A 227,348-nucleotide genomic window follows, 5' to 3' on the forward strand; every position below is an offset into this window, starting at 1 on the left:
TGAAGCCAGAAGACAAAGTCAGATCCCCCATAACTGAAATTAACTAGTGGCTGTTAGCTACCTAATGTGTCTAGGAATGGAATTTGATCCTCTGGAAGAGCAGCAAGTGCTCTTTGCTACCAAACCATTTCTCCAGCCTACCTCGTTATCTACCTAAGGACACTTACTATGTATGCCCCGAAGGCCTCACCTGCACATCCACATTACCCTCCTCAGCTTTCAAAGGACTCAGTTTCAGTCTTAGGGGCCAAGGCTTCTCTGTGTGAGATAGTGGTTCAAAGCAGCTAGCATTGACTGGTGTGGATTGAGATGTGTAGGCATCTCCTTCTCATGAGGTCCTAAGGGGCAGCCGTTTGGTACCTAAGCTCATCAAAGCTGAGTGAACTGTCTGCATACAGAACAAGCTCTATCTGGATATCAGCATCTGCAGAACCAGCTTGCTTCAGACCAGAGGACAAATGGTGAGTTCAAGTGAGTCTGCCTTGGTATCTACCACTGACCCTGTGGCCTCTGTCACACAGAGTCTCAAACACTCTGAAGTGTCTAGCTGTTGCACTGTTGTCTATGGAAGTCCCCTGGGCTACTCACAGCCAGCTCTATCATGGAAGAGGCCAAACCCCTCAGCCAATATTACACCTTTCATGGAGGGTTAGGGCAGGCTTCAGAGAATATTAAAGGAGCTGTTAAGGTCAGAAGCTGGTTGGCCGCTAGCCCTCTGTAGATCTATTAAAGAGACACAGATCAGAGAAAACCAGAGAGGATATTGGTTCAGTGTGCCACATTAGGAGGACAAAGAGGCCCAGTGACGTCTCTGCCAAGTCCACCTTCAGGTTCCGGATTCAAAGGTTTAAGTGTAAATAAAAGGCGAGAGGCAAGCATGGTCGAGCATGGTCATAGTGTGGTACTCCACATCATCCTCCCATCCAGTCCCTCTGCACGGTGGTCTGAAAAGTGCAGATCTAAGTCTCTTTCCAGGGGACTCCACACACACAAAGGGCAGATTCTAGCCTTGCTCTTCTCCTAGGGAGACTCCAGTTTCTTGTAGTTTATTGTCCTGATAATCTGATAGCCAGGGGACAAGTGTCTCTTGTGTCTCCTCCCAGGAGAATGTTAGTGTTCCTTTCTTCTGAGAGTCTTCTGTGGGTGACCAAGGCTGCTCTAATTTCAGAGAGATATGGTCAAGTACAACCCAGGGGAAAGACATCAGTGAGCCTGGTGCTAAGCAGAACCCTGTCTTGGACTCCCACTTCTCCTAGCTTCCAGTGTGTGTCTTCCCCTTCGTGCCAGCCCTGCCCTGCCCTTCAGAAGAGCTGCCGGCAGACACTGGGCCAGCAGAGCACAGAGGCCTTAGAGCACAGTGAACATTCTGAGATGGGAGGGTTGGAACTCAGGAAGGTCTGCCTCTGCCTGCCTCTGCCTGCCTCTGCCTGCCTCTGCCTGCCTCTTCTGCCTGCTTCTGCCTGCCTCTGCCTGCCTCTGCCTGCCTCTGCCTGCCTCTGCCTGCCTCTCTGCCTGTCTCTGCCTGCCTCTGCCTGCCTCTCTGCCTGCCTCTGCCTGCCTCTGCCTGCCTCTCTGCCTGTCTCTGCCTGCCTCTGCCTGCCTCTCTGCCTGCCTCTGCCTGCCTCTGCCTGCCTCTCTGCCTGCCTCTGCCTGCCTGCCTCTGCCTGCCTGCCTCTGCCTGCCTCTGCCTGCCTCTCTGCCTGCCTCTGCCTGCCTGCCTCTGCCTGCCTGCCTCTGCCTGCCTGCCTCTGCCTGCCTGCCTCTGCCTGCCTCTGCCTGCCTCTGCCTCTTCTGCCTGCCTCTCTGCCTGCCTCTGCCTGCCTCTGCCTGCCTCTGCCTGTCTCTCTGCCTGTCTCTGCCTGCCTCTGCCTGCCTCTCTGCCTGCCTCTGCCTGCCTCTGCCTGCCTCTCTGCCTGCCTCTGCCTGCCTGCCTCTGCCTGCCTGCCTCTGCCTGCCTGCCTCTGCCTGCCTGCCTCTGCCTGCCTCTCTGCCTGCCTCTGCCTGCCTGCCTCTGCCTGCCTCTGCCTGCCTCTCTGCCTGCCTCTGCCTCTGCCTGCCTCTGCCTGCCTCTGCCTGCCTCTTCTGCCTGCCTCTGCCTGCCTCTGCCTGCCTCTGCCTGCCTCTGCCTGCCTCTGCCTCTTCTGCCTGCCTCTGCCTGCCTCTGCCTGCCTCTGCCTCTTCTGCCTGCCTCTCTGCCTGCCTCTGCCTGCCTCTGCCTGCCTCTGCCTCTTCTGCCTGCCTCTCTGCCTGCCTCTGCCTGCCTCTGCCTGCCTCTGCCTGCCTCTGCCTGCCTCTTCTGCCTGCCTGTGATTGTATAGTCTTACCACTTGTCCCCTTGACACTCCCACATGACATTCCTCTATCTCTATCCTTGGCTTTCATTATCTTAAAGAATCAAAGACTCACCCCCAGATTCTTCACCTCTTAAAGCTGGAGAGTAAGTCTAGGGATTTACTGTGTGGGTCACTCCACCCTCTGTCACGATGCTGATGGATGTTCTCACCCTAAGTCTGTGCCTTGGGCGCCTCCCAGCCCCATCTGTATGTGGGGGAGTGTCTGTGTTTGTGAGAGAGGGAGGTTTGTTCTCTCTCACCACCCTTTTTTCACTCTCTTCAACAACTCTCCTCCTCCCTCAGACACAGGAGTCAAAATCTTCATCTTTCTTTCCAGATTCTCTCCTCAGACCCAAAGACTGAGGTCCCATCCCTTCTCCATTACAATATAGATCATTGAAGTTTTTTTTTATGGCTCTTTTCAGTTTATTGTATGAAGGAGTTACACTAGTCCAAGTTAAAAGCAGACCCCAAATGATTACATTGTACAAGCTGTGAGGATTTTAAACTTGTGACAAGGGACAGAAGGGAAATTCTACTCATTGGAAGGAAATCCTCACTTAAGCTTCAGAGAGCCACAAGCTCTTAAAACCCATGAACCTTCAGCTGACTGTCCTTAGCCAGTCCAGTCTCTATCAGGAAATGGCTTATGTTCTTGTGCTGGTCACCCTGTAGCTGAATTACTTCTCCATATTCTGGATGCTCAATTACAGTACCATTGCAGGCAAATTTCTTCTTAAACGACTTCACTAGTTTTCTTTTTTCTTCTCCATCTTTATTTAATTGGGTATTTCTTATTTACTTTTCAAATGTTACTCCCTTTCCCAGTTTCCAGGCCCACATCCCCCTAACTCCTTCCCTCCCCTTCTATGTGGATGTTCCCCTCCGAATCCCCCCATTACCGCCCTCTCCCCAACAATCACGTTCACTGGGGGTTCAGTCTTGGCAGGGCCAAGGGCCTCCCCTTCCACTGGTGCTCTTACTAGGCTATTCATTGCTACCTATACAGTTGGAGCCCAGGATCAGTCCATGTATAGTCTTTGGGTAGTGGCTTAGTCCCTGGAAGCTCTGGTTGGTTGACATTATTGTTCATATGAGGTCTCAAGCCCCTTCAAGCTCTTTCAGTCCTTTTTCTGAATCCTTCAACGGGTGTCTCGTTCTCAGTTCAGTAGTTTGCTGCTGGCATTCGCTTACGTATTTGCTGTATTCTGGCTGTGTCTCTCAGGAGAGATCTACAACTGGTTCCTGTCAGCCTGCACTTCTTTGCTTCATCCATCTTATCTAGTTTGGTGGCTGTATATGTATGGGCCACGTGTGGGGCAGGCTCTGAATGGGTGTTCCTTTTGCCTCTGTTCTAAACTTAGCCTCCCTATTCCCTGCCAAGGGTATTCTTCTTCCCCTTTTAAAGAAGGAATGAAGCATTCGCATTTTGGTCATCCTTCTTGAGTTTCATGTGTTCTGTGCATTTAGGGTAATTCAAGCATTTGGGCTAATATCCACTTATCAATGAGTGCATACCATGTGTGTTTTTCTGTGATTGGGTTACCTCACTCAGGATGATATTTTCCAGTTCCATCCATTTGCCTATGAATTTCATAAAGGCATTGTTTTTGATAGCTGAGTAATATTCCATTGTGTAGATGTACCACATTTTCTGTATCCATTCCTTTGTTGAAGGGCATCTGGGTTCTTTCCAGCTTCTGGCTATTATAAATAAGGTTGCTATGAACATAGTGGAGCATGTGTCTTTGTTATATGTTGGGGCATCTTTTGGGTATATGCCCAAGAGACGTATAGCTGGGTCCTCAGGTAGATCAATGTCCAATTTTCTGAGGAACCTCCAGACTGATTTCCAGAATGGTTGTACTAGTCTGCAATCCCACCAACAATGGAGGAGTGTTCCTCTTTCCCCACATCCTCGCCAGCATCTGCTGTCACCTGAGTTTTTGATCTTAGTCATTCTGACTGGTGTGAGGCGAAATCTCAGGGTTGTTTTGATTTGCATTTCCCTTATGACTAAAGATGTTGAACATTTCTTTAGGTGTTTCTCAGCCATTCAGCATTCCTTAGCTGTGAATTCTTTGTTTAGCTCTGAACTCCATTTTTTAATAGGGTTATTTGTCTCCCTGCAGTCTAACTTCTTGAGTTCTTTGTATATTTTGGATATAAGCCCTCTATCAGTTGTAGGATTAGTAAAGATCTTTTCCCAATCTGTTGGTTGCCGTTTTGTCCTAACAACAGTGTCCTTTGCCTTACAGAAGCTTTGCAGTTTTATGAGATATCATTTGTCGATTCTTGATCTTGGGACATAAGCCATTGGCGTTTTGTTTAGGAAATTTTCTCCAGTCCCCATGTGTTCAAGATTCTTCCCCACTTTTTCTTCTATTGTTGAGGATAGTTTTAGCTATCCTGGGTTTTTTTGTTATTCCAGATGAATTTGCAAATTGTTCTAATGCTCTGAAGAATTGGGTTGGAATTTTGATGGAGATTGCATTGAATCTGTAGATGGCTTTTGGTAAAATCGCCATTTTTACTATATTAATCCTGCCAATCCATGACCGTGGGAGATCTTTCCATCTTCTGAGATCTTCTTCTATTTCTTTCTTCAGGGGCTTGAAGTTCTTATCATAAAGATCTTTCATTTGCTTGGTTAAAGTCACACCAAGGTATTTTATATTATTTGGGACTATTATGAAGGGTCTCATTTCCCTAATTTCTTTCTTGGCTTGTTTCTCTTTTGTGTAGAGGAAGGCTACTGATTTATTTGTGTTAATTTTATACCCAGGCATTTTGCTGAAGCTGTTTATCAGGTTTAGTAGTTCTCTGGTGGAACTTTTGGGATCACTTACGTATACAATCATATCGCCTGCAAATAGTGATATTTTGACTTCTTCCTTTCCAATCTGTATCCCTTTGATCTTCTTTTGTTTTCTGATTGCTCTGGCTAGGACTTCGAGAACTATCTTGAATAAGTAGGGAGAGAGTGAGCGGCCTTGTCTAGTCCCTGATTGTAGAGGGATTGCTTCAAGTTTCTCTCCATTCAGTTTAATATTAGCTACTGGTTTGCTGTATATGGCTTTTACTATGTTTAGGTATGGGCCTTGAATTCCTGTTCTTTCCAGGGCTTTTATCATGAAGGGGTGATGAATTTTGTCAAATGCTTTCTCAGCATCTAATGAAATGATCATGTAGTTTTTATCTTTCAATTTGTTTATATAGTGGATTACGTTGATGGTTTTCCCTATATTAAACCATCCCTGAATCCCTGGAATGAAGTCTACTTGATCATGATGGATGATTGTTTTGATGTGCTCGTGGATTCGGTTTGCAAGAATTTTATTGAGTATCTTTGCATTGATATTCATAAGGGAAATTGGTCTGAAGTTCTCTTTCTTTGTTGGGTCTTTGTGTGGTTTAGGTATAAGAGTAATTGTGGCTTCGTAGAAGGTATTCGGTAGTGCTCCATCTGTTTCAATTTTGTGGAATAGTTTGGATAGTATTGGTATGAGGTCTTCTATGAAGGTCTGATAGAATTCTGCACTGAACCCATCTGGACCTGGGCTCTTTTTGGTTGGGAGACTTTTAATGACTGCTTCTATTTCCTTAGGAGTTATGGGGTTGTTTAAATGGTTTATCTGTTCCTGATTTAACTTAGGTACCTGGTATCTGTTTAGGAAATTTTCCATTTCCTGTAGGTTTTCAAGTTTTGTTGAATATAGTCTTTCGTTGTAGGATATGATGATTTTTTGAATTTCCTCTGACTCTGTTGTTATGTCTCCCTTTTCATTTCTGATTTTGTTAATTTGGAAACAAACTCTGTGTCCTCTGGTTAGTCTGGCTAAGGGTTTATCTATCTTGTTGATTTTCTCAAAGAACCAACTTTTGGTTCTGTTGATTCTTTCTATGGTCCTTTTTGTTTCAACTTGGTTGATTTCAGCTCTGAGTTTGATTATTTCCTGCCTTCTACTCCTCCGGGGTGTGTTTGCTTCTTTATGTTCTAGAGTTTTTAGGTGTGCTGTCAAGCTGCAGGTATATGCTCTCTCCTGTTTCCTTCTGCAGGCACTCAGAGCTATGAGTTTTCCTCTTAGCAAAGCTTTCATTGTGTCCCATAAGTTTGGGTATGTTGTACCTTCATTTTCATTACATACTAAGAAGTCTTTAATTTCTTTCTTTATTTCTTCCTTGACCAGGTTATCATTGAGTAGAGCATTGTTCAACTTCCATGTATATTTGGGCATTCTTTCCTTACTTTTATTGAAGATCAGCTTTAGCCCGTGATGATCTGACAGGACACATGGGATTATTTCTATGTTGAGGCCTGTTTTATGGCCGATTATATGGTCAATTTTGGAGAAAGTACCATGAGGTTGTGAGAAGAAGGCATATCCTTTTGTTTTAGGATAGAATGTTCTGTAAATATATGTTAAATCCATTTGGTTCATGACTTCTCTTAGTCTGTCTACGTCTTTGTTTAAATTTCTGTTTCCATGATCTGTCCATTGATGAGAGTGGGGTGTTGAAATCTCCTACTATTATTGTGTGAGGTGCAATGTGTGCTTTGAGCTTTAGTAAGGTTTCTTTTATGTATGTAGTTGCCCTTGTATTTGGAGCATAGATATTTAGGATTGAGAGTTCATCTTGGTGGACTTTTCCTTTGATGAATATGAAGTGTCCTTCCTTATCTTTTTTGATGACTTTTGATTGAAAATCAATTGTATTCAATATTAGAAAGACTACTCCAGCTTGCTTCTTCAGACCATTTGCTTGGAAAGTTGTTTTCTAGCCTTTCACTCTGAGGTAGTGTTTGTCTTTCTCTCTGAGGTGTGTTTCCTGTAGGCAGCAAAATGTTGGGTCATCATTGTGTATCCAGTTTGTTAATCTGTGTCTTTTTATTGGGGGAATTGAGTCCATTGATGTTGAGAGATATTAAGGAATAGTGATTGTTGCTTCCTGTTATATTCGTGTTTGGATGTAAGATTATGTTTGTGTGCTTGTCTTCTCTTTGTTTTGTTTCAAAACAATTAGTTTCTTGCTTTTTCTAGAGTGTAGCTTGCTTCCTGATGTTGGGCTTTACCAATTATTATCCTTTGTAGGGCTGGATTTGTAGAAAGATATTGTGTAAATTTGGTTTTTTCATGGAATATCTTGGTTTCTCCATCTATGTTAATTGAGAGTTTTGCTGGATACAGTAACCTGGGCTGGCATTTGTGTTCTCTTAGGGTCTGTAGGACATCTTTCCAGGGTCTTCTGGCTTTCATAGTTCTGGTCAGAAGTCTGGTGTAATTCTGATAGGTCTGCCTTTATATGCTGACCTTTATCTTTTACTGCTTTTAATATTCTTTCTTTGCTTTGTGCATTTGGTTTTGACTATTATGTGACAGGAAGAGTTTCTTTTCTGGTCCAGTCTATTTGGAGTTCTGTAGGCTTCTTGTATGTTTATGGGCATCTCTTTCTTTAGGTTAGGGATGTTTTCTTCTATGATTTTGTTGAAGATATTTACTAGTCCTTTGAGCTGGGAGTCTTCACTCTCTTCTTTACCTATTATCCTTAGGTTTGATCTTCTCATTGAGTCCTGGATTTCCTGGATGTTTTGGACCACTGTCTTTTTCCATTTTACATTATCTTTGACAGTTGTGTCGATGATTTCTATGGAATCTTCTGTTCCTGAAATTCTCTCTTCTATCTCTTGCATTCTGTTGGTGATGCTTGTATATATGGCTCCTTGTCTCTTCCTTTGGCTTTCTATATCTAGGGTTGTCTCCCTTTGTGCTTTCTTTATTGCTTCTATTTCCATTTTTAATTGCTGTCACCTGTTTGATTGTGTTTTCCTGTAATTCTTTCAGGGATTTTTTGCATTTCCTCTCTATAAGCTTCTGCTTGTTTATTTGTATTTTCCTGCATTTCTCTGATAGAGTTCTTTATGTCTTTCTTGAATTCCTCCATCATCATGATCAAATGTGATTTTAAATCTAGATCTTGCTTTTCTGGTGTGTTTTTATATTCACTGTTTACTTTGGTGGGTGTATTGGGCTCCGATGATGCCATATAGTCTTGGTTTCTGTTGCTTGGGTTCCTGCGCTTGCCTCTTGCCATCAGGTTGTCTCTGGTGTTACCTTGTTCTGCTATTTCTGACAGTAGTTAGACCGTCCTATAGGCCTGTGTGTCAGGAGTGCTGTAGACCTGTTTTCCTGTTCTCTTTCAGCCAGTTATGGGAACAGAGTGTTCTGCTTTCAGGCATGTAGTTGTTCTGTGGGTGTTTGTCCTGAGTCTACCAGGCAGGTCACTTGGAGCAGAGAAGTTGGTCTTGGGCCTGGAGTCGCTCCTCAGAGCTGGGTTTCAGCTCTCCATGAGGGCAGCAACCAGAAGGCCCTGCCCCACCTTCATTCGGTACCCTGTGCACAGGGAGCCCAAATGGCACTAGGCAATTTCCTCTAGAGTCAGAAATGTGGGCAGAAAGTAATCTCCTCTGGCTTCCCAGGAGTGTCTGCCCCTCTGAAGGTCTAGCTCTCCCTCCCATGGGATTTGGGTGCAGGGAGCTGTTTGACCGGGTCCCTTCAGATCTGGGCAGTGTCTGGACCGCTGTGTTGAGTGCCTCTATCTTCCCAGAGGCCCTATCCACTAGTTTCTTTTTATTGTAATCATCAGCGATCCCTTGGACAGTTGTAAGGGTCTTCCTGCCGTTTCTCTGTTGAATTCTTGTATGGATATAATCCTCAGTGCCAGCAGGAAGCAGGTCATCACCCTTACTTCCATCAGCAAAGGGGTCGAAAGAGTGGAGGTTCTGGACATACATTTCTTTTCCTCAGTGGAAATGGTCTGCAGCAGGCGGCTGCTGGAGAAGGCGGGTGGGGAGACGGAGCATCAGGAAGTGAGGGGATTCGAGGGGGAGGTAGCTGAGTCCTCAGCGGAGACTCAGTGACTGGGGCAAAGTTTGTTTTTGTTTTTGTTTTGTTTTGTTTTGTTTTTTACTTAATCTATGCTTCCATTTTCTTAACCTGTGAGATTGAATAGTTTTAAATGTTAAACAAGAAAGGGGCAATTTTATAATTCCTTAATGAAAGTTAGTTATTAGTTAAGACCATATCTATCTTAGATCAGCCTTGTTCACCCACAGGAGACTCTCAGAAGAGAGTAGCAATAAACAAGAGCATATAATGATTTATTCAAAATGTGAATGGTATATACTTTGTAGACAATATCTAAAATATTATTTTTAAGTCAGACATATTCACAAAAAGATAGTCAAGGATTATAGTATCATCCACCCATAAAGCCCATAAAAAGAGATTCAGAATTGCAGAGCCAGACTCTAGAGATTCAGCATTTATAGATCAAAATGCAGCAGACCACATTTCAGGCAAACCCCAGACATAGAGTTAGAAGGTGGAAAGTTGTTGAGGATACGAGGAACCAGGACAGAAGATACGTTTATCTCTGGATCTGCCAGAAGATCAGGTACCTGAGGTAGAAGGATACTCACCATATGTAGACATGAACTACATTTGAGGGGAGATGATGAATAGAGAGAGGAAGTGAGTGAGTGAGTGAGTGAGTGAGAGAGAGAGAGAGAGAGAGGGAGGGAGGGAGAGAGAGAGAGAATATTTCAAATTTTATAATTCAGAAGTCCCCAAAAGGGCTTACGCAATCAAGGGTCATGATACTTTCTTTTCCTTATGATTGTCTCCTCAAGAACAAATCCACACACACACTTTCCCTGACAAATATATATTCTCACAGTGCATCATCACTGGGACCAAGACTTGGATGTTGTTGGAGGAACCCAGATACAATGAAAGAGAGACATGAGGAAAACAGTGTGCGATTGTTGTGTAGGGAAGAAGGAAGTTTACAGGCTGAGTTACTTCAGAAAGAAATTATGTGTGATATCTTGTGTTTATATGTCTTCAGAGAAAAGTTTAAAAGGGATCCTCTGTCTGAACTATCTATCAAGCATGTTTGACCAGGCAGGGCATGGTGGCATATACTATGAACACTTGGGAGGTAGAGATAGGAAAATCTCTGTGAAATCAAGGCCAGCCTGGTCTATGCATCAAGTTCCAGGGCCAAAGGTATATAGTGAGACTCTATCTCGAAAAGTTGGAGGAGGAGAAAAAGGAAGAGGAGGTAGAGGTCTAGTTCTCCACAAAAAGTAATCCATGCTTAGTTGTTGTTGTAAAAATATAAAAATAATAATGTAATGTGGTCTTTTTACCCGCTAGGTCCTCACCACAGTGTCCCAAGATATCTGCTAGATATCTTGGCAGAAACAAAGCCCAGCCGCACACTTTCCTACACTCAAACCCTCACATAAAAGAACACACAACACAATAATCTTAGATCCAATTGGTAAGATGTAATTGCCCACTTAAACATACAAAGCCCAGTACCACCCATCCCTTAGGAACATTGATAACAACCTGTAAATACACAGAGCAGAATCTTAACATCACCTGCCATGGCTTCTCCCCTCTCTCTGTCTCCTCTTCTCCCCATCTCCCCCAGTCTCCTCTTCCTTCAAACTTCTCTCCCACCCATCCTTCCTTCTCCTCCAGTGACAGGCCTCCTTCTATCCTGTACCTGCCTCACCTGTGGCATCATCCTACACTTAGTACTGTACATTTGGCCAAAATTCAGAAGTTGAGATTATAAGCCCTGAGTGAACCTACAATTATCATTTTGCTAAATGAACATAGCATCAAACTGCCTTGAAATTGGTGAAGCTCTCAGACTTCATCACAGAAGCTTCTTTGTGCCCCAAATGGTGGTTAATGCAGAACACACAACTGGTCAATATGCAAAAAATAAGGGTCAGCGGAGTGCTCAGTCACAAATGGGATATCACACACACACACACACACACACACACACACACACACACACACACACACACACACGGTGGGGGGGAGGGAGACGGAGGGGGAGAGAGAGATGGGGGGAGGGGGGAAGGGAGGGAAGGAGAGGTGTCACAGACCATCATGGAAGATAGGGTGAAAAGATTGAAAGAACCAGAACAAGAAAAACCAAAGCAAAGCAGTGGTTTCTGGACATAACAGGACCATTGCCCGCACGAACTCTCAGCAGCTGTGGTTGCCTGAGCAAGATCTACAAGATGAAGCCAGTCAGCACTGTAGGATGAAATCAGAGGTTCACAACCTCACCCCAGAAGCTGATAACTCCGGTACACACTTACTTCTTCAAAGAGAAGAATTAGTTCTCGTTGAAGTTGTAACCATGGTAAGTTAAGCACTATCAAGTGTGTGGCCCCATGCCCACAAGCATATGAGCAGCACAAATGGACACAAATGGACAAATGGAAAAGGAAGAAGAGGAAGAGGAAGGGAAGAAGACGACAATACAAATTTTGAAGTGAGTGTGCAGATCAGAGAGTCAGGGTAGGAGTGAGGGTGAATGTGATCAAAATATATTGTATGCATGTATGAAACTCACAAAGAGTTTATTAAAGTGTTTTTCTTAATAAAAGAGGAATGTTGGGCCAGCAAGTAGGCTTATAAATCATGTCCTCTCCAAAGTGCCCAAGCTTACTTCCCAGAGCACTAGACATTTTTTGTCACCAGGTTTGTGGGGACACACATACACAGTGGGTATGAAGAGGAGCCTTGACTGCCACTCAAGATAGTAAGGAACAATTGCCATCAGGGAAGCAGCCTAGAAAGATTGGCTGGTAGCCTTCTTATCTTATAAGATCTAGGACTCCTGGTTGTACATATAGTTCAGTAAGTAGAGAGCTTGCTGGGCAACTATGAGGACCTACCCATGTTTGAGCCCCAAAATTACACATAAGAAAAAAGAAAGAAAAGGCAAAGCCAGGTGTAGTGGTGCATGATTGCAACCCTGGCCCCGACTATTACATCATGTTGGGGACATTGGGCAGGTAGGAAACATGATTCCCTGGAGCTCATAGCCATCCAGCCTTGCCCCTTCGAGGGATTTAGTCTCTGCTGTCTGGATATCTAACATAACTTGACTGCCCTCCAGCCTCCCAGCATCTCTGGAAACCCTGTGTGCACTCTCCTGATTCTTCCCATCTCTTTCTGCTGCCCCTGCCTCCACGTCACATGTGGCTTATAAGCAAGCATCCACTGTCACGTTGCTGGCTAGTTTATTGTCAACTTGACACTGGCTAGACTCAACTGAGGAGAGAGCCTCAATCAAGAATATACCTCCATCAGACTGGCCTTTTGGAAAATCTGTTGGGCAGTTTCTTGATTACTGATTAATGTGAGAGGATCCAGCTCACTGTGAGTGGTGAACACCTTGGGCAGGTGGTCCTGGGGTATATAAAACAGCAGGCTGAGCAAGCCATGGGGAAGAGGAAAGTAGGCAGCAAACACCCTGACCCCCATGACACTCCAAGACCAGAGACTAACTCTAACACCTCTGAATACTAAAGTATTTTTATATTATCTGTGTGAATATATGTTCACTTATATTTGCATGTCTATTCAGGCATGGAGGCCAGGGGAGGCCAGGATGTACATCACTCTCAGTGTCCACCTTACTCTCTTGAGACAAGGTCTCTCTGACTCAGGAACTCAGCTAGTGGTCAGCAAGCCCCAGCAACCATCCTGTCCCCACAACTCACATCAACAGGGGCTTCGTGTGTGTGTGTGTGTGTGTATGTGTGTGTGTGTGTGTGTGTGTGTGTGTGTGTGTGTGTGTGTGTGTGTTTGGGTGACAGGGCTCATTTAGAAAGGGGTGTGTGGTCGAGTTCTTAGGATTGGAACTCAGATCTTCCTGCTTGCGTCCCCAGCACTTTCCTCACAGCCCGAGTCCAGGCTCTAATGAAGCTGAAACGGTCTCAGCACTCAGAACCTCTGACTCCACCCTCACACGTGCAGATGTGCACTCCCTTGTCGCAGGGCTGCTCCTCATGGCTCACAGATGCTCCTGTCCAGCACCCTCCCATCAGGAGAAGGACCCTCCATGACTGAGCCTGTAGCATGTGAGAGTGCAGCTCCTGTGGAGGATGTGGGGTTCACTGAGTTCCCTAAGCACCCTCCGTTTCCATGCATTCTCCACAGATGGCCATATTCTCTCAGGCCAAGAGAGAATACCAAATGACAGAAACCCCGTGAGTTCTCAGTACATCACAAAGACCTGGAGCTCATATTTGGTTGGATTGAAATTTGCATTGATGTATCACAGGAGAATCAGAGCGAAAGCCTGGCCACTGACCGGGTGAACTCTCCCCAGCTGTGCCCTAGTCCTCCATTCTCCCCAGTACCCATCCCCTGCCCTCAACCCACTCAGTATTTGAACTGTTCAGAGGAACGCAAACTAGCACATCCTGATGCTCAAATGGACCCCACACTTGTCACCTGAGTCCCTCTCAGTTAGGACTGCAGAGGAGTCCCCGCCCCCAACTCCACTCTGACACATAAGTTCCTGTGAGCCAAGCGCCCTGACTAGTCCTTGTTCTAGACATGGCTGAGATCCTTGGTTATCAGCACAGTTCAACATCTCTCAGAGACCTGGAAGGCCAGTGGAAGGAGACGATGCCTCTAAAGGCAGGCCTTTCCTGATACTACCCAGTAGCCATCACTGAAAGCCTGGCCTCCTCAGCTCCCTTTCAACCAGCTTCCCTTGCCTCACAGGATGCTCGTCTGACCCAGGTTCCAGGGAGCATCTCACAGGCTGTCCCTAGAAATGGACACAAGTGAGCTCACAGTGTGACCCTGGCCTGGGAACTGGGTGAAGGTCATGGCATGGCAGATCATGGCAGTAGATCTCAGAGCCTGGTTTCTGGGTGAGGTGGGATAAACCCCCAAACCCCTTTTCACGTGGATCACTGTTCTATCTTTGGAGCACCCATGCAGAGTCATGGAAAGAAGAAGAGACCATGGAAGGGCAGAACCTGTTTCTCCATCTCTTTGGAAACCTGGAGGTCCCATGCTCTTCCCTGACAACCTGGACCAATTGTCCCTGCCTCTAAGGGACATGTCGCTCCCAGACACACACAACTGGAACTCAGCCTCTTGGCTTCCAGATCTTCCTCCAAGGATATGGGACTCCTGGACAGCATGTGACATTCCCATCTCAGTATTGATGAGATGGTGTCTCTCCAGTCTGCCCCTCAGGAGTCTCAAGGGCCCAATCTACACGCTCCTGACCCAAGCCTGACCTCAGCCTCTTCCTTTTCCAGAACCCAGCCTTCCTGCCCTTCCACTCCCACCCCGAGTCCTCCACTCAGCCAAGCCCCACAGACTCTAACCCTGCCTTTCTTCTCTACTGACAGCAGGCTGCTGAAGACAGTGTGAGGACCTGGACCTGCAGCGTTGGCTGCCAAGGAGATGAGGAATGTAGCTGACAGTATTTCCTGACACACTGCTGAGGTGCCCTGCAGCTGGGAGAGGCCAGAGCAACACTGTGAGGAGACACGAGTCTGCTGTGTCTCTTCCAGCCAGGCCCTCTCTCCTGTCCCTTCCCAGGCTGCCCTTCATGGATGCTTGCCCAGCAGGCAGCCTGGGGAGATGGTGTCTCTGGAGATCAGCTTTGCTTGCTGTCCTAGCAGTGAATGTACTGTCCCTCTTGCAACCAACTTCTTTACTGCTTAGGACAGTAAATAAAAAGTCTGTGGTTGTGGACCTGTTTCAGCCTAGGCTAATAAAAATAACATGGCCACAGAAACAAAGACTGATTGTTCTTCCACAGGACCGCTATGTGTACTTAGGAATATTGTTTTTATTTTAGGGTTTGGGTGGGAGAGTTCATTCAGCATGGGTTGTTACAGAGAAGAAGAAATACTTAGCCTTTGACACCTAGCTGCTGTTGCAGGTTTCAGACTGACCCCCTGTCATTGAGCATCTAGACTATTTCAACTCTCATGGCAATGATCCCATTTGACCTGGGTGTATGCATGTGTGCAGTATAAGCTCCAAGAATGCCAGGCTAGCCCAAATCCAGGCTAACTGAGGAGATGACCAGTTGGGCTCCTCTGTGTCCTTGGCCTCTGTGCCTAAATTGTTCTGGAAACTACACTGTTCTTTGCTCTAAAGGGTGAGACAGGAAGCATGCATTCGTGCACTCGTGAGTTCATTCATGTACTCATCCAGTCATGCATTCATCATCAGTCAGCTGGAGTTTGAGATAGGTGTACTGCGTCACAGGAGGCCAGTGGGAATGGGAAGAGTTGACCTGGTGTTGGAGATGAGCTGCAGACACTTCCCCAGGGAACTGGTTGTAGATGAGAGGGTGGAATGGAAATGAGGATGAGGATGAAGGTTGGCAGTGAGAGCTTGGAGAGAAGACCCAGATCCCCAGAACGTTCTCCCTCCCCAGCTGACCTGCTCTGTTCCTGGGAGGAGGACCGAAAGTTGGTCCTAGGTGGGTCCCTATTCTTCACCTTCCTGGCAACTTTGTTGGTGTTTGGCGTGATGATGGTCGGATGGCCTATGTGTATTGTCCATTCACTGGCTTCATCTGGATTGACTGCAGGAGGCATAAGTGTGCCAACGTGGGCCAATTCACTGGTCAGTGTATACATAGACTGTGGGTCCTGATAATGGGTGCCAGAGGTGACTATGGGGTGGGCCATGTGCGCTTTCCCAGGAGTCTCTTTTGGGGGGTAGGTAAGAGCTCACAGTAGGGGCACTGTTGGTGGTGGTATGTAACTCTGTGAGTGGTAGTAGGATTACTTTAGACATTCTACATAGTCATTTTGCTAATGTGAGTGGAGGTGACGCTTTTTCTTCCTTTGGGGGGTGGGGTTGCTGTTTGCTGAGGTTTGAACCCAGAGCCTTACACTCCACAGTGGCTCTACCCCTGAGCCATGTCCTCAGAACAACCTCATCGGAGGATTCTAGGCAGGCGCTCTACCTCTGAAGTAAGCCCCAGACCCTCACTGGAGGATTCTAGACAGGTGCTGACCTATATTCCCATCCTCTGCCTAGTTTGGGACAGGGTCTCATGTAGCCCAGGCTGGCCTCCAGGCCAATGAGTAGCTGTGGCTAACCTTGAATTTCTGATCCTCCTTCCAAGGGCGGGGATCCCCTGAGTGTGCTACCACCTCAGTTCAGCACAGTGCTGAGGCTGGAGCGCAGGACTTCACACATGCTAGGCAAGCATTCCACCAATGAAGCCACAACCCCAGGCCCCCTGGACTGCTTATACTTTGTATTCTGAGACAGATAAGGTCTAGGTGTCTCTAAACTGCTCAGGCAGGCCTTGAGATGGGTCTCCTTCCCAGCTGTTGGAATGCTTAGGTTGGACTCCATAGGTGAGAGGAGAGATGGGGAAGGGATGTGAATGCGGGGAGGGGGGGAGACTGTAGTCATCCCTCTGACTCTCCTCCCCAGTTTACACTCACATGAGCAAGGGCATCATATTTCTGGCCCTGGCATTATGCCTCATCCTCCTGCCCACCATGTTCCTCTCCTTCTGACCTGCCTGCCGACGCCTGAACAAGATAGACTTCATCTTCAGTTTCCTCAGCATTGGCATTGGTAAGTGTTGGCAAGGACAGGGGTGACTGGAGATTCTCCACCCAAGCCCAGAGCTGCCTCCTACCCAGAGGTGTGGCTAGATTTCCAATTCTGCTGTTCTGAGGGAGAGGGGTGTCTCTGTGTCGTTCTAGGGGTTTCTCTGTGGCTCACACTGGCTGTGGTCTCACTCTAGTCCATGCTGGCTTTGAATATACCATTCTCTTGCCTCAGCATCATAAGTAGCTGAGATTAAAAGTCTATGCTCAGTAGTTGTGACTGATGGCTTTGTCTCCCATTTTCCTTTCCCCTCTGAGTACTGAGTGTGTATCCATTTGTCCTGTGTGTGTGTGTGTGTGTGTGTGTGTGTGTGTGTGTTTGTGTGTGTGTGGTGTGTGGGTGTATGTCCACTTGAAGAATGTCAGGGTGGTTGTATCTATTTCTCTCCTTTCGGGTTGTGGGGTGGTGTTCCCTGTCTAGCCTTCTGTCCTTCTCGGGCCCCACCCCAGTGCAGAGCTGCTAATTCTCCTCAGACTGAAGCTCTTTGCCTCCAACTGCAATAGGCTGCACCTGAAGACACGGGTATCCTACCAGCTGGCCTCCTACCTGTGCTGGTGCACCAGTGTCTTGATGCTGTGGGCCGGTGAGGGCGGGGCCTCGCAGGGAAGGGCGGGTCCTGGGCAGGACAGGGTTGGAGCCCAGAAAAAGGGGGTCAAGCCTCCAGGACCGAGTTGGGGCTTGGGGTGGGGCTCTGAGTTGAGTGACCACGGGGTCCCTTCCCACAGGGACTTTGTCCTTCCTCAACCAAGTGCGGATGTGGAGCTACAGAACGCCTTTCATGGAGCGGAGGCTCAGCTACTTCCGTTGGGCCTCAGGACACCACTCATTGCACTTGCAGCAGCTGTCCATTTCGGCCAGAAGCGTGGAGCCCGCCCAGAAGCTGTCTACTGCAAGCAGCTTTGTGAACTACCCCGGGCCTCCCCAACAGAGGGACGACGCAACTTCTCAAGACACTGATGAGTCCCCGCAGCCAAATGCCTCTACCTCGGTCCCTGGGGCTCAGTTTCCATCAGACCTCCCTTGAGGTCCCATACTTCCCCTGAGAGCAGGTAGCACCCTGGGGACACAGGTGGCAAGCCCCACTCCCTGTTCTAGGGCCCACTCCTTACTGCCTGAGTCTTGGCAGGGACCCTCCTCTGAAAGTCCTCCAATACTCTCAGGTGGGGCTATGTCCCTTTGAAAAGACACTGGTTTGTGGTCCCAAGCAGTGGGAGCAATGTGGCCCTTTTCCCAAGCCGGCCGATGCTCTGCCCCACAGGGCATGCCGCTAAGTCACCCTTCATCTTTGGTCCAGCCCTACCAGAGACATACACCCCATGGGTTCCATGGGGATACTCTGTAGCCTAGCCTTGGGGGCAGTCCATACCCTTCTGTGGACAGACCCCTTTCCAGGAAGAAAAGGTTTAATTAATATAACATCCTCGTCTCCCTCCTGGCTTCCGAGACTCAATAAAACCAGGCCGGCACTCTAAATTCTCAGCGTTCAAGTGCTTGTCATCTCTTCTGCTTCTGGTGTAGGGTCGGGCCTAGCTGGAGACGACCTTTCTGGTGTGTCTAGCTTTACTAAACTTTGTGATCTGAACATATTCTTTGCCAGAGGAGACCACTGGGAAATCCCTGACTTGGTTTGAGCCTTTTGTCTGGTTTTCTCTCAAGGCCATCCCTTTAGTCAACCGTACATGGACCCTTATCCCTTGCCGACCTGCTTTGGGAGTCCAGACCTTAGCTGGGTGGACTCCCAGCTCCAGACTCCAGAAGGCGAGAGAGAATCAGAACTTGAACATGTGTGCTGCATGGTGGGTTTTATTGAGACCAGGGCACAGTATGACACTCAGGAGTTTTCCTTCATAACTTCTTTTATCCAGGAGGTGAACTTAATAAGTTTGGTGTAGATAGCTGGCCTATTGGTTTCGCCACATGGGACAGAGCTCCAGGACGTGATGCCTTGAAGCACACCATCACAGAGGAGGGGGCCTCCTGAGTCACCCTGAAAGAAGGAGAGGGACAGGAATAAGAAGGAGTTGGCAGTTGGGTTCTACTTGAAAACCTGGAACTGACTTCAGGGGGAAGACACAGGGAGACTCTAAGAGGCAGCTCTGGCCAGTAGGGAAGGGAACCCAGCTCTTGGGAGGCCATCTCTTCAGGGGAGTAAAGGGTGGACAGGCCAGTCCCTGAATCCAAGTCAAAAGGAGGAATAGTACCAGCTGCAGGGTCCTCCCCTCCCAACTCACATCACTTCCATAAGGAAGGAAGTGAAGCATCTGCTTAGACAGGGTGTGGAAGTGGGAATCGAGAATCTCAATTCCCTCTCTCATCCCTTCACCTCTCTGCAGGGAGGGGCTGTCTCACATTGCAAGTGTCTTTGCCTCCTTCCAACTCTCCTGCACACAGCATGACATCTGTCACCATCTGTGTGTGGGCTTTGATGCACTTCTCATTAGAGAGAATATTGATGTTCACACACTGGAGATCATCAGGGAATTCCCCTGTGGACCAGGAGACAAGAGGGTGGTGAGCAGACCCCAGCCAGGTCCTTTCTGCCTCCCCCTCACACCCAGCTGTGTTTCCTAGATTAGACTTACACTCAAGGGGTTTGGTACTGCTCCAACCTGAGGCAAGGCAGGTGCTCCCCACCTTGGGCTCCTCAGTGGGCAGATCGATGACCTTCACCCCATCTGTGATGTCCGCAGGCTCACTGAGGTGCAGCAGCATCAGGTCATTGCTGTGGTCATCCCCAGGAAATAGGGTGTGGTTCTTCATGAAGAATGGGTTGTAGTCAGGGTGAGGGAAGCTTTGGTTGACAAACCGGTACTGTGCAAAGGGTTCATCTTTAAATAGGTTGTTTCGGCCCAGCAAAACATGGTAATTGCTGAGGGCAGTGAAGGAGATGGATTGAATGAGAAGAGGCAACCAGGGAGATTGGGCAGAGTACAGGGAAAGGGGGTGGGGAGGGAGGGAGGAAAGAAGAGAGTCAGACAGAAACTCACACACACACACACACACACACACACACACACATGCACACAGAAAGTCTCATACACACACAGAGACAGTCACACACACACATACAAACACATTTAGAGACAGAGAGACAGATACAAAAGACAAGGGAAGAGGGGACAGGGAGGAGGAGGAGGACTTGAGAGCTGTTCAGGTGCAGATGGAACTGGGCTGAACTTCTCCAGTGGGGAAGGCCTGGCCCACAGCCCAAGTCTGAGCTCCCCTTCCCTAACTCCCCTACCCCACTGCCAGCATCCTGCTCTCCCTCTGTACTCAGTTACCTCACCCAGATCCAGCTCTGACCAGCCCTTCCCTGTGTCCTGTGAATGGACAGAAGATCCTAAAGGCCAAACTTCTCTGATGAGAGTGAGGACTTCTCTCACACCCTACATTCAGGGACACCCTACATTCAGGGACATGACTTTGTATCCTAGTGTCCTTTAGGCCTGTTCTCCAGTATTGTCAGTAGTAATAAAAGAGAACACATGAGACCCAGACCCAGACTGAGATGGACCAAGACCGGGGGAGGAGACACAGAGTGACAGATGGCCACAGAGACATTCAGATGTGAATGAAGGCAGGAGACATATGAACAACAAGGCAGAAAAGAAAGAACCAGAACATGAACACAAGCCTGGAGAGAGGAGCAAAGAGACCCAGGAGGTCATGGATAGGCCAGGGGTCCAGCCCCGCTGGACCTCTTTAGACTTTGAGCCCGTCCCACTCTCCTGCCATTCAGTACCACAGCCTGTCCTGGAGTCATTCCTGTCCCCTCCCTTACTCACTGGCTATAGCAGTGGGCAGCCGTGATCACCCAGCTGGGGTCTATCAGGACACCCCCGCAGAGGTATCTGTTGATGACAGCCACTTGCCAGGGTTGGGAATTCTTCTCACATTTATATCCTCCAACAACCCGAGACTGGCCAGGAGGTGCAGCATCTGTAAGGAGCAAACGGGGGTGGGGGTATGGTTGGAACAGATACGTGTATGGTTGTAGTGTTGGGGGACACAGTTAGACAGGGCTGGGACATGGCCAGAGGATGTGGGGAAGGGACTCAAGTATGGCTGATCCTCTGTAGGGAGATCAATGCTGTGGGGACAGAGATAACTCCTGAAGCAGAAATCACATTACAGGATGGCAGGCAATGGGGGGAGGGGGTTCCAGTCTATTCTTAGTCCAATGAGAGTGAAATCAGAGGCCAAGAGGCTTTGGCATTTAAAGACTCCAAGGCTTGAAAAGACATCAGGGCCTTGGTTGGATTTTGGGAATTCTGGAAAGGGTGAGGCCCCTGAAAACTAGATTTGAGGGAATAAATGAATCCAGAAACGGGAGCTTGGGGATGACTTGGGGTTTTCTGGATTGGGCATGAAGTGACCAGCTGGGATGGGAGAGAATGAGGGGTTTCCAGATCAAAGGGGCAGGGTCGAGGCTTGGGTGTGGGCTCCTGTTAGGGTCTGTGGTGGAGATGATACCTAAGAGAGTGGGGCTCCCTAAGAACATAGTTTGAGTCTGGACAAGCAGTGGGAGAAGGAGACTCTGGGGGATGTGAGGGAACAGTCCTGCTTCCTACGGAGTGGGCAGGGGCAAATGGTCAGGGTGTTGGTGAGGTTCAGGGTTCTCTTGGACGCAGCCTCAAGACAGCACAGGGGTGGAAAAGGAGTCAAAGCAAGTCAGACCACTGTGAGGCAAAGAGGCGGACCCAGTTGGTGTGGGGTGCTAGTGTTAGGTGTTGGGGTCTTGGGATGTCCTGCAGAGAATGGGAACTAGAGCTGTGCAGTGGGGTTCCAGAGAGACAGGACAGGAGCTGGTGGGGCTAGAAAGAACAAGAGGCCTGTGGATGAGAGTGGGCAGCACGGGAGGGAAGAGGGGGCCAAAGCACTGTGTTTGGATACAGGGAAGCTTGACAATCATTTATCTGTAATCCCAGCACAGAGAAGGCTGAGGCAGGAGGATTGTCATGGGCCAGTGACACTAGCTCAGCGCTTATTCCCAAGAGCTGTGCAGAGATGGTTTGGTTGCTACAGTATTAGGGCCTGAGCTGAACTCCCCAGAACCCAGGTAAGAGGTCAGGTGTGGCAGTGTGCACCTGTAACACCAGAATTGGAAGCAGTAGGAGTCCCCTGATGTCTTCCAGACAGCCATTTAGCCTAAAGGGAAACTCCCCATTCAGTGAGACCCTATCCAAGTGATCATTGAAGATACTTGATGTCCAAGACTGGCTTCTGCAACCTGACTACTCCTGCCAAAACCAGACTTAACCAAAAAGCCATCTAGAAGGGACATAGGCTGATCCTCCACACCAGAAAGGGTTGGGGAACTCATCTGATGTCACAAGCCAATTTGGGAAGTGAAACTGTTGATAGAAACTGAACAACTTGAGAAGATGGGGGACCAGTTGTCAGGATGTGGAGAGCACAGCTGAAGGCTGACAGCTGCTGGACAGCCAAGGGCTCTAGTTTGGGATTTGGGCAAGCTCCTGACTTAGGGGTTGGAATCTTAGGCTCTAGGGAAAACAACAAAATAGAGGGAAACCGAGGTCCTAAGATTCATCAGGGGTTGGAAAGATTCTTTGGAAAGACTGGAGAAGCTCAGACATGATCAGGTGGCTAAGGAAGAGGAGAAAGTTCTGGAAAATGGGGGGGCAGGGGCCTGGCATGGGAGAGAGGACTATGAGGGACTTGGCAGTGTGCAGGGGCAGAGAGGGAGGAGCAGGTGGAGCTTTAGAATGTTGGTGGGGCCAGGGGAGAGGGGAAAGGGATGTCCAAGGCCAAAAGCAGCATGAGAGTCAGGGCTCTGACCATGCCTGCTTACCCCCGTCTCACCAATTCGTCCCACGGACAGGAAGAGGAACAGGATCTGGAGCCACATGGTATCAGGTGTCCAGGAGAAGCAGGTGGTGATCTTGGACCTGTATAGTGTCCTTGGGGAGCCTTTAAAAACTCCTCATTCTCCCCCCAGCCCCACCCCTGCCCTGTTGGCACCCAGATGCTGCCCAATGCCCTGCCCTTGCTGACGGAGGTGGATTCCATGCTCTTACCCTCATATCTGGGGGAGGGGAGGGCCCTGTTGAATCTGCTCTCCAGTAGGCCCTAGGTCACCCTGGATACATTCCCAGGGCTGAGATTGGGTGGGGAAGGGCCTGCTGCTCCTGGACCTGTTCATGTTCTGGGGACCAAAGCCAGATGGCAAGATCAGGGGTGATAGTGAAGGGGTATGATAGGTGTGTGGAGGAGCATGTGACCCCCAAAACACAGCTGTAAGGAAGGTCCTGCACCTCAAGGCCAAGATGATCCTCAGAAATCAGCACTTCAAAAAAGTTCTTTGGACCAGTGACAGTCAAGAAGTCTGCAAGCTCCCCACAGACGTGCGTCTTTTATTTATTTATTTACTTATTTACTTATTTATTTATTTATTTGTTTATTTATTTGTTTATTTATTTATTTATGAATGCCAAAAATCTTGCCTTCTTTGACTCTGGATTCTGGATCACTGATTTTATTGTTCCTATTAGAAGTTTGGGAGCTGGGTATAATGATGAACACCTTTAATCCTAGCACTTTGAAGACTGAGGCAGGAGGATCTCTGTGATTTTAGGCCCTAATAATCTGTGATGTAGACCAACCTGGTCTACATAGTGAATTCCAGGACAGCCAGCATTATATATAGAGCTGTCTCAAAACAAAGCAATAAAATAAGATAAATAGAAGTTATGGTGCACATTACCACGGCCTGACCGTTCTTTAGCTAGAATATGAGAATTTGGGTTATTCCTGGGGAGTGTCACATGCCCTGAACAGTGTTGTAGTCAATGACTTTCTCTTGTTTCCTAGGTAAGGGTACTCAAGGTCCCATCCTTCAAAAGCCAAAAGATCTGCACTAACTGCCTACCTTGTGGAAGATTTTGCCCACAGGGCCTGCATGGTGGTCACACCTGTTACCTCAGCACTTGGGAAGTGGAGGCAGGAGGATCAGAAGTTCAAGGTCAGCTCAGCTACAGAACAAGTTCTAGGTCAGGCTACATGAGACCTTGTCTTCCAAAAGAAGTGTGTGTGGGGATGAGTAGGATTGGGATGCAGGCCAAGTGGTGGACTCATTGCCTAGAATGCACGAGGCCCTGGGTTTGAACCACAGTGGTGTGTAAAACCAGGTGAGGTGGTGCATGCTTGTAGAACCAGCATGTGTGATGTGGAGGCAGGAGGATCAGAAGTTCAAGGTCATCCTTGACTGACAGGAGGGAATAAATATATAAGTAAATATTTTGAGGTTGGCCAGATGGCTCAGTGGGTAAGGTGTCTGCTACCAAGCCTGACGTCCTTTAAATTCAATCCTGAGTGGTAGAAGGAAGCCAACTCTTGAAATATGTCCTGTGACAGCCACTCTCACCCACACAATAAAGGCCTGCAATAAAAACAATGTTATCTAAAATCTGTTGATTTCAATGATCAATATCAAAGGTTTCAACATTCAGTGATCCTAAGAATCACAGGTTGGGGTCTCTGAAGAGAATCAGAAACTGGACTCCTGTATCCTTGATGGTAAAGCCACAGGCTTCAACCCTGAGACCTGGATGCAATCAGCAAGGCAGCTCACCATGTCCAAGCCTGTATTGTGTGTCACCAACGCAGACAAGGCAAAGAGAACATTTCCCTTATTGGCTTGGCCACCGGGAATCCTAGAACTAATGATGAATCTTGGAAATCTAGATTTAGGTCCTCTTACTGGGGTACACAGCTCATGAGTGTGGACAAAGTGCCAGACACAGTTCTGATTGGCTAAGAAGCACAGCTCATTTAATCCTCACAGACACCCTAGGAGACATGTGTTGTGGTCACTTAGGTCACAGATGGGAAAACCAAGGATGAGCGAGGTCACACCCCTGATCCGTGATTCCACATTTAATTCAAAAGAGCAAAGCCATACCTGAAGCCGTGTACCATCTCCCAAGGAAGGGGTCTTTGGGTAACATGCAACAGGAGACTTTGTATCCTAGTCCTCCACACATTTCCCATTATGCCCTATAGGGTTTTGGCTTAGTGCTGCTTATATTCATTGCAAAATTCTGTACCCCAAGACCTGGTTGATTCAAGACCAGTAGATCCTCATGTACCAACTTTTGTTGTACAAACCTTGTTCCCAAGTTATCCTTGGTTGGTTAATAAAGATGCCTACCACCTATAGGCAGAAGCGAGATAGGCAGGCTTAGCAGATTTTAGGCTTGGGGTCTCAGACAGGGACCACAAGAAGAAAAGGATATGGGAGAAGGAAGAAGTAGTCATTGGGTAGGTGGTTCATGAGCGCATGTTCATGACGGCCAGCCCCTTGCAGTAGGAGCGGCCCAGGTGGAACATGGAGAGTCACATCTCAGGGTTATTGAGAGGGAAGTAGACAAAAGAGCATAGAGGGCTGATGTCTGCCCAGTGTAGTGCTTTAAGGCTTACTGAAATTATAAAGGTTTTGAGTCTTTTATTTGGGAACTAAATGGCCTAAGGTGATGTAGAAACCCCCAAATATTATTTACCACAATACCCCTAATGAAAGAACGTCACACCCTTACAGAGAAAATTGGATCAGCACTATTTTCTTTTTCTTTTTTAACAGAAGGTTTCTCTGTGTAGCCCTGGCTATCCTGGAACACACTTTGTAGTCCAGGCTGGCCTCAAAATCAGAGATCCACCTGCCACTGATTCTTGAGTGCTGGGATCAAAGATCCACCCTACCACCCTACCAACTCTGTTTTCTTCATGCTAAGCAGATGACATCAGGAGGGGAGTGACCCTGGATAACAGTGTATGCTGATATGCAGAGGGGCTCAGCTTTCTCAGGTAGGAATGAGGCAGATTCTTAGTCAGTGTCCCAGGTGGTCCTTGAGGGACATAGATGGTGGGCCAATGAGTCAGTTTCTTCTCATATTTTTCCAGATCCACTCCATGTAGCTGCAGACTTTTGTGTGGACTCCAGGCTTGGTGGTAGTATGACAGGGGACATCACCCCAGGATACAATGCCCTTCGGGGCACCCCCACAGATCAAGGGTCCTCCAGAGTCACCCTGTGTACATGGGGAGGGGTTTTCCTCAATATTTCATTCCATGTAGTGAGAGGATGCACACCTGCTCCTCCTGTCTCAACCTCCTGAGTGCTGGGGCGACAGGTGTGCGCCGCCCTGCCTGTTGTCTGTGGTGCTGGAGATGGAGGCCAGGTAACTCTACCAACCAACCCACTCTTGCCCTTACTCTAACTAACCACGACTTTTCATCAATGAAATCTTGAGCCAACTCAGCCCAGGAACTCAAACATTAGCCCAAACCAATCCAAGCCTCCTCTGATTCAACACATCCCAAGAGAACTCAGTCCCCCATGTTCAGTACCCAGCCCCACTTGGTTCAAATCAGATGCCCTCCAAAATCTAAATATTGTCCTCATTGAAAGCCAAACTAAAGCTGTGCTCTTTAAAAACAACCCAACACTGATCATTGCTTATTTTTCACCTATGACATCCAATGCCAACCACAATATCTCCCCATCCTGAGTCAAAATAAACTCCCTGCCTCCATGCCTTCCCAGACCACAAAATCTATTCCATGCCCACATCTCTATCCCACTTTCAACCTCACCATGATTCTACCTGATCCTGGAACTTCATCCATGGCTAAACACAGCATTGTCCCTGTCCCAAAGCAAAGAAAAATCAAGGAACCATACTTGTCTTATTCTGTCTGAATTCAGCTTCCAACTTGGCACAGCCTAGGATCCTCTGAGGCATCTCAATTGAGAGTTTGCCCAAGCATGTCTGTGGGAAGTTGACTTGATTGCTGGTCAAATGTCAGAGGATCCAGCCCACTGTGGGCACCATCCCTAGGCAAATTTGCCTTGGCTGTGTAAGAAATTGAGAGATGTCTCACTGATTAAGAGCACTGGGTGTTCTTGTCTAGGAACCAGGTTTGGTTCCCAGCACCCACCAGGTGGTTCAGACCATCTGTAATTTCAACAACAAGGCCATTTTCTGACCTTCATGTGTACTACACACACTTGTGATGCACAGACAGACAAACATGCAGGGGAAGCACTCATTAACATTAGAGAGAGAGGGAGAGAGAGAGGAAGGAGAGACAGAGAGACAGAGACAGAGACAGGGAGAGTCAGAGAGAGAGACAGGGAGAGACAGAGAGACAGAGCGAGACAGAGACAGAGAGACAGATGTGGGGCTAGCTGAACAGGAGTCAGTGCGAAAGCCAGCGATGGTTTCTGCTGTGGTTCACCCTTGATTTCCTGCCCTGACTTCCCTCAATGTCAAAGTATAAGGTGCAACCTAAATATATTCCTTCCTCTCCAAGATGCTTTTGGCCAGTGTATTTTATCACAGCAACAGCGAATCAAGCTAGGATACATCCCATTCTTTCCTTTTACCTAGTAGTCTGTGCCACCGACCTCAACAAAGTCACACACAATGGTGGGCAGCAGGCAACTTGGGTAGTCCTTGTTGCAAGATGCCTCAGAGATAATAATGATGGTGGCACAATGCAATGTATCAGGGATTCTCACTGAGGAGAACAGATGGCTTGGAGTACATTCAGTCCCTTTGTTCCTTGTGAGAGTGCTGATGTGGCAGTTGAGGCGCTTAACAGAGGAAAGGTGAGTTTGCCTTGTGGAGGAGGACACTGGCTGAACAGCTGGGCATTGAGCTGCACCCAGCCGGTCCCAGCTGGAGGAGGGTGGAGGCTCTGGCTGGGTGCAGCACACAGCTGAGGCAGAGCCCAGGGAGAGCCCAAGGGGAGGCTTGGGCAACATGGGGGAGGGCTGAGAGCCCTGGGCAGAGGTCATGTGTGGAACAGGAGGATTGTTAATGGACACCCCTCCAGATTTCTGCAGGGCAGAAAGCATCAGGTTACATTGAAAATTTCCACAAGATGTGTGACAGAGGTTGGTCTGTGTTTGTCCTGTCACCCAGGGTGACCTTGGTTTAGTTGCCATCCCTGATTCCAACCTGCTCCTTAGTAAAGAAATGCAATAGTGGTCGTTCTTCCACAGTGTGGGTCCCCATTATTTAGGCCTGAGAGCAGGTACCATTTGTGTCATCTCAAAAGTTCGAAACCTATCTTGGAGGACAGGTTTTCTCACTAATCATGGAGCTTAGAGACTGGCTAGACTGGATAGCCAGGAAGCCCCAGGGATCCCCCTGACTCCACCTCTCAGTTCTGGAGTTTATAGGCATGCAGCTGGGCTTTCCCTGTGGGTATTGGGGATCTAAACTCACACAGCCATGCTTACAAAGCAAATGCTTACACAGTAAGTGCTGTATCCACTGGGCTTGCCCCAAGCCCTCTGCCTCACATGGTCGATGTGTGGGAATAACTGTGCCTGGAGTGTCTGAATTGTCCCATCATGCTCACACACCTCAAAGAGAACCACACTGGATTCTTAGGGAGGTTACTTGCCTCCTTCCTAGGGTTGGGAAACTAGACTTGCAGTGTTGGGGAACTGCAAGCTGCAGGATTCAAACCTATGTCCTGAGCTCTTGGTGTCTCAACCATCCAGATTGCTTGTCCCATATGTCATCTACACGATGTGACTGGGACATCACCATGACTGTCATAGTTATAAAGCTCTCAAGATCCAGAGAGGTAGAAGAGTTTCCCCAAGGTTACACAGCAAGAAAGACCATCCTGAGAACTCAGGTTTAAAGGCTCAGGAGGCCCAGAACTTCTGGTGACTCAGGATTGAGGATTCAGGGGCATTTAGCTGGTGGCTCAGATGGAAAAGGAAATAGGGGTCTGTGGGTGAAGTATAAGCTGGCAGGTTCCAGGGTGCAGATACTCTGGGGAAAGGGGCACCCTCTTTGATCAGACCAGTACCTGACTTTGATGCCCCTCACCTGCAGACACCAGCAAGATGAAAGCAAGGAGAAGCCACATTGTAGAGGAAGGTCCAGGTCTTAGAGATCTGAGGGGCATGACAAAGACTGGGGTAAGACTGGATCCATCTGTCCCCATCACCCTTCTGAAGACAGAAGTGCATCCTCTCTGTAGGACACACTTTTTCTTTTTCTTTTGTCAGTGTTTTTCTACATGTCCCAGGCTGGCCTTAAACTCATGATTGTCCAGCCTCAGCCTCCTGACTACTGAGAGGACAGTTACACAGCATGATGCTTGACTAAGATCTACTTTACTGATCTGCCTTCCATCTCCGCGGCCTCAACCTGTGTTCCCTCCTGGTCACTATCTCTGGAGGGTCCTCTGTGCCTTCCAGAATTGGCAGACCCCAGTGTTATTCAATAGCCTCTGGGTCTCTCTCTCATCCCCATTGCCCTTGATCAGGACTCCATCCAGCTCCCCCATGGGTCCTCTTTAATTTAGTACTCCTGTAGTCTACCCCATACACATATCCCTAGAGAGCTTACCTCTCTCCTTCCCTTCTTTCTTTCCTCTCTTCTGCTCTAAACGGAATAGCTGCACTGAGCCACAGACACTCCTTGTCCCTTACTGGTGGATTCTAGAAATGCCCTCTACCACCCATGCCCAACCTTCTTTTTACTATTCATTTTGGGGCAGTGTCCCACTAATTACCCAGGTTAGCCTTGAACTCTCCACCTTCATGCCTTAGGCTCTCAGGTGTTGAATGACTTTCACTATCCCATCTGCCTTTCTAGAGCAGAGATGAGCACTCCTTTCTCCTATCAAGCCTCCCATGGACTTCGGATAGCCTCTAAATAAAGTCCCATGTCCTCAGTAGTACTTAGAAAGGATGAACTTCCTCTTCCTCTTCCACCCTGCCCAGCTGGGTCTCTGTGACCTTGCCCTAGGCAGAGCCAGTGCTGGACTTCAGCCTGCAGTTTCACTCCCAGACTGCATAGCTTGTCCAAACTCTTGACCTTCTCTGTCCTCCTCTCCATCCCCAGACTCTCTGTTGTGTCTCCTCATCAGACTGAGAACTCCTTCTAAGCAGATCCCACCAAACTGACCCTAGATTCCCATATACCACCCAGTGTTCAAGTCTGGCCCATGGAGAGACCTCAGAACGTTTGGGGGAGTGAATTTGAGTCCTTCTCATCTTGCTATTTCCTCTTTCAACTCATCCTGAAAGACTATGCAAGCCTTGGAAGACCAAGACATGGTAATCCAGAGGCGATGTCATCAAGATTCTATGGCATTTGTCCTTCCCCTGCATGGTAGCAGTGACTGCAGATACTGAGATCTGGCTGCTCCCCACTCCTTTTCTTCAAGAAGGATGGAGTCAGGTCACACCCTCCTGTCCCCAGCTCTGCCCAGCGTGGGACACATTATGGAGGTGGTTCTGAACTGAATTGTCCTGCTGACGGTGTTCTTGGCTCCATGGCAACTGTTTTCAGGGACGTCCTCCCAGTTCACCCTGTCCCTTCCTACCCCATCAGCCTAGGTTCTTTCTAGAAACTTCAAGACATTCTCTTGGTTCAAATTCAGTTTGAAGTAACAGGAAAAGGACACAGAAGACCCCAAACCCATGACCCCTGATCATCCAGGGTAATATTTGCCTCCTGGACACCAAAGCATTTGTAGGGTCCCCTCTCTGCTCCACCCACTTTCCCAAGTTCTCTCTCAAAGATCTCACCCTTCCAGGTCCTCCAGTGACATCCAGGGCAGCTAAGATGCCAAAGGGGGACAGACACCGGACTAACTGCATTTATAAGCTCCTAGCCCAGCCTGGGTCTCGGGGTGGGGCTGGGTAGAGTGGAGAGAGAGGCAGTGGATGGTCAGGTTTACAGGCTGGACGCCATGGTGACTGGTGGGATGTGGGACTAGGTCCTTCTAATGAGCATTTATTAGTCTGAAGCCTTTTCTGAGTCTGCAAGGAGAAATTCCACCCAGGGGCAGATCCCTCAGAGGGAGGGGACAGGAGAGAAAGAGCAGAAACCAGAGGACAGTGTAGCACAGAGCCAGAGCTTCTGGGTAGCTGTGGACGCTGACTGTTAACGTCGTGCTTCTCAGACCCGGGAGAGACTTTTGGAGCTTTGGTTCTTTCTGTTGTTATGAGACGGGGTCTTGCTGATATGAATCTGGACTTGAGATCCGTCTGCCTCAGCCTCCCAAAGGCTGGAAAGACAGGTATCTGCACCATGCCACCCTGCATCTGGATTTATGTTAGCATATGGACTGGAATATGAACTGGAAGAGGCTTGGATCTGGTTGTCAGGACTTGAAGTATAGAGTGTGAGTTTAATTCTTTTTTTTGTTTTGTTTTTTTTGTTTGTTTTGTTTTGTTTTTGTTTTTTGTTTTTGTTTTTGTTTTTTGTTTGTTTTCAAGACTAGGTTTGTCTGTGTATCCCTGGATTCCCTGTAACTCACTCTGTAGACCAGGCTGGCCTTGGACTCAGAAATCTGCCTGCTTCTGCCTGAAAAGTGCTGGGATTAAAGGTGTGCACCACCACCATCTGGTTGACTAATTAAACTTTTATTCCTTAAAATATATTAAATTTTCACACACATGCCCATGTGCATATGGAGGCCAGATATTAAGTCTGGGTGTCTCCCAAATGAGACTTAGGGAGTTTTATTCATTTTATTTTTATATTTTATGTGTGTCTTGCATATGTGAACTTGTGAACCAGTGCAGGTGCCCCTCAGGCTAGAGGCTTTGGATCTCCAGGAACTAGAGTTACAGCAGGTTGTGCTGGTTGCTACCTGGCATGGGTGCTGGGAACCAGACTTGGGTTCCCTGGAAGAGCAGCTTGTATTCTGAACTGCTGAGCTTTCTCTCCAGCTCGCCACCTTGTCTTTTGAGCAGAGTCTTTATCTTGGTGTGGCTTGGAGCTTCCTGATAGACCCAGGCTATCTGGGCAGTCAGCCCCAGAGACCCACCTCTCCATCTTCCCAGTGCTGGATGACACTGAGCTCAGGTTCTCAGGCTTGCATGACAGGCACTTTGTTCACTGAGCCTTGTCCCTATGATGGTTTACTTTTGAAGTCTGAGGTCCAGTGCCTACAGTCAGCTGCATCCTGGGCTCAGAACTGAGAATAACTTTTGCTGTCCCAGGCTTGTATTCTGCATCTTTTCCTTCTTCTGATTTAATCTGTTTTTCCTCCTCTCCTTCCTCCTCCCTCTCCTCCTCTTCCTTCCCCTTCTGCCCCTCCACTCCCTCTTATACTTGATTGACTAGCACCACATAAACCACATAGGATAGGACAAGCCTGCAATCCCAGCTCTTGAAGGTGTGAGGCAGGAGGGTCAGGAGTTCAGGACATGTTTGCCTACTTAAATGAGCTTGAAGCTAGCCTGGGATATGAGACTTGTTTAAGATAACAACAGCAAAACAAAACAACCCCCCGACCCCTGTCAAGACCAGAGTTTGCATGCACCAGGCCCAGTATCAGAAGGCTTTTCACTGTAATCCCAGCACTAAGGAGGTAGGCATGGGAAGGGATGGAAGGTTAAGGCCAGCCTGGGCTGTGCAGACTGAGGAATGGAGAAATGCTATCTCAACAGACCCAAGTCAGCTTGGCTTCTGTCTGTGGATCACTGCAGTGTAGGCTGTGGAGCACACACTGAACAATTAGGTTTCAGGGTCTTGTTCTTTGGATTATGAGGTGGTCCTGGATCTGGAGCTTGGCCTCTAGGTTCTATATTTGGGCCAGGAGACATCATACAGATGATCCAAGGCTTCTGGTATTTGTGGCTGGCTCCTGGGGTCTCAGAACCCCCAGAGGGCCTTGAAAAATTGCCTAGAACCTCAATAATGAGAAGGTCCCTTGAGAAGGAGGGACTGAGCTGAGGTCACACAGCCAATCATGACATCAGTTACAAGCTCCGTCCCTCCCTAGGTCTGGGAAGCTGTTGTCTTTATGAGACAAACCTGTAGGGCTGGCTCAGTCCCCCTGAACATAGAGGACACAAATCTTCAGAACATGGGCTTTCAGACTTTAGGATATTTTGTCTACCTGTGTCCTCAGAAACTCCGGAGCCCAAAGTGTTAGAGTTGTCTGGAATCACCTGACTCCAGGGACTCTGGAACTCTGGGGCTTCAGATCCCTCAGAACCCCCAATTCAGGTCTCCATCGTAGACCTACAGACACCCTGGACCCCCAAGGTTAAGCTGTTCTAGAAGTCTCCCATGTCCACATGTCTCTTTACCTTGTCCACACTCAGCATTGCCCAGCTTCATGCTGAGATGAGCTTCATCTGGGTCATTTTTCTGTGGGACTCAGACTGCTGCTCACTGCTGTCTGCCCTCAGATCCCTTTGTCCTCTTGGGAGATGGTGCCTGGGCTTCCTTAATAGAGAGAAAATGAAGTTCCAATAGGGGAAAAGCTATGCAGAAGTCCAAGCGGAGGGAGTCCACAGTTCACATTCCCAGCTTCCAGCCACTTCTTTGGAACACCCTGGTGGCCAGGGGAATGGATTATAACTGGGGTTATACTGTAGGCTCCTGATGGGCCTGGGGGAGGAGCTTTAACTAAGCTTTCCAGTAGGACACATTACTGTGAGTTGCCCAAGCACATGCTGCCTCTAAGACACACAAAGGGACAACCTAGGAGCTCTCACACACTGCCAAGTATTGTCCAGGGTGTGGGCTTTGGGAATGTGTCCGCCCCGCCCCCTAGAGGTGACCTCATCTGCACGTCTTCTTGCTTGCCCCAAGCTGGTTGCAGCTCCTCTTGGGCATCTTGGCTGAGGGAGAAGTCTTTAAGCCTAAGGCTGGGAGTGTTGTTTTTCCTCCTCCCCTGGCTCCTACTCTGTGAGCCTCCCATGCCTCCTCCCCAGAGCCTCCTCTGTCTCCCCTTCCCCCTTTTCTCCTTTCCACCCTACCTCCCAGTTTTCTTTATATTTCTTATCCTGCCTCCTTCTTCCTCCTCTCTACCCTTCTTCCCTCATCTTCCTTTCCCTCCTCCGCTTCTCTCTTCCCCTCCCCTTCTCTCTCAGCCTGATTCTGCTTACTGTCCGGTATGGTCCCATGCACCCAGCCATGCCCTACTCCTCAGCTGTGGTCTCTCTTTATCCCTATGACTCACTCTATGGTCTCTCATGTCCAGTATGGAAGGCTGGGTATCCCTCTACCATGTGAACCTAGGGTGAGATTCTTTCTTGAACAAGGGTGGGAAGAAAAAGCAATGGAGTAGCCGCCATGTCCCCAGTGAGTATGGGTCTCTCCCCATACCTGCAATTTCTTCTGCATGCCCCCCTCACTTGTCAGCAGATCACAGAATGTCACCAGAGCGGCTGTTTTCCTCAACCCTCCTTCTTCTATTCCTTCCCTGCTCCTTTCTTTCCTCTCTCCTCCCCTTCCCCTACTTTCCTCTCTCCTCTTCTTCCTCAGTCTTTCTTCCTTTGTTTCCTGGATGCTAAAAGATTCCATAGAGTCAATGGCACTCAACCTTGAGAAAATGCTAACTTAAGTCTCTCCTAGGACAATTCTGAATGCCTGAGACTTTCCTGTCTGAGTGGGATCTCAGTCCAGTGGAGCCTTGGACATCAGTAGCAGTTTGTGCTGAGAGCATGATTATAAGGGTGAATGTGGATTTGGGTATCTGGGCTATGCCCTGCAGACACTGGAGATGGACAGGATGTGAGTCATGTGACCCCTTTGAGTGCAGAGTACAGGAGATAGAGCCCAGTGAGCACCCTGCACACCAGGCTTGCTGAACTGCTGTCCATGGAATCCCTCTGGACATGTTCTCACACACCGCTGTCCATAGGAGCCTCTGACAGGGTGTGGGAGTGGTAAGGTTTGTCTCTCCACCCCACAGGTTTCCTCTGAGTTTGCCTCTGGATCCCTTTCTGCTCCCTGTCATAGTCTTCACCCATGACACTCCCTAGCTCCACATCTGTGACTGAGAGTCCCTCTGTTAATTGCGGCTTGTTGTCACCAACACCCACAAAGTGAATGAGCTTCCTGACTCTGTGGTCACCCTCCTTTTCCCCAGCCTTAAGACATGGAGTGACCTCCTTCCTCTGCTCAGAAATTCCTTAGGCATCCTGTCATCTCCAGGAAAAATGAAGGTGACATTTTAGCACCACCCCACCATGTACCCAGGTGCGTGGGGCGTGGATCTTGCTCAGGGCTCCATGGACTTGTCACTGTGTGCCTCTGTCCTGTCTTCCCGGGTGACACCCTTCCTTCATCTCTGCAACACACACATGCCAAGGCCACCACCACCTCCTTCTGCTTGAGCAGTTTGCAGACCTGCCATGCTCTTAATATGGGAGAGGCATAGGGAACCCCTCGGAGACCTCCGGAACCAAGTGTCTCTGCTCGTTCTTCCTGCTAAGCATCCGAGTTGGAAGAGTCAGGAGGTTTTGTATTCTGCAAGCTGAGTCGTGGGCCCCCAGATGCCTAGAACCCATACAAAGGGATGGCGTGGACCATGAAATTGATGGTTGTCAGTTTACTAGGGAAGGCACAGGACCTCATGGGGTGATCTGCAGGTTGGCCTTGATCCAGTTCATGTGTTTTGACACTTTGGTGAATATGCTAGGCTTCTTAGGATAGGCACAGGGGTTACTACCCCGTGATGTAATCCCTTGGAGCATCCTATCACAGATGAGTGTGGTTCCAGAGTCACCCTGAGAGAAGAAGGCACGGAGGTAGAGCGAGAGAACATCCCACTTTCTGTCTGGGTACCCCACCTCTCATCCTTAACCACCAACAGATTACAGATAGCAACTTTGCAGTTTGCCTCCCAGGAAAATGCAGGATAGCATCCCAAAGGGAACACAGCCTGAAGCCCTGGGCAGAGGGGAAGGCAAACAGATGCAGCTCCTGTACTGAAGGCAGTGCCTCTGTGTCAGTGTGGGGAACAGAAGGCAGGGTCCCCAGGTCAGCAGTAGGGGAACAGAGGTGACATTTCCTCCGGGGTCATCTCCTGACCCCATTCCCACGAACATTTTCTAGGGCAGACACCTCATAGCCAAGGGTGAGCAGGGGCTTGGAGAGGCCAGCTCTGCCATTAGAAGGGCTGTTTGGTCATAATGCAGCAGGAGAGACTGTGGAAACACCTGCGAGGAAGGGGGTGGGGTGAGACCAGATGAGGATAAAGATCTGGTTGGAGTCCTCACCCAGCTCAAGCCCTAGACTAGCCCTCCCCCTTCAGCCTTCCTGCAGCCTCATCTCATGAACACCAGAGGGCACCAGAGAGCAGAGTCAGCTTGTCCCTGCTCAGTCCAGCACCATCCAGAGCCAGCTTCCAGCACACCAGAGAGTAAGTGTATCCCCTGTCACCCTAGTGATGCCCTGCAGAAAGCAAACTCCTGTGCCCTCTGAGCCCAGATCACAGTCTGTCTGCAGACACTAATTTAGTCACAAGCTCCTAGGTTTCCCCCAAGCCCTGTAGCCCTTGCCTTGGCTACCTGGTACCTGCCTCTCCCTCTGCTCCCCACCTAGTTCCAAGTACCCTGCACCCCTGTGTCAGGTGCTGCCTCTTCTAACCTTGAACACAACATCCCCTCCTACCACAGTGACCCTCCCAGCGTCTCAGGCCTCTTGTCTGCCCCGTGTCTCCATCACCTTACATTCTACCTCATCACTCCTGAGTTGTACCTGGTGTTTATGGCTGCCCCCTTTTCTGGATCTGTGTTCTCCACATCCAAACCCCCCTCCTGGCATGAGCATGGGGATCAGGAGGCCCCTCAGGACAGGAGAGTCTTGAGGAGAACGGCTTGAGTTGTGCAGGAGACTCAGGAGACACAGCTTTCCTAAGTGCTGTCCTGGGGCAGGCTCTTTGATGATGCAGTTGCCTTCCGTGCTCCTGAGGCTAATCTAACAACTCATGAACTCGCCAAGATGGATGAACTGGTGTGTTGTCTTCTCTGTCTGTGGAGTAGAAATGCTGGCCCAGGAAAAGCTATGCATCATTCCCCACACCCCCATGATGTTGCTCTGGGAGGGAGGGGCTGTGCTATGCTAACTGTTGGCTGCCCAGGGTCTAGGATGGTCATAGGCACCATGGAGATCCATAAGAAAAGGCATTCACAGACTGAGAAGCCTGGATGAGGAAGAGTGAGAGACATAGGGTGGCTTGGGAAGGAGAGGGGACAGGACTGGAGCAGAGGAGGCTGTGACACACTGCAGGGCAGGGTGCTGATGGGCTATGGAGCCTAAGCATCTGAGGAGCTGCTGGCCTTGCCTCAGCCCAGAATCAGTTTCCTTCACTCTGGTGGTATCCATGTCTTCTCTCAGCAACCTGGGGTTGGGGCTGCTCACCATGCAGGTATCTCTGCCGCCTTCCTGGTGTCCAGCACACAGCATGGATTCTGTCACCCTCTGTGAATAAGAGTCCGTACAGACATCACTGGACATGAGGGTGAGGTCCACACACTGCAGCATCTTTGCACTTAGAGCTGTGGCCTGAGAGAACACAACCATGACAGGAATACAGGAGCTCAGTTGCCCGGCCTGTTCCTCCAGAACCGCACTTCCTGCTCCAGGTTACTGGGTCTGACCCAGGCATACACTTATCTGGCCTGGTGCTGCCCCAGCCGGATGCCAGGCAGCAGCTCCCCAGCTTAGCCTCCTCAGTGGGCTCCTCAGTCACCCTCACAGCCTCTGTGGTGTTGGTTGGCTCCCTCAGCTGAAGCAGCATCAGGTCCTGGCTGTTGTCAGCATCCGGGCTGAGAAACGTGGGCATTCGGAGGCTCCTGTTACAGAGTGGGTGTGGGAGAGAATGTCGACAGGGACATACTGGCCAGTGTCTCCATCAGCATCCAGGCTGTGCTGACCCAGCCTCACCTTGTTTTGCGAGGGAGAAGCAGAGACGAAGGAGAAGGATCAAGCAGGGGATCTGGGCAGAAGGGAGAATGAGAGGAGGAATGGATGGGGAAAGAGAGGGTGGACAGCAGAGAGAGCAGGAAAGTACTGGCAGGAGAGGGAGGGAGAGGCAGACACAGAATGGGAAAGGCAGGGGCACCAGGGTGTGAGACAGCTCAGCGGGTAAAGAGCTTAATGCACTAGTGTGAGCACCTGACATTGACCTTAGGAACTGAGATGCCAATCAGGTTGAGTGGCATGTGCCTACAATTCCCGGGCTGAGGACACAGGGACATGATGATCTCTAGTGCTGCCTGGGACCCAGCTATGCTGAATATTTGAGCTCCTGTCTCAAAAAATAGGGGCAAAAGTTGGCTAGAGAGATGGTGCCTCAGTGGTTAAGAGCACTGACTGCTTTTTCAGAGGACCTGGGTCCATTCCCAGCACAAACCTGCTGACTCACAAGTGTCTGTAAGTCTAGTTCCTAGTGCACAGACACACATAGAATCAAATCACTCATATACAGGATTTTTTATTAAGATGATTAAAGAAAAAGGATGCAGGCAGTGAAGCGGCTCAGTAGGTAGGGGCTCTTGCAGCCAAGCACAGTGACCTGAGTTCAATCCCAAGACCTACATGGTGGAGGGAAGGAACTGACTCCTGCAGGCTGTCTCCTGATCTCCAAGCTGGTGCAGTGTCATACATGCTTGCACACACACACACACACACACACTCACACATACAAAACAGAGATGTGAGAAATAAACTTAGAAAACAGAAGCTGGAGAGAAAGAGAGGAAGACAGCTAACATCTGCTCCTGGCCTCCATACACACACACATGCACAAACAGTACACACACAGGCAGCATTCACACATGATTTAATCAAGAGACCTACAAAGGTAATGGAGGGAAGGGGCAGCAAGGAGCAGCATGGGAAAGCACCTGGGGACACCTGGGAGCAGTAAGTATAAGGGACAGAAGAAGGGACTGGGGACGGAAAAGAAGCAGAGACAAGTAGAGGAAAAAGGGCAATGTAGCAGGAAGTAAAGAGAGAAGGGGAAATGGAACAGGGAAAGGGCAGGCCTGAGAGCCACTCAGGTACACTGGGCTAGCCTGAGTTTGCCTGGCACCTGCGGTATGGTCACAGCACAAGCTTTGAGCCCACTTCCTCCCAGTAACCTGCCCTCTTTCTGTGCTCATCCAGCTGCCCTGTCCCAGACCAGCCCATTCTCTCCCTTTGTGTCCCCCAGCGAGGACATGATCCTACAGTGCCAGGTTGGTCTGGAAAGCAGAAGACATCCCTCACATTGGAATATGCCCCCCATTCCTGCCACTAGGGTGCAGTGAATCCTGTTCTTCAGTGTGGTCAGTAGTGATGGGGATGGAGAGTGAGACCCAGACCCAGAGAGAGTTGGGCATAGGTGTAGAAGGGGGGACCAATAGTGACAGATGGTCATAGAGGAGGACAGAGATAGGACAGATGCAGAGGCATAGGGTCAGGGAAAGAGAAGAGAAAAAATGGGAAACGTGAGGGGAGACTCAGGTGCTCATGGCCCACTCACCATTCTGCTCTTCTGACCCAGCACCAACCTTCATCCCTCAGACCTCTACCTCCCATGAGGTCCTCCAAGGAAGAGGGTGGCATAGTCTTCCTGAAGGAGAGGAGCTTCCTTCACCCCAATTTTCCTACTAATGTGTTTGGGAGGTGGATCCCAGGGACCCTTGCTTGTCAGTCAAATGCTCCGGCCACAGCCACACCTGAACCCATCCTCCCTGGGATGCAGTGGGCAGCTGTGAGTTCCCACTGCGGTTGGACCAGGACGCCACCCCACCACCCCTGACAACCTTGTCATAGTGATACACCACGACCTGCCAGGGTTGGGAATGTCTCTCACACTCCCAGCCTCCAACTGTACTGGACTGGATGAGGGGAAAGGCACCTGCAGAAAGGAGTTCTGGGTAGGGCCCAGTGTTGGCATGGAAAAGGGATTGGGAAGAAAAACTTTCCTGTGGATATGAAGGGACATGGAGCAGAGGACCAGGAGGGTGGTCAGGTTAAGGGGTGCTAGAGTGGACTGGATTTCAGGACCCACACCTGCCTTGCTCAATGGTAGTTTGCTTTATCTAGGGAGACATAGACTCTGAGTACAAAGCTGACCCTAGACAGCAGACTGGGAGACAGCAGATGAGGCAATGTCTGGAGTTGCATAGGCTCCTGGGGGTTTGGGAGTAAGCAAGGCCTGGGGTGGGTGATGGTGGAAACTGTGTTCTCAGAAAGAGAATGTCCAAAATAGAGATGGGCTCCCATGGAAGAGGTCTGTTTCTTGAAAAAGCATCCTGTGTAGGGTTAAGGGATCAGAGTGGGAAAGGGTGGGGACAGATTAGACTCCAAAGATGACCCAGGAAGCAGTTCTAGAAGAGCCCCTGCAACCCTCTCAGAAAGATAAGGAGGAGAGCAGAATAAGAGGAAAATTTAAAAAAAAAAAAAAACCTAATTCCAGACTGTAGAGGGCAGAGCTATTTGTGATCTTTGAGGAGATCTCTTAGTTAAATGATAGAACAGAGTGTGTCATGGGAATCTATGCTCCCAGCAAAAGAAGTGTGGGACAGAAGTCAAGGTGGAGGGCCTAGGGTGATAGTTGAGTCTGTGTGAGAATGACAGGAGTGTTGTGGTTAGGCTAAGGGGTGCTGGAAGGCAGAGGGATGTCTTCCAGTGAAGAATTCTGAATCTCACCATGACAGACAGAGATGGCCCAGGATCTGCACCTGAGGTAAATTGGCTGGAGGCAGGGTGTGGACTAGAAGAGATTTTCTAGGACATCAAGGTAGACAAAAGGAAGAAGAAGGGCTATGCAGCATGGTAGGGCTGAGATAGGCTGGCCGGGTGGCACCACAAGAAATCAAAACACCCATCTCTGGTCTAGGAACTCCATGGGGTGGGGAATGACACTGTGCTGCTGTGAGAGGGAAGACTTATGGGAAAGAAGGGAGGAGTCTGGTCCCCTTTTCTTCCTGTGGAACCCTCAACTTCTTACCATATTCCCCCAGAGACAGCATGAGGCACAGAACCAGAAACCACATGGCAGCAGGGTTTGAGCTTGGAGCTGAGGTCTTTTGGTCTCTCTACAAGGCCTGAGAAAGCCTTCACCCCTCCACACTTCCACCCGGCCCTGCAGGCACATGGGAGATATCTGAGCCATGCCTCTTAGTCTGAGAGATATACACTTACACCAAGGAGAGTGGCTGAGCACAAGAACCCATATTTCTTAGTTCTGGATGGATTCCTGGGGTCTGAGATGTAACTGGGAATGGGCCCATGGGCAGGGCAGCTTGATCAAAGAAGCTGAAGGTTGTGGAATGGGTGAAAACAGGGGTATGACTGGCACTCAATCAAAGTTTACTTACCTAGACCCCAATAAAAACCTCACTTCCAAGTCTCAGTGGTCAGTACAATCTATGCCAATGGCCCATTTGCCGCTCTGAGATCAAGACTATCTTTTTAACACCTCTGAATACTTACGTGTTTTTATAGTGGTATGTGTGTGTGTGTGTGTGTGTGTGTGTGTGTGTGTGTGTGTGTGTGTGTGTGTGTGTGTGTGTCTGCTGGTACAGGCATCTGAGTCGGGCATGGAGGGCAGGGGAGGACAGGATGACCCTCACTGTCAGTGTCCCCCTTACTCCCTTGAGACAGGTCTCTCTGAAGCAGGAGCTGAGCTGGAGGTCAGCAAGCCCAGCATTCATGCTGAGGCTGGAGTGCAGGACTTCACACATGCTAGGCAAGCATTCTACCAGTGAAGCCACAGCCCCAGGACCCCTGGACTGCTTATACTTTGTATTTTGAGACAGATAAGGTCCAGGTGTCTCTAAACTGCTCAGGCTGGCCTTGAGATGGCTCTCCATCCCAGCCTCTGGGGTAATTAGTTTGGACTCCTGATAGTGTGAAAGAAGGACAGACACACACACACATACAGAGAGGTGGGGGGGGGTAACTGTAGCCATCTCTCTGACTCTTCTCCACACTTTACATTCACATGAGCAAGGGCTTCATATTTCTGGCCCTGGCACTATGCCTCATCCTCCTGCCCACCATGTTCCTCTCCTTCTGACCAGTCTGCTGACGCCTGAACAAGATAGACTTCATCTTCAGTTTCCTCAGCATTGGCATCAATAAAAGTTTGCAAGGACAGGGGTGACTGGAGATTCCGGGACACCCCCTGCCCCCAGCCCAGAGCTGCTCCTCCCCAGAAGTGTGGCTAGATTTCCAATTCTGCTGCTCTGAGGGAGAGGGGTGTCTCTGTCTTTCTAGGGCTTTCTCTGTGGCTCACACTGGCTGTGGTCTCACTCTAGTCCATGCTGGCTTTGAATATACCATTCTCTTGCCTCAGCATCATAAGTAGCTGGGATTAAAAGTCTATGCTCAGTAGTTGTGACTGATGGCTTTGTCTCTCAATTCCCTTTCCCTCTGAGTATGTATCCATTTGTCCTGTGTGTGTGTGTGCATGTGTGTTTGTGTGTTTGTGTGTTTGTGTGTGTGTGTGTGTGTGTGTGTGTGTGTGTGTGTGTGTGTGTCCGCGCTTCCTTAAAGCATGTCAGGGTGGTTGTCTCTATTTCTCTCCTTTTGGTGTGTGGTGTGGTGTTTCCTGTCTAGCCTTCTGTGCTTCTCTGGCCCCACCCCAGTGCAGGGCTCCTGATTCTCCTCAGACTGAAGCTCCTTGTCTTCAACTGCAATAGGCTGCGCCCAAGGCCACAGGTATCGTACCAGCTGGCCTTCTCCCTGTGCTGGTGGTCCAGAGCCTAGATTCTGTGGGCCTGTGAGGGCGGGGCCTCCGGGGGAAGGGCGTGGCCTAGGGAGGGCAGGGGCGGAGCCCAGGAAAGGGGGTCAAGCCTCCAGGACAGAGTTGGGGCTTGGGGTGGGACTCTGAGTCGAGTGCCCACGGGGTCCCTTACCACAGGGACTTTGTCCTTCCTCAACCAAGTGCGGATGTGGAGCTACAGTACGCCTTTCATGGAGCGGAGGCTCAGCTACTTCCTTTGGGCCTCGAGACACCACTCATTGCACTTGCAGCAGCTGTCCATTTAGGCCAGAAGCTTGGACCCTGCCCAGAAGCTGTCTATTGCAAGCAGCTTTGTGAACTACCAAGAGCCTCCCCAACAGATAGACACTGCAACTTCTCAGGACACTGATGAATCCCTGCAGCCAGATGCCTCTACCTTGGCCCCTGTGGCTCAGTTTCCATCAGACCTCCCTTGAGGTCCCATTCTTCCCCTGAGAGCAGGTACCACCCTGGGGACACAGGTGGCAAGCCCCACTCCCTGCTCTAGGACCCACTCCTTACTGCCTGAGTCTTGGCAGAGACCCTCCTCTGAAAGTCCTCCAATACTCTCAGCTGTGGCTATGTCCCTCTGGGCACACACTGGTTTGTGGTTCCAAGGAGTGGGAACAATGTGGCCCTTTTGCCAAGCTGGGCGATACTCTGCCCCATAGGGCATCCCCCAAGTTACTCCTCAATCCCATTACAGCCATACTAGAGATATTCCCTCCATGGGTTCCACGGGAATACTCTGTAGCCTAGCCTTGGGGGCAGTCCCTACCCTTCTGTTTACAGACCCCTCCCCAGGAAGAAAAGGCTTAATATAAGACTCCTGCCCCTTTCTTGGCTTCTGCGACTCAATATAACCAGGCTGGCAGTTTAAGTACTCAGTGTCCGACTGCTCATCACCTCTTCTGCCCCAGTATAGCGTCGGGCCTAAATGGAGTTAAACATTCAGGTGTGTCTAACATTACTACACTGTGAGAATTGAACACGCTACTTGCCAAAGGAAACCCCTTTGCCATCCCTGACTTGGTCTGAGCCTTTTGTCTGCCTTGGTCTCAAGGGGATCCCTTTAGCCAACCATATATGGACCCCTATCCCTTCCCGACCTTTTAGAGTCCTGACCCTAGCTGGGCAGACTCCCAGCTCCATACTTCAGAAGGTGAGAAAGGGTCAGAACTTGAACACGTGTGCTGCATGGTGAGTTTTATTGAGATCAGGGGACAGTGTGACACTCAGGGGTTTTCCTTCATAACTTCTTTTATCCAGGAGGTGAACTTAATAAGTTTAGTGTAGACACCTGGGTTATAGGGTTCAGCACATGGGACATTGCCCCACGATGTGATGCCTTGAAGCACACCATCACAGATGAGGGGGCCTCCTGAGTCACCCTGAAAGAAGGAGAGGGATAGGAGTAAGGAAGGAGTTGGAATTTGGGGTGTACTTGACAGCCTGGAACTGATTTCCGAAGGAGGAAGACAGGGGGACTCTAAGAGGCAGCTCTGGCCAGTAAGGTAGGGAACCCAACTCTTGGGAGCCCATCTCTTACAGGGAGTGAGGGGTGGACAGGCCAGTCCCTGAAGCCAAGTCAATGAGGAGGAATAGTACCAGCTGCAGGGTCCTCCCTCACAGCTCTCATCACTTCCATAAGGAAGGATGGGAAACCTCTGCTTAGACAAGGTCTGGAATTGGGAATTGAGATCCTCAGTTCCTACTCTCATCCCTTTACCTCATTGCAGGGAGATGCTTTCTCACCTTGCAAGTGTCTTTGCGTCCATCCATCTCTCCTGCACACAGCATGAGATCTGTCACCTTCTGTTCGTAGGCTTCGATGCACTTCTCATTAGACAGTAGGTGGATGTTCACACACTGGAGATCATCAGGTAATTCCCCTGTGGATCAGGAGGCAAGAGGTTCTTGAGCCGACCCCATCCAGGTCCTCTCTGCCTCCCCCTCACACCCAGCTCTGTTTCCTAGATTAGACTTACAATTCAGGGGTTTGGTGCTGCCCCAGCCCGAGGCAAGGCAGGTGCTCCCCACCTTGGGCTCCTCCGTGGGCAGATCAATGACCTTCACCCCATCTGTGATGTCAGCAGGCTCGCTGAGGTGGAGCAGCATCAGGTCATTGCTGTAGTCGTCTCCACGTTGTCGGGTGTGGTTCCTCATGAGAAATGGCTTGTAGTCAGGGTGAGGGAAGCTTTGGTTGACAAACCGGTACTGAGCAAAGGGTTCATCTTCAAATAGGTTGTTTCGACCCAACAAAACATGGTAATAGCTGAAGGCAGGGAAGGAGACGGAGTGAATGAGAAGAGGCAACCAGGGAGATTGGGCAGAATACAGGGAAAGGGGGAAGAGGGAGGGAGGAAGGAAGAGTTGGACAGAAACTCTCTCTCTCTCTCTCTCTCTCTCTCTCACACACACACACACACACACACATATTTAGAGACAAAGAGACAGAGACAGAGACAGAAGACAAGGGAAGCATGGGGAGGAGGAGGGCCTGAGAACTGTTCAACTACAGCTGGAACTGGGCTGAACTTCCCCAGTAAGTAAGGCCTAGCCAACAGCCCAAGTCTGAGCTCCCCTTCCCTAACTCTCCTCCCCTACTGCCAACAACCTGCTCTCCAACATCCAGTTCTGACCAGCCCTTCCCTGTGTCCTGTGAGTGGACAGAAGGTCCTAAAGGCCGAGCTTCTCTGAGGAGAGGGAGGAATTCTCTCACACCATACATTCAGGCTCAACCTACATTCAGTGACATGACTTTGTATCCTCAGGGACCTTTAGGCCTGTTCTCCAGTATTGTCAGTAGTAATAAAAGAGGACACAAGAGACCCAGACCCAGACTAAGATGGGTTTAGACCTGTGGAGGAGACACAGAGTGACAGATGGCCACAGAGACACTCAGATGTGAATACAGGCAGGAGACATATGAACAATAACACAGAAAAGATAAAACCAGGCCTCGAACACAAGCCTGGAGAGAGGAGCAAAGAGACCCAGGAGGTCATGGATAGGCCAGGGGTCCAGCCCTGTTGGATCTCTTTTGACTTTGAGCCAATCCCAACCCCTTGCCATTAAGTACCTCTGCCTGTCCTCGAGTCATTCTTGTGCCCTCTCTTACTCACTTGCTATAGCAGTGGGCAGCCGTGATCACCCAGCTCGGGTCTATCAGGACACCCCCGCATAGGTATTCATTGATGATAGCCACTTGCCAGGGTTGGGAATTCTTCTCACATTTATATCCTCCAACAATCCGAGATTGGCCAGGAGGTGCAGCATCTGTAAGGAGCAAACGGGGGTGGGGGTATGGTTGGAACAGATACGTGTATGGTTGTAGTGTTGGGGGACACAGTTAGACAGGGTTGGGACATAGCTACAGTATGTGGGGAAGGGACTCCAGTATGGCTGATCCTCTGCAAGGAGATCAATGCTGTGGGGACAGAGATAATTCATGAAGCAGAAATTAGGTATGGGTTAAGGGATGGAGGGCAAAGAAAGAGGGAGAAAGAGAGAGAATTCCAGTCCATTCTCAGTCCAATGAGAGTGAAATCAGAGGCCAAGAGGCTTTGGCATTTAAAGACTCCAAGGCTTGAGAAGACATCAGGGCTTTGGTTGGATTTTGGGAATTCTGGAAAGGGTGAGGACCCTGATAACTAGATTTGAGCAAATAAATGAATCCAGACACGGGAGCTTGGGGATGACTTGGGGTTTCCTGGATTGGGTATGAAGCGGCCAGCTGTCATGGGAGAGAATGAGGGGTTTCCAAATTAAAGGGGCAGGTTTGAGCCTTGGGTGTGGGCTCCTGTTATGGTCTGTGGTGGAGATGATACCTAAGAGAGTGGGGCTCCCTAAGAACATAGTTTGAGCCTGGACAAGCAATTGGAGAAGGAGACTCTGGGGGATGTGAGGGAATGGTCCTGTTTCCCAAGCAGTGGGCAGGGTCAAATGATCAGTGTGTTGGTGAGGTTCAGGGTTCTCTTGGAGGCAGCCTCAAGACAGCAGAGGGATGTAAATAGAGTTAAACAAGTCATACCACTATGAGGCAGAGAGGAGGACCCAGTTGGTGTGGGGTGCTAGGGTTAGGTGTTGGGGTCTTGGGATGTCCTGCACAGAATGGGAACTGGAGCTGTGCAGTGGGGTTCTAGCAAGACAGGACAGGAGCTGGTGGGGCTAGAAAGAACAAGTGGCCTGTGGATGAGAGTGGGCAGCAGGGGAGGGAAGAGTCAGAGAAAGCACAGAGTTAGGAAACAGGGAAGCTTGGCAAGCACATATCTGTTATCCCAGCACACAGAATGCTGAGGCAGGAGGATTGCCACAGACCAAAGACAAGCCTGAATTTCACCATGAGACACTAGCTCAGTGCTTATTCCCGAGAGCTGGGCAGATGGCTTGGTTGCTACAGTATTGGTTGTGCAAGCATTAGGATCCAAGCTGAACTCCCCAAACCCAGGTAACAGGTCAGGTGTGGCAGTGTGCCCCTGTAACACCAAAGGTGGAAGCAGTAGGAGTCCCTGAGACCTTCCAGACAGTCAATTTAGTCTAAATGGAAAATCCACATTCAGTGAGACCCTATCCAAGTGATCGATGAAGATCCTTGATGTCCACAACTGGCACCTGACACCTCCTCCCAAAACTAGACTTAACCAAAAAGCAATGGAGAAGGGACATGGGTCAACCCCCCACAGGAGAAAGGGTAGGGGGACATATCTGATGTCACAAGGCAATTTGGGAAGTGAAACTGTCAATAGAAACTGAGCACCTTGAGAAGATGGGAGACCAGTTTTAAGGATGTGGAGAGCACAGCTGAAGTCTGACAGCTTCTAGACAGCCAAGGGCTCTAGTGTGGGATTTGGGCAAGCTCCCGAATCAGGGCTTAGATTCTTAGGCTCAAGCCAAAACAACAATTAGAGAGACAAGTGAGGTCCTAAGGTTAATTCGGGGTTTGGAAAGATTCCTTGGAGTGACAGGAGAAGCCCAGTGATGTTGAGGTGGCTAAGGAAGGAGAAAGTTCTGGAAAATGGGAGGGAACAGGTACCTGGCATGGGAGAGAGGACTGTGAGGGACTTGACAGTGTGTTGGGGGAGAGAGGGAGGAGCAGGTGTTGCTTTAGAATGTAGCTGGGGCCAGGGGAGAGGGAAGAGGAATGTCCTGGGCCAAAGGCAGCATGAGAGTCAGGTTTCTGGCCCCTCCAACGTCCCCCCTGTCTCACCAATCCCTCCCAGAGACAGGGCGAGGAACAGGATCAGGAACCACATGATATCAGGTGTCCAGAAGTAGAAGAGAAGTAGGTGGTGATCTTGGAGCTGAGGAGTGTCCTTGGGGAGCCTTTAAAAACTCCTCGTTCTCCCCCCAGCCCCGCCCCTGCCCTGTTGGCACCCAGATGCTGGCCAAGGCCCTGCCCTTGCTGACGGAGGTAGAATCCCTGCTCTCACCCTCATGGCTGTGGGAGGGGAGGGCCCTGTTGCACCTGCTGTCCAGTAGACCCTAGGTCACCCTGGATACCTTACCAGGGTGGAGATTGGGTGGGGCAGGCCCTGCTGCTCCTGGACCTATTTATGTTCTGGGGACCAAAGCTAGATGCCAAGTTCAGGGGTGACAGTGAAGGGGTGTTATATGCAGGTACAAGAACCTGGAAGTTCCTGGTCTTGGGGTCTCAGACAGGGACCATGAGAAGAAAAGGACATGGGAAGGAAGAAGTTGTCATTGGGTAGGTGGTTCATGAGCACATATCCATGAGGGCCATTCCCTAGCAGTAGGAGCGGCCCAGGTGGAACAAGGAGAGTCACATCTTGGGGTCATTGACAGGGAAGAAGACAAAAGAGCATAGAGGGCTGAAACCTGCCCAGCGTAGTGCTTTAAGGCTTTTTGTAAATATGAAGGTTTTGAGTCTTTTATTTGGGATGTAAATGATCTATGGTGATGTAGAAACCCCCAAATATTATTTACCACAACAATACCCTTAGAAAGAAATTCACACCCTTATGCAGATAGTTGGATCAACAGAAATATGGAACAACACTATTTTCTTTTTCTTTTTTCTTTTTTTAAGAGATGGTTTCTCTGTGTAGCCCTGGCTATCCTGGAACACACTTTGTAGTCGAGGCTGGCCTCAAAGTCAGAGATGTACCTGCCTCTGATTCTTGAGTCCTGGGATCAAAGACCCACACCACCACCCTACCAATACTGTTTTCTTTATGTCAAACAGGGACATCAGGAAGGAGGAGACCCTGGCTAACAGTGTATATTGATATGCAGAGGGACTGAGCTTTCTCAGGTAGGAATGAGGCTGCTGGCCAGCTACTGGGGATTCTTAGTCAGAGTCCCAGGTGGTCCTTGAAGGATGTAAGTGGTGGGCCATTGATTCAGTTCCTTCTCATATTTTTCCAGATCCACTCTATGTAGCTGCAGACTTTTGTGTGGACTCCAGGCTAGGTGGTAGTATCACAGGGGACATCACCCCAGGATACAATGCCCTGCAGGGCACCCCCACAGACCAAGGGTCCTCCAGAGTCACCCTGTGGACAGAGGGAGGGGTTTTTCTCAATATTTCATTCTATGTGGTGAGAGGATGCACACCTGCTCCTCCTGTCTCAACCCCCTGAGTGCCGGGGCGACAGGTGTGCGCCGCCCTGCCTGTTGTCTGTGGTGCTGGAGATGGAAGCCAGGTAACTCTATCAACCAACCGAGTTACACCCAACCCACTGTCGCCCTTACTCTAACCAACCACGACTTTTCATCAATGAAATCCCCAGCCAACCCAGCCCAGGAAGCTCAAACCTTAACTCAAATCAGTCCAACTCTCCGCTGATTCAACACAACCCAAGGGAACTCAGTCCTCCATGTTCAGTACCCAGCCCCACTCACTTCAAGTCAGATGCCCTCCGAAATCCATGTATCGTCCTGATCAAAAGCTAATCTAAACCTGTACTCTGTAAACGCAGCCCAACTCCCATCTTTCTTATTCTTTACCCCTCCCACAAAACGACGCCATCCAATGCCAATCACAATATCCTCCCTATCCTGAGTCAAACCAAACTCCCTCCATCTATGCCTTCCCAGATCATATTATACATTCCATGCCCACATCTCCAAGCCCACTTTCAACCTCGCCATGATTCTAACTGATCCTGGAACTTCATCCATAGCTAAGCACCACATTGTCTCTGCCCCAAAGCAAAGAAAATTCAAGGAGCCCTACTTGATCTATTCTGTCTGATTTCATCTTCCAATGTGACACAGCCTAGGATCATCTAAGGCATCTCAATTGAGAGGTTGCCCAGAGCGTGTCTGTGGGAAGTTGTCTTGTTTGCTGGTCCAATAGGATCCAGCCCACTGTGAGTTGCACCATCCCTAGGCAAATGGGCCTTGGCTATCTAAGAAATAGAGAGATGTCTCAGCAATTACAAGCACTGGCTACTCTTGCATAGGATCCAGGTTTGATTCCCAGCACCAACAAGGCAGTTCAGAACCATCTGTAATTTCAATTCCTAGGCCATATTCTGACTTTCATGTGCACTACACACATGTGATGCACATACATACATACATGCAGGGGAAACACCCACACCCACATAAAAAGTCAGATGTGGCAGCACATGCCTGTAACACTAGTGGTGTAGCCTGGGGGAGGGAGACAATCAGATCCCAGAGCTAGCTGACCAGCTAGTGTAAAGGTCTGTGAGAGAGCCTGGGTAAAACAAAAGAAAGGAATAGAAAAAAGAAAAGAAAAAAAATAGAAGGCTAAAGAGATGGCTCTTGGGTTAAGAACTCAGATTACTTTCCTAAAGGCACGATTAGAATTCCCAGCACCAAAATGACGGTTCACAACTTGTAACTCCAGTTCCAAGGGATTTGACATCTTCTTTTGGCCTTCAGGAATACATACAAACACACATGTGCACTAGTGCATGCACATTTTTGAATGCATGCGTTCATGTGCACACATGCAATTATAAAGAAAATAAAATTTTAAAACAAATAGATATAAATGTGGCTTCCACCCACACTGCACCCGTGAGTATACATGCATATCACACACACACACAGACACACACACAGACACACACAGACAGACGCACACACACAAACACACACAGACACACAGACACACACACACACACACTTGTCTTGCAGTTCTATACTCTGATTTCGACAACTCCAACTGTACTTGCAGGGAGACAGTGACTCCTGTGTTTGCTTGTGCGCATGTGCCTGGGTGTATATATGCACATGTGAAGTCATAGGACAGTCTCCAGGGTCATTCTTCAGGCACATGTACCTTGAGTACTGAGATAGATTACTCTCACTGAACCTGTGCTCACTGACTATGCTAGGCTGACTGGCCAGTGACCCTCGTGAACCGACTGTGTCTACTCCCGCCACCCAGAGCTTCATTGCTTATGGCTTCTGACACATTCCGAGGGTCAAACCCAGATCCACAAATCTGTACAGTAAGCAGCTCATTGACTGGACTCTCACTGACTGACCTGTCTCCCAGGCCAGACTTTGGACTCTTGGAGCTTGTTTTTCTCAATCCTAGAACATGGGTACGGTCATGAAACTCAGAAAGGGCCTACCGGTGTCTGTGTGTGGTGAATTCTGCCTGAAGCATTCTAAGCCCTTGAAACACTATGAATTGATTTATTCATTCAGTGTTTTGAGGCAAGGTCTCACTCTGTTGCACAGCCTGGCTTAAAACTTGTAACGTAACTGGGGCAGTCTGAATGCCTGACAGTCTTCTCTATTAGGTCTCTCAGGTTCTGGGATTACACTTGTTACTTTAAACAAAGGACACCCGTTTATTTATGTGTCCATGAGGATGTTCAGGTTGGTGATGGTAGCTATGCCTGAAGTATGACAGACATCGGTACAGATCTAGTTACAACATCAAACCACAATTTAAAATCTGAGGACACGACTCAGTGGGTAAAGTCCTTGCCTTCCAATCACAAGGACCCAGGTTCAATCCCAAGCACTCCAGGAAAAAGCCAGGCATGGCGGCGCGTGCTTATAACTCCATAAGCTACACTGCCTGGAGGCAATCAGATCCCTGGAGCTCCCCCGGGCTAACCAGTGAGCATTGTGCCTCTGATAAGTTCTGTGTCAAAAAACTAAGGTTGGGCTGGAGAAATGGCTCACAGGTTAAGAGCACAGGCTGCTCTCACAGAGAATTCAGTTTCAATTTCCAGAAACCAAATGGTAGCTCATGACTATCTGGAATTCCAGTTCCAGGGGATCTGATGGCCTTTTCTGACCTCTGAGGGCACCAGGCACAGACATGGTGCACATACATGAATGCCGACAAAATATTCCCACACATAAAATAAAAAAACAAAGCAGGCAGTGGCTGACATGCATGTGTACATACTGGATGTATAGACATGTGCACACAATGAAAAATATGTGTTTTACCCACAAGCCACTTTCTAGAACTCAGGGACACAGACATTCACCTATAGGATGAATATTTAGATAGCAGCAGTTCCCCACCAGCCCAGACCACATTCAGATATCACCAGATACAGAGTTGAGATTTTAAGGTCAAAGACACCAAGCAGAAGAGCACTAATGTTTAAGGACATACACTGAAGTTAACAAGGGGTGGGAGGACCTTGTTCCTTCCTCTGGACAACAACAACAACAACAACAACAACAACAACAACAACAACACACACACACACACACACACATTGAGAGACAGACAGACAGACACACAGAGAAACAGAGAGACATAGAGAGACAGAGACAGAGACAGAAAGATTACTATAATAAGAACACTACAGCAATGTTCTTGCCCCACTCCTCCAAAGTCAAGATCATGACAGACGCCTACTCCTGAGCTGAACTGTTACAACCAAGCCATCTGTCTACACTCTGCCCTCTACCTTCCAAGGTCAGGAATAAAGCCAAGAACCTGAGAGGCTGTGGGAGTGCTGATGTGGCAGTTGAGGGGCTTAACAGAGGAAGGGTGAAGTCGCCCTGTGGAGGAGGACACTGGCTGAACAGCTGGGCATTGAGCTGCACCCAGCCGGTCCCAGCTGGAGGAGGGTGGAGGCTCTGGCTAGGTGCAGCACACAGCTGAGGCAGAGCCCATGGTGAGCCCAAGGGGAGGCTTGGTCACCATGGGGGAAGGCTGAGAGCCCTGGGCAGAGGTCATGTGTGGAACAGGAGGATTGTTAATGGACACCCCTCCAGGTTTCTGCAGGGCATAAATCATCAGGTTACACTGAAAATTTCCACAAGATGTGTGATAGAGGTTGGTCTGTGGTTGGCCTGTCACTCAGCATGACCTTGCTTTAATGGCCATCCTTGAGTTCAACCTTTCCCTTAGTAAATGAAGGCAGTAGTGACTGTCCTTCCACAGTGTGGGTCCCAAACTCCATTATTCAAGCCTGACAGCAGGTACCTAATCTGTGTCATCTTAAAAGTTCTGAACTTATTTTGGGGGACAGGTTTTCTCATTAAACATTGAGGTTAGAGACTGGTTGGACTGGATGTCCAGCAAGCCCCAGGTATTCCCCTGTCTCCACATCCCAGCTCTGTTTTACAGGCATTCATCTGGGCTTCCCATGTGGGTATTGGGGATCTAAACTCAGACACCCATGCTCTATCCACTGGACTTTCCCACACCCTCTGCCTCACATGGTCGATGTGTGGGAATAGCTGTGCCTGGAGTGTCCAAATTGTCCCATCATGCTCACACACCTCATACAGAACCACACTGAATTCTTAGGGAGGATAATTGCCTCCTTCCTAGGGTTGGGAAACTAGACTTGCAGTGTTGGGGAACTGGTAGCCACAGGATTCAGACCTAAGTCCTGAGCTCTTGGTGTCTCAACCACCCTCATTGTTTATCACATGTGTCACCTACATGATGTGATAGGGACTTCACCCTGACTGTCATAGCTATATAGCTCTCGAGGGCCAGAGAGGTAAAAGAGTGTCCCCAAGGTTACACAGTAAGAAAGATCATATTTGGAACTCAGGTTCAAGTGCTCAGGTGGCCCAGAACTTCTGGTGACTCAGGATTGAGAATTCAGGGACATTTAGCTTGTGTCTCAGATGGAAATAGGAATAGGGGTCTGTGGGTGAAGTATAAGCTGGCAGGTCCCAGGGTGCAGATATTCTGGGGGAAGGGGCACCCTCTTTGATCAGACCAGTACCTGACTTTGATGCCCCTCACCTGCAGACACCAGCAAGATGAAAGCAAGGAGAAGCCACATTGTAGAGTAAGGTCCAGGTCTTAGTGATCTGAGGGGCAGGACAAAGATTGGGATAAGGCTGGATCCATCTGTCCCCATCACCCTTCTGAAGACAGAAGTGCATCCCCTGTGTAGGACACACTTTTCTTTTGTCTTTTGTCACAGTGCTTTTCTACATGACCCAGGCTGGCCTCAAACTCATGACCCTCCAGCCTTAGTCTCCTGACTATTGAGAGGACAGTTGTACAGCATGATGCTTGACTAAGAGATCTACTTTTACTGATCTGCCTTCCGTCTCCCGCAGCCTCCACCTCTGTTCCCTCCTGGTCCCTATCTCTGGAGGGACCTCTGTGCCTTCCAGAATTGGCAGACCCCAGTGTTATTCAATAGCCTCTGGGTCTCTCTCTCATCCCCATTGCCCTTGATCAGGACTCCATCCAGCTTCCCATGGGTCCTCTTTAATCTAGTACTCCTGTAGTCTACCCCATACACATATTCCTAGAGAGCTTACCTCTCTCCTTCCCTTCTTTCTTTCCTCTCTTCTGATCTAAGCTGGATAACTGCACTGAGCCACACATACTCCTTACTGGTGGATTCTAGAAATGCTCCCTACAACCAAGCTGCATCTCCAACTCTCTTTTGTTCCAGGTCTCACTAAGTAACCCAGGTTAGCCTTGAACTCTCCACCTTCATGCCTTAGTCTCTCAGGTGTTGAATGACAGGCTTTCACTACCCCATCTGCCTTCTACCGGGTCTTTCTACAGCAGAGATGTGCACTCCTTTTTCCTGTCAAGTCTCCCATGGACTTCTGATAACCCCTAAATAAAGTTCCATGTCCTCAGTAGTACTTAGAAAGGATGAACTTCCTCTTCCTCTTCCAACCTGCCCAGCTGGGTCTCTGTGACCTTGCCCTAGGCAGAGCCAGTGCTGGACTTCAGCCTGCAGTTTCACACACAGACTGCACGGCTTACCCAAAATCTCGAACTTCTCTCTCCCCACTCACTCCCAGACCCTCTGTGGTGTCTCCTCATCAGACTGAGAACTCCTAAACAGATCCCTCCAGACTGACCCGACATTCCCATGTACCACCCAGTGTTCAAGTCTGGCCCATGGAGAGACCTCAGGAAGTTTGGGGGAGTGAATTCAAGTCCGCCTCATCTTGCTATTTACTCTTTCAACTCATCCTGAAAGACTATGCAAGCCTTGGAAGACCAAGACATGGTAATCCAGAGGCGATGTCATCAAGATTCTATGGCGTCTGTCCTGCCCCTGCATGGTAGCAGTGACTGCAGATACTGAGACCTGGATTCCCTACTTCTTAACCTTGAGGAGAATGTGGTCAGGATAGAATTTCCTGTCCCCAGCTCTGCCCAGTGTGGGACACATTAGGGAGGTGGTTCTGAACTGACTGGACTTGTGATAACTGCTGACCAGGTTCTTGGGCCATGGCAAGTGTTTTCAGGGACATCCTCCCAGTTCACCCTGTCCCTTCCTCCCTCCTCAGCCTAGGCTCTTTCTAGAAGATTCAAGACATTTTCTTGATTCAAATTCAACTTAAAGAAAGAGGAAAAGAACACAGAAGACCCAAATCCCTTGACTACCGATCATCCAGGGTAGTATTTGCCTCCTGGACACCTAGGCATTTGTCAGGTCCCCTGTGTGTTCCCATCCACTTTCCCAAGTTCTCTCTCAACGATTTTATCCCCTCTGATCCTCCAGTGACATCCGGGGCAGGAGGGATGCCAGAAGGGGAGCAGACAATGGACAGCCTTCATGTCCAAGCTCCTAGACCAGCCTGGGTCTCGGGGTGGGGCTGGGTAGAGTGGAGAGAGAGGAAGTGGATAGTCAGGTTTACAGGCTGGACACCATGGTGACTGGTGGGATGTGAGACTAGGTGCTTCTAATGAACATTTATTAGTCTGAAGACATTGTCTGTGTCTACAAGGAGAAATTCCACCCAGGGGAAAATCCCTCAGAGGGAGGGGACAGGAGAGAAAGAGCAGAAACCAGAGGACAGTGTAGCACAGAGCTGGAACTTTTTGGTAGCTGTGGACGCTGACTGTTAAAGTCGTGCTTCTCAGACCCGGGAGAGACTTTTGGAGCTTTGGTTCTTTCTGTTGTCATGAGACGGGGTCTTGCTGATGTGAATCTGGACTTGAGATCCGTCTGCCTCAGCCTCCCAAAGGCTGGGATGACACATATATGCCACCATGCCACCGTGCATGTAGATTTATGTTAGCAAATGTACTGGAAAAGGCTTGGATCTGGTTGTCATGACCTGAAGTCCAGAGTGTTAGTTTAATTCTTTTGTTTTGTTTTCAAGACTGGGTTTGTCTGTGTAGCCCTGGCTACCCTGGAACTCACTCTGTAGACCAGGCTGGTCTCGGACTCAGAGATCTGACTGCTTTTGCCTCCAAAGTGCTGGGAGTAAAGGTGTGCACCACCAACATATGATTGATTAATTAAACTTTTATTCATTAAAATATATTAAGTTTGCACACACATGTCCATGTGCATGTGGGGGCCAGATATCAACTCTGGTTATCTCCCAAAAGCCACTTTGGGAGTTTTATTTATTTATTTTAATTTCTTATGTGTGTCTTACATATGTGGACTTGTGAACCAGTGCAGGTGTCCCTGTGGCTAGAGACATGGGATCCCCAGGAACTAGAGTTACAGAACGTTGTTCTGGTTGCTACCTGGCATGGGTGCTGGGAACCAGACTTGGGTTGCCTAAAAGATCAGCATGTATTCATAAGTACTGAGCTATCTGTACAGCTTCTCTTTTGAGCAGTCTCTCTCTCTCTCTCTCTCTCTCTCTCTCTCTCTCTCTCTCTCTCTCTCTCTCTCTCTCTCTCTCTCTCTGTTGGTCTTGGAGCTTCCTGATAGACCCAGGCTATCTGGGCAGTCAGCTCCAGAGACCTACCTGTCCCATCTTCCCAGTTCTGGATGACACTGACCTCAGGTCCTCAGGTCTGCATGACAGGCACTTTGTTCACTGAGCCTTGTCCCTACGATAGTTTACTTTTGAAGTTTGAGGTCCAGTGCCTTCAGTCAGCTGCATCCTGGGCTCAGAACTGTGAATAAATTTTGTGGTCCCAGGCTTGTTCTGCATCTTTTCCTTCTTCTGGTTTAATCTCTATATTTTTCCTCCTCTCCTTCCTCCTCCCTCTCTTCACCCTCTTCCAGATGTGCATCTCCAGCACCACATAAAGCAAATAGGATAGGGCAAGCCTGCAATCCCAGCTCTTGAGGGGGTGAGGCAGGAGGATCAGGAGTTCAGGACATGTTTGCCAACTTATATGAACTTGAAGATAGCCCGGGATACCTGAGACTTGTTTATGATAACAACAGCAAAACAAAACAAAACAAAATAAAACATCCCCCTTCCAAAAAACCCAAAAACTAAACAAAACAAAAAAACCACAAAAGAACAGAATTTGCATGAGCCAGGCCCAGTATCACAAGCCTTTTTCCTATAACCCCAGCACTTAGGAAGTAGGCATGGGAAGGAATGGAAGGTTTAGGCCAGCCTGGGCTGTCCAGGCTGAGGAATGGAGAAATGCTATCTCAATAGACGCACAAATAAGCTGGACTCAAGTTAGCTTGGCTTCTGACTGTGGATCACTGCACTGTAGGCTGTGGAGCACACACTGAACATCTAGCTTGCAGGGTCTTGTCTTTTGGATTCTGAGGTGGTCCTGGGATCTGGAGCTTGGCCTCTAGACTCTGTATTTGGGCCAGGAGACATCATACAGACGATCCAAAGCTTCTGGTATTTGTGACTGGCTATTGGTGTCTCAGAACCCTCAAAGGGCCTTGAACAATTCCCTAGAACCTCCATAATGAGAAGGTCCCTTGAGCAGGAGGCACTAAGCTGAGGTCACACAGCCAATCATGACATCAGTTACAAGCTCCATCCCTCCCTAGGTCTGGGAAGTTGTTGGCTTTATGGGACAAACCTGTAGGGCTGGCTCAGTCCCCCTGGACATACAGGACACAAATCTTCAGAACATGGGCTTTCAGACTTTAGGATATTTTGTCTCCCTGTGTCATCAGAAACCTGGGGGCCAAAGGTGTGACAGTTGTCTGAAATCACTGGGCTCCAGTCACTCTGGAACTGTGGTGCTTCAGATCCCCCAGAAGCCCCATTTCACGTCTCTATCCTAGACCTACAGACATGCTGGACCCCCAAGGCTATCCACTCTGGAAGTCTCCCATGTCCACATGTCTCTGCAACGTTCACACTCAGCGGTGCCCAGCTTCACGCTGAGATGAGCTTCATCTGTGTCACTTTTCTGTGGGACTCAGGCTGCCGCTCACTGCTGTCTGCCCTCAGATCCCTGTGTCCTCTTGGGAGATGGTGCCTGGGCTTCCTTAATAGAGAATAAAGTTCGGATAGGGCAAAATCTATGTAGAAGGCCAAGGGGAGGGGTGTCCACAGTTCACATTCCCAGGGTCCAGATACCTCTGTGGAACACCCTGGTGTCCAATAGGACACATTACTGTGAGCTGCACAGACACATACTGTCTCTAAGACATGTAAAGGGACAACCTAGGAGCTCTCACACCTTGCCAACTACAGTCCAGGATGTGGTTTTTGGGAGTGTGCTTGACCTGCCCCCTAGCGGTGACATCATCTGCATGTCCTCCTGTCTGCCCCAAGCTGGTTGCAGCAATCCTCTTGGGGACCTAGGCCAAACCAGGAGTCCTTGAGCCTGAGACTGGGTGTGCTGTTTTTTCCTCCTCCCCTGGCTCCCATTCTGTGATCCTTCCATGCCTCCTCCCAGAGCCTCCTCTGTCTCCCCTTTCCCGCTTTCTCCTCTCCACCCCACCTCCCAGTTTTCTTTATATTTTTTTATCTTGCCTCCATCTTCCTCCCCTCCACCCTTCTTCCCTCATCTTCCTCTCCCTCCTCTTCTCCTCTCTTCCCCTCCCCTTCTCTCTCTTCCTTTTGTCCCCTCTTTCCTTCTCTTCCCGTTCTACTTTCCCTTTCACCTCTTGAGGAGTCTTTCTTTGATCAGCTCCCATGGATCAGTTATGAAAAACTCAGGACTTCTATCTAATGCAGACCTTCGGTCTTCTGCAGCCACCGGCTTCCTAGTACTCCCTTCCCTGACTCATTTCTCCCGCTGAAACTCTCTTTGGCTTGCCCTGCATCCATCTGCTCTCCTCATAGTTAGTTAGATCTCGAACCTTGAGTGAGTATTAATGTATCCAAGCTGATGCTGGCTGTCAGGATTTCCTCAGATACCTCTCAGTTCCTACCTGTTATAGGGTCCTCAAAGCTGGGCTACCCTCCCCTTCTTCCCTATATAACCTCAGCCATTCTGATTACCATTTTTTCCCACTTGGCCTGTTGGCTCCTGGCTCTCTCCTCTCTCCTTCTCCCTTTCCTAACATGACCCGGTTCAGTCTGCCAGCTCTGTCCTCTCTGAATCTTATGGTCCCTCATATCTACAATAAACCTTCTCCTCCATCACACCTAGGATCAATCATGTCCTCCTTTTACTTCTTTTTTTCATTTACTAACTTCTTCCCTCTTGTGGTTCACCCACCCCAGTCATTTCCTGTTAGCCTCTCCCTTGGCCAGGTCCCCACATTTCTGCTCTCTCCATCTGGCTTCACATTCTAATCTTTCACTGCTCTGTCACTGCACCCTCCTCCCTGCCTTCTCACCCTGCAGTCTGTCCACTCTGTTCATCCTCACTTGGTCTCCACACCCTCCCGGGCTCTCAGCCCTTCTGTGATGTTTCTATCAACCCTGAACAAGGGCCCTGACTTATAGTCTGGAGGTGCAGGCTTTGGAGGAGTCTCTGCTGGAGACAATACCTGTGAGTCCTGGTGCTCAGGGAAAGCAGATGTCTCATTTGAGGGAACCTGACCTCCCAACCCCCGCTCTTCAACTGTTCATTCAAAGATGCATTCAGAGACTCTAACTGGATTCACAGAGCCCAGTTCAGACTCCTTCCATTAACTTAGTTAGTTTGTAGTATCAGTGGTGTGTATGTATTGCAGGATGTTTGATTACATTGTGAACCCCAAATTTTATTAGTTACTGAAAAGCCCTGTTTCTAGTTGTGGTGTACCTCAGCCCTCTGGCTGGAATTTAGACACATCCTTAATGCAAACTTTTAATCCCAAACAATGAAGGTCAAGTTAGTTCGTAGAAGGATACACACAAATTTGAAAGGATCTCTAATTGAGTGGCAGACAAAGTGAACAGTCAGAGAAAGTTTTGACAGGATAGGATGTGTCTAACTCTCACAAAAAGAGAGACTTAGGAAAGCTAGATAAGAGAACACACACACACACACACACACACACACACACAGAGAGAGAGAGAGAGAGAGAGAGAGAGACAGAGACAGAGAGAGAGAGACAGAGAGAGACAGAGACAGAAAGAAAGAGAAACAGAGACAGAAACAGAGACAAACACACACACAGAGAAAGAGAGAGATGGAGAGAGGGAGAGAGAGAGAGAGAGAGAGAGAGAGAGAGAGAGAGAGAGAGAGAACAGATTGGTTAGCATGGAGATGAATATTGAACCAGAACAGGTGAGTTTAACTACCAATGGGAGTTCAGAGTGAACAAGAAAGGTCAGCATTTTCAGCAGGAAGTCTCAGAGGCAGAAAACTTTCTAGACCTCGGTAACATTGTATGGAGGTTAGAAGCTTGCAGGACTAGGGCTAGGTTAGGAAACTGAGACAATAAACTTCAGTGACAACCATTACAACAAGAGAAGAAAAGATTTATTTAAACGTGTGTGTGCGTCTGTGTACGGGCGGGAGTCTGTGCGTATGTTCATGTGTGTGCACTCATCTTTCCCTCCCACCCTCCTTTCTACCCCTCTGTGTGTGTGTGTGTGTGTGTGTGTGTGTGTGTGTGTGTCTGTGTGTGTGTCCGTGCTGTTGTGGGAGCCAGTACACAGAGGGTAGTTTTTTTTTTCTGAAAAGCTAAGTAAAATTTCATTTGCATAACAAGGGAGAGTGTTAGGCTCCTCAGGAACAAACAGGCAGCTCACAAGGAGACTGGTCCAGTCTCCAAGCTATAGACAGAGGCTAAGATTTTGGTTCCAGGGTTGCTCCTTGGGTGTGAAGCAGTCTTGCTTGGCTGTCAGAGACTTAGGTTGGGCTGATGGGAAGGTACGGATCTCGCTGGGGTACAGTGAGGTAATGCCTGTGAAGTATGTGTTCAAATCATAAAATCAGGCTAGTGGTTAAAAACCAGCTTTGATATGGCATTCAGGCATTTGATCTAGAGCAAAGTACTGAGTTCAAATCCTGCCCAGATACAAAATGCTTCCTGCCTTTGGGCATATCACTCAGTCTTTCTGTGCCGTGTTTTCCTCATTTAAGAGGCAGGAACAATAAGTCCCCTCTCCAGCAACACTGGTGGCTGGGTTCCTGCTGGCTGGGAGTCAGTGCTGAGTTACAGTATCTGGGCACAGAGCTTATGGGAGTGGATAGAGTCAGTGGAAGAAGACATTTTGTTTTGGATTCTTACTTTCTTTTTGTTTTTCTGCACAAGGATTTTCTGTGTAGCCCTGGCTGTCCTGGAACTCAGTCTGTAGACCAGGCTGACCCAAACTTAGAAATCTACCTCCCTCTCCCTGCCTCCCAAGTGCTGGGATTAAAGATGCTCACCACCATCCCTGGTTGTTTCTTTTTATTCTGACAGACATGACATCCTGTTCTGTATCCCTAAAGCCCCTCGACCACAACCCTGTTTACAGTTGAGGGACTGGAGGGATGGGAGAGGTGAGTGAGTATGGGAGGCCCCAGTGTGAAGCAGCACCACAGAGCCAAGAACAGGGGTTCTGTTGTGCTGTGCAAAGTGGAAAGTTGGTTTTGTACTTAGAGGGATTTACCACTAGGTGGCACCAGGAAGTCCTTCTCTCTATCTGAGGGAAGAGGGAGCTGCCTTGACCTTGTGTCTGAGGAACAAGTGCTGGAAATTGTCCTGTGTCTGAGGGGATAGGCTGAACTCTGGGCCTGTGGTTCTCGGTGAGCTGGGGTTTTGGTCCATGGGTCTAAGGGATGAGGACTTGGGTGTGGACCCCTGGGATTGAGGAAGGGGATTCTGGGCCTGGAGCTTTGAGTCTGAGGGATTGAGGGCTGGGGCCTAGACTATAGGGTTGCTGAAAGAAGGATAATCTTGCCCAAAAATGAGAAGAGAATTTGAAAGTGTAGGCTGGGTACAAGTGCCTGTCTGCCCCAGGATCTAGAACAATGAGCGCTTGTCTTCCCCAATGCTTCCCCAGCAGTGAGAACTTCCTGCTTTCAGTGCCTTATGCCAGGATGCGGAGCCTAACTTTCTACTGCAGGAACTGCAGTCCCCAGAGAGCATTCAGGAGGGGACATGTTTGAGGTGAGTGTGGGATTCAATCTGCCAAGGTCCGTGAGCTCACCTTCTAACCTGGGCATGAGACGCAGTGGCTACAGTCCTCAGAAATGTGTCACCATCCTTGAGAGCAGGGTCGTCCTCAACATTTCCCTTCTCCATTGTCTGTTCTACAGACATTGATGGCTTCTGTCCCCTCCTCTTCGTGCTGGCTAGTTTAACTTGACACAAGCTAGAGCCATTTGAGAGGTTTGGTGGTAGTCTTTCATCACAGCCATAGTAACCCTAACCAGGACAGCATGGCTGTGAGCATGTCGTGGATCGATGAGCACAGCCAGAGTACCACTGTGGATGACAGCTGTGCCTCGCAGTGTATCTTCAATAACCACAACACGCATGTTCATATGCATATATTAATATGCAACACTGAGACATCTTTGGATTCAAAATTAGATCTAATTCAGTCTCCAGTATAAATTTGGATGTCTCATATCCCATAAGCAAATGTTTGCACATAGAGTCTGGATGTGCAAGGAGGGAGTCCCAAAAAGTTTGCCAGCGAAGGAAGGGAAAATGCTGACATATACTGAGGCCACAACTCTGTGTCTCAGAGTTGGTTGGAATGTGATCTAATGTGTCCTTAGATGTTGGATCTCTGGGGCTGAGTCTGCAATTCCAAATCTCCACAAAAGGGCTTTGTGGGCCCAAAGAGCTTTGTGGGTGAGAGACAGACTTCCTCATCCCAGGCACGTGGGTCTGCGGCACATCAAGTCCATGCCAATCTGACCCTCTGGCATTCAACAGGTCATTTCTCAGTCTTTGAAGAATTACTTTGTCCACACTGTTCTACTTAATCTGTGAGACGACCATTGTTTTTAAGGGTACAGGGAAGTTCTGTGTTTGTGTGTGAATGATAATGCCCGAAATACAGGACCTGCTCTGTGAAAGTGATTATTTTCATCAAGGGAACATGGTATATTTAAGATTCATAGGATTAGTGACTGTGTGTGTGTGTGTGTGTGTGTGTGTGTGTGTGTGTGTGTGTGTGTGTGTGTATACTGAGACATATTCACAGAGCTAAACAAAGAGAGTACAGGGTCATCCAGTCATCCACCCCAAAACCCTCCACTGTAGAGATTCAGAATTGCAGACCCAGACCGTAGAGACCCAATATTCATACACCAACCTGCTAGATCAGATTCCAGGAACCCTCAGTGTCCTTAGAAGGTGAGAGCTGGAGAAGATGTAAGACACGAGTCAGGTGGAGATGAGACTCTCACTCACAGGACTGAACCTTAGAGACTGTGGCAGACAGTGATGGAGGCAAGGGGCCTGGCAGAGAGGATCGGAGAGAAGGTTAAACTGTGTTCAGTGGGTCCTGGTAGGTCCAGCACAGAGCCCTACCCCAGACACCATGCTGTTCATCTTCATTGGACAGGGCCTTCCTGTCTCCCTGTGTCTCTGGACACCCTGTATGGCTTCACAGCTCCTCTTACCCCCTTTACCCCAGATGCCCCATGTTTCTGCTGCTCTGTCTTGATGGTTCACAGTCCTGGGTCACTGCACACTGTCCTCATTGCTGTGAAGACCACACCACTGTCTGTGCTGTTCTCCTGGGATGAACATTCTGGAAGATTCCTGTTTGCTTCAGGTATGACCCTTGTCACAGGATTTTCATGAAAATGTGTCTCTGTGGAGTGGAGACTGTAATGGATGCTAATAGCCTGTGCTTCATCAGTGTAACAGGTTAAGTATTTTCCAGGGAGGGGGCCATCTCACACATGGAGCGCCCTGGGGAGACTTATGATCTGAAATCAGACAGTTGACATCCTACCTAGTCCATTGCAAATAACTAATTATGTTGTATTTCTCCTTTTCTTTTTTTCCCCCTATTTTCTGCCTCTCCCTCCTCCTTTCCCTCCTCCTCTCCCTCCTCCTCTCCCTCCTGCTCTCCCTCCTGCTCTAACTCCTGCTCTCATTCCTCCTTTCTCTCTGCTTTCTTCTCCTCCTTCCCTCTTTCTTCCCCCTCTCCTTTTTGTCTGTGTTTGGGGTGGGGGGAGACAAACATTCTTTCTGATCCAGCTAGACTGATTGTCAAACAAGTACCAGGAATCTGTCTCCCATCTCCAGGAGACAGACACTGTCCTAGCTGGCTTTTAGGTGCATGCTGGGGACTCCTACTCTGTTCCTCACACTTGCACACTGATCACTTTACTGACTGAGTCATTGACCTCGCCTAGATCCTCTCATCTTGACAATTTTCTGTTTTAAAGTATATGCAAATCTTCATCCCTAGTTCTATTCTAACTTGTTTTATGCTTTCATGTTCTATATTGTCAATATCTTGCCTTAACTCCTTCAGAAATTTATTAGGACATTTCTTCTTTCAAAGATTTTTAAAAATGATTTATTTATGTATTATTATTTTAGGTGCATTGGTGTTTTTCCTGTATGAGTGTCAAATCCCTTGGAACTGGAATTACCGGCAGTTGTGAGCTGCCATTTAGGTGCTTGGAATTGAACCTAGGTCCTCTGGAAGAGCAGCCAACGGTCTTAACAGCTAAATCTTCTCTCCAGCCCCTTATTAGGACATTTCTACCTCAAACTGGCATCCAAATTAAATATTTTTAGTCACCAAATGACCCTTCACATGCTTATGGAACACTCACCAAGACCTTTTACTGGATTACCCCTGGCTCCCCATGCCCTGTGATCTCCATCAAAAAGAATTCATCTGAGGTGCAGAGACCTTTGTTTAGAAGATGGCAGTTTATTGCAGAGTGAGGCACTCAAGGGTAAGCATGGACTATGTCCTGGTCTACACTTTAGGCAGGCTTCACCCTATTCCCAAAGCCTCTAGGGCAGGCAGCTTTTCCTGGGGACTTGGTTTTGTCAGTGTGACTCACAGGCCCAGTTGGATGGGGGAGTGGAGCATCCATGTTGTTTCTCAGCTTCCTTGTAGGGTATGATCTCACCGGACTTCAGCTCCTGGAGTAGCTCAGTCACCACCTCCTCTCCCAGGGCCATAGCCGTGACTCAGACCCTGTCCTCCTGACCAGTAATTAAAGTCCTGAAGCCCATGCACTGGGTTTCATAGGATGATGACTGTGAGGGAGGGATCCAGTAGCACACTGTGTCCTCACCAGCAGCTTCTGTCTCAAAGTCTGTCAACAGGAGGCCTCAGAGGCCTCAGGGCCCCACCCTGAGATAGGCACTCAACCTAGCTTCTTTCTCCATCAGTGGTACCACCAGCAGTATCTCACAAAGTTCTCATATCCTGCCAGCCTTCCGGATGGTGATGCCACAATTCCATTCTCCCTAGGAGAACTGCAGTTCACTAAGCTGTGTCACTCCTCAGCCTGATTCTACTAACAGTTCTGTGTTGTCTCATGTGCCCAGTCATGACCTATTCCTCAGCTATGGTCTTTCTATATCCCTATGACACACTCTATGGTCTCTCATGTCCAGTATGGAAGGCTGGATATCCATCTACCCTGCGGACCTAGGGTGAGATTCTTTCTTGCACAAGGATGGGAGGAAAAAGCAATGGAGTGACCACCATGTCCCCAGTGAGTGTGGGTCTTTCCCCATACATGCACTTCCTTCCACATGCCCACTCACTGGTCAACAGATCACAAGATGTCACCAGGCCTGCTGTTTTCCTCAGCCCTCCCCCTTCTCTTCCTTCCCCACTGCTTTCTTTCCTCTCTCCCCCTTCCCCTCCTTTCCTCTCTCCTCCTCTTCCTCAGTCTTTCTTCCTTCATCTCCTGGGCTGTAGAAGATTCCCTAGAGGCAAAGGCACTCAACCTTGAGAAAACCCTAACTTGAGTCCCTCCTGGGACAATTTTGGATGCCTGAGACTTTCCTGTATGAGTGGAGTCTCAGTTCACTGGAGCCCTGGATATCAGTAGCAGTTTGTGCTGAGAGCGAGACTCTAAGTGTGAATGCGGATTTGGCCATCAGCTTGCTGAGCTGCTGTTGATGGAAGCCCTCTGGACGTGTCCTGACACACCACTGTCCATAGGAACCTCTGACAGGGAGTGGGAGTGGTAAGGTTACCCTCTCCACCCCACAGCTCACCTGCAAGTTTGCCTCTGGGTCCCTCTCTGCTTCCTGTCATGGTCTTCACCCATGACACACCCTAGCTCCACATCTGTGACTGAGAGTCCCTCTGTTAATTGCGGCTTGTTGTCTCCAACACCCACAAAGTGAATGAGCTTCCCCATTCTGTAGTTGCTCTCCTTTTCCCCAGCCTTGTGTCATGGAGTGACCTCCTTCCTCTGTTCAGAATTTCCTTAGGCATCCTCTCATGTCCAGAAAAAAAATGAGGGTGACATTTTAGCATCACCCCACCATGTACCCAGGTGCATGTGGATTGGCTTTTGCTCAGGGCTCCATGGACTTGTCACTGTGTGCCTCTGTCCTGCCTCCCAGGGGACCCTGTTCCTTCATCTCTGCATCACATGCATGCCAAGGCCACCACCACCTCCTTCTGCTTGAGCTGTTTGCAGACCTGCCATGCTCTTAAGATGGGAGAGGCATAGGGAACCCCTCTGAGACCTCCGGAACCAAATGTCTCTGCTCGTTCTTCCTGCTAAGCACCAGAATTGGAAGAGTCAGGAGGTTTTGTATTCTGTCAGCTGAATCGTGGGCTCCCATATGCCTAGGGCCCATAAAAACGGATGGTGCAGACCATGAAATAGATGGTTGTCAGTTTACTAGGGAAGGCACAAGACATCATGGGATGATCTGCAGGTTGGCCTTGATCCAGCTTATGCATTTTGACACTTTGGTGAATATGCTAGGCTTCTTAGGAAAGGCACAGGGGTTACCACCCCATGATGTAATCCCTTGGAGCATCCTATCACAGAGGAGTGTGGTTCCAGAGTCACCCTGAGAGAAGAAGGCACGGAGGTAGAGCGAGAGAACATCCCACTTTCTGTCTGGGTGCCCCACCTCTCATCCTTAGCCACCAACAGATTACAGATCACAACTTTGCAGTTTGCCTCCCAGGAAAATGCAGGATAGCATCCCAAAGGGAACACAGCCTGAAGCCCTGGGCAGAGGGGAAGGCAAACAGATACATCTCCTGTACTGAAGGCAGTGTCTCCGTGTCAGTGTGGGGAACAGAAGGCAGGGTCCCCAGGTCGGCAGTAGGGGAACAAAGGTGACACTGCCTGTGGGGTCATCTCCTGGCCCCATTCCCATAAACATATTCTAGGATAGACACCTCATAGCCAAGGGTGAGCAGGGGCTAAGAGAGACCAGCTCTGACACTAGAAGGGTAGTTTGGAGGTAATGCAGCAGGAGAGACTGTGGAAACACCTGCGAGGAAGGGGGTGGGGTGAGACCAGATGAGGATAAAGATCTGGTTGGAGTCTTCACCCAGCTCAAGCCTGAGACAAGCCCTCCTGCTTCAGCCTTCCTGAAGCCTGATCTCACAAACACGAGAGGGCGACTGAGAGCAGAGTCACCTGTCCCTGCTCAGTCCAGCACCATCCAGAGCCAGCTTCCAGCACACCAGAAAGTAAAGTATCTGACAGGGCCCTGCTGAGGCCCTGAAGAAAGCAACCTCTCCTTGTGTGCTCTGAGCCCTGTTCACACTCTGTCTGCAGACATTTATTTAGTCACAAGCTCCTTGGTTCCCCCAAAGCCCTCTAGCCCTTGCCCTGGAGACCTGGTCCCTGCCTCCCACCCCCCCCCAGTTCCAAGTGCCCTGCACCCCTGTGTCAGGTGCTGCCTCTTCTAACCTTGCACACAACATTCCCTCCTACCACAGTGACCCTCCCAGCGTCTCAGGCCTCTTGTCTGCCCCGTGGCTCCATCACCTTATGACATTCTACCCCATCACGCCTGAGTTGTACCTGGTGCTTATGGCTGCCCTTTTTTCTGGATCTGTGTTCTCCACATCCAAATCCCCCTCCTGGCGTGAGCATGGGGCTTCAGGAGGCCCCTCAGGACAGGAGAGTCTTGAGGGGAACGGCTTGAGTTGTGCAGGAGACTCAGGAGGTGCAGCTTTCCTAAGTGCTATCCTGGGGCAGGCTCTTTGATGATGCAGTTGCCTTCCGTGCTCCTGAGGCTAATCTAACAACTCATGAGCTCGCCACGATGGATGACCTGGTGTGTTGTCTTCTCTGTCTGTGGTGAGTAGAAATGCTGGCCCAGGAAAAGCCATGCAGCATCCACCCCTCCACACACACACAATGCTGCTCTGGGAGGGAGGGGCTGCACTAGGCTCACTGTTGGCTGCCCAGGGTCTAGGATGGTCATAGGTACCATGGAGATCCATAAGAAAAGGCGTTCACAGGCTGAAAAGACTGGATGTGGAAAAGTGAGAGACATAGGTTGGTTTGGGAAGGAGAGGGGACAGGACTGGAGCAGAGGAGGCTGTGACACACTGCAGGGCAGGGCACTGAAGGACTATGGTGCCTGAGCATCTGAGGAAATGCTGCTGGGCCTCAGACCAGAATCAGTTTCCTTCACTCTGGTTGTCTCCATGTCTTCTCTCAGTGACCTGGGTTTGGGGCTGCTCACTATGCAGGTATCTATGCTGCCTTCCTGGTGTCCAGCACACAGCATGAGTTCTGTCACCCTCTATGAATAGGCATCCTTACAGACATCACTGGACATGAGGGTGAGGTCTACACACTGCAGCATCTTTGCACTTAGAGCTGTGGCCCGAGAGAACACAACCATGACAGGAATACAGGAGCTCAGTTGCCCGGCCTGTTCCTCCAGAACCGCACTTCCTGCTCCAGGTTACAGGGTCTGACCCAGACATACACTTATCTGGCCTGGTGCTGCCCCAGCCGGATGCCAGGCAGCAGCTCCCCAGCTTAGCCTCCTCAGTGGGCTCCTCAGTCACCCTCACAGCCTCTGTGGTGTTGGCTGGCTCCCTCAGCTGACGCAGCATCAGGTTGTGGCTGTTGTCAGCATCCGGGCTGAGAAACGTGGGCATTCGGAGGCTCCTGTTACAGAGTGGGTGTGGGACAGAATGTCTACAGGGACATACTGGCCAGTGTCTCCATCAGCGTCCAGGCTGTGCTGACCCAGCCTCACCTTGTTATGTGAGGGAGAAGCAGAGATGAGGGAGAAGGAGCACGCAGGGCATCTGGGCAGAAGGGAGAACGAGAGGAGAAATGGATGAAAGGAAAGAAATGGATGAGAGGAAAGAGAGGGTGGACAGCAGAGAGAGCAGGAAAGAACTGGCAGGAGAGGGAGGGAGACGCAGACACAGACACAGAATGGGAAAGGCAGGGACACCAGGGTGTGAGAAGGCTCAGCAGGTAACAAGTTTACTGCACTAGTGTGAGCACCTGACTTTGGACATTCGGAACTGAATGTTGTGCGTTCCTGGTATTCCCAGATGAGGACACAGGGACATGATGATCTCTAGTGCTGCCTGGGACCCAGCTATGCTGAATATTTGAGCTCCTGTCTCAAAAAATAGGGGCAGAAGATGGCTAGACAGGTGGTGGCTCAGTGGTTAAGAGCACTGACTGCTTTTTCAGAGGACCTGGGTCCATTCCCAGCACAAACCTGCTGGCTCACAAATGTCTGTAACTCTAGTTCCTAGTGCCCAGATACACATAGAAGCAAATCACTCATATACAGGATTTTTTATTAAGATGATTAAAGAAAAAGGATGCAGGCAGTGAAGCGGCTCAGTAGGTAGGGGCTCTTGCAGCCAAGCACAGTGACCTGAGTTCAATCCCAAGACCTACATGGTGGAGGGAGGGAACTGACTCCTGTAAGCTGTCTCTTGACCTCCAAGCTGGTGCAGTGTCATACATGCTTGCACATACACATACTCACACACGTACACATACACAACAAATAAAAGGGATAAATCAACTTAGAAAACACAAGCTGGAGAGCAAGAGAGGAAGACAGATGATGTCTGCTCCTGGCCTCCATACACACACACGCACATGCTCACACACACTCATCAACAGTATGCATACATGCACCACACACACATGATTAAATCAAAAGAACTAGAAAGGTAGCAGGGGGAAGTGGCAGCGAGGAGCAGTATGGGAAAGCACCTGGGGACAGGTGGGAGCAGAAAGTACAAGGGAGAGAAGGGACTCATGATGGACAAGAGGCAGAGACAAACAGAGGAAAAGGACAATGAGGCAGGAAGTAAAGAGAGAAGGGGAAATGGAACAGGGAAGGGGCAGGCCTGAGAGCCACTCAGGTGCACTGGGCTAGCCTGAGCTTGCCTGGCAACTGCCATATGGTCACAGCCCAAGCTTTGTGCCCACTTCCTCCCAGTACCCTGCCCTGTCTCTGTGCTCATCCAGCTGTATTGACACAGCTCTGTCCAGCCTCTCCCTGTATGTCCCCCAGCCTGGACATGATCCTACAGTGCCAGGTTGCTCTGGAGAAGCTGAGGACTTCCCTCACATTGGCATATGGGTCCCCCCATTCCAGCCTTGTAGGGTGCAGTGAATCCTGTTCTTCAATGTGGTCAGTAGTGATGGGGATGGAGAGTGAGACCCAGACCCAGATAGAGTTGGGCGTAGATCTAGAAGGGGGGACCAATAGTGACAGATGGTCACAGAGGCACCCAGAGGAGGACAGAGATAGGACAGATGCAGAAGCATGGAGTCAGGGAAAGAGGAGAGACAAAAATGGGAGACATGAGGAGAGACTCAGGTGCTCATGGCCCATCCACCCCTCTGTCCCTCTGACCCAGCACCAACCTTCATCCCTCAGACCTCTACCTCCCATGAGGTCCTTCAAGGAAGACGGTGGCATAGTCTTCCTTGAAGGAGAAGAGCTTCCCTCATCCCAATCTTCCTCCTACTAATGTGTTTGGGAGGTGGATCCCAGGGACCCTTGCTTGTCAGTCAAATGCTCCGGCCACAGCCACACCTGAACCCATCCTCCCTGGGATGCAGTGGGCAGCTGTGAGTTCCCACTGCGGTTGGACCAGGATGCCACCCCACCACCCCTGACAGCCTTGTCATAGTGATACACCACGACCTGCCAGGGTTGGGAATGTCTCTCACACTCCCAGCCTCCAACGGTACTGGACTGGACGAGGGGAAAGTCACCTGCAGAAAGAAATTCTGGGTAGGGCCCAGCATTGGCATGGAAAAGGGATTGAGAAGAAAAACTTTCCTGTGGATATGAAGGGACATGGTGCAGAGGACCAGGAGGGTGGTCAGGTTAAGGGGTGCTAGAGTGGACTGGATTTCATGACTCACACCTGCCTTGCTCGATGGTAGTTTGCTTTATCTAGGGAGACATAGACTCTGAATACAAAGTTAACCCTAGACAACAGACTGGGAGACATCAGATGAGGCAATGTCTGGAGTTGCATAGGCTCCTGGGGGATTGGGCATAAGCAAGGCATGGGGTGGATGATGGTGGAAACTCTGTTCTCAGGGAAAGAGTGTCCAAAATAGAGATGGGCTCCTATGGAAGAGGTCTGTTTATTGAAAAACCATCCTGTGTAGGGTTAAGGGATCAGAGTGGGAAAGGATGGGGACAGACTAGACTCCAAAGATGACCCAGGAAGCAGTTCTAGAAGAGCCCCTGCAACCCTCTCAGAAAGATAAGGAGGAGAGCAGAATAAGAGGAAAATTTAAAAAAAAAAAAAAACCTAATTCCAGACTGTAGAGGGCAGAGCTATTTGTGATCTTTGAGGAGATCTCTTAGTTAAATGATAGAACAGGGTGTGTCCTAGGATCTGTGTTCCCAGAAAAGAAGTGTGGGACAGAAGTCAAGGTGGAGGGCCTAGGGTGATAGTTGAGTCTGTGTGAGAATGACAGGAGTGTTGTGGTTAGGCTAAGGGGTGCTGGAAGGCAGAGGGATGTCTTCTAGTGAAGAATTCTGAATCTCACCATGACAGACCGAGATGGCCCAGGATCTGCACCTGAGGTAAATTGGCTGGAGGCAGGGTGTGGACTAGAAGAGATTTTCTAGGACATCAAGGTAGACAAAAGGAAGAAGAAGGGCTATGCAGCATGGTAGGGCTGAGATAGGCTGGCCGGGTGGCACCACAAGAAATCAAAACACCCATCTCTGGTCTAGGAACTCCATGGGGTGGGGAATGACACTGTGCTGCTGTGAGAGGGAAGACTTATGGGAAAGAAGGGAGGAGTCTGGTCCCCTTTTCTTCCTGTGGAACCCTCAACTTCTTACCATATTCCCCCAGAGACAGCATGAGGCACAGAACCAGAAACCACATGGCAGCAGGGTTTGAGCTTGGAGCTGAGGTCTTTTGGTCTCTCTACAAGGCCTGAGAAAGCCTTCACCCCTCCACACTTCCACCCGGCCCTGCAGGCACATGGGAGATATCTGAGCCTCGCCTCTAAGTCTGGGAGATATACACTTACACCAAGGAGAGAGACTGAGCACGAGAACCCATATTTCTTAGTTCAGTATGGATTCCTGGGGTCTGAGATGTAACTGGGAATGGGCCCATGGGCAGGGCAGCTTGATCAAAGAAGCTGAAGGTTGTGGAATGGGTGAAAACAGGGGTATGACTGGCACTCAATCAAAGTTTACTTACCTAGACCCCAATAAAAACCTCACTTCCAAGTCTCAGTGGTCAGTACAATCTATGCCAATGGCCCATTTGCCGCTCTGAGATCAAGACTATCTTTCTAACACCTCTGAATACTTACGTGTTTTTATAGTGGTGTGTGTGTGTGTGTGTGTGTGTGTGTGTGTGTGTGTGTGTGTGTGTGTGTGTGTGTGTGTATCTGCTGGTACAGGCATCTGAGTCGGGCATGGAGGGCAGGGGAGGACAAGATGACCCCCACTGTCAGTGTCCCCCTTACTCCCTTGAGACAAGGTCTCTCTGAAGCAGGAGCTGAGCTGGAGGTCAGCAAGCCCAGCATTCATGCTGAGGCTGGAGTGCAGGACTTCACACATGCTAGGCAAGCATTCTACCAGTGAAGCCACAACCCCAGGACCCCTGGACTGCTTATACTTTGTATTTTGAGACAGATAAGGTCTAGGTGTCTCTAAACTGCTCAGGCTGGCCTTGAGATGGCTCTCCATCCCAGCCTTTGGGGTAATTAGTTTGGACTCCTGATAGTGTGAGAAGAAGGACAGACACACACAAACACACACATACAGAGACGGAAAGGGAGAGGGAAAGAGGGAGAGGGAGAGAGAGAAAGAGAGAGAGAGAGAGAGAGAGAGAGAGAGAGAGAGAGAGAGAGAGAGAGAGATGGACAGAGGTGGGGGAGGTAACTGTAGCCATCTCTCTGACTCTCCTCCCCACTTTACACTCACATGAGCAAGGGCTTCCATATTTCTGGCCCTGGCATTATGCCTCATCCTCCTGCCCACCATGTTCCTCTCCTTCCGACCAGTCTGCCGACGCCTGAACAAGATAGACTTCATCTTCAGTTTCCTCAGCATTGGCATTGGTAAGTGTTGGCAAGGACAGGGGTGACTGAAGATTTCCCCACCCAAGCCCAGAGCTGCTCCTACCCAGAGGTGTGGCTAGATTTCCAATTCTGCTGCTCTGAGGGAGAGGGGTGTCTCTGTGACTATCTAGCTCAGACTGGCTGTGCTCTCACTCTAGTCCATGCTGGCTTTGAATATGCCATTCTCTTGCCTCAGCATCATAAGTATCTGGGATTAAAAGCCTATGCCCACTAGTTGTGACCGATGGTTTTGTCTCTTAATTCCCTTTCCCTCTGAGTACTGAGTATGTATCCATTTGTCCTCTGTGTGTGTGTGTGTGTGTGTGTGTGTGTGTGTGTGTGTGTGTGTGTGTGTGTTTTCACCTGTGGCATGTAAGGCTGGTTGACTCTATTTCTCTCCTTTTGGTGTGTGGTGTGGTGTTTCCTGTCTAGCCTTCTGTGCTTCTCTTGCCCCACCCCAGTGCAGGGCTTCTGATTCTGCTCACACTGAAGTTCTTTGTCTTCAACTGCAATAGGCTGTGCCTAAGGCCACAGGTATCCTACCAGTTGGCTTCCCTGTGCTGGTGCACCAGAGCCTAGATTCTGTGGGCCGGTGAGGGCGGGGCCTCAGAGGGAAGGGCAGGTCCTGTGCAGGGCAGGGGTGGAGCGCAGGAAAGGGGGTCAAGCCTCCAGGAGTGAGTTGGGGCTTGAAGTGGGGCTCTGAGTTGAGTGCCAAAGGGGTCCCTTCCCACAGGGACTTTGTCCTTCCTCAACCAAGTGTGGATGTGGAGCTACAATACGCCTTTCATGGAGCGGAGGCTCAGCTACTTCCGTTGGGCCTCGAGACACCACTCCTTACACTTGCAGCAGCTGTCTATTTCGGCCAGAAACTTGGAGCCCGCCCAGAAGCTGTCTACTGCAAGCAACTTTGTGAACTACCTCGAGCCTCCCCAACAGAGGGACGACGCAACTTCTCAGGACACTGATGAGTCCCCGCAGCCTGATGCCTCTACCTCGGTCCCTGTGGCTCAGTTTCCATCAGACCTCCCCTGAGGTCCCATACTTCCCCTGAGAGCAGGTAGCACCCTGGGGACACAGGTGGCAAGCCCCAGTCCCCGCTGTAGGGCCCACTCCTTACTGCCTGAGTCTTGGCAGGGACCCTCCTCTGAAAGTCCTCCAATACTCTCAGCTGTGGCTATATCCCTCTGAAAAGACACTGGTTTGTGGTCCCAAGGAGTGGGAACAATGTGGCCCTTTTCCCAAGCTGGGCAATACTCTGCCCCACAGGGCATGCCCCTAAGCCACTCCTCATCCTTGTTCCAGCCCTACAAGAGACATACCCTCCATGGGTTCCAGGGGAATACTCTGCAGCCTAGCCTTGGGGGTAGTCCCTACCCTTCTGTTTACAGACCCCTTCCCAGGAAGAAAAGGATTAATATAAGACTCCTGCCCCTTTCTTGGCTTCTGCAACTCAATATAACCAGGCTGGCAGTTTAAGTATTCAATGTCCGACTGCTTGTCATCTCTTCTGCCTCCAGTGTAGCATCGGGCCTAGATGGAGACGACCTTTAAGGTGTGTCGAACATTACTACACTGTGAGACCTGAACACGCTCCTTGCCAAAGGAAACCCCTTTGCCATCCCTGACTTGGTCTGAGCCTTTTGTCTGCCTTAGTCTCAAGGGGATCCCTTTAGCCAACCATATATGGACCCCTATCCCTTGTTGACCTCCTTTTAGAGGCCAGACCTTAGCTGGGTGGACTCCCAGCTCCAGGCTCCAGAAGGTGAGAGAGTGTCAGAACTTGAACACGTGTGCTGCATGGTGCGTTTTATTGAGATCAGGGGACAGTGTGACACTCAGGGGTTTTCCTTCATAACTTCTTTTATCCAGGAGGTGAACTTAATAATTTTGGTGTAGATGCCTGGGTTATGGGGCTCACTGCATGGGACAGAGCCCCATGATGTGAGGCCCTGGAGCACACCATCACAGATGAGGGGGCCTCCTGAGTCACCCTGAAAGAAGGAGAGGGACAGGAGTAAGGAAGGAGTTGGAAGTTGGGTTCTACTTCACAACCTGGAACTGATTTCAGGAGGAAGACAGGGAGACTCCAAGAGGCAGCTCTGGCCAGTAGGGGAGGGAACCCAGCTCCTGGGAGGCCAGCTCTTACAGCGAGTGAGGGGTGGACAGGCCGGTCCCGGAAGCCAAGTCAATGAGGAGGAATAGTACCAACTGCAGGATCCTCCCCTCCCAGCTCACATCACTTCCATAAGGAAGGATGGGAAGCATCTGCTTAGACAGGGTGAGGAAGTGGGAATTGAGAACCTCAGTTCCTTCTCTCATCCCTACACCTCTCTGCAGGGAGATGCTTTCTCACATTGCAAGCGTCTTTGCCTCCTTCCAACTTTCCTGCACACAGCATGAGATCTGTCACCTTCCATCTGTAGGCTTCGATGCACTTCTCATTAGACAGAAGATCGATGTTCACACACTGGAGATCATCTGGTAATTCTGCTGTGGATCAGGATGCAAGCAGGTCGTGAGCAGACCCCAGCCAGGTCCTCTCTGCCTCCCCCTCACACCCAGCTCTGTTTCCTGGCTTAGACTTACATATAAGGGGTTTTGTGCTGCCCCAGCCTGAGACAAGGCAGGTGCTCCCCACCTTGGGCTCCTCCGTGGGCAGATCGATGACCTTAACACCATCTGTGATGTCAGCCGGCTCGCTGAGGTGTAGCAGCATCAGGTCATTGCTGTAGTCATACCCGGTTTGTCGGGTGTGGTTCCTCATGAGGAATGGGTTGTAGTCAGGGTGAGGGAAGCTTTGGCTGACAAACCGGTACTGAGCAAAGGGTTCATCTTCAAATAGGTTGTGTCGTCCCAACAAAACATGGTAATAGCTGAGGGCAGGGAAGGAGACGGAGTGAATGAGAAGAGGCAACCAGGGAGATTGGGCAGAATACAGGGAAAGGGGGAAGAGGGAGGGAGGAAGGAAGAGTCGGACAGAAACTCACACACACACATACACAGAGAGAGAGGGAGACAGAGCCACACACACACAAACTCACAGACACACATTTAGAGACAGAGAGTCAGAGACAAAGACAGAAGACAAGGGAAGAGGGAGCACAGAGGAGGGGAGGGCCTGAGAGCTGTTCAGGTGCAGCAGGAACTTGGCTGAACTTCCCCAGTAGGTAAGGCCTGGCTCACAGCCCAAGTCTGAGCTCCCCTCCCCTAGTTCCCCTCCCCACACCAGCATCCTGCTCTCCCTCTGTACTCAGTTACCTCACCCAGATCCAGCTCTGACCAGCCCTTCCCTGTGTCCTGTGAGTGGACAGAAGGTCCTAATGGCCGAGCTTCTCTGAGGAGAGTGAGGAATTCTCTCACACCATACATTCAGGCTCAACCTACATTCAGTGACATGACTTTGTATCCTCAGGGACCTTTAGGCCTGTTCTCCAGTATTGTCAGTAGTAATAAAAGAGGACACAAGAGACCCAGACCCAGACTGAGATGGGTTTAGACCCATGGAGAAGACACAGAGTGACAGACAGCCACAAAGACACTCAAATGTGAATACAGGCAGGAGACATATGAACAACAAGGCAGAAAAGAAAGAACCAGAATATGAACACAAGCCTGGAGAGAGGAGCAAAGAGACCCAGGAGGTCATGGACAGACCATGGGTCCAGCCCCGCTGGACCTCTTTAGACTTTGAGCCAGTCCCATCCTCCTGCCATTCAGTACCACAGCCTGTCCTGGAGTCATTCCTGTCCCCTCCCTTACTCACTGGCTATAGCAGTGGGCAGCCGTGATCACCCAGCTGGGGTCTATCAGGACACCCCCGCAGAGGTATCTGTTGATGACAGCCACTTGCCAGGGTTGGGAATTCTTCTCACAGTTATATCCTCCCACAATTCGAGATTGGACGGGAGGTGCAGCATCTGTAATGGGTTCACACAGGGGTGTGGGTATGGTTGGGTCAGATACCGGTATGGTTGTAGTGTTCGGGGACACAGTTAGGCAGGGCTGGGACATAGCTCCAGTATGTGGGGAAGAGACTCATGTATGGCTGGTTCTAAGTAGGGAGAACAATGCTGTGGGGACAGAGATAATTCATGAAGCAGAAATTAGGTATGGGTTAAGGGATGGAGGGCAAAGAAAGAGGGAGAGATAGAAAGAGAGAGAGTCAGAGAGAGAGAGAGAGAGAGAGAGAGAGAGAGAGAGAGAGAGAGAATTCCAGTCCATTCTTAGTCCAGTGAGAGTGAAATCAGAGGCCAAGAGGCTTTGGCATTTAAAGACTCCAAGGCTTGAGAAGACATCAGGGCCTTGGTTGTGTTTTTGGAATTCTGGAAATGGTGAGGCCCCCCAAAACTAGATTTGAGAGAGTAAATGAATCCAGACACGGGAGCTCTGGGATGACTTGGGGTTTCCAGGATTGGGCATGAAGTGGCCAGCTGGTATGGGAGAGAATAAGGGGTTTCCAGATCAAAGGAGCAGGGATGAGGCTTGGGTGTGGACTCCTGTTAGAGTCTGTGGTTAAGATGATACCTAAGAGGGTGGGGCTCCCTATGAACATAGTTTGAGCCTGGACAAGCAGTGGGAGAAGGAGACTCTGGGGTATGTGAGGGAACGGTTCTGCTTCCCACGGAGTGGGCAGGGGCAAATGGTCAGGGTGTTGGTGAGGTTCAGGGTTCTCTTGCAGGCAGCCTCAAGACAGCACAGGGGTGAAAAGGAGTTAAACAAGTCAGACCACTGTGAGGCAGAGAGGAGGACACAGGCAGTGTGGGGTGCTAGGGTTCGGTGTTGGGGTCTTGGGATGTCCTGCACAGAATGGGAACTAGAGCTGTGCAGTGGGGTTCCAGCAAGACAGGACAGGAGCTGGTGGGGTTAGAAAGAACAAGGGGCCTGTGGATGAGAGAGATCAGCAGGGGAGGGAAGAGTCGGCCAAAGCAATGCATTAGGAGACACAGAAGCTTGGCAAGCACTTATCTGTAATCCCAGCACACTGAAGGCTGAGGCAGGAGGATTACCGTGGACCAGAGAAAAGCCTGAATTTCACCATGAGACACTAGCTCAGCGCCTATTCCCAAGAGCTGTGCAGATGGCTTCGTTTCTACAGTATTGGCTGTGCAAGCATTAGGACCTGAGCTGAACTCCCCAGAACCCAGGTAAAAGGTCAGGTATGGCAGTGTGCACCTGTAACACCAGAGGTGGAAGCAGTAGGAGTCCCCTGATGTCTTCCAGACAGCCAATTAATCCTAAAGGGAAAATCCACATTCAGTGATCAATGAAGATCCTTAGTGTCCACAACTGGCCTCTGACACCTGACACTTCCTCCCCAAACAAGACTTTTCCAAAAAGCAATGGAGAAGGGGCATGAGTCAACCCCCCACAGCAGAAAGAGTAAGGGGACATATCTGATGTCACAAGCCAATTTGGGAAGTGAAACTATCAATAGAAACTGAGCAACTTGAGAAGATGGGAGACCAGTTGTCAGGATGTGGAGAACACAGCTGAAGTCTGACAGCTTCTGGATAGCCAAGGGCTCTAGTATGGGATTTGGGCAAGCTCCTGACACAGGGGTTGGATTCTTAGTTTCTAGGGAAAACAACAATTAGAGAGACAAGTGAAGTCCTAAGGTTAATTCGGGGTTTGGAAAGATTCCTTGGAGTGACAGGAGAAGCCCAGAGATGTTGAGGTGGCTAAGGAAGGAGAAATTTCTGGAAAATGGGAGGGAACAGGTACCTGGCATGGGAGAGAGGACTGTGAGGGACTTGAAAGTGTGCAGGGGGAAAGAGGGAGGAGCAGGTGTTGCTTTAGAATGTAGCTGGGGCCAGGGGAGAGGGAAGAGGAATGTTCCGGGCCAAAGGCTGCATGAGGGTCAGGTCTCTGACCACTCCAACTTCCCCCTGTCTCACCAATCCCTCCCAGAGACAGGGCGAGGAACAGGATCAGGAACCACATGGTATCAGGTGTCCAGGAGAAGCAGGTGGTGATCTTGGAGCTGAGGAGTGTCCTTGGGGAGCCTTTAAATACTCCTCGTTCTCCCTCCAGCCCTGCCCCTGCCCTGTTGGCACCCAGATGCTGGCCAAGGCCCTGCCCTTGCTGATGGAGGTGGATTCCCTGCTCCCACCCTCATGGCTGTGGGAGGGGAGGGCCCTGTTGTACCTGCTGCCCAGTAGACCCTAGTTCACCCTGGATACCTCCCCCAGGGTATGGGAGGGCCTGCTGCTCCTGGAACTGTTCATGTTCTGGGTACTAAAGCCAGGTGCCAAGGTCAGGGTTGAGAGTGAAGGGGTGTGATAGTCGGGTACAGGAGCAAGTGACCCCCAACCCAAAGCTCTAAGGAAGGTCCTGTACCTCAAGACCAAGATTATCTTCAGAAATCAGCCCTTAGAACAAATTCTTTGCACCAGTGACATCCACGAAGGCTGCAAGCTCCCCTCACATATGTCATTTTCTTTTTTGTTGAGAAGGGCAAAAATCTTGCCGTCGTGGACTTGGCTTCTGGATCGCTGATTTTATTGTTCCTGTTAGAAGTTTGGGGGCAGGGTATAATGCTACACTCCTATAATCCCAGCACTTTGAAGCCTGAGGCAGGAGGATCTCTGTGATTTTAGGCCCTAATAATCTGTGATGTAGACCAACCTTGTGACATAGTGAGTTTCCGGACAACTAGGGTTATATATACAACTGGCCCAAAACAAAGCAATAAAATGAAATAAGATAAATAGAAGTTATGGTGCACATTACCATGCCTGACTACTCATTGGTTCTAGAATATGAGGGTTCAGGTTATACCTGGGGAGTATACACAAGCCCTGAAATGTGTTGGAGTCACAATGACTTCTTGTTTCGTAGGTAAGGGTACCCAAGGTCCCATCCTTCAAAGGCCCAAAGATCTGGACTAACTGCCTACCTTGTGGAAGATTTTCCCCACTGCCCCTGCATGATGGTCACACCTTTTACCTCAGCACTTGGGAAGTGGAGGCAGGAGGATCAGAAGTTCAAGGTCAGCTCAGCTACAGAACAAGTTCTAGGTCAGGCTGCATGAGACCTTGTCTTCCAAAAGAAATGTGTGTGGGTATGGGTGGGATTGGGATGCAGGCCAAGTGGTGGACTCATTGTCTAGAGTAAACGAGGCCCTGGTTTTGAGCCACAGTGCTGTGTAAAACCAGGTGAGGTGTTTCATGCTTGTAGAACCAGCATGTATGATGTGGAGGGAATAAGTAAGTAAGTAAATAAATAAATAATAAATAAAGAAGTAAGTATTTTTGAGGCTAGCAAGATGGTTCAACTAATGATGGATCTTGGAAATCTAGATTTAGGTCCTCTTACTGGGGTGCACAGCTCATGAGTGTGGGCAAAGTGCCAGACACAGTTCTGATCCACTAAGATGCACAGCTCATTTAATCCTCACAGTCACCCTAGGAGACATGTGTTATGGTCACTTAGTTCACAGATGGGAAAACCAAGGATGAGTGAATTCACAGCCCTGATCCCTGATTCCACATCTAATTCAAATGAGCAAAGCCATACCTGAAGCTGTGTACTCTCTCCAAGGGAAGGGGGCCCTGGGTTACATGCAACAGTAGACTTTGTATCCTATCCCCCCCCCCACTCAATTCGAATCACGCCCAGTACGGAGTTGGTCTAGTGCTGCTTATATTCAATGCTAAATTATGAACCCCAAATTCTGGTTGCTCCAAGATCAGTAGTTCCTCATGTACCAGCTTTTGTTGTACAAACCTTGCCCCCAAGTTATCCTTGATTGGTTAATAAAGACGCCTTCACCCTATGGGCAGAAGAGAGATAGGCAGGGCTGGAAGTTCCTGGGCTTGGGGTCTCAGGCAGGGACCATGAGAAGAAAAGGACATGGGAAGGAAGAAGTCGTAATTGGGTAGGTGGTTCATGAGTGCATACCCATGAGGGCCATTCCCTTGTGGTAGGAGCGGCCCAGGTGGAACAAGGAGAGTCACATCTTGGGGTCATTGGCAGGGAAGTAGACAAAAGAGCATAGAGGGCTGATACCTGCCCAGCGTAGTGCTTTAAGGCTGATTGTAATTAAAGGTTTTGAGTCTTCTATTTGGGATGTAAATGATCTATGGTGATGTAGAAACCCCCAAATATTATTTACCACAACAATACTCTAAAGAAAGAAAGTTACACCCTTACAGAGAAAGTTGGATCAACACTATGGAACAACAATATTTTCTTTTTCTTTTTTTAAGAGATGGTTTCTCTGTGTAGCCCTGGCTATCCTGGAATATCAGACATCTACCTGCCTCTGATTCTTGAGTGCTGGGATCAAAGACCCACCCCACCAACCTACCAACACTGTTTTCTTTATGCCAAACAGGTGAGACCAGGAGGGAAGAGACCCTAACTAACAGTGTATGTTGATATGCAGAGGGGCTGAGCTTTCTCAGGTCAGAATGAGGCTGGTGGCCGGCTACTGGGGATTCTTAGTCGGAGTCTGAGGTGGTCCTTGAGGGATGTAGATGTTGGGCCAATGAGTCAGTTCCTTCTCATATTTTTCCAGATCCACTCCATGTAGCTGCAGACTTTTGTGTGGACTCCAGGCTTGGTGGTAGTATGACAGGGGACATCACCCCAGGATACAATGCCCTGCAGGCACCCCCGCAGATCAAGGGTCCTCCAGAGTCACCCTGTGGACAGAGGGAGGGGTTTTCCTCAATATTTCATTCCATGTAGTGAGAGGATGCACACCTGCTCCTCCTGTCTCAACCTCCTGTGTGCTGGGGCGACAGGTGTGCACCGCCCTGCCTGTTGTCTGTGGTGCTAGAAATGGAAGCCAGGTAACTCTACCAACCAACCCACTGTCCCCCTTACTCTAACCAACCATTACTTTTCACCAATGAAATCCCCAGCCAACCCCAGCCCAAGAACTCAAACATTACCCCAAACTAATCCAAGCCTCCTCTGATTCAACACAATCAAAGAGAACTCAGTCTTCCATGTTCAGCACCCAGCCTCCCTCAGTTCAAGTTAGATGCCCTCTGAATTCCATGTATCATCCTGATCTAAAGCTCGTCTAAACCTGTACTCTAAACGCAGCCTAACTCTCATCTTTGCTTATTCTTTACCCCCCCCCACAAAACCACGCCATCCAATACCAACCACAATATCCTCCCTATCCTGAATCAAACCAAACTCCCTCCATCCATGCCTCCCCAGACCATATTATCTATTCCATGCCCACATCTCTATCCCACTTTCAACCTCACCATGATTCTAACTGGTCCTGAAACTTCATCCATAGCTAAGCACAGCATTTTCTCTGCCCCAAAGCAAAGAAAATTCAAGGAGCCCTACTTGTCCTATTCTCTCTGAATTCATCTTCCAATGTGACACAGCCTAGGATTATCTAAGGCGTCACAATTGAGAGGTTGCCCTGTGCATGTCTGTGGGAAGTTGTATTGATTGCTGGTCCAATAGGATCCAGCCCACTGTGGGCACCATCCCTAGGCAAATGGGCCTTGTCTGAGTAAGAAATTGAGAGATGTCTCAGCGATTACGAGCTCTGGTTATTCTTGCATAGGATCCAGGTTTGATTCCCAGCACCCATAAGGTGGTTCATAACCATCTTTAATTTCAATTTCAAGGCCATCTTCTGACTTTCATGTGCACTACACACATGTGATGCACATACATACATACATGTACGGGAAACACCCACACCCACATAAACAGTCAGGTGTGGCAGCACAAGCCTGTAACCCTAGTGCTGTAGCCTGGGGGAGGGAGACAGTCAGATCCCAGAGCTGGCTGACCAGCTAGTGTAAAGGTCTGTGAGAGACCCTGCCTCAAACAAAAGAAAGGAATAGAAAAAAACTAAAGAAAATATGGAGGGCTAAAGAAATGGCTCTTGGGTTAAGAACTCAGATTACTTTCCTGAAGGAGTGGTTAGAGGTCCCAGCACCAAAATGACTGTTCACAACTTGTATCTCTAATTCCAGGGGATTGGATACCTTCTTTTGGCCTTCAGGAACACATAGAAACACATATGTGCACTAGTGCACGCATATTTTTAATGCCTGAGTTCATGTGCACACATGCGATTATGAAGGAAATAAAATAAAAAAAATAGAAATAAATGTGAAGTGACAGAAGCTCTGGCTTCCACCCACACTGCACTGTGAGTATACATGCACATCACACACACACACACACACACACACACACACACACACACACACCACACACACACACACACGTCTTACAGTTCTATATTCTGATTTCGACAACTCCAACTGTACTTGCAGCGAGACCGTGACTCCTGTGTTTGCTTGTGCGCATGTGCCTGGGTGTATATATGCACATGTGAGGTCATAGGACAGTCTCCAGGATCATTCTTCAGGCACATGTACCTCGAGTACTGAGATAGATTACTCTCACTGAACCTCACTCACTGACTGTGCTAGGCTGGCTGGACAGTGACCCTTGGGGATCCACTGGGTCTACCACCCCACACCCAGGACTGCATTGCTTATGGCTTCTGACACATTCCGAGGGTCAAACCCAGATCCGCAAATCTGTACAGTAAGCAGCTCACTGACTGGACTCTCACTGACTGAGCTGTCTCCCCAGCCAGACTTTGGACTCTTGGTGCTCGTTTTTCTCAATAGTAAAATGTGGGTACAGTCATTAAAATCAGAAGGGGCCTACGGGTGTCTGTGTGTGGTAAATTGTGCCTGAAGCATTCTAAGTCCTTGAAACACTATGAATTGATTTCTTCATTCAGTGTTTTGAGGCAAGGTCTCACTCTGTTGCACAGCCTGGCTTAAAACTTGTAATGTAACTGGGGCAGTCTAAACGCATGACAGTCTTCTCTAATCAGTCTCTCAGGTTTTGGGATTATACTTGTTTCTTTAAACAAAGGACACTCGTTTATTTATGGAGGTGTCCATGAGGATATTCAGGTTGGTGATGGTAGCTATGCCTGAAGTATGACAGACATCGGTGCAGATCTAGTTACAACATCAAACCACAATTTAAAGTCTGGAGACACGACTCAGTGGGTAAAATCCTTGCCTTGCAATCACAAGGACATAGGTTCAATCCCAAGCACTCCAGTAAAAAGTCAGGGCTGGTGGTGCATGCTTATAACTCCATAAGCTACACTGTCTGGAGGCAATGAGATCCCTGGAGCTCCCATGGGCTAACCAGTGAGCATTGTGCCTCTGACAAGTTCTGTGTCAAAAAAAACTAAGGTGGGGCTGGAGAAATGGCTCACAGGTTAAGAGCACAGGCTGCTCTCACAGAGGATCCAGTGCCAATTTCCAGAAACCACATGGTAGCCCATGACTATCTGTAATTCCTGTTCCAGAGGATCTGTTGGCCTTTTCTGACCACTCAGGGTACCAGGCACACACACAGTCCACATATATGAATGCAGATAAAATATTCCTACACATAAAATAAGAAAATGAAACAAGGCAGTCAGTGCCTGACATGCATGTGCATATACTGGATGTATAGACATGTGCACTGATGGTGTTTTTTTACCTATGAGGGCACCAGGCACACACACTGTGCACATTTATGTTCCTACACATAAAATAATAAAATAAAAGGAGGCAGGCAGTGCCTGACATGCATGTGTACATACTGGATGTATAGACATATGCACACAACAAAAAAAATATTTTACCCACAAGCCATTTTCTAGAACTCAGGGACACAGACACTCACCTATAGGATGAATACTCAGATATAAACAGTTCTCCACCAGCCCAGACCACATTCAGATACCACCAGATACAAGCTGAAATTTTAAGGTCAAGACACCCAGCAGAAGAGCCCTAATGTTTACAGACGCACATTGAAGTTCGCAAGCAGGGGGGGGACCTTGTTCCTGCCTCTGGACAGCAACACACACACACACACACACACACACACACACACAGAGAGAGAGAGAGAGAGAGAGAGAGAGAGACAGAGAGACAGAGAGACAGAGAGAGACAGAGACAGAGAGAGACAGAGAAACAGAGAGAGAGATAGACAGAGAAACAGAGAGAGGAGAGAGAGATGGAGAGAGAGAGAGAGAGACAGAGACAGAGACAGAGAAACAGATAGACAAACAGAGACAAATACAGACACACATAGAGACTAATATAATCAAGACACTACAGCAATGTTCTTGCCCCACTCCTCAAAGGTCAAGATCATGACAGACACCTACTCCTGAGCTGGACTGATATAACCAAGCCATCTGTCTACACTCTGCCTTCTGCCTTCCAAGGTCAGGAATAAAGCCAAGGATCTGAGAGGCTATGGGAATGCTGATGTGGCAGTTGAGGGGCTTAACAGAGGAAGGGTGAAGTCGCCCTGTGGAGGAGGGCACTGGCTGAACAGCTGGGCATTGAGCTGCACCCAGCCGGTCCCAGCTGGAGGAGGGTGGAGGCTCTGGCTGGGTGCAGCACACAGCTGAGGCAGAGCCCAGGGAGAGCCCAAGGGGAGGCTTGGTCACCATGGGGAAAGGCTGAGAGCCCTGGGTAGAGGTCATGTTGGGAACAAGAGGATCATTAATGCATACCCCTCCAGATTTCTGCAGGGTAGAAATCATCAGGTTACACTGAAAATTCCCATAAGATTGTGTGATAGAGGTTGGTCTGTCACCCACGGTGACCTTGATTTAATGGCCATCGCTGATTCCAACCTGCTCCTTAGTAAATGAAGGCAATAGTGGTTGACTTCTACAGTGTGAGTCCCGATCTCCATTATTCAAGCCTGACAGCATGTACCTAATCTGTTTCATCTTAAAAAGTTCTGAACTTATTTTGGGGGACAGGTTTTCTCATTAAACATCGAGCATAGAGACTGGCTGGACTGGATGGCCAGCAAGGCCCAGGGATGCCCCTGTCTCCACATCCCAGCTCTGTTTTACAGGCATGCATCTGGGCTTTGCATGTGGGTATTGGGGATCTAAACTCAGACACCCATGCTCTATCCACTGGGCTTTCCCCAATCCCTCTGCCTCACATGGTCGATGTGTGGGAATAACTGTTCGTAGAGTGTCCCAATTGTCCCATCATGCTCACACACCTCATACAGAACCACACTGAATTCTTAGGGAGGATACTTGCCTCCTTCCTAGGGTTGGGAAACTAGATTGCAGTGTTGGGGAACTGGTAGCCACAGGATTCAGACCTAAGTCCTGAGCTCTTGGTATCTCCACCATCCTGATTGTTTGTCCCATGTGTCACCTATGTGTTGTGATTGGTACTTTCCCCTGACTGTCACAGCTATAAAGCTCTCGAGGCCCAGAGAGGTAAAAGAGTTTCCCCAAGGTTACATAGCAAGAAAGATGATCCTGGGAACCCAGATTCAAGGGCTCAGGTGGCACAGAAATTTGGTGACTCAGGATTGGGGATTCAGGAACATTTAGCTGGTGGCTCAGATGGAAATGAGAATAGGGGTCTGTGGGTGAGCTGTATGAGCTGGCAGGTCTCAGGGTGCAGATACTCTGGGAAAGGGGTAAAAACTTTGATCAGAGCAGTACCTGACTTTGGTGCCTGTCACCTGCAGACACCAGCAAGATGAAAGCATGGGAGAGGAAGGTCCAGGTCTTAGAGATCTGAGGGGCAGGACAAAAACTGGGGTAAGGCTGGATCCATCTGTCCCATCACCCTTCTGTAGACAGAAGTGCATCCTCTCTGTAGGACACACTTTTCTTTTGTCTTTTGTCACACAGTGCTTTTGTACAAGACTCAGGCTGGCCTCAAACTCATGATCCTCCAGCCTCAGCATCCTGACTCTTGACAGGACAGTTGTACAGTGTGATGCTTGACTAAGAAATCTACTTTTACTGTTCCTGCCTTCCTTCTCCTGCAGGCTACCCCTCTGTTCCCTCCTGCTCCCTATCTCTGGAGGGACCTCTGTGCCTTCCAGAATTGGCAGACCCCAGTATTATTCAATAGCTTCTGGGTCTCTTGTTCATTACCTTTGCCCTGGATCAGGACTCTATTCAGCTTCCCATGGGTCCACTTCAATCTAGTAGTCCTGGAATCTGCCCCACACACAAATCCCTAGAGAGCTTACCTCTCTCCTTCCCTTCTTTCTTTCCTCTCTTCTGATCTAAACTGGATAACTGCACTGAGCCACACATATTCCTTGCCCTTTACTGGTGGATTCTAGAAATGCTCCCTACAACCAAGCTGCATCCCCAACTCTCTTTTTACTATTCATTTTTCTCCAGGTCTCACTAAGTTACCCAGGTTAGCCTTGAACTCTCCACCTTCATTTCTTAGATCTCAGGTGTTGAATGACACTGTTTCATTACACCATCTGCCGGCTTCAGGGTCTTTCTGTAGCCGAGATGAGCACTCCTTTCTCCTGTCAAGCCACCCATGGACTTTTGATAGCCCCTAAATAAAGTCCCATGTCCTCAGCAGGAGTTAGAAAGGCTGAACTTCCTCCTCTTCTTCCAGCGAGCCCAACTAGGTCTCTGTGACCTTGCCCTAGGCATAGCCAGTGCTGGACTTCAGCCTGCAGTTTCACACACAGACTGCACAGCTTGTCCCAACTCTTGAACTTCTCTCTCCCCACTCACTCCCCAGACTCTCTGTGGTGTCTCCTCATCAGACTGAGAACTCCTTCTAAGCAGATCCCTCCAGACTGACCCTAGATTCCCATGTACCACACAGTGTTAGAGCCTGGTCCATGGAGAGACCTCAGGAACTTTGGGGGAGTGAATTCAAGTCCTTCTCATCTTGGTATTTACTCTTTCAACTCATCCTGAAAGACTATGCAAGCCTTGGAAGACCAAGACACAGTAATCCAGAGGCGATGTCATCAAGATTCCATGGCATCTGTCCTGCCCCTGAATGGAAGCAGTGCCTACAGATACTGAGACCTGGCTGCTCCCCACTCCTTAATCTTGAGGAGAATGGAGTCAGGTCAGACCTTCCTGTTCCCAGCTCTGTCCAGAGTGGGACACATTAGGGAGGTGGTTCTGAACTGACTTGTCCTGGATAACTGCTGACCAGGTTCTTGGCCCCATGGCAAGTGTTTTCAGGTACGTATTCCCAGTTCACCCTGTCCCTTCCTTCCCTCTCGGCCTAGGACCTTTCTAGAAGATTCAAGACATTTTCTTGGTTCAAATTCAACTTAAAGCAAGAGGAAAAGGACACAGAAGACCCACTTCCATTGACAACTGATCATCCAGGGTAGTATTTGACTCCAGGACACCAAGGAATTTGTCAGGTCCCCTGTGTGCTCCCACACACTTTCCCACTTTCTTTCGCAAAGATATCATGCCTTTCTGATCCTCCAGTGACATCCGGGGCAGGAGGGATGCCAGAAGGGGAGCAGACACAGGACTGCCTTCATTTTGAAGCTCCTAGACAAGCCTGGGACTCGGGGTGGGACTGTGTAGAGTGGAGAGAGAGGAAGTGGATAGTCAGGTTTACAGGCTGGACACCATGGTGACTGGTGGGATGTGACCATTTATTAGTCTGAAGCCATTGCCCCTGTCTGTAATGAGAAATTCCACCCAGGGGCAGATGCCTCAGAGGGAGGGGACAGGAGAGAAAGAGCAGAAACCAGAGGACAGTGTAGCACAGAGCTGGAACTTTTTGGTAGCTGTGGACGCTGACTGTTAACGTCATGCTTCTCAGACCCGGGAGAGACTTCTGGAGCTTTGGTTCTTTCTGTTGTTATGAGATGGGGTCTTGCTCATCTGAGTCTGGACTTGAGATCCGTCTGCCTCAGCCTCCCAAAGGCTGGGATGACACATATATGCCACCATGCCACCCTGCATGTGGATATCTGTTAGCAAATGGTCTGGAAAAGGCTTGGATCTGGTTGTCAGGACCTGAAGTCCAGAGTGTGAGTTTAATTCTTTTGTTTTGTTTTCAAGACAGGGTTTGTCTGTGTAGCCCTGGCTGCCCTGGAACTCACTCTGTAGACCTGGCTGGCCTCAGACTCAGAGATTTGACTACTTCTGCCACCAAAGTGCTAGGAGTAAAGGTGGGCACGACCAACATATGATTGACTACTTAAACTTTTATTCATTAAAATATATTAAATTTGCACACACATGCCCATGTGCATGTGAAGGCCAGATATCAACTCTGGTTATCTCCCAAAAGCCACTTAGGGAGTTGTATTTATTTCATTTTCATTTTTTAAGTGTGTGCTTCCGCCTGTGAACTTGTGTACCAGTGCAGGCGTCCCTGTGGCTAGAGACATGGGATCCCCAGGAACTAGAGTTACAGAGGTCGTTCTGGTTGTTACCTGGCATGGGTGCTGGGAACCAGACTTGGGGTCCCTAAAAGATCAGCTTGTATTCATAACTACTGAGCTATCTCTACAGCTTCTCTTTTGAGCAGTCTCTCTCTCTCTCTCTCTCTCTCTCTCTCTCTCTCTCTCTCTCTCTCTCTCTCTCTCTCTCTCTCTGTTGGTCTTGGAGCTTCCTGATAGACCCAGGCTATCTGGGGAGTCACCTCCAGAGACCCACCTGTCCCATCTTCCCAGTGCTGGATGACACTGAGCTCAGGTCCTCAGGCTTGCATGACAGGCACTTTGTTAACTGAGCCTTGTCCCTATGATAGTTTACTTTTGTAGTCTGAGGTCCAGTGCCTTCCGTCAGCTGCAGCCTGGGCTCAGAACTGAGAATAACTTCTGTGGTCCCAGGCTTGTATTCTGCACCTTTTCCTTCTGCTGGTGTCATCTCCATGTTTTTCCTCCTCTCCATCCTCCTCCCTCTCTTCACCCTCCTCTCCCTCTTCTCCCTCTTGCACTTGATTCCATCTCTAGCACCACATAAAGCATATAGGATAGGGCAAGCCTGCAATCCCAGCTCTTGAGGGGGTGAGGCAGGAGGATCAGGAGTTCAGGACATGTTTTCCTACTTATATGAGCTTTAGGCTAGCCTGGGATACCTGAGGCTTGTTTAAGATAACAACGGCAAAACAAAACAAAATATAATAAAACATCCCCCTTCCAAAAAAACAAAACAAAAGAAAAATCCCCCAAAGAACAGAGTTTGGATGAGCCAGGCCCAGTATCACAAGCCTTTTTCCTATAACCCCAGCACTTAGGAAGTAGGTATGGGAAGGGCTGGAAGGTTTAGGCCAGCCTGGGCTGTGCAGACTGAGGAATGGTGAAATGCTATCTCAACAGACAGACAAACAATCTGGACTCAAGTTAGCTTGGCTTCTGACTGTGGATCACTGCAATGTAGGCTGTGGAGCACACACTGAACATCTAGCTTGCAGGGTCTTGATTTTTGGATTCTGAGGTGGTCCTGGGATCTGGAGCTTGGCCTCTAGACTCTGTATTTGGGCCAGAAGACACCATACAGATGATCCAAGGCTTCTGGTATTTGTGACTGGCTATTGGTGTCTCAGAACCCTCAAAGGGCCTTGAACAATTGCCTAGAACCTCCATAATGAGAAGGTCCCTTGAGCAGGAGGTACTAAGCTGAGGTCACACAGCCGAGCATGACATCAGTTACAAGCTCCGTCCCTCCCTAGGTCTGGGAAGCTGTTGTCTTTATGAGACAAACCTGTAGGGCTGGCTCAGTCCCCCTGGACATAGAGGACACAAATCTTCAGAACATGGGCTTTCAGACTTTAGGATATTTTGTCTACCTGTGTCCTCAGAAACCTGGGAGCCAAAGGTGTGACAGTTGTCTGAAATCACTGGGCTCCAGTCACTCTGGAAACATGGTGCTTCAGATCCCCAGAGGCCCCATTTCAGGTCTCTATCCTAGACCTACAGACACCAAGGAGCCACAAGGCTATCCACTCTGGAAGTCTCCCATGTCCACTTGTCCCTTTGCCATATTCACTCTCAGCACTGCCCAGCTTCATGCTGAGATGAGCTTCATCTGTGTCATTTTCCTGTGGGACTCAGGCTGCCGCTCACTGCCGTCTGCCCTCAGATCCCTGTGTCCTCTTGGGAGATGGCGCCTGGGCTTCCTTAATAGAGAGAAAATAAATTTCTGATAGGGCAAAATCTATGTAGAAGTCCAAGGGGAGGGGAGTCTAGAGTTCACATTCACAGCTTCCAGGCACCTCTTTGGAACAGCCTGGTGGCCAGAGAAATGGAATATGACTGGGGTCATACTGATGGGTGTGGGGGAGGAGCTTGAACTAAGCTTTCCAGTAAGACATGTTACGGTGAGGGTCCCAGGCACATACTGCCTCTAAGACACACAAAGGGACAACCTAGGAACTCTCACACCTTGCCAACTACAGTCCAAGATGTGGGTTTTGGGAGTGTGCTTGACCTGCCCTGTAGCAGGACCTTATCTGCATGTCCTCCTGCCTGCCCCAAGCTGGTTGCAGCAGACCTCTTGGGGATCTTGGTCAAACCAGGAGTCCTAGAGCCTGAGCCTGGATGTGTTGTTTCCTCCTCCCCTGGCTCCCACTGTGTGCACCTCCTGTGCCTCCTCCCCAGAGCCTCCTCTGCCTCCCCTTCCCCTTTTCTCCTTTCCACCCCACCTCCCAGTTTTCTTTCTATTTCTTTATCCTGCCTCCATCTACCTCCCCTCTTCACTTCTTCCCTCATCTTCCTCTCCCTCCTCCTCTTCTCCTCTCTTCCCCTCCCCTTCTTGCTCTTCCCTTTGTCCCCTCTTTTCTCCTCTTCCCGTTCTTACTTTCCCTTTCACCTCTTGAGGAGTCTTTCTTTGATCAGCTCCCATGGATCAGTTATGAAAAACTCAGGACTTCTATCTAATGCAGACCTTTGGTCTTCTGCAGCCACCGGCTTCCTAGTACTCCCTTCCCTGACTCATTTCTCCCACTGAAACTCTCTTTAGCTTTCCCTACATCCACTTTCGGTCCTCACAGTTCATTAGGACTCAAACCTGAGTGCATATTAATGTATCCAAGCTGATGCTGGCTGCCAGGTTTCCCCCTGATACCTTTCAGTTCCTACCTGTTATAGGGTCCTCAAAGCTGGGCTACCCTGACCTTCTTCCCTATATAACCTGTCATTCTGGTTACCATTTTTTCGCCTACTTGGCCTATTGGCTCCTGGCTCTCACCTCTCTCCTTCTCCCTCTACTAACATGACCTGGCTCAGTCTGCCAGCTCTTTCCTCTCTGAATCTTACGGTCCCTCATATCTTCAATAAACCTTCTCCTCCACCACACAAAGGATCAATCATGTCTTCCTTTTATTTCTTTTTTTCATTCACTAACCTCTTCCCTCTTGTGGTTCACCCACCCTAGCCATTTCCTGTTAGCCTCTCCCTTGGCCAGGTCCCCACATCTCTGCTCTCTCCATCTGGCTTCACATTCTAATCTTTTACAGCTCTGTCACCCCACCCTTCTCTCTGCCTTCTCACCCTGCAGTCTGTCCACTCCGTTCATCCCCACTTGGTCACCACACCCTCCTGGGCTCACAGCCCTTCTGTGATGATTCTATCAACCCTGAACAAGGGCCTGACTTGTAGTCTGGAGGTGCAGGCTTTGGGGAGTCTTTGCCTGTGAGACAATGCCTGTGAGTCCTGGTGCTCAGGGAAAGCAGATGTCTTAGTTGAGGGAACCTGACCTCCCAACCCCCGCTCATTGCCCGTTCAGTCAAGGGTGCATTCAGAGACTCTAACTGGATTCACAGAGCCCAGCTCAGAGTCCATCCTGTTAACTTAGTTAGTTTGTAGTATCAGTGGTGTGTATATATTGCAGGATATTTGATTACATTGTGAACCACAAAATTTTATTAGTTACTGAAAAGCCCTGTTTCTAGTTGTGGTGTACCTCGGCCCTCTGGCTGGAATTTAGACACATCCTCAATGTAAACTTTTAACCCCAAACAATGAAGGTCAAGTTAGTTTGTAGAAGGAAACACACAAATTTGAAAGGATCTCTAATTGACTGGAAGACAAAGTGACCAGTCAGAGAAAGATTTGGCAGGATAGGATGTGTCTAACTCTCACAAAAAGAGAGACTGTCGGAAAGCTAGTTAAGAGAACACACACACACACACACACACACACACACACACACACAGAGAGAGAGAGAGAGAGAGAGAGAGAGAGACAGAGAGAGAGAGAGACAGAGACAGAGAGACAGAGACAGAGACAGAGAGCACTGATTGGCTAGCATGGAGGAGAATTTTGAGGCAGAACAGCTGAGTTTAACTACCAATGGAAGTTCAGAGCGAACAAGAAAGGTCAGCATTTTCAGCAGGAAGTCTCAAGCTGAAAACATTCTAGACTTAGGAAACATTGCATGATATTTAGAAGCTTGCAGGACTAGGGGTAGGTTAGGAGACTGACGAAATAAGCTTCAGTGACAACAATTATAACAAGGGAAGAAAAAAATTATTTAAATGTGTGTGCGGGTCTGTGTACGGGTGAGAGTCTGTGTGTATGTTCATGTGTGTGCACTCATCTTTCCCTCCCACCCTCCTTCCTACCCCTCTGTGTGTGTGTGTGTGTGTGTGTGTGTGTGTGTGTGTGTGTGTGTGTGTCCGAGCTTTTGTGGGAGTGAGTGCACAGAGGGTAGTTTTTTTTTCTGAAAAGCTAAGTAACATTTCGTCTGCATAGCAAGTGACAGTGTTAGACTCCTCACGCACAAACAGGCAGCTCACAAGGAGACTGGTGCAGTCTCCAAGCTATAGACAGAGGCTAAGATTTTGGTTCCAGGGTTGCTCCTTGGGTGTGAAGCAGTCTTGCTTGGCTGTCAGAGTCTTAGTCTGGGCTGATGGGAAGGTAAGGGTCTCGCTGGGGGTACAGTGAGGCAATGCCTTTTAAGTATGTTTGCCAAACATAAAATCAGGTTAAAATTCAGCTAGAATATGTGATTCAGGCATTTGATCTGGATGAAGGTACTGAGCTCAAATCCTGCCCAGACACAAAATGCTTCCTGCCTTTGGGCATATCACTCAGTCTTTCTGTGCCGTGTTTTCCTCATTTAAGAGGCAGGAACAATAAGTCCCCTCTCCAGCAACACTGGTGGCTGGGGTTCCTGCTGGCTGGGAGTCAGTGCTGAGTTACACTTTCTGGGCACAGAGCTCATGGGAGTGGATAGAGTCAGTGGAAGAAGACATTTTGTTTTTGATTCTTACTTTCTTTTTTTTTCTGCACAAGGATGTTCTGTGTAGCCCTGGCTGTCCTGGAACTCAGTCTGTAGACCAGGCTGACCCAAACTTAGAAATCTGCCTCCCAAGTGCTGGGATTAAAGATGCTCACCACCATCCCTGGCTGTTTATTTTTAATCTGACAGACATGACGTCCTTTTCTGTACCCTAAATTCCCTAGACTGGGACTGCATTTACAGTTGAGGAACTGGAGGCATGGGAGAGGTGAATGAGTGTGGGAGGCCCCAGTGTGAAGCAGCAACACAGAGCCAAGAACAAGTGGAAAAGTTGGTTTTGTACTTAGAGGAATTAGCCACTAGGTGGTACCAGGAAGACTTTCCCTCCATCTGAGGGAAGAGGGAGCTGCCTTGACCCTTGTTTTACAGGAGCAAGTGCTGGAAATGGTCCTGAGTCTGAGGGAATAAATAGGCTGAAGTCTGGGCCCGTGGTTTTCAGTAGGAGAGCTGGGCTCTAGTTGCCTGGGTCTAAGGGTTGAGCACTTGTCTGTGGACCCCTGGGATTGAGAGAGAGGATCCTAGGCCTGGAGCTTTCCGTCTGAGTGTTTGAGGGCTGGGGTCTGAACTAAAGCAGAACCTCTGGAGTCTGCACTCCAGGGCTGCTGAAGAAAGGATTGCCCTACGCAAAAATGAGAAGAACATTTGAAGGTGTAGGCTGGGTACAGTCGCCTGTCTCCCCCAGGATCTAGAACAATGAGCTCTTGTCTTCTCCAATGCTTCCCCAGCAGTGAGGACTTCCTGCTCTGAGTGCCTTATGTCAGGATGAGAAGCCTGCTTTCTATGGCAGGAACTTCAGTCCCCAGAGAGCATTCAGGAGGGGACATGTTTGAGGTGAGTGTGGGATTCAATCTGCCAAGGTCCACGAGGTCACCTTCTAGGCTGGGCATGAGACCCAGTGGCTACAGCCCTCAGAAGTGTGTCACCATGCATGAGAGCAGAGTCGTCCTCAGCATTTCCACTCTCCATGGTCTGTCCTACAGGCATTGATGGATTCTGTCCCCTTCTCTCCATGCTGTCTAGTTTTAACTTGATACAAGCTAGAGTCATCTGAGAGGTTTGGTGGTGGTCTTTCATCACAGCCATACTAATGCTAAACAGGACAGCATGGCTGTGACCTTATCAGTCATAGACCCATGGGCACAGCTAACGTAGCACTGTGGATGACAGCTGTGTTCACAGTGTAGCTTCAATAACCACAGCACACATGTTCATATGCATACATTAATATGCAACACTGAGACATCTTTGGATGCAAAATTTGATCTAATTCAGTCTCCAGTATAAGTTTGGATGTCTCATGTTCCATAAGCACACATTTGCACATAGAGTCTGGTTGTGCAAGAAGGGAGTCTCTAATAGTTTGCATGTGAAGTGTAGGTGGGATTCTGACATATACTGAGGCCCCAACTCTGTGTCTCAGAGCTGGTTGGAATCTGATCTAATGTGTCCTTAGATGTTGGATCTCTGGGGCTAAGTCTGCAATTCCAAATCTCCACGAGAGGGCTTTGTGAGCTCAAAGAGCTTTGTGGGTGAGAGACAGACTTCCTCATCCCAGGCATGTGGGTCTGCCGCACATCAAGTCCATGCCAATCTAACCCTCTGGCACTCAACAGGTCATTTCTCAGTCTTTGAAGAATTTCTTTGTCCACACTGTTCTACTTAATCTGTGAGACATCCATTGTTTTTAAGGGTACAGGGAAGTTCTGTGTTTGCGTGTGAATGATAATGCCCGAAATACAGGACCTGCTCTGTGAAAGTGATTATTTTCATCAAGGCAACATGGTATATTTAAGATTCATAGGGTTAGTCACCGTGTGTTTGTGTGTTGGTGTTTGTGTGTGTGTGTGTGTGTGTGTGTGTGTGTGTGTGTGTATTCAGACATATTCACAGAGCTAGGTAAAGAGAATCCTGGGTCATCCAGTCATCTACAAAAAAACAAAAAACAAACAAACAAACAAACAAACAAAAACAAACAAAAAACTCCACTGTAGAGATTCAGAATTGCAGACCCAGACCGTAGAGACCCAATATTCATACACCAACCTGCTAGATCAGATTCCAGGAACCCTCAGTGTCCTTAGAAGGTGAGAGCTGGAGAAGATGTAAGACAAGAGTCAGGTGGAGATGAGACTCTCACTCACAGGACTGAACCTTAGAGACTGTGGCAGACAGTGATGGAGACAAGGGGCCAGGCAGAGAGGAACAGAGAAGGTTAAACTGTGATCAGTGGGTTCTGGTAGGTCCAGCGCAGAGCCCGACCCCAGACACCATGATGTTCATCTTCATTGGACAGGGCCTTCCTGTCTCCCTGTGTCTCTGGTCACCCTGTATGGCCTCACAGCTCCTCTTACCCCTTTACCCCAGACTCCCATGTTTCTGCTGCTCTGTCTTGATGGTTCACAGTCCTGGGTCACTGTACACTGTCCTCATTGCTGTGAAGACCACACCACTGTCTGTGCTGTTCTCCTGGGATGAACATTCTGGAAGATTCCTGTTTGCTGCAGGTATGACCCTTGTCACAGGATTTTCATGAAAATATGTGTCTGTGGAGTGGAGACTGTAATGGATGCTGACAGCCTGTGCCTGGTCAGTGTAGTCAAGTATTTTCCAGGGAGGGGGCCAGCTCACACATGGAGCGCCCTGGGGAGACTTATGATCTGAAATCAGACAGTTGACATCCTACTTAGTCCATTGCAAATAACTAATTGTGTTGTATTTCTCCTCTTCTCTTCTTCCTGCTTTCCTGTCTCTTCCTCCTCCTTTCCCTCCTCCTTTCCCTCCTCCTCTCCCTCCTCCTCACCCTCCTCCTTTCCCTCCTCCTCTCCGTCCTCCTCACCCTCCTTCTTTCCCTCCTGCTCTAACTCCTCCTCTCCCTTTTCCTTTCTCTCTGCTTTCTTCTCCTCCTTCCCTCTTTCTTCCCCCTCTTCTTTTTCTGTGTGTTTGGGGTGGGGGGAGACAAACATTCATTCTGATCCAGCTAGACTGATTGTCAAACAGCACCAGGAATCTGTCTCCCATCTCCAGGAGATAGACACTGTCCTAGCTGGCTTTTATGTGCATGCTGGGGACTCCTACTCCGTTCCTCGAACTTGCACACTGATCACTTTAGTGACCGAGTCATTGACCTCGCCTAGATCCTCTCATCTTGACAATTTTCTTTTTTCAGTATATTCAAAGCTTCATCCCTAGTTCTATTCTGCCTTGCATTATGCTTTCATCATCTATCTTGTCAATATCTTGCCCTATCTTCTTCAGAATATTTATTAGGACATTCCTTTTTTAAAAGATTTATTTATTTATTATTATTTTAGGTGCATTGATGTTTTTCCTGTATGAGTGTGAAATCCCCTGAAACTGGAATTACAGGCAGTTGTGAGCCGCCATTTAGGTGCTGGCAAATGAACCTAGGTCCTCTGGAAGAGGAGTCAGCAGTCTTAACGGCCAAGTCTTCTCTCCAGCCCCTTATTAGGACATTTCTAACTCAACCTGGAATCCAAATTAAATATTTTTAGTCACCAAATGACACGTCACATACTTATGGTTCAGTCACCAAGACCTTTTGCTGGATTGCCCCTGGCTCCCTATGCCCTGTGATCTCCATCAAAAAAATTCATCTGAGGTGCAGAGACCTTTGTTTAGAAGATGGCAGTTTATTGCATAGGAGGCACTCCAGGGGGAGCATGGACTATGTCCTGGTCTACACTTTAGGCAGGCTTCACCCTACTCGCAAAGCCTCTAGAAGAGGCAGCTTTTCCATTGGGACTTGGTTTTGTTGGTGTGACTAACAGGCCCAGCTGGATGGGAGAGTGGAGCATCCATGTTGTTTCTCAGCCTCCTTGTAGGGTATGATCTCACCAGACTTCAGCTCCTGGAGTAGCTCAGGCACCACCTCCTCTCCCAGGGCCATAGCCGTGACTCAGACCCTGTCCTCCTGACCAGTAATACAGTCCTGAAGCCCATGCACTGGGTTCCATAGGCTGCTGCCTGTGAGGGAGGGACCCAGTCGCACCCAGTGTCCTCACCAGCAGCTTCTGTCTCAAAGTCTGTCACCAGGAGGCCTCAGAGCCCTCAGAGCCCCACCCTGAGGAAGGCCCTCAACCTAGCTTCTTTCTCCATCAGTGGCACCACCAGCAGTATCTCACAAAGTCCTCATACCCTGCCAGCCTTCCGGATATTGATGCCACAATTCCATTCTCCCTAGGAGAACTGCAGTTCACTAAGTTGTGTCACTCCTCAGCCTGATCCTACTTACAGTGGTGTGGTCTCATGTGCCCAGCCATGCCCTATTCCTCAGCTATGGTCTCTCTATATCCCTATGACACACTCTATGGTCTCTCATGTCCAGTATGGAAGGCTGGATATCCATACCCTGCGGACCTAGGGTGAGATTCTTTCTTGCACAAGGATGGGAAGAAAAAGCAATGGAGTGACCACCATGCACCAGTGAGTGTGTGTCTGTCCCCATACATGCACTTTCTTCCGCATGCCCACTCACTGGTCAACAGATCACAGGATGTCACCAGGGCTGCTGTTTTCCTCAGCTTTCCCCCTTCTCTTCCTTCCCCACTGCTTTCTTTCCTCTCCCCCCCTTCCCCTCCTTTCCTCTCTCCTCCTCTTCCTAAGTCTTTCTTCCTTCATCTCCTGGGCTGTAGAAGATTCCCTAGAGGCAAAGGCACTCAACCTTGAGAAAACCCTAACTTGAGTCCCTCCTGGGACAATTTTGGATGCCTGAGACTTTCCTGCATGAGTGGGATATCAATCCAGTGGAGCCCTGGACATCAGTAGCAGTTTGTTCTGACAGCAAGACTCTAAGTGTGAATGCGGATTTGGCCATCAGCTTGTTGAGCTGCTGTTGATGGAAGCCCTCTGGACGTGTCCTGACACACCGCTGTCCATAGGAGCCTCTGACAGGGGGTGGGAGTGGTAAGGTTTCTCTCTCCACCCCACAGGTCACCTGTGAGTTTGACTCTGGGTCCCTCTCTGCTCCCTGTCATCCATCATCTTCACCCATGGCACACCCTAGCTCCACATCTGTGACCGAGAGTCCCTCTGTTAATTGTGGCTTGTTGTCACCATCACCCACAAAGTGAATAAGGTTCCCGACTCTAGTCCCTCTCTTGTTTTCCCCAGCCTTGATACATGGATTGACCTCCTTCCTCTGTTCAGAATTTCCTTAACCATATTGTGATCTCCAGAAAAAAATGAGGGTGACATTTTAGTACCACCCGAGCATGTACCCAGTTGCATGGGGCTGAGATCTTGCCCAGGGATGCATGGACTTGTCACTTTTTGCTTCTGTTCTGTCTCCTGGGTGACCCTCTCCCTCCATCTCTGCAACACACACATTCCAAGGCCACCACCACCTCCTTCTGCTTGAGCAATTTTCAGACCTGCCATGCTGTTATGTTGGGAGAGGCATATGGAACCCCTCTGAGACCTCCAGGACCAAGTGTCTCTGCTCTTTCTTCCTGCTAAGAACCAGAGTTGGAAGAGGCAGGAGGTTTTGTATTCTGCCAGCTGAGTTGTGGGCCCCCAGATGCGTAGAGTCTATAGAAAGGGATGCTGTGGACCATGAAATCGATGAATGTCAGTTTACTAGGGAAGGCTCAGGACATCATGGCGTGATGTGTATGTTGGCCTTGATCCAGTTCATGCATTTTGACACTTTGGTGAATATGCTAGGCTTCTTAGGATAGGCACAGGGGTTACCACCCCATGATGTAATCCCTTGGAGCTCCTATCACAGATGAGTGTGGTTCCAGAGTCACCATGAGAGAAGAAGGCACGGAGGTAGAGCGAGAGAACATCCCACTTTCTGTCTGGGTGCCCCACCTCTCATCCTTAACCACCAACAGATTACTGATCGAAACTTTGCAGTTTGCCTGCCAGGAAAATGTAGGATAGCATCCCAAAGGGAATATAGCCTGAAACCCTGGGCAGAGGGAAAGGCAAACAGATACATCTCCTGTACTGAAGGCAGTGTCTCCGCGTCAGTAAGGGGAAACAGAAGGCAGGGTCCCCAGGTCAGCAGTAGGGGAACAGAGGTGACACTGCCTGTGGGGTCATCTCCTGGCCCCATTCACACGAACATTTTCTATGATAGATATCTCATAACAAAGGGTGAGCAGGGGCTGGGAAAGGCCAGCTCTGACATTAGAAGGGTAGTTTGGAGGCAATGCAGCAGGAGAGACTGTGGAAATACCTTTCAGGAAGGGGGTGGGGTGAGACCAGATGAGGATAAAGATCTGGTTGGAGTCTTCACCCAGCTCAAGCCTGATACAAGCCCTCCCCCTTCAGCCTTCCTGCAAACTGATCTCATGACCACCAGAGGGCGCCTGAGAGCAGAGTCAGCTTGTCCCAGCTCAGTCCAGCACCACCCACAGACCCCTTACAGCACACCAGAGAGTAAAGTATCTCATGTGGCCCACCTGAGGCCCTGTCTAAAGCGACCTCTCATGTGCTCTGAGCCCCATTCACACTCTGTCTGTTGACACTTATTTAGTCACAAGCTCCTTGGTTCCCCCCAAGCCCTCTGGCCCCTCCCCTGAGGACCTGGTACCTGCCTCCCGCTCTCCCCCCCCCAGTTCTAAGTACCCTCACCCCTGTGTCAGGTACTGCCTCTTCTAACCTTGCACACAGCATTCCCTCCTACCACAGTGACCCTCCCAGTCTCAGGCCTCTTGTCCGCCTCATGGCTCCATCACCTTACATTCTACCCCATCATGCCTGAGTTGTGCTTGGTGCTTATGGCTGCCACTTTTTCTGGATCTGTGTTCTCCACATCCAAATCCCCCTCCTGGTGTGAGCATGGGGATCAGGAGGCCCCTCAGGACATGAGAGTCTTGAGTGGAACGGCTTGAGTTGTGCAGGAGACTCAGGAGGTGCAGCTTTCCTAAGTGCTATCCTGGGGCAGGCTCTTTGATGATGCAGTAGCCTTCCGTGCTCCTGAGGCTAATCTAACAACTCATGAGCTCGCCAAGATGGATGAACTGGTGTGTTGTCTTCTCTGTCTGTGGTGAGTAGAAATGTTGCCTTAAGGAAAAGCCATGCAGCATTCCCCACACCCCCATGATGTTGCTCTGGGAGGGAGGGGCTGTGCTATGCTCACTGTTGGCTGCCCAGGGTCTAGGATGGTCATAGGCACCATGGAGATCCATAAGAAAAGGCGTTCACAGGCTGAGAGGCCTGGATGTGGAAGAGTGAGAGACATAGGGTGGCTTGGGAAGGAGAGGGACAGGACTGGAGCAGAGGATGCTGTGACACACTGCAGGGCAGGGCGCTGAACGGCTATGGTGTCTAAGCATCTGAGGAGATGCTGGCCTGGCCTCAGACCAGAATCAGTTTCCTTCACTCTGGTGGTCTCCATGTCTTCTCTCAGCGACCTGGGGTTGGGGCTGCTCACCATGCAGGTATCTCTGCTGCCTTCCTGGTGTCCAGCACACAGCATGAATTCTGTCACCCTCTGTGAATAGGTGTCTGTACAGACATCACTGGACATGAGGGTGAGGTCCACACACTGCAGCATCTTTGCACTTAGAGCTGTGTTCAGAGAGAACACAACCATGACAGGAATACAGAAGCTCAGTTGCCCGGCCTGTTCTTCCAGAACCATATTTCCTGCTCCAGGTTACAGGGTCTGACCCAGGCACACACTTATCTGGCCTGGTGCTGCCCCAGCCGGATGCCAGGCAGCAGCTCCCCAGCTTAGCCTCCTCAGTGGGCTCCTCAGTCACCCTCACAGCCTCTGTGGTGTTGGCCGGCTCCCTCAGCTGACACAGCATCAGGTCGTGGCTGTTGTCAGCATCCGGGCTGAGAAAAGGCATTCGGAGGCTCCTGTTGTAGAGTGAGTGTGGGATAGAATGTCGGACAGGGACATACTGGCCAGTGTCTTCATCAGCATCCAGGCTGTGCTGACCCAGCCTCACCTTGTTATGTGAGGGAGGAAGCAGAGACAAAGGAGAAGGAGCAGGTAGAGGATCTGGACAAAAGGGAGAATGAGAGGAGAGATGGATGGGGAAAGAGAGAATGGACAGCAGAGAGAGCAGGAAAGGACTGGCAGGAGAGGGAGGGAGACGGAGACAGAATGGGAAAGGCAGGGGCACCAGGGTGTGAGAGGGCTCAGCAGGTAACAAGCTTACTGCACTAGTGTGAGCACCTGACATTGACCTTAGGAACTGAGATGCCAATCAGGTTGAGTTGTGCGTTCCTGGAACTCTCAGATGAGGACACAGGGACATGATGATTTCTAGTGCTGCCTGGGACCCAGCTATGCTGAATATTTGAGCTCCTGTCTCAAAAAATAGGGGCAAAATTTGGCTAGAGAGATGTTAGCTGAGTGGATAAGAGCACTGACTACTTTTTCAGAGGACCTGGGTTCATTCCCAGCACATACCTGCTGGCTCACAAGTGTCTGTAACTCTAGTTCATAGTGCACAGACACACACAGAAGCAAATCACTCATATACAGGATTTTTTATTAAGGTGATTAAAGAAAAAAGATGCAGGCAGTGAAGTGGCTCAGTTGGTAGGGGCCCTTGCAGGCAAGCATGGTGATCCACGTTCAATCCCAAGACCTGCATGGTGGAGGGAGGGAACTGTCTCCTGCACGCTGTCTCATGATCTCCTAGCTCATGTAGCGTCATACATTCTTGCACACACACACACACTCACACATGCAAAACAAATACGTGATAAATCAACTTAGAAAACAGAAGCGGGAGAGCAAGAGAGGGAGACAGCTATCATCTGCTCCTGGCCTCCATACACACACGCATGCTCACACACAAGCACCAACAGTATCACACATGCATCACACACACATGATTAAATCAAGAGAACTAGAAAGGTAGCAGGGGGAAGGGCAGTGTGAAGCACCATGGGAAAGCAGGTGGAGACACATGGGAGCAGTAAGTACATGAGAGAGAAGAAGGGACTGGGGACGGAAAAGAGGCAGAGACAAACAGAGGAAGTGGGCAGTGAGGCAGGAAGTAAAGAGAGAAGGGGAAATGGAACAGGGAAAGGGCAGGCCTGAGAGCCACTTGGGTACACTGGGCTAGCCGGAGCTTGCCTGGTACCTGTGATATGGTCACAGGCCAAGCTTTGAACCCACTTCCTCCCAGTACCCTGCCCTGTCTCTGTGCTCATCCAGCTGTATTGACACAGCTCTGTCCAACCTCTCCCTTGGTGTCCCCCAGCCTGGACATGATCCTAGAGTGCCAGGTTGGTCTGGAGAAGCTGAGGACTTCCCTCACATTGGCATATGGGTCCCCCCATTCCAGCCTTGTAGGGCGCAGTGAATCCTGTTCTTCAGTGTGGTCAGTAGTGATGGGGATGGAGAGTGAGACCCAGACCCAGATAGAGTTGGGCATAGATCTAGAAGGGAGGACCAATAGTGATAGATGGTCATAGAGGCACCCAGAGGAGGACAGAGATAGGACAGATGCAGAGGCATGGAGTCAGGGAAAGAGGAGAGACAAAAATGGGAGACATGAGGAGAGACTCAGGTGCTTATGGCCCATCCACCCCTCTGCCCTTCTGACCCAGCACCAACCTTCATCCCTCAGACCTCTACCTCCCATGAGGTCTTCTAAGGAAGAGGGTGGCATAGTCTTCCTTGAAGGAGAGGAGCTTTCTTCACCCCAATTTTCTTCCTACTAATGTGTTTGGGAGATGGATCCCAGGGATCCTTGCTTGTCGGGTAAGTGCTCCAGCCACAGCCACACCTGAGCCCATCCTACCTGGGATGCAGTGGGCAGCTGTGAGTTCCCACTGCGTTTGGACCAGGACGCCACCCCACCACCCCTGACAACCTTGTCATAGTGATACACAACCACTTGCCAGGGTTGGGAATGTCTCTCCCACTCCCAGCCTCCAATGATCCTGGACTGCACGAGGGGAAAGGCACCTGCAGAAAGGAATTCTGGGTAGGGCCCAGCGTTGGCATGGAAAAGGGATTGGGAAGACAAACTTTCCTGTGGATATGAAGGGACATGGAGCAGAGGACCAGGAGGGTGGTCAGGTTAAGGGGTGCTAGAGTGGACTGGATTTCAGGACCCACACCTGCCTTGCTCGATGGTAGTTTGCTTTATCTAGGGAGACATAGACTCTGAGTACAAAGCTGACCCTAGACAGCAGACTGGGAAACAGCAGATGAGGCAATGTCTGGAGTTGCATAGGCTCCTGGGGGTTTGGGAGTAAGCAGGGCATGGGGTGGATGATGGTGGAAACTGTGTTCTCAGGGAGAGAATGTCCAAAGTAGAGATGGGCTCTCATGGAAGAGGTCTGTTTCTTGAAAAAGCTCCCGTGTAGGGTTAGGAGATCAGAGTGGGAAAGGGTGGGGACAGACTAGACTCCAAAGATGACCCAGGAAGCAGTTCTAGATGAGCCCCTGCAACCCTCTCAGAAAGATAAGGAGGAGAGCAGAATAAGAAGAAAATTTAAAAAAAAAAAAACCTAATTCCAGACTGTAGAGGGCAGAGCTATTTGTGATCTTTGAGGAGATCTCTTAGTTAAATAATAGAACAGGGTGTCTCATGGGAATCTATGTTCCCAGCAAAATAAGTGTGGGACAGAAGTCAAAGTGGAGGGCCTAGGGTGATAGTTGAGTCTGTGTGAGAATGACAGGAGTGTTGTGGTTAGGCTAAGGGGTGCTGGAAGGCAGAGGGATGTCTTCTAGTGAAGAATTCTGAATCTCACCATGACAGACAGAGGTGACCCAGGATCTGCACCTGAGGTAAATTGGCTGGAGGCAGGGTGTGGAGTAGAAGAGATTTTCTAGGACGTCAAGGTAGACAAAAGGAAGAAGAAGGTTTATGCAGCATGGTAGGGCTGAGATAGGGTGGTAGAGTGTCACCACGACAAATAAAACACCCATCTCTGGTCTAGGAACTCCATGGTCTGGAGAATGACACTGTGCTGCTGTGAGAGGGAAGACTTATGGGAAAGAAGGGAGGAGTCTGGTCCCCTTTTCTTCCTGTGGAATCCTCAACTTCTTACCATATTCCCCCAGAGACAGCATGAGGCACAGAACCAGAAACCACATGGCAGCAGGGTTTGAGCTTGGAGCTGAGGTCTTTTGGTCTCTCTGCAAGACCTTAGAAAGCCTTCACCCCTCCACACTTCCACCCGGCCCTGCAGGCACATGGGAGATATCTGAGCCTCTCCTCTAAGTCTGGGCGACGTACACTTACACCAAGGAGAGTGGCTGAGCACGAGAACCCAAATCTCCTAGTTCTGCGGACACTGGATGAAATCCTGGGGTCTGAGATGTAACTGGGAATGGTCCCATGGGCAGGGCAGCTTGATCAAAGGAGCTGAAAGTTCTGGAATGGGTAACAAGAACAGGGGTATGACTGGCCCTCAAAGTCTCCTTACCTAGACCCCAATAAAAACCTCACTTCCAAGTCTCAGTGGTCAGTGCAATCTATGCCAATGGCCCCTTTGCCGCTCTGAGGTCAAGACTATCTCTCTAACACCTCTGAATATTTATGTGTTTATAGCGTGTGTGTGTGTGTGTGTGTGTGTGTGTGTGTGTGTGTGTGTGTGTGTGTGTCTGCTGGTACAGGCATCTGTGTCGGGCATGGAGGGCAGGGGAGGACAAGATGACCCCCACTGTCAGTGTCCACCTTACTCCCTTGAGACAAGGTCTCTCTAGCAGGAGCTGAGCTGGAGGTCAGCAAGCCCAGCATTCATGCTGAGGCTGGAGTGCTGGACTTCACACATGCTAGGCAAGCATTCTACCAGTGAAGCCACAGCCCCAGGACCCCTGGACTGCTTATACTTTGTATTTTGAGACAGATAAGGTCTAGGTGTCTCTAAACTGCTCAGGCAGGCCTTGAGATGGCTCTCCATCCCAGCCTCTGGGGTAATTAGGTTGGACTCAGAGAGAGAGAGAGAGAGAGAGAGAGAATAACTGTAGTCATCTCTCTGACTCTCCTCCCCACTCACACTCACATGAGCAAAGACTTCATATTTCTGGCCCTGGCACTATGCCTCATCCTCCTGCCCACCATGTTCTTCTCCTTCTGACCAGTCTGCCGACGCCTGAACAGATAGACTTCATCTTCAGTTTCCTCAGCAAGAAGAGTTGGCAAGGACAGGGGTGACTGGATATTCCGGAACCCCACCCCCACCCCCAAGCCCAGAGCTGCTCCTACTCAGAGGTGTGGCTAGATTTCCAATTCTGCTGCTCTGAGGGAGAGGGGTGTCTCTGTGTCTTTCTAGGGCTTCCTCTGTGTCTCAGACTGGCTGTGGTCTTCAACTGCAACAGGCTGCACCTGAGGCCACAGGTATCCTACCAGCTGGCCTTCTCCCTGTGCTTGTGCGCCACACTCTTTTTTTTTTTTTTTATTAACTTGAGTATTTCTTCTTTACATTTCGAGTGTTATTCCCTTTCCCGGTTTATGGGCCAACATCCCCCTAACCCCTCCCCCTCCCCTTCTTTATGTGTGTTCCCCTCCTCATCCTCCCCCCATTGCTGCCCTCCCCCCAACAATCACGTTCACTAGGGGTTCAGTCTTTGCAGGACCCAGGGCTTCCCCTTACACTGGTGCTCTTACTAGGATATTCAATGCTACCTATGAGGTCAGAGTCCAGGGTCAGTCCATGTATAGTCTTTACTATAGTAGTGCTCCACACTCTTGATGCTATGGGCTGGTGAGGGCGAGGCCTCAGAGGGAAGGGCGGGTCCTGGGCAGAGCAGGGGCGGAACCCAGGAAAGGGGGGTCAAGACTCCAGGAGTGAGTTGGGGCTTGGGTTGGGGCTCTGAGTCAAGTGCCCAAGGGGTCCCTTCTCACAGGGACTTTGTCTTTCCTCAACCAAGTGCAGATGTGGAGCTACAGTACGCCTTTCATGGAGAGGAGGCTCAGCTATTTCCATTGGGCCTCCTTACACTTGCAGCAGCTGTCCATTTCAGCCAGAAGCTTGGAGCCTGCCCAGGAGCTGTCCACTGCAAGCAGCTTTGTGAAATATCAGAGGCCTCTCCAACAGAGGGACACCGCAACTTATCAGGACACTGGTGAGTCCCCACAGCCAGATGCTTCTACCATGGTGCCTGGGGCTCCATTTTCATCAGACCTCCCTTAGGTCCCATACTTCCTGTGAGAGCAGGTAGCACACTGGGGACACAGGTGGCAAGCCCACTCCCCGTTCTAGGGCCCACTCCTTACTGCCTGAGTCTTGAAGTGACCCTCCTCTGAAAGTCCTTCAATACTCTCATCTTCGGCTATATCCCTCTGAAAAGACACTGGTTTGTGGTCCCAAGGAGTGGGAACAATGTGGCCCTTTTCCCAAGCTGGGCAATACTCTGCCCCACAGGGCATGCCCCTAAGCCACTCCTCATCCTTGTTCCAGCCCTACCAGAGACATACCCTTCATGAGTTCCAGGGGAATACTCTGTAGCCTTAGCCTTGGGGGCAGTCCCTACCCTTCAGTGGACACACACCTCCCCAGGAAGAAAAGACTTAATATAACCCTTTCTTGGCTTCTGCGACTCAATAAAACTCAGCTGGCAGTTTAAGTATTCAATGTCCGACTGCTTGTCACCTCTTCTGCCCCAGTGTAGCATCAGGCCTAGATGGAGACGACCTTTCAGGTGTGTCTAACATTGCTACACTGTGAGACCTGAACATATTCCTTGCCAGAGGACACCCCTGTGCCATCTCTGACTTGGTCTGAGCCTTTTGTCTGCATTTGTCTCAAGGCCATCCTTTTAGCCTACCTTACATGGACCCCTATCCCTTGCCGACCTCCTTTTAGAGTCCAGACCTTAGCTGGGTGGACTCCCAGCTCCAGACTCCAGAAGGTGAGAGAGTGTCAGAACTTGGACACATGTGCTGCATGGTGGGTTTTATTGAGATCAGGGTACACTCAGTGTGACACTCAGGAGTTTTCCTTCATAACTTCTTTTATCCAGGAGGTGAACTTAATAAGTTTGGTATAGATGGCTGGCATATTGGGTTCAGCACATGGGTCAGAGCCCCACGATGTGATGCCTTGGAGCACACCATCACAGATGAGGGGCCCTCCTGAGTCACCCTGAAAGAAGGAGAGGGACAGGAGTAAGGAAGGAGTTGGAAGTTGGGTTCTACTTGACAACCTGGAACTGATTTCCGAAGGAGGAAGTCAGGGACTCTAAGAGGCAGCTCTGGCCAGTAAGGTAGGGAACCCAACTCTTGGGAGCCCAACTCATAGGGAGTGAGCGGTGGACAGGCCAGTTCCTGAAGCCAAGTCAATGAGGAGGAATAGTACCAGCTGCAGGATCCTCCCCTCCCAGCTCACATCACTTCCATAAGGAAGGATGGGAAGTCTCTGCTTAGACAGTGTCTGGAATTGGGAATTGAGATCCTCAGTTCCTACTCTTATCCCTACACCTCATTGCAGGGAGATGCTTTCTCACCTTGCAAGTGTCTTTGCCTCCTTCCAAATCTCCTGCACACAGCATGAGATCTGTCACCTTCTCATTGTAGGCTTCGATACACTTCTCATTAGACAGAAGGTGGATGTTCACACACTGGAGATCATCAGGTAATTCCCCTGTGGACCAGGAGGCAAGAGGGTCATGAGCAGACCCCAGCCACATCCTGTCTGCCTCTCCCTCACACCCAGCTGTGTTTCCTGCCTTAGACTTACAATCCAGGGGTTTGGTGCTGCCCCAGCCTGAGGCAAGGCAGGTGCTCCCCACCTTGGGCTCCTCCGTGGGCAGATCGATGACCTTCACACCATCTGTGATGTCAGCAGGCTTGCTGAGGTGGAGCAGCATCAGGTCATTGCTGTAGTCATCTCCAGGTTGTCTGGTGTGGTTTCTCATGAAGAATGGGTTGTAGTCAGGGTGAGGGAAGCTTTGGCTGACAAACCGGTACTGAGCAAAGGGTTCATCTTCAGATAGATTGTTTCGGCCCAACAAAACATGGTAATAGCTGAGGGCAGGGAAGGAGATGGAGCAAATGAGAAGAGGCAACCAGGGAGATTGGGCAGAGTACAGGGAACAAGAGGGAAGACGGAGGGCAGAAGGAATAGAGAGTCAGAGAGAAACACAAACACACACACACACACACACACACACACACACACACATTTAGAGACAGAGAGTCAGAGTCAGAGACAAAAGACAAGGGAAGAGGGGTCAGGGAGGAGGAGGGTGCAGCTGGAAGGGGGTGAACTTACCAAGTAGGTAAGGCCAGTCCCATGACCCAAGTCTTAGCTCCCCTCCCCTAACTCTCCTCCCCCACACCAGCATCCTGCTCTCTTTCTCTGTACTCAGTTACCTCACCCAGTGTCAGCTCTGAAAAGCACGTCCCTGTGCCCTGTGAGTGGACAGAAGGTCCTAAAGGCCAAGCTGTTCTGAGGAGAATGAGGAAATCTCTCACACCATACATTCAGGGACACCCTACATTCAGGGACATGACTTTTTATCCCCAAGGGCCTTTAAGCCTGTTCTCCAGTATTGTCAGTAGTAATAAAAGAGGACACATGAGACCCAGACCCAGACTGAGATGGGCGGAGATGAGGATAGGAGACACAGAATGACAGATGGCCACAGAGACACTCAAATATGAATACAAGCAGACATATGAACAATAAGATAGAAAAGATAGAACCAGGACTCGAACTGAAGCCTGGAGAGAGGAGACTAGAGACTCAGGAGGTCATAGACGGACCATGCGTCCTGCCCCGCTGGACCTCTTTTGCCTTGAGCCAGTCCCACCCTCCTGCCCTTCAGTAACAGAGCCTGTCCTGGAGTCATTCCTGTCCCCTCCCTTACTTGCTATAGCAGTGGGCAGCTGTGATCACCCAGCTGGGGTCTATCAAGACACCCCCGCATAAGGATCTACTGATGACAGCCACTTGCCAGGGTTGGGAATTCTTCTCACACTTATATCCTCCAACAACCCGAGACTGGCCAGGAGGTGCAGCATCTGTAGGGAGCACATAGGGGTGAGGGTATGGTTGGAACAGATTCGGGTATGGTTGTAGTGTTCAGGGACACAGTTAGGCAGGGCTGGGACATAGCTACAGTATGCGGGGAAGGGACTCATGTGTGGGAGATCAATGCTGTGGGGACAGAGAAAACTCCTGAAGCAGAAATTAGGTATGGGTTAAAGGATGGCAGGCAAAGAAAGAGAGAGAGAGTCAAGGTACTTTCTCCAAAACTGACCACTTAATTGGTCATAAAACAGGCCTTAATAGATACAGAAAGATAGATATAATCCCACCCGTTCTATCAGACCACCACGTGCTAAAGCTGGTCTTCAATAACAATAAGGGAAGAATGCCCACATATACATGGAAGTTGAACAATGCTCTGCTCAATGATAACCTGGTCAAGGAAGAAATAAAGAAAGAAATTAAAGAATTCTTAGAATTTAATGAAAATGAAGGTACAACATACCCAAACTTATGGGACACAATGAAAGCTGTGCTAAGAGGAAAACTCATAGCTCTGAGTGCCTGCAGAAAGAAACAGGAGAGAGCATATATCAGCAGCTTGACAGCACACCTAAAAACTCTAGAACAAAAAGAAATAAATAAACCCAGGAGGAGTAGAAGGCAGGAAATAATCAAACTCAGAGCTGAAATCAACCAAGTAGAAACAAAAAGGACTATACAAAGAATCAACGGAACCAAAAGTTGGTTCTTTGAGAAAATCAACAAGATAGATAAACCCTTAGCCAGACTAACGAGAGGACACAGAGAGTGTGTCCAAATTAACAAAATCAGAAATGAAAAGGGAGACATAACTACAGAATCAGAGGAAATTAAAAATATCATCAGATCCTGCTACAAAAGCCTATATTCAACAAAACTTGAAAATCTGTAGGAAATGGACAATTTCCTAGAGAGATACCAGGTACCAAAGTTAAATCAGTAACAGATAAACCATTTAAAAAACCCCATAACTCCTAAAGAAATAGAAGCAGTCATTAAAGGTCTCCCAACCAAAAAGAGCCCAGGTCCAGATGGGTTCAGTGCAGAATTCTATCAGACCTTCATAGAAGACCTTGTACCAATATTATCCAAACTATTCCACAAAATTGAAACAGATGGAGTGCTACCAAATTCCTTCTATGAAGCCATAATTACTCTTATACCTAAACCACACAAAGACCTGACAAAGAAAGAGAACCTCAGACCAATTTCCCTTATGATTATCGATACAAAATTACTCAATAAAATTCTTGCAAACCGAATCTAAGAGCACATCAAACAATCATCCACCATGATCAAGAAGGCTTCATCCCAGGCATGCAAGGATGGATTAATATACAGAAAACCATCAGCATAATCAACTATATAAACAAACTGAAAGATAAAAACCACATGATCATTTCATTAGATGCTGAGAAAGCATTTGACAAAATTCAACACCCCATCATGATACAAGTCCTGGAAAGAACAGGAATTCAAGGCCCATACCTAAACATAGTGAAAACCATATACAGCAAACCAGTAGCTAATATTAAACTAAATGGAGAGAAACTTGAAGCAATCCCACTAAAATCAGGGACTAGACAAGGCTGCCCACTCTCTCCCTACTAATTCAATATAGTTCTTGAAGTTCTAACCAGAGCAATCAGACAACAAGAGGAGAACAAAGGGATACAGATTGGAAAAGAAGAAGTCAAAATATCACTATTTGCAGATGATATGATAGTATATTTAAGTGATCCCAAAAGTTCCACCAGAGAACTACTAAAGCTGATAAACAACTTCAACAAAGTGGCTGGGTATAAAATTAAATCAAATCAATCAGTAGTCTTCCTTTACACAAAAGAGAAATAAGCCGAGAAAGAAATTAAGGAAAGGACACCCTTCATAATAGTCCCAAATAATATAAAATACCTTGGTGTGACTTTAACCAAGCAAGTGAAAGATCTGTATGATAGGAACTTCAAGCCTCTGAAGAAAGAAATTGAAGAAGATCTCAGAAGATGGAAAGATCTCCCATGCTCATGGATTGGCAGGATTAATATAGTAAAAATGGCCATTTTACCAAAAGTAATCTACAGATTCAATGCAATCTCCATCAAAATACCAATCCAATTCTTCAAAGAGTTAGACAGAACAATTTGCAAATTCATCTGGAATAACAAAAACCCAGGATATCTAAAACTATCCTCAACAATAAAAGGACTTCCGGGGGAATCACTATTCCTGAACTCAGACAGTATTACAGAGCAATAGTGATAAAAACTGCATGGTATTGGTATAGAGACAGACAGATAGACCAGTGGAATAGAATTGAGGACCCAGAAATGAATCCACACACCTATGGTCACTTGATTTTTGACAAAGGAGCCAAAACCATCCGATGGAAAAAAGATAGCATTTTCAGCAAATGGTGCTGGTTCAACTGGAGGTCAGCATGTAGAAGAATACAGATCAATCCATGCTTATCACCCTGTACAAAGCTTAAGTCCAAGTGGATCAAGGACCTCCACATCAAACCAGATACATTCAAACTAATAGAAGAAAAAGTGGGGAAGAATCTTGAACACATGGGCACTGGAGAAAATTTCCTGAACAAAACACCAATGGCTTATGCTCTAAGATCAAGAATCGACAAATGGGATCTCATAAAACTGCAAAGCTTCTGTAAGGCAAAGGACACTGTTGTTAGGACAAAATGGCAACCAACAGATTGGGAAAAGATCTTTACCAATCCTACAACAGATAGAGGCATTATATCCAAAATATACAAAGAACTCAAGAAGTTAGACCGCAGGGAGACAAATAACCCTATTAAAAATGGGGTTCAGAGCTAAACAAAGAATTCACAGCTGAGGAATGCCGAATGGCTGAGAAGCACCTAAAGAAATGTTCAACATCTTTAGTCATAAGGGAAATGCAAATCAAAACAACCCTGAGATTCCACCTCACACCAGTGAGAATGGCTAAGATCAAAAACTCAGGTGACAGCAGATGCTGGCGAGGATGTGGAGAAAGAGGAACACTCCTCCATATTTGGTGGGATTGCAGACTGGTACAACCATTCTGGAAATCAGTCTGGAGGTTCCTCAGAAAATTGGACATTGAGCTACCTGCGGACCCAGCTCTACCCCTTTTGGGCATATACCCAAAAGATGCCCCAATATATAACAAAGACACGTGCTCCACTATGTTCATAGCAGCCTTATTTATAAAAGCCAGAAGCTGGAAAGAATCCACATGCCCTTCAACAGAGGAATGGATACAGAAAATGTGGTACATCTAAACAATGGAATATTACTCAGCTATCAAAAACAATGCCTTTATGAAATTCATAGGCAAATGAATAGAACTGGAAAATATCATCCTGAGTGAGGTAACCCAATCACCGAAAAACACACATGGTATGCACTCATTGATAAGTGAATATTAGCCCAAATGCTCAAATAACCCTAGATGCCTAGAACAAATGAAACTCAAGAAGGATGACCAAAGTGCGAATGTTTCACTCCTTCTTTAAAAGGGGAACAAAAACACACTTGGGAGGGAATAGGGAGGCAAAGTTTAGAACAGAGGCTGAAGGAACATCCATTCAGAGCCTGCCCCACATGTGGCCCATACACATACAGCCACCAAACTAGATAAGATGGATGAAGCAAAGAAGTGCAGGCCAACAGGAACCGGATGTAGATCTCTCCTGAGAGACACAGCCAGAATACAGCAAATACATAGGCAAATGCCATTATTAAACCACTGAACTGAGAACAGGACCCCTGTTGAAGGAATTAGAGAAAGGACTGAAAGAGCTTGAAGGGACTTGAGACCCCATATGAACAACAATGCCAAGCAACCAGAGCTTCCAGGGACTAAGCCACTACCAAAAGACTATACATGGACTGACCCTGGGCTCCAACTGCATAGGTAGCAATGAATAGCTTAGTAAGAGCACCAGTGGAAGGGGAAGCCCTTGGTCCTGCCAAGCCTGAAGCCCTAGTATACGTGATTGTTGTGGGAGGGCAGTAATGGGGAGAGGATGGGGAGGGGAACACCCATAGAGAAGGGGAGGGGGATGTTGGCCCCGAAACCAGGAAAGGGAATAACAATCAAAATGTAAATAAGAAATACCCAAGTCAGGCTGGAGAGATAGCTCAGTGGTTAAGAGCACTGACTGCTCTTCCAAAGGTCCTGAGTTCAAATCTCAGCAACCACATGGTGGCTCACAACCATCTGTAATGGGATCTGATGCCCTCTTCTTGTATGTCTGAAGATAGCTACAGTGTAATTATATATACTAAATAAATAAAATATTTAAAAAAAGAAATAACCAAGTTAATAAAGATGGGAGAGAGAGAGGATTCCAGTCCATTCTCAGTCCAATGAGAGTGAAATCAGAGGCCAAGAGGCTTTGGCATTTAAAGACTCCAAGGCTTGAGAAGACATCAGGGCTTTGGTTGGATTTTGGGAATTCTGGAAATGGTGAGGCCCCTGATAACAAGATTTGAGCGAATAAATGAATCCAGGAACAGGAGTTTGGGGATGATTTCGGGTTCGGTAGATTGGACCTGAAGCAGCCAGCTGGGATGGGAGAGAATGAGTGGTTTCCAGATCAAAGGGGCAGGGTCGAGGCTTGGGTGTGGACTCCTGTTAGGGTCTGTGGTGGAGATGATACCTAAAGGTTGGGACTCCCTAAAATCATAGTTTGAGACTGAAGAAGTAGTTGGAGAAGGAGACTCTGGGGGATGTGAGGGAACAGTCCTTCTTTGCACAGAGTGGGTGGGGGCAAATGGTCAGGGTGTTGGTGAGGTTCAGGGTTCTCTTGGAGGCAGCCTCAAGACAGCACCGGGGTGAAAAGGATTTCAACAAGTCAGAGCACTGTGCGACAGACAGGAGGACCCAGTTGGTGTGGGGTGTTAGGGTTAGGTGTTGGGGTTTAGGGATGTCCTGCACATAATGGGAACTAGAGCTGTGCAGTGGGGTTCCAGTGAGATAGGACAGGAGCAGCTGGAGGCTAGAAACAACAAGTAGCCTGCCGCTGGGAGTGGGAAGAGTGGGCCAAAGCACTGCCTTAGGAAACAGGGAAGCTTGGCAATCATTTATCTGTAATCCCAGCACACAGAAGGCTGAGGCAGGAAAGTTGTAATAGACCAGAGAATAGCCTGAATTATACCATGAGACACTAGCTCAGCGCTTATTCCCAAGAGCAGGGCAGATGGCTTGGTTGCTACAGTATTGGCTCTGCAAGCATTAGGACCTGAGCTGAACTCCCCAGAACCCAGGTAAGAGGTCAGGTGTGGCAGTGTGCCCCTGTAACACCAGAGGTGGAAGCAATAGGAGTCCCCTGAGGCCTTCCAGACAGTCAATTTAGTCTAAATGGAAAATCCCAGTTCAGTGAGACCTTATTCAATTGATTATTGAAGATCCTTGATGTCTATGTCTGGTCTCTTGAGAGCTGGCTCCTCATCCCAAAAGCAGACTTAACCAAAAAGCCATTGAGAAGGGACATGTGCTGATCCCCAACACCAGGAAGGGTCGGGGGACTCATCAGATGTCAGAAGCCAATATGCGAAGTAAAACTGTCAATAGAAACTGAGCACCTTGAGAAGATGGCGGACTAGTTTTCAGGATGTGGAGAGCACAGCTGAAGGCTGACAGCTGCAGGACAGCCGAGGGCTCTAGTGTGGGATTTGGGCAAGCTCCTGACTCAGGGGTTGGAATCTTAGGCTCTAGGTAAAACAGCAAAATAGAGAGACAAGCAAGGTCCTAAGGTTCATCGGCGTTTGGAAAAATTCCTTGGAGAGACTGGAGAAGCCCAGAGATGATGAGGTGACTAAGGAAGGAGAAAGTTCTGGAAAATGGGAGGGAACAGGTGCCTGGCATGGGAGAGAGGACTGTGAGGGACTTGGCAGGGTGCAGGAGAAGAGAGGGAGGAGCAGGTGATGCTTTAGAATATTGGTGGGGCCAGTGGGGAGGGGAGAGGGATGTCCAGGGCCAAAAGCAGCATGAGAGGCAGGGCTCTGACGATGCCTGCTTCCCCCCGTCTCACCAATTCGTCCCATGGACAGGACAAGGAACAGGATCTGGAGCCACATGGTATCAGGTGTCCAGGAGAAGCAGGTGGTGGCACTGAGGAGTGTCCTTGGTGAGCCTTTAAAAACTCCTCATTCTCCCCCCACCCCCGCCCCACCCCTGCCCTTTTGGCACGAAGATGCTGGCCAAGGCCATAACCTTGCTGACTCAGGTGGATTCCCTGCTCTCACCCTCATGGCTGTGGGAGGGGAGGGCCCTATTGCACCTGCTGTCCAGTAGATCCTAGGTTTCCCTGGATACCTTCCCAGGGATGAGTTGGGTGGGGCAGCGCCTGTTGCTCCTGGACCTGTTCATGTTCTGTGGACCAAGGTCAGAGGGCAAGGTCAGGAGTGATATTGAAGGGGTATGATAGGTGCATGGAGGAACAAGTGACCCCCAAAACACAGCTGTAAGTAAGATGCTGTACCTCAAGACCAAGATGATCCTCAGGAATTAGCCTTTAGAACAAATTCTTTGCACCATTGACAGCCAAGAAGTCTGCAAGCTCCCCACAGATAAAAGTTTTGTTTTTGTTTTTTTTGTTTTTGTTTTTTTGAGAATGCCAAAAATCTTGCCTTCCTTGGACTATGGATCACTGATTTTATTTTTCCTATTAGACGTTTGGGAGCTGGGTAATGGTGTACACCTTTAATCCAGGAAGTTTGAAGCCAGAGGCAGGCAGATCTCTGTGATTTTAGGCTCTAATAATCTGTGATGTAGACCAACCTGGTCTACATAGTGAATTCCAAGACAGCCTGGGTTATATATAAAGCTGTCTCAAAACAAACCAATAAAACAAAGTAAGATAAATAGAAGTTACGGTGCACATTACCATGTCCTGATCACTCTTTGGTTCTAGTATATGAGAATTCAGGTTATTCCTGGGGAGTGCCACACGCCTGGAACAGTGTTGGACTGGAAATGACTTTCTCTTATTTCCTATGTAAGGGGACTCAAGGTCCCATCCTTCAAAAGCCCAAAGATCTGGACTAATTGACTTCCCTGGGCAAGATTTTGCCCACAGGGCCTGCATGGTGGTCACACCTGTTACCTCAGCACTTGGGAAGTGGAGGCAGGAGGACCAGAAGTTCAAGGTCAGCTCAGCTACAGAACAAGTTCTAGGTCAGGCTACATGAGACCTTGTCTTCTTAAGGAAGTATGTGTGGGGATGGGTGGGATTGGGATGCAGGCCAAGTGGTGGATTCATTGCCTAGAATGCAGGAAGCCTTGGGTTTGAGCCACAGTGCTGTGTATAATCAGGTGAGGTGGTGCATGCTTGTAGAACTAACATGTGTGATGTGGAGGCAGGAGGATCAGAATTCAAGATCATCCTTGACTGACAGAAGGGAATAAATATGTAAGTAAATATTTTGAGGTTGGCCAGATGGCTCAGTGGGTAATGTGTCTGCAACCAAGCCTGACGTCCTTTAAATTCAATCCTGAGTGGTAGAAGGAAGCCAACTCTTGAAACATGTCCTGTGACAGACACTCTCACCCACACAATAAAGACCTGCAATAAAAAATATTATCTGAAATCTGTTGATTTCAATGATCAATATCAAAGGTTTCAGCATTCAGTGACCCTAAGAATCACAGGTTGGGGTCTCAGAAGAGAATCAGAAACTCGATTCCTGTATCTTTGATGATAAAGCCACAGTTTCCAACCCTGAGACCTGGATGATGCAATCAGCAAGGCAGCTCACCATGTCCAAGCCTGTATTGTGTGTCACCAACGCAGACAAGGCAAAGAGAACATTTCCCTTACTGGCTTGGCCACCGGGAGTCCTAGAACTAATGATGAATCTTGGAAATCTAGATTTAGGTCCTCTTACTGGGGTGCACTGCTCATGACTGTGGACAAAGTGCCAGACACAGTTCTGATCGGCTAAGAAGCACAGCTCATTTAATCCTCACAGACACCCTAGGAGACATGTGCTCTGGTCACTTAGTTCACAGATGGGAAAACCAAGGATGAGCGAGGCCACACCCCTGATCCCTGATTCCACATCTAATTCAAAAGAGCAAAGCCATATCTGAAGCTGTGTACCATCTCCCAAGGAAGGGGTCTTTGGGTAACATGCAACAGGAGACTTTGTAGCCTAGTCCTCCACACATTTCCCATTATGCCCTGTAGGGTTTTGGCTTAGTGCTGCTTATATTCATTGCAAAATTCTGTACCCCAAAACCTGGTTGATTCAAGACCAGTAGATCCTCATGTACCAGCTTTGTTGTACAAACCTTGTCCCCAAGTTATCCTTGATTGGTTAATAAAGATGCCTACAGCCTATAGGCAGAATAGACATAGGCAGGTCTGGAAAATTCTGGGCTTGAAGTCTCAGGCAGAGACCACAAGAAGAAAAGGGTATGGGAGAAGGAAGAAGTAGTCACTGGGTAGGTGGTTCATGATCGCATGTCCACGAGGGCTAGTCCCTTGCACTAGAAGCGGTCAAGGTGGAACATGGAGCGTCACACTTTGGGGTCATTGACAGGGAAGTAGACAAAAGAGCATAGAGGGCTGATGTCTGCCCAGCGTAGTGCTTTCAGGCGTATTGTAAATATCAATGTTTTGAGACTTTTATTTGGGAACTAAATGGTCTAAGGTGATGTAGAAACCCCCAAATATTATTTACCACACTACCCTAAAGAAAGAAAGTCACTCTCTTACAGAGAAAATTGGATGAGCACTATGGATCAACCCTATTTTTTTCTTTTTTAACTAAGGGTTTCTCTGTGTAGCCCTGGCTATCCTGGAACCCAATTTGTACTCCAGGTTGGCCTCAAAGTCAGAGATCTACTTGCCTCTGATTCTTGAGTGCTGGGATCCACCCTACCACCCTACCAACACTGTTTTCTTCATGCTAAGCAGGTGATACCAGCAGGAGAGAAGCCCTGGATAACAGTGTATGTTGATATGCAGAGGGACTCAGCTTTCTCAGTAGGAATGAGGGAGATTCTTAGTCAGTGTCCCAGGTGGTCCTTGAGGGACGTAGATAGTGGGCCAATGAGTCAGTTCCTTCTCATATTTTTCCATATCCACTCCATGTAGCTTGCAAACTTTTGTGTAGACTCCAGGCTTGATGGTAGTATCACAGGAGACATCACCCCAGGATACAATGCCCTGCAGGCTCCGTTGCAGATCAAGTGTCCTCCAGAGTCACCCTGTGGACAGAGGGAGGGGTTTTCCTCAATATTTCATTCCATGTAGTGAGAGGATGCACACCTGCTCCTCCTGTCTCAACCTCCAGAGCGCTGGGGCGACAGGTGTGCACCGCCCTGCCTGTTGTCTGTAGTGTTGGAGATGGAGGCCAGGTAACTCTACCAACGAACCCAGTTACACCCAACCCACTGTCCCCCTTACTCTAACCAACCACTACTTTTCATCAATGAAATCCCCAGCCAACCCCAGTCCAGGAAACTCAAACCTTAACTCAAATCAGTCCAAGTCTCCGCTGATTCAACACAACCCAAGAGAACTCAGTCCCACATGTTCAGTACCCAGCCCCACTTAGTTCAAATCAGATGCCCTCCAAAATCTAAATATCGTCCTCATCCAAAGCCAAACTAAAGCTGTGCTCTTTAAACACAACCCAACTCTGATCATTGCTTATTTTTTACCCCTTCCACAAACCTATGACATCCAATGCCAACCACAATATCTCCCCATCCTGAGTCAAAATAAACTCCCTGCCTCCATGCCTTTCCTACCCACCCTTCAGAAACCAAGAACTTGGGTTACTTCCCCACCAAAGCCACAGTCTATGCATCCCAAACCTAGAAGTTTCCAGTTGTCGTCGCACACCCCGGCCCCCATACCCTTCCTTTATACTGGGTTTGGCAGTGGGCAGCAGTCAACACCCAGTGCGGGGATTGAGGAAGGCACCACAATTGAAGGGGCCATGAGAGGGCCACTTGCCATGGCTGCGAATGAGGCACACACTCCTCGCCTTCTAGGACCTTGTCACCATCCTGCGCTGTGGAGATATACAGGTAGACGATCTCTCCCCATACCCGTGCTTTTCAGGATTCCTGCCTCCTCCTCACCCTATCCCCACAGGCTTTGCCCAGGTCATTGGTTCATTAAGAAATCGCTGGGTGTGTCAGAGCTCCTCCTAGTCAAAAAAAATGAAAAAATGAAAAAATGAAAAAGAAATCCCTGCTTAGATTGGCAGATGGCTCCTCAGTTAGGTGCTTGCTGCCTGAAGACCAAGTTTGGATGCCTAGCAACCTGTGTGGACACATGCGTGTATGAGGTCAGAGGACAATCTCAGTGTCATTCTCAAGTACTGGGATAGATTACTCTCACTGAACCTGTGCTCACTGACTGTGCTAGGCTGGTGGGACAGTGACCCTCAGGATCCCACTGGGTCTACTCCCGCTCCCAGTGCTGCATTATGGCTTCTGACAGGTTCTGAGGGTCAAATCCAGATCCACAAACCTGTACAGTAAGCAGCTCACTGACTGGACTCTCACTGACGGACCTGTCTCCCAGGCCAGACTTTGGACTCTTGGAGCTTGTTTTTCTCAATCCTAGACCATGGGTACGGTCATGAAACTCAGAAAGGGCCTACCGGTGTCTGTGTGTGGTGAATTCTGCCTGAAGCATTCTAAGCCCTTGAAACACTATGAATTGATTTATTCATTCAGTGTTTTGAGGCAAGGTCTCACTCTGTTGCACAGCCTGGCTTAAAACTTGTAACGTAACTGGGGCAGTCTGAATGCCTGACAGTCTTCTCTATTAGGTCTCTCAGGTTCTGGGATTACACTTGTTACTTTAAACAAAGGACACCCGTTTATTTATGTGTCCATGAGGATGTTCAGGTTGGTGATGGTAGCTATGCCTGAAGTATGACAGACATCGGTACAGATCTAGTTACAACATCAAACCACAATTTAAAATCTGAGGACACGACTCAGTGGGTAAAGTCCTTGCCTTCCAAGCACAAGGACCCAGGTATAATCCCAAGCACTCCAGTAAAAAGCCAGGCATTGTGGTGCGTGCTTATAACTCCATAAGCTACACTGCCTGAGGGCAATGAGATCCCTGGAGCTCCCCTGTGCTAACCAGTGAGCATTGTGCCTCTGACAAGTTCTGTGTCAAAAAACTAATGTGGTGCTGGAGCAATGGCTCACAGGTTAAGAGCACAGGCTGCTCTCACAGAGGATCCAGTGTCAATTTCCAGAAACCAAATGGTAGCTCATGACTATCTGTAATTCCAGTTCCAGGGGATCTGATGGCTGTTTCTGACCTCTGTGGGCACCAGGCACAGACATGGTGCACATACATGAATGCTGACAAAATATTCCTACACATAAAATAATAAAATAAAACAAAGCAGGCAGTGCCTGTCATGCATGTACACATACTGGATGTGTATACACGTGCACACAAAGAAAAAATGTGTTTTACTCACAAGCAATTTTATGGAACTCAGGGACCCAGATATTCACCTATAGGAGAAATACTCATATATGGACAGTTCTCCACCAACCCAGATCACATACAGATACCACCAGATACAGAGCTGAGATTTCAAGTTCCAAGACAACTAGCAGCATAGCACCGATGGGGGAATAGGACCGCTAATGTTTAAGGAAACTCTGTGAAGTTCACAAGGGGTGGGGCGACCTTGCTCCTGCCTCTGGACAGCAACACACACACACACACACACACACACACACACACACACACACAGAGAGAGAGAGAGAGAGAGAGAGAGAGAGAGAGAGAGAGAGAAAGAGAGTTCTGATTGGCTAAGATGCACAGCTCATTTAATCCTCACAGACACCCTAGGAGACAAGTGCTGTGGACACTTAGTTCACAGATGGGAAAACCAAGGATGAGTGAGAGACAGGGAGACAGAGAGAGAGACAGAGAGAAAGAGAGACAGAGAGACAGAGAGAGACAGAGAGAAAGAGAGACAGAGAGACAGAGAGAGACAGAGAGAAAGAGAGACAGAGAGAGACAGAGACAGACTAACAAAGAGACAAAGAGACAGAGAGAGACAGAGATAGAGACAGACACCCATAGAGACTAATACAATCAAGACACTACAGGAATGTTCTTGCCCCACTCCTCCAAGGTCAAGATCATGACAGACACCTACTCCTGTGCTGGACTGATACAACCAAGCCATCTCTCTATACTCTGCCCTCTACCTTCCAAGGTCAGGAATACAGGCAAGGACTTGAGAATCTGTGGGAGTGCTGATGTGGCAGTTGAGGGGCTTAAAAGAGGAAGGGTGTGGTCGCCCTGTGGAGGAGGACACTGGCTGAACAGCTGGGCATTGAGCTGCACCCAGCTGGTCCCAGCTGGAGGAGGGTGGAGGCTCTGGCTGGGTGCAGCAGACAGCTGAGGCAGAGCCCAGGGAGAACCCAAGGGGAGGCTTGGCCACCATGGGGGAAGGCTGAGAGCCCTGGGCAGAGGTCATGTTGGGAACAGGAGGATCGTTAATGGACACCCCTCCAGATTTCTGAAGGGCAGAAAGCATCAGGTTACATTGAAATTTTCCACAAGATGTGATAGAGTTTGGTCTGTGGTTGGACTTTCACCCAGAGTGATCTTCCTTTAATGGCCATCCTTGAGTCCAACATGCTCCTTAGTAAATGAAGGCAATAGTGACTATCATTCCACAGTGTGGGTCCCAAACTCAATTATTCAGGCCTGAAGGCAGGTACAATGTGTGTCATCTCAAAAGTTCTGACCTTATTTTGGCTGACAGGATTTCTCACTAAATATGGAGCTTAGAGTTTGGCTGGACTGGATGGCCAGCAAGCACCAGGGATCCCCCTGTCTCCACCTCCCAGCTCTGGAGTTTATAGGCATACAGCTGGGCTTTCCATGTGGGTATTGGGGATGTAAACTCAGACAGCCATGTTTACACAGCAAATGCTTACACAGCAAGTGCTGTGTCCACGGGGCTTGCCCCAAGCCCTCTGCCTCACATGGTCGATGTGTGGGAATAGCTGTGCCTGCAGTGTCCAAGTTGTCCCACCATGTTCACACACCTCATAGAGAACTACACTGGATACTTAGGGAGGATACTTGGCTCCTTCCTAGGGTTGAGAAACTAGACTTGCAGTGTTGGGAAACTGGTAGCCCTGGGATTCAAACCTATGTCCTGAGCTATTGGTGTCTCAACAATCCTGACTGCTTGTCCCATGTGTCACCTACATGATGTGATTGGTACATCAAAATAACTGTCATAGCTATAAAGCTCTTAAGGCCCAGAGAGGTAAAAGAGTTTCCTCAAGGTTACACAGCAATAAAGATCATCCTGAGAAATAAGGTTCAAGGGCTCAGATGGCCCATATCTTCTGTTGACTCAGGATTGAGGATTCAGGGATATTTAACTGGTGGCTCAGAAGGAAATGAAAATAGGGGTCTGAAGGAAAGGTATGAGCTGAAAAGTCCAAGGGTGCAGATACTCTGTGGAAATAGGCACCCTTTCCAGCAGACCAGTACTTGACTTTGATGCCCCTCACCTGCAGCCACCAGCAAGATGAAAGCAAGGTGAAGTGACAGTGTAGAATAAGCTCCAGCATTTAGCGATCTGAGGGTCATGACAAAAACTGGGGAAAGGCTGGAGCCATCTGTCCCCATAACCCTTCTTAGACACAAGTGTATCCCCTGTGTAGACACACTTTTCTTTTGTCTTTTGTCACAATGTTTTTCTACATGTCCCAGGCTGGCCTCAAACTCATGATCCTCCAGCTTCAGCCTCCGGACTATTGAGACGACACGTGTACAGCATGATGCTTGACAGGGATTTACTTTTACTGATCTGCCTTCTGTCTCCCGCAGGCTCCACCTGTTTTCCCTCCTGGTCACTATCTCTGGAGGGGCCTCTGTGCCTTCCAGAACTGGCAGACCACAGTGTTATTCAATAGCCTCTGTATCTCTCTCTCATTCCTAAGGCCCTGGATCAGGACTCTAATCAGCTTCCCATGAGTCCCGTTTAGTCTAGTACTCTGTAGTCTGCCTCATACATAAGTCCCTAGAGAGCTAACCTCTCTCATTCCCTTCTTTCTATCCTCTCTTCTGCTCTAAACTAGATAAGTGAAATGAACCTCACACCTTCCTTGCCCCTTACTGGTGGATTCTACAAATGCCTTCTATCACCAAGCTATATGACCAACTCTCTTTTTACTATTCATTTTGGGGCAGTGTCCCACTAAGTTACCCAGGTTAGCCTTGAACTCCCCACCTTCATGCCTTAGGCTCTCAGGTGTTGAATGACTTTCACTATCCCATCTGCCTTTCTACAGCAGAGATGAGCAATCCTTTTTCCCATCAAGCTTCCCATGGACATCTGATAGCCCCTAAATAAAGTCCCATGTCCTCAGCAGGAGTTAGAAAGGCTGAACTTCCTCCTCCTCTTCCAACCTGCTCAGCTGGGTCTCTGTGACCTTGCCCTAGGCATAGCCAGTGCTGGACTTCAGCCTGCAGTTTCACACACAGACTGCACAGCTTGTCCCAACTCTTGAACTTCTCTGTCACCTCTTCCCTCCCTAGACTCTCTGTGGTGTCTTCTCATGAGACTGAGAACTCCTTCTAAACAGATGCCACCAGAGTGACCCTCAATTCGCAGGTACCACCCAGTGTTAGAGTCTGGCACATGGAGAGAAGTCAGGAAGTTTGGGGGGGGTGTTGAATTCAAGTCCTTCTCATCTTGCTATTTACTCTTTCAACTCATCCTGAAAGACTATGCAAGCCTTGGAAGACCAAGACATGGTAATCCAGAGGCGATGTCATCAAGATTCTATGGCGTCTGTCCTGCCCCTGCATGGTAGCAGTGACTGCAGATACTGAGACCTGGATGCTCCCCACTCCTTGTTCTTGAGGAGGATGGAGTCAGGTCAGACCCTCCTATCCTCAGTTCTGACCAGCGTGAGACAAATAAGAGAGGTTGTTCTGAACTGACTTGACCTGTGGTAACTGCTGACCATGTTCTTGGCTCCAAGCGAACTGTTTTCAGGGACGAGCTCCCAGTTCACCCTGTCCCTTACTCCCCCCCACACCTAGGCTTTTCTAGAAGCTTCAAGACATTTTCTTGGTTCAAATCCAACTTAAAGCAACAGGAAAAGAACACAGAGGACGCAAATCCCTTGACAACTGGTCGTCCATGGTAGTATTTGTCTCCTGGACACCAAAGCATTTATAGGGTCCCCTCTCCTCTCCCACCCTCTTCCCCAAGTTTCTCACAAAGCTCTCACCCTCACTGGTTCCTGCAGTGATATCCAGGGCAGCTGGGATTCCAGAAGGGGAGCAGTCACCCGAAAGCCTGCATTTATAAGCTCCTAGCCCAGCCTTGGTCTCGGGGTGTGGTTGCATAGAGTGGAGAGAGAGGCAGTGGAGGGTCAGGTTTACAGGCTGGACACGATGGTGACTGGTGGGATGTGAGACTAGGAGCTTCTAATGAGCATTTATTAGTCTGAAGACATTGTATGTGTCTACAAGGAGAAATTCCACCCAGGGGAAAATCCCTCAGAGGGAGGGGACAGGAGAGAAAGAGCAGAAACCAGAGGACAGTGTAGCACAGAGCTGGAACGTTTTGGTAGCTGTGAACACTGACTGTTAAAGTCATGCTTCTCAGACCTGGGAGAGACTTTTGGAGCTTTGGTTCTTTCTGTTGTTATGAGACGGGTCTTGCTGATCTGAGTCTGGACTTGAAATCCTTCTGCCTCAGCCTCCCAAAGGCTAGAATAACACGTATTTTCCACCATGCCACCTTGCATGTGGATTTATGTTAGCATATGGACTAGGAATATGTTGGATCTGGTTGTCATGACCTGAAGTCTCGAGTGTCAGTTTAATTCTTTCATTTTGTTTTCAAGACAGAGTTTGTCTGTGTAGCCTGGCTGCCCTGAAACTCACTCTGTAGACCAGGCTGGCCTTGGACTCAGTAATCTGCCTGCTTCTCCCTCACATGTGCTGGGATTAAATGTGCACACCACCACCATCTGGTTGACCTTTTTCACTTTTATTCATTAAAACATATTAAATGTTCACACACATGTCCAGGTGGGTGTTGAGGCCAGATATCAAGTGTGGGTGTCTCCCAAGAGTGACTTATGGAGTTTTACTCATTTCATGTTTATATTTTATGTGAGGCTTACATATGTGAACTTGTGAACCAGTAGAACCAGTGCAGGTGCCCCTCAGTCTAGAGGCTTTGGATCCTAAGAACTAGAGTTACAGTAGGTTGTGCTGGTTGCTACCTGGCATGGGTGCTGGGAACCAGACTTAGGCTCCCTGGAAGAGCAGCTTGGATTCTGAACTGCTGAGCTTTCTCTCCAGCTCGCCACCTTGTCTTTTGAGCAGAGTCTCTCTCTAGCGGGGCTTGGAGCTTCCTGATAGACCCAGGCTATCTGGGGAGTCACCTCCAGAGACCCACCTGTCCCATCTTCCCAGTGCTGGATGACACTGAGCTCAGGTCCTCAGGCTTGCATGACAGGCACTTTGTTCACTGAGCCTTGTCCCTATGACAGTCTACTTTTGAAGTCTGAGGTCCAGTGCCTACAGACAGCTGCAGCCTGGGCTCACAACTGAGAATAACTTCTGTGGTTCCAGGCTTTTATTCTGCATGTTTTCCTTCTGCTGGTGTCATCTCCATGTTTTTCCTCCTCTTTGTCTTCTCCCCCTCTTTCCCATCCTCCCCCTCCTCCCACTCTTACACTTGATTCCATCTCCAGCACCACGTAAAGCAAATAGGATAGGGCAAGCCTGCAATCCTACCTCTTGAGGGGGTGAGGCGGGAGGATCAGGAGTTCAGGACATGTTTGCCTACTTAAGTGAGCTTGAAGCTAGCCTGGGATACCTGAGACTTGTTTATGATAACAACAGCAAAACAAAACAAAATAAAACAACCCCTCCCCCGCCGCCGCCCAAAGAACAGAGTTTGCATGAGCCAGGCCGGGTATCACAAGCCTTTTCCCTGTAACCCCAGCACTTAGGAAGTAGGGATGGAAAGGGATGGAAGGTTTGAGAACAGCCTGGGCTGTCCAGGCTGAAGCATGGTGAAAAACTATCTCAGGTCAGCTTGGCTTCTGACTGTGGATCACTGCAGTGTAGGCTGTGGAGCACGCACTGAACATCTAGGTTTCAAGCTCTTGTTCTTTGGATTATGAGGTAGTTCTGGGATCTGGAGCTTGGCCTCTAGATTCTGTGTTTGGGCCAGGAGACATCATACAGATGATCCAAGGCTTCTGGTATTTGTGGCTGGCTCCTGGTGTCTCAGAACGCCCAGAGGGCCTTGAACAATTGCCTAGAACCTCAATAATGAGAAGGTCCCTTGTGCAGGTGGTACTGAGCTGAGGTCACACAGCCAATCAGGACATCAGTTACAAGCTCTGTCCCTCCCTAGGTCTGGGAAGCTGTTGACTTTATGGGACAAACCTAAAGGGCTGGCTTAGTCACCCTGGACATACAGTACACAAATCTTAAAATCCAGGCTTTCCAACTTTAGGATATTTTTCTACCTGTGTCCTCAGAAACCTGGGAACCCAGTGTTAGAGTTGTCTAGAATCACTCTGGATCTTCAGATCAAACAAAACCCCCATTTCAGGTCTGCATCCTAGACCTACAGATACTCTGGGCCCCCATGGCTAAGTTGTTCTAGAAGTCTCCCATGTCCACATGTCTCTTTGTCTCATGCTGAGATGAGCTTCATCTGGGTCATTTTTCTGTGGGACTCAGGCTGCTATTCCCTGCTGCCTGTCCTCAGATCCCTGTGTCCTCTTGGGAGATGGTGCCTGGGCTTCCTTAATAGAGAGGAAATGAAGCTCCAATAGGGGCAAAAGCTATGCAGAAGGCCAAGGGGAGGGAGTCCACAGTTCACATTCCCAGGTCCCAGATACCTCTTTGGAACACCCTGGTGTCCAGTAAGACACATTTCTATGAGCTCCACAGGCACATACCGCCTCTAAGACTCACAAAGGGACAACCTAGGAGCTCTCACATCTTGCCAACTACAGTCCAGGGTGTGGGTTTTGGGAGTGTGCTTGCCCTGCCCCCTAGCGGTGACCTCATCTGCATGTCCTCCTGCCTGCCCCAAGCTGGTTGCAGCAGACCTCTTGGGAACCTTGGTCAACACAGAAGACCTTGAGCCTTAGGCTGGGAGTGTTGTTTTTCCTCCTCCCCTGGCTTCACTCTGTGAGCCTCCTGTGCCTCCTCCCCAGAGCGTCCTCTGCCTCCCCTTCCCCCTTTTCTACTTTTCACCCCACCTCCCAGTTTTCTTTATATTTCTTTGTCCCACCTCCATCTTCCTGGTCTCTACCCCTTTTCCCCATCCTCCTCTGCCTTCTCCTCTTCTCCTCTCTTCCCCGCCCCTTCTCTCTCTTCCATTTGTCCCCTCTTTCCTTCTCTTCCTGTTCTTACTTTCCCTTTCACCTCTTGAGGAGACTTTCTTTGATCAGCTCCCACGGATCAGTTATGAAAAACTCAGGACTTCTATCTAACGCAGACCTTTGGTCTTCTGCAGCCACCGGCGACCTGGGGTTGGGGCTGCTCACCATGCAGGTATCTCTGCTGCCTTCCTGGTGTCCAGCACACAGCATGGATTCTGTCACCCTCTGTGAATAGGTGTAAGTACAGACATCACTGGACATGAGGGTGAGGTCCACACACTGCAGCATCTTTGCACTTAGAGCTGTGGGCCGAGAGATCCCAACCATGACAGGAACACAGAAGCTCAGTTGCCCGGCCTGTTCCTCCAGAACCGAACTTCCTGCTCCAGGATACAGGGTCTGACCCAGGCATACACTTATCTGGCCTGGTGCTGCCCCAGCCGGATGCCAGGCAGCGGCTCCCCTGCTTAGGCTCCTCAGTGGGCTGGCTCGTCACCCTCACAGCCTCTGTGGTGTTGGCTGGCTCCCTCAGCTGAAGCAGCATCAGGTCCTGGCTGTTGTCAGCATCCGGGCTGAGAAACGTGGGCATTCGGAGGCTCCTGTTGTAGAGTGGGTGTGGGATGGAATGTCGGACAGTGACGTACTGGCCAGTGTCTCCATCAGTGTCCAGGCTGTGCTGACCCAGCCTCACCTTGTTATGTGAGGGAGAAGCAGAGATGAGGGAGAAGGAGCACGCAGGGGATCTGGACAAAAGGGAGAATGAGAGGAGAAATGGATGGGAAAGAGAATGTGGGCAGCAGAGAGAGCAGGAAAGTACTGGCAGGAGAGGGAGGGAGACACAGACACAGAATGGGAAAGGCAGGGGCACCAGGGTGTGAGATGGCTCAGCAGGTAACAAGCTTACTGCACTAGTGTGAGCACCTGACTTTGACCTTAGGAACTGTGATGTCAATCAGGTTGAGTGGCATGTGCCTGCAATTCCGAGCTGAGCACGCAGGGACATGGTGATCTCTAGTGTTGCCCGGGACCCAACTATGCTGAATATTTGAGCTCCTGTCTCAAAAAACATAGGGGCAGAAGATGGCTAGACAGATGGTGGCTCAGTGGATAAGAGCACTAACTGCTTTTTCAGAGGACCTGGGTCATTCCTGTTGTGGTTTGCCCTGAAGTTATCTGTATTTTGATGCTAATTCCACTGCCCCAAGACAGTTGCCTAGTCAAGGACTCAGAACTCAGGTGACTTCACCAGAACCCCCTCTCCATTGAATTTGTAAAGTACTGGTGAGGGGCAGGTACAGGATAGAAGGAGGTCTGTCATTGGAGGAGAAGGAAGGATGGGTGGGAGAGAAGTTTGAAAGAAGAAGAGGAGACTAAGGGAGAGAGGAAAAGACAGGAGGGAGAGAGGGAGAGAAGCCGTGACAGGACAAGATGGCAGGTGATGTTAAGATTCTGCTCTGTGTATTTACAGGTTGTTATTAATGTTCTCAAGGGATAGATAGTACCGGACATTGTATGTTTAAGTGGACAATTATATCTTACCAATTGGATCTGAGACTATTGTGTTGTGTGTTCTTTTATGTGAGGGTTTGAGGGTAAAAAAGTGTGCGGCTGGGATGTGTTTCCACCAAGATATCTAGCAGATATCTTGGACACCGAGGTTAGACCCAGCGGGGTAAAAGACCAACAATACATTTTTATTTTTATATTTTTACAACAACACATTCCCAGCACAAACATGCTGGCTCACAAGTGTCTGTAACTCTAGTTCAAAGTGCATAGAAACACAGAGAAGCAATACACTCATATACAGGATTTTTTATTAAGGTGATTAAAGAAAAATGATGCAGGCAGTGAAGCGGCTCAGTAGGTAGGGGCTCTTGCAGCCAAGCATCGTGACTGGATTTCAATCCCAAGACCTACATGGTGGATTGAGGGAACTGACTCCTGCAGGCTGTCTCGTGATCTCCACGCTCATGCAGTGTCATACATACTTGCACATACACAGACTCACACACTCACACATACAAAACAAATAAAGGGGATAAATCAACTTAGAAAACACAAGCTGGAGAGCAAGAGAGGAAGACAGATGATGTCTGCTCCTGGCCTCCATACACACACACACACGCTCACACACACTTCATCAACAGTATCACACATGCACCACACACACAAGATTAAATCAAGAGAACTAGAAAGGTAGCAGGGGGAAGGGCAGTGTGAAGCACCATGGGAAAGCAGGTGGAGACACATGGGAGCAGTAAGTACATGAGAGAGAAGAAGGGACTGGGGACGGAAAAGAGGCAGAGACAAACAGAGGAAGTGGGCAATGAGGCAGGAAGTAAAGAGAGAAGGGGAAATGGAACAGGGAAGGGGCAGGCCTGAGAGCCACTTGGGTACACTGGGCTAGCCTGAGCTTGCCTGGTACCTGTGATATGGTCACAGCCCAAGCTTTGAACCCACTTCCTCCCAGTACCCTGCCCTGTCTCTGTGCTCATCCAGCTGTATTGACACAGCTCTGTCCAACCTCTCCCTTGGTGTCCCCCAGCCTGGACAGGATCCTACAGTGCCAGGTTGGTCTGGAGAATGTGAGGACTTCCCTCACGTTGGCATATGGTCCCCCAATGCCTGCCTCTTAGGGTGCAGTGAATCCTGTTCTTCACTGTGGTCAGTAGTGATGGGGATGGAGAGTGGAACCCAGACCCAGAGAGAGTTGAGTAGAGATCTGGAAGTGGGGAACAATGGTGACAGATGGTCATAGAGGCACCCAGAGGAGGACAGAGATAGGACAGATGCAGAGGCATGGATTCAGGGAAAGAGGAGAGACAAAAACACAGTTTCTCATAGTCACACAAAGAGTAGGATCACACAAGACTGCGGGCCAGGAAAACGGAGAAATAAGGTGACACTGAGGTGCTCATGGCCCACCCACCACTCTGCCCTTCTGACCCAGTACTAACCTTCATTCCCCAGACATCTACCTCCCATGAGGTACCCAAGAAAGAGGGTGGCATAGTCTTCCTTGAAGAAGAGGAGCTCCCCTCACCCCAATTGTCCTCCTACTAATGTGTTTGGGAGGTGGATCCCAGGGACCCTAGCTTGTCAGGCAAGTGCTCCGGCCACAGCCACACCTGAGCCCATCCTACCTGCTGATGCACTGGGCAGCTGTGAGTTCCCACTGGGCTACAGAACGCATTTCATGGAGCAGAGGCTCAGCTACTTCTGTTGGGCCTTGCAACACCACACATTACACTTGGAGAAGCCGTCCGTATCGGACAGAAGCTTGGAGCCCGCCCAGAAGCTGTCTACTGCAAGCAGCTTTGTGACCTATCAGGGGCCTCCCCAACAGACGGACACCACAACTTCTCAGGACACTGATGAGTCCCCGCAGCCTGATGCCTCTACCTCGGTCCCTGTGGCTCAGTTATGGTCAGACCTCCCTTGAGGTCCCATACTTCCCCTGAGAGCAGGTAGCACCCTGGGGACACAGGTGGCAACCCTCACTCCCCACTCTAGGGCCTACTCCTTACTGCCTGAGTCTTGGCAGGGACTCTCCTCTGAAAGTCCTCCAATACTCTCAGCTGCAGTTATATCCCTCTGGGCACACATTGGTTTGTGTTCCAAGGCAGTGGAAGCAATGTGGCCCTTTTCCCAAGCCTGGGTGATGCTCTGCCCCGCAGGGAAGGTCCCCAAGACACTCTTCATCCTTTGTTACTACTAGAGACATACCCTCCATGGGTTCCAGGGGGATACTCTGTAGTCTAGCTTTGGGGACAGACCCTACCCTTCTGTGGACCCTCCCCATGAAGAAAATGCTTAATTAATATAACATCCCCGCCACTCTCCTGGCTTCCACGACTCAATAAAACCAGACCAGCAGGCTAAGTATTCAGTGTCTGACTGCTTGTCATCTCTTCTGCCTCCAGTGTAGGGTCGGACCTAGATGGATTCCACCTTTCAGTTGTGTCTAACTTTACTAAGCGTTGAGATCTGAACGTGTTCTTTGCCAGAGGAGACCCCTGTGCCATCACTGACTTGGTCTGAGCCTTTTGTCTGCCTTTGTCTCAAGGCCATACTTTAAGCCAACCATACATGGACCCCTATCCCTTGTCGACCTGCTTTGGGAGTCCTGACCTTAGCCGGGTGGACTCCCAGCTCCAGACTCCAGAAGGTGAGAGAGAATCAGAACTTGAACATGTGTGCTGCATGGTGGGTTTTATTGAGACCAGGGCACAGTGTGACACTCAGGGGTTTTCCTTCATAACTTTTTTTATCCAGGAGGTGAACTTAATAAGTTTGGCATAGATTGCCGGTGTTTTGGGTTTAGCACATGGGGTAGCGCCCCCCGATGTGATGCCTTGGAGCACACCATCACAGATGAGGGGGCCTCCTGAGTCACCCTGAAAGAAGGAGAGGGACAGGAGTAAGGTAGGAGTTGGGAGTTGGGTTCTACTTGACATCTTGGAACTGATTTCAGAAGGAGGAAGGCAGGGGGCGTCTAAGAGGCAGCTCTGGCCCGTAGGGGACGGAACCCTGCTCTTGGGAGGACATCTCTTATAAGGAGTGAGGGGTGGACAGGCCAGTCCCTGAAACCAAGTCAAAAGGAGGAATAGTACCAGCTGCAGGATCCTCCCCTCCCAGCTCACATCACTTCCAGGAAGCGAAGCATCTGCTTAGACAGGGTGTGGAAGTGGGAATGGACAACCTCAGTTCCCTCTCTCAGCCCTTCACCTCACTGCAGGGAGGGGCTGTCTCACCGCACAAGTGTCTTTTCCTCCTTCCATCTCTCCTGCACACAGCATGACATCTGTCACATTGTCTTTGTAGGTTTCGATGCACTTCTCATTAGACAGTAGGTGGATGTTCACACACTGGAGATCATGACTTACTACCACTGTAGATCAGGAGACAAGAGGGTGGTGAGAAGACCCCAGCCACATCGTGTCTGCCTTTCTCTCACACCCAGCTGTGTTTCCTGGCTCAGACTTACTCTCAGAGGGGTTGGTGCTGCCCCAGCCTGAGGCAAGGCAGGTGCTCCCCACCTTGGGCTCCTTAGTGGGCAGATCGATAACCTTCACACCACCTGTGATGTCAGCAGGCTCGCTGAGGTGGAGCAGCATCAGGTCATTGCTGTGGTCATGCACAGGTTGTTCAGTGTCATTCGTCACGATGAGTGGGATATAGTCAGGGTGTCGGAAGCTTTGCCTGACAAGCCGGCGCTGAGCAAAGGGTTCATCTTTAAATAGGTTGTTTCGGCCCAGCAAAACCTGGTAATTGCTGAAGGCAGGGAAGGAGGTGGAGTGAATGAGAAGAGGCAACCAGGGAGATTGGGCAGAGTACAGGGAAAGGGGGAGGAGTGAGGAAGGAAAGAAGAGAGTCAGACAGAAACACACACACACACACACACACACACACTCACACAAACATGCACACAGAAAGTCTCATACACACACACGGACAGTCACACACACACACACACACTCACACAAACATGCACACAGAAAGTCTCATACACACACACGGACAGTCACACACACACATACAAACACATAGGTAAGGCCTGGCCCACAGCCCAAGTCTGAGCTCCCCTCCCTAACTCCCCTCCCCCACACCAGCATCCTGCTCTCCCTCTGTACTCAGTTACCTCACCCAGCTCCAGCTCTGACCAGCTCTTCCCTGTGTCCTGTGAGTGGACAGAAGGTCCTAAAGGCCAAGCTGGTCTGAGGAGAGTGAGGAATTCTCTCACATCCTACATTCAGGGACACCTTACATTCAGGAACATGACTTTGTATCCTCAGGGACCTTTAGATCTGTTCTCCAGTATTGTCAGTAGTAATAAAAGAGGACACATGAGACCCAGACCCAGACTGAGATGAGCCGAGACCCAGGGAGGAGTCACAGAGTGACAGATGGCCACAGAGACACTCAGATGTGAATACAGGCAGGAGACACATGAACAATAAGACAGAAAAGAAAGAACCAGAACATGAACACAAGCCTGGAGAGAGGAGCAAAGAGACCCAGGAGGTCATGGACAGACCATGGGTCCAGGCCTGCTGGACCTCTTTAGACTTTGAGCCCATCCCACCCTCCTGCCATTCAGTACCACAGCCCGTCCTGGAGTCATTCCTGTCCCCTCCCTTACTCACTTGCTATAGCAGTGGGCAGCCGTGATCACCCAGCTGGGGTCTATCAGGACACCCCCGCAGAGGTATTCATTGATGACAGCCACTTGCCAGGGTTGGGAATTCTTCTCACACTTATATCCTCCAACAATCCGAGACTGGCCAGGAGGTGCAGCATCTGTAATAGGTGCAGGGGGTTGGTTTATGGTTGGCAGGTAGGGGGTATGGTTGTAGGGTTGGGGACACAGTTAGGCAGGGCTGGGACATGGCCAGAGGGTGTGGGGAAGGGACTCAAGTATGGCTGATCCTCTGTAGGGAGAACAATGCTGTGTGGACGGAGATAACTCCTGAAGCCGAAATCAGGTTACAGGATGGCAGGCAGAGAGAGCAAGCCAGCAAGCTAGAGAGAGAGAGAGAGAGAGAGAGAGAGAGAGAGAGAGAGAGAGAGAGAGAGAGGATTCCAGTCCATTCTCAGTCCAATGAGAGTGAAATCAGAGGCCAAGACACTTTGGCCTTTAAAATCTCTAGGGCTTGAGAAGACATCAGGGCCTTGGTTGGGTTTTGAGAATTCTGGAAAGGGTGAGGCACCTAATAACTAGATTTGAGCGAATAAATGAATCCAGAAATGGGAACTTGGGGATGATTTTGGGTTTCCTGGAGTGCCCAGCTGGGATAGGAGAGAATGAGCGGTTTCCAGATCAAAGGCACAGGGTTAAGGCTTAGGCGTGGACTCCTGTTAGGGTCTGTGGTGGAGATGATACCTATGAGGGTGGGGCTCCCTAAGAACAGAGTTTGAGCCTGGACAAGCAGTGGGAGAAGGAGACTCTGGGGGATGTGAGGGAACAGTCCTTCTTCCCACGGAGTAGGCGGGGGCAAATGGCCAGGGTATGGGTGAGGTTCAGGGTTCTCTTGGAGGCAGCCTCTGACAACACAGGGGTGAAAAGGAGTTTAAAAAGTCATACCACTGTGAGGGAGAGAGGAGGACCCAGTTGGTGTGGTGTGCTAAGGATAGGTTTTGGGGTCATGGGATGTCCTGCTCAGCATGGGAACTAGAGCTGTGCAGGGTTCCAGTGGGGTTCCAGCGAGATAGGACAGGAGCTGCTGGAGGCTAGAAACAACAAGGGGCCTGAGGCTGGGAGTGGGCAGCTCGGGAGAGAAGAGTGGGCCAAAGCACTCCGTTAGGAAACAGGGAAGCTTGGCAATTATTTCTCTGTAATCCCAGCACACAGAAGGCTGAGGCAGGAGAGTTGCCACAGACCAGAGAAAAGCCTGAGTTACACCATGAGACACTAGCTCAGCTCTTATTCCCAAGAGCTAGGCAGATGGATTGGTTGCTACAGTATTGGCTGTGCAAGCATTAGGACGCGAGCTGAACTCCCCAGAACCCAGGTAAGAGGTCAGGTGTGGCAGTGTGCCCCTGTAACACCAGAGGTGGAAGCAGTAGGAGTCCCCTAAGACCTTCCAGACAGCCAAGTTAGTCTAAATGGAAAATCCCCATTCAGTGAGGCCCTATCCAATTGATCCTTGATGTCTGTCTGGCCTGTAAGAGCTGCCTCCTCCACCCAAAACCAGACTTAACCAAGAAGCCATTGAGAAGGGACATGTGCTGATCCCCAACACCAGAAAGGGTTAGGGGACTCATCGGATGTCAGAAGCCAATTTGCGAAGTGAAACTGTCAATAGAAACTGAGCACCTTGAGAGGATGGCGGACTAGTTTTCAGGATGTAGAGAGCACAGCTGAAGGCTGACAGCTGCTGGACAGCCAAGGGCTCTAGTGTGGGATTTGGGGAAGCTTCTGACACAGGGGTTGGAATCTTAGGCTCTAGGTAAAACGGCAAAATAGAGAGACAAGTGAGGTCCTCAGGTTCATCGGGGTTTGGAAAAATTCCTTGGAGAGACTGGAGAAGCCCAGAGATGATGAGGTGGCTAAGGAAGGAGAAAGCTCTGGAAAATGGGAGGGAACAGGTGCCTGGCATGGGAGAGAGGACTGTGAGGGACTTGGCAGGGTGCAGAGAAGAGAGGGAGGAGCAGGTGGTGCTTTAGAATGTTGGTGGGGCCAGGGGAGAGGGGAAAGGGATGTCCAGGGCCAAAAGCAGCATGAGAGTCAGGGCTCTGACCATGCCTGCTTCCCCCCGTCTCACCAATTCGTCCCACGGACAGGACTAGGGACAGGATCTGGAGCCACATGGTATCAGGTGTCCAGGAGAAGCAGGTGGTGATCTTGGACCTGTATAGTGTCCTTGGGGAGCCTTTAAAAACTCCTCATTCTCCCCCCAGCCCCGCCCTGCCCCTGCCCTTTTGGCACGAAGATGCTGGCCAAGGCCATAACCTTGCTGACTCAGGTGGATTCCCTGCTCTCACCCTCATGGCTGGGGGAGGGGAGGGCCCTATTGCACCTGCTGTCCAGGAAATCCTAGGTTTCCCTGGATACCTTCCCAGGGGTGAGATTGGGTGGGGCAGTGACTACTGCTCCTGGACCTGTTCATGTTCTGTGGACCAAGGTCAGAGGGCAAGGTCAGGAGTGATATTGAAAGGGTATGATAGGTGCGTGGAGGAACAAGTGACCCCCAAAACACAGCTCTAAGGAAGATGCTGTACCTCAAGACCAAGATGATCCTCAGAAATTAGCCATTAGAACAAATTCTTTGCACCATTGACAGCCAAGAAGTCTGCAAGCTCCCCACAGATAAAAGTTTTGTTTTTTTGAGAATGCCAAAAATCTTGCCTTCCTTGGACTATGGAACACTGATTTTATTTTTCCTATTAGACGTTTGGGAGCTGGGTAATGGTGTACACCTTTAATCCAGGAAGTTTGAAGCCAGAGGCAGGCAGATCTCTGTGATTTTAGGGGCTAATAATCTGTGATGTAGACCAACCTGGTCTACATAGTGAATTCCAGGACAGCCTGGGTTATATATAAAGCTGTCTCAAAACAAACCAATAAAACAAAGTAAGATAAATAGAAGTTACGGTGCACATTATCATGTCCTGATCACTCTTTGGTTCTAGTATATGAGAATTCAGGTTATTCCTGTGGAGTGCCACACGCCCTGAACAGTGTTGGACTGGAAATGACTTTCTCTTGTTTCCTATGTAAGGGGACTCAAGGTCCCATCCTTCAAAAGCCCAAAGATCTGGACTAATTGACTTCCCTGGGCAAGATTTTGCCCACAGGGCCTGCATGGTGGTCACACCTGTTACCTCAGCACTTGGGAAGTGGAGGCAGGAGGACCAGAAGTTCAAGGTCAGCTCAGCTACAGAACAAGTTCTAGGTCAGGCTACATGAGACCTTGTCTTCTTAAGGAAGTATGTGTGGGGATGGGTGGGATTGGGATGCAGGCCAAGTGGTGGATTCATTGCCTAGAATGCAGGAAGCCTTGGGTTTGAGCCACAGTGCTGTGTATAATCAGGTGAGGTGGTGCATGCTTGTAGAACTAACATGTGTGATGTGGAGGCAGGAGGATCAGAAATTCAAGGTCATCCTTGACTGACAGAAGGGAATAAATATGTAAGTAAATATTTTGAGGTTGGCCAGATGGCTCAGTGGGTAATGTGTCTGCAACCAAGCCTGACATCCTTTAAATTCAATCCTGAGTGGTAGAAGGAAGCCAACTCTTGAAACATGTCCTGTGACAGACACTCTTCACCCACACAATAAAGACCTGCAATAAAAAAATTATCTAAAATCTGTTGATTTCAATGATCAATATCAAAGGTTTCAGCATTCAGTGACCCTAAGAATCACAGGTTGGGGTCTCAGAAGAGAATCAGAAACTTGATTCCTGTATCTTTGATGATAAAGCCACAGTTTCCAACCCTGAGACCAGGATGCAATCAGCAAGGCAGCTCACCATGTCCAAGCCTGTATTGTGTGTCACCAACGCAGACAAGGCAAAGAGAACATTTCCCTTACTGGCTTGGCCACCGGGAGTCCTAGAACTAATGGTGGATCTTGGAAATCTAGATTTAGGTCCTCTTACTGGGGTGCACAGCTCATGAGTGTGGACAAAGAGCCAGACACAGTTCTGATTGGCTAAGATGCACAGCTCATTTAATCCTCACAGACACCCTAGGAGACATGTGTTGTGGTCACTTAGGTCACAGATGGGAAAACCAAGGATGAGTGAGGTCACACCCCTGATCCCTGATTCCACATCTAATTCAAATGAGCAAAGCCATACCTGAAGCCGTGTACCATCTCCCAAGGAAGGGGTCTTTGGGTAACATGCAACAGGAGACTTTGTATCCTAGTCCTCCACACATTTCCCATTATGCCCTGTAGGGTTTTGGCTTAGTGCTGCTTATATTCATTGCAAAATTCTGTACCCCAAGACCTGGTTGATTCAAGACCAGTAGATCCTCATGTACCAGCTTTGTTGTACAAACCTTGTTCCCAAGTTATCCTTGATTGGTTAATAAAGATGCCTACAGCCTATAGGCAGAATAGAGATAGGCAGGCCTGGAAAGTTCTGGGCTTGAAATCTCAGGCAGGGACCACAAGGAGAAAAGGACATGGGAGAAGGAAGATGTAGTCATTGGGTAGGTGGTTCATGATCGCATGTCCACGAGGGCCAGCCCCTTGCACTAGGAGCGGTCAAGGTGGAACATGGAGCGTCACACTTTGGGGTCATTGACAGGGAAGTAGACAAAAGAGCATAGAGGGCTGATGTCTGCCCAGCGTAGTGCTTTCAGGCGTATTGTAAATATCAATGTTTTGAGACTTTTATTTGGGAACTAAATGGTCTAAGGTGATATAGAAACCCCCAAATATTATTTACCACAATACCCTAAAGAAAGAAAGTCACACTCTTACAGAGAAAATTGAATGAGCACTATGGATCAACCCTATTTTTTTCTTTTTTAACTAAGGGTTTCTCTGTGTATCCCTGGCTATCCTGGAACCCAATTTGTACTCCAGGTTGGCCTCAAAGTCAGAGATCTACTTGCCTCTGATTCTTGAGTGCTGGGATCCACCCTACCACCCTACCAACACTGTTTTCTTCATGCTAAGCAGGTGATACCAGCAGGAGAGAAGCCCTGGATAACAGTGTATGTTGATATGCAGAGGGACTCAGCTTTCTCAGTAGGAATGAGGGAGATTCTTAGTCAGTGTCCCAGGTGGTCCTTGAGGGACGTAGATAGTGGGCCAATGAGTCAGTTCCTTCTCATATTTTTCCATATCCACTCCATGTAGCTGCAGACTTTTGTGTAGACTCCAGGCTTGGTGGTAGTATGACAGGGGACATCACCCCAGGATACAATGCCCTGCAGGCACCGTTGCAGATCAAGTGTCCTCCAAATTTACTCTGTGTACATGGGGAGAGGTTTTCCTCAATATTTCATTCCATGTAGTGAGAGGATGCACACCTGCTCCTCCTGTCTCAATCCCCTGAGTGCTGTGGTGACAGGTGTACACGGCCCTGCCTGTTGTCTGTGGTGCTGGAGATGGAGGTCAGGCAACTCTACCAACAATCGAGTCACACGCAACCCACTGTCCCCCTTGCTCTAACCAACCACTACTTTTCATCAATGAAATCCCCAGCCAACCCCAGTCTAGGAAACTCAAACCTTAACTCAAATCAGTCCAAGTCTCCACTGATTCAACACAACCCAAGAGAACTCAGTCCCACATGTTCAATACGCAGCCCCACTTAGTTCAAATCAGATGCCCTCCAAAATCTAAATATCGTCTCCATCCAAAGCCAAACTAAAGCTGTGCTCTTTAAATACATCCCAACTCTGATCATTGCTTATTTTTTACCCCTTCCACAAACCTATGACATCCAATGCCAACCACAATATCTCCCCATCCTGAGTCAAAATAAACTCCGTACCTCCAGCCTTTCCAGACCATATAATCTATTCCATGCCCACATCTCTATCCCACTTTCAACCTCACCATGATTCTAACTGATCCTGGAACTTCATCCATGGCTAAACACAGCATTGTCTCTGTCCCAAAGCAAAGAAAATTCAAGTAACCCTACTTGTCCTATTCTGTCTGAATTCAGCTTCCAACTTGACACAGCCTAGGATCGTCTGAGACGTCTCAATTGCGAGGTTGCCCAAAGTGTGTCTGTGGGAAGTTGTCTTGATTGCTTGTCAAATGTCGGAGGATTCAGCCCTCTGTGGGCACCATCCCTAGGCAAATTGGCCTCGGCTGTGTGAGAAATTGAGAGATGTCTCACTGATTAAGAGAACTGGGTGTTCTTGTCTAGGAAGCAGGTTTGGTTCCCAGCACCCACAAGGTGGTTCAGACCATCTGTAATTTCAATCTCAAGGTTATCTTCTGACCTTCATGTGCACTACATACCTCTGATGCACAGACAGACAGACATGCAAGTGAAGCACTCATTAACATTAGAGAGAGAGGGGGAGAGGGGGGGGAGAGAGGGGGGAGAGAGAGACAGAGACAGAGACAGAGAGAGACAGAGAGACTGAGACAGACACAGACACAGACACAGAGAGAGACACAGAGAGAGACAGAGGGGGTGACTAGCTGAACAGGAGTCAGTGAGCAAGCCAGGGATGGTTTCTGCTATGGTTCACCCTTGATTTCCTGCCCTGACTTCCCTCAATGGCAAAGAATAAGGTGTAAGCTAAATGATTTCCTTCCTCCCAAGATGCTTTTGGTCAGATTATTTTATCACAGCAATAGCGAATCAAGCTAGGATACATCCCATTCTCTCCTTTTACCCAGTACTCTGTACCACCGACCTCAACACAGTCACACACAATGGTGGACAGCAGGCAACCTGGGTAGTCCTTGTTGCAAGATGCATCACAGGTGATGATGGTGGCACAATGCAACGTATCAGGGAGTCTCACTGAGGAAAACATTCAATCCCTTTGTTCCTTGTCCTATCCATTCAAGAAACACAGAGGACAGCATTGCTGGAATTCCTACACCTAGTCCCATCCTTCTAGTCACCTTGTGACTTGTGACTCTCCGTGGCTCCAGGGTTGTTGCCTGATAACAGGCCCTATCACCTGACAGCACACAGTCCTCATCCATGAGGGGGCAACGTGTGGGCAGAGTCACAGGACGCACCTGGGGTGTTAGTCTAGCAGGCTGGAAAAGTCCCAACATCATGATGCCAAGCTGGTGGGGGTGAGCCTGGTAGCCTGGATGTGGGATGATTCGAGAGACAGAGTGCAATTGTTCTTGGCCATTGAACTTTCGAAGGTTGTGCTCGCCCAGGCACACTCTTATGAAGCTGGGTGACTGAATAAGAGTAGACAAAGTGGTCAGAGTGTATATCCTTGGATTTTCTGAGACTTTTTTTGTTTTCTCAAGTCCTTGAAGCCTGTGGCTCCAACCATTACCCCTTCAGAGCCCAGGAGTTTCTACGTGTGATGGTTCATGCTTTTAACCCGAACACTTGGGAGGCAGAGGCAGGTCGATTTCTCTAAATTGTGGACCAGCCTGGTCTACAATGTGCGTTTTAGAGCAAATGAGGTAACACAGTGAAACTCTGCCTCAAAAAACAAACCAATAAACAAACAAAATCAAAACAATGAAAGAAAGAAAACCAGGAGTCCCACATGTGGTACAAAAGTGGAACTTAGGCTCCAGGGTTGGCCCCTTTCCTTCCTTCAGAATAGAAAGTGCTTACTGCCTAGAACGCTTTTCAGTCAGTGGTCCAAAAGATGGGGCATTCGTAGCCTTCTCCTCCTTTAGGAACTTACAGGGGCAGAATTCACTTCCCTCCCATCCAGGGCCTTCACCTCCAGCCTACCCATCCTTCAGAAACCAAGAACTTGGGTTACTTCCCCACCAAAGCCACAGTCTATGCATCCCAAACCTAGAAGTTTCCAGTTGTCTTCACACACCCTGGCCCCCATACCCTTCCTTTATACCAGGTTTGGCAGTGGGCAGCAGTCAACACCCAGTGTGGGGAGATGAGGAATGCACCACAATTGAAGCGGCCACGAGAGGGCCACTTGCCATGGCTGCGAATGAGGCACACACTCCTCGTCTTCTAGGACCTTGTCACCATCCTGCGCTGTGGAGAGATACAGGTAGACGATCTCTCCTCATCTCTGGATTTTCAGGATTCCTGCCTCTTCCTCACCCTATCTTCATAGGCATTGCCCAGGTCATTTGTTCATTAAGAAATTGCTGGGTGTGTCAGAGCTCCTCCTAGTCAAAAAAAATGAAAAAATGAAAAAAAGAAAGAAATCCCTGCTTAGATTGGCAGATGGCTCCTCAGTTAGGTGCTTGCTGCCTGAAGACCCAGTTTGGATGCCTAGCAACCTGTGTGGACACATGCGTGTATGCGGTCAGAGGACAATCTCAGTGTCATTCTCAAGAACTGGGATAGATTACTCTCACTGAACCTGTGCTCACTGACTGTGCTAGGCTGGCGGGACAGTGACCCTCAGGAACTGACTGTGTCTACTCCCGCCCCCAGTGCCGTATTCTTATGGCTTCTGACCTGTTCTGAGGGTAAAACCAGATCCGCAAACCTGTACAGTAAGCAGCTCACTGACTGGACTCTCACTGACGGACCTGTCTCCCCAGCCAGATGTTGGACCCCTAGAGCTAGTTTTTCACAATACTAAAATGTGTGTGTGGACATGAAAATCAGAAGGGGCCTACAGTTGTCTGTGTGTGTGGTGAATTGTGCCTGAAGCATTCTAGGTCCTTGAGACTCTACGAACTGATTCATTCATTCAGTGTTTTGAGTCAAGGTCTCACTCTGTTGCACATCCCAGCTTAAAACTTGTAATGTAACTGGGGCACTCTGAACGCATGACAGTCTTCTCTATTCAGTCTCTCAGGTTCTGGGATTACATTTGTTACTTTAAACAAAGGACACCCGTTTATTTATGGGGTTGTCCATGACGATGTTCACGTTGGTGATGGTAGGTATGGCTGAAGTATGACAGACATCTGTGCAGATCTAGTTACAACATCAAACCACAATTTAAAGTCTGGGGACATGACTCAGTGGGTAAAGTCCTTGCCTTGCAATCACAAGGACCCAGGTTCAATCCCAAGCACTCCAGTAAAAAGTCAGGGATGGTGGTGCGTGCTTATAACTCCGTAAGCTACACTGCCTGGAGGCAGTCAGATCCCTGGAGCTCCTGGGCTAACCAGTGAGCATTGTGCTTCTGGCAAGGTCTGTGTCAAAAAACTAATGTGGTGCTGGAGCAATGGCTCACAGTTTAAGAGCACAGGCTGCTCTCACAGAGAATTCAGTTTCAATTTGCAGAAACCAAATGGTAGCTCATGACTATCTGTAATTCCAGTTCCAGGGGATCTGATGGCCTTTTCTGACCTCTGTGGCCACCAGGCACAGACATGGTGCAATACATGAATGCTGACAAAATATTCCTACACATAAAATAATAAAATAAAACAAAGCAGGCAGTGCCTGACATGCATGTGCACATACTGGATGTGTATACACGTGCACACAAAGAAAAAAATGTGTTTTACACACAAGCCATTTTGTAGAACTCAGGGACCCAGATACTCACCATAGGGGGAATACTCATATATGGACAGTTCTCCACCAACCCAGATCACATACAGATACCACCAGATACAGATTTCAAGTTGAGATTTCAAGTTCCAAGACAACTAGCAGCATAGCACCGATAGGGGAATAGGACTGCTAATGTTTAAGGAAACTCTGTGAAGTTCATAAGGGATGGGGCGACCTTGCTCCTGCCTCTGGACAGCAACACACACACACACACACACACACACACACACACACACACACACACACACGTGTATATATATGTATATATATGTATATATATGTATATATGTGTGTATATATGTGTATATATATGTATACAGAGAGGGAGAGAGGAAGAGAGGGAGAGAGAGAAAGAGAGAGAGAGAGAGAGAGAGAGAGAGAGAGAGAGAGAGAGCCAGACACAGTTCTGATCCGCTAAGATACACAGCTCATTTAATCCTCACAGACACCCTAGGAGACAAGTGCTGTGGACACTTAGTTCACAGGTGGGAAAAGCAAGGATGAGTGAGAAACAGGGATACAGAGAGAGAGAGACAGAGAGAGACAGAGAGAAAGAGAGAAAGAGAGAGACAGAGATAAAGACAGACACCCATAGAGACTAATATAATCAAGACACTACAGCAATGTTCTTGCCCCACTCCTCCAAGGTCAAGATCATGACAGACACCTACTCCTGGGCTGGATTGATACAACCAAGCCAACTGTCTACACTCTGCCCTCTACCTTCCTAGGTCAGGAATAAAGCCAAGAACCTGAGAGGCTGTGGGAGTGCTGATGTGGCAGTTGAGGGGCTTAAAAGAGGAAGGGTGAGGTCGCCCTGTGGAGGAGGACACTGGCTGAATAGCTGGGCATTGAGCTGCACCCAGCCGGTCCAAGCTGGAGGAGGGTGGAAGCTCTGGCTGGGTGCAGCACACAGCTGAGGCAGAGCCCAGGGAGAACCCAAGGGGAGGCTTAGCCACTATGGGGAAAGGCTGAGAGCCCTGGACAGAGGTCATGTTGGGAACAGGAGGATCGTTAATGGACACCCCTCCAGATTTCTGAAGGGCAGAAAGCATCAGGTTACATTGAAATTTTCCACAAGATATGATAGAGGTTGGTCTGTGGTTGGACTGTCACCCAGGGAGACCTTGCTTTAATGGCCATCCTTGAGTCCAACCTTTCCCTTAGTAAATGAAGGCAGTAGTGACTGTCCTTCCACAGTGTGGGTCCCAAACTCCATTATTCAAGCCTGACAGCATGTACCTAATCTGTGTCATATTAAACGTTCTGAACTTATTTTGGCTGGCAGGTTTTCTCACTAAACATGGAGCTTAGAGTTTGGCTGGACTAGATGGCCAGCAAGCACCGGGGATCCCCCTGTCTCCACCTCCCAGCTCTGGAGTTTATAGGCATGCAGCTGGGCTTTCCATGTGGGTATTGGGGATGTAAACTCAGACAGCCATGTTTACACAGCAAGTGCTGTATCCACTGGGCTTGCCCCAAGCCCTCTGCCTCACATGGTCGATGTGTGGGAATAGCTGTGCCTGCAGTGTCCAAGTTGTCCCACCATGTTCACACACCTCATAGAGAACTACACTGGATACGTAGGGAGGATACTTGGCTCCTTCCTAGGGTTGAGAAACTAGACTTGCAGTGCTGGGAAACTGGTAGCCCCAGGATTCAAACCTATATCCTGAGCTCTTGGTGTCTCAACCATCCTGACTGCTTGTCCCATGTGTCACCAACATGATGTGATTGGTACGTCAAAAAAACTGTCATAGCTATAAAGCTCTTGAGGCCCAGAGAGGTAAAAGAGTTTCCTCAAGGTTACACAGCAAGAAAAATCATCCTGGGTACTAAGGTTCAAGAGCTGAGGTGGCCCATAACTTTTGTTGACTCAGCATTGAGGATTCAGGGATATTTAACTGGTGGCTCAGAAGGAAATGAGAATAGGGGTCTGTAGGAAAGGTATGAGCTGACAATTCCAAAGGTGCAGATACTCTGGGGAAAGAGGCACCCTTTCCAGCAGACCAGTACCTGACTTTGGTGCCCCTCCCCCTGCAGACACCAGCAAGATGAAAGCAAGGAGAAGCCACATTGTAGAATAAGGTCCAGCACTTAATGATCTGAGGGTCATGACAAAAACTGGGGAAAGGCTGGATCCATCTGTCCCCATAGCCCTTCTTAGACACAAGTGTATCCCCTGTGTAGGACACACTTTTCTTTTGTTTTTTGTCACATTGTTTTTCTACATGTCCCAGGCTGGCCTCAAACTCATGATCCTCCAGTCTCAGCCTCCTGACTATTGAGATGACACGTGTACAGCATGATGCTTGACAGAGATCTACTTTTACTGATCTGCCTTCTGTCTCCCGCAGGCTCCACCTGTGTTCCCTCCTGGTCACTATCTCTGGAGGGGCCTCTGTGCCTTCCAGAATTGGCAGACCACAGTGTTATTCAATAGCCTCTGTATCTCTCTCTCATTCCTAAGGCCCTGGATCAGGACTCTAATCAGCTTCCCATGAGTCCCGTTTAGTCTAGTACTCTGTAGTCTGCCTCATACATAAGTCCCTAGAGAGCTAACCTCTCTCATTCCCTTCTTTCTATCCTCTCTTCTGCTCTAAATTACGTAATTGAAATGAACCTCACACCTTCCTTGCCCCTTACTGGTGGATTCTACAAATGCCCCCTAACACCAAGCTACATGCCCAACTCTCTTTTTACTATTCATTTTGGGGCAGTGTCCCACTAAGTTACCCAGGTTAGCCTTGAACTCTCCACCTTCATTTCTTAGATCTCAGGTGTTGAATGACACTGTTTCACTACACCATCTGCCAGCTTCAGCAGAGATGAGCAATCCTTTCTCCTGTCAAGCCTCCCATGGGCTTCTGATAGCCCCTAAATAAAGTCCCATGTCCTCAGTAGTACTTAGAAAGGATGAACTTCCTCTTCCTCTTCCACCCTGCCCAGCTGGGTCTCTGTGACCTTGCCCTAGGCATGGCCAGTGCTGGACTTCAGCCTGCAGTTTCATACACAGACTGCACAGCTTGTCCCAACTCTTGACCTTCTCTGTCACCCCTTCCCTCCCCAGACTCTCTGTGGTGTCTCCTCATCAGACTGAGAACTCCTTCTAAACAGATGCCACCAGACTGACCCTCAATTCCCAGGTTTCACACAGTGTTAGACTCTGGCACATGGAGAGAAGTCAGGAAGTTTGGGGGAGTGAATTCAAGTCCTTCTCATCTTGCTACTTACTCGTTCAACTCATCCTGAAAGACTATGCAAGCCTTGGAAGACCAAGACATGGTAATCCAGAGGTGATGTCATCAAGATTCTATGGCGTCTGTCCTGCCCCTGCATGGTAGCAGTGACTGCAGATACTGAGACCTGGATGCTCCCCACTCCTTAATCTTGAGGAGAATGGAGTCAGGTCAGACCCTCCTGTCCGCAGTCTGCCCAGCATGAGACAAATAAGAGAGGTTTTTCTGAACTGACTTGACCTGTGGTAACTGCAGACCATGTTCTTGTCTCCAAGACATCTGTTTTCAGGAATGAGCTCCCGTTTCACCCTGTCCCTTACTCCCCCCACACCTAGGCTTTTCTAGAAGCTTCAAGACATTTTCTTGGTTCAAATTCAACTTAAAACAAAAGGAAAAAAAACAGAGGACACTAATCCCTTGACAACTGGTCATCCATAGTAGTATTTGCCTCCTGGACACCAAAGCATTTATAGGGTCCCCTCTCCTCTCCCACCCACTTTTCCAAGTTTCTCACAAAGCTCTCACCCCCACTGGGTCCTGCAGTGATATCCAGGGCAGCTGGGATTCCAGAAGGGGAGCAGTCACCCGAAAGCCTGCATTTATAAGCTCCTAGCCCAGCCTGGGTCTCGGGGTGGAGCTGCATAGAGTGGAGAGAGAGAGAGGCACTGGAGGGTCAGGTTTACATGCTGGACACCATGGTGATGGGTGGGATGTGAGACTAGGTGCTTCTAATGAGCATTTATTAGTCTGAAGATACTGTCTGTGTCTGCAAGGAGAAATCCCAACCATGGGCAGATCCCTCAGAGGGAGGAGACAGGAGAAAAAGAACAGAAACCAGAGGACAGTGTAGCACAGAGCTGGAACGTTTTGGTAGCTGTGGAAGCTGACTGTTAACGTCATGCTTCTCAGACTCAGAAGACTTTTGGAGTTTTGGTTCTTTCTGTTGTTATGAGACGGGCTCTTGCTGATCTGAGTCTGGACTTGAGATCCTTCTGCCTCAGCCTCCCAAAGGCTGGAATAACACGTATTTTCCACCATGCCACCTTGCATGTGGATTTATGTTAGCATATGGACTAGGAATATATTGGATCTGGTTGTCATGACCTGAAGTCTCGAGTGTGAGTTTAATTCTTTTGTTTTGTTTTCAAGACAGACTTTGTCTGTGTAGCCCTGGCTGCCCTGAAACTCAGTCTGAAGACCAGGCCTACCTCAGACTCAGAAATCTGCCTGCTTCAGCCTCACATGTGCTGGGATTAAAGGTGCACACCACCACCATCTGGTTGACCTTTTTCACTTTTATTCATTAAAACATATTAAATTTGTACACACATGTCCAGGTGGGTGTTGAGGCCAGATATCAAGTGTAGGTGTCTCCCAAGAGTGATTTATGAAGTTTTATTCATTTTATTTTTATATTTTATGTATGGCTTGCCTATGTGAACTTGTGAACCAGTGCAGATGCCCCTCAGGCTAGAGGCATTGGATCTCCAGGAACTAGAGTTACAGCAGGTTGTGCTGGTTGCTACCTGACATGGGTGCTGGGAACCAGACTTGGTTCCCTAAAAGATCAGCTTGTATTCTGAACTGCTGAGCTTTCTCTCCAGCTTCTCTTCTGAGCAGTCTCTCTCTCAGTTGGTCTTGGAGCTTCCTGATAGACCCAGGCTATCTGGGTAGTCAGCTCCACAGAACCACCTCTCCATCTTCCCAATGCTGGATGACACTGAGGTCAGGACCTCAGGTCTGCATGACAGGCACTTTGTTCACTGAGCCTTGTCCCTATGATGGTTTACTTTTGTAGTCTGAGGTCCAGTGCCTACAGACAGCTGCAGCCTGGGCTCAGAACTGTGAATAACTTTTGTGGTTCCAGGCTTGTATTCTGCACCTTTTCCTTCTGCTGGTGTCATCTCCATGTTTTTCCTCCTCTTTGTCTTCTCCCCCTGTTTCCCATCCTCCCCCTCCTCCCACTCTTGCACTTGATTCCATCTCCAGCACCACATAAAGCAGATAGGATAGGGCAAGCCTGCAACCCCACCTCTTGAGGGGGTGAGGCAGGAGGATCAGGAGTGCAGGACATGTTTGCCTACTTAAGTGAGCTTGAAGCTAGCCTGGGATACCTGAGACTTGTTTCAAATATCAACAGTAAAACAAAACAAAACAAAATTAAACATACCCCCTTCCAAAAAACAAAAAGAAAACAAGACCCCCCCCCAAAGAACAGAGTTTGCATGAGCCAGGCCGGGTATCACAAGCCTTTTCACTGTAATCCCAGCACTTAAAAAGTAGGGATGGAAAGGGATGGAAGGCTTGAGACCAGCCTGGGCTGTCCAGGCTGAAGCATGGTGAAAAGCTATCTCAGGTCAGCTTGGCTTCTGACTGTGGATCACTGCAGTGTAGACTGTGGAGCATGCACTGAACAATTACGCTTCAGGGTCTTGTTCTTTGGATTCTGAGGTGGTCCTTGGATCTGGAGCTTGGCCTCTAGATTCTATATTTGGGTCAGGAGACATCATACAGATGATCCAAGGCTTCTGGTATTTGTGCCAGGCTCCTGGTGACTCAGAACCCCCAGAGGGCCTTGAACAATTGCCTAAAATTCCACAATAAGAATGTCCCTTGAGCAGGAGGAACTGAGTTGAGGTCACACAGCCAAGCATGAGATCAGTTACAAGTTCCTTCCCTGTCTAGGTCTGGGAAGATGTTGGCTTTATGGGACAAACCTGAAGGACTGGCTCAGTCCCCCTGGACATCCAGGACACAAATCTTTAGACTCCAGGCCTTCAGACTTTAGGATATTTTTGTACCTGTGTCCTCAGAGACCTGGGAGCCAAAGGTGTTAGAGTTGTCTTGAATCACTCTGGTGCTTAAAATTGCAGGCACAAACCCCCATTTCAGCTCTCCATCCTAGACCTACAGACACTCTGGACCCCCAAGGCTAAGTTGTTCTAGAAGTCTCCCATGTCCACTTGTCTCTTTGTCTCATGCTGAGATGAGCTTCATCTGGGTCATTTTTCTGTGGGACTCAGGCTGCTATTCCCTGCTGCCTGTCCTCAGATCCCTGTGTCTTCTTGGGAGATGGTGCCTGGGCTTCCTTAATAGAAAGAAAATGAAGCTCCGATAGGGGCAAAAGCTATGCAGAAGGCCAAGGGGAGGGAGTCCACAGTTCACATTCCCAGGTCCCAGATACCTCTTTGGAACACCCTGGTGTCCAGTAGGACACATTTCTATGAGCTGCACAGGCACATACTGCCTCTAAGACACACAAAGGGACAACCTAGGAGCTCTCACATCTTGCCAACTACAGTCCAGGGTGTGGGTTTTGGGAGTGTGCTTGCTCAGCCCCCTAGCGGTGACCTCATCTGCATGTCCTCCTGCCTGCCCCAAGCTGGTTGCAGCAGACCTCTTGGGAACCTTGGTCAACACAGAAGACCTTGAGCCTTAGGCTGGCAGTGTTGTTTTTCCTCCTCCCCTGGCTTCACTCTGTGAGCCTCCTGTGCCTCCTCCCCAGAGCGTCCTCTGCCTCCTCTTCCCCCCTTTTCTCCTTTCCACCCCACCTCCCAGTTTTCTTTATATTTCTTTATCCTGCCTCCATCTTCCTCCCCTCTACCCTTCTTCCCCTTTTCTTCCTCTCCCTCCTCCTCTTCTCCTCTCTTCCATTTGTCCCCTCTTTCCTTCTCTTCCCGTTCTTACTTTCCCTTTCACCTCTTGAGGAGACTTTCTTTGATCAGCTCCCATGGATCAGTTATGAAAAACTCAGGACTTCTATCTAACGCAGACCTTTGGTCTTCTGCAGCCACCGGCTTCCTAGTACTCCCTTCCCTGACTCTCTTTCCCGCTGAAACTCTCTTTAGTTTGCCCTGCATCCACCTGCTGTCCTCACAGTAGGTTAGATCTCAAACCTGGAGTGAGTATTAATGTCTCCAAGCTAATGCTGGCTGTCAGGTTTTCCTCAGGTGCCTCTCAGGTCCTGCCTTTTATAGGGTCCTCAAAGCTGGGCTACCCTGCCCTTATTCCCTATATAACCTCAGCCATTCTGGTTACCATTTATTTTGCCTCTTGGCTCCTGGCTCTCACATCTCTCCTTCTCCCTCTACTAAAATGACCCAACTCAGTCTGCCAGCTCTGTCCTCTCTGAATCTTTTGGTCCCTCATATCAACAATAAACCTTCTCCTCCACCACACCTAGGACCAGTCACATGCTTTTATTTCTTTTTTTTTTTTATTAACTAACCTCTTCCCTCTTGTGGTTCACCCACCCCAGCCCTTTCTTCTTAGCCTCTCCCTCGGTTAGTTCCCCACATTTCTGCTCTCTCCATCTGGCTTCACATTCTAATCTTTCACTTCTCTGACCTCCCAAACCGACAACTGTTCATTCATTCAACTGTTCATTCAAGGATGCATTCTTCCCCCTCTTTCTTCCCTTTCTTTCTTTCCCCTCTTCTTTTTTGTGTGTGTTTCGGGCCGGTTGGGGAGGCAAGGTCTCTCACTGATTCAGCCTGACTGATTGGCTCACAAGCACCAGGAATCTGTCTCCCCTCTCCAGGAGACAGACATTGTCCTAGCTGGCTTTTATGTGCATGCTGGGGATGCCTTTTTGAGTCCTTTCACCTGCAAGGTGATCGCTTCACTGACCGAATCATTGACCTTGCCTAGATCCTCTCATCTTGACAATTTTCTTTTTTAAGTTTATTCAAACCTTCCTCCCTAGTCTTTTTCCAGCCTTTTAAAATGATTTATTTATTATTATTTTAGGTACATTGGTGTTTTTCCTGTATGTTTGTCAAATCTCCTGGAACTGGAATTACAGGCAGTTTTGAGCTACCATGTAGGTGTTGGGAATTAAACCTAGGTCCTCTGGAAGAGCAGCCAGTGGTCTTAACAGCTAAGTCCTCTCGTCCAGCCCCTTATTAGGACATTTCTAACTCAACCTAGAATCCAACTTAAATATTTTTAGTCACCAAAATACCCATCACATACTTATGGTTCAGTCACCAAGACCTTTTCCTGGATTGCCCCTGGCTCCCCGTGCTCTGTGAGCTCCATCAAAAAGAATTCATCTGAGATGCAGAGAGCTTTGTGTAGAAAATGGGAGTTTATTGCACAGCAAGAAACTCAAGGGTAAGCATGGACTATGTCCTGGTGTACACTATAGGCAGGCTTCACCCTATTCCCAAAGCCTCTTTTCCTCTTTTTCAGGCAGCTTTTCCTGGGGACTTGGTTTTGTCGGAGTGCCTCACAGGCCCAGTTGGATGGGGGAGTGGAGCATCCATGTTGTTTCTCAGCCTCCTTGTAGGGTATGATCTCACCGGACTTCAGCTCCTGGAGTAGCTCAGTCACCCCCTCCTATCGCAGGGCCATAGCTGTGATTCAGACCCTGTCCTCCTGACCAGTAATACAGTCCTGAAGCCCATGCACTGGGTTCCATAGGTTGCTGACTGTGAGGGAGGGACCCAGTCACACCCAGTGTCCTCACCAGCAGCTTCTGTCTCAAAGTCTGTCACCAGGAGGCCTCAGAGCCCTCAGAGCCCCACCCTGAGGAAGGCCCTCAACCTAGCTGCTTTCTCCATCAGTGGCCCCACCAGCAGTATCTCACAAAGTCCTCATATCCTGCCAGCCTTCCGGATGTTGATGTCACAATTCCATTCTCCCTAGGAGAAATGGAGTTCACTAAGCTGTGTCACTCCTCAGCCTGATTCTGCTTACACTCCTGTGTGGTCCCATGTGCCCAGCCATGCCCTACTCCTCAGTTACGGTTTCTTCATATCCCTACGACTCACTCTATGGTCTCTCATGTCCAGTATGGAAGACTGGGTACCCCTCTACCATGTGGACCTAGGGTGAGATTATTTCTTGCACAACGGTAGGAAGAAAAAGCAATGGAGTGACCATCATGTACCCAATGAGTGTGGGTCTGTCCCATACCTGCACTTTCTTCTGCATGCCCCCTCCCTGGTCAACAGATCACAGGATGTCACCAGGGCTGCTGTTTTCCTCAGCCCTCCCCTTTCTCTTCCTCCCCACTCTTTTCTTTCCTCTCTCCTCCTCTTCCTCCGTCTTTCTTCCTTCATCTTCTGGATGGGAGAAGATTCCCTAGAGGCAAAGGCACTCAACCTTGAGAAAACGTTGACTAAGTCCCTCCTGGGACAATTTTGGATGCCTGAGTGGGGTCTCAGTCCACTGGAGCCCTGGGCATCAGTAGCAGTTTATGCTGACAGCATGATTGTAAGTGTGAATGCGGATTTGGGTATCTGGGGTCCTGGCCGATGTCCTGCAGACACTGGAGCTGGACAGCACATCAGTCATGTTACCACTCTGAGTACAGAGTAGAGCATCCAGAGCCCAGTAGGCACCCTGCATTCCAGGGTGGCTGAGCTGCTGTCGATGGAAGCCCTCTGGACATGGACTCACACACTCCTGTCCATAGGAGCCTCTGACAGGGGTGGGAGTGGTAAGGTTTGTCTCTCCACCCCACAGGTCACCTGCGAGTTTGCCTCTGGATCCCTCTCTGCTCCCCGTCATGGTCTTCACCCATGGCACACCCTAGCTCCACATCTGTGACTGAGAGTCCCTCTGTTAATTGTGGCTTGTTGTCACCATCACCCACAAATTGAATAAGTTTCCCCACTCTGTGGTCCCTCTGCTTTTCCCTAGCCATGTGGCATGGAGTGACCTCCTTCCTCTGCTCAGAATTTCCTTAGGCATCCTGTAATCTCCAGGAAAATTGAGAGTGACATTTTAGCACAACCCCACCATGTACCCAGGTGCATGGGGCTTGGATCTTGCTCAGGGCTCCATGGACTTGTCACTGTGTGCCTCTTTCCTGTCTCCTGGGTGACCTCCTTCCTCCATCTCTGCAACACACACATGCCAAGGCCACCACCACCTCCTTCTGCTTGAGCAGTTTGCAGACCTGCCATGCTCTTAAGTTGGGAGAGGCATAGGGAACCCCTCTGAGACCTCCAGGACCAAGTGTCTCTGCTCGTTCTTCCTGCTAAGCACCAGAGTTGGAAGAGTCAGGAGGTTTTGTATTCTGCCAGCTGAGTCGTGGGCCCCCAGATGCCTAGAACCCATACAAAGGGAATGCGTGGACCATGAAATTGATGGTTGTCAGTTTACTAGGGAAGGCTCAGGACATCATGGGGTGATCTGCAGGTTGGCCTTGATCCAGTTCATGCGTTTTGACACTTTGGTGAATATGCTAGGCTTCTTAGGATAGGCACAGGGGTTACCACCCCATGATGTAATCCCTTGGAGCATCCTATCACAGATGAGTGTGGTTCCAGAGTCACCCTGAGAGAAGAAGGCACGGAGGTAGAGCGAGAGAACATCCCACTTTCTGTCTGGGTGCCCCACCTCTCATCCTTAGCCACCAACAGATTACTGATCGAAACTTTGCAGTTTGCCTCCCAGGAAAATGCAGGATAGCATCCCAAAGGGAACACAGCCTGAAGCCCTGGGCAGAGGGGAAGGCAAACAGATGCATCTCCTGTACTGAAGGCAGTGTCTCCGTGTCAGTGTGGGGAACAGAAGGCAGGGTCCCCAGGTCAGCAGTAGGGGAACAGAGGTGACACTGCCTGTGAGGTCATCTCCTGACCCCATTCCCACGAACATTTTCTAGGATAGACACCTCATAGCCAAGGGTGAACAGGGCCTGAGAGAGACCAGCTCTGACACTAGAAGGGTAGTTTGGAGGCAATGCAGCAGGAGAGACTGTGGCAAACACCTTTCAGGAAGGGGGTGGGGTGAGACCAGATGAGGATAAAGATCTGGTTGGCTTCCTCACCCAGCTCAAGCCCTAGACAAGCCCTCCTCCTTCAGCCTTCCTGCAGCCTCATCTCATGAACACCAGAGGGCGCCGGAGAGCAGAGTCAGCTTGTTCCTGCTCAGTCCAGCACCACCCAGAGCCAGCTTCCAGCACACCAGAGAGTAAATGTATCCCATGTGGCCCAGCTGAGGCCCTGCAGAAAGCAAACTCCTGTGCGCTCTGAGCCCAGATCACAGTCTGTTTGCTGACACTAATTTACTCGCAAGCTCCTTGGTTGTCCCACAAGTCCTCTAGCCCTTCTCCACTTGGGACTTAGTACCTGCCTCCCCCTCTGCTCCTCCCCTAGATCCTCCTATCCTGCACTCCTGTGTCAGGTGCTGCCTCTTCTGACCCTGCACACAGCATTCCCTCCTACCACAGTGACCCTCCCAGTCTCAGGCCTCTCGTCTGCCCCATGTCTCCACCACCTTACATTCTACCCCATCACGCCTGAGTTGTGCTTAGTGCTTATGGCTGCTGCCTTTTTCTAGATCTGTGTTCTCCACATACAAACTTCCCTTCCTGGTGTGAGCATGGGGCTTCAGGTTGTTTATTTGTGGTTTCCTGCATTTCTCTAAGGGAGTTCTTTATGTCTTTCTTGAAGTCCTCCATCATCATGATCAAATGTGATTTTATTTTTTTTCATCTTTATTAACTTGGATATTTCTATTTACATGTCAATTGTTATTCCCTTTCCCTGTTTCTGACCCTCCATCCCCCTATCCCCTCCCCCTTCCCTTCTATATGAATGTTCCCCTCTCTATCCTCCCCCCATTACTGCCCTCCCCCCAAAAATCATGTTCACTGGGGGTTCAGGGTTGGCAGGACCCAGGGCTTCCCCTTCCACTGGTGCTCTTACTAGGATATTCATTGCTACCTATGAGGTCAGAGTCCAGGGTCAGTCCATGTATAGTCTTTAGGTAGTGGCTTAGTCCCTGGAAGCTCTGGTTGGTTGGCATTGTTGTACATATGGGGTCTCGAGCCCCTTTAAGCTCTTTCAGTCCTTTCTCTGATTCCTTCAACGGGGGTCCTGTTCTCAGTTTAGTGGTTTGATGATGGCATTCGCCTATGTATCTGCTGTATTCTGGCTGTGTCTTTCAGGAGAAATCTACATCCGGCTCCTGTCGGCCTGCACTTCTTTGCTTCACCCATCTTATCTAGTTTGGTGGCTGTATATGTATGGGCAACATGTGGGGCAGGCTCTTAATGGGTGTTCCTTCTGCCTCTGTTCTAAACTTTGTTCCCTATTCCCTCCCAAAGGTATTCATGTTTCCCTTTTAAAGAGTCCTCCATCATCATGATCAAATGTGATTTTAAATCTAGATCTTGCTTTTTCTGGTGTGTTTGGATATTCAGTGTTTGCTTTGGTGGGAGAATTGGGCTCCGATGATGCCATGTAGTCTTGGTTTCTGTTGCTTGGGTTCCTGCACTTGCTTCTTGCCATACGTTGTCTCTGGTGTTACCTTGTTCTGCTATTTCTGACAGTGGTTAGTCCTTCCTATAGGCCTGTGTCAGGAGTGCTGTAGACCTGTTTTCCTGTTCTCTTTCCACCAATTATGGGAACAGAGTGTTCTGCTTTCAGGCATGTAGTCTTTCCTGTGTACTGGTCTTCAGGTGTTCCTGTAGGCGTGTGTCCTGAGTCCATCAGGCAGGTTACTTGGAGCAGAAAAGTTGGTCTTACCTATGCTCTTGGGCCTAAAGTCGCTCTTCAGAGCTGGGTGTCAGCCTTCCGTGAGATTGGCAACCAGAAGGGCCTGCCCGACCTTTGTTCAGGACCCTGTGCACAGGGGGCCCAGATAGCTCCAGGCGGTTTCCTCTGGAGTCAGAAATGAGGGCAGGATTTGTTTTATCTGGCTTCCCAGGCGTGTCTTCCCTTCTGAAGGTCTAGCTCTCCCTCCCACAGAATTTGGGTGCAGGAAGCTGTTTGACCAGGTCTCTTCAGATCAGGGTGGTGTCTGGACCACAGCATTGAGTACCCCTAAACTTCTGTTCTCAGAGGCCCTATACAGTTTCCTCTTGGGTCAGGGATGTGGGCAAGGGTGGGCAGTACTGGAAGTTTCTCCTGCCCTACAGTCTCAGGAGTACCCACCTGTCTGGGCTTTGAGCTCTCTCTTCAATGGGATTTGGGAACAGGGAGCTGTGGGTCAGGATCAGTGAGGTTCGGGCCCCAGCTAGAAACAGCTCAATGCAATTTTCAGTCCAACCAAATATGAGCTCCAGGTCTTTGTGATGTACTGAGAAGACACGGGGTTTCCCACATTTGGTATTCTCTCTTGGCCTGAGAGAATATGGCCATCTGTGGAGAATGCATGGAAACGGAACACAGAGAAGCACTCTGACATGCTACAGGCTCAGTCATGGAGGGTCCTTCTTCTGATGGGAGGATGCTGGACAGGAGCATCTGTGAGCCATGAGGAGCAGCCCTGTGACAAGGGAGTGCACATCTGCACGTGTGAGGGTGGAGTCAGAGGTTCTGAGTGCTGAGACCGTTTCAGCTTCATTAGAGCTTGGACTCGGGCTGTGAGGAAAGTGCTGGGGACGCAAGCAGGAAGATCTGAGTCCCAATCCTAAGAACTCCACCATGCACCCCTTTCTAAATGAGCCCTGTCACACACGCGCGCGCACACACACACACACACACACACACACACACACACACACACACACGGGACCCCCACTGATGACTGGTGTGAGGACAGAATGGTTGCTGAGGCTGCTGACCACCAGCTGAACTCCTGCTTCAGAGAGAACTTGTCTCAAAGGAGTAAGGCAGACACTGACAGTGGGGGACATCCTGTCCTCCCCTGGCCTCCATGCCCGACTCAGATGCCTGTACCTGCAGATACACACACACACACACACACACACACACACACACACACACACTCACTCACACTGCAAAAGGGACATAAATATTCACAGTTGTTAGACAGAGAGTCATGTCCTCACAGCAGCAAAGGGGCCATTGGCATAGATTGTACTGACCACTGAGACTGGGAAGTGAGGTTTTTATTGGGGTCTAGATAAGGAAACTTTGAGGGCCAGTCACATCCCTGCCCTTGTCACGCATTCCAGAACCTTCAGCTTCTTTGATCAAGCTGCCCTGCCCATGGGCCCATTCCCACTTATCTCTCAGACCCCAAAATTCATCCAGTGTCCACAGAACTAGGACATATGGGTTCTCATGCTCAGCTACTGTCCTTGGTGCAAGTGTACAGCTCACAGACTAAGAGGTGAGGCTCAGACATCTCACATGTGTCTGCAGGGCAGCGCTGGAGTGTGGAGGGGTGAAGGCTTTCTAAGGCCTTGCAGAGAGATGAAGAGACCTCAGCTCCACGCTCACCCCTTACTGCCATGTGGTTTCTGGTTCTGTGCCTCATGCTGTCTCTGGGGGAATATGGTAAGAAGTTGAGGGTTTCACAGGAAGAAAAGGGGACCAGACTCCTCCCTTCTTTCCCATAAGTCTTCCCTCTCACAGCAGCACAGTGTCATTCTCCAGACCATGGAGTTCCTAGACCAGAGATGGGTGTTTTATTTGTCATGGTGACACTCTACCACCCTATCTCAGCCCTACCATGCTGCATAGACCTTCTTCTTCCTTTTGTCTACCTTGATGTCCTAGAAAATCTCTTCTAGTCCACACCCTGCCTCCAGCCAATTTACCTCAGGTGCAGATCCTGGGTCACCTCTGTCTGTCATGGTGAGATTCAGAATTGTTCACTGGAAGACATCACTCTGCCTTCCAGCACTCCTTAGCCTAACCACAACACTCCTGTCATTCTCACACAGACTCAACTATCACCCTAGGCCCTCCACCTTGACTTCTGTCCCACACTTCTTTTCTGGGAACACAGATCCTAGGACACACCCTGTTCTATCATATAACTAAGAGGTATCGTGGAAGATTCTAGAATCCAATCACACACAGTGTTCTATCATAGAACAAGAGATCTAGTCAAAGACTAGCAATAGCTATGCCCTCTACAGTCTGGAGTTGGGGTTTTTTAAATTTTCTTCTTTTTCTGCTTTCCTCCTTACCTGTCTGAGAGGGTTGCAGGGGCTCATCTAGAACCGCATCCTGGGTCATCTTTGGAGTCTAATCTGTCCCTACCCTTTCCCACTCTGATCCCTTAACCCTACACAGGATGCTTTTTCAAGAAACAGACCTCTTCCATGGGAGCCCATCTCCATTTTGGACACTCTCTCCCTGAGAACACAGTTTCCACCATCCTCACCCCATGGCCTGTTTACTCCAAATCCCCCGGAGCCTATGCAACTCCAGACATTGCCTCATCTGCTGTCTCCCAGTCTGCTGTCTAGGGTCAGCTTTGTACTCAAGAGTCTATGTCTCCCTAGATAAAGCAAACTACCATCGAGCAAGGCAGGTGTGGGTCCTGAAATCCAGTCCACTCTAGCACCCCTTAACCTGACCACCCTCCTGGTCCTCTGTCCCATGTCCCTTCATATCCACACGAAAGTTTTTCTTCTCAATCCCTTTTCCATGCCAAGGCTGGGCCCTACCCAGAATTCCTTTCTGCAGGTGCCTTTCCCCTCATCCAGTCCAGTACCATTGGAGGTTGGGAGTGGGAGAGACATTCCCAACCCTGGCAGGTGGCTGTGTATCACTATGTCAGGGCTGTCAGGGGTGGTGTGTGTCCTGGTCCAACCGCAGTGGGAACTCACAGCTGCCCACTGCATCCCAGGTAGGATGGGTTCAGGTGTGGCTGTGGCCGGAGCACTTGCCTGACAAGCTAGGGTCCCTGGGATCCACCTCCCAAACACATTAGTAGGAGGAAAAATTGGGGTGAAGGAAGCTCCTCTCCTTCAAGGAAGACTATGCCACACTCTTACTTGGGGACCTCATGGGAGGTAGAGGTCTGAGGGATGAAGGTTGGTTCAGGGTCAGAAGGGCAGAGTGGTTGGTGGGCCATGAGGACCTGAGTCTCACCTCATGTCTCCCTCTTTTCCTGTCCCGCTGTCTTGTGTGATCCTACTCTTTGTGTGACTATGAGAAACTGTGTTTTTCTCTCTCCTCTTTCCCTGAATCCATGTCTGTGCATCTGTCCTATCTCTGTCCTCTTCTGGGTGCCTCTCTGTCCATCTGTCTCCATTGGTCCCCACTTCCAGATCTTTACTCAACTCTCTCTGGGTCTGGGTCCCACTCTCCATCCCCATCACTACTGACCACAGTGAAGAACAGGATTCACTGCACCCTAAGAGGCAGGCATTGGGGGGCCCATAAGCCAATGTGAGGGAAGTCCTCAGCTTCTCCAGACCAACCTGGCACTCTAGGATCATGTCAATGCTGGGGGACATACAGGGAGAGGCTGAACAGAGTTGGGTCAGGGCAACTGGATGAGCACAGAGAGAGGGCAGGGTACTGGGAGGAAGTGGGCGCAAAGCTTGGGCTGTGACCATATCGCAGTTGCCAGGCAAGCTCAGGCTAGCCCAGTGCACCTGAGTAGCTTTCAGGTCTGCCCTTTCCCTGTTCCATGTCCCCTTCTCTCTTTACTTCCTGCCTCATTGCCCACTTCCTCTGTTTGTCTCTGCCTCTCATCTGTCCCCAGTCCCTTCTTCTCTCTCATGTACTTACTGCTCCTGCGTGTTCCCACCTGCTTTCCCACAGTGTCTCACCCTGCCCCTTCCCTACTTACCTTTCTAGTTCTCTTGATTTAATCATGAGTGTGTGTGTGTGTGTGTGTGTGTGTGGTGTGTGTGTGTGGTGTGTGTGTGTGGTGCAGGTGTGCAGGTGTGTATGAGTGTGATTGTGTGTATGGAGTTCCAGGAGCAGCTTGTGTTTTCTAAGTTGATTTATCCCTTTTATTTGTTCTATATGTGTGAGTGTGTGAGTGTGTCCATGTGCAAGCATGTATGACACTGCATGAGCGTGGAGATCGAGAGACAGCCTGTAGGAGTCAGTTCCCTCCCTCCACCATGGCAGTCTTGGGATTGAACTTGAGGCACGATGCTTGGCTGCCGGAGCCCCTACCAACTGAGCCGCTTTGCTGCCTGTACCCTTCTTCTTTAATCAACTTAATAAAAAAATCCTGTATATCAGTGATTTGCTTGTATATGTGTCTGTGCACTATGAATTAGAGGTGCAGACACTTGTGGGTCAGCAGGTTTGTGCTGGGAATGACCCCAGGTCCTCTGAAAAAGCAGTCAGTGCTCTTATCCACTGAGGCACGATCTCTCTAGCCAAATTGTGCCCCTATTTTTTGAGCTAGGAGCTGAAATATTCAGCATAGCTGGGTTCCAGGGAGCACTGGAGATCATCATGTCCCTGTGTCCTCAGCTCAGAATTGCAGGCACATGCCACTCAACCTGATTGGCATCTCAGTTCCTAAGGTCAAAGTCAGGTGCTCACACTAGTGCAGTAAGCTTGTTACCCGCTGAGCCGTCTCACACCCTGGTGTCCCTGCCTTTCCCATTCTGTGTCTGTGTCTCCCTCCCTCTCCTGCCAGTACTTTTCTGCTCTCTCTGCTGTCCACTCTCTCTTTCCCCATCCATCTCTCCTCTCAATTTCCCTTCTGCCCAGATGCCCTGCGTGCCCCTTCTCGCTCATCTCTGCTTCCTCCCTAGCAAAAGCAAGGTGAGGCTGGGTCAACACAGCCTGGATGATGATGGAGACACTGGCCAGTATGTCCCTGTCGACATTCTGTCCCACACCCACTCTGTAACAGGAGCCTCCGGATGCCCACGTTTCTCAGCCCAGATGCTGACAACAGCCAGGACCTGATGCTGCTTCAGCTGAGGGAGCCAGCCAACACCACAGAGGCTGTGAGGGTGACTGAGGAGCCCACTGAGGAGGCTAAGCTGGGGAGCCGCTGCCTGGCATCCGGCTGGGGCAGCACCAGGCCAGATAAGTGTATGCCTGGGTCAGACCCTGTATCCTGGAGCAGGAAGTTCGGTTCTGGAAGAACAGGCCAGGCAACTGAGCTTCTGTGTTCCTGTCATGGTTGTGTTCTCTTGGCCCACAGCTCTAAGTGCAAAGATACTGCAGTGTGTGGACCTCACCCTCATGGCCAGTGATGTCTGTACATACGCTTATTCACAAAGGGTGACAGAATTCATGCTGTGTGCTGGACACCAGGAAGGCAGCAAAGATACCTGAATAGCTCCAACCCGGAGGTCGCTGAGACAAGACATGGAGACCACCAGAGTGAAGGAAACTGATTCTGGCCTGAGGCCCAACCAGAATCTCCTCAGATTCTTAGGCTCCATAGCCGTTCAGTGCCCTGCCCTGCAGTGTGTCACAGCCTCCTCTACTCCAGTCCTGTCCCCTCTCCTTCCCAAGCAACCCTTGTCACTCACTGTCCCGCGCGACCTCTCGCCAGCAAGAATATGTGGGAACACACGAATCCTTCTGTAGCCAAATGCTTATATTTATTAATAATAGAGAGGGCGGCGGCTGGACGCCAGCATGGCGCGGCTTATATACACCCTAGCGCGGCACATCCACACCTGATTGGTTGCTTACCCATGATCTCATTAGGCACACCCCAGAGTGGGCAAAGACCTGGCACGAAGGCACTCTTGCACATGCGCACACAGTTAACTTCCTGAAAGGAAGTCGGCTGGCGCAGCGGAGACCAGCGCCATCATGTAATGGCGAAAGCTATCCTGGCCTTCCACGTGGGACGCAGTGGAAGCCAGCGCCATCTTCTGGTGGCGAATGTTATTGCGGCCCTCTACATCTCCCCCTTATTATTTTATTTATAACAATCATGATCACCCTATCGCGTGCAATGAGGAAACCTCAGCGATGTGGAAGGGCTGATCAAAGGATCATTGAGTCTCTCTCATCCCAGTGCAATGGATCCACAGATCCATGGGGTGCAAGAGCAGAGAATTCAGATACCGACTAATTTTTGAAGATAGATAACCAAATTTTAGGGGAGGCCCCTTGTTCACTGGCCACAAGTGCTTGAGTGATAACGGCCTTGTCACGTTTCTGTTGAGATCTGAGTTTGTAAACCAACCATAGCATGAACACTAATCCACAGCATAGGGCTGCACCAAACAGAGCCACTCCAGATAAGTAGTGGGCACCTCATCTGGTTCACCTCAGCTGTTACCACCAAGGGCCATAGTCAAGCCGCTCCTATAATAAAATTTAGAATTCCCAATTGTTAGCAACTATTCCAGAAAGTTCACCCACTGTGCTTGCCTAACAATAGATTGGGGGAGGATAACTCCAGACACTGCAGACACAATGTCTGCAGCAGTAATGGCTGCTACAATAGCAGCAAAAGTGTCAAGGTCTTTTCCAGGACAGTTCAGGATCTCTGGAACAACCAGCAGGCAATGGAACCATGTCTGAGATCTGTACAACCAGGACAGAGTTCCCCAGTCCACAGCAGCTTCACGCAGGTGGCATTTCTGTGAAGCTACAGTCTGTAAAATGACAACACCAGTTAAAGCAGCAAGAGTCACCAGGGAAATGAGGGGGGCAGCAACGGCTGGAGTCCAGTCTTCTCCAGAAAGCAGCAGTGCACAGAGGGTAAGAGAACGGGCCACAATGGGACGGGACACACGCAGCAGTAACACCGACTGTAGCAACGGCAAAATCTCTGTGATGACAAAAGATGAGGGGGGAATCTTCTATCTTCCTCTCAGGGCAGAGGAATGACTCCAGGGACCCAAACCAGGAGAGCTGAATCTTTATGTAACCAGGATCAGCCAGTCTCACCAGCCACTCAGGCAGCTGGCACACTCTTGTAGCATCCTGTAGGAAAAACACAAACATGCCCTCTTCCCCATATAAAATATCTGGACAGGATCATGCCAATATGTGGATCTTTTTATTTTACCTAGGCAGAAGTATGCTTAGTTGCAGGGTGCCATAAACTTTGGCATCCAAATTTTAAAATTGAAATAAAAGGAGCTTTATTTAGCATACAGGGATAACTCCCCCTTTTTATTTATTAAGATATAGTAAAGATATTATTTATTAAGGTAAGTCCTTGAGGATTAAATTGAGGACACTGAGCACTTGTATTTATAAATTGACTTGTATACCAAATTATTGTCTCCAGCATTATTGTTTTGGATATATAAAAAATGAGATTTTTTGACTAATTGTTCCTATGTAAGGCCTATAATCTGTCTGGTATCATTGTCCTCCCTTGTTAAGGAACCCAGGCAATCCGGTTTGAGTTCTTAAATGTCCTATAAAGGAACAGTACTTAGTGCTCTTAACCACTAAGCCATCTCTCCAGCCCCTCACAAACTTTATTTACCTAAACATAAGCATTAATTAGAAATGTCAAATCCTATAAATATTGTCTAATTTCAGTCTTACTAGAAATCCCTGAGCTGGCAGGGTGAGGCTGGGAATTGAAAGTAAGCAAATGGAGTCTTCTTCTTTTCATATCAACTCTATTACCATTTTCAAAGTTAGGTATGAGTCTAAGGTTTAATTTAGTTGTCTGAGCCAGAGCACTGAAAGGACAGTGAGTTGTCAGACAATTCACACTGAAATCACTCATTGATTTTAAGTAGAAAACCTGTCTCTAATAAAGCATTAAGTAATTGAAATCAATTGTAAACCACAAGCCACACATTGGCTATCAATATGTGAACTGAAAGCTTGATTTAAAAACAGTGGCTAAACCACGGAATTTAATAATCTGTGTTGAAGCAACAGAAACTCAAGAGAATAAACAAGTGATTCAATCATATATGTAGCCTTTTCATTAGATGAACCACCTATAAATATAGTAAGCGCATTTCCTATGGGTTGCATGTACAAGTTTATAGTAAGTACAAAAGCATATAAAGAGTAAAATTATCAATTTTGCCTGAAAAATTTGTATATGTAATAGGCCAAATATCAGTATTTTGTAATAACCAATTAACTGTTGTTTGGAATAAGGTATGTTTCACCAGGTTTCTTTTTAAAATACTTCCATGACTCTAGCCTACAATTTTGTATTAACACAACTGAAGCTTTATCTCCAATATGGATAAAAAAGACCTAAGTCCTCTGGCAAGGTGAGGTACTTAGCCAATTAACATATCCTTAGAAGCTTAAAACTAGTTTCAAATATTCTTTTTTGGAGTAGTGCAACAGCTACTCCCCAAATATTAAAGCTCATTTTGAGAGCAAAAGTTTGTAGTAAAAATTTTCATATACACTGAAAGATTTAAAACTTCTTACATTGAAGAAGCAACAAAATTACATAATATAAGGCTGTTAGCCATTCTTAATGATATCACTTTATGGGATCTCTAAAATTATAAGCAAGCTCACGAAATGAAAACTCACAATCAATCCTCTAAATCTATCTTGAAGTGGCAGTTGGAGTAAACAGACTGGCTGTAGTGCTCTCACAAGTTCCAAAACCTCATCAATCCTTTGTAAATCCTGTAACAATCTCTACCTGTTTGATTTTTCTTAATTACAAATAAGTTTGAGTTAGTCAATGTAACACTGGCGATCCTTAATCACAATCCTTCAGTTCTCCTTGTAACACCAGAGCACAGCCACAACTTTGGAAAGTCACCTGAGTTCTGAGCACTGACTAGGCAGCTGTTCTTGGGGCAGTGGAATTAGCATCAAAATACAGATAACTTCAGGGCAAACCACAACTTTGGAAAGCAAAACTCGACCTCCAACAATCTAGTACAAAGTTTGACTGTCAATTCCTACATATGAACGCACGATGGTGTAGTCTCCAGTACCTCAACCAAGAGACATTGTCCTAAATGCTTTTAGAAGCCTGTTTTTTTTTTGTTTTTTTTTTTTTTTGTTTTTTTATTGTTTTTTTATTAACTTGATTATTTCTTATATACATTTCGAGTGTTATTCCCTTTCCCGGTTGCCGGGCAAAAATCCCCCTCCCCCTGCCCCCCTCCCCTTCCTTATGGGTGTCCCCCTCCCAACCCTCCCCCCATTGCCGCCCTCCCCCCACCAGTCTAGTTCACTGGGGGTTCAGTCTTAGCAGGACCCAGGGCTTCTCCTTCCACTGGTGCTCTTACTAGGATATTCACTGCTACCTATGAGGTCAGAGTCCAGGGTCAGTCCATGTATAGTCTTTAGGTAGTGGCTTAGTCCCTGGAAGCTCTGGTTGGTTGGCATTGTTGTACATATGGGGTCTCGAGCCCCTTCAAGCTCTTCCAGTTCTTTCTCTGATTCCTTCAACGGGGGCCTATTCTCAGTTCAGTGGTTTGCTGCTGGCATTCGCCTCTATATTTGCTGTATTCTGGCTGTGTCTCTCAGGAGCGATCTACATCCGGCTCCTGTCGGTCTGCACTTCTTTGCTTCATCCATCTTGTCTAATTGGGTGGCTGTATATGTATGGGCCACATGTGGGGCAGGCTCTGAATGGGTGTTCCTTCAGTCTCTGTTTTAATCTTTGCCTCTCTCTTCCCTGCCAAGGGTATTCTTGTTCCCCTTTTAAAGAAGGCGTGAAACATTCACATTTTGATCATCCGTCTTGAGTTTCATTTGTTCTAGGCATCTAGGGTAATCCAAGCATTTGGGCTAATAGCCACTTATCAGTGAGTGCATACCATGTATGTCTTTCTGTGATTGGGTTAGCTCACTCAGGATAATATTTTCCAGTTCCAACCATTTGCCTACGAATTTCATAAACTCGTTGTTTTTGATAGCTGAGTAATATTCCATTGTGTAGATGTACCACATTTTCTGTATCCATTCCTCTGTTGAAGGGCATCTGGGTTCTTTCCAGCTTCTGGCTATTATAAATAAGGCTGCGATGAACATAGTGGAGCACGTGTCTCTTTTATATGTTGGGACATCTTTTGGGTATATGCCCAAAAGAGGTATAGCTGGATCCTCAGGCAGTTCAATATCCAATTTTCTGAGGAACCTCCAGACTGATTTCCAGAATGGTTGTACCAGTCTGCAATCCCACCAACAATGGAGGAGTGTTCCTCTTTCTCCGCATCCTCGCCAGCATCTGCTGTCACCTGAGTTTTTGAAATTAGCCATTCTCACTGGTGTGAGGTGAAATCTCAGGGTTGTTTTGATTTGCATTTCCCTTATGACTAAAGATGTTGAACATTTCTTTAGGTGTTTCTCAGCCATTCGGCATTCCTCAGCTGTGAATTCTTTGTTTAGCTCTGAACCCCATTTTTAATAGGGTTATTTGTCTCCCTGCGGTCTAACTTCCTGAGTTCTTTGTATATTTTGGATATAAGGCCTCTATCTGTTGTAGGATTGGTAAAGATCTTTTCCCAATCTGTTGGTTGCCATTTTGTCCTAACCACAGTGTCCTTTGCCTTACAGAAGCTTTGCAGTTTTATGAGATCCCATTTGTTGATTCTTGATCTTAGAGCATAAGCCATTGGTGTTTTGTTCAGGAAATTTTTTCCAGTGCCCATGTGTTCCAGATGCTTCCCTAGTTTTTATTCTATTAGTTTGAGTGTGTCTGGTTTGATGTGGAGGTCCTTGATCCACTTGGACTTAAGCTTTGTACAGGGTGATAAGCATGGATCGATCTGCATTCTTCTACATGCTGACCTCCAGTTGAACCAGCACCATTTGCTGAAAATGCTATCTTTTTTCCATTGGATGGTTTTGGCTCCTTTGTCAAAAATCAAGTGACCATAGGTGTGTGGGTTCATTTCTGGGTCTTCAATTCTATTCCATTGGTCTATCTGTCTGTCTCTGTACCAATAACATGCAGTTTTTATCACTATTGCTCTATAATACTGCTTGAGTTCAGGGATAGTAATTCCCCCTGAAGTCCTTTTATTGTTGAGGATAGTTTTAGCTATCCTGGGTTTTTTGTTATTCCAGATGAATTTGCAAATTGTTCTGTCTAACTCTTTGAAGAATTGGATTGGTATTTTGATGGGGATTGCATTGAATCTGTAGATCGCTTTTGGTAAAATGGCCATTTTTACTATATTGATCCTGCCAATCCATGAGCATGGGAGATCTTTCCATCTTCTAAGGTCTTCTTCAATTTCTTTCTTCAGTGTCTTGAAGTTCTTATTGTACAGATCTTTTACTTGCTTGGTTAAAGTCACACCGAGGTACTTTATATTATTTGGGTCTATTATGAAGGGTGTCGTTTCCCTAATTTCTTTCTCGGCTTGTTTCTCTTTTGTGTAGAGGAAGGCTACTGATTTATTTGAGTTAATTTTATACCCAGCCACTTTGCTGAAGTTGTTTATCAGCTTTAGGAGTTCTCTGGTGGAACTTTTGGGATCACTTAAATATACTATCATATCATCTGCAAATAGTGATATTTTGACTTCTTCTTTTCCGATCTGTATCCCCTTGACCTCCTTTTGTTGTCTGATTGCTCTGGCTAGAACTTCAAGAACTATATTGAATAAGTAGGGAGAGAGTGGGCAGCCTTGTCTAGTCCCTGATTTTAGTGGGATTGCTTCAAGTTTCTCTCCATTTAGTTTAATGTTAGCAACTGGTTTGCTGTATATGGCTTTTACTATGTTTAGGTATGGGCCTTGAATTCCTATTCTTTCCAGGACTTTTATCATGAAGGGGTGTTGAATTTTGTCAAATGCTTTCTCAGCATCTAATGAAATGATCATGTGGTTTTGTTCTTTCAGTTTGTTTATATAATGGATCACGTTAATGGTTTTCCGTATATTAAACCATCCCTGCATGCCTGGGATGAAGCCTACTTGATCATGGTGGATGATTGTTTTGATGTAGAAGCCTGGTTTTTAGAATAAGAGTTCCATAAAAATATTACCTCAATTTAGACTTGTTTCCCTGGGTTAGCTCATGCCACATGTTGTCTAGATTGACTCGATCCAAATTACCAGCTTTATGTCAACTTTCTGTTCCCAATATTATACCTTTTTAACCATATCCAATAACTTGAAGGCCAACAATCCATGACCAAGGCAAGTAGAGCATATATATACATTTAAAACCACTGAGAAACAAAATTGAAGTGGCTACACATATCTTAATATTTAGACCAAACGCCATTTTTACCTTTTTAGCTATGATTTTAAGAGAAGCACCTTGTCACCTGTTGAGTCAAATAATAAGTCAGGGATGAAGCTGAGGAGCTTCTGGCGCCTTTAAGATCAGCTCGTGTAGACGCTTAGCCCCTAGGCAGCTTCTCCAGCTGACCTAGACTCCTGGCTTTAGGTACAGGGCTCTAAAGGCCTGCTTGAAACTGTTTTTTATTCATTTGTTCCTTTTTGAAATGAGTTAAAACCAAATCAAGATGTGAACGACCAGCAGATAAAGTTTTTACCATTTTTCCTTTTGAACATGAAACATAAAACATTTAAGCAACAAGAAACAAAAAAAAAACAACACAGACATAAACTGACATATAGGGACAGCTTGGTGCACTAAGGACAGACAATAGACAAAGAGGGAAAAAACAGATGGTGTCAGCAGAGAGGTAGGATTTATCCTTTCCCACCACTTTCATGGTGACTATCCACTCGAATGGAGTTGATATGGACGATGGATTGTCTCAATTCCTAGACTAGTCCATCAACGTGTTGAAACCCAATTCCTGTAAGATACTGAGATATATTATCTGATCAGCATGACTGACATTCACAAATGGTATGGAAGTGAAACACAGTCCTGAATATTTCCACTCATAACCCAATTACATTAACTCCATCAAGCTGTGCATGGGCATTGAGATGTCCTTTTGTTTGATTCTCCTGAATAAATTTTCAGGCAGTCTACCTCTATCAAGTCTGATCAGTATGACTCTGTGAAGCTCTTCTTCATAGCGAGCTGCCTCATCTTCTAAATCCTCTTCCTCAGAGGAGCTAAGCTCGTCTGTCTCTGAGCTATCAAGCTCTGAAGTCTTTAAATCCTTTACCGGATAAAGACTTCTCCTTTTCAAGACTTTTTTCTCCCTTCTCTGTTTTATCTCTCCCAGGGCGTTTTTTTCCCCAATCTCTCACCTCCGCAGAGGGGACTGTCTGCTTGTTTTCTTTTTTCTTTGAGCTCTTTAATTTTTTATCCCATCCTGTTTCTGACATGCCGCCTTGCCCCTCCTCCAGCGCTCCTTGCTTTGCTATTACAGCTGGGCGGCTCCCATGCGACCTCTGAGGCAGTCTGGCAGTAGCTAGAAACTCAAAGGCCAATAGAGAAAGCCCGAGAGCTGCCAGAACGATAATAAGAACTTCCGCCGCATCTAGCAGGGGAGTGAAGTGGAACAGGTCAAGGCTAAGCATTGTCTCTCAGGATCTTACCTTTTAAACACTACAGTTCTGGATTCCTTCCGCAGACTGAAGACCCCCTCTTGGCACCTGGCGATGGTGTGGCGTTTCTCCCAGGTTTCCGGCACCAGATGTCCCGCGCAACCTCTCGCCAGCAAGAATATGCGGGAACACATGAATCCTTCTGTAGCCAAATGCTTATATTTATTAATAATAGAGAGGGCGGCGGCTGGACGCCAGCATGGCGCGGCTTATATAAACCCTAGCACGGCACATCCACACCTGATTGGTTGCTTACCCATGATCTCATTAGGCACGCCCCGGAGTGGGCAAAGACCTGGCACGAAGGCACTCTTGCACATGCGCACACAGTTAACTTCCTGAAAGGAAGTCGGCTGGCGCGGCAGAGACCAGCACCATCAAGTAATGGCGAAAGCTATCCTGGCCTTCCACATGGGGCGCAGTGGAAGCCAGCGCCATCTTCTGGTGGTGAATGTTATTGCGGCCCTCTACAACTCACTCTTCCATATCCAGGCTTTTTAGCCTATGAACACTTTTTCTTATGGATCTCCATGGTGTCTATGACCATCCTAGAACCTGGCAGCTGACAGTTAGCATAGCACAGCTCCTCCCTCCCAGAGCACCATTGCGTGTCGGGGGGGTGGGGGGGATGCTGCATGGCTTTTCCTGGGCCAACATTTCTACTCACCAGAGACAGAGAAGACAACACACCAGGTCATCCATCTTGGCGAGCTCATGAGTTGTTAGATTAGCCTCAGGAGCATGGAAGGCAACTGCATCATCAAAGAGCCTGCCCCAGGATAGCACTTAGGAAAGCTGCACCTCCTGAGTCTCCTGCACAACTCAAGCCGTTCCCCTCAAGACTCTCCTGTCCTGAGGGGCCTCCTGAAGCCCCATGTTCACACCAGGAGGGGGATTTGGATGTGGAGAACACACATCCAGGAAAAGGGGCAGCCATAAACACCAAGCACAACGCAGGCGAGATGGGGTAGAATGTAAGGTGGTGGAGCCACGGGGCAGACAAGAGGCCTGAGACGCTGGGAGAGTCACTGTGGTAGGAGGGAATGTTGTGTGCAAGGTCAGAAGAGGCAGCACCTGACACAGGGGTGCAGGGCACTTGGAACTAGTGGGGAGCAGAGGGGAAAGCAGATACAAGGTCCCCAGGGGAGAGGAGTTAGAAGGCTTGGGGGGCAATGAAGGAGCTTGCCACTAAGTAAAGGTAAGCAGACGGACTGTGAACTGGGCTCAGAGCACACAGGAGTGGTTGCTTTCTGCAGGGCCTCAACTGGGCCACAGGGGATACATTTACTCTCTGGTGTGCTGGAAGCTGGCTCTGGTTGGTTCTAGACTGAGCAGGGACAAGCTGACTCTGCTCTCAGACTCCCTCTGGTGTTTATGAGATCAGGTTGCAGGAAGACTGAAGGGCAAGGGCTTGTGTCAGGCTTGAGCTGAAGACTCCAACCAGATCTTTTATCTTCATCTGCTGTCACAAACACCCCTCCCTCGCTGGTGTTTACCACAGTCTCTCCTGCTGCATTAACTCCAAACAGCCCTTATAAGTCAGAACTGGCCTTTCCCAACCCCTGCTCACCCTTTGTCTATGAGGTGCCTACCCTATAAAATATTCATGGGAATGGGGCCAGGAGATGACCTCACAAGCAGTGTCACCTTTGTTCCCCTACTGCTGACCTGGGGACGCTGCCTTCTGTTCCCCCTTATGGACACAGAGACACTGCCTTCAGTACAGGAGCTGCATCTGTTTGCCTTCCCCTCTGCTTCAGGCTGTGTTCCCTTTGGGATGCTATCCTGCATTTTCCTGGGAGCCAAACTGCAAAGTTTCGATCAGTAATCTGTTGGTGGTTAAGGATGAGAGGTGGTGCACCCCAGACAGAAAGTGAGATGTTCTCTCGCTCTACCTCTGTGCCTTCTTCTCTCAGGGTGACTCTGGAACCACACTCCTCTGTGATAGGATGCTCCAAGGGATTACATCATGGGGTGGTAACCCCTGTGCCTATCCTAAGAAGCCTAGCATATTCACCAAAGTGTCAAAACACATGAGCTGGATCAAGGCCAACCTACAGATCACCCCATGAGGACCCTGCCTTCCCTCATAAACTGACAACCACCTATTTCATGGTCCGTGCCATCCCTTTTTATAGCTTATAGGCATCAGAGGGCCTATGACTTAGCTGGCAAAATACAAAACTTCCTAACTCTTCCAACTCAGGTGCTTAGCAGGAAGAAAGGAGCAGAGACACTTGGTTCTGGAGGTCTCAGAGGGGTTCCCTATGCCTCTCCCATCTTAAGAGCATGGCAGGTCTGCAAACTGTTCAAGCAGAAGGAGGTGGTGGTGGCCTAGGCATGTGTGTGTTGCAGAGATGGAGGAAGGGGGTACCCAGGAGATAGGACAGAAGCACACAGTGACAAGTCCTTGAATCCCTGAGCAAGATCCAAGTGCCATGCAACAGGGTACATAGTAGGGTGTTGCTAAAATGTCACCCTCCATTTTTTCGGGAGATGACAGATACCTAAGGAATTTCTGAGCAGAGGAAGGAGGTCACTGCATGGCACAAGGCTGGGGAAAAGGAGGGTGACAACAGAGTGGAGAAGCTTATTCTCTAAGTGGGTGTTGGTGACAATGAGCCGCAATTAACAGAGCGACTCTCAGTCACAGATGTGGAGCTAGGGTGTGCCATGGGTGAAGACCATGGCAGGGAGCAGAGAGGGACCCAGAGGCAAACTCTCAGGGGAACTGTGAAGTGGAGAGGCAAACCTTACCATTCCCACCCTCTGTCAGAAGCTCCTTTAGACAGCAGTGCACGAAGACAAGTCCAGAGGGATTCCATCAACAGCAGCTCAGCAAACCTGGTGTTCAGGATGCTCACTGGGCTCTGTTTCCTCTACTCGGTACTCAAAAGGGTCACTCTACTGACATGCTGTCCATCTCCAGGGTCTGCAGGGCATAGAGCAGGACCCCAGATACCCAAATCCGCATTCACACTTACAATCATGCTGTCACCACAAACTGCTACTGATGTCCAGGGCTCCACTGGACTGAGATCCCACTCAGACAGGAAAGTCTCAGGCACCCAAAATTGTACTAGAAGGAACTCAAGTCAGCGTTTTCTCAAGGTTGAGTGTCATTGCCTCTGGGAATCTTCTCCCATCCAGGAGATGAAGAAAGAAAGACTGAGGAAGAGGAGGGGAGAGGAAAGGAGGGGAAGGAGAGGAGAAAGGAAAGAAAGGAGTGGGGAGGAAGAGAAGAGGGAGGGTTGAGGAAAACAGCAGCCCTGGTGACATCCTGTGATCTGTTGACCACGGAGGGGGAATGCAGAAGAAAGTGCATGTGTAGGGACAGATCCACACTCACTGGGGACATGGTGGTCACTCCATTGCTTTTTCTTCCCATCCTCGTGCAAGAAAGAATCTCACCCTAAATCCACATGGTACAGGGATACCCAGCCTTACATACTGGACATGAGAGGCCATAGAGTGTGTCATAGGGATAGAGAGAGACCACAGCTGAGTAGTAGGGCATGGCTGGGCACATGGGACCACACCACTGTAAGTAGAATGAGGCTGAGGAGTGACGCAGTTTAGTGAACTGCAGTTCTCCTAAGGAGAATGGAATTGTGGCATCAACATCCGGAAGGCTGGCAGGATATGAGGACTTTGTGAGATACTGCTGGTGGGGCCACTGATGGAGAAAGAAGCTAGGTTGAGGGCCTACCTCAGGGTGGCCTTCCTCTGAGGCCTCTGAGGCCTCCTCGTGACAGACTTTGAGACAGAAGCTGTTGTGGAGGACACTGGGTGCGACTGGGTCCCTCCCTCACAGTCAGCAACCTATGGAACCCAGTGCATGGGCTTCGGGACTGTATTACTGGTCAGGAGGACAGGGTCTGAGTCACAGCTATGGCCCTGGGATAGGAGATGGTGCCTGAGCTACTCCAGGAGCTGAAGTCCAGTGAGATCATACCCTACAAGGAGGCTGAGAAACAACATGGATGCTCCACTCCCCCATCCAACTGGGCCTGTGAGTCACACCAACAAAACCAAGTCCTCCAGGAAAAGCTGCCTGCCCTAGAGGCTTTGGGAATAGGGTGAAGCCTGCCTAAAGTGTAGACCAGGACATAGTCCATGCTCCCCCTTGAGTGCCTCACTCTGCAATAAACTCCCATCTTCTACACAAAGCTCTCTGCACCTCAGGTGAATTCTTTTTGATGGAGATCACAGGGCATGGGGAGCCAGGGACAATCCAGGAAAAGGTCTTGGTGAGTGTACCATAAGCATGTGAAGGGTCATTTGGTGGATTCCACTTTGGGTTAGAAATGTCCTAATAAGGGGCTCAAGAGATGGCTTAGCCGTTAAGACCACTGGCTGCTCTTCCAGAGGACCTAGGTTCAATTCCCAGCACCTACAGGGGGCTCACAACTGCCTCTAACTCCACTTCCAGGGCATTTGAAACACATACAGGAAAGACACCAATACACCTAAAATAATAATAAATAAATCATTTTTAAAAATCTTTTTAGAAAGAATGCCTAATCTCCTCCTTCCTCTCTCTCTCTGACTCTCTTCTTTCTCCTCTTTCTCCTCTCTCTCTCTCTCTCTCTCTCTCTCTCTCTCTCTCTCTCTTCCTCTCTTCCTCTCCTGGCTTGACACGATAAAAAAAAGAAAGAATGCCTAATATATATATATATATATATATATATATATATATATATATATATATGGAGATAAGGGAAGATATCAATAATATCTAACATGTAAGCATTAAGCAAGGCCGGAAAAACAACTGTGGAGGAAGATTTGAATAAAATTAAAAATGAAAATTGTGAAGATTAGAGGATCTAGGCAAGGTCAGTGACTCGGTCAATAAGGTGATCCCTGTGCAAGTGCAAGGACCTGAGTAGGCATCCCCAGCATGCACATAAAAGCCAGGAATGACAACGTTTGTCTCCTGGAGAGGGGAGACAGATTCCTGCTTGTTAGCCAAGCAGTCTAGCTGAATCAGTGAGAGACTTTGCACCCCCCCAAAAAAAACATAGAAAAATAAGAGGGGGAATAAAGAGGGGAAGGAGGAGGAGAAGAAAGCAGAGAGAAATGAGGAGAGAAAGGAGGAAGGAGAGAAGAAGGGAGAGGAGGAAGGACAGCAGGAAGGAGAGAAGGGGGGAGAGGGGGAAAGAAATGAGGAGGGAGAGGCAAAAAAGAGGGGGAAAAGAAAAGGAGAAATACCATGTAATTGGTTATTTGCAATGGACTAGGTAGGATGTCAACTGTCTAATTTTAGATCAGAAGGCTCCCTAGGGAGCTCCATGTGTGAGCTGGCCCCATCCCTGGAAAATACTTGACTACACTGACCAGGCACAGGCTGTCAGCATCCATTACAGTCTACACTCCACAGACACACATTTTCATGAAAATCCTGTGACAAGGGCCATACCTGCAAACAGGAATCTTCCAGAATGTTCATCCCAGGAGAACAGCACAGGCAGTGGCGTGGTCTTCACAGCAATGAGGACAGTGTGCAGTGACCCAGGACTGTGAACCATCAAGACAGAGCAGCAGAAACATGGGGAGTCCGGGGTAAAGGGGGTAAGAGGAGCTGTGAGGCCATACAGGGTGTCCAGAGACACAGGGAGACAGGAAGGCCCTCTCCAATGAAGATGAACATCATGGTGTCTGGGGTAGGGCTCTGTGCTGGACCTACCAGGATCCCACTGAACACAGTTTAACCTTCTCTCCGATCCTCTCTGCCAGGCCCCTTGCCTCCATCACTGTCTGCCACAGTCTCTAAGGTTCAGTCCTGTGAGTGAGAGTCTCAGCCTCCACCTGACTCTTGTCTTACATCTTCTCCAGCTCTCACCTTCTAAGGACACTGAGGGTTCCTGGAATCTGATCTAGCAGGTTGGTGTATGAATATTGGGTCTCTACAGTCTGGGTCTGCAGTTCTGAATCTCTACAGTGGAGGGTTTTGGGGTGGATGACTGGATGACCCTGTACTCTCTTTGTTTAGCTCTGTGAATATGTCTCAGTATACACACACACACACACACACACACACACACACACACACACACACACACACGGTGACTAATCCTATGAATCTTAAATATACCATGTTCCCTTGAGGAAAAAATCACTTTCACAGAGGAGGTCCTGTATTTCGGGCATTATCATTCACACGCAAACACAGAACTTCCATGTACCCTTAAAAACAATGGATGTCTCACAGATTAAGTAGAACAAAGACTAATTCTGTCTCTCACTCACAAAGCTCTTGGGGCCCACAAAGCCCTTTCGTGGAGATTTGGAATTGCAGACTCAGCCCCAGAGATCCAACATCTAAGGACACATTAGATCAGATTCCAACCAACTCTGAGGCACAGAGTTGTGGCCTCAGTATATGTCAGCATTTTCCCCTCCTTCGAGGGCAAACTTTTTGGGACTCCCTCCTTGCACATCCAGACTCTATGTGCAAATATTTGCTCATGGGACATGAGACATCCAGATTTACACTGGAGGCTGAATTAGATCTAATTTTACATCCAAAGATGTCTCAATGTTGCATATTAGTATATGCATACGAACATGCGTGTTGTGGTTATTGAAGCTACACTGTGAGCACAGCTGTCATCCACAGTGGTACGCTAGCTGTGCCCATGGCTCCGCAGCTGCTATGCTCACAGCCATGCTGTCCTGGTTAGAGTTATTATGGCTGTGATGTAAGACCACCACCAAACCTCTCAGATGACTCTAGCTTGTGTCAAGTTAAACTAGCCAGCATGGAGAGGAGGGGACAGAAGCCATCAATGCCTGTAGGACAGACCATGGAGAGGGGAAATGCTGAGGACGACTCTGCTCTCATGGATGGTGACACCCTTCTGAGGGCTGTAGCCACTGGGTCTCATGCCCAGCCTAGAAGGTGACTCGTGGACCTTGGCAGATTGAATCCCACACTCATCTCAAACATGTCCCCCTACTGAATGCTCTCTGGGGACAGCTGTCACAGCCTACGGGGTGCCCTGCAGTGTTTCACCCCCTTGTCAGACCCTTCTGGGTCCCTTGCAGGGTTTGACCCCTGCTGAGCCCTGATGATGCATGTTGAAGCCTTTTGTTCCTAACAAAGGAACAGCCTGGCCTGGTATCCACACATCTGGGCAATGGTCAATTGGTTCATGCCTTTTGTCTTCCCAGTCTTTTGTTTTTGGGATCTAGGCTGGTCTTCCTAGATTTCTCCCCAGTAAATTTGGGGCACGTATTCATTCTTTTGTTACAGAAGTCTTGAGCCTGGGTTTCCCATTGTGCTTCCCGGGTTTTTCCACCTGGTCAACTTGGGGTATATATTTAGTAAATAAAGCTACAGAAGGACATTCTTTCTTAACAGGAATAACCTGCATGTGTGTGTTTTTTAATCCCGCAGGCTTATGCCCAGTACTCAGTGCCCTGTCGGTGTGGGCATCAACAGATTGCAGTTCCTTTAATAGAAAGCAGGCTCCACAACTTGGCTTAAGGCACTCAGAGCAGAAAGTCCTCACTGCCTGGGAAACGTTGGGGAAGACAAGAGTACACGGTCCTAGATCCTGGGGCAGACAGGCGCCTGTACTCAGCCTACACTTTCAAATGCTCTTCATATTTTTGTGCAAGACTATCCTTCCTAAAGCAACCCTGGAGTGCAGACTCCAGAGGTTCTGCTTTAGTTCAGACCCCAGCCCTCAATCACTCAGACCCAAAGCTCTAGGACCAGGATCCCCCTTTCTTAATCCCAGGGGTCCACACACAAGCCCTCATCCCTTAGACCCAGGGACCCAGACCCAAGCTCTCCTACCGAGAACCACGGGGCCAGAGTTCAGCCTTTTCCCTCAAACACAGGACAATTTCCCACACTTGTTCCTCTGACACAAGGATCAAGACAGCTCCCTCTTCCCTCAGATAGAGAAAAAGACTTCCTGGTGCCACCTAGTGGCTAATTCCTCTAAGTGCAAAACCGACTTTTATTCACTTTGCACAGCACAACAGAACCCCTGTTCCTGGCTCTGTGGTGCTGCTTCACACTGGGGCCTCCCACACTCACTCACCTCTCCCATCCCTCCAGTCCCTCAACTGTAAACAGGGTTGTGGTCGAGGGGCTTTAGGGATACAGAACAGGATGTCATGTCTGTCAGATTAAAAAGAAACAGCCAGGGATGGTGGTGAGCATCTTTAATCCCAGCACTTGGGAGGCAGGGAGAGGCAGGGAGATTTCTGAGTTGGGGTCAGCCTGGTCTACAGACTGAGTTCCAGGACAGCCAGTGCTACACAGAAAATCCTTGGGCGGAAAAACAAAAAGAAAGTATGACTCAAAAACAAAGTATCTTCTTCCATTGACTTTATTTATTCCCATGAGTTCTGTGCCCAGATACTGTAACTCAGCACTGACTTCCAGGCAGCAGGAACCCCAGCCACCAATGTTGCTGTAGAGGGGACTTACCATTCCTGCCTCTTAAATGAGGAAAACACGGCACAGAAAGACTGAGTGATATGCTCAAAGGCACGAAGTATTATGTGTCTGAACAGGATTTAAACTCAGTCCACCTTGCTCCAGAGCAAATGTCGTAACCATGTATCTTAATTGGTTTTTACCCATTAGCCTGATTTTATGATTTGCACACATACTTCACAGGCATTACCTCACTGTACCACAGCATGGTCTGTACCTTCCCATCAGCCCAGCCTAAGAATCTCACAGTCAACCAAGACTGCTTCACACCCAAGGAGCAACCCTGTGAAAGACTCCCGGAGCAGGGAGACCCTCACTCAAATCTCGGGATGACACAACCCCACACCCCCAAGAACTCATGAGAGACCGTCCTTTTGTAATCCCATGAGGTTTATTGATAGGAACCAGTGCACTAGGGTCGAGACTCATATCCCATGCAGAGGTAGAGGAGTTCGACCCTGAGTAGCTGGGGGAAGGGGTATTTAAAGGAAGAAGCCACAACCCAAGCGGGTAGGGATAGCATCATTGGAAAATGTCAAGAATACGTGAAAAATCACAAGGAGATGCTTCATGTTTCTCAAGATTGTTTTCAAGATTGCAATCTAACTTTATGATCAGCTAGTTCCTGGGAGAGAGTTGCTGAACCGGCTGGTGTAATCATCAGTTCTATATCAGTCAAGTTCCTGGAACAGAGTCACTGAACTGGCTAACCTACATTTTTGCCTCTACTCTGTTGGCCCAAGAGGATAACTGCAACCAGCTTGGTGCAGGCAAGAGGACATGCAGATGATATCAATGCTAATGGGTGGGGAAGGCACACTCCCAAAGCCCAAACCCTGGACAATACTTGGCAGGGTGTGAGAGCTCCTAGGTTGTCACTTTGTGTGTCTTAGAGGCAGTATGTGCCTGGGCAGCATATAATAATATGTCCTACTGGAAAACTTAGTTCAAACTCCTCCCCAAGATCCATCAGGAGCCCTCAGTATGCCCCAGTTATAATAAATTCTCCTGGCACTATCGTGTTCCAAAGAGGTGGCTGGAAGCTGGGAATGTGAACTCTAGACTCTCCTCACCATGGCCTTCTACATAGCTTTTGCCCCTATCTGAGCTTAATTTTCTCTCTATTAAGGAAGCCCAAGCACCATCTCCCAAGAGGACACAGTGATCGTGTAAGGGAGAGGATTTGGGAAAAACCCAGTGGATACAGCACTTACTGTGTAAGCATGAGTGTCTGAGTTTAGATCCCCAGTACCCACATGGAAAGCCCTGCTGCATGCTGGTAAAACTCCAGAGAAGGGAGGTGGAGACAGGGGAACCCTGGGGCTTGCTGGCCACCCAGTCCAGCCAGTCTCTAAGCTCAATGTTTAGTGAGAAAACCTTTCCCCCAAAATAAGTTCAGAACATGTGAGATGACACAGATGATACCTGCTATCAGGCCTGAATAATGGAGTTTGGGACTCACATTGTGGAAGGATGACTATTGCCTTCATTTACTAAGGAGCTGGTTGGAATCAGGGATGGCACATAAACCAAGGTCACCCTGGGTGACAGTCCAACCACAGACCAAACTCTATCACACTTCTTGTGGAAATTTTCAATGTAACCTAATGCTTTCTGCCCTGCAGAAATCTGTAAGCAGTGTCCATTAACGATCCTCCTATTCCCCACATGACCTCTGCATAGGCTTCTCAGCCTTCCCCCATGGTGGCCAAGCCTCCCCTTGGGCTCTCCTTGGGCTCTGCCTCAGCTGTCTGCTGCACCCAGCCAGAGCCTCCACCCTCCTCCAGCTGGGACCGGCTAGGTGCAGCTCAATGCCCAACTGTTCAGCCAGTTCCCTCCTCCACAGGGCAACCTCACCCTTCTTCTGTTAAGCCCCTCAACTGCCACATCAGCACTCCCACAGCCTCTCAGGTCCTTGCCTGTAATCCTGACCTTGGAAGGTAGAGGGCACAGTGTAGACAGATGGCTTGGTTGTAATAGTCCAGGACAGGTGTAGGTGTCTGTCATGATCTTGACCTTGGAAGAGTGGGGCAAGAACATTGCTGTAGTGTCCTGATTATATTAGTCTCTATGTGTGTCTGTCTCTGTCTCTATCTGTGTGTTTGTCTGTCTCTGTCTCTCTGCCTCTCTCTGTCTCTTTCTGTCTCTCTTTAGCTCTCTCTCTCTTCTTCTTCTCATTCTGTCTCTCTGTCTCTCTCTGTCTCTGTTTCTGTCTTTCTCTCTCTGTGTGTGTGTGTGTGTGTGTGTGTGTGTGTGTGTGTGTGTGTGTGTGTTCCTGTTAGGAGGCAAGAACAAGGTCCCCCCACCCCTTGTGAACTTCAAAGAGTGTCCTTAAACATTAGTTGTCCTGTTGCCCTGTCTGTGCTCTCCTGCTAGTTTTCTTGACCTTAACATCGCAGCTCTGTATCTGGTGGTATCTGTATGTGGTCTGGGTTGGTGGAGGAATGGGGATATCTGAGTACTCACTCTACATGTGAGTGTATGAGTCCCTGAGTTCTTCAAAATGGCTTGTGTTTAAAATACATTTTTTCTTTGTGTGCAAATGTCTATACATCCAGTATGTGCACATAAATGTCAGGAACTGCCTGCCTTGCATCATTTTATTATTTTATCTGAAGGAATGTTTTGTCTGTATTCATATATGTGCACAGTGTGTGTGCCTGGTGCCCTCATTGGTCAGAAAAGGCCATCAGATCCCCTGGAACAGGGATTACAGAGAGTCATGGGCAACATGTGGTTTCTGGAAATTGACACTGGATCCTCTGTGAGAGCAGCCTGTGCTCTTAACCAGTGAGCCATTTCTCCAGCACCACCTTTGTTTTTTAATGCAGAGTTTGTAAGAGGTGCATTGCTCACTGGTTAGCCCAGGTGAGCTCCAGGGATCTGATTGCCTTCAGGCACTGTAGCTTATGGAGTTATAAGCATGCACCACCAAGCCAGACTTTTTACTGGATTCCTTGTGCTTGCAAGGCAAGGACATTCCCAGTTACTATTTCATGTCCCCAGCCTTTAAATTGTGGATTTGATGTTGTAACTAGATCTGCACATATGTCTGTCATACTTCAGCCATACCTACCATCACCAACCTGAAAATCCTCATGGACACCTCCATAAATAAACGGGTGTCCTTTGTTTAAAGTAGCAAGTATAATCCCAGAACCTAAGGAACCAAATAGAGAAGACTCATTGGTTCAGACTGCCCCAGTTACAAGTTTTAAGCCAGGCTGTGCAACAGTGTGAGACCTTGCCTCAAAACACTGAATGAATAAATCAATTCATAGTGTTTCAAGGACTTAGAATGCTTCAGGCACAAATCACCACACACAGACACCCATAGGCCCCTTCTGAGTTTCATGACCGTACCCACTTTTTAGTATTGAGAAAAACAAACCCCAAGAGTCCAAAGTCCGGCTGGGGAGACAGGTCAGTCAGTGAGAGTCCAGTCAGTGAGCTGCTTACTGTACAGGTTTGCAGATCTGTGTTTGACCCTCGGAACCTGTCATAAGCCATAATGCAGCCCTGGGTAGTAGGCATAGACCCAGTGGGTTCCCGAGGGTCACTGGACAGCCAGCCTAACACAGTCAATGAGCACAGGTTCAGTGAGAGTAATCTATCCCAGTACTCGAGGTACATCTGCCTGAAGAATGACACTGAGGTTGTCCTCTGACCTCATAGGCACATGTGTACTCCCATGGACATGCGCACATGCAAACATAGGAGTCAAGTCCTCACTGCAAGTACAGGAAGCAACTGTCAAAACCAGAATATAGAACTTCAAGACAAGTGGAAGTATGTTTGTGTATGCATGTGTGTGTGTGTTTGCCTGTGTGTGTGTGTATGTGTGTGTGTATGTGTGTGTCTGAGTGTGTGTGTGTGTGTGTGTGCGTGTGATACGCATGTATACTCATAGGTGCAGTGTGTGTGGAGGCCAGAGCCTCTGTCACTTCTTATTTATTTCTCTTTGTTTTAAGAATTTATTTCCTTTTTAATCACACGTGTTCATAGGAATGCAGGCATTCAAAAATGTGCATGCACATGTGCACATGTGTGTTTGTAGGTGTTCCTGTATACCAAAAGAAAGTGTCAAATCCCCTAAAACTAGAGTTACAAGTTGTGAACCATCATTTTGGTGCTAGGAACTTTAATCAGGCCTTCAGCAAAGTAATCTGGGTTCTTAACCCAAGAGCCATCTCTTTAGCCCTCCATTTTTTTCTTTTCCTTTCTTTTGTTTGAGACAGGGTTTCTCACAGACCTTTACACTAGTTGGTCAGCCAGCCCTGGGATCCAACTGTCTCCCTCCCCCAGGCTCCAGCAGTAGGGTTGCAGGCTTGTGCTGCAACACCTGACTGTTCATGTGGGTGCTGGGGATCCAAACTGGGTCTTCAGGCAGCAAGTGCCTTACCCAGGAGCCATCCCCAAACCTAGCAGGGATTTTTCTTTTTTTTTATTTTTTTGGCTAGGAGGAGCAATGACACACCCAGCAATTTCTTAATAAACAAATGACTTGGGTGAAGCCTGTGAGGATAGGGTGAGGAGGAGGCAGGAATCCTGAAAAGCCAGAGATGGGGAGAGATCTTCTACCTGTATCTCTCCACAGCACAGGATGGTGACAAGGTGTTAGAAGAGGAGTGTGTGCTTCATTCACAGCCATGGCAAGTGGCCCTCTTGTGGCTGCTTCAATTGTGGTGCATTCCTCATCTCCCCACACTGGGTGTTGACTGCTGCCCACTGCCAAACTCGGTATAAAGGAAGGGTATGGGGGCCGGGGTGTGTGACGACAACTGGAAACTTCTAGGTTTGTGATCATAGACTGTGGCTTTGGTGGGGAAGTAACCCAAGTTCTTGGTTTCTGAAAGATGGGTAGGCTGGAGGTGAAGGCCCTGGGTGGGGAGGGAGTGGATTCAACTGCTGTGCATTCCTAAAGGAGAAAGAGAAGATGGTAAATGCCCCATCTTTTGGACCCCTGATGCAGAAGGGGTCAGGGCAGTGAGCATTTTCTATTCTGAAGGAAGGAAAGGGGCCCAACCTGGAGCCTAAATTCTACTTGTTTACCTCATTTGGGACTCCTGGTTTTCTTTTTTTCATTGTTTTGATTTTGTTTATTTGTTTCTTTGTTTGCTCTTGAGACAGAGTCTCACTGTGAAACCCAGTTTTCTCTAGAACTCACTGTGTAGACCAGGCTTAGAAAAATCCACCTGCCTCTGACTCCCAAGTGTTGGGGTTAAAAGCATGAAACATCACACCCAGAAACTCCTGGTCTCTGAAGGGGTCCCGGTTGTAGCCACTGGCTTCAAGGACTTGAGAAAACAAAAAAGTTCTCAGAAAATCCCAGATCATCCACTCTGACCACTTTGTCTACTCTTACTCTCTCACACAGCTTCATGAGAGTGCACCTGGGAGAGCACGACCTTCGAAAGTTCGATGCCCCAGAACAACTGTGCTCTGTCTCTCGCATCATCCCACATCCAAGCTACAAGGCTCGCACCCACTGGCATGGCATCATGCTGTTGGGACTTTTCCAGCCTGCCAGTCTAACACCCAAGCTGTGCCCAGTGGCTCTGTCCACATGTTGCTCCCTCATAGGTGAGGACTGTGTGGTGTCAGGTGGTGGGGCCTGTTATCATACAACAAACCTGGAGCCACAGGGAGTCACAGGTCACAAGGTCAGTGGATGGATGGGGCTGGGTGTAGGAATTCCAGCAATGCTGTCCTCTGGGGTTCTTGAATGGAGGGGACAAGGAGCAAAGGGATTGAATATACTCTAAGCCATCTGTTCTCTTCAGTGAGACTCCCTGATACATTGCATTGTGCCAACATCAGCATTATCTCTGAGGCATCTTGCAATGAGTACTACCCCGGTTGGTTGCCTGTTGCCCACCATTTTCTGTGACTGTGTTGAGGGCGGTGGCACAGACTCCTGGGTAAAGGAGGGAATGGGATGTATCCTAGCTTAATTTGCTGTTGCTGTGATAAAATACTCTGACCAAAAGCATCTTGGGTAGGAAGGAAATCATTTAGCTTACACCTTATTCTTTGCCATTGAGGGAAGTCAGGGCAGGAAATCAAGGGTGAACCACAGCAGAAACCATCGCTGGCTTGCTCACTGACTCCTGTTCAGCTAGACCCCCCTCTCATGTATGAGTATTTCCCCTGCATGTATGTATGTCTGTGCATCACAAGTCTGTAGTGCACAGGAAGGTCAGAAGATGGCCTTGAGATTGAAATTACAGATAGTTCTGAACTGCCTTGTGGGTGCTGGGAATCAAACCTGAGTCCTATGCAAGAGTAGCCAGTGCTCTTAATCAGTGAGACATCTCTCAATTTCTTACACAGCCAAGTCCCATTTGCCTAGGGATGGTGCCCACAGTGGGTTGGAAACTATTGGACCAGCGATCAAGACAACTTCCCACAGACACGCTCTGGGCAACCTCTCAATTGAGACGCCTCAGATGATCCTGGTCTGTGTCAAGTTGGAAACTGAATTCAGACAGAATAGGACAAGGAGGGTTCCTTGAATTTTCTTCGCTTTGGAGCAGAGACAATTCTGTGTTTGAGTGTGGATGAAGTTCCAGGATCAGTTAGAATCATGGTGAGGTTGAAAGAGGGATAGAGATGGGGGCATGGAACAGATTATATGGTCTGGGAAGGCATGGAGGGAGTTTGTTTTGACTCAGGATGGGGAGGATATTTTGGTTGGCATTGGATGGTGTGGGTTTGTGACAGGGGTAAAAAATAAGCAAAGACCAGAGTTGGTTTGTGTTTAAAGAGCACAGCTTTAGTTTGGCTTTAGATGAGGATGATATTTAGATTTCAGAGGGCATCTGACTTGAACTGAGGGGGGCTGGGTACTGAACATGGGGGACTGAGTTCTCTTGGGTTGTGTTGAATCAGGTTTGGGTTAGTGTTTGAGTTTCCTGGGCTGGGTTGTTTCAAGATTTCATTGATGAAAAGTAGTGGTTGGTTAGAGTAAGGGCGACAGTGTGTTGGGGTGTAACTCGGTTGGTTGGTAGTGTGACCTGACTTCCATCTCCAACACCAGGAAGAACAGGCAGGGCGGTGCACACCTGTCACCCAGAACTTGGAAGGTTGAGACAGGAGGAGTTGGTGTGCATCCTCTCACTCCCTAGAATAAAATATTGAGGAAAACCCATACCCTGTGTCCACAGGGTGACTCTAGAGGACCCTTGGTATCCTGGGGTGATGTCCCCTGAGATACTACCACCAAGCCTAGAGCCTACACAAAGGTCTGCAGCTACGTGGGAATGGATTCTGAAAAATATGAGAAGGAACTGCCTCATTGGCCCACCACCTATGTGGCCCACCACCTATGTCCCTCAAGGACAACCTGGGTTCTGACTAAGAATCCCCCATTGCTGGCCAGCAGCCGCATTCTTTCCTGAGAAAGCTGAGCTCCTCTGCATATCAACATACACTGTTAGCCAGGGCCTCTCCCCTTCTGCTGTCACCTGTTTCACATGAAGAAAACAGTGTTGGTAGGGTGGTGGGGTTGGTCTTTGATCCTAGCACTCAAGAATCAAAGGCATGTAGATCTCTGACTTTGAGGCCAGCCTGGACTGCAAAGTGTGTTCCAGGATAGCCAGGGCTACACAGAGAAACCTTCTGTTAAAAAAAGAAAAAAGAAAATAGTGTCAATGCAACCTTCTCAATAAGGGTGTGACTTCTATGTTTAGGATATTTTTATGTTAAATAATATTGGGGAGTTTCTACCTCACCTTAGATCATTTAGTCCCCAAATAAAAGACTCAAAACATTTATATTTATAATAAGCCTTAAAGCACTAAGGTGGGCAGATATCAGCCTTCTGTGCTCTTTTGTCTACTTCCTTGTCAATATCCCCAAGATGAGACTCTCCATGTTCCACTTGGGCCGCTCCTACTGCAAGGGGCTGGCCCTCATGGAAATGCACTCATAAACCACCTACCCAATGATAACTTCTTCCTCCTCCCATATCCTTTTCTTCTCATGGTCCGTGCCTGAGACCCCCAAGCCCAGGAACTTCAAGGTCTGCCTATCTCTCTTCTGCCTATTAGCTGTAGGCATCTTTAGTAACCAATGGCAGAAAACTTGGGGGCAAGATTTGCACAACAAAACCTGGTACATGAGGATCTACTGGTCTTGAAGCAACAGGATCTTGGGGTACAGAATTTAGCACTGAATATAAGCAGCACAAAACCAACCCCCTATAGGGCACTTAGCCTGCATCCCAATCCCACCCAGTCCCACACACACTTCTTTTTGAAGACAAGGTCTCATGTAGCCTGACCTAGAACTTGTTCTGTAGCTGAGCTGACCTTGAACTTCTGATCCTCCTGCCTCCACTTCCCAAGTGCTGAGGTTACAGGTGTGACCACCATACAGTCCCTGTGGGGAAAATCTTGCCCAGGGAAGGCAGTTAGTCCTGATCTTTGGGACTTTGAAGGATGGGACCTTGAGTATCCTTACCTAGTAAACAAGAAAAAGTCATTGTGACTCCAACACTGTTCAGGGCATGTGACACTCCCCAGGAATAACCCAAATTCTCATATTCTTGAACCAAAGAGTGGACAGGAGTGGTAATGTGCACCATAACTTCTATTTATCTTATTTTATTTTATTGGTTTGTTTTGAGACAGCTCTTTATATAACCCTGGCTGTCCAGAAAATCACCATGTAGACCTGGTTGGTCTACATCAGATTATTAGGGCCTAAAATCACAGAGATCTGCCTGCCTGAGGCTTCAAAGTGCTGGGATTGAAGGAGTGCTCCACTATACCCAGTTTCCATACTTCTAATAGGAACAATAAAATCAGTGATCCAGAGTCTAAGTCCAAAAAGAAAAGAATTTTGGCATTCTCAACAAAAAGGACGTATCTGAGGGGAGCTTGTAGCCTTCTAGTCTATCACTGGTGCAAAGGATTGTTCTAATGGCTGGTTACTGAGGGTATTCTTGGTCTTGAAGTGCAGGACCTTCCTTAGAGCTGTGTGTTGGGGGTCACTTGCTCTTCAACCCCCCATTGCACCTCTTCACTATCACCCCTGACCTTGCCATCTGACTTGGGTCCCCAGAACACGAACAGGTCCAGGAGCAGCAGGCCCTGCCACACCCAATCTCAGCCCTGGGAAGGTATCCACGGTGAACTAGGGTCTACTGAACGGCAGGTGCAACAGGGCCCTCCCCTTCCACAGCCAAGAGGATGAGAGCAGGGAATCCACCTCCGTCAGCAAGGGCAGGGCCTTGGCCAGCATCTGGGTGCCAACAGGGCAGGGGCGGGGCTGGGGGGAGAAAGAAGAGTTTTTAAAGGCTCCCCAAGGACACTACTCAGCTCCAAGATCACCACCTGCTGCCCCTGGACACCTGATACCATGTGGCTCCTGATCCTGTTCCTCATCCTGTCCCTGGGATGGAATGGTGAGACGGGGGTGAAGCAGGTAGGGTCAGGGCCCTGACTCTCATGCTGCCTTTGGCCCTGATATCCCTTTCTCCTCTCCCTCGTCCCCAGCTACATTCTAAAGCACCACCTGCTTCCTCCCTCTCTCCCCCTGCACACTGCCAAGTCCCTCACAGTCCTCTCTCCCATGCCAGGCCCCTGTTCCCTCCCATATTCCAGAACTTGCTCCTTCCTTAGCCACCTGATATCTCTGAGCTTCTCCAGTCTCTCCAAGAAATCTTTCCAACGCCTGATAAACCTTAGGACCTCGGTTCTCTCTCTATTTTGTTCTTTTCCCTAGAGCCTAAGAATCCAACCCCTGAGTCAGGAGGTTGCCCAAATCCCACACTATGGGCAGTTTCCTTTACATAAATTGGCTGTCCGGAAGGCCTCAGGGGACTCCTACTGCTTCCATCTCTGGTGTTACAGGTGCACACTGCCACACCTGACCTCTTACCTGGGTTCTGGGGAGTTCAGCTCAGGTCCTAATACTGTAGCAAGCAAACCAACTGCACAGCTCTTGGGAATAAGTGCTGAGCTATTGTTTCAGGTCTGTGGCAATCCTCCTCCCTCAGCCTTCTGTGTGCTAGGACTACAGATAAGTGCTTGCCAAGCTTCCCTGTATCCAAACACAGTGCTTTGGCCTCCTCTTCCCTCCCTAGCCCCCCACCCTCAGCCATAGGCCTCTTGTTCTTTTTAGCCCCACCAGCTCCTGTCCTGTCTCTCTGGAATCCCACTGCACAGCTCTAGTTCCCATTCTGTGCAGGACATCCCAAGAACCAACACCTAACCCTAGCACCCCACACCAACTCGTTCCTCCTCTTTGCCTCACAGTTGTCTGACTTGTTTAACTCCTTTTCAACCCTGTGCTGTCTTGAGGCTGCTTCCAAGAGAACCCTGAACCTCACCAACATGCTGACTTTTGCCCCCCGCCTACTTTATGAGAAGGACAGTTCCCTCACATTCCCCAGAGTCTCCTTCTCCCACTGCTTGTCCAGTCTCAAACTATGTACTTAAGGAGCCCCACCCCTCTTAGGTATCATCTCCACCACAGACCATAACTGGAGCCCACATCCAAGCCTTGACCCTGCCCCTTTGATCTGGAAACCCCTCATCCTCTCCTATCCCACCTGGCTGCTTCATGCCCAATCCAGGAAACCCCAAGTCATCCCCAAGTTCCCGTTCTGGATTCACTTATTTGCTCAAATCTAGTTATCAGGGGCCTCACTCTTTCCAGAATTCCCAAACCCAACCAAAGCCTTAATATCTTCTCAAGCCTTGGAGTCTTTAAATGCCAAAGCCTCTTGGCCTCTGATTTCACTCTCATTGGACTAAGAATGGACTGGAATCCCCCCCCCCACCTCTCTCTCTCTGCCTACCATCCCTTAACGCGTACCTGATTTCTGCTTCAGGAGTTATCTCTGTCCCCACAGCATTGATCTCCCTACAAAGATCAGCCATACTTGAGTCCCTTCCCCACATCCTGTGGCTATGTCCCAGCCCTGCCTAACTGTGTACCCCATCACTACAACAATACCCCCTATCAGTTCCAACCATACCCCACCCCCTGTGCACCTGTTACAGATGCTGCACCTCCTGGTCAGTCTCGGATTATTGGAGGATTTAACTGTGAGAAGAATTCCCAACCCTGGCAAGTGGCTGTGTACCACTTTAATGAACCGCAATGTGGGGGTGTCCTGATACACCCCAGCTGGGTGATCACGGCTGCCCACTGCTATAGTGTGTGAGTAATGGAGGGGACAGGAATGACTCCAGGACAGGCTGGGTTACTGAAGGGCAGGATGGTGGGACTGGCTAAAAATCAAAAGAAGTCCAGGTGAGCAGGACCCATGGTCTGTCCATGACCTCCTGGGTCTCTTTGCTCCTCTCTCCAGGCTTGTGTTCGAGTCCTGGCTCTTTCTTTTCTGTCTTATTGTTCATGTGTCTCCTGCCTGTATTCACATCTGAGTGTCTCTGTGGCCATCTGTCACTGTGTGACTCTTCCCTGGGTCTCAGCCCATCTCAGTCTGGGTCTGGGTCTCATGTGTCCTCTTTTATTACTACTGACAGTACTGGAGAACAGGTCTAAAGGTCCCTGAGGATACAAAGTCATGTTCCTGAATGTAAGGTGTCCCTGAATGTAGGATGTGAGAGAATTCCTCACTCTCCTCAGACCAGCTTGGCCTTTAGGACCTTCTGTCCACTCACAGGACACAGGGAAGGGCTGGTCAGAGCTGGATCTGGGTGAGGTAACTGAGTACAGAGGGAGAGCAGGATGCTAGTATGGGGGAGGGGAGTTAGGGAAGGGGAGCTCAGACTTGGGCTGTGGGCCAGGCCTTACCTACTGGGGAAGTTCAGCCCAGTTCCAGCTGCACCTGAGCAGCTCTCAGGCCCTCCTCCTCCCTCCCCCCTCTTCCCTTGTCTTCTGTATCTGTCTCTCTGTCTCTAAATGTGTGTGTGTGCCTTTCTCTCTCTCTCTCTCTCTCTCTCTCTCTCTCTCTCTCTCTCTCTCTCTCTTTCCCTCTCTCTCTCTCTCTCCCCCCGTGTGTGTGTGTGTGTGTGTGTGTGTGTGTGTGTGTGTGTGTGTTTCTGTCTGACTCTTATCTTTTACCCTCACTCCTCCCTCTTTCCCTGTATTCTGCTCAATCTCCCTGGTTGCCTCTTCCCATTCAATCCACCTCCTTCCCTTCCCTCAGCAATTACCAGGTTTGGCTGGGCCGAAACAACCTATTAGAAGATGAACCCTTTGCTCAGCACCGGCTTGTGAGTCAAAGCTTCCCTCACCCTGGCTTTAACCTGGACATCATAAAGAACCACACCCGAAAACCTGGGAATGACTACAGCAATGACCTGATGCTGCTACACCTTAAAACGCCTGCTGACATCACAGATGGTGTGAAGGTCATTGATCTGCCCACTGAGGAGCCCAAGGTGGGGAGCACCTGCCTTACCTCGGGCTGGGGCAGCATCACACCCCTCAAATGTAAGTCTGGGTCAGACAACATAGCTGGGTGAGGCAGAGAGGACATGGCTGGTGTCTGCTCACCACCCTCTTGCCTCCTGGTCCACAGGGGAATTTCCTGATGATCTCCAGTGTGTGAATATCCACCTACTGTCTAATGAGAAGTGCATCAAAGCCTACAATGATGAGGTGACAGATGTCATGCTATGTGCAGGAGAGATGGATGGGGGCAAAGATATATGCAAGGTGAGACAGCCCCTCCCGGTGGTGAGGTGAAGGGCTAAGAGAGGGAACTGAGGTTCTCTATTCCCAATTCTGCACCCTGTCTAAGCAGATGCTTCACTTCCTTCCTTATGGAAGTGATGAGAGCTGGGAGGGGAGGATCCTGCAGCTGGTACTATTCCTCCTCTTTGAGTGGCTTCAGGGACTGGCCTGTCCACCCCTCACTCCCTGTAAGAGATGGCCTCCCAGAAGCTAGGTAACCTACCCTACTAGCCAGAGCTGCCTCTTAGAGTCTCCCTGTCCTCCTCCCTCTGAGGTCAGTTCCAGGTTGACGAGTAGAGTCCAACTGCCAACTCCTTCTTACTCTTTTCCCTCTCCTTCTTTCAGGGTGACTCAGGAGGCCCCCTCATTTGTGATGGTGTGCTCCAAGGCATCACGTCATGGGGTTCTATGCCATGTGGTGAACCCAATAAGCCATCAGTCTACACCAAACTTATAAAGTTCACCTCCTGGATAAAAAAAGTTATGAAGGAAAACCCTTGAGTGTCACACTGTCCCCTGGTCTCAGTAAAACCCACCATGCAGCACTCTTGTTCAAGTTCTGATTCTCTCTTACCTTGTGGAATCTGGAGCTGGGAGTCCACCCAGCTAAGGTCAGGATTTCCAAAGCAGATCAGCAAGGGATAGGGATCCATGCACGGTTGGATAAAGGGATGGGGTTGAGACAAAGAAAGACGAAAGGCTCAGACCAAGTCGGGAACGGCACAGGGGTCTACTCTGGCACTGAACATGTGCAGATCTCAAAGTTTAGTAAAGTTAGACACACCTGAAAGGTCAACACCATCTAGACCCAACCCTACACCAAAAGTGGAAGAGTTGACAAGCAGTTGGACACTGAATAATTAGACTGCTGGCCTGTTTGTTTGTTTGTTTGTTTGTTTGTTTGTTTTGAGAAGCAGAAGCCAGGAGAGAGGCAGGGATGTTATATTAATTAAGCCTTTTCTTCCTGGGGAGGAATCTGTCCACAAAAGGATAGGGACTGTCCCCAAAGCTAGGCTACAGAGTATCCCCCTGGATCCCCTGGAGGGTATATCTCTAGTAGGGCTGGAACAAAGGATGAACAGTAGCTTAGGGGCATTCCCTGCGGGGCAGATCATCACCCGGCTTGGGAAAAGGGCCACATTACTCCCACTGCTTGGGACCAAAATCCAGTGTCTTCTCGGAGGGATATAGCCACAGCTGAGAGTATTGTAGAACTTTCAGAGGAGGGTCCCTGCCAAGACTCAGGCAGTAAGGAATAGGCCCTGGAGCTGGGAGTGGGGCTTGCCACCTGTGTCCCCAGTGTGCTACCTGCTCTTAGGAGAAGCATGGGACCTCAAGGGAGGTCTGATGGAAACAGCCACAGAGACTGAGGTAGAGGCATCTGGCTGTGGGGACTCATCAGTGTCCTGAGAAGTTGCAGCGTCCCTCTGTTGGGAAGGCCCATGGTAGTTCACAAAGCTGCTTGCAGTAGACACTCTGGGTGGGCTCCAAGCTTCTGTCCAAAATGGACAGCTGCTGCAAGTGTAATGAGTAGTGTCACGAGGCCCAACAGAAGTAGCTGAGCCTCTGCTCCATGAAAGGCACACTGTAACTCCACATCCCCATTTGGTTGAAGAAGGACAAAGTCCTTGTGGGAAGGGACGCTGTGGGCACTCTACTCAGAGGCCCGCCCCAAGTCCCACCTTGGTTCTGGAGGCTAAACTCCCTTTCCTGGGCTCCACCCCTGCCCTGTGGAGGCCCTGCCCTTCAATCCAAGGCCCTGCCCTCACCGGTTCACAGCATCAAGACTCTGGCACACCAGCACAGGTAGAAGGCCAGCTGGCAGGATACCCGTGTCTTCAGGTGCAGCCTATTGCAGTTGAGGACAAAGAGCTTCAGTCTGAGGAGAATCAGCAGCCTTGCAGTAGGGTGGGGCCAGAGAATGACAGAAGGCTAGACAGGGAACACCACCCCACAACCCAAAAGGAGAGAAATAGAGACAACCACCTTGTCATGCCACAAGTGGGCACATGCACACACACACACACAGGACAAATGGATACATACTCAGAGGGGAAAGGGAAATGGGAGACAAAGACATCAGTCATAACTAGTGGGCATAGACTTTTAATCCCAGCTACTTATGATGCTGAGGCAAGAGAATGGCATATTCAAAGCCAGCATGGACTAGAGTGAGACCACAGCCAGTGTGAGCCACAGAGAAAGCCCTAGAAAGACACAGAGACACCCATCTCCTTCAGAGCAGCAGAATTGGAAATCTAGCCACACCTCTGGGTAGGAGGCAGCTCTGGGCTTGGGTGGGGAAATCTTCAGTCATCCCTGTCCTTGCCGACACTTACCAATGCCAATGCTGAGGAAACTGAAGATGAAGTCTATCTTGTTCAGGCGTCGGCAGACTGGTCGGAAGGAGAGGAACATGGTGGGCAGGAGGAAGAGGCATAGCACCAGGCCCAGAAATATGAAGCCCTTGCTCTTGAGAATGTAAACTAGGGAGGCGAGTCAGAGACATGACTACAGTTACCTCCCCACCTCTCTCTCTCTCTCTCTCTCTCTCTCTCTCTCTCTCTCTCTCTCTCTCTCTCTCTTCTTCCTCTTACACCATAAGGAATCCAACCTAAGTACTCCAGAGGCTGGGGAGGAGTGCCATCTCAAGGCCAGCCTGAGCAGTTTAGAGACACCTAGACCTTATCTGTCTCACAATATAAAATATAAGCAGTCCAGGGGGCCTGGGGTTGTGGCTTCATTGGTGGAATGCTTGCCTAGCATGTGTGAAGTCCTGTACTCCAGCCTCAGCACTGTGCTGAACTGAGGTGGTAGCACACTCAGGGGATCCCCGCCCTTGGAAGGAGGATCAGAAATTCAAGGTTAGCCACAGCTACTCATTGGCCTGGAGGCCAGCCTGGGCTACATGAGACCCTGTCCCAAACTAGGCAGAGGATGGGAATATAGCTCAGCGCCTGTCTAGAATCCCCCAGTGAGGGTCTGGGGCTTACTTCAGAGGTAGAGCGCCTGCCTAGAATCCTCCAATGAGGTTGTTCTGAGGACATGGCTCAGGGGTAGAGCCACTGTGGAGTGTAATGCTCTGGGTTCTAACTTCAGCAAAAACCGCCCCCCCAAAAAAAATTTAAAAAGGCATCATTTCCACTCACATTACGAGAAACACTACTTAGAAAGTCTAAAATAATTCTACTACCACTCACAGAATTACCCACCACCAACAACAGTGCCCCCACTGTGAGTCCTAACCTACTTCAGCACAGAGACTCCTGGGAGAGTGCATGAGGCACATCCCACAGTCACCTCTAGCACCCATTATCAGGACCCACAGTCTATATATACACTGACCAGTGAATTGGCCCACAATGCCACCCTTATGCCTCCTTCAGTCAATCTAGAGGCCGATGAAACCAGTCCTTGCACTATGCACATAGGCCATCCGACCATCTACCATGCTGAACACCAACCAAGTGTCCAGGAAGATGAAGATGAAGGACCAGCCACGTAGGACCCACTTTCTGTCCTCCTCCCAGGAACACATCAGGTCAGCTGGGGAGGGAGAAAGTTCTGGGGACCTGGGTCTTCTCTCCAAGCTCTCACTGCCAACCTTCATCCTCATCCTCATTTCCATTCCACCCTCTCATCTACAACCAGTTCCCTGGGGAAGTGTTTGCAGCTCATCTCCAACACCAGGTCAACTCTTCCCATTCCCACTGGCCTCCTGTGACGCAGTACACCTATCTCAAACTCCAGCTGACTGATGATGAATGCATGACTGGATGAGTACATGAATGAACTCACGAGTGCACGAATGCATGCTTCCTGTCTCACCCTTTAGAGCAAAGAACGGTGTAGTTTCCAGAACAACTTAGGCACAGAGGCCTAGGACGCAGAGGAGGTTAACTGATCATCTCCTCAGTTAGCCTGGATTTGGGCTAGCATGGACTCTTGGAGTTTATACTGCACACAAGCATACACCCAGGTCAAATGGGATCATTGCCATGAGAGTTGAAATAGTCTAGATGCTCAATGACAGGGCGTCAGTCTGAAACCTGCAACAGCAGCTAGGTGTCAAAGGCTAAGTATTTCTTCTTCTCTGTAACAACCCATGCTGAATGAACTCTCCCACCCAAACCCTAAAATAAAAACAATATTCCTAAGTACACATAGGGGTCCTGTGGAAGAACAGTCTTTGTTTCTGTGGCCATGTTATTTTTATTAGCCTAGGCTGAAACAGGTCCACAACCACAGACTTTTTATTTACTGTCCTAAGCAGTAAAGAAGTTGGTTGCAAGAGGGACAGTACATTCACTGCTAGGACAGCAAGCAAAGCAGATCTCCAGAGACGCCATCTCCCCAGGCTGCCTGCTGGGCAAACATCCATGAAGGGCAGCCTGGGAAGGGACAGGAGAGAGGGCCTGGCTGGAAGAGACACAGCAGACTCGTGTCTCCTCACAGTGTTGCTCTGGCCTCTCCCAGCTGCAGGGCACCTCAGCAGTGTGTCAGGAAATACTGTCAGCTACATTCCTCATCTCCTTGGCAGCCAACGCTGCAGGTCCAGGTCCTCACTGTCTTCAGCAGCCTGATGTCAGTAGAGAAGAAAGACAGGGTTAGAGTCTGTGCGACTTGGCTGAGTGGAGACCCTGGGTGGGAGTGGAAGGGCAGGAAGGCTGGGTTCTGGAAGAGGAAGAGGGTGAGGTTGGGCTTGGGTGAGGAGGGCTTAGGTCTGGCCCCTGAGGCTCCTGAGGGGCAGAGGGGAGAGACACCATCTCATCAATACTGAGATGGGAATGTCACATGCTGTCCAGGAGTCCCATATCCTTGGAGGAAAATCTGGAAGCCAAGGGGCTGAGTTCCAGTTGTGTGACTGGGATCTCCATGTCCCAGAGGGGCAGGGACAATTGGTCCAGGTTGTCAGGAAAGAGCATGGGACCTCCAGGTTTCCAAAGAGATAGAGAAAGAACTTCTTCCCCTGCCATGGTCTCTTCTTCTTCCCATGCCTCTGCAAGGGTGCTCCAGAGATAGCACAGTGAGCCTCGTGAGAAGTCCTAGGTGTTTGGCGTTTATCCCACCTCACCCAGAAACCAGGCTCTGAAGTCTACTGCCATGATCTGCCATGTCATGACCTTCACCCAGTTCCCAGGCCAGGGTCACACTGTGTGCTCACTCATGTCCATTTCTAGGGACAGCTTGTGTGATGCTTCCTGGAAACTGGGTTAGACAAGCATCCTGTGAGGCAAGGGAAGCTGGTTGAAAGGGAGCTAAGGGAGGCCAGGCTTTCGGTGATGGCTTCTGGGTGGAAGCAGGAAAAGCCTGCCTTTAGGGGCATCATCTACTTCCACTGGCCTTCCAGGTCTCTGAGAGATGTTGGACTGTGCTGATAACCAAGGACCTCAGCCATGTCTAGAACAAGGACTAGTCAGGGCGCTTGGCACACAGGAACTTATGTGTCAGAGTGGAGTTGGGGGCGGGGACTCCTCTGCAGTACTAACTGAGAGGGACTCAGGTGACAAATGTGGGGTCCATTTGAGCATCAGGATGTGCTGGTTTGGGGTTCCTCTAAGCAGTTCAAATACTGAGTGGGTTGAGGGCAGGGGATGAAGATCAGAGAAAATGGAGGAAACTAGGGCACAGTTGGGGAGAGTTCACCAGGCTGTTGGCCAGGCTTTCGCTCTGATTCTCCTGTGACCCATCAATGCAATTCTCAATCCAATCAAATATGACCTCCAGGTCTTTGTGATGTGCTGAGAAGACACGGGGTTTCTGACATTTGGTATTCTCTCTTGGCCTGAGAGAATATGGCCATCTGTGGAGAATGCATGGGAACGGAGGGTGCTTAGAGAAGTCAGTGAACCCCACATCCTCCACAGGAGCTGCACTCTCACATGCTACAGGCTCAGTCATGGAGGGTCCTTCTCCTGATTGGAGGGTGCTGGACAGGAGCATCTGTGAGCCATGAGGAGCAGCCCTGTGACAAGGGAGTGCACATCTGCACATGTGAGGGTGGAGTCAGAGGTTCTGAGTGCTGAGACCGTTTCAGCTTCATTAGAGCCTGGACTCGGGCTGTGAGGAAAGTGCTGGGGACGCAAGCAGGAAGATCTGAGTTCCAATCTTAAGAACTCCACCATGCACCCCTTTTTAAATGATCCCTGCCTCACACACACACTTGAGTTCCCCATTGATGAGTGGTGTGAGGACAGGATGGTCACTGGGGCTTGCTGATCACCAGCTGAGCTCCTGCTTCAGAGAGACCTGTCTCAAGGGAGTAAGGCAGACAGTGATAGTAAGGGACCTTCCTGTCCTCCACTGGCCTCCATGCCAGACACAGATACCTGTACCAGCAGAAACATTCACACACACACACACACACACACACACACACACACACGCGCGCGCGCGCGCGCGCACACACACTATAAAAACACGTAAATATTCAGAGGCACTGGAGAGTTAGATTTGGCCTCAGTGTGGCAATGGGGTAGTTGGCATAGATTGTTCTGACCACTGAGACTTGGCAGCAAGGATTTTCATGGTGTCTAGGCAAGGAGACTTTGATTGAGTGCCAGTCAAACCCCTGTTCTTCTCACACTTTCCTGAACTTTTAGCTTCTTTGATCAAGCAGCCCTGCCCATGGGTCCTTTCCCCATTAGGTTTCAGACCACAGCAATCCGTCCAGAGTCCATAGAACTAGGAGATACGGATTCTCATGCTCAGCCACTGTCCTTGGTGCAAGTGTACAGCTCACAAACTTAGAGGCATGGCTCAGACATCTCCCATGTGCCAGCAGAGCCAGCTGGGAGTTTGGAGGGGTGAAGGTTTATTAGGTCCTGCAGAGAGACCAAGAGACCAGAGCTCTAAGCCCACCCACTGCTGCCATGCGGTTCCTGGTTCTGTGCCTCATCCTGTCTCTGGGGGACTATGGTAAGAAGTTGAGGATTCCACAGAAAGAAAAGGGAACCAGACTCCTCCCTTCATTCCCATAAGTCTTCCCTCTCACAGAAGCCCAGCTTCATTCTCCAGCCCATGGCATTCCTAGGACCAGGGACTGGGGTTCTTATTTCTTGTGGTGCCACCCTGACACCCTATCTCACCCCTTCCATGCTGAATAGACCTTCCCTCTACTTTTCTTCTCCCATGATGTCATAGAAGATCTCTTCTAGTCCACTCCCTACCTTCAGCCACTTTACCTCAGGTGCAGATCCTATGTCATCTGGTGGGATTCCTAATTCTTCAATGGAGGACATATCTCACCTTTCCAAAATCGTTAGCCATATCACAACATATCTGTCATTATCACTCAGCCTCGATTGTTACCCTAAGCCCTCCACTTTGACTTCTATTACCCAGTTCTTTTACTGGGAACACAGATCACAGGACACACCCTGCTTTATCATATAACTGAGAGGTCTACTGGAAGATTCTAGCACCTGTTAACCTGACCACCCTCCTGGTCCTCTGCCCCATGTCCCTTCACATCCACAGGAAAGTTTTTCTTCCCAATCCCTTTTCCATGCCAACAGTGGGCCCTACCCAGCACTCTTTTCAGCAGGTGCCTTTCCCCTCATCCAGTCCAGGATCCATAGAGGCTGCAAGGGTGAGAGACATTCCCAACCCTGGCAGGTGGCTATGTATCACTATGACAAGGCTGTGGGGTGGGGGTGGCATCCATCTCCAACCACAATGAGCACTCACAGCTGCCCCCTGCATCAGCAGTTTGGATGAGCTCTGGTGTGGCTGTGGCCAGAGCATGTGACTGACATGCTAGCATCCCTGGGATCCACCTCCCAAACACATTAGTCAGAGGACAATTGGGGTGAGGGAAGCTCCTCTTCTTCAAGGAAGAATATGTCATCCTCTTCCTTAGAGGACCTCATGGGAGGATTATGTTGCAGGGATGAAGGTTGGTGCTGGGTCAGAAGGGCAGAGTGGTGGGTGGGCCATGACCACGTGAGTCTCTCCTCATGTCTCCCTATTTTCCTGTCTTGCTGTCTCTTGGGATCCTGCTCTCTGTGTGACTACGTAAAACTGTGTTTGTTTCTCCTCCTTTCCTGAATCCATGTCTGTGCACCTCCCCATCTCTGTCCTCCTCTGGGTTCCTCTGTGATCATCTTTCAGTGTGTGTCTCCCCCTCTAGATCCCTCCCCATCCCTCTCTGGATCTGGGTCTCACTCTCCATCCCCCATCCCTACTGATCACACTGAAGAACAGGATTTGCTGGGCCCTAGTAAGCAGGAAGGGGTGGCCCCATACACACATGTGAGGGAGTCCTCAGCTTCTCCAGACCAACCTGGCATTTTAGGCTCATGTCCACTCTGGGGGACACACAGGGAGAGGATGGGCTCAGCTGGGTAAAGATAGCTGGACGAGTACAGAGAGAGGGCAGAGTACTGGGAGGAGTTGGGCACAAAGCTTGGGCTGTGAGTGTGTGGCAGGGGTCACGCAAACTCAAGCTAACCCAGTGCACCTGAGTGGCTCTCAACCTACCCTTTCTCTATTCCATTTCTCCTTCTCTCTCTACTTCCTGCCTCATTGCCCACTTTCTCTAATTGCCTCAGCCTCTCATCTGTCCCAGTACCGTCTGCTCTCCCATATACTTGCTGTTCCCACGTGTCCCCACGTGCCTTCCCACGGGGCTCCACGCTGCCCCTTCTATCTGTTACCTTTGTAGTTCTCTTGATTTAAACATGTGTGTGTGGTGGATGTGTGCATGCTGTTGATGAGTGTGGATGAGCTTGTGGGTGTGCGTGTGTGAGTGTATGAGTGTGTGTATGTACAAGCATGTATGACACTGCATGAGCTTGGAGGTCGAGAGACAGCCTGTTGCAGTCAGTTCCAACCCTCTGCCATGGAGGACTTGGGACTGAACTCAGGTCACAATGCTTGGCTGCATGAGCCCCTACCAACTGAGCCACTTCACTGCCTGCATCTCTTTCTTTTAATCGCCTTAATAAAAAATATTCTAGGCCCACAGCTCCCTGCTCCCAAACCCCATGGGAGAGAGAGCTCACTGCCCAGACAGGTGGACACTCCTGAGACTACAGGGCAGGAGAGACCTCCAGTACTGCCCACCCTTGCCCACGTCCCTGGTACAAGAGGAAACTGTATAGGGTCTCTGGAAACAGGAAGCTAGGGGCACTCAACGCTGTGGTCCAGACACTGCCCATATCTGAAGGGACCCGGTCAAACAGCTTCCTGCACCCAAATCCCGTGGGAGGGATAGCTAGACCTTCAGAGGGCCAGACACGCCTGGGAACCCAGAGGAGACTACTCTCTGCCCACATTTCTGACTCTAGAGGAAAACGCCTAGTGCCATCTGGGCCCCCTGTGCAGGCGGGTCAGGCCCTTTTGGTTGCTGCCCTCACGGAGAGCTGAAACCCAGCTCTGAGGAGCAACTCCAGGCCTGAGACCAGAGATAAGACCAACTTTTCTACTCCAAGTGACCTGCCTGGTGGCCTCAGGACACATGCCCACAGCAACACCTGAAGACCAGTAGACAGGACCAACTACAATCCCGAAAGCAGAACACCCTGTTCCCATAACTGGCTGAAAGAGAACAGGAAAACAGGTCTACAGCACTCCTGACACACAGGCCTATAGGATGGTCTAACCACTGTCAGAAATAGCAGAACAAGGTAACACCAGAGACAACGTGATGGCGAGAGGCAAGCGCAGGAAGCCAAGCAACAGAAACAAAGACTACATGGCATCATCTGAGCCCAATTCTCCCACGAAAGCAAACAATGAATATCCAAACATACCAGAAAAGCAAGATCTAGATTTAAAATTACATTTGATCATGGTGATGGAGGACTTCAAGAAAGACATAAAGAAATCCCTTAGAGAAACGCAGGAAAACACAAATAAACAAGCAGAAGCCTATAGAGAGGAAATGTAAAAATCCCTGAAAGAATTACAGAAAAACACAATCAAACAGGTGAGGATTGAAAAACGGAAATAGAAGCAATAAAGAAAGCACAAAGAGAGACAACCCTGGATATAGAAAACCCAAGGAAGAGACAAGGAGTTGTAGATACAAGCATCACCAACAGAATGCAAGAGATAGAAGAGAGAATCTAAGGAGCAGAAGATTCCATAGAAATCATCGACACAACTGTCAAAGATAATGTAAAACGGAAAAAGCTACTGGTCCAAAACATACAGGAAATACAGGACACAATGGGAAGATCAAACCTAAGGATAATAGGTATAGAAGAGAGTGAAGACTCCCAACTCAAAGGATCAGTAAATATCTTCAACAAAATCATAGAAGAAAACTTCCCTAACCTAAAGAAAGAGATGCCCATAAACATACAAGAAGCCTACAGAACTCTAAATAGATTGGACCAGAAAAGAAACACCTCCCGTCACATAATAGTCAAAACACCAAATGCACACAACAAAGAAAGAATATTAAAAGCAGTAAGGGGAAAAGTCAAGTAACTTATAAAGGCAGACCTATCAGAATTACACCAGACTTCTCACCAGAGACTATGAAAGCCAGAAGATCCTAGACAGATGGTATACAGACCCTAAGAGAACACAAATGCCAGCCCAGGTTACTGTATCCAGAAAAACTGTCAATTAACATAGGTGAAGAAACCAAGATATTCCATGACAAAACGAAATTTACACAATATCTTTCTACAAATCCAGCGCTACAAATAATAATAAATGGTAAAGCCCAAGACAAGGAGGCAAGCTAGAAAAAGCAAGAAACTAATTGATTTGCAACAAAACAAAGAGAAGACAAGCACACAAACACAATTTCACATCCAAACACAAATATAACAGGAGGCAACAATCACTATTCCTTAATATCTAGCAACATCAATGGACTCAATGCCCCAATAAAAAGACACAGATTAACAAACAGGATATGCAATGAGGACCCAACATTTTGCTGTCTACAGGAAACACACTTCAGAGACAAAGACAAACGCTACATCAGAGTAAAAGTCTGGAAAAAAATTTCCAAGCAAATGGTCTGAAGAAGCAAGCTGGAGTAGCCATTCTAATATCGAATAAAATCAATTTTCAACTAAAAGTCATCAAAAAAGAAAAGGAAGGACACTTCATATTCATCAAAGGAAAAAACCACCAAGATGAACTCTCAATCCAAAATATCTATGCTCCAAATGCAAGGGCACCTACATACATAAAAGAAACCTTACTAAAGCTCAAAACACACATTGCGCCTCACACAATAATAGTAGGAGATTTCAACACCCCACTCTCATCAATGGACAGATCATGGAAACAGAAATTAAACAGAGACATAGACAGACTAACAGAAGTCATGAACCAAAAGGATTTAACAGATATTTATAAAACGTTCTATCCTTAAACAAAAGGATATAACTTCTTCTCACCACCTCATGGTACTTTCTCCAAAATTGACCATATAATCGGTCATAAAACAGGCCTCAGCAGATACAAAAAGATAGAAATAATCCCATGCGTCCTATCAGACCACCACGGGATAAAGCTGGTCTTCAATAACAATAAGGAAAGAATGCCCACATATAAATGAAACTTGAACAATGCTCTACTCAATGATAACCTGGTCAAGGAAGAAATAAAGAAAGAAATTAAAGACTTCTTATAATTTCATGAAAATGAAGGTTTAACGTACCTTTCATTGTTCATGGGACACAATGAAAGCTTTGCTAAGAGGAAAACTCATAGCTCTGAGTGCCTGCAGAAAGAAACAGGAGAGAGCATCTATCAGCAGCTTGACAGCACACCTAAAAGCTCTAGAACAAAAAGAAGCAAACACACCCAGGAGGAGTAGAAGGTAGGAAACAATAAAATGCAGAGCTGAAATCAACCAAGTAGAAACAAAAAGGACTATACAAAAAATCAACAGAACCAAAAACTGGTTCTTTGAGAATATCAACAGGATAGATAAACCCTTAGCCAGACTAACCATAGGACACAGAGAGTGTGTCCAAATTAACAAAATCAGAAATGAAAAGGGAAACATAACAACAGAGTCAGAGGAAATTCAAAAAAATCATCAGATCCCACTACAAAAGCCTATATTCAACAAAACTTGAAATTCTGGAGGAAATGGACAATTTCCTAGACAGATATCAGGTACCAACGTTAAATCAGGAACAAATAAACCATTTAAACAACCCCATACCTCCTAAAGAAATAGAAGCAGTCATTAAAAGTCTCCCAACCAAAAAGAGCCCAGGCCCACATGGGTTCAGTGCAGAATTCTATCAGACCTTCATAGAAGACCTCACACCAATACTATCCAAACTATTCCACGAAATTGAAACAGATGGAGCGCTACCAAATTCCTGCTACGATTAAGTAAGCCACAATTACTCTTATACCTAAACCACACAAAGACCTGACAAAGAAAGAAAACTTCAGACCAATTCCCCTGATGAATATTGACACAAGGATACTCAATAAAATTCTTGCAAACCGAATCCAAGAGCACATCAAAACAAACATCCACCATTATCAAGTAGGCTTCATTCCAGGGATGCAGCGATGGTTTAATATACAGAAAACCATCAACATAATCCACTATATAAACAAGCTGAAGAACAAAATCACATGATTATTTCATTAGATGCTGAGAAAGCATTTGACAAAATTCAACACCCTTTCATGATAAAAGTCCTAGAAAGAACAAGAATTCAAGGCCCATACCTAAACTTAGTAAAAGCCATATACAGCAAACCAGTAGCTAATATTAAACTAAATGGAGAGAAACTTGAAGCAATCCCACTAAAATCAGGGACTAGACAAGGCTGCCCACTCTCTCACTACTTATTCAATATAGTTCTTGAAGTCCTAGACAGAGCAATCAGACAACAAAAGGAGATCAAAGGGATACAGATTGGAAAGGAAGAAGTCAAAATATCACTATTTGTAGACGATATGATTGTATACGTAAGTGATCCCAAACATTCCATCAGAGAACTGCTAAACCTGATAAACAGCTTCAGCAAAGTGGTTGGGTATAAAATTAACTCAAATAAATCAGTAGCCTTCCTCTACACAAAAGAGAAACAAGCTGAGAAAGAAATAAGGGAAATAACACCCTTCATAATAGTCCCAAATAATATAACATACCTTGGTGTGACTTTAATCAAGGAAGTGAAAGATCTGTATGATAAGAACTTCAAGCCTCTGAAGAAAGAAATTGAAAAACATCTCAGAAAATGCCATGTTCATGGATTGGAAGGATTAATATAGTAAAAATGGTCATTTTACCAAAAGCGATCTACAGATTCAATGCAATCCCCATCAAAATTCCAACCCAATTCTTCAGAGAGTTAGACAGAACAATTTGCAAATTCATCTGGAATAACAAAAAACCCAGGATAGCTAAAACTATCCTCAACAATAAAAGGACTTTCGGGGGAATCACTATCCCTGAACTCAAGCAGTATTACAGAGCAATAGCGATAAAAACTGCATGGTATTGGTACAGAGACAGACAGATAGACCAATGGAATAGAATTGAAGACCTAGAAATGAACCCACACACCTATGGTCACTTGATTTTTGACAAAGGAGCCAAAACCATCCTACGGAAAAAAGATAGCATTTTCAGCAAATGGTGCTGGTTCAACTGGAGGTCAGCATGTAGAAGAATGCAGATCGACCCATTCTTTTTTTTTTTTTTTTGGTTCTTTTTTTCGGAGCTGGGGACCGAACCCAGGGCCTTGCGCTTCCTAGGTAAGCGCTCTACCACTGAGCTAAATCCCCAGCCCCCAGATCGACCCATTCTTATCACCCTGTACAAAGCTTAAGTCCAAGTGGTTCAAGGACCTCCACATCAAACCAGATACACTCAAACTAATAGAAGAAAAAGTGGGGAAGAACACATGGGCACTGGAGAAAATTTCCTGAACAAAACACCAATGGCTTATGCTCTAAGATCAATCGACAAATGGGATCTCATAAAACTGCAAAGCTTCTGTAAGGCAAAGGACACTGTTGTTAGGACAAAACGGCAACCAACAGATTGGGAAAAGATCTTTACCAATCCTACAACTGACAGAGGGCTTATATCCAAAATATACAAAGAACTCACGAAGTTAGACTGCAGGGAGACAAATAACCCTATTAAAAGATGGGGTTCAGAGCTAAACAAAGAGTTCACAGCTGAGGAATGCCGAATGGCTGAGAAGCACCTAAAGAAATGTTCAACATCTTTAGTCATAAGGGAAATACAAATCAAAACAACCCTGAGATTTCACCTCACACCAGTCAGAATGGCTAAGATCAAAAACTCAGGTGACAGCAAATGCTCGAGAGGATGCGGAGAAAGAGGAACACTCCTCCATTGTTGGTGGGATTGCAGACTGGTACAACCATTCTGGAAATCAGTCTGGAGGTTCCTCAGAAAATTGGACATTGAACTACCTGAGGACCCAGCTATACCTCTCTTGGGCATATACCCAAAAGATGCCCCAACATATAATGAAGACACATACTCCACTATGTTCATAGCAGCCTTATTTATAATAGCCAGAAGCAGGAAAGAACCCAGATGCCCTTCAACAGAGGAATGGGTACAGAAAATGGGGTACATCTACACAATGGAATACTACTCAGCTATCAAAAACAATGACTTTATGAAATTCGTAGGCAAATGGTTGGAACTGGAAAATATCATCCTGACTGAGGTAACCCAATCACAGAAAAACACACATGGTATGCACTCATTGATGAGTGGATATTAGCCCAAGTGCTCTAATTACCTTAAATGCACAGAACACATGAAACTCAAGAAGAATGACCAAAATGTGAATGCTTCATTCTTTCTTTAAAAGGGGAACAAGAATACCCTTAGGAGGGGATAGGGAGGCAAAGTTTAGAACAGAGGCTGAAGGAACATCCATTCAGAGCCTGCCCCACATGTTGCCCATAGATATACAGCCACCAAACTAGATAAGATCGATGAAGGAAAGAAGTGCAGGCTGACAGGAACTGGATGTAGACCTCTCCTGAGAGACACAGCCAGAATACGGCAAATACATAGGCAAATGCCATCATTAAACCACTGAACTGAGAACAGGACCCCCATTGAAAGGTTTAGAGAAAGGACTAGAAGAGGTTGAAGGGGCTCGAGACCCCATATGAACAACAATGTCAACCAACCAGAGCTTCCAGGGACTAAGCCACTACCCAAAAACTATACATGGACTGACCCTGGGCTCCAACTACATTGGTAGCAATGAATAGCCTAGTAAGAGCACCATCTGTCTAGCCATCTTCTGCCCCTATGTTTTGAGACAGCAGCTCAAATATTCAGCATAGCTGGGTCCCGGGCAGCACTAGAGATCATCATGTCCCTGTGTCCTCAGCTGGGAATTTCAGGCACGTGCCACTCAACATGATTGGCATCTCGATTGTGAAGGTCCAAAGTCAGGTGCTCACACTAGTGCAGTAAACTTGTTACCTGCTGAGCCGTCTCACACTCTGGTGTCCCTGCCTTTCCCATTCTGTGTCTGCGTCTCCCTCTCTCTCCTGCCAGTACTTTCCTGCTCTCTCTGCTGTCCACACTCTCTTTCCCCATCCATTTCTCCTCTCATTCTCCCTTCTGCCCAGATCCCCTGCTTGATCCTTCTCCCTCATCTCTGCTTCTCCCTCGCATAACAAGGTGAGGCTGGGTCAGCACAGCCTGGACGCTGATGGAGACACTGGCCAGGACGTCCCTGTCCGACATTCCATCCCACACCCACTCTACAACAGGAGCCTCCAAATGCCCACGTTTCTCAGCCCGGATGCTGACAACAGCCACAACCTGATGCTGCGTCAGCTGAGGGAGCCAGCCAACACCACTGAGGCTGTGAGGGTGACTGAGGAGCCCACTGAGGAGGCTAAGCTGGGGAGCCGCTGCCTGGCATCCGGCTGGGGCAGCACCAGGCCAGATAAGTGTATGCCTGGGTCAGACCCTGTATCCTGGAGCAGGAAGTGCGGTTCTGGAGGAACAGGCCGGGCAACTGAGCTCCTGTATTCCTGTCATGGCTGTGTTCTCTCTGAACACAGCTCTAAGTGCAAAGATGCTGCAGTGTGTGGACCTCACCCTCATGTCCAGTGATGTCTGTACATACGCCTATTCACAGAGGGTGACAGAATCCATGCTGTGTGCTGGACACCAGGAAGGCAGCAGAGACACCTGCATGGTGAGCAGCCCCAACCCCAGGTCGCTGAGACAAGACATGGAGACGACCAGAGTGAAGGAAACTGATTCTTACCTGAGGCCCAGCAGCATCTCCTCAGATGCTCAGGCACCATAGCCCTTCAGCACCCTGCCCCACAGTGTGTCACAGCCTCCTCTGCTCAAGTCCTGTCCCTCTCTTCCCAAGCCACCCTATGTCTCTCACTTTTCCTCATCCAGTCTTCTCAGCCTGTGAACACCTTTTCTTATGGATCTCCATGGTGCCTATGACCATCCTAGACCCTGGGCAGCCAACAGTGAGCCAAGTGCAGCCCCTCCCTCCCAGAGCAACATCATGGGGGTGTGGGGAATGCTGCATGGCTTTTCCTTAAGGCAACATTTCTACTCACCACAGACAGAGAAGACAACACACCAGTTCATCCATCTTGGCGAGCTCATGAGTTGTTAGATTAGCCTCAGGAGCACGGAAGGCAGCTACATTATCAAAGAGCCTGCCCCAGGATAGCACTTAGGAAAGCTGTGCCTCCTGAGTCTCCTGCACAACTCAAGCCGTTCCCCTCAAGACTCTCCTGTCCTGAGGGGCCTCCTGAAGCCCCATGCTCACACCAGGAGGGGGATTTGGATGTGGAGAACACAGATCCAGAAAAAGGGGCAGCCATAAGCACCGAGCACAACTCAGGAGTGATGAGGTAGAATGTAAGGTGGTGGAGTCACGGGGCAGACGAGAGGCCTGAGACTGGGAGGGTCACTGTGGTAGGAGGGAATGCTGTGTGCAAGGTCAGAAGAGGCAGCACCTGACACAGGGGTGCAGGGCACTTGGAACTAGGGAAGAAGCAGAGGGGAAAACAGGTCCCAAGTCCCAAGTGGAGAAGGGCTAGAGGACTTGTGGGACGAAAAAGGAGCTTGCGAGTAAATTAGTGTCAGCAAACAGACTGTGATCTGGGCTCAGAGCGCACAGGAGTTTGCTTTCTGCAGGGCATCACTAGGGTGACAGGGGATACATTTACTCTCTGGTGTGCTGGAAGCTGGCTCTGGGTGGTGCTGGACTGAGCAGGAACAAGCTGACTCTGCTCTCCGGCGCCCTCTGGTGTTCATGAGATCAGGCTGCAGGAAGGCTGAAGGGGGAGGGCTTGTCTAGGACTTGAGCTGGGTGAGGACTTCAACCAGATCTTTATCCTCATCTGGTCTCACCCCACCCCCTTCCTGAAAGGTGTTTCCACAGTCTCTCCTGCTGCATTAACTCCAAACTACCCTTCTAGTGTCAGAGCTGGCCTTTCCCAGCCCCTGCTCACCCTTGACTATGAGGTGTCTGCCCTAGAAAATGTTCGTGGGAATGGGGTCAGGAGATGACCCCACAGGCAGTGTCACCTCTGTTCCCCTACTGCTGACCTGGGGACCCTGCCTTCTGTTCCCCACACTGACACGGAGACACTGCCTTCAGTACAGGAGCTGCATCTGTTTGCCTTCCCCTCTGCCCAGGGCTTCAGGCTGTGTTCCCTTTGGGATGCTATCCTGCATTTTCCTGGCAGGCAAACTGCAAAGTTTCGATCAGTAATCTGTTGGTGGTTAAGTATGAGAGGTGGGACACCCAGACAGAGAGTGGGATGTTCTCTCGCTCTACCTCCGTGCCTTCTTCTCTCAGGGTGACTCTGGAACCACACTCATCTGTGATAGGATGCTCCAAGGGATTACATCATGGGGTGGTAACCCCTGTGCCTAACCTAAGAAGTCTAGAGTATTACCAGTGTCTAAATACATGAGCTGGATCAAGGCCAACATACAGATCATGCCATGATGTCCTGAGCCTTCCCTAGTAAACTGACAACCATCTATTTCATGGTCCACGCCATCCCTTTGTATGGGCTCTAGGCATCTGGGATCCCACGACTCAGCTGGCAGAATCCAAAACCTCCTGACTCTTCCAACTCAGGTGCTTAGCAGGAAGAACGAGCAGAGACACTTGGTCCTGGAAGTCTCAGAGGGGTTCCCTATGCCTCTCCCAACTTAAGAGCATGGCAGGTCTGCAAACTGCTCAAGCAGAAGGAGGTGGTGGTGGCCTTGGCATGTGTGTGTTGCAGAGATGAAGGAAGGGTGTCACCCGGGAAGACAGGACAGAGGCACACAGTGACAAGTCCATGGAGCCCTGAGGAAGATCCATGCCCCATGCACCTGGGTACATGGTGGGGTGGTGCTAAAATGTCACCCTCGTTTTTCCTGGAGATGACAGGATGCCTAAGGAATTTCTGAGCAGAGGAAGGAGGTCACTGCATGTCTTAAGGCTGGGGAAAAGGAGGGTGACCACTGAGTGGGGAAGCTTATTCACTTTGTGGGTGTTGGTGACAACAAGCCGCAATTAACAGAGGGACTCTCAGTCACAGATGTGGAGCTAGGGGGTGCCATGGGTGACCATGACAGGGAGCAGAGAGGGACCCAGAGTCAAACTCAGAGGAAACCTGTGGGGTGGAGAGACAAACCTTACCACTCCCACACCCTGTCAGAGGTTCCTATGTACAACAGTGTTTGAGGCCATGTCCAGAGGGCTTCCATCGACTGCAGCTCAGCAAATCTTGTGTGCAGGGGGCTCACTGGGCTCTGTCTCCTGTATTCTGTACTCAAAGGAGTCACATGACTGCACACTGTCCAGCTTCAGGGTCTGCAGGGTGTAGCCCAGGACACCAGATACCCAAAATCCACATTCACACTTACAATCACGCCGTCAGCACAAACTGCTACTGATGTCCAGGGCTCCAGTGGACTGAGACCCTACCCAGACAGGAAAGTCTCAGGCATTCAGAATTGTCCCAGGAGGCACTCAAGTCAGCGTTTTCTCAAGGTTGAGTGCCATTGACTCTAGGGAATCTTCACACATGCAGAAGATGAAGGAAGAAAGACTGAGGAAGAGGAGGAGAGAGGAAAGGGGGGATGGGGAGGAGAGAGGAAAGAAAGGAGTGGGGAAGAAAAGAAGGGGGAGGGTTTAGGAAAACAGCAGCCCTGGTGACATCCTGTGATCTGTTGACCAGGGAGAGGTCATGCAGAAGAAAGTGCATGTATGGGGACAAATTCATACTCATTGGGCACATGGTGGTCACTCCATTGCTTTTTCTTCCCACCCTTGTACAAAAAAGAATCTCACCCTAGATCTGCAGGGTAAAGGGATACCCAGCATTTCATACTGGACATGAGAGACCATAAAGATAGAGAGAGACCATAGCTGAGGAGTAGGGCATGGGTGGGCACATGGGATCACACAAGACTATAAGCAGAACCAGGCTGAGGAGTGACACAGCTTAGTGAACTCCAGTTCTGCTAGGGAGAATGGAATTGTGGCATCAACATCACAAAGGCTGGCAGGATATGAGAACTTTGTGAGATACTGCTGGTGGGGCCACTGATGGAGAAAGAAGCTAGGTTGAGAGCCTTCCTTAGGGTGGGGCTCTGAGGCCTCTGAGGCCTCCTGGTGACAGACTTTGAGACAGAAGCTGCTGGTGAGGACACTGGGTGCTACTGGATCCCTCCCTCACAGTCAGCAACCTATGAAACCCAGTGCATGGGCTTCAGAACTTTAATTATTGGTCAGGAGGACAGGGTCTGAGTCACGGTTATGGCCCTGGGAGAGGAGGTGGTGCCTGAGCTACTCCAGGAGCTGAAGTCCGGTGAGATCATACCCTACAAGGAAGCTGAGACACAACATGGATGCTCCACTCCCCCATCCAACTGGGCCTGTGAGTCACACCAACAAAACCAAGTCCCAATGGAAAAGCTGCCTGCCCTAGAGGCTTTGGTAATAGGGTGAAGCCTGCCTAAAGTGTAGACCAGGACATAGTCCATGCTCCCCCTTGAGTGCCTCACTCTCCAATAAGCTCCCATCTTCTAAACAAAGCTCTCTGCTCCTCAAATGAATTCTATTTAATGGAGATCACAGGGCATGGGGAGCCAGGGGGAATTCAGCACAAGCTTTTGGTCACTGAACCATAAGTATGTGAACAGTCATTTGGTGACTTAAACTATTTAAGCTGGATCCCAGGTTGAGTCAGAAATGTCCTAATAAACGCCTGGAGCTGTAGCCTAGCCAGTTAGATCACTAGCTGCTCTTCCAGAGGACCTAGGTTCAATTCCCAGCACCTACACGGCAGCTCACAACTGCCTGTAATTCCATTTTCGGGGGATATGACACACATACAGGAAAAATACCAATGAACCTAAAATAATAATAAGTAATTTTTTTAAAATCTTTTTAAAAGGTAATTTCCTCATACATATACTGAAGAAGATAAGGCAAGATTATAACAGTATTGAACATGAAAGCCTTAAGCAAAGCAGGAAAAAAACTAGGGATGAAAATTTGAATATACTTAAAAAAGGAAATTGTCAGGATCTAGGCTAGATCAATGACCTGTTCAGTAAAGTGATCAGTGTGCAAGTGCGAGGACCCGAGTAGGAGTCCCCAGCATGCACCTAAAAGCCGGCTAGGACAATGTCTGTCTCCTGGAGATGGGAGACAGATTCCTGGTGCTTGTTATCCAATCAGTCTAGCTGAATCAGTGAGAGACGTTGCCCCCTGCCACCCCAAACACACACAAAAAGAAGAGGGGGAAAAAACAGGGGAAGGAAGAGGAGAAGAATGCAGAGAGAAAGGAAGAAGGATAGGAGGAGGCAGAGGAGGAGGGTGAGGAGGGGGGAGAGGAGGAGGGTGAAGAAGGAGAGGAGGTGGGAGAAGCAGAAAAGAGGGAATAAAAGAAGAGGAGAAATACCACACAATTAGTTATTTGCAATGGACTAGGTAGGATGCCAACTGTCTGATTTTAGATCAGAAGGCTCTCCAGGCGCTCCATGTGTGAACTGTCCCCATTCCTGCAAAACACTTGATTTGTTACATTGACCAGGCACAGACTGTCAACATCCTTTACAGTCTACACTCCACAGACACATGTTTTCATGAAAATCCTGTGACAAGGTCCATACCTGAAGCAAACAGGAATCTTCCATAATGTTCATCCCAGGAGAACAGCACAGACAGTGGTGTGGTCTTCACAGCAATGAGGACAGTGTGCAGTGACCCAGGACTGTGAACCATCAAGACAGAGCAGCAGAAACATGGGGAGTCTGGGCTAAAGGGAGTAAGAGGAGCTGTGAGGCTATGCAGGGTGTCCAGAGACACAGGGAGACAGGAAGGCCCTCTCCAATGAAGATGAACATCATGGTGTCTGGGGTGGGGCTCTGTGGTGGTCCTATCAGGATCCCACTGAACACAGATTGACCTTCTCTCTGATCCTCTGTGGTCCATTGTTCCATCACTGTCTGCCACAGCCTGTGAGTGAGAGTCTCAGCCTCCACCGGACTCTTGTATTACACCTTCTCCAACTCTCACCTTCTAATGACACTAAGAGTTCCTGGAATCTGATCTAGCAGGTTGGTATTTGAATATTGGGTTTCTAATGTTTTGGTCTGCAATTCTGAATCTCTACAATGGAAGGTCTTTTTGGTGGGGTGAGGTGGATAACCGGATGACCCTGGACTCTATCTAGCTCTGTGAATATGTCTGAATCACACACACACAAACACACACACACACACAGTGACTAACCCTATGAATTTTAAATATATCCTGTTCCCTTGATAAAAATAATCACTTTCACAGAGGAGGTCCTATATTTCAGGCTTTATCATTCACACACTAACACAGAACAATGGTCGTCTCACAGATTAATTAGAACAGTATGGCCAAAGAAATTCTTCGAAGAGTGAGAAATGACCTGTTGAATGCCAGAAGGTCAGATTGGCATGGACTTGATGTGCTGCAGACCCACATGCTGATAAGTAATTCTGTCACTCACCCAAAAAGCCCTTTCATGGAGATTTGGAATTTCAGACTCAGCACCAGAGATCCAAAATCTAAGGACACATTAGATCACATTCCAACCAACTCTGAGACAAAGAGTTGAGGCTTCAGTATATGTCAGCATCCCCCCCCCCACTTCATGTGCAAACTTTTTAAGACTCCCTCCCTGCACATCCAGACTCTGTGTGCAAATATTTGCTTATGGGACATGAGACATCCAAATTTAAACTGGAGACTGAATTAGATCCAATTTTACATCCAAGGATGTCTCAGTGTTGCATATTAATATGTGCATACGAATATGCATGTTGTGGTTTTTGAAGTTGTGAGGCACAGTTGTCGTCCACAGTGGTACGCTAGCTGTGCCCATGGCTCCTCAGCTGCTATGGTCACAGCCATGCTGTACTGGTTAGGATTATTATGGCCAAACCACCACCAAGCCTCTCAGATGACCCTAGCTTGTGTCAAGTTAAAACTAGACAGCATGGAGAGGATGGGACAGAAGTCATCAATGCCTGTAGGACAGACCATGGAGAGTGGAAATGCTAAGGAGGACCCTGTTCTCATGGATGATGACGCTTCTGAGGACTGTAACCCCAGGGTCCCATGCCCAGCCTAGAAGGTGACCTACTGGACCTTGGCAGATTGACTCCCACACTCACCTCAAACATGTCCCCCTACTGAATGCTCTCTGGGGACTGAAGTTGCTCCAGTAGAAAGTCAGGCTCTACATCCTGGCATAAAGCGCTCTGAGCAGGAAATCCTTACTGCTGGGGAAGCGTTGGGGAAGACAAGAGCCCACAGTCCTAGATCCTGGGGAAGACAGGCGCCTGTACCCAACCTACACCTTCAAATGTTCTATTTTTGCACAAGATTATCCTTCTTTCAGCAACCCTATAGTCCAGACCCCAGTCCTCCATCACTCACACCCAAAGCTCCAGGCCCAGAATCCTCTCTCTCAATCCCAGGGGTCCACACACAAGCCCTCATCCCTTAGACCCAGGTACCAAAACCCCAGCTCTCCTACCAAGAACCACGAACCCAGAGGTCAGCCTATTCCCTCAGACACAGGACAATTTCCAGCACTTATTCCTGAAAAACAAGGGTCAAGGCAGTTCCCTCTTCCCTCAGATAGAGAAAAAGACTTCCTGGTGCCACCTAGTGGTTAATCCCTCTAAGTACAAAACCAACTTTTCCTCTTTGCATAGCACAATAGGACCCCTGTTCTTGGCTCTGTGGTGCTGCTTCACACTGGGACCTCCCACACTCACTCACCTCTCCCATGCCTCTAGTTCCTCAACTGTAAACAGGGTTGTGGTCGAGGGGCTTTAGGGATACAGAACAGGATGGCATGTCTGTCAGATTAAAAAGAAACAGCCAGGGATGGTGGTGAGCATCTTTAATCCTAGCACTTGGAAGGGAGGGAGAGGGAGGCAGATTTCTGAGGTTGGCATCAGCCTGGTCTACAGACTGAGTTCCAGGACAGCCAGGACTACACAGAAAATCCTTGTGCGGAAAAAAAAAAAGAAAGTAAGAATCAAAAACAAAATGTCTTCTTCCACTGACTCTATCCACTCCCATGAGCTCTGTACCCAGATACTGTAACTCAGCACTGACTCCCAGCCAGCAGGAACCCAGCCACCAATGTTGCTGGAGAGGGGACTTATTGTTCCTGCCTCTTAAATGAGGAAAACACGGCACAGAAACACTGAGTGATATGCCCAAAGGCAGGAAGCATTTTGTGTCTGGGCAGGATTTGAGCTCAGTACTTTGCTCTAGATCAAATGCCTGAATCCCATATCAAAGCTGGTTTTTAACAGTTAGCCTAGGGGTTGGGGATTTAGCTCAGTGGTAGAGCGCTTGCCTAGGAAGCGCAAGGCCCTGGGTTCGGTCCCCAGCTCCGAAAAAAAGAACCAAAAAAAAAAAAAAAAACAGTTAGCCTAATTTGCACACATACTTCACAGACATTACCTCACTGTACCCCAGCGAGATCCGTACCTTCCCATCAGCCCAACCTAAGTCTCTGTCAGCCAAGCAAGACTGCTTCACACCCAAGGAGCAACCCTGGAACTAATATCTTATCCTCTGTCTATAGCATGGAGACTGGACCAGTCTTCTCCTGATCCACCTGTTTGTGTGTAATGAGTCTAACACTGTCACTTGCTATGCAGACGAAATGTTACTTAGCGTTTCAGAAAAAACTACCCTCTATGCACTCTCATGCACAAAAATGCTCACATAAACACACACAAACACACACACACACACACAGAGGGGGGAGAAGGAGAGAGGGAGAGAGGTAGAGGGAGAGAGAGAGAAAGAGAGAGGGTGGAGGGAAGGAGGGAAAGATGAGTGCACACACACACAAACATACAAACAGACTCTCGAACATGCATATAGACACACACATGTGTAAATAAATCTTTTCTTCCCCTGTTGTAACTGTTGTCACTAAAGTTTATTGCCTCAGTCTCCTAACCTAGCCCTAGTCCTGAAGGATTCTAAACTCCATAAAATCTTACCGAGGTCTACAATGTTTTCAGCCTCTGAGACTTCCTGCTGAAAACGCTCACTCTTTCTTGTTCACTCTCAACTCTGATTGCCTGGTTCAACTCAGCTGTTCTGACTCAAAATTCCTCTCCATACTAACCAATCTGTTCTCTCTCTCTCTCTCTCTCTCTCTCTCTCTCTCTCTCCCTCTCCCTCTCTCTCTCTCTGTGTGTGTGTGTGTCTGTGTGTGTGTCTGTGTGTGTGTCTGTGTGTTCTCTTAATTAGCTTTCCTACAGTCTCTCTTCTTGTGAGAGTTGGACACGTCCTATTCTGTCAAATCTTTCTCTGACTGTTCACTTTGTCTGCCACACTATTCGACATCCTTTCAAACATGTGTGTTTCCTTCTACAAACTAACTAGATCTTCATTGTTTGGGATTAAAAGTTTGTATTAAGGGTGTGTCTAAATTCCAAGTAGACAGCCGAGCCACACGACAACTAGAAACAGGGATTTTCAGTAAAAAATAAAATCGTGGGGTTCACAGTGTAATCAAATATCCTGCAATACATACACACCATGATATTAGAAACTAATTAAGTTAATAGGATGGAGTCTGAACTGGGCTCTGTGAATCCAGGTAGAGTCTCTGAATGCATCTTTGAATGAACAGGTGAAGAGCGGGGGTTGGGAGGTCAGGTTCCCTCAAATGAGACATCTGCTTTCCCTGAGCACCAGGACTCACAGGCATTGTCTCCAGCAGAGACTCCTCCAAAGCCTGCACCTCCAACTATAAGTCAGGGCCCTTGTTCAGGGATGATAGAAACATCACAGAAGGGCTGTGAGCCTGGGAGTGTATGAAGACCAAGTAGTGATGAACAGAGTGGACAGACTGCAGAGTGAGAAGGCAGAGAGAAGGCTGGGGTGAATCTTTACAGAGCAGTAAAAGATTATAATGTGAAGCCAGATGGAGAAAGCAGAAATGTGGGGACCTGTCCGAGGGAGAAGCTAACAGTAAGTGGTTGTGGTGGGGGAACCACAAAGGGGAAGAAGTTAGTGAATGAAAAAAGAAATAAAAGAAAGGCATGATTGATCCTAAGTGTGGTGGAAGAGAAGGTTTATTGTAGATATGAGGGACCATAAGATTCAGAGAGGACAGAGCTGGCAGACTGAGCCGGGACATTTGAGGAGATGGAGAAGGAGAGAGGTGAGAGCCAGGAGCCAAAGGCCAAGTGGGTGAAAAAATGGTAACCAGAATGGCTGAGGTTATATAGGGAAAAAGGGCAGGGTACTCCAGCTTTGAGGACCCTATAATAGGCAGGACCTGAGAGGCACCTGAGGAAAACCTGACAGCCAGCATCAGCTTGGATACATTAATTCTCACTCCAGGTTTGAGAGCCAGGGGTGGAGGAAAAACAACACACCCAGCCTAAGGCTCAAGGACTTCTGGATTGGCCAAGGTTCCCAAGAGGATAGCTACAACCAGCTTTGGGCAGGCAGAAGGACATGCAGATGACATCACCTCTAGGGGGCGTGGCAATCACACTCCTGAAGCCCACATCCTGGACTGTACTTGGCAAGATGTGAGAGCTCCTAGGTTGTCCCTTTGTGTGTCTTAGAGGCAGTATGTGCCTGTGCAGCTCACAGTAATGTGTTCTACTGGACACCAGGGTGTTCCAAAGAGGTATCTGGAAGCTGGGAATGTGAACTGTGGACTCCCTCCCCTTGGCCTTCTGCATAGCTTTTGCCCCTATTGGGGCTTCATTTTCTCTCTATTAAGGAAGCCCAGGCACCATCTCCCAAGAAGACACAGGGATCTGAGGACAGGCAGCAGGGAATAGCAGCCTGAGTCCCACAGAAAAATGACCCACATGAAGCACATCTCAGCGTGAGACAAAGAGACAAGTGGACATGGGAGACTTCTCGAACAACTTAGCCTTGGGGGTCCAGAGTGTCTGTAGGTCTAGGATGGAGAGCTGAAATGGGGGTTTTGTGCCTGCAATTTTAAGTACCAGAGTAATTCCAGACAACTCTAACACCTTGGGCTCCCGGGTTTCTGAGGACACAGGTAGAAAAATATCCTAAAGTTTGAAAGCTGGAATCTAAAGATTTGTGTCCTATATGTCCAGGGGGACTGAGCCAGCCCTACAGGTTTGTCCCATAAAGCCAACAGCTTACCAGACCTAGGTAAGGACAGAGCTTGTAACTGATGTCCTGATTGGCTGGGTGACCTCAGCTCAGTACCACATGCTCAAGGGACCTTCTCATTATGGAATTCTAGGCAATTGTTCAAGGCCCTCTGAGGGTTCTGAGACACCAGGAGCCAGACACAAATACCAGAAGCCTTGGATCATCTGTATGATGTCTCCTGACCCAAACACAGAATCTAGAGGCCAAGCTCCAGATCCCAGGACCACCTCATAATCCAAAGAACAAGACCCTGAAACCTAATTGTTCAGTGCGTGCTCCACAGCCTACATTGCAGTGATCCACAGTCAGAAGTCAAGCTGACCTGAGATAGCTTTTCACCATGCTTCAGCCTGGACAGCCCAGGCTGATCTCAAACCTTCTATCCCTTCCCATCCCTACTTCCTAAGTGCTGGGATTACAGTGAAAAGGCTTGGCAGCAGCTCTCTGCTCCCAAACCCCGTGGGAGAGAGACCTCACCGCCTGGTCAGGTGGGCACTCCCGAGGCTGCAGAGCGGAGGAGACCACCAACACTGCCCACCCCTGCCCACATCCCTGGCCCAAGAGGAAACTGTATAAGGCCTCTGGGTTCCCGTAGGGGAGGGCCCAGGAGCGGCAGGACCCCTACGCCTGAGACACCGCCGGAACCTGAAGGAAACAGACCGGATAAACAGTTCTCTGCACCCAAATCCCGTGGGAGGGAGAGCTAAACCTTCAGAGAGGCAGACATGCCTCGGAAACCAGAAGAGACTGCACTCTGCACACACATCTCGGACGCCAGAGGAAAACACCAAACGCCATCTGGAACCCTGGTGCACGGAAGCTCCCGGAAAGAGTGGCGCAGATCTTCCTGGTTGCTGCCGCCACAGAGAGCTCGTGGGCAGCACCCTGCGAGCAAACTTGAGCCTCGGGACCATAGGTAGGACCAACTTTTCTGCTGCAAATGACCTGCCTGGTGAACTCAAGACACAGGCCCACAGGAACAGCTGAAGACCTGTAGAGAGGAAAAACTACACGCCCGAAAGCAGAACACTCTGTCCCCATAACAGGCTGAAAGAAAACAGGAAAACAGGTCTACAGCACTCCTGACACACAGGCTTATAGGACAGTCTAGCCACTGTCAGAAATAGCAGAACAAAGTAACACTAGAGATAATCTGATGGCAAGAGGCAAGCGCAGGAACCCAAGCAACAGAAACCAAGACTACATGGCATCATCGGAGCCCAATTCTCCCACCAAAAACAAACATGGAATATCCAAACACACCAGAAAAGCAAGATCTAGTTTCAAAATCATATTTGATCATGATGCTGGAGGACTTCAAGAAAGACGTGAAGAACTCCCTTAGGGAAACACAGGAAAACATTAATAAACAAGTAGAAGCCTACAGAGAGGAATCGCAAAAATCCCTGAAAGAATTCCAGGAAAACACAATCAAACAGTTGAAGGAATTAAAAATGGAAATAGAAGCAATCAAGAAAGAACACATGGAAACAACCCTGGATATAGAAAACCAAAAGAAGAGACAAGGAGCTGTAGATACAAGCTTCACCAACAGAATACAAGAGATGGAAGAGAGAATCTCAGGAGCAGAAGATTCCATAGAAATCATTGACTCAACTGTCAAAGATAATGTAAAGCAGAAAAAGCTACTGGTCCAAAACATACAGGAAATCCAGGACTCAATGAGAAGATCAAACCTAAGGATAATAGGTATAGAAGAGAGTGAAGACTCCCAGCTCAAAGGACCAGTAAATATCTTCAACAAAATCATAGAAGAAAACTTCCCTAATCTAAAAAAAGAGATACCCATAGGCATACAAGAAGCCTACAGAACTCCAAATAGATTGGACCAGAAAAGAAACACCTCCCGTCACATAATAGTCAAAACACCAAATGCACAAAATAAAGAAAGAATATTAAAAGCAGTAAGGGAAAAAAGTCAAGTAACATATAAAGGCAGACCTATCAGAATCACACCAGACTTCTCTCGAGAAACTATGAAGGCCAGAAGATCCTGGACTGATGTCATACAGACCCTAAGAGAACACAAATGTCAGCCCAGGTTACTGTATCCTGCAAAACTCTCAATTAACATAGATGGAGAAACCAAGATATTCCATGACAAAACCAAATTTACACAATATCTTTCTACAAATCCAGCACTACAAAGGATAATAAATGGTAAAGCCCAACATAAGGAGGCAAGCTATACCCTAGAAGAAGCAAGAAACTAATCGTCTTGGCAACAAAACAAAGAGAATGAAAGCACACAAACATAACCTCACATCCAAATATGAATATAACAGGAAGCAATAATCACTATTCCTTAATATCTCTCAACATCAATGGCCTCAACTCCCCAATAAAAAGACATAGATTAACAAACTGGATACGCAACGAGGACCCTGCATTCTGCTGCCTACAGGAAACACACCTCAGAGACAAAGACAGATATTACCTCAGAGTGAAAGGCTGGAAAACAATTTTCCAAGCAAATGGTCAGAAGAAGCAAGCTGGAGTAGCCATTCTAATATCAAATAAAATCAATTTTCAATTAAAAGTCATCAAAAAAGATAAGGAAGGACACTTCATATTCATCAAAGGAAAAAACCACCAAGATGAACTCTCAATCCTAAATATCTATGCCCCAAATACAAGGGCACCTACATATGTAAAAGAAACCTTACTAAAGCTCAAAACACACATTGCACCTCACACAATAATAGTGGGAGATTTCAACACCCCACTCTCATCAATGGACAGATCATGGAAACAGAAATTAAACAGAGACGTAGACAGACTAAGAAGTCATGAGCCAAATGGACTTAACGGATATTTATAGAACATTGTATCCTAAAGCAAAAGGATATACCTTCTTCTCAGCTCCTCATGGTACTTTCTCCAAAATTGACCATATAATTGGTCAAAAACCGGGCTTCAACAGGTACAGAAAGATAGAAATAATCCCATGCGTGCTATCGGACCACCACGGCCTAAAACTGGTCTTCAAAACAATCAAGGAAGAATGCCCACATATGCTTGGAAATTGAACAATGCTCTACTCAATGATAACCTGGTCAAGGAAGAAATAAAGAAAGAAATTAAAAACTTTTTAGAATTTAATGAAAATGAAGGTACAACATACCCAAACTTATGGGACACAATGAAAGCTGTGCTAAGAGGAAAACTCATAGCGCTGAGTGCCTGCAGAAAGAAACAGGAAAGAGCATATGTCAGCAGCTTGACAGCACACCTAAAAGCTCTAGAACAAAAAGAAGCAAATACACCCAGGAGGAGTAGAAGGCAGGAAATAATCAAACTCAGAGCTGAAATCAACCAAGTAGAAACAAAAAGGACCATAGAAAGAATCAACAGAACCAAAAGTTGGTTCTTGGAGAAAATCAACAAGATAGATAAACCCTTAGCCAGACTAACGAGAGGACCCAGAGAGTGTGTCCAAATTAACAAAATCAGAAATGAAAAGGGACACATAACTACAGATTCAGAGGAAATTCAAAAAATCATCAGATCTTACTATAAAAGCCTATATTCAACAAAACTTGAAAATCTACAGGAAATGGACAATTTCCTAGACAGATACCAGGTACCGAAGTTAAATCAGGAACAGATAAACCAGTTAAACGACCCCATAACTCCTAAGGAAATAGAAGCAGTCATTAAAGGTCTCCCAACCAAAAAGAGCCCAGGTCCAGATGGGTTTAGTGCAGAATTCTATCAAACCTTCATAGAAGACCTCATACCAATATTATCCAAACTATTCCACAAAATTGAAACAGATGGATCACTCCCGAATTCCTTCTATGAAGCCACAATTACTCTTATACCTAAACCACACAAAGACCCAACAAAGAAAGAGAACTTCAGACCAATTTCCCTTATGAATATCGACGCAAAAATACTCAATAAAATTCTGGCAAACCGAATCCAAGAGCACATCAAAACAATCATCCACCATGATCAAGTAGGCTTCATCCCAGGCATGCAGGGATGGTTTAATATACGGAAAACCATCAACGTGATCCATTATATAAACAAACTGAAAGAACAAAACCACATGATCATTTCATTAGATGCTGAGAAAGCATTTGACAAAATTCAACACCCCTTCATGATAAAAGTCCTGGAAAGAATAGGAATTCAAGAGCCATACCTAAACATAGTAAAAGCCATATACAGCAAACCAGTTGCTAACATTAAACTAAATGGAGAGAAACTTGAAGCAATCCCACTAAAATCAGGGACTAGACAAGGCTGCCCACTCTCTCCCTACTTATTCAATATAGTTCTTGAAGTTCTAGCCAGAGCAATCAGACAACAAAAGGAGGTCAAGGGGATACAGATCAGAAAAGAAGAAGTCAAAATATCACTATTTGCAGATGATATGATAGTTTATTTAAGTGATCCCAAAAGTTCCACCAGAGAACTACTAAAGCTGATAAACAACTTCAACAAAGTGGCTGGGTATAAAATTAACTCAAATAAATCAGTAGCCTTCCTCTACACAAAAGAGAAACAAGCCGAGAAAGAAATTAGGGAAACGACACCCTTCATAATAGACCCAAATAATATAAAGTACCTCGGTGTGACTTTAACCAAGCAAGTAAAAGATCTGTACAATAAGAACTTCAAGACACTGAAGAAAGAAATTGAAGAAGACCTCAGAAGATGGAAAGATCTCCCATGCTCATGGATTGGCGGGATTAATATAGTAAAAATGGCCATTTTACCAAAAGCGATCTACAGATTCAATGCAATCCCCATCAAAATAACAATCCAATTCTTCAAAGAGTTAGACAGAACAATTTGCAAATTCATCTGGAATAACAAAAAACCCAGGATAGCTAAAACTATCCTCAACAATAAAAGGACTTCAGGGGGAATCACTATCCCTGAACTCAGGCAGTATTACAGAGCAATAGTGATAAAAACTGCATGGTATTGGTACAGAGACAGACAGATAGACCAATGGAATAGAATTGAAGACCCAGAAATGAACCCACACACCTATGGTCACTTGATTTTTAACAAAGGAGCCAAACCATCCAATGGAAAAAAGATAGCATTTTCAGCAAATGGTGCTGGTTCAACTGGAGGTCAACATGTAGAAGAATGCAGATCGATCCATGCTTATCACCCTGTACAAAGCTTAAGTCCAAGTGGATCAAGGACCTCCACATCAAACCAGACACACTCAAACTAATAGAAGAAAAACTAGGGAAGCATCTGGAACACATGGGCACTGGAAAAAAATTTCCTGAACAAAACACCAATGGCTTATGCTCTAAGATCAAGAATCAACAAATGGGATCTCATAAAACTGCGAAGCTTCTGTAAGGCAAAGGACACTATGGTTAGGACAAATCGGCAACCAACAGATTGGGAAAAGATCTTTACCAATCTTACAACAGATAGAGGCCTTATATACAAAATATACAAAGAACTCAAGATGTTAGACCGCAGGGAGACAAATAACCCTACTAAAAAATGGGGTTCAGAGCTAAACAAAGAATTCACAGCTGAGGAATGCTGAATGGCTGAGGAACACCTAAAGAAATGTTCAACATCTTTAGTCATAAGGGAAATGCAAATCAAAACAACCCTGAGATTTCACCTCACACCAGTGAGAATGGCTAAGATCAAAAACTCAGGTGACAGCAGATGCTGGCGAGGATGCAGAGAAAGAGGAACACTCCTCCATTGTTGGTGGGATTGCAGACTGGTACAACCATTCTGGAAATCAGTCTGGAGGTTCCTCAGAAAATTGGACATTGAACTGCCTGAGGATCCAGCTATACCTCTCTTGGGCATATACCCAAAAGATGCCCCAACATATAAAAAAGACACGTGCTCCACTATGTTCATCGCAGCCTTATTTATAATAGCCAGAAGCAGGAAAGAACCCAGATGCCCTTCAACAGAGGAATGGATACAGAAAATGTGGTACATCTACACAATGGAATATTACTCAGCTATCAAAAAAAACGGCTTTATGAAATTCGTAGGCAAATGGTTGGAACTGGAAAATATCATCCTGAGTGAGCTAACCCAATCACAGAAAGACATACATGGTATGCACTCACTGATAAGTGGCTATTAGCCCAAATGCTTGAATTACCCTAGATGCCTAGAACAAATGAAACTCAAGACGGATGATCAAAATGTGAATGCTTCACTCCTTCTCTAAAAGGGGAACAAGAATACCCTTGGCAGGGAAGAGAGAGGCAAAGATTAAAACAGAGACTGAAGGAACACCCATTCAGAGCCTGCCCCACATGTGGCCCATACATATACAGCCACCCAATTAGACAAGATGGATGAAGCAAAGAAGTGCAGACCGACAGGAGCCGGATGTAGATCGCTCCTGAGAGACACAGCCAGAATACAGCAAATACAGAGGCGAATGCCAGCAGCAAACCACTGAACTGAGAATAGGACCCCCGTTGAAGGAATCAGAGAAAGAACTGGAAGAGCTTGAAGGGGCTCGAGACCCCATATGTACAACAATGCCAAGCAACCAGAGCTTCTAGGGACTAAGCCACTACCTAAAGACTATACATGGACTGACCCTGGACTCTGACCTCATAGGTAGCAATGAATATCCTAGTAAGAGCACCAGTGGAAGGGGAAGCCCTGGGTCCTGCTAAGACTGAACCCCCAGTGAACTAGACTGTTGGGGGGAGGGCGGCAATGGGGGGAGGGTTGGGAGGGGAACACCCATAAGGAAGGGGAGGGGGGAGGGGGATGTTTGCCCGGAAACCAAAGAATTATTATTAAGTATTAAATAAATTAAAAAAAAAAGAAAAGGTTTGTGATACCCGGCCTGGCTCATGCAAACTCTGTTCTTTGGGGGTTTTTTGTTTGGTTTGGTTTTTGTTTCTTTGGAAGGGGGGATGTTTTATTTTTGTTTTGTTTTGTTTTGTTTTGTTTTGTTTTGCTGTTGTTATCTTAAACAAGTCTCAGGTATCCTAGGCTATCTTCAAGCTCACATAAGTAGGCAAACATGTCCTGAACTTCTGATCCTCCTGCGACACTAAAGAGCTAAAGAGCTGCGATTGCAGGCTTGTCCTATCCTATCTGCTTTATGTGGTGCTAGAGATGGAATCAAGTGCAAGAGGGGGAGGAGGGTGAAGAGAGGGAGGAGGAAGGAGAGGAGGAAAAACATGGAGATAACACCAGAAGAAGGAAAAGGTGCAGAATACAAGCCTGGGACAGCAAAAGTTATTCATAGTTCTGAGCCCAGGCTGCAGCTGTCTGTAGGCACTGGACCTCAGACTTCAAAAGTAGACTGTCATAGGGACAAGGCTCAGTGAACAAAGTGCCTGTCATGCAAGCCTGAGGACCTGAGCTCAGTGTCATCCAGCACTGGGAAGATGGGACAGGTGGGTCTCTGGAGCTGACTGCCCAGATAGCCTGGGTCTATCAGGAAGCTCCAAGCCCCACTGACATAAAGACTCTGCTCAAAAGACAAGGTGGCGAGGCTGGAGAGAAAGCTCAGAAGTTCAGAATCCAAGCTGCTCTTCCAGGGAGCCTAAGTCTGGTTCCCAGCACCCATACCAGGTAGCAACCAGCACAACCTGCTGTAACTCTAGTTCTTAGGGATCCAATGCCTCTAGCCTGAGGGGCACCTGCACTGGTTCACAAGTTCACATATGCAAGCAACACATAAAATATAAAAATAAAATGAATAAACCTCCATAAGTCACTCTTGGGAGAAACCCACACTTGATATCTGGCCTCAACATACACATGGACATGTGTGTGTGAAAATTTAATATGTTTTAATGAATAAAAGTGAAAAAGGTCAACCAGATGGTGGTGGTGCACACCTTTAATCCTAGCACATGCGAGGCAGAAGCAGGCAGATCTCTGAGTCTGAGGCAGGCCTGGTCTACAGAGTGAGTTTCAGGGCAGCCAGGGCTACACAGACAAACCCTGTCTTGAAAACAAAACAAAAGAATTAAACTCACACTGGAGACTTCAGGTCATGACAACCAGATCCAAGACTTTCCCAGTACATATGCTAACATAAATCCACATGCACGGTGGCATGGTGCAGATACGTGTCTTTCCAGCCTTTGGGAGGCTGAGGCAGAAGGATCTCAAGTCCAGACTCAGATCACGAAGACCCGTCTCATAACAATAGAAAGAACCAAAGCTCAAAAAGTCTCTCCCGGGACTGAGAAGCATGACGTTAACAGTCAGCTTCCACAGCTACCAAAAAGTTCCGGCTCTGTGCTACACTGTCCTCTGGTTTCTACTCTTTCTTTCCTGTCCCCTCCCTCTGAGGGATCTGCCCCTGGGTGGAATTTCTCCTTGCAGACACAGAAAAGGCTTCAGACTAATAAATGCTCATTAGAAGGACCTAGTCCCACATCCCACCAGTCACCATGGCGTCCAGCCTGTAAACCTGACCATCCACTGCCTCTCATTCTCCACTCTACGCAGCCCCACCCCGAGACCCAGGCTGGGCTAGGAGCTTATAAATGCAGGCTTTCGGTTGACTGCTCCCCTTCTGGAATCCCAGCTGCCCTGGATATCGCTGGAGGACCCAGTGGGGGTGAGAGTTTTTGAGAAACTTGGAAAAGTGGGTGTGAGCAGAGAGGGGACCCTATAAATGCTTTGGTGTCCAGGAGGCAAATACTACCCTGGATGACCAGTTGTCACGGGATTTGTGTCCTCTGTGTTCTTTTCCTGTCTCTTTAAGTTGAATTTGAACCAAGAAAATGTCTTGAAGCTTCTAGAAAAGCCTAGGCTGAGGGGGAAGGAAGGGACAGGGTGAACTGGGAGGTGCTTGCCATGGATCCAAGAACATGGTCAGCAGTTATCCAGGTCAAGTCAGTTCAGAACAACCTCCCTAATGTGTCCCACGCTGGGCAGACTGCGGACTGGGGGGTCTGACCTGACTCCATCCTCCTCAGGAATAAGGAGAGGGGAGCAGCCAGGTCTCAGTATCTGCAGTCACTGCTACCATGCAGGGGCAGGACAGACGCCATAGAATCTTGATGACATTACCTCTGGATTACC

At 48.6% G+C, this 227,348-nt stretch overlaps 7 protein-coding genes and 7 pseudogenes across 13 annotated transcripts; 4 read left to right on the plus strand and 10 right to left on the minus strand.

Moving 5' to 3' along the window:
• Positions 1 to 18,662: 18,662 nt before the first annotated feature.
• Positions 18,663 to 22,700, minus strand: Klk1c12 (kallikrein 1-related peptidase C12). Of its 2 annotated transcripts, none has more exons than NM_001005382.2 (5): positions 22,655 to 22,700; positions 20,617 to 20,770; positions 19,414 to 19,700; positions 19,181 to 19,317; positions 18,663 to 18,818 (listed from the first exon to the last, which is right to left on the minus strand). In NM_001005382.2, exons 1-5 carry the CDS (start codon positions 22,698 to 22,700, stop codon positions 18,663 to 18,665), a joined length of 780 nt encoding a protein of 259 aa, NP_001005382.2. The 2 variants fall into 2 exon arrangements, with proteins under 2 accessions (NP_001005382.2, XP_017444409.1); XM_017588920.2 differs by having other exon boundaries at positions 19,414 to 19,709.
• A 12,504-nt stretch (positions 22,701 to 35,204) lies between these two features.
• Positions 35,205 to 40,622, minus strand: Klk5l-ps3 (kallikrein related-peptidase 5 like, pseudogene 3; annotated as a pseudogene).
• Positions 40,623 to 43,550: 2,928 nt separating this feature from the next.
• Positions 43,551 to 47,610, minus strand: Klk1c10 (kallikrein 1-related peptidase C10). Its single transcript, NM_001135173.1, has 5 exons — positions 47,565 to 47,610; positions 45,481 to 45,634; positions 44,344 to 44,630; positions 44,111 to 44,247; positions 43,551 to 43,746 (listed from the first exon to the last, which is right to left on the minus strand). The coding sequence occupies exons 1-5, from the start codon at positions 47,608 to 47,610 to the stop codon at positions 43,591 to 43,593; spliced, it is 780 nt and encodes a 259-aa protein (NP_001128645.1). The 3' UTR covers positions 43,551 to 43,590.
• Positions 47,611 to 66,636: 19,026 nt separating this feature from the next.
• Klk2l (kallikrein related-peptidase 2 like) lies at positions 66,637 to 72,100 on the minus strand (annotated as a pseudogene).
• A 3,012-nt stretch (positions 72,101 to 75,112) lies between these two features.
• Klk1c4 (kallikrein 1-related peptidase C4) lies at positions 75,113 to 79,232 on the minus strand. Of its 2 annotated transcripts, none has more exons than XM_063280942.1 (5): positions 79,187 to 79,232; positions 77,056 to 77,209; positions 75,879 to 76,165; positions 75,646 to 75,782; positions 75,113 to 75,283 (listed from the first exon to the last, which is right to left on the minus strand). In XM_063280942.1, exons 1-5 carry the CDS (start codon positions 79,230 to 79,232, stop codon positions 75,128 to 75,130), a joined length of 780 nt encoding a protein of 259 aa, XP_063137012.1. In that variant the 3' UTR covers positions 75,113 to 75,127. The 2 variants fall into 2 exon arrangements, with proteins under 2 accessions (XP_063137012.1, XP_038956841.1); XM_039100913.2 differs by having other exon boundaries at positions 75,120 to 75,283; positions 75,879 to 76,174.
• A 20,723-nt stretch (positions 79,233 to 99,955) lies between these two features.
• LOC134484596 (kallikrein-2-like) lies at positions 99,956 to 105,382 on the minus strand (annotated as a pseudogene).
• A 2,791-nt stretch (positions 105,383 to 108,173) lies between these two features.
• Positions 108,174 to 116,390, minus strand: Klk1c6 (kallikrein 1-related peptidase C6). 5 transcript variants are annotated; one of them, NM_001395125.1, is made up of 5 exons: positions 116,309 to 116,390; positions 110,102 to 110,255; positions 108,970 to 109,256; positions 108,737 to 108,873; positions 108,174 to 108,375 (listed from the first exon to the last, which is right to left on the minus strand). In NM_001395125.1, exons 1-5 carry the CDS (start codon positions 116,352 to 116,354, stop codon positions 108,220 to 108,222), a joined length of 780 nt encoding a protein of 259 aa, NP_001382054.1. In that variant the 5' UTR covers positions 116,355 to 116,390; the 3' UTR covers positions 108,174 to 108,219. The 5 variants fall into 5 exon arrangements, with proteins under 5 accessions (NP_001382054.1, XP_063126332.1, XP_038942527.1 ...); XM_063270262.1 differs by having other exon boundaries at positions 108,187 to 108,375; positions 108,970 to 109,252; positions 110,104 to 110,255; positions 116,309 to 116,354; XM_039086599.1 differs by having other exon boundaries at positions 108,187 to 108,375; positions 108,970 to 109,130; positions 116,309 to 116,354.
• Positions 116,391 to 118,861: 2,471 nt separating this feature from the next.
• On the minus strand, positions 118,862 to 129,644 carry Klk5l-ps1 (kallikrein related-peptidase 5 like, pseudogene 1; annotated as a pseudogene).
• A 3,233-nt stretch (positions 129,645 to 132,877) lies between these two features.
• Klk1c2 (kallikrein 1-related peptidase C2) lies at positions 132,878 to 137,024 on the minus strand. Its single transcript, NM_012677.1, is given in 5 exon segments — positions 132,878 to 133,076; positions 133,434 to 133,570; positions 133,667 to 133,953; positions 134,826 to 134,979; positions 136,944 to 137,024. Coding segments are annotated over 5 exon segments (780 nt in total). The 5' UTR covers positions 136,990 to 137,024; the 3' UTR covers positions 132,878 to 132,920.
• A 2,932-nt stretch (positions 137,025 to 139,956) lies between these two features.
• Klk15-ps3 (kallikrein-related peptidase 15, pseudogene 3) lies at positions 139,957 to 146,373 on the minus strand (annotated as a pseudogene).
• A 12,317-nt stretch (positions 146,374 to 158,690) lies between these two features.
• Positions 158,691 to 172,607, plus strand: LOC120098457 (kallikrein-2-like; annotated as a pseudogene).
• Positions 172,608 to 174,431: 1,824 nt separating this feature from the next.
• Klk15-ps1 (kallikrein-related peptidase 15, pseudogene 1) lies at positions 174,432 to 186,336 on the plus strand (annotated as a pseudogene).
• Positions 186,337 to 188,316: 1,980 nt separating this feature from the next.
• Klk1c8 (kallikrein 1-related peptidase C8) lies at positions 188,317 to 192,179 on the plus strand. The gene is made up of 5 exons (NM_001013067.3): positions 188,317 to 188,389; positions 189,993 to 190,152; positions 191,105 to 191,391; positions 191,480 to 191,616; positions 191,980 to 192,179. The coding sequence occupies exons 1-5, from the start codon at positions 188,344 to 188,346 to the stop codon at positions 192,133 to 192,135; spliced, it is 786 nt and encodes a 261-aa protein (NP_001013085.2). The 5' UTR covers positions 188,317 to 188,343; the 3' UTR covers positions 192,136 to 192,179.
• A 6,327-nt stretch (positions 192,180 to 198,506) lies between these two features.
• Klk5l1 (kallikrein related-peptidase 5 like 1) lies at positions 198,507 to 209,507 on the plus strand. The gene is made up of 5 exons (XM_063280699.1): positions 198,507 to 198,552; positions 199,181 to 199,318; positions 207,246 to 207,562; positions 207,669 to 207,791; positions 209,430 to 209,507. The coding sequence occupies exons 1-5, from the start codon at positions 198,507 to 198,509 to the stop codon at positions 209,505 to 209,507; spliced, it is 702 nt and encodes a 233-aa protein (XP_063136769.1).
• The last annotated feature ends 17,841 nt before the right edge of the window (positions 209,508 to 227,348 follow it).

This window comes from Rattus norvegicus, chromosome 1 (genome assembly GCF_036323735.1).
Source record: "Rattus norvegicus strain BN/NHsdMcwi chromosome 1, GRCr8, whole genome shotgun sequence".
Classification (NCBI taxonomy): Eukaryota; Metazoa; Chordata; class Mammalia; order Rodentia; family Muridae; genus Rattus; species Rattus norvegicus.

Coding starts and splice junctions, on each gene's coding strand:
- Klk1c12 (XM_017588920.2), bottom strand. CDS start 22,700: ATGTGGCTCCAGATCCTGTTCCTCTTCCTGTCCGTGGGACGAATTG. Junction 19,710..20,616: donor GCTGCCCACTGCTATAGCCA/GTGAGTAAGGGA, acceptor CATCTCCTTCAC/TGCCCTCAGCAATTACCATG. Junction 19,318..19,413: donor CAGTACCAAACCCCTTGAGT/GTAAGTCTAATC, acceptor CCTGGTCCACAG/GGGAATTCCCTGATGATCTC.
- Klk1c10 (NM_001135173.1), bottom strand. CDS start 47,610: ATGTGGTTCCTGATCCTGTTCCTCGCCCTGTCTCTGGGAGGGATTG. Junction 44,248..44,343: donor CAGCACCAAACCCCTGAATT/GTAAGTCTAATC, acceptor CCTGATCCACAG/GGGAATTACCTGATGATCTC. Junction 43,747..44,110: donor GACGCAAAGACACTTGCAAG/GTGAGAAAGCAT, acceptor TCCTTCTTTCAG/GGTGACTCAGGAGGCCCCCT.
- Klk1c4 (XM_039100913.2), bottom strand. CDS start 79,232: ATGTGGTTCCTGATCCTGTTCCTCGCCCTGTCTCTGGGAGGGATTG. Junction 77,210..79,186: donor CCTGTCTCTGGGAGGGATTG/GTGAGACAGGGG, acceptor AACCCATTACAG/ATGCTGCACCTCCCGTCCAA. Junction 76,175..77,055: donor GCTGCCCACTGCTATAGCCA/GTGAGTAAGGGA, acceptor CGTCTCCTTCCC/TGCCCTCAGCTATTACCATG.
- Klk1c6 (XM_039086587.1), bottom strand. CDS start 116,354: ATGTGGCTCCAGATCCTGTTCCTTGTCCTGTCCATGGGACGAATTG. Junction 108,874..108,969: donor CAGCACCAAACCCCTGGATT/GTAAGTCTAAGG, acceptor CCTGGTCCACAG/GGGAATTACCTGATGATCTC. Junction 108,376..108,736: donor GAGGCAAAGACACTTGCAAG/GTGAGAAAGCAT, acceptor TCCTTCTTTCAG/GGTGACTCAGGAGGGCCCCT.
- Klk1c8 (NM_001013067.3), top strand. CDS start 188,344: ATGTGGCTCCTGATCCTGTTCCTCATCCTGTCCCTGGGATGGAATG. Junction 191,392..191,479: donor CAGCATCACACCCCTCAAAT/GTAAGTCTGGGT, acceptor CCTGGTCCACAG/GGGAATTTCCTGATGATCTC. Junction 191,617..191,979: donor GGGGCAAAGATATATGCAAG/GTGAGACAGCCC, acceptor TCCTTCTTTCAG/GGTGACTCAGGAGGCCCCCT.
- Klk5l1 (XM_063280699.1), top strand. CDS start 198,507: ATGCGGTTCCTGGTTCTGTGCCTCATCCTGTCTCTGGGGGACTATG. Junction 198,553..199,180: donor CCTGTCTCTGGGGGACTATG/GTAAGAAGTTGA, acceptor TCTTTTCAGCAG/GTGCCTTTCCCCTCATCCAG. Junction 207,792..209,429: donor GCAGCAGAGACACCTGCATG/GTGAGCAGCCCC, acceptor TTCTTCTCTCAG/GGTGACTCTGGAACCACACT.